Below are 287,232 nucleotides of genomic sequence, written 5' to 3'. Positions count from 1 at the left end.
ACTGAATTAAGAAAAAATAAGAAATTATTTGTTTATTCACTCACGTACACAATTCGATACAAAAGGAAGATTTGAAGTTGCGAAAAATGCTGGCAGAAATCGAGAAACATCTTAAATAAAAAGAGCAAAATAATTCTACAGAGAAGTAAGAAAGTGAAAAAAATAAGCGAGAGGTAGAAAAATTTCAGTCCCGAAAAAGAAGAATTCAAAAGACCCTTTGACATAGATAAAACACTTTGACATAATCATAACTGAAACATTCATAAGTGATGCAATTTATACCCAAAAGAACAAACTGATCCATCAAAACGTGTTATTTGGGTGGTGGAGGCCTTACCTAATACCTAAACCTAAACAGATGAGCAGGCATGAATCTTAAAATGCAGGGGTCCATTTATGGGAGACTTCATGAAATGACTTGTACTTCTCTTTAAAAGTCTCTCATAGCTATAAAATATGAGCGACTTTTTGTCATTCTGAGATTTGTGTAAAGACTTTTATGTGATGACTTCATAAAGCGGACCCCTGGACATATCTAGAGATCCGACCACTGCTTGATTATATTTCTTCTTTTTTTTTTTTCAGTCGCTCCGAGTTTTCAAATGGATCCACTAATCGCTTTTCTCAATAACACGTTTACCGTCTAAAGTCCGCATGAAAAGAAACTTCAAAGAAATTAGTATTTAGGGCAATGCTGAAGACAGGGTACACCAACAGAAAACTTGCAAATGAATTCAGAGAAAGGTTTTCATCTCGCTTTCAGTGTAACCACTTTGAAGAAAACTAATTGATTTTAGGATAGTAAGCCTCCAAATGGGCTCTTCCTTTGTTGGAAATATGGATTTTTTCTCACCTCGTCCTCATTTCACTCTAACTCGTGTCTAAATAACAATTTCTTAATCTCTCATAAAGCTTCTAATGGAATCCTTGAGAAAAAAAAAGGCGGAGAAATTTGAAAAAGGAAATGAAAACATTACTGTACTATAGTTGCTGGCAAGTTGTGGCTTAAAACATCGCTTGATTTTTTTCTTCTTTCTCTCTGTCTTTCTCTACCCCCCCCCCACCTTTTTCTCCTTACGTTCTCTCTCACTCATTCTTATCACTCACTCTCTATGTAATTCTCCTCTTGTTTCTTCAAGGATACATGTATCTCATTGAACAAAATGTCCTCAAGATGAAAAGGAAAGCACAACCTTTAAAGACACTATCTAATCATTTGCATATGAAACTAAAGCCCAGCTTTAGTGCTTCAAAATAGTTCTAGAATGCGAGTTAGGGATAGAAACTATCAATGTGAAAATTTGAATAGGTATAAGCAATGGTAGATTTTGTTAAATATACAAAATGTGAACAGTAGTTACAATACAAAATGTTTCTAGACTAAACCGTCTACAGCTAAGGTTTACTGAGAAATAAAATGATATCTCTTTCATGTTTCAGATTTTATTGCGATTTTTTTTTTTTAATATGGTAGGATGTTTTGTGATACAACTGACCTACAAGTATGCATCAAAAGTGATATCTGGAACATCTTTAAATCACTGTTCCCAATAGTGAACAGTACCTTCAAGTCGCCTTTTTCATAAACCAATATGTGCAATGATCAATTCCACCTAAGTCATAACCGAAATTAAGGGAAAAAAGGTCCGTCATTGCTCTTTAAAATCTTAAAGAGATAAGTGAACAGGATCTGGAATGCTCCCCTCCCCCCCCCCCCTCATCTTCCTTATGACGCTATCTCCACAATATCTGCAGAAGTCTTGGAGGCAAGAATCCCAATCGTAGGTGGGACCCTACCCACCCAAACCGTTAATTTCATTTGCACTGAAAGGCTAATGCACCAGGCCTGATTTGCACATGACCACGGCATGTGATGCGCTTGTGTTAGGGTATCTATACTCTTCAGAAGTAAAGGACATGGACTAAAACCAGAAGAAGAACAACATACTTTATAATTCGGGTTAGACCTTCATATTCATTTTTGCGTATGTTTTTTTTGTTGTTGTTGAATAATTTGATTTTCCCCCATCACGTGCCTATCTCTTCATACTTTTTTTACGGCAGATATAGAAAACTTATCTTAACGGACAACAGCAGAAGAACAGCATTTCAGCATCCATACATGGGCCACGAACGAAATCACTTTCTTTGACATAGCAAAATTACATGGACTAATCAAATTAAACCTGACCTAGCATCATCTAATGAAGCATGGAAATCAACATCAGTGAGTGATTTTCCTAGATATAACTTTAACTATTCAGAACAATAACTTTATCCTTGAATTAAAAATCCAGTAAAAAAAAAAATAGAGATTGGTTCGAAATCATTGGTAGATATTGGAAAAAAATATATATAATGACTTCGGCTCTCATAACTTGACAAGATGTGTGATAGATAGTTTGGAGGAAGGCCTCTGTTTTCATGTCCTTGAACAAGATGTGTTTACTACGTCGACACTTTAACCAGAATGTACGACTTGGCACAACCTTGTCAAATAGAAATATAGGTGATTAACACACACACACACACACACACACACACACACACACACAATCACAGAACCGTTAGGTATAAAAGTATAGGATTATAATCATCGTTATGATGCCTTTTTATCATTAGAATTAACACGCTGACAATTAACAGCACATCGATGACTTTAATGATTCCAATATCCAAACCCAAAAGGACGGACATCGGCTTTATTTGGAATAGTTTTCCAAATTTACTTTTGAATTTCCTTTTATTTGTAGGCAATCTAATAAGAAATACATAACACATAATTATGTGACGGCGGAAAGTAGAAAAGTGGAATTCATTGTATTTCGTAGTCATTTTTAGTTGTAATAAACTCTTTTCCAACATATCATCTTCTCGGTTCTCTCTCTTATAGTGGTATCCATGTTATACCTTTCAAGTTTAAAAAAAAGCAGGTTTTTTTTTCTGTATATGAGCTAATGAAACAAAGGGAACATGAATATACTGCATAAGGAATCTAAAAGCAGAATCCATCGAAGGCTGGAAAGGAAGAATCATCTTAACGCGTATAAAGTAAAATCCTAAAAGTAAGATGGTTGTGTTGAAGACGTAACAGTAAGAAACCGAGCAAATAAAAAAATCCGGGCACATCAAAGTCCGTTTCATATTTTATCATATTCGCAGTCTTGTTATCTTTATCCTATGCGTTTGTGTGTTATGCCCCCTTTTAAACAAGGTCGACAAGACCTCTTGAATATGTACGGGTATCTATTTTTGCCTTACAGTGCTGGACTAAATTTTCTTTAGGAATCTGTGCAGAATTTTCCAGTCACTGAACTGGGCTTTCACTACTCATTATCGGTGATTTGGATCGATTCTCTGAATTACTCTGGTATCATGATTGCATCATATTTCGTGAAAACATACCTGGAGAACTATCACAAGAAAAGCTCAATGAAGAGACAACAGTAGAAAACGATTCACAGAAAATGAACACTGGACCGCGGATATGAACGTAAAAATCTCAGGCGATTGAAAGAAATGTATGATTGCAATATTTCCCAATTTCCAACGGACCTTAATTTACTCAGTGTTCGATTCTCTTGCCTTCAAAAAATGAAATTCTGGCATAGGAAGTGAAGAAATAAACACAAAATAATCAGAGTACGAGCAATATTACATTGCGGCTCCTCTCTGAAATAAATGCCAGTGTGTGCAGTCAGTGACCGTAAAGAAGCAATCAATTATTCTTCTCGAACGGTCCAATCGGCTTGATTGGCACTCTCTCTGATTATGCCGACGGACACAGAATGTTACGATCGGCGTAACAAAGGGACAATTTAGTTAAAGCTAGTACCGCAGTTATATATATTTTTATTTGACACCATGGAATACATTCGAGAGTTCATCGGAAGATGCAAGTCAATTTGATTCTAATTCAGCAAGGTGTTTGTTTTATTTATGACGACGAAACGAAGAGCAATGGGAGTGATTGTTTTTCAAAGCAAGCCTGTCAACTGGTCTTTAATCATAACATAATTATGATAATCGACTCGACCATGAAAATGTAAAATGCTAAAAAAAACAAAAACGCTGTCCTCGAACTATTAAACAGCCCCTACTCTGAGTCAGCAAACCAGCACATGGAGCTTTCAGGTATCACTTTTTGTTCCAACGAAAAGAGCTAAGAATGAAAAAAAAAATCAAGAATTACCCCATGAAGTGAAGCTAGAGGTGTTTATCAGTACTTATATTTGGCGACAAATAACTCCTAAATTGCGGTAATGATTCACATTGTATAAAAACAGAACACACACACACAAACAAAACCCAAAAAGGTGTGCGATTTGTCTGTCAGACGTTCAATGGTACAATGCAAGTCATTGAAGTCAATGCAACGTTCACGAGCATAGCAGCATATTTTGAAAAGATGTTGATTGCACAAATTATGGCAACATGAATGGCAATCTATTATAGACCACACAATAAGGGTTTTGGTCCATCAATAACCTTCACTTTGTATAGAATCACCTAGACAAAAGCCTCTACGGTAATAACGCAGAAAGGTCTTGAAAATTGACTCTGGTTTCATTGTCCCAAGGAAATCAATAAGCATGAACGGAAGTGGAGGCGAAACTTACATTAGTAAGATTAGAGTTTACCGTCTGAGATTGGTGAACTTAGACTGCACAAAGTGTTGATGATACACCCACTGTTTTCTCTTCATCACTTGATTAGATGTAATATGTTTATATTGTTGCATAGCAGTCACAATTATACATGGCCCTTGTTGTACCTCATAATACAAACGAGTGATTGTCAATAGCAGCAAGTTAAGTTTTATCTACAGGAGTAATGTCGAGGATAAGAAACCAAACTCTCGAGAAGAAGAACAGGTGGATAGGGTGATAAAGAACGCAGTAAAAAAGTCTATATTTATTGCAAAGAATACGATTTTGTAAAAACTGAAAAAAAATGCCTTTGTATTTCATAAGTCCATTATTCAGAGTAAATTCGATTATTGCAGCGTTATATGAGGGTAATCTGAGAAAAACGGATTCTGAAAAGTTGCAAATTGTTCAACATAGAGTTTTAAAAACTGTCCTTTTGGTTGAGCTAAGGTACTCGACCTCAGCAATCTACAATTGTTTGTCATTAGATACTTTGGAAAAACAAATGTATAAACAATTATTGCATGTTACGTATAAAATTTCTAATGGAATGCTTCCAGACTATGATTATATTTTATATAACGAATCATTTTCTGGGAAACAGTATGAAGAAATTTGTATTTTGTAAGGTTAAAACAGAAGTTGGAAAAAGAACTCTTTCCTTTAGTGGAGTCTAGAGTTGGAATCAGTTAGCTTATGACTTGAAAAGTAAGCTCTCTCTGTTCAGTTTCAAACGAGCTCTTGATATATCTCTGCTATAGCATGAGCAACTGCCCAGGATTTTTTTCTCTCTCTCTATAAATATATATATTATATTGTTAAAATAACATGTTACGGTTTGTATTTGCTCCGTTTTCCCTTATTTTAGCTTTTTTTAAACAACGTTTCGTTGTTTTTGTTGTAACCTGACACTTATTTCTTTGTTAATTATTGTACATGCAGGTTTGTATACTTCCTTTGTTTTTATGTTGTTCACAGATTTGCAGAAGAACAGCTTCGCTGAAGCAAATTGCCGTGAGTAAATAAAATAAACTGAAACTGAACTAAACCAACATTGCAGCATACAGTTTGTACAGGAACAGGTTTTATGTCACATGTTGACATTTTAATAGAGATGTCTCTACCACGGGCCGGACCCCACCACGGGAGATTGACGGATGTGAATATTATACCAAAATGCAGATATTCCGTTCTCGTATACATGAATGTTGATGTTAACGGATGCATAAAGATAAAAACAACACTCATCAGCTACTCCGACTTCTCTATATTCATCAGATTTCGACTAGAAAGAATAAAGTATGAGAAACAGAACGATTCAGGAATGCATTCAAACGAAAAATAAATAGCGTTAAGTCATAGTGGCAACATACTAAAGGTAAATTTTCATTGTTGAGATCAACCAGAACTAAAACCTTTGCAGACCCTATACGAAAAAGACAATTCTAGGCCATGGGGTAATGATATTTAAAGACCAATTTGCAAGCTTCCTGTCGGTTCATTATGTATTTCTGAACTCGAGACAACCCTGGTAATCCGAACCTCATTCGTCACTTCTCCCTCCCTTTTTCCATTTATCCCCTACATAAAATGGGGAATCTATAGTATACATTTTCAACCTCAGCTCCTAGATATTGCAGAGTGGTAAAAATATTGCAGCAAAAATAGAGAATAATTTGAAACACGTCGGGGTTTATCTTAATGGCACACCACGAGTAGATGCGGGGCTTCCACTGGTTACTTCGAAATTATGTGACTGATACTGGTTAACGAATTTAATCAAAATATGCGCAAACGATCAAATCATTCAAACACTTAAATCACAGGGGACGCGGAAAGGGGGAGGGGGCTGCAACCACCTCTTTTTGGCCCTTACAAATAGAATGAAATAAAATCGATAAAATGGAAAAAGCATGAAAACCCACGACCTTCCGATTATTTCGGGGGTTTCACTGACCCTTGACCAAATCACGAAAAGTACCCTCTATTCCCACCTTCCCTCCCTCCCCCCTCCCACACACACACACAAAGGTCTGCAGCCCCTGTATCAGTCCAGAAAGGAACACTGTGTCAAACACATGATGTGGTGGTGCGTGGCTTGTGATATTAGGATTAGATTAGTTGCCGGGAAGGTTGACGTTTATATGAATTTATTTGATATCAACCTTTCATTACATGCACTGTAGGCCTACTGTTATTCAGAATTTTGCCTGATGAGATTCTGGTCATGGCAATACAATAATGATACACATTTTGTGGTTGAGATATTAGCACGTTCGACTGTTTATTGATGTCTGGAATAACCTACCTGATCAATTAAAGCAGTGTACTTCACTGTTTTCCTTTAAAGATCATTTAAAAAAGTATTTATTATTGAAATATGTTTCCAGTTAGTAGTCTTTGATCAATGTACTTTTTCTTCTTTTTTTTCTGAAGTCTCAGTAAGCCCTGATCCATGCAAAGTGTTTTTTTTTATTTTTTTTTCATTCCCTCCCGTTCCTTTCTTTGATAATGATATTGCATACATTCATTAAAGCGTATACCTTACCCCCAAAATAGGCATGCTACAGCCTTTATTCTCTCTTGCACTGTCACCTGCACACACGACGCACTATCACTCGCACACACCTACACTTTTATTGTCTACTATACCATGCAGCAGTCAATGGTGCTGCGTGCTGGTTTTTTTTTTTTCTTGTTTTAAAGCGCCAAGTCACTATTTTTCTTTTCTGTTTTTTTTTCTGTAGCAAAATGTGTTTTGTGTATTAAGATTAAGAGTTTTATGAGTACATATATAATTGGTGTTGTATTACATTGGTATCACATATTCAGATAGGGCCTCATCCACGTCAAGCTCTGCTTATGATGACGGTCCCCTGTATTGATTTCTCCTTTGTTAATAGATACAGTATGCCTTAATATGTTATTTTGATTCATAATTATGCCACTTCAGACTGAATGTTGTTACGTAAATGATTTTTCTTTGTATTGATTTGTATGTATCTGTATCATTTTGTTTTCATTTGCAATTGTATTCGGAGAAAGAAAATGCAGAAATAAACCAAACAAACAAACAAACAAGTATTTTTGTGCTCAGAGTGCTACTGGCACATGCAGAAAACCCCATGGCATTGTTCACACTGTCCTAAGTCCCGGGGGGGGGGGGGGGGGGGGGGGGGCTATGCTAGGAGTCCTGTGCACCATCTAGTTCAAGGTATATGAGTTTCATGTTGCCAATATGCTGCGCATTATGATTATATTCCCTGTATAACGTAGCACAATGTATTATTATATTAACATATTATTTATATACAACTCCCGCCTTCACTCTTGCAAGTTACATTTAGCAAAGAAAAGAGGACAAGGACTTTTTCCCCCTTTCAACATGTCAACAAGACATTCCAATTGTAAGGATGAAATTTACTCAAGGCATTATTGTAATCGGTAAATCTTTACAGGGATAAATTGTCATATGTCCATCCTGCAACAGTATAAATCAAACACAAAATTGATTTCTATTGGATTTGATTGATTTTAAAGGGACTGTACAGTACTGGTTGAGTTATGGGATTCATGTTTTGAACATTTCTAAGTGAGATAATGAGAAACCTCTTATGAAATATGAAAGAGCATGTACTTTTAAGAAGGATTTACTGTTTATTTGATGAAAATCGGTTTTGAAATGGCTGAGATATCCAAAAAAAGTGATAATAATAAAAGGCGACAGGCCACACCTTTTATTAGGATCTCTTTGTTTCACCTTGTTTTTTGATATCTCAGCCATTTAAAAACCGATTTTCATCAAATAAACTTTTGATACCCTTAGAATTGCATGCCCTTTGCCATCTCATAGAGTGGTTTCTGAATATCTCATAAGATGTTAAAAGCTAAATCCTCACCTCGACCAGAACTGTACACACCCTTTAATTGACATATTAAAGGGATCATACAGTTTTGGTTGAGACCTAATTTCAAGTTTCTAACTTTTTTGGTGAGATAATAAGAAACCTCTTATGAAATATGAAAGAGCATGTAATTCTAGGAGGAATTCAACGTTTATTTGATAGAAATTGGTTTTGAAATGGCTGAGATATCCAAAAAAGAGTGATTCTTATAAAGTGTGGGACCCTCACTTTATTATGATCGCTTTGTTTTACTTTGTTTTTGGATGTTCATCAAATAAACTTTGAATTCCTTTTGAAATGTTATGCTCTGTACTTTATCATAAGTGTTTTCTTGGTATCTCGCAAAAAGTTAAAAGCCCAATTTTCATCTCCACCAATACTGTACTGTCTCTTTAAGACTACAAAATTGTTAATGGTGTCCTTGCTTCCACTGTTCGCAATACCGCATCTATACCGGTTTTTGTTTTGTTTTGTTTTGTTTTGTTTTGTTTGTTTGTTTGTTTGTTTGTTTGTGTTTGTGTTGTTGTTGTTGTTGTTGTTGTTGTTGTTGTTTTTTTTTTTTTTTGGGGGGGGGGTCAAATATTGTAGCATTTTCCCCGTCTCATAACGTCGTGCAAAGGCACAACATAGACAGAAAAAAAACACCCACAGCTTGCTAAAAAGGACACATATAATTTCTGTTGTATGTATAGCGCAATAGCACATCCTAAACATAATAGGGTCATTTATGAATTGGGAAAATGATGATTCCCTTGATGACATTGATACAAATTGCCGTTTCGACATTTTGCAATATGTCTTTACGCCAAACAGACGAAGATGAGATGCGGCATGCTATAGATCTTCTGAAATCTCCAGTGGTATTTTAAAACGATTTCTTTAAATTATTTCTGTTATCTTCTAATTAATAACTTATATTTTTAAACTAATTTTGAAAAGTTAAATCTTACAAGAAGAAGAATTAAAACAAGATAACAATCAATATGGACAAGGTAAATACAGTGAAAGAGAAATGTAATATCCTCATCTCTCAATCTATACGACCTTCTTCGGTTTGTGACAATTAGTTGCACAATGTCTGTCATGTTTTACCCCGATACTTAAACACATGAAAGGAGCATTCATATGGAATCAATCTGCCATGTCAATCGAGAAAAATTTGCGAAGAAAAACGACAACAGTCCATGCCAAATTTGGGCGCGAATCGCTAAATTTGTCATTTGGAGTCTTGTAATATACGCAAAACAATTGTAATGCCAAGGCGCCTCGGAGGAATCTTAATCCGATGTAATGTCGTCTGCTATGTGCTCCTCTGGCGTGTTTCACAGACAGTGATACAGATTTCCTCTTTTCTATATTATTTCGATTAAAAAATATATCAACATAAATTTCAAATCTTTTCTTAAGAAATGAAAGTTAACATGCCTGTGCAAAATAGTCCTCCATGGTATGAGAAATTATTGATAAAAATCAACGTTTTGCAGTACATTGTGTAAAGGCAATGGAGAAAAAAAAATGTTAACAACTTTAAATCGTTCATTTTTTATGTATGGCACGAACAATGTATAGATATATACACGTACATGTAAAATGACAATACAGGAACCAATAAACCAATTAAAAAAATATCATTGTTCTAAAGCTAAAAACATGATATGAACAGTTCTGGGGGAATTTGAAAGAAACGACGGCATATTCTCAAACGAGATTGAAGACAATATTTGACTATGTTGTGGTTTAATAAGCCATCTATCCCGCACGTAGCTAACGTTTTCCTTGTTTGTCTGACGATATTTACCACCGTGTTGTCTACATCGTGTTCACTTCCATTTTCTACGTTACTCCGCATCAACTCCCACTTCTAGTGACTGGTTCTCTCTTTTTATGAGAATTAAGAGTATATTTAGGATAAGAATATACTCACCATGAACAGAATTTCCCTCGACATGTATCATAAAAACAAAAACGCCAAAGAGCACCAAGTTTTGGCTTCCTGATAGCATGGTGGCGAAAGGAAGGCCCACCAGTTAGACGATCTACAGGTCTGTGTCTTGATCTCGATTACGATGTGTCTATACAGGCAGAGAAACTTGAAAGAAATTCAGTGGAGGTAATGAGAACCTCCTTCAGACCAGTCACCTATCGTTGTATCCAGTCAGACTGAGGGACCATGCCTTTTATACCATACTCTCCTCCTCGTCCAGTCAGTGGTATAAAAGCTCAGGACTTGCGCGCACGCAATTTAAATTGGTTATAAAACGACGCCGCATATAATAGTGCGATAGTCACGATCTTTTAAACGTGGTCAGCAGGAAGATTATTCATGTTCAGAAATTGATATTTATGTTCAGAAATCGATCGCTTGTAAAAGGCGTCAATGCTGATTTATAGCTAAAACCAGTTTGCTCTAATGTAATCCAAGTTTACTGGCATTCTTTGACAATGGTTTGTTTTGTGTAATGAGAGTGCGTAAATGTATCTGCTCAATACGCTTATTGAATCGAGATGTCGGTTGTTACTTTCTTGAATAAGAATTTCTTAACAGAGTGAATGCCAGCACATGCGGGATTTGGATTTGTGTTATAATTATACATGCATAAAATGCATGTGTAAATGTGTGTGAGTGTGTGTGTGTGTGTGTGTGTGTGTGTGTGCGTGTGTGTGTCTTGTGTGTGTGTTTTGTGCGTGTGTGTCTTGTGTGTGTGTGTGTCTTGTGTGTGTGCGTAGGCCCTACTTTCCTGGAAAATTCACTTAATATGGTAAGATGGTGTCATGATTTTGAATAAGAATGTTTTTTTTTTTTAATGAAAACAGATAAGCAGCTGCAATATTTTTTATTTATCATAGGCCTTAAAACTGCAGGTCTCTCGCATTTTTTTTTTGACATAAGGGGAAATATCTTATGAAATTTGAAAGAGCATGTAATTCCAAGAGGAACTCAACGTTTATTTGAGGAAAATTGGTTTAGAAAATGCTGAGATATCCAAAACAGAGCAGTCCTAATAAAAGGTGGGTCGATCGCTTTGTTTTACTTGGACTGTTTTCGGATGTCTCAGCCATTCCAAACCCGATTTTCATCAAATAAACTTTGAAGTCCTCGTAGGATGGTATGCTCTATACTATTTCATAAGTGGTTTCTTGGTATCTCACAGAAAGTTAAAAGCCCAATCCCAATTGACCTCCATTGATATTACACCATTTTTTTAAGTTGTACGAATAACGGATAAAATTTACACATATAGTACTGCACGTACTAAGTAGCATTTGAAGATTACAGGTATGAAGTGTAATGCATTATAAGCACCGGCCCTCGGTCGCAGTCGATACAATTTTCTCTCTTCACTTAAATTGTCACTCGCTTTTCTCTTATCGGACCCTATGGAAGAACAGTCAAATTTTGGAATTATGACTGAACGGGCAATCTCCAAACTGTATGTATTCTTATTCAGGGGCGGATCCAGGAATTCCGTAAAGGGGAGGCGCCTTTACAAAATTAAAGGGGGCGCACGCCTCCCCTATTTTTCCATTTTATTTATTTTGTTTTAACAAACAATAAGGAGGGGGCGTCCGCCTGGTGCGCCCCCTTTGGATCCGCCACTGTTATTGCAAATTGTGTATATTTCATCTGAAGACGGAAACAACAACAACAACAACTTGCTTTTCTCTCATTTCTTTTGTTAATCCCAACGCTTCAGGTTTTTCAAACATACAAAACTGTAGCGACATTAATACGTAGTACCTGCCAAACCACAGCTTCACTGGAAAGTGGGCCTACATGAAGAACGATGAGGGGACACTGTGGTATAGTGGATAAGATTCCTAACTTTAGATCGGAGGACCCGAGTTGGAGAAGGTTTTTTTACCCCCCCCCCCCCCATGTCCCTCTCGGCCCAGGTGTTGAAATGGGTACCTGGATAGGATGATAATAATTCATGGACCCTCTGGTAGAGCAGTGGCAACACTGAAGAGGCTACCATGGAAAAAAAAATAAAAATCACATTATTATCATCAGTATTAGCATCATTATAATAGCATAGATACACGAGGAATGTGTCCTTCAATATCACGTCATATCACCACCCCGCCCCGACTTTTTAGGTATTGTATATGCCGTTGCCATGGACACAGTAATAACAAAACCATAGTCATCCCGTGATTAAAAATGTTAATGTTTCTGAATTGTTCTGTACGTAGAGTGCTTTGATCGTCGAAGCCATCAGTGAAATTGTCCTGATCATTTTAAATTCAAGAACTGCACACTATATGACTTGGAAATGGTTCATCAAGCCCTAAGCACGCAGTCAATGCCGTCAACCCGTTTCAGTCTCCGTTTTCCGTGTTTGTGAGAATCCTAAATCTACCTGCATCATTGATCAACTACCTGTGATGTAGCAAAGACTCACCTCGACAACCTGTTGAAACCATCGGGGGACCTAAATTTACTTTACACGGAATTTGTTTATCAGCTGAACACGCATATCAGAGGTTTGAACGTAAACCGTGTCCCATACCTATGTATTCGCGTTAGTGTATACGTCATACGTACCAGTCTCTCGAATAGTCCCACCAGAGTGTTTTCGTGTTACTGTGTATCGGTCATACTTACCTTGAAACCTTCATCATGTCAGTCGACAAAACTGATACGAGAAAACCCAACCTACGGCCTCGAATGAAGTCTGATTCTCATTCTCATACGCCTGTTCAAGAGGGTAGATGTAGATCTCATGGCACTCCTCCTTCAACGGTGACACACCTGCCCAAAACGTTCAGCCTGAGCCCAGATAACCTCAAAAGCATCGAGGCTGTAATTCAGAATGCGGTTCAGAATGCAGTTACCGCAGCCATGGAGACAGAAAGGATGAAGATACATGCTGCTATTGAGAGAAGTGAAAACAGATTCTGTGAACTGCTGGACGAGAAGATGGCAGCCCTACATGAGCTGGAGGTTGCCGTCGACTCCAAGCTTCACCAGCTTCGCAGTTTTGAGTCATCTGTCGAAAGCAATTCAGCGAAGATCCAGGATGCCAGTCTGAGACTTGAGCACATCGAGCAATATTCCCGGAGGAACAACATCCGTCTGCAAGGAGTGAAGGTTTCTCCAGGTGAAAACACAGACCAAGTCGTGTGTGACATCGCCCAGCGCATTGGAGTCACTGTCAGGCCAATCGACATTGACAGATCCCATCGCCTACCTAGTCGTCGTTCTCAGTTGCCTGATGGTCAGCCATCCTACGCGAACGCTGCGAGTCGAGCTTCCCCACCTTCCATCATTGTGAAGTTCACTTCCTACAAGGCCAAGTTCGAGATGATGAGGAACCGTAGGAAGCTGAAAGGCTCTGGCATAGTGATTGTTGAAGATCTGACAAAGAAAAACGCTGATCTACTTTCCCAGACATCCCGTCACACAAGTGTAACTACCTCATGGACTTCAGATGGCCGTGTCTTTGCAATGGTAAAGCAAGACAATGGTCGCCTGGTCAAGAAACCCATCAGAAACTTGTCTGAACTGAACTCACTGAGATGATTCGTTGAACTCGTTTAGCCTTACACTTTGCCAATGTAATGCTTCAGTTGTCTAGTATTATGTCTCTAAACAGTATCAATCGTTATATACATGTACATGTAATTTTGCAAGTTATCTTTACGATAATCCCCGATGGTTTTTTACTCGCTCCTGATATTCACATACCTGGTTAATATTTTTCTTTCTTCTTTTTTTCCCTCTCATTGTGTCTGAATTTGAGATTCTTTGATTTTGTTTTGTTTTGTTTTGTTTTCTTTATTCTTCTCTTTTGTTAAGTGTCCATTCTTTCTCTTCTTTTTTTTTTTTTTTTTTTGGTTGAATTTGTAACATTTGTCCTTGTAATGCCTGATATTGATTTGTATAAACAAAAACTTCAAGAAAATGATATTTTCAAAATTAATGAATATTTGTCTTCTGTCTGTAATGATTCATCTGACTCTAATAAAAAATGTTTTCTTCCAAATGAACTCAATGAATTTTTAGAGGATAATAGCAATTTGTCTTTGTGCAAGAAAGGTTTCACCTGTTTACATTTAAACTCAAGAAGTTTGAAAAGAAATTTTGATAATCTGTGTTCATTATTGAGTGGTATTGATTTACAATTTTCTGTTATTGGAATTTCCGAGACTTGGTTAAAAAGTGATGATCCTAAGTTTGATATTGAAGGTTATAATTTTATTGGAAATTCTCGTCACAATCGCAGAGGGGGAGGAGTTGGTGTTTTTATCCACGATGATTTGAATTTTGTACAGAGAGTTGATTTAGATTTATGCACAGACTGGATTGAATGTATATTTATTGAAATTGATTTTAAACCAAAAAATATTATATTTGCTACTGTTTATCGACCGCCAAATGCTCTCTTGCCTCAATTTTTATTTTCATTGAACGCAATATTAGATAATATTATTAAGGAAAATAAGTTATTGTATATTTCAGGAGATTTTAACCTTAATTTATATGATATTGATTCTTGCCCACAAGTTAATGAATTCCTTGATATGTTTATGACTAAAGCTATTTATCCAATTATTCACTTTCCCACACGTGTTACAAATCATTCAGCTACGCTAATCGATAATATATTCACTAATGAAATGAATTATTTGGTATCTGGTATTATTTTGGCAGATGTATCTGACCATTTTCCAGTTTTTTGTTTGAGGCGGTACAAAATGAGTGAAAGTGCTAATTTTGAATATTTTGAGAAACGATTGATAAATGAGAGAAATATGCAATATTTTCTTGGTGAATTATTGAAAGTTAATTGGCATGTGGATAACTGTGATGCTAATATTGCATATGATAATTTTTATTTTCAATTTATGTATTTATATGATAAATGTTTTCCTAAAAAGAAGTGCAGATGTAAACGCCGTATAGATAAACCGTGGTTTAACAATGATTTACGAAAATTGTGTAATAAGAAGTATGTTTTATATAAAAAATACATTAAAAATCCAACAATTTATAGAGAAAAGGTGTATAAGCAATTTCGTAATAAAGTGAATAATGAGATTAAGCGTGTTAAGAATGACTTTTTTAAGAACAGGTTTTGGGAAGTTAAATTTGATATTAAAAAAACTTGGCAACTTATTAATAAGGCTTTGGGCAAAAGGAATGTACAATCTAGTATTGATTATCTTATGGCAGATGATAGGAAAGTTGAAAAAAGTAAAGAAATTGCTCAAGTTTTTAATGATCATTTTGTTAATGTAGGTTTGTATTTGAAGAACACAATTCAAGTCTGTACTAATGATAATTATACTCAGTTTGTAAAGAAAAATGAGAATACAGCATTTTTTAGCCCTATTACCCCAGGAGAAGTTGTAAAGATTGTATGTAATTGTGACAATGGTTCAAGTTCTGGTTATGATGACGTTGATATAGCTGTTGTAAAAAAAGTAATACACGTAATTTGTTATCCTTTATGTGACATTTTTAATTGTGTTTTATCCACTGGTATTTTTCCAAACAAACTTAAAATTGCCAAAGTTATACCAGTTTTTAAAAGTGGTCCAAGTCATGATGTTAATAACTATAGACCTATATCTGTGTTATCTGTTTTTTCTAAAATTCTTGAGAAATGTATATATGATAGATTACTGTTATTTTTAGACAAATATGATATAATAACACCATGTCAATATGGATTTCGTTCTGGGCACTCCACGTCCCATGCTTTGATTAACCTTATTTCAAAAGTAACTAATGCACTTAATTTTCATCAATCAATTATTGGTTTGTTTTTAGACTTAAGCAAGGCTTTTGATTCTTTAGATCATTCTATTTTATTAGATAAGTTATATATTTATGGTATCCGAGGTAATTTGTTCAAATTGTTTTCAAGTTATTTGGATAATCGGAAACAATTTGTATTGGTTAATAGATGTAAATCTGAGTTGTGTAGCCTGGGATGTGGAGTGCCTCAGGGTTCAATACTTGGTCCACTTTTATTTCTCATTTACATCAATGATATTTGCAATGTCACAGAAAAAATACAGTTCATTTTATATGCAGATGATACCAGTATGTTTATGTCTGATGATAATATTAATACTTTGTTGTTACGTTTTAATGAAGAGATTCAAAAAATTTATGATTGGCTTCTTATGAACAAATTAGTTTTGAATGTGAAAAAAACTCAATGTATGATTTTTACTAATAAGAAAATTGATATACAGAATTCAGCAATTTATATGAATAACAATCTTATAAAAATTACGAGTTCATTGTCATTTCTTGGCGTCATTATTGATAATAAATTATCTTGGCATAAACATATTGATTCAGTCTGCAATAAAATTTCTAAATGTATCGGTATTTTATACAAATTACGATATTTTCCTCACAATATTTTATGCATGATTTATAACGCTATTATATTAAGTCAACTTCAATATGGAAACACTGCTTGGGCAAATACATCAAATTATTCTATGGTCAGACTTTTCCGTCTGCAGAAGAAAGCAGTGAGAATTATATGTCACGCCAATTATCTTGCCTCAACTAAACCTCTTTTTATGAAATGTAATGTTTTAGATATTTTTGAATTGAACAAATATATTATTGGTGTATTTATGTATTTATGTTTTAAAAATTGTATTCCCCCAAGTCTTTCTTCCTTGTTTCAGTTAAATAGTGCTATTCATTCGTATTGTTTGAGAAATCCTCTGAATTATCATTTACCTCTTAATAGAACAAATGTTGGTTTATATTCTGTTTTGTATAGAGGACCTCTAATTTGGAATAACTTGCCACAGTCACTTAAAATGAGTCCATCTTTAAATGTTTTTAAACGAAGATTTAAATTATTCTTATTGGAAAAAGAAAAGTAATCTACACATTCGGGTATTACTCTGTGTTTGTTTGTTGTTTGTTTGTTTTGTCTCTATGTGTCTATTGTTGAATATGTATTTTCAATCTCTTTGGTCTTAATATCTATGCATATTTATTTGTACAATTTAATATGACTTTTATTATAATGCTTTTGTTATGGTGGCAGCTGCTTATAAAACTTTGTTTTTCTTGCTGTCTCCACATTCTGTTACATTTTTATTGTCAATTTGAATTTATTTATATACTTTGTCTGAATGTTTTTTATCTGTTTGAATGAAATAAACGCGAATTGCGAATTGAATATAGTCCAGGCTAGGCTCCATAGAAAGTGCACCTAACCTTGTTTTTTTATATATACAATGTTTTTTGATGGTTTCTTGTCAATACGAGGGTGCTGATTCCAAATCCGATTGATGCCACTCGCGTAACCATGAGCATTTTCGGCAAAACGCAAAAATCCAAAATGGCCGCCAGATATGCTAATTTGGCCATGATAATCCCAGTTATGTCAATTTTATGACAAATTATTCCATCAAATTTTATAATTTTTTTTTTCCTAGAGTAATTCTACTTGCACATGCAAGAAACTTTTCATTTGAAGAGGTACATTTAGTATTTTAAGCTTATTTTCAATTCAAAATGGCCGCCACTCCTGTACTCATGTACTATATGAATGGCAAAAAATATGCATAGAAATAGAAGACGAATTTTCAGTCACATACCTACGCTTTTACCAAGTTTTGCATGTGCAATGCAAATCTGATGAGTGCCACTACCAAAACAAGCAAACAAACAAGCAAACAAACAGAAGTTTATTGTTTTTAGGCTTATTGTTATTCTTTTTAATACAAAACTTCAAAATGGATGCCACTCATATACCCCTGCACAATATGAACGGCAGAGCGTGTGAAATAAACAAATTTTCTTTTTTTTTTCCTGTCACTCAGGTACACTGTTTACCAATTTGTGTGCTGATTGTAAATCAGAAGGTTGTTAATAACAAAGGCTGCTTTATTTTTTGATGCAAACATCCAAATTTGCTACCTCAATCTGAATTTTTCTCTGGGTATTTGGAAAAATCCACCAAAACTTGAATTGACGCCAACATCAAGATCGTTTATCAGGAATTATTAGATATGAACATTTGATACTTACTTGCCTTGAGATGTTCAACATCAAAATATTCATTCTGATTTACTGAATTAAAAGGCTGAATCCTAGATGATGACACAAGTGAAATTTCCAATTAACTGTCCTGTTCTACATTATCTAAAAGCGATATTATACAAACTTTTCAGTCCCCTCATCCAAGAAAGAACATAAGGCAGGGGAAAGTGGAAAAAGGGACCACCTCACTTCCTGAACAGTGTATTGTCAAATCTCTGAAATGAAAACAATGCCCCAAAGTTTTAATGTTAACCCAGATGAATTATATATGGTAGATGCATTTTACCACCGTTTTTTTTTCGGAGTGAATGTGTTTGAGTATAGGCCTATGATGTCGAGGGAGACTCTGAGATCTGTACAGTGCTGCCTCATTCTGAAAGCATTGTTATAACAACTTCACACTGCTTGTCTTTAATCTTCAGCATTTGCAGATTCAGGATTGCTCTCGGTAACCAGAGCAGCTGTGTTAGGACTCTGAATGATGGCCTCCTTAATGGTGGCTGTAAACTAACTCCACTAGAGGTCTTTTTAACATATATGTGGTGACATACATTCACTTCACGGAGGAAGTTTGCAGATGATCTTGCCTTTACGTCTCATAGAAAGTCCTTGGATGACATGAGCCGAGTACTGGCCCATCTCAAGACAATAGTGGAGTACTTCATCTTCTGGAGACTTTGCCCCAACCTTTATTAAATTATCATCAGACCCATGCCTTCCATCTTAGTAACCATCTTGCCAACGCTATGTTCAAGGTAGCCCTCTGTGGCAAGCCTTCCAAGCATAGGCTAAGGAAGTCCACCCTCCTTCACTGGCACTCGATCACTCTCCCTCACACTGGAAGGAAAGGCTGGCAAGTGTCACCAGTGCCGTCAACGCATACCCTGACCTTCCAAACACGATAGCATGGGGGGGGGGGGGGGGGGGGGGGGGGGGGGGGGGGGGCATTTCATGAAGCGTTTTGTCTGACAAATTTGTCTGACAAATTTGCTCTCAGCCAATCAGATGCAAGGATTTAATAGCTTATTTATAGTTTGTCAAAAAGAAAAGATCTGACAAAACACTTCATGAAATGCCCCCTTGAACAACCTGCCATCAATGCGCCTGAAATCCCACAAGCCTAGACTTCCCTACTGTAACTTGAAAGCTTTGACCCCAAAACAGGTTGGTACAGATGCTGGTCTGATGTCATCTCTGATACCACCCAAGTTACCTACAACACTGTCTCTGGCCTGGCAACAAAGCTACAGGGCTTCAACGGGTGGTCATCAAGCAAGTCTTCATGTCTTCACCTTGTTTCTATAGCAAATAATCGCCCTCTGACCCAAGAGGAAATGCTGAACATCACCAGATGTGGTTGCAATTAAAACAATTGCAGGACTAATATGCATCTTTAGCCTGAGAATTCTGCAAATTTGGGGCTGATGTCGCCTGCTGCTAAACATAGAATTAAAGGGTTCTTTAAAGACAATAAAAATGACAGTTTTAGTTTTAAGCCAAGACTGAATGAGATCATGATGTCAAAGTTTATTATCAACACCTGGGAACTGTGAGAGAACTGAAAGAGGTATCTCACATTGCTCCTTGGTTGATGTTTAATGAACAGTTTCTACGGTATTGCATTAGGACAGTTTCGTTTATGCTTTCAACAGATTTTGTTGTTTTAATTCAAGAAGAAAATCAGGTTTGCTCGATAATATCAAGGCGGCATTTCTAAATTAAATCATATCAAAGTGATGGAGGTTATGATCCATTTCGAACTCGCCTCAGGACTGCTCCCTCCCCCCCCCCCCCCCAACTGCTTGCTGGAAAAAAAAATGTACAATGTAAAGGGTTTTTAGTTGTGCCATTAATGTCCGATGTGTTTTTGTCTGCAACCGTGTATCTCTGCACTTACTGTATATGATTTTTCTGTACTTTGTTGATATGGTTTTAGGGGAATGCATAATACAAGCTTTGCTTTCTAGCTTCCCCTCCATTTTCAACATTATTTGATAAATACCATGTATCTAGGCTCCTTAATATATCGTGTTAGTATCACATTTTTATATTTGGCCGGCATGTAGAATATGATGGTATATTGATTCCTTGCGAGACGTTTAGTGAACTTATATTGTTGAGACTTTTGCTGAGACAAAATGAAATATATGAGAAATTGTGTTCAACATCGTAAGGTTTATGAATATTAAATGCTGATATATGTAGGCCCCCTATATATTGTAAGTGACACCCAACATATTGCACATGCAACACTTTATGATAGCGTAGGTACGGGACTGGAAATACAGAATTTGTTCTATATTTCCAGGCATATGTTTTGGCATTCATATACTACATAAGCATAGGAATGGCGGCCATTTTGAATAAAAAAAATTAGCTTTAAATGCTAAATGAACCTATATGAAGTGAAAATTCGCTTGCAAATGCAGATGGAGTAACTCCAGGAACAGAAATGTACAAAGTTTGGTGGAATAATTGGTCATATAATGCACGTTATTGTGTTTATCATGGCCGAATTAGCATATCTGGCTACCATTTTGGATTTTTGCATTTTGCCGAAAATGCTCAAGGTTTATAAGCGAGTGGCATCAATCGGATTTGGAATCAGCACCCTCGAATTGACAAGAAACCATCAAAAAACATTGTATATATCAAAAAACAAGGTTGGGTGCCTTCTAGCCTGGACTATATAGTAAAATGTTAAGTTTTGGAGCATGACTAAGCAAGGTCACTTTTACGCAAGGTTTTGAGGAAGTAAAAAATGAAAACTGAAGGAAATTGCATACAGAATGGTAATAAAAAGTGAAATAAAACAAAACTTATTGTCTATTTTTAATTTGTATCCGGTGAATATCCCGAGAATGTGCGGACAACATTATGAAAATACGGCTAAAATACAACACCATTTATGTGCGTCTCCTAGGCAAAAAAGCAAATCTTCTTTTTTATTTTTTTTTTATTATTTTGCGTAACGAAGACCATTAAACAATGCTATATCTGTTGTTGCATGTATACCTGTACATTCATTCGGGGAAATCATTAAGATGTGATCCTTGGGACATTACCACCGTATTTTTCTCGCTACATTATGCTTGACCGAGTCTTGTAGGATTACTGAATCTAAAATAAAAGTAATCCGGAAGCAAGATTCAATTCTCTACTTCAGTGGTCGATGATAAAAGTTGCTCATACCAAGAATTCTGTAGGGTCATCGACGCAATCAATCATGACAATTTACTTTACAGGCGCGAAGTCATTAGGGGATTTGAGGCACTGGAGCGATTCACAAACCACTTTTTGATTTCTTGAATAGACATTATTCAAACTCTCGTTTACAGGAAATAAACTGTGTGTTGTTCCAGAAGGTGATTTGTAACGTCATTTGTTGCTTCATTGCTAACATCAACGATTTGAGCAGATCAGATGTCCTTGAGTAAGTTGAGTTCGTATTCTTTTTCGATGACTGAAATGAATTCTTTGGTAGCGAAAATGCAGAGACAGCAAATTGCCAAGTTAACTTCCAAAACAGAGGTTATGTATGCCTTTCAGCAATATCATACAGAGGCCGCGGATCCCCACCCCCCCCCCCCCCGCACACACACACGCACACACGCGCTTTTTCGTTTTTTTTTTAATAAAAAAATATATAAGATAATGAAAAAATTGACAACAAACTCATGAATAACCAAGGGTTCCATCACCTGGAGATTTGTCCGTGGAACACAAATGAGTATACAAATATTGAGAGTTGCGGAGGATATCAGCTATTCTTTTGACTGCATGTTAAACATTGTTAAAAGAAAATTGTGCGAAGATTTTGGTACATCCTTAATGCTGATGATATATATTTATATACATGTATATATTTCTAATGATTATATGGGTATTTCCATTATTATGGTAACGGAGTGACATTTTTTTTTATTTTTGCTTCTTCTTGTTCCTACTATAGTTCATAACTGTTGTTTGACTATATCTTTTTGTACCCACCCCATCTCACGCAGCCATGCAGTACCAATGGGAAGGACCTATCAATGGCCACCAATCATATTCTGCCCCTTTCTAATAACATTCATAATTATGATATGCAAATGAAGGCCAGCGTTATGGCGTGACAGCCAAAAGACATGGCTCGAGAGTTGGACAAACTTAATTTCAAATTCGTGCACCCCCCCCCCAAAAAAAGAGAGCCAAGTTTTCGATAACATCAAAGGGTGACACCATAGTATTAAATTTAAATGTCAACCACAGTGACTATGAGAAATTGTACTACTATTTGTCAGCCAGACTTACTAGAAGAAAAAAAATCACTTTCATCGGCTATGACTGACCCTTGACCCCTCCCCCCCCCCCCACCCCTCATCGACCCGTAGGCTACCCTCCCCCTGAAAAGAAACAAACAAAAAGAAAAATTTCCGCAGTCTACGCGATAGAAAAAATACACACAAATACCATTTTCGGTGGCATATAGCTTCGGAAAGTGTTTTTCATATCAAATTCTCGGAATTTACATGGACAAGAGGATATCCAGGAGAAACTGATGTCATTAATATTTGCAAAGCCAATCATCTGAGCAGAGGGGTAATCAACAGAGACGGAAGAGAAGTAAAATGCATTACGATAATCACTTCAGTCTTTAAAAAAAAAGATACCAAACCAAACACACACACACACACACACACCATCTGACGTCAGCGTGATGTCAGTAAGTCCTCATATAAAGTCATTCATGAGGGAATTAGACGTTCAGAGGGGGGAAAATTCTTCTGCCCATGCGCACATTTGCTTATAAAAATCGACCTCAAGTCGTCCGAGTGTGCACCATCATATCAGTTCTGGGCCATTTTTGCGTTCGCTCAAATTCACTCCGTTGAAAGCTACTTGATGTGCATCATTGATCATAATATGGGGCGCCATTTTACTTTGTATAGGTTGCGTCTTCGCGTAATCAAGCTATTAGGGAGCTTTAGATTCTGACGCGCGGACGTTTGTCACGTGAGTGACTTTTTTTCTCTCTCTGCTACTCTGACATCGAAATAATGGAAATTCAAACTGTTCGTATACAGTTATGTTCGAGTTTAATCTTTCAAATCTTTGCAGCTTTCTCGTTCATAACAATACATTGAGCATAAAACATAATATGAAACAAATCACAAATACATAACTTAAGTTATCTTGGATGACCTGAACTGGTGATCCCCTCAGCTTGGCTCAGTCGCCATCGATGCCGGATACACTCGTCGTCGACCTCGGCACAGTCGCTTGGCTTGTCTCTCGGAAGCACCCCTTGACTTGGCCACTCAGCTAGACGCTACCCTATCGGCGGTCCTTTCAGCTCCTCGGCCTTCACTAGTCCCTGCTACCACGCAGACTCATGCCTTGATCTGCGATGCCCGATCTCAAGCGACGACGAGCAGGCGAATGGAGATTGAGCTCCGTACCAAAGTTCGGATCATAACTGTCCAAGTTATCAGCAGCTGGAGCTCGCATCTCACCGACGTGGAAAACCCCCAGAAAAACGACTGCTGCCTAAGCGGAGATCTATGCTGGATGTCTGATTAAAGTGTTTCTCCCCGATCCTCTACATTACTCAGCTTTTTATTAGCTTCCCTAACCATAGATGTTTACACTAAAGTCCCTTACACTCCCATACACTTGCTTTTTCATGCCTTTTCTACACAAAAAGGATCATCCAATCATCATGCTTAAATATAGCCCTATTGAAACTCTACACAATATGTCTAGCCATCGTCTAGACTGCTGTTACATAACATCTTTACTCATGAACTTGTGAACAATAAACTACAATATGTCTAGCCATCGTCTAGACTGCTGTTACATAACATCTTTACTCATGAACTTGTGAACAATAAACTACAACCACCACCCTAGTGACACTGACATAGCCGAGTCTCAACTGAGCTAGAGAACATTCCTAGCCACCACCTGGATGGGAGCTATTACATAACACCTCTATTCACTCAATTTCTATAGTCTGAGTTAATACATAATATTGCAAACCGGGGATGCTGTTGCCATGCTATTTCTTTAACTTTTGCTTTGTCTCATTTCATGTGACTGCCTTGTCTAAATTTAACTGATCTAAACACGCTGTTGCTATGCCAGTTTATTCTTTTACTTTTACTTTGTCTCATTTAATATGAATTTCCAGACAGTCACTTTCTTGTAGTTTGACCTAGTGGCTTTCTAGGACAAGTTCAATTTCACTTCACTGGCAAAATCAAAGATAAATTTCTCTCCTGACAATATCCCCCACCTTAAGATATAATTGGGATATCAAAATTATATCCTACAAGAAATTTATGGTACACGCTATTCAATCAACCAACATACTATTCACAGTGTATGTCAATATGCATATGTTCAAAAGAGAGACTGATAGACAATATCAACAGCATATATACATCATACATTACACTATCCTTTTCTCCTCTGCCATCCTTGTTCTGAAAAGAAACAACTTCATAATCATCTCCCAAGCCTTTTAACAACCAACTTTTGCTTTGTTGGTATTCCTAATAAAGGCCTTATAGCTTACTTAATACATCATCTTCAAATGCATAAGCTTTAAGTCTTCTAAAACTAAAATAGAACCATCAAGCATGTATACACAAAATCTTCATTGCCTCCAACAATGATACCTTTTACCAATAATATCTGTACTATCACATATTCCTGCTCAGATATCCTAATATGTTTGCCTGTACCTTGCTTTCATTTCCCGATACTTCCATGTTGCACAAACCTTACAACAAGATAATGTAATTGCTATGTACCTGTTTATCTGGATGAAAATCTACTAAAATATAATCTTGCTACCTGGTTAACACCTGCTACCTCTTAGTACGCCTAGTGTTCTAATACCTCATGTATACTTGAACACGTGCACTGTGAGATTAAACCAAGCCTTAAGCATTATTCCCTACTCTTAATCCCTTTACATCTACATTATAATCGCGATTCGCTGATCCTGTAAGAGAAATAGGAGAGAGAGAAAAGCTTTTGTAGCATTTGAAGTTACATGCGCATTATTTTATTCATGACAACTCAACAAATATGTGTTTCATCATTATGTTCTTCTCTTTCTTTGAGTCTTACCTCATCAACATGTAATGGAAAAGCAAGGACCATTACAAACAACAACAATATAAACAGTTACAGCAGTCTACTCATGAGGTCAGCAGCCCTATTTTCAGACCCCTTTATGGACACCAGGCGAAACCTATACTCCTGTAGGCACATACTCCACCTCATGATTCGCTTGTTTGTCGACTTCTTTGTTTGGAGGTACGTGAGGGGTTTGTGGTCAGTGTGGATCTCAAACACTCTCCCAAACAGATAGTAATCAAACTTTCTGACCGCCCAGACAATAGCAAGACATTCTTTTTCTACCGTGGAGTATCTCTGCTCCCTAGGAAGGAGTTTCTTGCTAGCATAGGCCAACGGGAATTCATCCCCATCATGCTCCTGCATGAGTACCGCCCCCAGACCACTGTCAGAAGCATCAACCTTTAACGTAAAGGTTTTCTCGAAATCGGGCAACCGCAACACTGGAGGATTTGCAAGACACTCTTTCAGCTTGACAAATGCACTTTCCTCTTCAGGCCCCCACACAACATCTCCAGGCCTACCTTTGCGAGTCAGGTTAGTAAGGGGTAGGGCTATGTCTGCATAATTGGGTATGTAGTCTCTGTAGTAGCCACAGAGTCCTAGGAAAGACCTAACCTGCCTCTTCGTCTTGGGCCTTGGAGCTTTGCGCACTTTGTCTGTGAGCCTATCGCTAGTGTGAATCACGCCTTCTCCTAATGTGTGTCCTAGGAATTCTATGGTACTCGAACCTACGGTGCATTTGGATGGCCTAGCTGCCAGATTGGCATCGCGCAGTCTATGCAAGACTTCATCTAGAACCTCCACATGCTCTTGCCAAGTGTCCGTGTGAATCAGAATATCATCGATGTAATTCACAACATTCGACATTCCATCTAGTACCTTCCTCATCATTCTAGTGAATTGAGCACTGGCTGTCACAAGCCCAAACGGCATGTACTTGAATTGGTATTGTCCCTTAGGCGTTATGAAAGCTGTCTTTGCTTTATCTTCATTCCTCATTGGGATCTGCCAATACCCTTTTGTCAAGTCTAGTTTTGTGAAGTACCTACTGTCGGCTAACGACGCAAATAGCTCCTGAGGATTGGGCATGGGCTCTGGATCAAAGACTGTGACCTTATTCAATCGCCTGAAATCTACACAAAACCGATTAGAACCGTCCGGCTTCTTGACTATCACAATGGGATGACCGTATGGAGAGTTAGAAGGCTCGATTACTCCTAACTTCAACATGGAATCAACTTCCTTGCTAATCTCCTCTTCCATAGCCTGAGGTACCCTATGAGGCGGAGATCGCACTGGTTGATCAGTCGTCAACGAGATTTCACATTCAGATATGGTTGTCTTCTTCGGGATATCGGTGAATACATCCTGATATTCACAGAGGATCTTTTGCACCTGAGTCCTCTCACTATCCTTTAAGACTGGATCTACTGTTACCATGTCAACGAACTCCATCTGTACTACGCTAGGCATACTGGGCATCTCCCTATTCCAATCAGGGCTAGCCTCTGCCACATCTTCCTCGTCAGCCATGACCTCAACAACTTCCTCATTGCCTTCGACTCTCTCAACCTCAAAGCAACTGGCCATTGGTACCTCTTCACGTCGACTATAGTACCTCTTCAACAAATTGATGTGATATGTTTTGGCAACACCATCAACATCGACCACATAGTCATAGTCAAACTTGACCCCTGCTACCTTGTAAGGACCTCGCCACTTTACCAGCAGCTTGTTGTGCTCGGTTGGCAACAGAATGAGCACGTCATCCCCTACATTCAGCTTCCTAGGCCTAGCCTTTCTGTCATAATATCCTTTGTACCTTTTTGCAGAGTACTTCAGTGTATCTTGTGCAAGTTGCCATGACTTGACCAGCCGGTCTCTCAACTCTATCACATACTCGTACTCGCTCTTGAGCTCTGGATCTAGTTTCTCCGCTGTCCACAGTTCTCTTAGCACATCCAAAGGCCCCCGAACATGTCTCCCATACAACAACTCGAACGGAGAAAACCCCAGGCTCGAACTCGGTGCTTCTCGCAAAGCAAACAACAACGCCGGAAGATACCTATCCCACTGACGTGGCTCCTCGGAACACAACCGCTTCAGAGCTGATTTCACCACAGCGTTGTATCGTTCTACGAGGCCGTTGCACATAGGATGGTAGCGAGAACTTGTTAACTGTCCTATCGACAGCAACCTACACACCTCACGCATCAAATCAGACACAAACTGTGTCCCTAGATCCGACATCACTTCAGTCGGAATCCCAACCCGGCTGTATACCGAAACTAACGCCTCAGCTACGTCAACAGTTGATATCGATTTCAACGGTATCGCCTCCACATACCTAGTCGCATAATCTACAATGGTCAGGATATGAGTGTGTTTGCGAGCAGACGGCATGAATGGACCAAGAAGATCTATTGCAATGCGTTGAAACGGGACACCAATAAGGGGGACCCTACCAAGGGTAGTCTTGGGCACCCTACCTTTGTCAATAGTCCTTTGGCACACGTCACATGACCTACAGAAATTAGCCACGTCTTCCGACATCCCAGGCCAACAGAACTGAGTCTGAATCTTAGACAAAGCATTGTTGATACCCAAGTGTCCACCTAAGAGTGAGTCATGTGCGACTCGCATTATCTCGTTCCTACGAGGCTTAGGCACTACGAGCAATTTAGGACCTATCCCCTGATTACTTTCATCCTTTTTCTGCCTAAGTAGAAACCCCTGTTCACACACAAACTTGTACTTGGAATTATCAACCTGTCCTATTTTCTGCCATAGAGGGCGCAATGACTCATCATCTTTCTGTTCCCTTAGAAATTCACTCGACCGCACATTATCAACAGGATCTGCAACAGTCAAACCTTTACTAGGCCTCGAATCCTTCACCCTTTGTGCACGAGTTTGAACAGCCATCCCAGTATCATCCAGTTCACCCGGGAATGCGACCTCGACGTCCTGTTCTACACCATCATTTGAACTTTCTAGACCCACATCCGGGGTTATGACCTCTACATCCGGGTCAGACACAACACTCTTTGGGACCCAATGTAGATTGGGGTCACTCGGTTCACGAGCCCCTTCTACATTCCCGATAACTACCTCACTCAAACAATCAGGCATGCACACGGCTTCAACTTCCCCTTCAAAATATGGCGAGTCAACAGCTACCTTAGCCACGGGAAAACGCCTAACCGTACCGTCAATTAACCTCACTGCCTGATGTTGACCTGTTAATTGGTCATTTCTAACCAATTTCTCTTTCACCACGCACGTACTACAACCTGTATCACGCAAAACAGACACGGGTGTATTATCTGGCATCAGTCTTCCAGACACAACCGGCATACGATTCACCATCGCGGCGACATCATTGTATGCCATTCCAACTCTGTCAACCACTTTCATTTTCACATCCTCAAAGTCATCGACCACTCTCTCAATGGGGAAACAACCTGCCGTCGAACCAACAACTCCCGGCTTAGAATCACCCCGAGACACCTCATTCGCCACATTCATGTCTACTTTTGGGGCCGTACCTTCCCCAGCACCCATCAAACCTTGAGCTGATGCAGGCCTAGACAACATGGGACAATCTCTTCTCATGTGATTTGGGTTTCCACACATATAGCAACCTCTGCCCTGAAAAGTCCTATTTCCCATAGTCTTTCCCGCCTTTGACTGAGCATCAGCCGGTTTCTGATACGTACTAGTCCTTTTGACCTGATTTTGTTGGGGCGGTTTGCTTTCCGGCTTTGAATCTGATCGGTTTCTTTCCGATTTCTGTACACCCGAAAATGCATGAGGACCGTGAGCTTCTACATAGTTTTCTGCACAATCAACTACCTCGTTGAAATCTTTACATTTTCGTTCCTTGACAAACCTAACTACTTCTCTGGGACAATCCATCAGAAATTGCTCTTGCAAAATCAAATCTTCTAGATCCCTCCTAGTATCCCCAATCTCAGCCTCTTCCACCCAATGATCAAAATACCCCTTCATTCGAGTAGCAAACTGTTTTGGGCGCTCAAACTTCATTGGCTTTGCTGATCTAAAACTCCGCCTATACCCCTCTTCAGTGAGATGATAATATGACATCAACTCATGCTTCACTGTAGCATAATTCTGGCGATCATCAGCACTCATCCGATTCACAACATCTAACGCTTTCCCTGTTAGATTGGAAATCAAATACAACACCCACATGTCTACCGGGATATTCTGACTTTTCATCAACATTTCGAACTTTGTGACATAAGCATCAAACTTATCATGTGTGTCATCAAAGCGACCTACTTTCAGCTTTAAGCCAGCTAACTGGGGCCTACCAACATTTGCTGTTCCTTCCTCTATACGCAACTGTGCTAATTTTATTTCATGTTCGCGCGCCTTTTCTAGAGCTTCGCGTTCACGATCAGCTTCACGGGTAGCTTTAAGCTCTGCTTCAATTGCCTGGCATCGCTCTGACACAAAGCTACTCAATTCGCCACCACTAAGGCCCATTTCTCTGCCTAATGAAGAGAACTCTCTGATTTGCTCAACACTAGCCATACTGACTATGTAACTTCCAGACCAAGTAAACGTGTAGTCGCACAAAACAGCTGACTAGCACTTAGCTATCAAAGTCCGACAAAAGTACTACCTTGCAGCCAGCGTATACTTATCATCAACAATTTGTATCTCCGAACGAGCTTACAGTTGCAAATGACAAACAGCTGAAATTCACTCAACAAGTATTCCACATACCAAACCGCTAGTACCTTGTCAAAAGCGTACTGGAATGCAAGCAATGTGAAATGGCACGAGTTCACTCAACAAACATTCCACATACCAAGCATGCCTTGTCAATAAGCATACTAGAGCTGTATCTCCCAATGAGCATACAATTGATTTGGGACTGTACAAACCCCACACTACAATCCACCAAACATGCCTATACCAGGCAACACCAAGGGCGTAACCTTGTATAAAATAACTCTCCGCACAGATTCATTCATGCATGCAAACCCCGAATCTATCACACTGCCTCTAACCGGCAATACCAAGGGCGTAACCTTGAAAAAGGAGTAACACTCCACATAGACTCATGCACACAAACCCGAATCAATCAAACATGCATATAACATGCAACACCAAGGGCGTAACCTTGAAAACGGAGCAACACTCCACACAGATTCAATACCCGAATCTACATCACACATGTGCCTCTAGTAGGCAACACCAAGGGCATAAACCTTGGGGAGAAAAACTTCAATCAAACTGTCACGTAAGGCGACATACTCGTACGATTCACACTGGGGTAATGTTTCCGATCAAACATACGAAACAGTTATCATATCGACAATAATAACATGCAATTTATGACGGTAATGCGTACGATTGAGCGATGAAACTTCAATCATGAATCAAACACAAACATCGCATTTAAGCCTAAAGCATGTTAAAAGAGTATCTGAATAACTTTTTCCAATCAGGTAGCAGAGTCTCGGTGGGACCTCCAAATTGTCATCGTCATCGTCGTCGCTTGAGATCGGGCATCGCAGATCAAGGCATGAGTCTGCGTGGTAGCAGGGACTAGTGAAGGCCGAGGAGCTGAAAGGACCGCCGATAGGGTAGCGTCTAGCTGAGTGGCCAAGTCAAGGGGTGCTTCCGAGAGACAAGCCAAGCGACTGTGCCGAGGTCGACGACGAGTGTATCCGGCATCGATGGCGACTGAGCCAAGCTGAGGGGATCACCAGTTCAGGTCATCCAAGATAACTTAAGTTATGTATTTGTGATTTGTTTCATATTATGTTTTATGCTCAATGTATTGTTATGAACGAGAAAGCTGCAAAGATTTGAAAGATTAAACTCGAACATAACTGTATACGAACAGTTTGAATTTCCATTATTTCGATGTCAGAGTAGCAGAGAGAAAAAAAAAAGTCACTCACGTGACAACGTTTGAGACGACGAGTGCGCAGGACGTTCTCCTCTCCCCTGCGTCTTGCTGATAAGTAGCTCTAGATTACGCTGGGACGCAACGTAAATAGTAAAGTCGCGCCCATCTGATCTACGTTGCAAAATAGCCCAGTACGCGTAGTGAAAAGCTCAGGCGACGCAAGGTAAAAATAGATCGACTTGACGTGCGCTTCTGCGCACGCTCAGAACATTTTTTTTTTCCCTCTGAGCGTCCGCGCGTCTAAAATCTAAAGCTCCCTAATTGCAACACGACGCAGGGAGAGAGGGGAAAGCCAATACAGCGTCCGCGTTGCAAATCTAAAGCTCTAGTATCGCCCCTCATGCACCATTCACAAATACGTTAACATGAAACTCGTTGGCAACTGAATTTTCAGTAAGGATACAAAGTGATTACTATATATAAAGTTGACATGCTGCAAATACTAAGGAATAAAATGCATTTAAAAATCGTGTCGATTTCCTGGTTGACATACAAAAACAAAAGAAAATACCAAATCACTTTGTTCGAGTATTTTGCCTGATGAATAAATTTATCAGAAATGGCTGGAATACAGATAAGCATCCTCTGAATTGGCATGAGTGCGTATTATGTCTTTCTCTAGGGAAATGATTGATCGTTGGTTTATATGCAGCGATGATTTATACAGGCACACTGAAAATTGCATTCCTATGAATGGCTTATTAGGATGTACGAATTTGGTATGCGAAAGGTCGCTTATCCCTCCAAAAATTATACACGAGCATGGCGGAATATTAAATTCTAGAATACAAATGCACACAATTGGAACAAACTACTGATTGTATATTATTTACAGGGGGAATATCCTCGTAAAAGGACAGATGATAATGGGTAATATCAAACCGATCCAATCGAAGGGCAACGTCCTAAATCGATCAGCGGGAACTCGAATGCGGCAATTTTGCGAAGGTTTCAGGCCTATAGCTTTCATCATTGGTGGTGAAGGCCCTATTGTCTCCTCCATCAACACTCCATACCGCATACAGACAAGAGCACAATACAATTGACCGAACGTGTTAACGCACATGTTGTTACTTTGTTTTGTATGTTTTTAACGAATTCTGGTGGTATTACTGCAATTTACAGCAAGAATTGCTGAACTCTAGGAACATTGGTATAGACTATAGTAATCTGTTTTTGTTGATAGAATTGTTGTCAAGGGGATATTTTCCCGAAACTGTATGTCCCATTTTCTCCTTCCTTTCCCGTTACCGACATTATCTTTTGTCTGTGTGTGTGTGTGTGTGTGTGGGGGGGGGGGGGGTTCTGCTTTTCTGGGATTTGGTCCTTCCAGGCTGGCAAACAATGTATATACATTGTACATGTATTGTATTTTGATGACACTAATTTGGCTTCGCAGAAGCGGCAATAATGCACTTTTTGTCTAAGAAGGCTACTTCTTGGCCTTAATCAGAAAGAGCTAAGAAAGATTAGTCAACAAATTAGTGATCACTGACACATTACATGGTATCAGCTGAACAAATCTATCCGAAGAATTTTAGACACAGTGTATACTTCGTAAAACGATTCACAATGACACAATGCACTGTAATTACGTCACATCACACCTCATTTTCAATGACATCGTTCGCTACCAGCTTATTGAGAGTGTGCGCTGGACATAATTATGGTAAAACGGTGAACACATCAAATTGAAATGCGCGCATCATCACTTTCATGAAACGGAGACCATACAAGATGTCTGGTGTAAATCGGTAATGGCTTTATTTACTTTCAGCAACACACAGCACTGATGGACGAATCATTTACATCGATCTGAGATTCTACTAGGTGTTTCAAAAAACATTTCCCACTTTTGATCATAAATATTTCAAAAACTATTCATTCGATAAAACTGTCATTGACATGAAAAATAGTTGGATAGTGTACAATCTGGTTGAAGGTAATTTGCAAGTGAAAGCATAAATCAGTTCATTAAATCTAAGATTGATTTTGAAGTAAGGTTTCAGATTTTGGTCAAATTTTAATCCTCTGTACAAAAATTGAACTTCGCACAGGAACCAATGATGTGTATGTGAGTGTGTGCTGACAATGGCCCTGAACAATGGACATGCCTGAACCACCTGTTGACTAGGCGTCAGTCTGGCGCTCCCTGGCACATGAATGCTTAATCAATAATTCATGTGGATTGCCCTGGGCACTGCTAGTCTGAATTCATGCACGGTAAAGTGCTTGCAAACACCACATTTCATTCCAGCTGGCAATCATTTTCAAATTTTGCTTCTCACATATCACTAAATTTGGAATATAAATATGCATGAAATGATCTAAAGTTCCTCACTTTAATACAACTGTCTACTAATTAAATAGTCTGACAAATTTTTTTTTGATAAAAAGAGATCATTTTTGGTAAAGAGTTCAGCATCATTTATCATTGGGGCAATTTGTTTCAGAGTAGATTTATTTAAGGCTCCATATACACAAGTGTATATATACTCTAATTGATTTTCTTTACTTCCTGTCACAACGTTTACGATGAATGTAGAACAGAAGGTATTCATTGTAATTTTGTTTTTCAGAAGTAGGGAGAGCACTGACGCGACTAAACGACAGTATCGACAGGCGTTTGACTTTACACAGGTACTGCCAGAGGCTGAATAAAGACTAGCTGTGATAGTGGAATTTCTCATGAATGAATAATGAAGCATTCAAACCCTGGCCATTGTTCAGGACCATTGTCATGGTGTTAACCACACACTCCCATACACACCCATTGACCCCTGTGCAAAGCGAAATTTTGTACAGAGGGTTGAAAATAGAGCAAAGTCTGGAACCTAACTGTGAAATTAATCATGGATTTCATGAAACTTATTTATGCTTTCATATTCAAACCACCTTCAACCAAATTGTACACTATTCAGCTATCACTCATATCAATGACAGTGTTATCTGATATATAGTTTTTGAAATATTAAGAATCAAAAGTGGGAAATGTTTTTTGAAACACCTAGTACATGGAACCGAGTAGAGTTTCATATCATTGGAGATGTACGCAATCTCTTACGCTGTGTACATCACAGCAGCGACGGCCCTAATAGTCTTTACACCTGTACACTGTCACCTTACATGTCGTTAAACATGACTCGGAAAAAAAAAAAACTGTGAACCTCCCCACTACATTGTATCATAATGCACCATAACTCCTGCACATATTATACATTTGATGACACAACTGTCACAGTATTGCTGCCTGCTGTATCATGAAGTCGTTGCTGACGTTTTCAATATTATACTTCTCTTCAACAGTTTTGCCCCCCACCCCCATAGATCGTCAATTGCCTTTAAATGCAACACCAGCACTATGGACTTTAGACTGGGGGAAAAGACTATCAAAAACATGCCCCAATATAACTTCTTTAGTCACTTGCACGGGAAATGAACTTCCTGCATTAAATAACTGTAACTGCATGAACTGGGACATTTATGAAATACAATATACAGGTAAATAACTTCACTTTGATCGAAGACTACTCCCTCCCCTGTGACAACAGGCAGATTTGTATAAAGCTTGACAACCCAATGGTAATAAGGTTGAAGGGTGATTAAGAATACATGTAAAGACCTTGAATGACTTCGATTGTACAAGTGTATGACGTCAAGCAGCATCAGTATTAAACCGAATAGCGCCCTCCCTCAAAACAAGTGATGTGTTGCTAGCCCAGCGCAATACACTAGGTTCGGCGTTCATGTGGTATTGTTGTAATCTAGTTGCAAGACCTTCCTGTAAACCTTTGTTAGATTTGTGCCTTGGGAATTTCTTTAAAAATTTCTGACGACTACATTTTCATACTACATTGAAGCTCAAACTGATGAGCAAACACAAACTGAAAGAATTAAATCAATGTAAATACTTGACCATTATTACAAGCACATATCTTACCAATGCAAAGAACGCTAATGATAATTAAGACATGTTAATGCACTTTGCAATCATTGCCATATGGGGCACCATAGTTTCCTATAAACTTTCACCTTTCATTTCAACGTTTGCATTTTACTGACAAGAAAGAAGATGAAGAACAGTCCTATTAGGTGATACATGTATTAAAACAGTTGACAGGACCAGGAATAAGAGGGAAAATGTCAAGTAAAACTGCCTTCTTGTATACATGTTGTTAATGTTCGTACATGCAAACCTGAAAAAGAACACGGGTATGACGCTTCATTACAACTGGGTTCACCTGCAATGTACATTTGAAGCATAATCAGCAGCATTCACATTATGTAGAAGTACTTCTTAGAAAAGCAGAAGTTCACCATCAGTATCACTTGCTTTATGATCAATTTGAACATGTAACAGCCATGTACATGGCACCATGTTTAAGAATTGAAAAAAAAACATGGAAAGATAAATTTTACAAATAACCGTGACCTTATCACTCTGAGCCTAGCTAAACAATGATCCTACATCTATTGCACTGTCCTAGTCTTGTCAGAACACATGGAGGTGTGTACCACGTTTGATACGCGCATGAATTATATCCTTCTTTAAAATAAACACGTAAGATGTGAAACCTGACACACAAATTTAACCCCTGATCTCTGAAAGTAACAAACTCTAGAGTTAATCAAATGTCAAATCAGTCTGGCTGCAGGTACAAAAAGAATTACCCACAGTCGCGCACTATATCTGTGGATATTATCACATATGGGAGGCAATAGTTTCATTGACATTGTCCTTGCATTAAATGACAATAATGATAATTATGGAGTAGCACAAGGTCATGCAAAGCACTGTGCTTAACTGAACATTGGTGCAATGATATCAATAGCATGTCTTATATCTACATCAAACATGGACGTGTAGATTATAAAGCCGTAGTCCTCTAGTACTAACCTGATTCTATTACATTCACATAATTGTATGTTTTCTTGAATTACATGTTCCCAGCTCTAGGTTTGAACAGTCCATTTAGTTCTTTGCAGCAAGTTAGCATATTCTACTAGAACATTTGAAATGGCAGCCTCCATGAATATCTATGTATACCATCATGTATTCCATACTTTTTGAGCAAGTACTATACATGTACAAAGGAATGGTGTTCAGAATATACACAGTGAAAGAATTTGGTGAAAATTTGACCATGTGTTTCCAAGAAGATGATGAAAATGTGAAAATTGGGCCCTAATTTAGCTCCAAGTTCCCCTGGCCCCCAAGGGGCACTGCCAGATTTTCGATGAACAAACTTGAAACTACAGTCACTGATCTACTTATTCAAAACATTGGTAGCTCAATTACTTCTAGTTCTAAAAATTTTTTATTCAAATTCCTTAATTTAGGGGCGACACAACGGACAACGCACAATGCACGCTTGCACCAGCTCATTTCAAAGGTGAGTTATAAAATTCACCCATACTGCCCAGAGCATCAATAGCATACAGCCCTTGATATTATGAACTGGGTCATTGTATATTCAGCATTTTGCAACTGTCAGTCACACACACATGTCTATGTTCTATACACATTTTCAATTCAGACTATCATGTTTCATGATTACACACTATATAGTGCAGACGGTAAGAATAATATGTTGCCTTGAATTGTACATTACATTGCATTTAAGGAACATGCTCACATGCACTGCTCAATTTATTGTAATCAGGGTTTTTTTTTCGGTTTTACATACAAATATACACTTTTGAACATACATTTGATTAATATCATCTTGCAGTCTTTGCAACATTTTCAATAAACCTCTTATGCTCAACATACAAAAGAAATAAACATATTGGAGATATACATACAGTACAATTACCTCCGTAATGATATATGGCAAGAACAGGAAGAGTTTAGCATTTGCAGCCAAATCACTCTTTAGTCATTTGCTACCTGTATGGCATACAATGGTATGAATTAATCAAAAGGGACTATGAATATACAAAGATAGTATTCATGTATACATTACACTGTGTACGTGTAAACTCTCTTGACAATTGAAACAACTAACGTGAAGCATGTTGGTTTGCCTACTGGGAGATAGACTGCTGACTAAACAAACAAGGACTGGGTGATTTCAACAAAATGTTTCAAGACATGTCTGCTCTAAGCAGAGGGAAAAGAAAGCCACAAAATGGTAATAAGCCATTACCAGGAGGCTTTTTTTTCATCACTTCATGCCAGAGAAAACGGGATATTAGCCTGATAGGCTTCTAGATCCCAAGGCAGACTCTTAAACTTCACAAAGCTGCACCCTGATACCCAAGCAATCACTGATACAGGCTTTTACTGAGGGGCTCCACACAGACGCTTAAAAGCATTGTAGGAGATATCGACAGGCATATCATCTTCTGAGCAGTGAGTATACCAAGCAGCAAATTTTCTTTAAGACTGGCGTACATGGAAATACATATTGCCATGCAGCCTAAATACAAAAACAAAACAACCAGAAAACTCCAGAGCAAACCCAAAACCTTCGTTCAATATCAATAATTAATGATATATTCAAATCAAATTTGCAGTTATCTACTCTTAGACTGTGGAACATTGTGTGCATTGTCTATCATACTGCATTTTGTAATTAGTGTTTAGATATTGCAACTTCCAACTCACAGTGTATTCCAGAAGCATGCATGGTAATATGCTGCATATGGTAGCAAAAGTCAGTGTATATGATATTAATTAGACAAAATGAGGCCAAGAAGAAGACTGAGCCTTAGACTACGAGGAGAGAGGGTGACAACACTCTGTTGAGTGATGAACGTACATGTTCATGTGTGACATCTTGAATGGATATCTATACATTCAAAATACTGTTTCACATCCTGTATTCTAACACTGGGAATTGCAAGGCAAAATGTTCTCGCATGGACAATAATTTATGTTTAAACAATTTTGTATCAGTTTTAAAAAAAGAAAAAATGAACAAATCTCACAGGTTAACTACGACATTAATCATGCCGGATATACTCTGGAGAATTGCACAAATACTCTTTTTAGTCTTTCACAAGATGGCCCAAGTCAATGGTGACCTCATGTTTAGTCTTTCACAAGATGGCCCAAGTCAATGGTGACCTCATGTTCAAGCCAGATCTCCTGTGGTGACCGCTCCTCATCCATGGAGCTTCGTAGTGCAGAGTTCTTATAGTTGTATTTCAAAGTGAAGACAATCTGGACAAAAAGAACAATTCATATCATTCAGTGAAAGCAGTTTATGTCATGTCATGTGCACAATATAACATCTCAATCTACCACCATCATTGCACAAGGAACACAACAATGACACGTATTGACAGTAAGCCTGCGTTACGTAATGTCAACTCTGATACATTTTCACACTATCAGCATTTGTAAAAGGGAGACATGCACAATTCACTAATAGAATTACATTGAGTATTGAGCAAATAGTTGATCTCGTCTAAGACAACTGAAGGTGCTTCTTATTCCATAAAAGATAGTGCGAAATAAGAATTTGATGCTCAGAGCTTGCTCTGTTATTTTGCTGCATGACAAAGTCTTTAAAGGGGGCATTCCAGACAATTTTCATAATTTCGCATCATGTAGTACATAAATCAAGAGCTCCATGTATAGACTTGTGGAATTTATTGTGGCCTTTGAGCACAGAAACCAATAATCTGAAAATCTTAAACAAATTACACTGAACAGTGCTTATGAAATAGGAGCCTCACATATTTCAGAAATGTAGCAGTGTAATTCCATTACAATACCACATGCTTAACAAGTTCACCCGTGTAGATTCTACGCATGCCTTCTTCTTTTGTTCTGCTTCCATGAGCCCAAACTCATGCATTCTTATGGTGAGGCTGTCATGTCATCATCCTAGTTCATTGCAATTTGTTATAAATTTTCAAAAAATTATCATTCCTCATCCCAGTCACTATAAATTCTGAGACTCTGTACTCAGTATAACTTATTTTAGCTGTTCTAATGTAAAAGTCTGAAAATCTTCCGGAGGTCCCCTTTAACGTAGGTGTAAAATGACTTCATCTCATATGGCAGCATTTGCAGTATTCATTCAAACTTCAGGTTGTTTCACTGATGGTACATATGGCTGCTTCACACTCACTACCTGCATTTACACATCCTTCCGCTTGTGCTCGCAAATTACATAACCCTAAACCAGGGCTTAACATAATGGTGGCCCGGTGGCCCGGGGCCACCAAATTTTAAAAAAGGGCAAATTTGGGGGCCTGCCTCGGGCCATCAAATTTTTTTTTAAAGTATGTCAATAAATTCGTAACTTTTTGCGCCGGAAATGCACAAATGCATGCAGTGAGTTAATGTTTTTTATTGGTTTTTTTTTTCGGGCCACCAAATTTTTCTCTCGGGCTACCAAAAATGTGAAATTGATGATTTTGGTGGCCCCATCCAAAAAAAAGTTAGTGTGGAGCCCTGCCTAAACACAATTATGACAATGATTCTCTACGGCCTTCTCCATGCTAATGTCTGTAGTTTTTATTTCACAATCACACATCTTTAGTGAAGTAGTATAACTCTTGAAGGGTAGTAGCAAGCTTTCTTACCACCACGTTGCCACTGGCTCTTTGGGGAATAACTTTGAATAGAACACCAAGCTTGTGAGCCTTCCGGAAATGGACATAGCTGAAATAAAAGTTATATAGATACAGTTTCCAACATAATCTTTAAACTGTAAACATACACACATTCATCTCATGGTTTGGCCTCACACTACACACTAGGAGTGTGGCTACAGGCAGATACATGTTGTTACTATGTCACACTGAAAAGGTCATGAACTCTCTCTTTCTCTCTGACCTTGCATTCTCTACCTTAATATTCAAGGAACAAGGAAGAATATTAACGAAACTAACTTTTGTTTTTGTTTTTGTTTAATGTTTATCTACAAACTCTAAATTCTACACAGTAATGTGATAACTTTATTGAATCCACAACGTTTTGATTTCTAATATAACTTACTTTTCTGTCCTTGTATTTTCTCCTACATGTTTATCAAAATCATTCACATGATAAGCTGATTACTGCAAGATACTATCCTGGAATGGTGATTTGCCCTATACAAGTTCAGTCAACTCTGTTCTTGTTGAATGAAGCATACTCAAACAAGACTCTGCAAAAGCTTTGTAAGGAAGATCCAGCAAGTCTCCAAGGGGTGTTGATCTCGACACTCTTATGGGGAATGACTACACTGGATAGATGGCCAAACACAAACCTAGACTGGCAAAGTACTTCTAAGGATCAAAACTTACTCTGTATTGTCATGGTAGTCATGTAAATCAGATGTACTATCATCATACTCGGCAGTCACATCCTTTGGTCCCAAGGTTAACTCATCCTCAGGGGGGATAACCTTGCAATGAAAACGAACGTAAAAAAAGTGCAGACAACAATTTCAATGACACACAATTTTTCACAATCAACACGTTACCATTCGCATCAAACATTATGTCTCTGGCTAAAGATAGGAAGAAGAAGAAAGTACCAAAAGACCACAAGGGTAAATTCTGCAATAATTTTTTTTCTCTCTCTCTTCTCAGGAGGAAAATGACAACAAAATCACTTCTTTGTTGCTGCATCTGTAATGTCTTGGCAAAACTGCTTAATTTCTACACTTTACAGAGAGAAAAAGAGGTGCAATTATTAATGTGCCACACATTAGGGTCGAAGAAGTGTCTTACGTGGAAAGAAGTTTCTGCATAACACATAGAAACATCTACTAGACTAATCATAACATTTGATCATTGAATGAAAAGCAATGTGTGGAAAAAAATATTCTTCTTCTAGTAGGCCTATATATTGTATAAAAGGCCTGTTGAAGACAAAACTATTCATGGACAACTTGAATAACTTCAGTTTTTCCTGAAACCTTGCTAACATCAGGATGAAATACAACAAAATTCTTACATACTTTTTGTATTCTTCTCTTACCAATCATGAATCACAGATATTCAAAAAGCTTGCAGAAACTTCACCTTCGCTTGCAGGTAAAATCATGTTTTTTGTCCCCCAACCCCCCATCCCCGAAAAAACAAAACAAAAGAAAAAAACATTCAGCACAGGGCAATGATGTATTATCTGATTGCAGACATAAAGGCAAGATCAAAAGGGCAATATTAAGTTGTGTTTTGACTTTCCTTTCTTCAAATAATTCTTTTATTTTGGAGACTTTTGTGAAACTATGAAAGATGTACTGTAATACCTTCTGGATGCATTACCAAACAGTCTGCCTTCAATGAAAAAACAAGACATCAGTGGGACTGAACGTTGTAATACTCACAGGTTAGTGACTTACCTGTGCTGTAGCATGAGTGTCATCACAGTCTTTAGGGTTGATACCATCAAAGCGTATTGGCATAGCCTTCTCATGAGGATTGGTGATCATGAGGGTCACAATGCTCTCCTTTCCAAAGTGGAGGTTGGGAACGAGGAAGATGCGCACGTCTGGGATGTGCTGACTGCAGGGTGAGACATGGGCAAGTAATCATGACTGATTAGCAAAGTCTACGATACATGTAATTTTTCTCTTGGTAGAAACATTGCTGGCTGTAATTACCTAGTTTAGACATAGCTCTACAAAACTTGAGAAAAACACTGCATGTGGATTTAATCAACAGACGTTATCTTCTTGCTCACTCAGGGGCCTGTTTCATAAAACTTGTCATCAGTGACAACTGCCACATTTCTATGACAAATTTGCTCTCAGCCAATCAGATGCAAGGATTTCAGCAGCTTGTCACATCGATGACAACTTGTGACTGGTGACAAGTTTTATGAAACGGGCCCCAGATCTTTCAGATATTTGTTCTTCTTGCGGTTTGGCTTGTTCTTCACCTTGACATCCCATCAAATTTACTTTCAATTCAGGATACAGCAGACATTCACTCGCATGTCTTTTGAAGTCCATATATCAATGAACGGTCAGTTTTTGTTTCTATATTAAAAAACTCTACTAACACTACCCAAAAAAAGAGGAAAAAAATAAAAAGGTTCTCAAAAGTTAGTACCTCTGTGCATGCATAAGCCATCCAAGAATGTATCACTAACAAAATTTAGCTGTGATCCGGCACACAACAGAATATAATGCTTGCTTAACTATATCATACTTACATGGCAACAAGCTGAATCTTGAATTTGATAGAGGATGGGTTGAACTCTGGCTTGCTCAGATTGTGTTCACATTCCTACACATTCAAAACACAACAATTGATATAAAAAAATCATATGCATGTATAGAGAAATGAAATCTCAGTACCAACTTTGGCTGTGTAGAGCATGAGTCACTGACTTTTTGCCATGCTAACAGGAGCAACAAGCATCGGTGTTAGGTAAGTTCAGTGCTAGTTACTACTTTGCACACTACGTATTGAAGGATGATGTCTAATTACTATACATCCCCAACTGCCATGCATATCTTTGATTACTGGTATCCATGCAATCTCCTACTAACACAAATGTTTCTCAACCAACATGCTTGTTCCTACAAAGCTAACAGCTGATAAAGTGTAAACACACAATGTACAACTACACCTACATATACAACATGAAGGCACATCACTGTGTAGACTTGTTATCACCTTCATTTATAAATGAAGGTGCATTCCTTCCTTATACTGTATACGCCAAATATTTTGTGAGGTTTTTATTTTCGCAAATTTCGCAAGTCAGGTGCTATTCGTGAAATTAAGACACGCGAAAATATTTACTCTGATCCCGATTTAAAAAAACGTACGTGTGTACACTTCTCTGTTCAGTACAGGACTCCACGATCGCGGATTTAACCACTCGCGAAATCGTAGGGAATTCCCGATTTGCGAAAATTTAGACTCGCGAAATGTAGGGCGTATACAGTATACCACTGATTTTCTGATGATGTGTAATCACTGTGAACACAATCCCTTGATTCTCTTGAATTGTGCTCAGCAAAATAACCAGAAAACATAATGATTTCGACACTTCTGAAGCTTTTAAAGTTCAGCCAACAATAATGGAACCCACTGCAATCTGCTAGACTCGACTAAAAAATTTAACTGCTCTGAGAGCTTTCTGGAGAACATTTCTCCTTTTAAACAGCTGCTTTACACAAATGTAGACATACAACTATAACATGGAAAGATGGGGAGGGGTACAATGTAACAACATACAAAACACAGAGACAAAAGAAATATGCTATGTAAGATAGCTATTAAAGACAATGACAACGACAGACAGAAAAACACCTTCAACAAATGGGGAAAAAAAGGTTGAATGGACTTACCCGACATCTTTGAGATCTCTTGATAAGTAGATGTTTGTGTCGTGGATACAGCTGCTCTACACTCACACAGTTGTACTCTGGATGTTGTAGTCTGTGGTTGATGTTACAGACTATAATGAAGAAAGTTATATGGGCAATCAGTATACATTAATAACTTAGGAACGTGCACTGGATATGAGGTGGGAGGCAATTCCATAGTCACAGAATGAGCACTGTAGATTTTAGGATTTAATAATTCAAGATACTGGAAAGAGTAGCTGTGCTTGAATTACTAGCTTTCAAATTCAGAAATCCGAAGGCTAAATTAGCAATGATGTGAACTTTGTTCAAATTGACACATTACTAATCAAAGCAAGTTTTTAGTCTACTATTTGACCGCAAGGCTGATTAAGATTGGAAAACATGTACACAGGAGACATACAGTCAAGATGTTTAAAGACTGAAAAAAATTCCGCTAACTGAATAAGGTATTTTGTTACCTCACAAGTTAACCTTAAAAACAGCAACAAACACAGACACACACAAAAAGAAATTCAACCAAAGAAAGAAACAAATAATTTGTTCCATCTTGATTAAAAAATAAATTTATTACATAAATTAGAAACTATTTTATCGAATTTCTAACATACACTTGTCAACTTTTACAGTTTCCTATTTTCAACCCATGGATAAAAAAAATCAATCCCCCTCACAATATAACTGCCCATTCTGCACACTAATTGTGGGATAATAAAGATAGGAGACGTGAACTCACTTTTTTCTAAAACAACTGGCTGAGTCAATATCTTGTTTGGCAAGGGATCCACCTCTTCTGTAGGTTCAATCTGCTGTACAGGATTGATTGCAGCTTGCTCATCCTTCAATCTAAATGAAAAAATTACCAAACTGATCAACTATCCAAAAGTTTGTCAAAGCAATGGTCATATTTATGACTTTACCAAACATTACAAAGATAGAAATGATGAAAATCATAAAAATGATGCTACTACTACTCCTAATAATAATACTGTTATAACTGTTATAACTGCTACATGCTACTTCAACCAATAAATATAGTTATAAAGACAGTAGTGTCTAATCTTGCATAAACATCTCAGTTGTACAGAAACATTGCTGACACATACAGCTAAAGATGAACTTTCTTAACACTGCGAATGGTATGACCTTGTTCAAACATACGTGTAGCTCTTCATCTGTTGGCCAAGTTTACTGTTTATCTACAGCATGTTTCCAGATGAGATGAAGGATACTCACTATGATTTGTTGCACACCGTTGTGTAGTATTCAAACTTATTTTTCTTTTTTCAAGGAGTTTAGCACAGTACATTTCATCAAAACCTGCATGACATAGTTGCCCTATCTATAGCATTGTCTGATCATGTACAATTTCTACATTGTTGTATTCAGGGAGACCAGGTAGAATGAGAGAGGAGATCGTATCCCTGTGTAATGAAATAATGATATACCAATGACTGGAGTTCTTGCATTAACTTTTACTGTGCTTTGTTAGCTGATGGGTAAGTGTGCCGAAGTGTTTTTTTTTTTCACTGATTAGCCATGAATAGAGACTGCTTCATCCCCCAAATCCCAATTGTGATAATATGACCTTTCTGTTGAACTGAGGCACATCACTATAGCTGAGTGAGCTTGCTAACTCTGAAGTACTGAGTACCTGTACGTCAAGTTTGGATGGATTATTGAATGCTAGTGAGAAAGCTTAGCAGTAGCTGGGCACATAAAGGATTAAAAAGGCAGCCTACAAATTTTGGTGATGGACTTTGAGTCCTGTTCTTCACTGTATGATTATCTTTAGCATCACTTGATCACTCCACTTACATTCATGTTCTGAGCATGAGGAATTCACATTTTAGACAATTTTCAGAAATTACGACAGGCAAGGAGCAATTTTATCTAAACACACTGGCCTGGGAGAAAGTGTAACGACAGAATCATCACAATGGTATTTTACCCTTATACCAGTTTACATATTGATGAGATTCTAATTTACTGCATTTTATAGTTCTTCATCCACTACCGTCAAGAAGTACATGCTGTAGGTTTGATCATTTAATCCACAGTCTCAAAAGACAGCGCCTGCTGTATGTATGGGGTACTGAAATCAGTTGAAAAAGTTCCTGAGCAATAATTGTTTGTAAATAACTGCAAACTTTGAGAGTTCTATAATGTTAATCTGATCTGTCACTTGAAATACAAGTATGATTCTGGGAGATACTGTTACCTCAAACTTCTGGACCTAACTATGCTAACATGCCTAAGTGTAGTATTATCTAGATTCTTTGACATTCATATTAATGGCTTCTTTTACTTAACAAGGATTGAGGCAGGGCAAACTTACGCTAATCCAGTAAATGAACTCAAAAGGGCACTGCTTCTTCTCCTGCCTGCACTGGGTGAGAGATATTTCTCCTGCAGTCGGAAGTAGGCCCGCCTTCGAGTAAATTTCTTGTGGTCACGCTCCATCTTCTCCTGCTTGGCCAGCTGGTGGTAGTAGTCAGTCAGCTCTGCAATCTACAGCCAGACAGTGACAACACACACTGAATGTGAGTACATGGTATAGCGCTATTACAGATATCTATCAGAACGCTAATTGGCAGTACATGCGACCAACAGTATATTCCTGTTCATTGGGAATACATGCCCAGCTCACTTTTGCCACACCAGCCTGTTAACCCATCGACGATGGGCTGATTTTGCTACAACATGCATTTCCCATAGACACTTGCCCGAGTATACTCGAGACTCGTCCTCAACAGGTTAATGATCATGAACAACAGTTTGTTCAGCTGCAAATCGCAAGCTTGGAATTATCAAACATATTCTTTCACTCCCATGGATGAGAAAGGCCTTCTACAACTGTATAAGTCAATAGTCAGACCTTCTTTAGAATACTGTGCACCCATGTGGTATCCTTACCTGAAGAAAGATGCTGTGAAAATTGAGAAAGTGCAACAGCGAGCAACAAGACAACTGCATCCCCTACGATATCTGCAATATGCATCACGGCTTGAACACTAAAGCTACCTTCACTGGCCTACAGATGTCATAGATCAGACATGATACAAACCTACAAAATTGTACAGGGAATAGATGCTCTCCAATCAGCTGACTTCTTTGACTTTTCATCTGGTAGCAAAACAAGAGGACATCAATTCAAGATATTGAGGAAGCATGCTAAGACAAAATTGAGGAAATTCTCTTTTTCTCAGAGAGAGATATCAGAATGGAACAGTCTACCATCATTATGTAGTAGAAAGTTCTCCAACCACATATTCAAAAAAAAAAAAAAATCCAAAGTATTTGGGCCAAGAAAGATACATTTTAACCCAGATGAAGTTTCCATCTGTCCACGTACTCCAGCTGCACAGAGCCTATCACACAGAAATTAATCATATTTATTGGTGCAGAGGGGCAAATAAGTTTGGAAGAACTTTAAGCCCACTTCCAAGGTAGATTTCAAAGGTATGAAAACTACTCATACTTAAGATTTCAAACATCTATTCACAGACGAATAAGGTCTCTGTCCTACCAATTGTAATTCAAAGATAGGGCACAGTGCAAAACTGCATACATCTTGCAAATGCCTTAAGGCCAAATGCCCTAATATAAATGAAATAGCTTTATGTATAGCTTCCCACTAAAATGCCAACTTACTCTTTTGGCACCTTCATTCTCTGGTTCCAGCCATGGTCCACTTGCTGTGTAGACAAAGAATAGGGTTAAACACTGTAAAAATTAACAAAACAAAACAACAAAAATTTAAGAAAAATAAAGCAAACCAAACTCTGTTTCCTTTTCAACCTTGCATTAATATCTCAAGTAGGGCCTATATAACATTTCTCTCTTTCTCAGTAAAACATAAACACACAAACAAGCAAAAAAATTAAATAAACAAAAATACCCTAATCACAAAACTAGCAGCAGAGCTTGCAAGAGACCAGGAAATTCATTTCTGGAGACATGAAGCCAGTTATACAGCTCTCAGTAAACACTCAGGACACTTCTTGCTTAGAACTCACATCCAACTCATTCAAATATTTAAAGCATCTGATATAGTAACTGTTCTAAATGGTAACTATGTGTGTGTATGACAGTCAGAAACAGATGTTTTAAACAGCCATACACAGCCTCAATTCTAATGATGTACATAGAATGAGCATCACTTTTATGTACCAGAGTCTTTATCTGCCATGCCAACATCTCTGGATGTCCATCTGCAGAGTCCACATGCTAGGTAGTACACCTTCTTGGTGGTGGTCTTTGTTGGGTCCTTGGGGTCTGGCACTGCCACACTTGTGGCTCGGTGAGACAGAGTGTGTTGGCAGCTGGGACAGTCAAGGCAGTTCCCACAGCGGTTCTTTTTGGACTTGGCCTCCGCTGATGGCATGTTCTCGAGACAATTGGGACAGTAGTGCGAATCCACCTAGTGCATGTAAAACATGTGTAGTGCATCATTTAAACAGTATCACTTAATCAATCTTCATTTTCTGTAATCCAAATGTCTCAGGGCTCCTACAGCTTGTATCCATTGCAATACACTTTCTACCAATATTTTATGCATGAGGCCAACTCTGGTGTAAAAATGCGAAATTCAGTGGTCACAACTTGAATCACCTGTTAAAACATGCAACCCATCATAGCCCAGACATGAACAGGCCACCCATACCTACTGTAGCTATGTGCCATGGCTATCTTTCTTTCTTTGACATAGAATTCTAGTCGTGAAAAAATTACCCCATTCATTCAATTCGCGCAGTATCTGTTCATTGCGTGTGTCACACCACCGGCAAAATCGTGAAATAGGCCCCACCGCAGTGCGCGTGCACCCGCGCGTTAGCAAGCAAGGGTAGGTCCTAGGGTTAGGGTTAGGGTTAAGTGTTAGGTAGGGTTGTATTTATGGTTAAATTGGCCATTAAATTAGTCGAGGGACATTACTTTAGGGAGTCCTTCCGAGAAGAAAGAGAGGACGAAAGATGCTATGCTGTGGAAATCGGCCCCACCGCTGTATCAATTTCGCGTAAACGCCGTTTGGTGGGGCCGCATTCACGAGTATTATACTGTGGAAGGAAGCCCCACCGCCGTGCTTACCTACCGATGAACGCCACTCGGTGGGGCTGAATTCACGAGTAACCAATATAAATAGGCGAGCCGCCGTAGTATTAACAGTTAGTACGGACACGCAGTGGTGGGGCTTATTTCATGAGTATGCCACACCACCTCCATTCACTTTACACGTAAGCATGATTGTGCGCACATTGACTAAGTGGGCTAATTTTTCATGTTATGCCCTTCTTTTTTTTTACTACTCCTACTAGAAACTCTACACCTAGCATCATTCCATCTATAGACTAGTTTCTACAAGAATATCGAGTAGCACTCAGTGTACTGGATATCGTAAAGAAGGTAACATTATCATTAGGATCCACCCTACTGTCTGTGGTAAATTTTACCGTACTAACGTGAAATAAATTAACCACGGACAAGTACGTGAAGTAACCTGTGCTGTGGCCGGGGCGTTGCCGAGCTCGCGTTCGGCCCGGTAGCGCCTACTACTACTAACTGAGTACTGTACACGTACTACCGTACTACCACGACTACTCACTACGTTAGAATCCATATCTGTAAGCGTAATGGTTTCAACCATCTGGACAAAAACATCATGGTTGTTGAGTGCAAAATCAACTTGGTCATGATACGCAGAAACCTACCTCGTGTGCGACGCATTTTCCACATCGAATTTTCAGGCAATGCTTGCAGAAATACAGCTGTGTTACGGGTGAACGAGTGCCACAGGAGCACAGAATATTTACACGTTGAAGCTCCAGTTTCGAGGCCATTTTGATCGAGTGGACTGATGATTGGTATGATGTTCAGTCCTGCCGTAGAGGGCGTATATCTATTCCCGGCACGCCGCCGCCCCCCCCCCCCTGGCTTTTGCACGCTTGCTACGTTTAGCTCCGCAACACCCCGAAATGAATAACTTTTTGGAATTTATTGTATAGTATCATTTTCCATGTTTCGCTATTCCGCCTTCTTGCTTCCTTTTTTTTTTACCTGCTAGTCCGTGCTCTTTCTCAAACATACACAAATAAAAGTATTTATTGTGCATGTATCCTATGTACACACGCTAAACTGATAGCTGCAGGTTATAGTTTTGCGTCTTTTCTCCAATCTTCTTCTTCTTCATCTTCTTCTTCTTCTTTTTTCTTCTTCTTTAGTGTATTATTCCATTTATGTTTTCTTTTCATTTAAGAATAAATGTGAACGACGATAATGTGATAAAATATCAATGACAAAAATGATCAGATCATAAACAAATTCTATCATTCTATCATCAATGGCATGGGGACAATCAAAGTAGTATGTGTAAAATCGAGCTGTTTCATTACTCCCAGCTACTGAGGAGTATAGGACTTCACTCAAAAGAAATGGGACTCGGTTGCATGCGATTGAGTATTATACAGAAGGGCAATAAGCTGTCACTGAGAATATAGGAATGTCGTTGACAGTGAGTAAACAATTCTGAGGAAAATGATCCAGCCAATCCAGTGTCCACTCAGAGTCAATGATTATGGATCAGTGTTATGTTAAGACATTTGCTGTGTACTCAAAACATTGTGACGATACAATTTTTGGCAGTGTAAGGTTGAACCGACTCCACCGATTTCGTCTCGCGGATGTTATCAAAGTATGTGTTTATTTACTGAAACAAAACTAAGTGTTAAAACCCCCTTATTTCAGACGATAGTTTTATTGCAATGTACTCGAATCATGTTGCTGGCTCCCTAGTCCCCAGTCTTATCGTTATAATACGATAATGTTTACCAACAAAATAACGCACGTAACTTTACTTATTCATAATGTGTATAAACATCATAATAATAAGGCTTACGTATATTTTCTATCTATCTATCTGCCTATCTATCTATCTATCTATCTATCTATCTATCTATCTATCTATCTATCTATCTACATGTATCTATCTATCTATCTATCTATCTATCTATCTATCTATCTATCTATCTATCTATCTATCTATCTATCTATCTATCTAGGGCCTGTCTATCTATCTATCAAGCTATCTACGTATCTATCTATCTATCTATATCTATCTATCTATCTATCTATCTATCTATCTATCTATCTATCTATCTATCTATCTATCTATCTATCTATCTTATCTTTCTACATAAATCATAGATATATGTAGGCCTATGTATTATCTGTGTATACCTAAAAATCCACACTTTCGTTGTATACAGATATTTCCTCAATGAGTATTTGGAATGCAATATCACTGCGGTACGTTGCAATGCTGAACATAGCAATAACACGCATGACGATGAAAATGATAAACAAGTGAAATGACAGAATGATACATGAGCTGCATCCTTAAAACCGTAACGAACACATCTCTAAACCGGGCATTAATCATTGATCAATTTCAGGCCGGCGTGGTCATCATTTCATACGATGCGACGTGGGACAGCGCCATCTGAGCCCATCTGAGGAGAATAGTGGTGGCTTTGTGCCCGTCAGGCTGCTGCAGCTGCCGTGGCCTCGGACCAGCTACGAGCCAAAAATAAAAGACTACACTAAAATGATTCCTCTTGGCTACGACAGTAGCTTCACGGACACATCTATCCACGCACGCACACACACTCGCACACAAACTCAACACATGCATCTTTATCTGCTATATCAGCTGACTTTGATAGGGTAGTAATTACGTGTTGTTATAAAGCATAATGCTTAAACATAATACCAACGAGGATGAATAAATTAATTTGCCGTTGTCTCGAGTGATCGCAATTTTGTTCATAACAAGTTTGGGTCATCGTGTGGGTATGAGACAATAAAGGGTTTATTACTTGACCATTGTTATGCGGTCAGCAAGATTTAGTGGATCACAAAGCGTTGGTCAGCGCCAGAATGTATTTATGTATTGGATCAATACACACGTTCGCTTCATCGATTGATGAAGTGGAACGTTCCTGCAATCCGTAGTAATACACTGCGACACGTCGAACATCTGTCACGTATTGATCATAATAATTGCAGTCCGCACTCAAAATTCTAGCTACGCAAGATACCTACCACAGTGCTACTTCTGTCTGACACGTAATTATACAAGTACGCACACACAGGTATCACACACACACACACGCACACACACATTCACACACAAGCACAGACACACACGTACATACACGTTTTTGGTTTCTGCATACTTGATGTTATTGTTATCAAGGCTTTTTTTTTGTAAATTTAACTTAAATTCAAGCTTTTGACTATATTACTAAATATCAGCATCAATATATATTTTTTTTTTTTAACATGACTAACATTATCAGTTAACGTATCATTATCGTCATCGCTTTCACTGCTATCGTGTGTATTATTTCATCCTGCTACTCCACCTTCCCCTCGTCATCATCATTAATGTTGTATTATGTTTATTATCTTTATTGCATTTTACAGTCCACCATAACGTATCAGTAAAGCACGCTAAATTTCTATACTGTCCATAGACATGACATGGTATTTGAAAGTGACCATGATAACGTACAAGACGGAAATAATAACAATGATAATAAAAGCAATCACCGGATCATACCCAGTGTTGGGGTATGCTCAAAGTTTGTGTTCTTTTCTTTTCTTTAGCTTTTTATTTTTCTATCTGCATAGATACACGTGAATGTATCCTTCGTTAGTGTATCATATTTTTTATTCATTCATCTCTATTAATTCATTATGTTCTAAATTCATTTTGACACCAGCTTTAAGAGCTGCTCAACCGTCGTGTTATAAAACTGATAACTAGCTAACAAGAACTGCACAATCAATGATCGGCCATTCCCAGAACACACAGCGAGAATGAAATACGAATGCTTGCGTCGCAACGACAAAAACATTTTTTTTTCTTTTCTTTTATCATATCCCTTCTCGGGTTAGCTAGAAAGGGTGCATATGACTTTCCATTCAAGTTCTGAATTGCATCTTTGACATAATACTTATGAGGCACTCAAACACACAAACGCAAAACGGCATAATATTGTGTGCATGACAAGAACCGTTAAGACCTCGGTCCGCAAGAGGGGATGCAATGCGTCATGTCTTTAAAAAAACAAAAAAACCTTTCTCTGATTCCACTTAGATAAAAAACAGAGTCTACAAAATTCTCTCAAAATGAATCATGTAATCCTCAATATTGAAAGCATTACAATGAATTAACTATGAGGTGAAGGCTCTGTCTCTGTTCATCTAATTCACATTTTACCAACACAAGTTAATACATAACTTTCAACAGTTCTATAGCCACAGGAATGTTCGACTGGTCTTCCGTCAAAGAGTAGCATTACTATCCCCCAAAAGCCTCTTTCCATGTTATTAGCAGTCGACACGCGTTGATTAGCCCCTCATTATTGACTTTTATTCCCATTTTAAGAGAAGAACACGTGTTCAAACCCCATTCATCGATAGTCCGTCGAAGGTTGGTCGGTAGTTGTGTTCGGAGGCCCTCGATTTTCCCTTCTATGCTCAACTATTGATATTGCTTTGGAAGTAAAGCCAAGATGATAAAGGTTGTCAAACTTGTAATTAAGCGCATGCTGGGACTATAACATTGATCCGTCCTTGTGCATATCGATAGTGCTTACGTCATTGTAATAATGGGAGGATGTTGAAAGCGTGGTGAAGTGTGTAGGTTCGATCCCTTTGTTAGAGTTTTAATGGTACAACCCGTTGATTAATTTCATTCCGCGGTTGTATGGTATTTGCATGCAGAGGACAAGCAAGAGAGGGACCCCTGACATCGTGCTCTGTTTATTGAGAGCTCATGTGTGCGTGTGTGTGTGTGCGTCTAAGGATTAAGCTGCATGGATGAGATAACAATGTCTTAAACATGAACGGCACACCTGGTTTTCTCACGTTGGCAGACGGTTCCAGAGCTACAAAGAAATAAGAGAGAGTTATAATTAGGCTCAGGGAATGTTATGAATAAGAAATGGAAAATGTGAGGTGACATACCTTGAAATGGGTAGAGAAGGGAAGTGAATAATACTTGTGAATGAGAATGAGAAGTGTATGATAGAATATAAAAGGTCATCATCATGCAGAAGGAGGTACGGGATCAGAATCAGAGATCAGATCAGAAGGTAACAAGGACTAGACTGTCGAATAAGGCAACCAAAGATGAATAATAGAATTTTAATGGAAGAAGATAGAGTGTTAAAAGGCGATTATAGTTAAACCGGACCTACAACGAACGTAGGTCCATGGTTAAACAACCCAAAATTAAACTGCTACAGTGTACATCACTGTATACGAACCAATAGATGATTTAATATAATTAGCATTGATTTAAACTCTTCAGCAGGTTCAAATCTTCTCATTTTCAACTTCTTTCTTTTTAGTTTTTTTTTTCTCTCGCAGCTGCAAGTACCAACATTATTTTCTGCTTTTAATAATGCTATGCCTAGAACGGTCTTGCTGTTGTTATAAAATTTTTGATGATAGCACATAATTATCCTCATAGACAAAATACAGACCAAATTAATGATATAGGAGTAGTAGACATTCAAAACATTTCAATATGACCAAAACGAATGTAATATACAGACAGGCATACAGAGCAGTCCCCTTATCATGAGTATGAAGAGGGCTAGACATTGGCTCCTTAAAGGACAAATTCACCTTCATAGACATGTGAGTTGAGAGAATGCAGCAATATTAGTAGAACACATCAGTGAGAGTTTCAGAAAAATCGGACAATCAGTTCAAAAGTTATGAATTTTTGAAGTTCCTGCTCAGCCATAGCTGGATGAGAAGACTACTATAGCTTGTGATGTCACATGTGTACAACGATATAAAGAAAGAATAAAGAAAATTCAACATATTTTCACTTTTCTCTCATAACAAACGAATACTCAACTTCTCTTTTTCAGAAGACAGGGGGAATGATACTGAGTATTACCCTTAACATTACGTCAGCAACAAGTCGAAGAAATGTGCACTTTATTCAAAAATAAAGTTTTGTGAAATTCTCTTTTTATTTTCCTTATATCGTTGTACGCATGTACATCATACATTGTGGTAGTCTTCTCATCCAGCGCAGCAGCAGTGACTGCACAAATACTTTAAAAATTCATAACTCATAACTTTTGAACGGATTATCAGATTTTCCCTAAACTTTCATTGATGTGTTCTACTAATATTGTTGCATTCACTCAAACCACATGTATATGAAGGTGGACTTGTCCTTTAATAGGCTACCACCATAGCATTCCATTTACAACCTTGTACACTTCCAGAGAACAAGTTATTGGATGTATGTCTATTTTGGGTACACACGTGAGTGTAAGAGTTTCATGAACCTAAATTGGCATATAATGTGTGTATTATGTCAGTGCATGTACCATTATTTCATGCCATTGTGCACGTTAATATGTCATGTTAAATATGACTATAATACATTGTACTGTAAAAAAAAAATACACTTAGACAATGTAATAGCAATGGACAGGCTCTTGGTGACGTAACAAGTAGTAGTTAGTAATAAACATGTATGTCGGTAAACGTTTCTATCTCAATTAGATGAGTACTTGGATCGTCAAACTTTGATTATCGGGAGCTGTTTATTCAACACTGCCCATGAAGACGTGTTTGGAGCAATAAATGTTGCTCTTGGTCACTGGAACGTTAACTTCGCAAGCACACAATGTATCCAGTCGTATAATGTATCCCATGCCAACGAGCAGAGACAGACGTACTCCGGAGACCATCAAACTTTTTGTAGTTTGGTTTGTAGTGTGTCGCATGTCAAACTGTCCAGACAGGTATCGTGTGATCGGGTGATGGTAATGGTGGTGGTGGGGTGTATGTGTGTGTGTGTGTGTGTGTGTGTGGGGTATGACTCATATAGATCAACTGCAATGTTATATGGACTATTTGCACGCAGACCAAACAACGGGACCTGGATCCTGGAAGAACAAACAACCAAAGATATATTATATATATATATATATATATATATATATATATATATATATATATATATATATATATATATCAAACGAAAAACAAACAACAAACATCAAAGCTATGATACAGACTTTCACTTCATCAACAGGAATGCAGCTGAATATATGTCATACTTGTAACAAAGAGTTGTTGCTAATGTGTGGTTCAAAATATAGATTGAAACTCCATGAAGCCAAAATAGTTTTTTTTTTTTTATTTCTTCAGAATTGGTTGTCCCACAGAGTCAAATTGCAGGGGTGTGGCATCGAAATTAGACCATTTGAGTGTATAAGAAACCTTGGAGTGTCTTTTTTGTTTTTGTTGTTGTTCTTCTTCGCTTTCAATGTCCAGCGACATCATTATATTGTGCAAATCTCTCAATTGAAAGACTTATAAATGTCAGGAGTTGCTAAATTTCTGATCATGTGGAAGAATGCAAACAGACTGCATGCACTCTATGTTTTTAGCATATAAATTAGTTTTAATATGTAGGTTACTTATAGGTTAGACTGCTGAAACTCTGGTTTGATGGATGTGAGCGTGTGGTGATAAAACAAACCTTCAGGAACTTCTGGAATGTGTATCTCCATTACTCAAGCAATTATAACACTGGTTACCTGTAGACAAAAGAATCACTTATAAACAGAATAACGTTGGCGTTTTCTAAATAATTCATGATGAACCTTCACTTTCCCCACCGTTCAAATTTTTAAATTGCCCTCTGCCATTGATACAACGTTGCTCAGATACCACGTGTAACAACAAAATATCAAATTGCTAAAGGAGCTCCGCTCATATCTCTCCGCGTCGACTAATGTAAGACCATGTAAGAAGGAGCAGAATAGTATGTAAAGAGGAGATAGAAAAGCAGACACTAAAGGTAAAACAAAAGTTTTAGCCACATCTTTACCCAACAGTGTAGATTTATTCAGCGAACTTGTCAGTGTTATTCAATCTAAACAGCCAAACATTTTTTTACATAATTATAACCTTCTTTTTGTTGTCATATCATGTAACTCTACTTATATACTCTATTAAACTAGCATACTTGTCAGCTGTCTCTATACTCGTGTTTTCCCTCTATAATTGTACTCAGTATTTAGTTTGGAATTCTCAAATGAGAGTACCAGTCCCATTGTGATAGCACTGCACAGTATATCCATGCATAGCCCTCAACATGGGGAAATTGCATTTATGAGCATCTAATTATTGCATATTTTCAAAGACAATCATAATACAGTGGTCTATGCCCTTGACCATCGGTCAATTCGGAAATGTGCTTCCCTTGTCTAATTATCATTCTGCAAGGAATTACACTTAACGAATACTGGCATTGGTACTATTCAACTTTGTTTTGTCAATGCAAAATAATATTGTGTATCTGTAATTGCAGAAGTTCAAACAGAATACATATGGCTAGAACGGAGCATGATTGTCTTTGCGCGAAGAAACATATCGTATAAAATATCGGTCAGGTATTCCTGTCTTATGCACAATGTTACTTTTAAAAACTAAAAGCCATAACTTTGTTTCACGCTGCCCTGAGATATTGCTGAGAGAACAATGACATCATGTTTTGTAGGAGCTAACTACATGCGTGGTTCAGAGGGAACAAATCAAACTCACAGTCCCAGGGAACATGTAAAACATTGGAGTGGTGAAATGGGTGGGGCTAGCGCTCAATTTAATGTAAGCAAGCAGAGGAAAATGTAACTCTTTTTATATTTGGTTTCTTTTTCGATAAGAATTCATTATCTTGTTGTAAGTTGCACACTCTCTTTACTTCTTTTCTTGTCACGACCGCAGGCAATATTTGTCCAACAGAAAGCAGTCTGTATCAATATCTGGATCCTTTGTCTAGCTACCAGAGCCACTGTCTGCTGCGCTTATTACACCAATATTGGTCTACATTCCATTCTGCACATTCCACGGGAGACGGTTTGATTCAGCTCATCGTCTGCGAACAAATCTTACTATGATCCATTCAATCATTTTCCATCTTTTGCTTTCGTTTTGTTTTCGCCGCGGGAGTGTAATATCGGAATCGCTGGTGCTCATCTCTGTTGGTCATAAAGCAAGACTCAATGACGGGATTATAAACAAAGTTTCATCTTCCATTCTTTCTCCACCTTTTCTGAATGGTTTCGGATATTGCAAGGAGCCTAGCGGAGAAATTCTCCGTCGAAAAGAAAAGAAAAATATGTGTAATCGCCACTTTAACTATAATGTCAGTTTCCATTAGAAGGACTTCTCTCTATCGGAACATATATGCCTTTTCTGAATTTAGGTCTCACCACTGAAATTGCAATAGAATTATTTTCTTGAGCATGATTGCGGTGTACAGAGCTAATATTCATTGAGCAATAATATCCTTAGACGTTTTCGCCAGGGATTGAAGAAAAACTGAGAAGGGCAAACTGACACCACTCTTGGCACCGAGAATGACCTGCCGACTTTTGTCTCATCACTTTGACAGTGTTACGGGTCTAGGGAGACACTACATCCTCTAGCGGCCCCCACAAAAGAAGTGTCCATGTCGAGTGAAAGGACTTTTTATTTGTTCGCCGTCTGCAGACTTAAATTGTCTCTGCCCTGTCAGTAAGAGAGCAATGACCCGAGATATCTGGCTGCCTGCGTCCCAGTCAGAATTGCTAATGATAAATGCATGATTTCATATTCGGAGAGAAACTTGAAGCCACGCATTTTTCCCACGCTGGATACCAACCATCAAATGCCACTATTATACGCGTATAGAGGTAGACATGAAACATGCTCCAACGGCCGGCTACCGCCGCAATGTATCGCATCGACGTACAGTTAACATCAGCGCCACATGCACCTTGCTTAAATGGCCGGACGCGGTGGACGTGGTACTTCATGAACAACAGTGAATTGTTGAAATAATTTGTCTTTTCCTACATACCATCAAACTTTAAAGGGTAAGACTGCTTGGAACCACTGGTTCCTTTTGTCTCGGTCACGATGGAATTGCCAGAGTAACTCAGCCTCCTGGGGAGTAGTGCATCAGTACCGAATCGATATTTACCGGTGACATTTCATGGTGGGGATAGGTAGTAAGAGGGCAGCGGGTGGGGGGGGGGGGGGTACTCACCTTCAAGTTGTATGCAACCAATCCAATGGGTATCAAATGACTGTGTCGATATCCAGGATGCCATGTGGTGGATTACTAGGTAGATTTCACGGACCAAGCTGCTGGTCACATTATGCTCCTGAGTCAGCATGGTCAGATTGAGGTCTGGAAAGTACCCCAGTCATATTACACGTGCCTTATATCTAAGCATGTCAATAGTGAAATATGTACAGGATAAGTAATTGCAAATTTGTGTTTGAAAATGGTAAGGTTGAATGACGCCTACACTGAAGAACAATCAACCCAAGTCCCTTCTTTTGTCAGTTCACTATATAGCTACTCGTGACGTCATAGTAGCCACTGGTGGTTTCGTCTACGCGGAATGTCACTGGAAAGTAAATTATGCGAATTCTTATCCGAAGTCTGTTGTGGCGTTAAAACTAACACGTACCATCCCCGAGCTTGATTTTTCTGATATCTGGCAGCTTCACGAGACAAAACGTCAAACGTTCTTCCTGACGAACCAAAATCCCCCAGCAACGATCAGATCCGTCAACCACTAATGGCGTCATTTCACAATAAACGAGACGATTTAAATTTAATCATTACAGTGGGTAGTAACACGTAAGATGGCTTGTATATCTTAAATTCTAGGTTTGAGTTCTCTAAGCGCCTAAGCGAGTCATGAACTGGTAACCTTGTGAACTTCCTCGAAAATTGAGATTTCTTTCAAAATAAACAACCGTCTGAATCTGATGCATTTTGTATTCAAGACAAAGCGAATGACATGATGACGTCATGACATGAGGCGGTAGTCCAATAAACCTGGGTGATATCACTTTCAGTGGACTTATCTCAGAGGTGTGGGGGGGGGGGAGGATGCAAGACACTGCATCAACTTCCTCTCGACTGCGCGAAGTTGGCGCATATCATTTGAGATTCATTTTCCCGGAGACAAGTATCCAACAGACATTGACCGAGACATACAGCAGGCCCGTACAATCGCTTTATTTCTTTTGTTTGCAAGTCATTAAAACCGATCCATTTATCTTTCGGTGCTGCAGTGGATGAGGCCTTTTATCTCTTAGAAGACTCACTCGAAAGGCTGGATCAAGATATCAAATGGAGACAGTTTGAAACCAGATGATAAGATGAGATTAAACATAACAACTCGAATCTGCCTCTCCCTCTCTCTCTCTCTCTCTCTCTGTTTACAGCGAGTACGCTATGCAAACTCTATATCGAGTGACCTATACCCCTCTCTTTCAATGCACCACATTTTTATTACGATGAGACAAAAATCGTGTTTGCCATGTTGTCCGTAAACAAGCGGCCTTAAGATGTGATTACTTTTTTGATCCTCCGTGCTCTGTAGCAATATTGGCTGCTTGGCTACCGCCACGGGGTATACCAGCTTTGCAATATTAAGTCGCTGGGAGCCAAACGAAAGGACGGAAAATTGAGTCTGCATGTGTTCGTTCTTCGATCGTGTCAAGGTTTATTATGGATTAAAAGGCATCTGGGAGATGTATAGGTAAGTCTCTGCTACTTATTTGCATGTTATCAATATTCAATTTTTAATTTACTTTTCTTTTCTTATCCTTAAACACACTTACACTATATAAATCTATTCAAATGATGATAGAAGAGACTATGAAGTAAAGAGGTATATATATCACTTTACTCTAAAGTGTCCATGACTTGGAAACTTAAATTGGTGAGATGTTTCTTTACGCGCAATTATGTTTCTCAGTCTCAGTTCCCAGGTATTAATACAAGAAATAAAATAACCTTCATGATTTAGTATTCTTGGGCTGGATTGATACAAAATAGAATGGTACACTCTCTATAGTGTTTTGTCTAAAAAAATAACAATGAGTAAAGTGCCTGTATAGACCCATAATTCATATAATTGTGTGTCATTCCTCTACTTGTAAGTCCTTGCTAAAAAGAAACGGTAAAATATCATAGGGGTCTGCAAAGTACTTGCTAAGGGAAGAAATGGTAGAAATGACATTTCTGTTTGTCATAACACATTCCTTAATGTGATAGCCCTGATTACAAAATAAAAGTTATGATATATATATAAGGAAATAAGAACCAAATCAAAGAAGCGAAAGGCTATAGTTCTGGATGATTATGGAAGTTTATATTTGCGTTGTTGCGGGGATCTTAAAATTGTGACAATACGCAAGATTCAAAATGTGTTTGTTATACCGCTGAAGTATCGGCATGGAGAGCTCGTTCTGATAAAGGGGTGCGCTTCTCTGTGGAAAATTTCCACCTTGAGAGCTCCGGTAATTAATGTAGCTGCTAGTATCTTGCCGCTCATTAATTCATCATCGCCATGGCACCATAATGATACTGTGCTCACTGCCCGTCTAAAAAAAGAACGCATGATGGAGCAAGAATGACTTCCTTCCGTCCCTCCGGAAAGTTTTCATTATTAATCAAATGTGTGATCTGAATTACGATGCTTGAACAAACAAATGATTACGTTATCGTTTCGTAATTACACGTGGATAGAATCATGGTTCCATCCGACCTTCAACCTAATATTTCAATAACATGTGGGTCACATTTTTTCAAACAAAATGAACACGGTGAAATTTCATTTATTTAATTGTATTGTTTAATTGTTTAAAATAATGGTGTATGTCGTGAGAGAATGATATGACATAAGATATTTTGAAAAAAATAACCGCCGTAAGTACTTTGATCAATTTCTATATTTAGGAGATACCGGAATAGATCATGAATGATATCACCCATCCGAAATGCGGTTAATTTCAAAGGAGAATTGATTATTGGGTTACTGTATAATACCGTGTTTAAAATAAGTTCTAAGAAAATTCTAACCAGACTATGTTTATCTCAAACAGATTATTAAATTAAACAGAAAATAAAAAAAACTCATGGGCCACAGAATGTTTGAATTTGAATCATTTTTGTTCTTGTTGTTCTAAAACATAGTTACCTATACGTCGAGCTACAACTGACACAAACTATTAACAATGGTGATAGACAAACTCCAAAAGGTTAAAGGACAAGTTCACCTTCATAAACATAAGGATTGAGAAAATGCAACAATATTAGTAGAACACATCGGTGAAAGTTTGAGGAAAATTGGACAATCGATGCAAAAGTTATGAATTTTTTTAATTTTTGTGTTGGAACCGCTGGATGAGGAGACTACTACGGCTTGTGAGTCATATGCGTACAACAATATAAAGAAAATGTAAAAGAAATTCAACATATTTTCACTTTTTTCGCATAATAGAAGAGCACTTCACTTGCCTCTTTCTAAATGCAGGGGGAATAATATTACCCATAACATTTGTCGGTAACGAGTCAGGGGAATTTGTACTTTTTTCAAAAGATGGAATTTTGTGAAATTCTCTTTATATTTTCCTTATATTGTTGTACGCATGTGACATCTAAGTTATTCATACACTGCAGTAGTCTTCTCATCCAGCGGGTACTGCACAAAAATTTCAAAAATTCATAACTTTTGAACGGATTGTCTGATTTTCCTCAAACTTTCAATGATGTGTTCTACTAATATTGCTACATTCTCTCAATCCTTATGTTTATGAAGGTGAGAACTTTATGTGTATCTATGTGACTATCTTTGACTCAGTTGGTATAGCTAGGAAAGGTTACAAATTCAAGAACTACATTATGTTCACATACGCTATTATAAACATACAAAGTGAAAGAGTTACACAGATGCAACGAGGTTTACACATGGCGTGACATGGGTATGCAATACAGTCATCACACTCTGAAGTTTGTAACCTTCAAAGCAATTTCGCTTTTTTTTCCCCCTAAAGTATAATAGGGTTGAAAAAAACCACTTCTGTTAAATTTACCTCCTTTGAAATCTCCATGAACAATAATTTTGAACTGGACCATTTGTAAAGTCATTATCAACACATTAATGTATATGGTCGTTTAAAAAATGAGATGCATAAGTTTACGGAAATCACACACACACAAAATGATAATGCAGTATATATATTTGCAAACCTACTAGGCCTACCAATGAATTTGACATAATTTGAATTGATACCACACTTCTCCTCCAAAGTCTATTTCACTTCAAGAAACCTACGGCTGTGTCCACCACTAACGGGGAAGATGGAAATTTGAAAATGATTGCTGAAAACGCATTTTTAACCTCTCGTTCTCCCACAAAAAGCTCCATTAGAAAAAAAAAAAAAACTTTTATCTATCTTCTAGAGATGGCTTCTCTGCTTTGTCATGGAATCCTAAGAATATCAAGCTATAATCCGAACCTTCGTCACCGTTACATTGGTATGTCTTGCATGGTATAAGGGAATGAGATTAAAGAAAATAAAGCAATAAAATAATCCAATTAGCGAGGCAGTAATCCAATACACAGGATCGCTTTGCCTTATATCCGCGGTTTCGGGAAATTAAATTGGGCGCAGTGGAGGCGAAGGAAAAACGGTGCGGGCTCAGGGGGCCTTAGTGGAGAAACGCAATAAACACGATGGGCTAGAGATTATCACCGCCTTGACGAGTGGGTCGAGAGAATGGTCCTCATTTTGTGTTTAGACACAGACCAAAACACCACGCTCTCATCATTCAGTTGGAACTTCACTTTCCAATTCTTTGGCTCCCTTGTGTTGTTAATTTAAATTATAATTGCAACAACATTTAACACATTCCCATTGCCGTCGTATGTCTTTATATCCATAACTAACAACTGATAGGCATGATCAGGAATTTTCTCCATAATCAGCAGAACAACAGTATGAGTTACTCTCAGTCCACTATCAGTAGAATCGAAAGTAATGAAAAGTAGGCCTACTTTACCAATTATAGGGCAGGTTGGTAAGTTAATTTCATAATGAAATTGTGTGTATGTGTGTATATATGTGTGTGTGTGGGGGGGGGGGGAATGAATCCCAAATATCTTGGGAGCGTAGTCTTCCAGCCGTCATTCGAGAAACCACTCTCCTGAAAGACTCAAAGCCCTTGAGCTGGCTAGTGGGTGAAGAGGGCATTGATGATTAAGGTACTGTCAAAAGACAACACTTTCATAAAAACAAGCTGGGCTCGATCCTACAACCTTTTGATACTGTGTCAATCTTCATACTCCTGCACCACAATAATTCTACTAAATAAAGAACGTTTAGGTCCAGATATTCATCATCAAGTTTTATCATTTTCCCAGTCGAGGTTATGAACGTGATTTGTAAACATTACGTCTCGACTTCCTATCGCACGTGAGTAGCTCTGACGAACCAAACAAACGCCTTTACTCATGTAAAGACCAGCACTTCACGGCTGGATTTTAATAGATGAGATATAGTCAAACCTGTCCATAGCGGCCACCTAAGAGAGAGAGAGAGAGAGAGAGAGAGAGAGAGAGAGAGAGAGAGAGAAATAGTGGTCGTTATTGGCAGGTGGCCGCTATAAATAGGTTATCCAGCATTTGGTGTGAATTGCATGATGTATACATATATTATATATATATATATATTAAGAGTTTGTTCGCAAAACCCGATAAGTCCATTTTTGAAGATTTTGAAGTACAGTCTCTGTCATAAAGTACAAAATAATACCTTTTAAATGATATATTGGTCACTACAGAATTATAAAGGTACATTTTTGAAGTTATGGTCAAAAGAAGCAAGAATTTTCTTATTATTCTCTTTATTTTTCTTGACCTTTAATCGCAAATATCTCCATTTGGCAAATATGGACTTATCGGTTTTTGCGAACAAACTCTTCATATATATATATATATATATATATATATATATATATATGCGTTATCGTTGTATAGGTCTACATATTCTGTAAGTAGGCCTACTTACATGTTTATGTAGGTGTCAAACGCGTGTTCCATGCATTGAACAATGCCTGTATTTACAGAGATGTTGCACGGTAGCGTGCGTATACCGCATGAAAAAGCTTCTCACGACTTATAAAATAATGAACTCGTGAATCACAACTTCATTATTTTATGAATTGTGGGGGATGCATCGATAGAGATCACTGAACTGTCAGCCACGAATTACCGGCACGGCTGCAAAGCAGCGTAACACGCTGAATTATCAGCTCGGGGCCGGCTCCGTGTGGGTATGAGACCGCTATAGGCAGGTTAAATTTGCCTCGGGAAACAAGATTTGTGGCTTCTGGCCGCGTCAGGCAGGTGGCCGCTTTGCAAAGAGTCTTTAACCCGATTCCTCTCTCGGGGGATTTTTCAGTGGCTGCATACGGCTGGTGGCCACTATAGACACGTGGCTGCTAAGGCAGGTTTGACTATCTATTATACTTTAATTGAACATAGTCCGATGTAATACGACAGAAATTACAGTAAGCCTACTAGAAGTAATTTATTAAGCTGTTAAGTATTTCGATGGCAACGGTTCCTTAACCCCAAGTTATCGAGTGATTAATTATTGATGAGCATCTGACAAAACTTATTGGTAGCTGCTGACGTGGCTGATATGATTCAATTAATACCATTGAATTATTTTGTTGCGTTCGTGCTTTCTTCCTCCTTTGTCTTCATATCAACGTGAGGACAGATCACACAACAAGTGCCTCAATAAGAATCTTACTAACCACAATAATGCTCTTTGCAAGCATTTTATTGTCATGATATTTAAAATAAGACATTTCTATTCGTTCAAGACTATTAGGTATAATAATACTTGTAATTGTTTGGCAGTATCGAACATGCATTAAAATGAGGAAACGTTGAGCCTGAAATTTTAATTTCAAATGATTTCAAATTACTGATTCTTGATTGCGTCCAGTTATTCTTATTACAACTAATTGATAGAACTTGCCTTTATCTACGTAATATGTCTGCGTGGCAATCGGGAGGTCATTGGTTCGAGTCCAGCCCAAGTATGTACATCCATGATTTTTTTTTTCTTTTCTAACATGGCTTCTTCTAAAATGATGAATAATTTGTGTTTATTGACGTCAATATAGGACATTTTGTCAGTCAGTTGCAATGGAACCTGCTAACCAAAGTGCTTTATATGTTTTAAGAATTGATTATGTTCGAGGACGGAAAAGGCCGAATCGTTTTGACATCAAGGGCAACTTTCCGTTACCTTAGTGGCTCAGGTATTGATGAGAGTGCCTGTATACATGATGGCGAATCATCAATCTAGGATGCAGAGCTAAAAGAAAGAGGATATTTGGCGGACCCGGTTATCGATATTTCTTCTCGACAGCAAGTGGAGAAAACAAAATTACTCTCCTCAGATATGAGAGTTCAGGACCTCCTATAGTACGTTGAGATGAACATTCCGAAGAGACTGGCGTCCACATGGAAAACATGGTGCTGTTGTTGCCATCATAATATTGACAAAATACTAAATTCATTTGATGAAGACAAATGCCAATGCATTATGAGTTCTTCTAAATATCGATTATTGGCGATAAAATACAGTTACGCATATACTGTAGAGGAATAGCTTGTGTTACTTATTGTCGGTGGTAATATCTAATTGGTGTAGGTGAATGCGTGTGAGTGTGTGAGTGTGTGTGTGTTTGCTTTTGTCTTTTGATCAAATTTAGGAATCGCCACAGAAAAGGTGAAATGGCCTTCTCCCTTCAACAAATTTCAATTTTCTTCAGTTGCCTTGATAAGCGCCATTTAAAGGCCGATATTGATGACTTGTGGCATTAGTCGGAAGGATATTGAATGCATTACCAGGACCCCTAATGTAATATTCTTATGATACGAGTGTCCTGAGTAAGTCATTTATAATCAATCAGCAACAAGTACAAGTCCTGCAATCCATATTGATCAAATTATGAATGTGAATAATTATGATGGTATGTTAGGTGGTTGATTTGTCATAAACATTTTTCAGTCACTGAGAAAAACCTTTTATACCCATGTGATGGTTGCACACAATAGTCAAACCGATTGGCAGTAATTTACCAGAGCAAATTACAAATTGATGCGAGATCATTCTGTCAAAAATTATTTGGTTTAATCGTGAAATAACACAAACGTGTGTGTGTGTGTGTGTGTGTGTGTGTGTGTGTGTGTGTGTGTGTGTGTGTGTGCGTGTGTGTGTGTGTGTGTATGTGTTTTTGTTGTTGACACACGGGCGTGTATTAGGTATAGCTCCCAGGTGAAGACAGTTTTTTTTTTCCTGTAAGCTTCCTATGGAGACGTTATGATAATAGATAAGCTCCCATGTACAGTAGATATATCTTATTCGCAAAGATTTAAATTGGAACGGCATTTATTTTGATCTGTTCATAAAATCACTTGATTTGATACAAGTGTTGCATGGGGCAGATTTTTCAAAAGGGTACCGTTTATTCATTTTTTTCAACAACAACAACAACAACAACAACAACAACCAGCAGCAATGTTGACTAATTCAAGTAAAATGGCCTCATCAGTGTCAGCCCATCTTTTTGTTTTTTCGGCTCTCTTCCCCCTCCCCCTCCCCTTCCCCCTCTCTCATTCTGTGTTTCTCCATCCTGTAGAGTATTCCTTCTGGCCAAAAACGAGGGTACAAGAAGGACATAAGATGAATTCCTACTGTACTGTGATTGAACTGCGAATCGAGAGATAATGGCGTTTTAGATTGAGAGTTTTACCAATGGCATATATCCGTGTGATTCTTTCTTTGTGAAATAATTAGTTTGCGATTCAGTCCCTGAATGGCTACATAGGAATTATTTTCACTGAATGACAAAAAAAAAATGCCATTAATAATAGAGATTTCCCTTGTTATCATGACTTATACCAGAGCGTCCTTTGATACTTATGCCGTGCTTCAAAACGTACCATACGTTTAATTATAAGTATCACGCAGCCACTGCAGCAAAGCTGTATACGATTTTGTGATAGGATGAAATTTTGATACAACTGGTATACACATACCACCTTAAACCTAGTTATGCTGTTTTTATAAAATGAGGTAGTGTGATAGATTCATGATTATACGTGAATACATCAAGTTATTTCGATAAATGCCAAGTGCAGTAAGTTATTAGCCTAAATCAAGACGAGCTGGATTTATTGGAGTCATTCATATGTATCTTATATAACTCCCTATAGCCATGGATTTCCGTGTGGTGTTTGATCCTGACCAAGCACGCATTGTCCTCCGACAAGGATTTTTGCCCGGCCTTCGGTCGCAGAGTGCATCCATCAGTGTACGTCTGACCAAACGGTGAAGACAGGTCGTGATAGCCTCATTTCCATTCCTACATCCATTTACGCACACCGAACAGGGCTTAGGTGAAGCCTCCTCCTGTTAACTGGCCTGATTTCTGTTTTCTCTTTTACTTCGAACTGGGGTAATTTGATCAGAAAGGGCAAAGTAGGAGAGTAAAATGAGCAGTAGAGAGGCTGACGCAGAAAATTGAAGAAACAAAAAGTTTAACAAAGTGTATGATGAGTGGCAATTTGCATGCGCACACAGGAACCATGTCAATAAATGCACAGAGATTAACATGAATGCATGGGGTGGAGACGAGTTGTGTACTCATGTAGAAAGGAGAAAGAATCTCAAGTACACTGTCAACGCGGATGAATATCACTCTAGAGGAAAATGGCGATAATGAGAAGAGGCAAAAGGCACGCTTTTCGTCTCTTTGAGTGGCTAAAGTCGAGTAGTAGAGAGAAGGTTGAAATGATGAAGTCGGTGCTGATGGCGACGACGCTTCAAGAGGAAGCGACCAGCTGTCGATTGACAGATCGTGAGTGAGAAGGAGTGTAGGAATGATGGAAAGAGGTCGATCAGACATCTTGAAATAACACAACCGCGTCACTGAGCAAACAAAAGTTTAGCAGACCCGTCTATGAAGTGAAATTCATGTTTCTAGAAATTCACAACACGAAACAATACAAATACTGCGCACAGATTTAAGAGGGAATGATGTCATGAATGACGATATCAGAATTAAGGGGAAGATGATACCCAATAGGACAATGTAAAATCCTAGATTTCCATGATGGTTTTCATAAACAGCTCGTTATACTTTTGATTTTCCCAGCACGACTTACTAAAATCAGAAAGAGGAAAAAAAGTCACTCGTACGCTCGAAAGGGAATAAACTTAAACTAGTGTATTCATGGTATAGGCCTATGCAAAAGAAACCTTCATCGCACTATTGGAATTTTGTGCGACTCTTAATTTTGTTTCCAAACGAAATGAACACAGTTTTTAGCTCAACGCATGATGAATTATAGAGGTTTTCATAAATATCCAGGAGAGCATTTTTTATTTTGCTGTATCATGAAGGAACTAAAATGTGGTTGTACGTTGAGACACCTACAGTATGAATTGTTTTTTTTTCCCACGCCACATCACTATCACCAAAGGTGTCACTTTGACATATCATGTCGAAATTCTGTAAGATTCGTCTTGACATGAGTATAAATATGAAATACTTGTGTTGGCTTGCGTGCTACAACATCCCTGAAGGCAAACGAGAAATCCCTCCCGATTGTGAACGTAATGCTGCCTAATTCTCACACTCTCCCTCTCAATGACGTTTTAGCGTCCGTACAACCATGACATGATAAACTTGGTAGATGCGAATTTGATATTACCATTTATACAAAAGCGCCTCATTACAACGTGTTTTTTTTTTCCCGCGTACCATGTTTGTCTTCATAAAGGAGAGAAGAAGAGGAAAGATACTTTGCATCCAGGGTGATGAGGAAAGTTCAGAACAAACTGCCAACACTGAAATCTCTGCGATAAGCGTCAGCAAAGTATGAAGCGATCAACAGTGATCAAGGCCAGATACTCTCTCTCTCTCTCTCTCTCTCTCTCTCTCTCTCTCTCTCTCGTTCCTTTTCTCTTGCACCGTGCCACGCACGATCTCCAATAACCATTGGAATTCCGAACATCTCGTATTATTAAACTTTCATAATATGCAGCCAACATAAGTCAATGAAGTAACTAAATCTACCACAGTTTGTTCACAACTCCACTGCGTCAACCCCCGATGGGGTCCGCAGAGCTTGTATACGAGCGTTTGGCACAGCATCGACTACTAGGAGCGCCAAACGCATTGCTAGGTTGTGGAATGACAAATCGTCAGCTTCCCACTCTAATTCATAACCTCTCCAGCATTTCCCTTTCCGAAGCTCTAGAAATTACTTCCGATAAGAAATATTCTCATGGCTCTTTCGAATTTCGAAGTACTTAAAGACAGTGAAGGATTTTTCTTGTTGTTTTTTTTTACTTGTTTTAAGGCGTGCGTAAGAAAACGTTCTCTTGCAGTCTACGTAAGCATCACTGCGCTTTTAAAGGATAATATTTGACCATGTGATGAGCTTTCCTCATATTTCAGAGTCTTTTTTCTTTCGTACACACAAACACACACACATGCACACATATACAGTATACATAATATTTGCATATATATTGATATACACATGCTATTTTTTGTATTTGATATGTTTGAACAATTCTATTGATATAAACCCGGTGTGTTGTCTAAAAATGATATATTTTTGGTGAACTGGTGAATGTAATATTGATTGTTGTTTTGTAATATAGTGTACATGGAAGTTTTATTGTTATGATGGAAAATAAATGTGATTTTGACAATGATAATTTGAATATTGTTGCAGGGAATAAGAAGAGGTTGAAGGAGGGGAAGTGGTAGAAGAAAATAAAGTTTATAAGAAGGGGAAAAAGAGAAAATGAAGAAGAAGATGATGATGAGTAGGTGAGAAAGAAGTTGTTTTTTTATAGCAAGGTTATTTGTATAAGTAATAATGATTATTTATGAAAATGAGAATAGTGGTGTTAGAAATTGTAATTGTTACATTTGTTTTTGTTTTGTTAATAGTAAAGTTTAACTTCATTGTGCAATCCAGTAGTTGATATTCTTTTTGTTAAATATATTTTTGTATATATCTTAATGTATACACGCTGATTCATGTAAAATGTCCGCAATTCAGCATGCAGGCTGCAATTGATATTATTCAATAAATACCTTTCAATTCAAAATATATATATACGTATATAAATACGCACACACACACACACACACACACGGGTATATATATATATATATATATATATATATATATATATATATATATATATATACATGTACATAATGAGATATGAGGAAAGACAGAAAACGGCGTGTAGCTTTAAAATGTGTATTTATGTACACAGAAGATGAAGTATTTTAAAGGGTATCTTCAAACAATTCGATTCGACTCAGCGAGGTATGCACTCAGGAGAATTAATTGTATGATATCATCCACATAATAGCATAAAAAGAGTGGCAGATAGAAATGAGGGAACAAAACAAAAAACTCAAATGAACAAATGAAAACGATCAAAACGAGATTTCATCTGGAACACTGGAACAAGATAGGTGATACGCACGTTTGGGGGTGAAGAATGGGGCTATAGACAATGCATTAACCATGATAGAGACTAAAGTATTGTTCCCATTTTGACAGTCATTCATACAGCCAAGGCGGCGTCTGATCAAGAAGTTGTTATTCAATGAAACAATCCATACACGCGAATAACATTGTATAATGTGATACTCCTGCACCTTCTCCACCAAATAATGGTGGTTTCACATCTTAAAGTGGAAAACATTTGTTCGTTAGTTTGGGTCATCACCTTTTCAACAAATGCTATGACACTTTTGCAAGTTATGAGGCACATAAGCTAAAGGTTTACAAGGCCAGGGCCCCGTTTTATTAAATGATATAATCGATTATAAATTTCCTTAACACACAGGCTGCCACATACTTATGATAGAAATCAACTTATAATCAATCATAACTCTTCATAAAACAGGGCCCAGTAGGAATGATATGTACAGTGCGGTCTGGATGTCATACATGTCTTCGCAACGTGTGTGACCGCCCTTGTGTGCCTGGAAGACATGAAGACTTTAAGTAGTCCTATCATTTACCAACACGTTTACAAATACCAGCTTTGTTTCTTCAAGGATCTTCATTGTGTGATCTCCGGGCTTCCGCTATCTATGTTTCCTCCAAATTCCAGTAAAACGTTCTCAAGGTTTATCGCAGACAGCGCCTGGACAACCTCACAAGTAAAGATAAGATTCGACTGCTTGAAATCCACTGAGCCAGGCACCCTGCGTTCTTTATTCCCTATACTCATTCTTGTCACAACTGTCTCTATTAAACGTATTATGCAGAAAAGAGCCTTATATAAATCATCTTCATTGTGCCTTGAAGTAGGCTAGAGTGCAGTGCGATAACAAAGACGGAGTTGCACGTAAAGACACAATCAGTATACTGAGGTGCCATGACTGTCACATTTTCATACAGGAAGAAATAATGATAACAAAGAGAACTGTGATTTTATTGTCAGACTCATATCATTTGACTGCTTACTCATTTTAAAAGAGAGAAAGAGCCAAAGAGAGCTTCGGTTTAATGTCCTAACTCTTGGTTCAGCTGAATACAACGTGACATTTTTATTACTCATGGAAGAGATGATCTAAATTCGAATATCCGCTACAAAACTTATGAAATCATTTTAGAGTAAATGACTGACTAGCTCAGCTGACATTCAAGCTTGACAATTAAAGTTGAAATTCCTCAGTTTAAGCGATTATATTTAGCATTTGTTTAACCGCTAGTACCTCTTTGGTTTAACTCTACGTGTGGCGAAAGAATGGAGGAGCTTGTGTCCGGAAAGCTGAAACTTGTCATTCTTTGTCAGATTTGACAGCAACACTCTAACATTGTGATTATCAGAAAACTGTGGCAAACATGTAAGGTGAGCCGTTGCATTTTCTATCTTTTGTACGGTTTTTTTTCTTTAATTAAAAAGCGACTGGTGTCCACCTTATTCTGAGGGGTAGTTGGATTGAAGTGGTTCAGTCACGCCGATCCTAAGTAACGCCCGCCACGCAGTCAACCACCTGGTAGCAATCGATTTGGCCGGTCTTCGGTTGCGACAACCTCATCCATCGGAGCGGCCGCCAAAAAGGTCTTATGTCGCTCTCTCTCCAGTGTTTTGTCAGCTAGGGTAATTGCGAGTTTCAGTCGTCATAGAGCTGTGGTGGGTTAGTGGAGGTGTGTGTGAGAAAACGAATACGGGAGGAACAATTAGCGTGGTAAAAGAATGAAGGGAGAGGGAGGTGGGTAGCCAGAATGGTGCACGCTTAGACAAGTAGACAGCTAAAATGACTATAAAAAAAAATCCCTTCTCACCTCAGTGCACTTAAAGTTCCTATTGTACGCATGACAGTATCCTGAAAATTTCATTTGGTCGACGTTTTTCGTTTTCATTTCGGAAGAAGGAGCTACTTTTTTATCTGTTCCAACTTTCAACCCTAAGGCATTGTCAACATTTAAACATCCGATGTGCCTGGGATTCAAAAGCGTCACCTCTGCTTATTTGTCGTAGTTAATTGTGAAGGTGTAAGACCTTGTTTGTACAATTAATTCTCTGCAGATCTGGGCAGATCAAATGTAAGGTTAAAAAACTTTATATTTGCAAAAGCATATGGCAAATGCTACAATTTTCTACATAGGTGCCAAGAAGCATTGGAAAAAAACTAATGCTGGTTTACACATGTCTTTTGATGTTTGACTACTACGACAAGTTGACATGGAGAAGCCTAATTTAGTTCATTGGAGTACTGGTAATCGTGTAAGCCAGGAATGAATTGTTTCCTTAAATTTCAGGTGTGAGCGATTACATCTAAATCTTCTCAATCTTTTTCAGACTATAATGAAACCTGAGCGAATGAATGTAGTTTGGTTTTTGAAACTAATGTCAATTGATGATTAAATATTAAGGATGTTTATTACCTATTCATGTCATCAGCGTAACTAGATTTCATTCAAACACGGCAGCCGTTCTATCTCGCATTGGTGTTGAACTGAGCTCTTTCAATGCGGGAATTTATCATCGAGGTTTTGTAGTAAATGTCACCCCATAGCCGACAACTGTTTATATACGAAGGATCACTACGTCACCGACAACCTTTACTGACTGAAATCACGGGACGTTCCAGTTCGAGTGGGTTTTGCATCATTTTCAACATCAACTTAAAATGTTCCTTTCTTTCTCGCTCCTGATCTCTGGGAAGATGTAATAACCTTACTGCGAAAGTATTCTAATTAGCGCTATTATAGACACAAACAAAATGCCTAATATCATAACAATAAGTAATTGTTTACGAAGTATAATCATCTAGAAGATCTCATCACTGTCAACATTCCATACACACTTTCTCTCATTTTTTTGTCACTCTTACCTAAATATATATATCATCTATACACATTTCTGTCCTTTCTTTGCAGAATAGTCTGACAAGAGATTAACATCTAGTTCCTTCTTTATAATTGTGTTCTCTGTCTTTTTTTAACTGATCTTGTGTAAGCCTATTTCCATTGTCCTTCATTTATTCTATTTTTCAAAATATTTTTCCTGCAGAAACGGGTGCAAAAACCACAATGATTCTGAGCCTTATTGGTATGAACGAAATTATATTTTGGCTCAAATTTATCATGTTTCAGATTGAAATAAGCTAACTCACTTGAACTGATCCCCCAAATCTTTAATGTATAGATTTCCATTGTCTAGTACTTTCAATGTTCCAGTGAGTGTAACTCCGTTTTTTCTTCTTGATGCCTGACGTAAATAATTCTTTCAAGAAAACAAAAATCAAAAGATCCCCAAAATTGGTGTGCTGTGAGAAGATGCCTTGAATTGCTTCAGCGAATAGTAAATGACTAGGAAACCGAATGATTTTTTTTTTTGAACCTCAGGGGTATAACCTTTCACGTATTAGCGTAAGTGCCCTGAGTTGACCACATGGGCACTGGGTGGCGGAAAGCTAGCAGCTCCACAATGGCTCTGGTAGCAGGTGTACGATCCACTCAACAGAATACTTCAGTTCTTTTTTCCTTCAGGAAGTCGTATGCAGATCTTTCGAATTATTGTGTTGCAGGCCTGCACTATGTGAGTTAAAGCCCTTGTTGCTAGAAAGGGAAGTAGTCTCCTTGTCCGGGAAAGCAGTGGCATTAAATGTCATCACCTTTAGAGGAAGAAACGGGTAGAATCAAAGACACATTTTGAGGCATATTCTGAGTTGACTCTACTCTCGATACTATGATATTGGAGGATTGGCGAAGCGTGTAAGGGTTGTCAAACAAATGACAAGATCAAAGACCTTGGAGAAGTCATGTGCTATGGCATGCACAAACAAAAACTTTCGACAGGATATCTTGTGCGAGAGCCGCGCGTTTATCGAATTGCAAGCTGTTTAACGAGCACGTCGTCCCATCTCACACCTTCTAATATCAGGACCACCATTTTGCGACTTTGTCCAAACAAATCTCAGCAGCTTAGGTTTCATGCCTGTCGCGTCCTGCCCTGCCTGGCCGAGTTAAGTGGCTTTTGCCGTCGGCTTCGGTTACACGTGAGCTTTCAAATTTAACCTTGTCGAAGCTGGAGGGGACCTATCGTCTTCAGTTTTCCCCCTTAGTCTTTGTCTTCAGGTGAAGATGGTAAACTCAGGGGAGCTCAATGTGGAGACATGCACTAATTGATCAGAATCGAGCAATGTTAATTACTCAAAATGACATAAAATGCGTAATAAATCACATTCTAACTATAAAGTCATGCCTTGTCCGAATTTCCATACACCTTTGACAGCCCCACTAGGCTCTGTATAGGGAAGGCTCGACATTAGCGGTTGCCCGTTGGCCCGTTGGCCCGTTGGCCCGTTGGCCCGTTGGCCCGTTGGCCCGTTGGCCCGGGGTCACCAAGAAATGCGATGTTTTGGTCCGACATATAGGACCACCCAAAATTTTGAGTGTGTATATCATTTTCATGTGTTTTTCTCATACAGAAAAAAAAAATTGTCTCGCAGCTCAGTGCTTGATATAACTGTAAGCCTTTCATTTTTTTTTTATAGCTGCCACCACCAGGGTTGCAAGATTGAAGAGAGAGACTTCATGGCCTAGCTCACTCAATATTCTGGCCAAACTATTCTTTCTCTCAGCCAAATTTTAGTAACTGCAAATATATATATATATATATATATATATATATATATATATATATACATATATATATATATATATATATATATATGTATATATATGTATATATATATATATTCAATCATGATATAGCTTTTGCAGGCCAATTTCGTGAAATTGTCGTTCATTTTTATCTTTTGTGCATTCACATTTGCAAGTTTGAAGCGGTGCAGTGAGTTTGGATAAACGATTTCATGTCTAATGTTTTCAAATTCTTTTTTAGGCACCCAAATCAGGGGTCGCAACTACAAACTACAACTACTAATTTGAATGCTTCTGTTATGAACTTTTTTGCCCATATGCCCATTTGAATATATTGGGAAAGAACTGGCGACAGGTCGAGACGAAGTTGAATAACTATTGCCGAAGATGTATGCGCATTCAGTGAATTAGAATGCGCAAAATCGAAATCGGTTCCCAAATTAGTCAATTTGAGGGAAGAAAACGATTTTGAATGACTGTATTGAAATTGAATGGTAAAGCAATGAAATCGGCCAGAAAAGCATATACTATAAATAGGTATACCCCTATATAAAAAATGATAATATAATGAATATGTAGTGTCATGAAAATTATGTTTATGCCTTCAATATTGAATTTGTTAGATTTTGCACTGTTGTAAACTGTATCAACACTATCTAACATTGAAGCCTTTATCACACTTGTCAATGTTCACTTAATTATCATAACTTAAAAATCGTTTTTATGTTTTGTGAAAGTAATCCAGTTACATATATTTTCACTTTATTATACCTTCACATTCTCACATGATTATTATGGTATTGTATAATTGTAATCTTTCATTGTTCGGCCTCCAAAAAAAATAAAATTTTATGATTTTGGTTGCCCAAATACCTCACATCAACAGAAGATAGTGTCCAGCCTAGCTGTTGTAGGAAAGGGGTTAGCCTGTTACGTAACACTGACTTCATTCAAAGCAGGATGACTGCCATATAAGGTAGTGAGTGGTAAACGTTGATTACGGCAACATCCGGAATTTTCATGTATCATAATTGTAAGGTTCAAGTCAATTTTATGTGGGTTAAGGACAATAACAATTGGAAAAAAACGAACTTTACAAAAAAAGAGTTCACTCTCTACTGTTTTACAGCACAAATTTACTACCAACATTCTCTGTCTCTCTATCGTCTATAATTCTTTATGTATTTCCTCCTTGGAAAAGAGAGTTTTGAGCGTCTCATAGGTGCAATTAATGGCATTAGGCACGTGTTCTTCACAGTGTGGCAAAATGTCTAAAGCCGACAGGTGTACGAAGGGGTGATGTCCCCGAGATGCACTTTATATTGACACGGTGTCAACAGGTGCTGCCTACTGCCAAGTATCCAAGTCTGATACGTGTGCCGAGGACACAGTTGGAAAGGGCGCGAAATTCCCATTCCGAATCTGAGACTCCTCCGTTCACAGCTGTTTAATTAACCCCGTGAATTGACACGCAAAGACGCCAATGCTGCAAAATGTATATCTCTTTTGCACCGATTACGTCGCCTACACTCACATAGTTGTTTTCAAACGTGATATCCATTAGATTTCCTTTAAGTAGATCACCTTGATTTGCTCATCCCATTTCCCTAATACACCAGCAAATTTTGTTGCTCTTACCTGAAATTCATTTTACTGGTAAATAAATTTCACGGAATCAGTTTCAGAATAAGTGTTTCACTCATGCGAGTTGCGAATGAAAAAGAAAGAATGAAAAAAAAAATCACGTCATCTAAGCAAGACATCCTATATATTACACAAGCAGATAGGTAGACCATGGAACCTCCATCCCCCCCCCCCCCCACACACACACACAGAAACTGAAAGAGAAATAGGGATCAGTGATTGGCTGTGGGCATTTTAGTAGCCATGCAATGCTCTGCGTCTCTTTATATCTGAGGGCAAACACAAGCCTCTGAAGCTCAACATTAGTTATCTTGATTTATTCTGCATTTCTTTGTATGGATTACCTCAGGTAGCTACCTACTGAGAGACGTGGCCAAATTCCAATCGGAATTGCACAATTCAGAAGAGTGTTACATATTTTCGTCTACAAAATTCATTATTTCACATGGCGCAGGCGAAAATACTACACATTTGGGAACATAGTGAACATCTACACAAGTCATCTTTACTGTAACTCAAGCATCACGGATGAATTTTGACTGTGATATGAGTTATAGATTTCTAATTTGAACCATCAAATGATTTACTTTCATCACAATCATAACCCTTTTTCTCTAGCGAAAAACCATGCACAATCTATTACGAGCAGGTACATTACCATCACAAGATTAGTAACAATAAGGAAATACATCGTATCAAATTAATATGTCATGATTATATTCACGCAAGGTAGTGAAATGATAACCAGAGGTCATTTCATTTTGAAAAAAATTTTATTTGAAAATAGCATGTGTCATGAGAAGACTTCCTTTAAGTTCCGCGTGACGTTTTGTTAATAAAATCTTTTCCCCCTTCGACTCGAGAGCGGTCCGGAGTGATAGCTTGACATTTCAACGACATGGCGAAGAAACAATCAATCGAATGGAGAGCCGCAAGTCAGTTTAAGATGGCCACGTTCGGATGTGAATGTATTCGTATTGGACGGAGATGAGGAGATGTGTGTGATGGTGTGAGTGTGTGTGTGTGTGTGTGTGTGTGTGTGTGTGTGTGTGTGTGTGTGTGTGTGTGCGCGCGCGCGTGTGTGTGTGTGTGTGTGTGTGTGTGCGTGTATGTGTGTTCGTGTGCTTCTTCCATGGAAGGCGGAGGTAAGTTGATTGGGAGGGGTGCGAATAAAAAGAGTCAGGGACAATCAGTTAGTAGACAAAGACTTGTGCATCTTCTTTATAACATTAACAGAACGTGAGATTTGAAGGTGAAGGGCAGAGCTAATCTAACATCGCTCTGAGCTGTGTGATCTCCCGGAAGACGAACCAGTGTGACTGTTGTCACTGTCCATCCCACAATGAAAACAAGAGAGATTAAAATCAAACACCAAAACAAGAAATATGTGAATATCAGGAAGGAAAATAAATCCACATTGGCTGAAGAAAGCGAACAGGCTGTTAATAGTAAAATTTTTCATTTGAATGTTCTATTATGAATTACCTGCGGTATTGAATTTACCATTCAATCTGACACTAAAGCTAGGGTTTGTGGTACGTTCCAGTCAGCTGAAGTTATGAATTGTGTAGTAGTAAAATCTCCACAATGCATATGAATGCCTTTAGAGTCTTAATACCTTGTTGGTAATGACGTAGCACATGAACTCCCGTTTCATACTGCGATGATCTATGAGGCGTGAGGTAGGACGTAAGGGGTTGGAAAAGACGTATTATTCCCTTCCGTTACTCAGTAGTGACAGGAAAAAAGACATTGGCGAGTAAACCGAGCACACTCAACAACAAAAACAACAACTTTAGCTTGACATGTACAGTCGTCTTTCATTAGATCACCTCCTCATTTCGCCTGACGTGAAGGAGAAGTTATCAATCAGGCAGAGTGGAACGATAGAAGTCAGTGAATGGAATTTATCATCATATTCTGCAGAATCTGCAAATTTCTTTCGTGTGTTTCCTATAGGACGTGAAAAGATAAGAGACGGTTGACGAGAATGTGCGATACATCAGAGCTACAAAGGGACATGTTTGATTTACTGTGCTTCGACTGGTGTGACACTGTAGTCACTACATATCATGTGATATCGTTCGCATGCCAATGTATTTGTCTGATAATTATCCTTTATTTCTATAATGACCTAACCATCTATCTGTCTATCTATCTATTCAAGTATCTGGTTTTCTGTCTCTCAATGTACATAATGAAGCGTTTATATCAAAGGGAAGCTACACTTTGTGTATAAGTTACATTAGTAAAAAAAAAGTAAATTCAAACAGAGCAGTAAATGTTGCACTAATTTCTGACTACATAGGCAAGAACTCTGTAGAATTTAAAGTTCTCTGGGAAAAAGGATATCCTTCTCATATTCAAGTTAGATAAGTCGATGGTGCCATTGCTTCACTCCGTGTAGTTTGTCTACTCAATATTGCATTTTAGGAGGAATAAATGACTGAACTACGAGCTCCTCCCCCTTCAAGTTTATGAATGGTTGTTCACTGCAACCTGAGAATAATTCCTTTTTGATTCTACGCCAAAGACGGAGATTTTATGCATATTTTGAGTGGAGTGCATTAGGAGACTTATGATAGCATCATCACTTTATGGTTTGGAATTCCATGTTGTTGTTTTTTTTGTTTTTCATGTTATGTCAAGCTTGTTTGCTCAAGTAAAATTTCCATTAGAATGTACTTTGTGTACTGATATATGCGTGAAAATGTTACCTGCTCAGCATGGACCCTGCGCACAATACAGCTGGCCAGTTTATACGTAGATGCCTACGTTGTATAACGCAAATACATTCCACTGAGCGCAAAAGCAGGAAAGAACTGAGTGAGAAAAAAAAACCCAAAGGAACTAACCACTGGAAGCTTATTTCTGATAGTTGTTACACCACCAAACAAGGCAACATATGCACGGCTTGTAAAAGGAAAACAAACAGGAAGCGTTTATATTTTAATCATTTCCGGCTTTAATATTAATGTCTTTTTATCACAGTAACAGCGGAAGATCACCTGAAATAATTCTAAAGCAGGTTGTTTGACCAGTAAAAGGTAAAAATTAGTATTCTATTATTGATTTAGGATGAATTATTCTTTCTCGTCTATCAGTGATCAGAAGAGTAATGTTAGAGCGAGGTGTGTTTTAGTGTCCCTGCAAATACCTACATTGCAAAGTTTAGAACTGTGTCCCAGTGTAGACACGACATCGTTTGGCAAGGTATTTTTTTCCCCGCGGGAATTACTTTTAAAATCCTTTGCTGTCGAGTTAAGGAAGACAAGACTGAATGGAGTGGACTGGATCTCCAGCTTCAGACAAGGCTGTGTCACTCGTGATCCCATTCACTGTAGAAAGGTGTGCCTCGTTCCTATAGCCACATTGCCGTAAAAGGTATACATTTTCTCCCTGGCCTGTAATAGCCTTCCTTTGGGAATTAGGCCTTAGTCTTCCCAGTAAGTGGAATGCTCCTCCATAACCTTCAGGTCAGCCTTCTGCTCATGGATCGCAGGTCATTTTCAAAGTTACTTCATCTAACACCATCTACATCTAACTTGAAATTACAAATGTACCAAGGGAGGGAAAATGAACAGAGCAAAATTCTTCCACACACTAATCAGCATCTTATTGCAGCTTCTCATCAACATTACTCAGGTATGATGTCTCAAAATAGACATCTGCGACTTTATGATCTCGCTAATCCATTTGCATGTCATCTTGTACTGAGGGATAGATGGTGATGCACTTGAACACTCTGGAGGGATATATGTAATGTATTACTAATAACTGGTTGTGGATCAAATGTAATATATCACAACGAAACTAATGGTTTGTTTAATCCCACACCACATTGTGCTCTGCTTTAGTCAATCCAGAGACTCGGGTAAATTTCCCCACCGGTATTCTTTGTTCATAACCTTATTTGTTCCAACCACCACAAGCAAGCTTTAGATCTGAACACTAAGATGACGCAGCCTGCCAGGTTGGACAATGGAAAAGCTGTCTCACGCATGTGCAGAACACTCTTTTATTTATTTATTTGTTTATTTATTTATGTATTTATTTACGTATGTATTTATGTATGTATTTATTTATTTATTTATTTATTCATTCATTTATTTATCTATCTATCTATTTATCTATCTATCTATCTATCTATTTATTTATTTTTGGTTTGGTCTAATTAACGTTGTCTTACCGTTCACGTCGCAGGTCTAAAGCTCGCTATTGTCTTTCACTACTGCAGTAGATTAGAAGCCGACATGTTTGTTTAGAAACTATAATGAAAACGTGAGAAAAGGCTTAGCTTTCTATAACACTTGCTGACATGATTACGATGTTGCGTCTTTAGTGTACAAACCAGCAAGTGTCTATTCAAATGATTCCTTGTTTGAATACTTTCCAATGTCAAGAAAGAAATTCTGCTGATAACATAATGATTTATTTTGTATAGACGGGTCGAGTGCAACGTGGGAAAATGGGATGATGAGTCAAACATCTCGTCAAACGCATCCACCGTTCTATTCACATCACTTTCATTTCACACACGATATACAGACATTGGATGTTTTCCTTCATTCTCCTTAAGAAGTGGGAATAGAACTGTTGCTAAGACGGCGAGATGACAACATGAAATGAGCTGTTAATGAACAGAGCTGTTAATTTTCTTTCTCTATAATCATGTCGTTATAGCCTGCGCGTTATATTGAATACTCTCTCTCCCTCTCCATCTCTCTCTCTCTCTCTCTCTCTCTCTCCGTTTCTCTTTTTCCTGCCTTCACTCTTTCTGTTTTTCTCATCCCAGAACATTCTCTTGCCATCCCTAATCTGTTTAAGGTTTTCAGGGAAGATGTCTCATGTAGAGAGTCGATGAAGAGAAAGGAAGTGAGTAGAGCTGGCGCACGAAAAGAGAGTGATACATGGCAAGCCATCTGCGTTCTCCTAGTCTGGTCTATACCTGGCCATAAAATGCCGATCGGCAGATGTTTCACGGCATGCATTTCACCAGGATGTGTTTAATAGCTACAGGTAAAAAGAGCTGGTATGAAGGAAAAAAAGGAAGGAAGGAAGAACATGTATCTTAGCGATGACTGTCTCTCTTCCTACCAGAATATGATCTCAGTTTGTCCGACAAACCAGTTTGACAAGTGCGGTATTCGCCTTTCTCCGTCTTTCTCAAGTTTACACAAATTTTCTTGTGAAATATCACACAAAGTCAATACATGAAATACCTGCGGCTGCAACTTTGCTCAAAGATAGTGGCCATATGCAGGGGATCCCAAGCAACATGGTGAAATACAGAGCAGTGTTCACCCTATTGATCAGGTGTTCTTCTCATGTCAGTAGTGATGTATATAGCCATTGTTCTATGAGGTCTGGTCGTGTTCGGCCTAGAGTGTTTTGCAACCATCGTCTCCAAAGAACTGTTCAACAATCTATTGTTATTTGAGAAACACCTCTCTCAAGCTTAAACTTCCAAATGCTATACTTATCGGGTTCTATGTGTGACGTGTAATTTTTAGTAAAACTGCAAGATAAAGCAAATAATGTAATCAATATCAAAGTTTTACACCTGCCTCAAAGCTGAAAACGGAAGTTCTTTTAATATGTCAAACTTATCAAAATTCATATAGTTTTACAGATTCTTGTCAAGATTGATCTTTAAGCGCTCCCCACTTTTTTTGTTTGTTGTCAGAGCAACGAAGTCCAATGACTCCCAATCTCAGATGATATGCGTGAGATGTGCAAAGACTGGCAATGAGTCTTTCCTGCAAGGACGTTTGACACCAACAGTAAGTTTGTCAGGTGTAATCTAATTTGAATTTGAAGTACGAATCACCTTATGCATGTATGTATGTATGATATACAGAGAGAGAGAGAGAGAGAGAGAGAGAGAGAGAGAGTGTGTATGTGTGTGTGTGTGTGTGTGAAGGAGGGAGAGAGAGAGGGTGCGCGAGGGGGTGGGGAAAGGAGAAAGACAAGGAAAGAATCCTTTTTGTACGTGATATTTCATGTTTTTGGCTGAAAGTCTGATGAGATTGAATACGGTATCAATATCAGACTTGTCAGGGTGGGGATGGTACGGAATGCGCAGATGGTTGGTTTAATGCCAGGTTAATGACACTAGCATAGTGCACTACACTATACGATGGTCGTAAGGGAGGCGCCAATTGACTACTGTATCATACAATATTCCAGTACATGTAGCATTTTAACATTTTTTCCTTCTCATGAATTGATGAAATATTTTTAATGACCCCCACCAAAAAAAAAAAAAAAATAGGAATGCATTCGACTACCAAGTAACGCGAAATTATAACATAAAATTGTCTGACCTCATCAAAGATGTAATGCATGAAGACTTTGCATACATTCTTTGACCGGCAGTGGCTCATTGTCGCTTGATAATCTAACTTACAAGGCACATGAAACCCAAATATACATATGTGAATTTTGTCCAAAGTTATGGGTTCGTAAAGTTTTGGTACCATCATCGCTGGATAAGGAGACTACAAGTATTCGTGATGTCCCAGCAAGACAAAGATATCAAGAAAAGATAAGGAGAATTCAACAAAATGTCATCTTTTTTAATGAGAAATACGCATTCTTCAAACATGCTACTGACATAAGTAATGTTGAGGCAAATATTTGGTACACATATCTTTTGAAGGAGTTAAAGAATACAGATTCACTTCTTCATTAACACTATTAACATGAGAACCAGCTGATAAGAGACTTAACATGAGTGTCAACTACAAACTCTTTGGGGTTTACAGATTTCAAATTCTGTGTAATAATGTTTTCTGTATACATCGGTTAGGAATGTTCAATTCACTCATTATTGCTGAATGATCAGATAAACCTTCCACAACACCAGTATTGTAAAGTTGTAGAGTGTTATCTTTATGAGTTATAAGCAGATCTAATACATGTCCTCGGTTATTGGTTGGCTTATTAATGTGTTTAATCATGTTATAGGCTGATGATAATTCGGAGAATAATCTCGAATTCGAAGTTGAAGGGCCCATGGGTATTTTGAAATCTCCTGCAATCAGCAAGTCAGAGGAGCATATAAGCTGTCCATCGAGAACATTGAAAAACTCGTCCAAGAAAGTCGGATACTGTACTGGACTAGTCGATTATCTACATTAATCAGACGCAACGTTTTCTGCTTGTAATTCATGGTGATCTGGATCATTTCAAGTGATGTTTCATTCGAGGAGTCTAGAATTCTGAAATCTAATTGATTTTTAGACAGCACAGCTACTTGTTGTTATCATCATTATTATCGGTATCAGTATATCACATTCTTCTCTTGCTCGGATGCGCATTAAGTTTAAACTAATTCACGTTAAACCAGCCCATCTCTTTACAAACCTCTTTTTCTGAAGGTCTGTACACTCGCTATCATATCTCGGATAAGATTTTTTTAAACAAGGCTTCATTTTGTGTGTGCCATGATTGAGCTATTTATTCTTTTCAACGCATAACCCGCAATCTAAAGACTGAAATTGTTTGCGACCATTTTTTACTGCAACACCAGTGAGTAATGTTGGCTTCTTTCCTTTTAGTCTCATCTACAAACCTATATTTCATGAAAGTTGACAATACCAAGTTATTGCCGACGAGTTATGAAGGACCGCGATGATGGCAAAAGCATATACCACTTAATTCTTGAAAATTGATCAAAGCTATGAGCGAATTAAAAGAAAAACAAAAGAAACAAACGTGTAAACCAAGAGTGCTCTCGATTTCATCTGCTTCATCTCTCTCTCCCCTCTCCCTCTTGTTTCTCCATCTATCTATCTCTATGTATGTATGTATCTATCTATCTCTATCTATATGTCTATCTATGTATCTGTCTATCTATCTATCTGCCTGTCTATCTACCTATCTCTCTCTCTCTATCTCTATCTATCTATATCTATCAATCTACTAGCATATATATATATATATATACATACATATACATACATACATGTATATATACCGCAATTTCTTTCTTCCTCTCAATTTTTTCTCTAATATTGTCTCTCCAGCATTGTTTCAATCTTCTGACGTATTTTGCCCCGACGTCTCGCGCATATTTAATTACGCAAGGGTTAATATTCAGGAAATGGAAAAAGCACGATACCTTTACTCATACCATTGCCTCGTTATTGATATATTGCGCCTGACTCTTCTGACCAATCAGGAGTGGCTAAATCCACTTGCTGACAGGTGCCGGCGACTGCGCATGCTCATCACTCGTCCTCACGCCAGTTCTCTCACTCCTCATGTGTGATAATCGCTCCACGGCGAACCAGGTGGCTCCCAAATGCACAAGTCTCTTTCTTGCTCTTCTCGCAGATGATTTCATGCAGAGCACTTTTTTACCATCCCTTCTAGAGAGAGCTCACAAAAGATTACGATCCCATGATCTCAGTTTGGTGTCCAGTGCAGGTCTTCCGAGTTGTTTCGTCTTTTCTTCCTTCTTTCGATGTCCGTTAATTGATTAGCTCCTACATTGTGCACATCCGAACCCGTTTGGGAGCGACATATTTCTGGAACCTGCACATGAAAAACTTTTCCCTACCTGCCTCCGTTTGCCTGTCATCAAACATTCTACCACTGTGGCTGCATTTCATATCCAGGATTTCTCGGGCTATGTCATCATAAGTTTTGGTATTCTTACCTCGGCAAACAACTGACAATCGAACCATATCTTGGAATTTCTTTCGAAAGGTAGGACTGACAAGTATCATTTTTGCCTTGTCTATAGTTGTTTGAATTATTTCTAGTGATATGTGTATATAACAACATTGTAACCAGTTTTTACTTGATTTTAAATAGTTAAATAGTTTTTTTGTTTTCGGTTAGTTGCTACTTCTCGTCCTCAACGATTTGCATTGCTTTCTCAGTGTGTCCATAAACAAAGCTTAGTACTCACACGTGTTGAAAACAAGATAATGTTGTGAATAAATGGAAATGTTCATTTTATTTGTCGCATCTCTTCTTGCCTGCTCCTATTTTTTTTTAACCTACAACTTTCTGTTGACTTGTCTTTCAAAAATGCTGACATAATTTTCCTGTATAGAAGGAAAGCAGAGCACTGTTCCTTCAAGCCTCGTTGAGGTTATTCTGGCCTGGTTTTCGCCTCACAAACGAACACCCAATCAAGACTTTATGATCCGTGTTATCAAAAATTAGACAGTGATGGAACTATGTCTCGTTTGCAAGGAAAAGTAGCATACCGACAGTCGTCATTTCTTAGCATCTAGCAAGGAGCACACGCCAGTAACCCAAAGCTTAACACTTTACCCCTAGGCCTAGTACGTGGCAAGGTGTCACGTTTATTGCCATAATATCGTCTGAAGCCTGTATGGACACGGATGGATAATGTTTGCAAGGCGACGTAGACCTGATTTGTCACTGAAATCGTGTGATTTTATACCAGTGTTAGTAACCCCTTGTGAGTGCCTGTGTGTCTTTTGCATTTAAATTGTCTCTCTTCCTCTGAGTATCTGCGTACATGAATAACTGTATCGTGTTTCATCCTACGGAACTCGACAGACGTGATGTGCTGCACAGCGACCTTACATCCATCTTAAATTTCGAACTAAAATAAAGATAATACACAAAGGAAATATACAGCATGAATGTAAACAAGCAAACGCCGTATCAATCCACATTTTGTAATTACGCTAATTGATGTCATGCCGCTTGAGATTTGACCACTTTCGTCGTCCAAACTAAATTGCCCATTGAAATGTTTAGCGAGTATCTTAATTTGCTCTCAGTTTTGCTGCATGCTGTGACTACACTATACACAGCAAGGACATATCGAGAGAATAATTGAATAACCACTCTCTCCATCACAAGAAGCATGGTATAGTCATAGTAGCTGTGGATTAATTAGCAGCCCCAGACATCGTATAATTGAAAGAGGATACTACAATTAGAAGGACACAATACAATAGACTCATATATTTTTTGAGCTGAAAAAATAGCGACATTTTTAAGATAACAGAAATTTATCTTAAATGGGTATTTGATGACATACACACAAAGACACATTAAAAACACGAAAGCAAAAAAATATATATACACACGTATACAGACATAAACATTATATAATACATGCACAAGCACACATCAACACAAACGTATAATATATGTATACATATATATATATATATATATATATATATATATATATATAGGTAAATTTTTGTGTGTGTTTTTGTGTATGTAAATATATTATGATTAATGTCCGAAAAACTGCGAACCCCTTCTTTAGGGGAAAGAAATTGGTAAATAAACGCAATTTAAAAAAATAGAGTGAATTCAACGCTATTTAAGACTGAAATTCATCAGAAAAGGATCTTGCCTTTAACTTTCGGCCACCTTTAACAGAAACCGTTGACTCGGAATGCTTCGTAAGTGATGATGACAGTTTTGTTTTATATAGTAATTGAAATCGCGATGACAAAATCATCTTTTATTCTCAAACTTTCTTGCACAAAGGAAAACGCACCCTGAATGGATTTAGAAATATGCGCTCTCGTCAATATTCACAAATTGAATTTTGCTTGAGCATGAGACCAAATGTCTGATCATTTGCCTATTTTAAAAGCATGCATTAACCAATTACTGGCGGAGAAGGAACACGAGATTGGAGGCTTATTACATGCATTATTCGCTAATGTATTTTGGCATCTTTCCTGTTCAATGTCAAGATGTGAGTAGAAAAGATATATCATGTCATGTTTGATTCAGCTTTGGGAGAAACAAAGTCACATGGGATATGACTAGCGCGTTTCGAGCACAGCACGTGGTTTACCAACTGACAGTCACCACTTCGTATCACGCTGCCCAAGTCTTTTCACCGCTAAGGTAAATTCTCAGGTTTCTTTATGAAATATTCACTAATACCGTTCAAGTTGATACTTAAAGGCCAGAATCCACTCTTCATTATCCACGACAATTATGCAAGCACTCTCACCTGCAGATAAAAAGGCATACGTATAGGTGATAGTAGTACACGCACACACAAAACAAACACTCGTACACAGAAACACCTATAACAAGGTCTTCCAGTGCACTTATCAATACCTCTACATTTGTTGGTATTGTGTATTTATTTGGTGTGTTTTTGTTTGTTTTTTGTTTGTTTGTTTGTGTGTGTGTGTGTTTTTTTTTTTTTTTTTTTTTTTTGGGGGGGGGGGGGGGGGGAGTCATTTTCTTTACACCAACACTTCCCCGCCGAATCGGAATCATGTTAAAGGATATTGGTCAAATATCATATGTTACTTTCAAACTTAAAAGTAATGCATTACCTTTAAAAAAGTGTACAAATGTTACCTACGGGGTTACCAGAAATCCAGTCATCTACAACTTTCGGGTAGTGATTTATGTAGTTTTGAATAATTTATGTTTAATGCCAACAAAAGGGAAACATCTATTTATATTACTAAGTAGTTGAGCATGACGAAAATTCCACACTAACGTCGTTAGAAATTCGTGGTTGTCATAGAATGATTGTGTACATACTAGAAAGGGTGAAATGCAAATATAGGTGTAATGTCAAAATGGACCAAACATCCGTCTTGTTTTTGATCTGAGCTTCCTGCCGCCACAGTCTCTGACAGAGAGAAAAAAAGAACACATGTGACCTACAGGCAGCTTGCCACCAGAAATCCACCTCACCTCCACCATCGCACCTCACTTCCACGCTAACATGAACATGTAAGCTGGTGTACAGCGATGCATGGACAGGGCCATGGTACTCCTAACTGGTGACGTCATATTGTTCAGAGTTTAAATATAGACGATATTTATATATTAATGTCAACGCACATGTGTTGTGAGTTTGTGTGTGTGTGTGCGTGTATTTGTCGCAGACAAGACTCTACACCAATGGCCTCATTCTATGCTACATCAGGTTGAGGTTAAAATTCGATTCAATCCTTCTCTGAATATCTCAGTATTATCCCGAAATTTAACCCAAATTATAACCGTGGATTCAGTAAATGCGGAAATTTTAAGTTTTACACATCATTCAAGTTCGAATAAAACCGCAAAATTCGTTCAGAGTTATGACATTTCAAACATTTGGTTAAATCCGTGCCGTTATTGCTGGATAAAAAGACTACAACAGTTTGTAATGTCTCTGAAGGGGACTGATGAAAAGTAAAAATAGGACGTATTCAACACAGACAGAGAGACACACACACGCACACACACACACAGACACAGACAGACAGACAGACACACACACATACACACACACATAATTATATATATATAGTTGTGACGGAGTGATGGAGGAAGAAGGGCTGCTGGCAGAAGTTGCGGTAGTTCACTTAGCCTTTTACTGCTCCCAAGCTTTGAGACACACACACACACACACACACACACACACACACACACACGCACACACACGCACACACACACACACATATATACATATATATATATATATATATATATATATATATATATATATAGTTATCGTTATAAAAAAAAAAGGTTACTCTCGACATTTTGACCTAGCATTCTGTGACACTGAGCCGGCAGGTTATTTACAATTTCCATCTGTCAAAATGAATGTATGTAAGAGAGCTAAAGACTTATCAAAGAAAGTGACCAGCTCCAAAAGCTTATGATTCTAGATTATAAAGTTTTTACTCTTTATTTATCAACATGAGGTTGTCTTGTATTAAACTAGGAAAGATGCATACTGATCTCTTATTGTTTATGGTATATACACCTTGGTGTTGGTCGGTCGAACCTCGACTGTAATACTAGGAAATTAAACTCCATACAAGGAAGTTGAGTGGCAGATATTTACCCGACTGTGGATGTGCACTTTGCACGTTTTGGATACAGAAACTCATCATTGGTTGCTCTGTGCTAAATTTTAGAATCCATCAGAAATTCGTGCATGAACAAACAGCGAGAGAAACAGCGTATGAAGACATTGCTGTATACTTTATTCACTGTCATTACTCTCGTTTCAGTTGATCTACTGAAAGTGTGTATGGCTTTGTATGTGCCTGTGTATCCAATATATGTGAGTTTGAATTATCCTTCATGGTCATGTGCACATTTTGATTTGAATAAACCTTATTAAAAGAGCACTCCAAGTAAGGAAACAAACAAACTCCTACACAGAATGTCTCTATCGAAATATGCTATCTAATAAAGATATGAAATCAGTAATTGCAAATATGTTGAAACTGAAGAGAAATAGTACTGATGAAAGCCAAATTAACAAATTATGAAGTATGTTCGTCTCATATGCTTTTTTTCTTGTTGTCATGAAACTATATCGTAAGTCTATTCAGTGTTTGTTTGTTTGTTTGTTTGTTTTTTTTTTTTTGTTTATTTAGGAGTTTGTAGTACGCTAAGAGCAAGGTAGCGTTCAGTGCATATCAGTCAAATCGAGCGAATCGTTTCAATATCTCCAACGACCGGCGGTGCGTAAATCGTCGGCTTTGATCGTTTAGATGGAAAAATGGGTCTTGCCAATATACTAATGTCCCCGACCCTATCATGTCAACCTGCTTTGCAAAATAGATGGCCACAATTAATAGAGTTCATACTTGGCTGCGGCCGTCTCACCATTCGTCGCAGAAATATGCTCGATGGAAATCAGCCATGTTGGATACTAGATTAGAATATGTCGACCTGCCATGTGTAAGGGGTAAAATGAGTATACATATTTGTGGGATGAAATACAAGGTGTAAACCAAACTATGTGCACGGTTTCTAAACGTTTTAGCTAAAGATCCTTCTTTTATTTTATCTTTAACCCCCATCTCTGTTTGTATCAATAGACGATTCGAATCATTTTAGATGTTCCTCAGTGATCTGAAATAACCGCAGTGCAAATGTATCGCTGCAATGAGAAATGATGCGTAAGTGGCTTTTAAAGTCACTTACTGCATGTTAATGTTTTTTTTTTTTTATGAGTCACGTAACGTTTCCCTATATATGGTCTACATTTATCCACATCAAGGCTTCAAATCTGAGAGGAGACTGAATACGTTGATATCCAGAAGATGTCAGCGTGGATAAGGTAGTTTCTGCCTAAATTATAATTGCTTACCAGCAAGCGACGGACACGCTCAGCTGCACACCGTTAGGTTCCGGGAAATTTGGATGATCAGTTGTGTCGCCCTTTTGTTGTCTCAAATTCTGCTCTGAACTGACACGTAGCAAGAGGCATAGTACAGCTGTACGTTGTAAATATCACCTGGTCACTGCGATCAACATGTTTCGATAGTGCTTCACGAAGATATTGCTTGCTGCATGTGTTGTATAACGTTAGAGTAAGTTTGATATTGCAATTTGCAGTCATTTCGCTACGCTGAATGAAAGCTTTGACAGATTGGGTAGGTTTCAGAAGATTCTACGAAGGGGGAAAGTGCCTTGAAATTACGGGACATTGTGGTTTCTGTAGTTTCACGATATTTGTTCCTGCGACAATTGCTCCCATGAAATATCTGCACTCTTAGCCAGATATGAATTCTACCCACAAACATACATCTAACACTAATCCTAATCCTCACATGAAACTAAACCTAAATCCTATCACTTCCCAAACCCTGACCCTAAGTCCTTGGAGAAAATGAGATCGCAGCAACCGTCGGAGGAGCACATTTCGTGTTACCAGATTGTGTACTCAGCATCCCTTACACAAGTATAGTATTACATGAGGACAATGAGAGTCAGTCCTTTAAACGTGGATAATAATGATATTCTGCTATACACCGTACGTCTAGCTGATAGTGAATGAATGCCCTTTTTCGTTAGCATAATTCACACACACAAATAAAATCTTCGCCTTTCGATAACAAGAAGTGTGTAAAGGAACTGAAATATAAAACCTTGTCTGGACACCTCATTTTTTTTTTATACGTAGTTTCCGCTTTTCTCGTGTCATTAACTGCCCATTATTGTCAACCCCAAACCCTGCCAACCCCATGGAACGAGTTGTTTTCGAAAGTCAGTGTGTTATTCCTCGCGTGCGAGAGGAGGGAAATTGACATTTTGCTGGACAAAGTCGCGTTGCCTCTTCACAAGTGATTTTCTCATGGAAGAGTGACCATTTTCACTGGATTAATGGCAAGACTTGCTCTTTCCAACCAAATCTACCTCATGCTATAATCGGGCTTTCGGCGTTTACACCTTGGTTGTTGTTTTCCCATTTCTCTCTCATGCTGAAGTGCGAGGATGAATCTATTTAAATATCTACCACTGATATAAGAAAGACAAATGTTAAGAGCCATGTGTAAGACAGAAAAACTGAGATTACTTGCTCGATAGTGGATGACGAATGCAATCTAATTGCCGCAGAAACTAACCAGGTAAAATGAGTTGCTGACCACCCTGACATTAATCAGTATTCGTGGTGACTCAATTGGCAATATCAATTACAGAGAACACTGGACACACACTCCCGCACACACACACACACACACACACACACACACACACACACACACACACACAAACACACACCAAGGCTTTGATTATACTAAAAATCCACTTCCATTAATGACGTGTCTCACTCATCATCCATTTGAGTTGACGCAGGGAAGAACAAGATTTAATGACAGATATTCATAATCTCATTGATAAGAACGAGCCTTTAATGATGCGGCGTAAATCCGTTAGGCTTGTTTGCCCGGATATTCTCTCTTTCTCGCAGGCAATCAAAAATGTTTACCCACAGTAAAAGAGCAAACATTTTTCACTAATTGCAACATTAGAGTGTAAGATGTCTTTAAAATCCCTTTGGCAAGGTAAACTATGGCGATGGAATGATGTCGTATTGTTATTGGTAGTGAACACGGAAATGTTAGTTCTCTCTACTGACACATTTAATATTACAAAGAGCATCTCAAGGGCAGTTGTTTTGATCTGTGACAATTTCACCCAAGACGTCTGTTCACAAACGAGCATTATGAAAGTTTTATTGAAATGACGTCTTTCGGCAAAGTCTTCCTTCAGTACATTCTCCATTTCTATTCCTCGTCTAGCTCCTTGTACATTGGTTTGTTCCCTCCTCGTATATTTATTTCATTATTCATTTTTTTTTCATGTGAGCATACCTTTAATCAAACACAATGTTTTCTTTGTCTATTCTAGGCCTATATAGCACTTTTTTTAACCTCGCACTAATTATTTTCATTGGAATTTGTGTCTTGAATCAGTGTCGATGTCCCAGGTTACTACGTCATTATTAATATATTCATCCACAAACCTCCTGCTCCAGCCCATTTGCATGATGCCATCATTTTGAATTCAGGCAGGATACAAGTCATGTCTTTTCCACTTTCAAGAATAGAAACTATTAATTTTGTGCTTCTCAAAAGACTGAATTGTTATATTGAGATCCTAAGCAAATCAGGAAAGTGAACATTACCTGTGTAATGTCTCTGCTGTACGCATTCTTGTACTCGGGAGTATACGATTCCTAGTGTGATATGACTTGTTACACACGTGTTCTAGAATTACGTTTTGGGAGATGAGATGAACACCATATCACACGACAGGACATTCTACATGGCGTCGTTAAGAATATTTCCTAGCGCGGCACCATACACATTGTGTGTAGGTCCTCTCTAGTCCGAAAGGTTGATTCCTAGTCCACATGCCCGTCGTTAGCAGTTGATAGAAGTAGTGCATTTTTAATGTCGGAGTTCAGCGACTCGAACCAGGCGTGTACTCACGTAGTCCTGCAAGTAATTGAATCAGGTTGATTATCATCCCGTTACAACGACGCTGTGTCAACGTATGAAGGGTTTATATTGGAAGTCCCAGAGCAGAGGGGATTAATTCTCGGAACGTGAATGTCTCCTTCATTACGAAGTCTCATTACCAAAGATGCATTCTGCTATCACCCGATTCGAAATCCATGCCTAGGCCTATATAAAATTGTGCCCTTTTCCCATAGAACACGAAAAAAAAAAAGATACCGTGTTTCTAGAGTCCGATATGAATTCAGCCCAGGTTTAAACCTTCTTGATACCATATAAAGTTGTTGTGTGAGTGACCAAGTCAGCAAAATCGAGAAATGTTTGACTCTCATCGGAGTCCAATCATGTTATCTATTTGTTCATTTTTATTTGTTTATTTATTTATTTATTTATTTATTTTTTTTTTTTGGGGGGGGGACTTCTTTGGATCATGATATAATGCCAGTTTGATTACCGTATATAGCTTAAAATAAGAAATATTACACAATAATGAAAAATCTTGCAATACCGAAAGCGGAAAATTTACGAAGTTTAAGTGAGCAGAGGCTTCCTTTGATTTATATAATACTCTTTTCTTTTCGTGCAATAAGCACAGCGATCTTCCTCACTTTACAACCATTTGCTTCGGGCGCGATTCGTAAAAATGTCACATCAAAATGCGATGAGAATATATCACACGTGTAATCACTGGCTGCTGAAAGTCTGCTAATATCGTTTGCCATCGGCTATTCAATGACGAGATTTCAATTTGGGTGGAGCGCTGGGCAGAGCTTGTTAAGTGTAATATTCAACTGAGGGATTTTAGAAATGAAAGTAAAGCAACAACAAAAAAAAAAATGCCCACTTCATAGTTTTGTTATACAAACGCAAGAGGCAGGTGATAAAGTAGTTTTCTTTAAGTTGAGATGAATTTGACACTTTGTATAATTCATGACACTCAATTCGGAATTAGAGAAGTGTAGCACAGTTATCCACATTCCTCTCATACGTCAATTAATTTTGCATAATAATTACGCATTTTGTTCCCCTTTTTACCAAGAAATATTCCATGTGTCAGATCTACATAGTGATATCAGTTTGCAACCGTGGACGTCGTTGCCGGCAGTTGATTGCCTTGCTGTACTAAGCTGGCAGTGGTCATTGATCAGCCAGTATTTGAATGGAATGACGGACCCACTAGTTGTACAGATCAGGCATACACGTGCACATCGTGAAGTATTTATCAAGACTTCACATGCCTTATTCACAAAGTCTGCAGGTCCGTGTCAAGTTTTCTCAACTTCTTCTCAAGGCAATTTCCTCCCGTAGAGACGTGGTATCAACCTGAGCCAGCTCGAGGCGTGTTTCCCACGTGTGTCATGCCGTCACGCCCCACATCAACACATATTAATATACCTACTTATTTTTGTGAAACAGAATGGGGTCACAGGTACTTTTAAGTTTACTGGAGGAAAAAAAATAAAGACCAATGCCAAACAAACTCTTTCTTTTATTCAAGCTTTTAAATACTCCAGATGTAGATGCAGGAAACGTCGCCATACGTAAAATGTATTTTCAGTTTTGTTTCCCCGTTTTGTTCAATGAGAACCAGGGCTTGAAACCCTCTCACGATGTTGTATCATAACTCAAGTAGCATTTCCTATCCTTGACAAATCTAATGCGGCTCCATTCTTTCTGAACTTTTGTCATCTTTATAGCTTCTACTTTCTTTCAGCTTTTCGTACCCCCCCCCCCCCCACCACCCATGCTGCAGACTGTTGGAGAAGCTCTGTTTGATTACATCTTTGGTGTGAAAAGTCTCTTTATGTACTCGTTTATATGAGCTGGGTGAGCTAAGGTAGGCAAGTCATAAATCTAAATGTCGACCCACGACAGAAATGTGAGAAATAAGCCATCCGACAGAGTGATGAACAATTCAATCAGATTGGCCATAGCTTAGTTTTTTATCTGGCAATATTTTTTTCGCTGACATCTCACCCCTCTTAATGCTAATAAAAACGACAAGACATGGTACGAAATGACTTCTTCTTGCTCCACGTCATCATCTTCTGTTGCTGCTTCATTTTCTTCTCTACAGAAAAAAAGACACTGTTACCCTATGAGGAATAAATGAAGGGGTCGGTGCAATATAGTGCTAACCCACACTTTTGTCAAAATCGAGTTACATGCATTTTCATAATCATTATCCTTCACTCTAACCTCCGTAAAAATATCATATCTTAATTCAACCAATAAGATGGTAAAAAATGCATGCATTCATGTTTTATTAATGTACAATGTATGGACTTTTCGAACATTCAACAGCGATTATCTCAAAATGACTATTGTGTGGGTTAGCACTATATTGCACCGACCCCTTCAAATATTTATTGTGACTTATATAGCACACATTTCGCCAGTTTTCTGTCTAAAGTGTTTCGTGCATTTGTACATTTGGCTCTGATAAAAGCAAACAACAAATCCTCTACATGTGTCGAGGCCCCTACAGACCCCTATGAGAGCAAGGCCCAGTGTTCACCAAACATCCGCGGGCTGCTTGGCGGAGAGACTTGGTAATTGTATCACCTGCTCCTTGGCGAGCCTCCTCGCTTCCCCTTCGTTTTGGGGCGTTATTTTCTGGCTGGGTTCCTCGCCCGCGAGCCGAGTAAACTGATAAATATGCATACCGCCTCTCAAGTGTATATCCGAAGGCTAGTGGGTTACAGCCCAGGCGTATCGCGAAGGGATATCATGCAGGTTGAAGTGCTTTGCGTCTTAACTGAGAGCACAGCAATGAGGCTCTTTTACTGCTGCTGACTCGGAAGATAAAACAAGTCCAAAGAGGAATCATTGTCGCCTCTGCTGAATGAGATTTGTGTTTCACGTGAATCTCTGCAGCTTCCTGATTTACTGACGACTGGTTAACCACTAACGTCCGGCAGCAAAGCCTATTGTCTCAATCTAACCCGAATCTCTAAGGTGTTTCTGCAATGTGGGGGTTAATATGGCCAATATGTATCGACTTGCCTGCCCTTAGGCTTCGGAAAATACCAGCGGTTACCTTCCTGCGTATCTGCGGCAAACCGTGTGCTGTGACGTGCAAGCAACGGTAAAGTCAAACAGTATGGGTAAAGTGAGTGAGTACAGCGGTATTTGACAGCGCTGCTGAATGATGCCTGGAATATGTGGAATTAAAGCAAGCACCTCTTTCTGTTGACTCCTACCTCCATCACACCCCATCTTTTCATCATCAGCTCTATCGGATTATAATGTCCTAGCTGTTTCTCAGGGGAGATTAAGAAAGCCACCAAACATATGAGGCGATATGACGGGTTAAACTATGCACTGTACATGGCATCCCTTACTCGGGTAGGGACCATAAGATACTTTCAATATGAGTAGCAAAGCAGGAAGCTGTAAGTGGTTGACTATGTCAGGATTTAGTAACTTATTTTCAATGTCATTTCATTTAGAATGGTGCTTATACAGTCAGTTCAATAGACTTCAATAAGAAAAACCAAAGTAGTTGCAATCATCTTCATGATAAGTCACCAAAGGTTAACCAGTCTTCAATGACGCTCTTGTATAGCGGTAGAAATGTAACGCCGTGGAAATTACAGAAGATTTTCATCAGACTGATCGCGACACCATGGAGAGTGATTAAATTATGGATAAGTTAGGTTTATATTTAAGACAAGGCTAAGTGGATAACCATATACACACGAATTGTGGCGATGAAGAAAGGGAGGTCCCGGAGAGGGTCAAGTACTGCATGATATAGGCTGTATCACATAAAGCCTGTCACCATTTCAGTCAACACTCATTGGTAACGAATGTGTTTACAAAGTATACGCACAGGAAATTCATTGTTTCTTCTTTAAAACGCCCTCTTTCTATCATTACTTTGATCGTAATTTCTCAATCCGTAAGAAGACGTCTCATATATAGATAGTCCTAAAGTCTAGCGTTAGTACAATGTGCGAAGAAAATATAATTATCTAACTTGCCTTAGTTTTAAACAACTCTTTATTGCTTTTTGGTTGTCTCAGTGTTTGGTGGTTTGTGACACACACACAAAAAAAAATAAAATGGTTACCTAGTACCAAACATGCAATTCAACATGTCAAAAATTTCATGTCACTGCTACGTCATCCAATATGCTCCAAAATATTGCCTTACATGATTTCTGATATAGCGTTTTCTTTCTTTGGAATACACCTTAGACACCTTCAAAGAATATGTTAATATCTTTTTACCTTCCTGAAAGTTCTTAAACTCACAAGATAGTTACAGAATTCCTTGTTATGGTCAATTTCTAACGGAAGAGAAAACCATCAGAGAACAGTATTCTCGTGAAATCGGTCGTGAACTTATCGCAGACTGATCCAATCCCAGTCATTGAATCGAGTTTACGTCTCAATCGGTTTCCATCAATTCTTCGACCGTACAGTACTCGAACATGATAGACATTAAATGGCACAAAAGTCACCCTCCTCCCCCTCACTTTATTCCGAAGAAGACAGTGATGAGCGCCTAACACGACAGTCTTCAACTCTCACTGGTTGCTAGGGCAACGGTAAAGTCGGGCATTAAGGAGTGGCGCGTTGCCGGCACTGGAATTTTACAAGAGGTGGGAAGAGAAAATTGCGACGTCCGACTAGAGAATGCAGTTAATTTGTTTGTGTGGTTGTTTTTCTTTCTTTCTTTGGTCGAATCCAATTGTGAGGGAACGACGAGATGACTCGCTGAACTGATACTCAAATCGACTTGATTAAGTTCAAGTTTACCTCACCATTTTTAATGAAACAGTGTTACAATACATTAATAAGATGTAATGTCCGCCTCTCAAAGATTTACAACAATGCTGCAATATTATATTCGAATTCCAACCCAATATGAAGTTCCATCCATTCTATATTCTAAATAGCATCACAGTCATTTTCATGAGAATCTCTTTAGTATGATTGTGACGAACATTTAAATGCTATTCTTATGCTTTGGCATGCTTGCTAGCAAATCGATAAGCCAACTCACCAAAGGCTTATTAAAAATACAAGCTAACAGCATTGTGTTATCCAAGCCGTTACCACGGACCGAAATGTGATGGATTCCTCGGCCAAAATGATGAAGGAGATAATTTGATGCCATGGAACCGTTTTGTGTGCTTCAACGTAAGACGGATGGACTCACGCTCAAATAGATTAATTTCAGCAGCATGTGTTTATAGTAAATTGCTTCAGTCCTCCGTGCTGTATCATTAATCATGCCTGTTCACGCTTCACCGCGCTTCTGCGATAGACTGGAGGAGGGGGGGGGGGGAGGTGGCAATCAGTCTATAACAATGCAATAATTACATCTAGTTCAGCAGCTTCCACTTATAGCCCGGTGAAATTAAATTATGAAAAACAGAAGACTCCCTGAGCAATACCAACATTTGTACCTCCATTGGAGTGGCTTGCTTCAAATACGACAAATTAAAAATTTCTGAGAGCTATGTAACATTTACGCTTCTCCTTACAGGCATAGGCGTGACCAGGATCCTAAAATTGGACGTAGTTTACTGTTCATTTCTTTCTTGTGTATGTGTGTGTGTGTGCGTTAACTGAGGAAATAATGAATGATGATTGTTCAATGAATGTTAGTGAGAATATAGATGAAACTGAATTAATATTGGGAAAATCTGAAAGTTTGAAAATAGGCATTTTCCTGACAATCCCTCAAAGTCATTTCAAGGTCACTGGAGCAATACTTTAATTTGAAAGTTCAGAACAACATGGTTATTACATCAACACTAAATATGACAGGTCCTATCAGAAGCAACATTTAAACAGCGGAACAATGCTGTGTGCCTGTTCGACCAGCCTATGCTCCATCAACCGCACCTCTTTCCATTGAAAGGATGTCAATTAATAATTGAAACTGCCATCTCTTTGGGATGCTGTTTCTGTCGCAGGAACAATGGGAGATCTGCAACGCCATCACGTTTTAGATTTTTTTTTTCACCCACTCAAACTCGACGTCTGTATGGAATGAATGAATTAAAACAAATGTAGGAAATACAAACACACACACACACACTCACACACACTCACACAAACTCACAGACAAGTAACGATTTGAATCGTTTGATAAAAAAGATCAATTCAATCTTTACTTTCATTTACGATGTATAGTGTATACATAATGAATTGAAAATAAAGATTTAATTAAATCGTTATTTACATGTATTTCATATCATATATGTAGATAATATGAATAATATTATTCTACTAAAGTATGGACATAAAACAGTGAAAACATTGAAGGAACAAGGCGATACAATGAAAGAAAAAGGAAACATTGGAAAAACAGAGAAGCTAACAACAGGAAGATAAAGAACATAAGCTCAGTGTCATACTTCTCTAGGTGTATTTAATCATGAAATGGTATGTGTGTAAGAAAGCCAAAATAGACTTGTTATGTTACACTTACCCCACAACAGAATAATTATTAGCGACTAGAAACAAATTATTATTACCAAGTTATTAATACAATACAATGAAAACCATTACACAAATAAAAGAAAACACCTATGTATGAGATTGTCATATAATAAAATCCAAACAAATTTGTCACTACTTACTATTCAACAGTTATAAAAATGCTTTTTTTAAAAAGAAATATTATCGAATTGTATATCAAAATTATTCAAATCTGAGACTTTCTAAAGGGCTGGACCAGTATAACATAACGAGTATTTAGATAAATTGATCAGTTGAAAACATTCAATAAAGTGGAAATTATTTAGAGATCGTATATGATGATTATGTATATCATTAGAATTTAAAGAATTTAAAGAAAACATACTTGATAGATAAGGTGACAAACTTTTAGCATGGTAACGTTGCATGAAGAACGTATTTGTATTATTTTAATTAAAAAAAAGGAATTCATTACATGAAGTAAGAAGAAAACTTCTACCCTGCATCTTTCATACTCGGTGTTTTTTGTCTTTATCCTCCAATTTCCATTGTGTTTGAAGGAAAAAGTGATACATTTAATTTTTATGCTTGTTTTCAGCTTCCATCTCTTATGTCTGTGTCACAGAACTCCCATATATCTCTGAACAAATGTTTAAACCTTCCTTCCTTCACACCTATACGACTCAGTGGATCTTTCCGAGATCAACTATCCGTTTTACACATTCAATATTTATACAATAATTTCTGGAAAGTGGCAGATTACTCAGGTAAATTCTAAAGCTACCTGCAGTGTAAGATCTCAGAAATACCGTCACTCCCTCTTTGTGTGCAGTCAAACGAAAATTCATTGTGAGGTTGACTTTTGTTTTCTTTTTGCTAGGATTAGCGTCCAGCAGTCGCTAGTTTGAAAAAAAAAGATCTAATTGTAAAGTTTTTTTTTCTGTGAATGTCATTGAAAAATGAATGCCATGTCGAGATATCAAAATCTATATAAAAAACAGTCTTATTTTTTTTTTCGTTTTACTTTTATTTAGTAGGATGGGTCTGTAGTGTCTTCCACCCAGTATACTACCTTAAAAAAACAAAAACCGCACACAATCACACAATCACACACACACAGTGACGTCACAATCGAAATCTTGCAGGAAGAAGTTTGTCAAGAGAATCATTAGATGACATTACGTTTATTACAAAAATTTATAGAATAAACATCCGACCTATACCCACTTTAGACTCCCAACTATCTGCAGATAAAATTAATACACTGGTGTGAAATTATTATCTTTATGAGGCTTCTGGTATATACCTCTAGTAATCAATTTCATCAACAAGAGCTATTGGATGCAATACAGTGACAAAGGCAACGTCAGTCACAAATATTTGCTCAATTTTATGAAGTGAGTTTATTTTTTCACAGAGTTAATCTATTCAATTCATAATCGGAATGAATTGAGAGAGAGAGAGAGAGAGAGAGAGAGAGAATCGTGCTTTTCTTCTCAAATTCAAATGTCAGAAGTGGCTCCTCGATGATGATAAAGGGTTAACAGAACTTGAATCAGACATTTCTAATTGTTTTGACAGACACTATTATTCTGCTCATTTTTAACGTACAAAATGATGAATATCCAATGGGTAATAATTTCTTGCGAGATGAACTAATCAATTATTCATCAAAATTATTGTTCGAGCAGAATAATCTGATAGATAACGATCGTCCCCCTGCTCATATCATGACATGGTACCTACAAAGACTTGTCATCGCAAATTGAATATGCTCGTCTATAACAATACACACTCTTCTACTTCTTCTTCTTCTCCTCTTCTCCTCTCTTCCGTTCTCTCTTCTCTCTCTCTCTCTCTCTCTTAATTTCTCTCTATTTCTATTCATCTATCTCGAACCTTTCGCATTCTTAATTGTCCATTCCCGTGAAGCATATTTTTTTCTTTTTTTTTTTTGCGTTGGATGTACCATGATATATTCTGCCGTCACCTAGTTACCGGGGAACTGGGCGAACATAATTTTTGTCTCGCTTCATGGAGCAGCGAAGACTGAGATGAGAGGCGGGTGATGGAGAAAGAGACAAATATTGAAGCGATATATAGAGAAAAAGAGAGAGGGAGGGAGAAATTGTGATGAAAAGTGGGAGGGGGAAGAGCGTGGGGAAGAGGGGGTTGTGAGAAAGAAAGGAAGAGCGCAGATGGGGGAGGGAGAGAGAACTTATGAAGGAGGGAGAGAGAAATAGAGTCAAAAGGACATAAATAAACAGATCTGTGGGGAGAAGGAATGAGAGTCAAGAGAGAAATAAGGCAAGGGACATTTAGAATGTGGAACAAGCTGACACCATTACCTGTGACATATGACAACTAGCTGTCTAGAGGCTGTGCTGGCAAGCTGGTATTATCACCTATATACCATGTTTGAATTCCTCCACTTTACTCTATAAGGTGCTTGCATGTCTGTGTATGTCTGTGTGTGCGTCTGTATGTGTGTGATTAATAGACATAAGAATGTTAAGGAAGTACAGATGCTGGAGACAATTAAGAAGAGATAAGAGATGACTCTTCTATTTAGTTGGCCATCACTCAAATAGTTTATTTGAAAATAAGATGTAAGTACCTAACAAGACAATCCGCATGTATCGCTAAAAGATAGGATACGGACACTGCATGTATGTGCATAGTTTGGAAAAAAGAAGCAAACGCATGAAAAGAAACGTGCGATTACATGAAAAACAACAACAACATCAACAACCAGACGCATGAAAATAATCTTCAACCCAAAGCTGTTAATTCCATAATCAAATATTTCACTGAAATACATTTCTTTCATACAAGGATTGTTCGGGATGACCAGGAATTTTGCCGGCTATAATAAAAAGCAGTACATACAAACTGCATTCCAAGTAGAAAATGTGAAAGGATAAAACCTGTAAAGCTGAATCAAGTAGTTTGTCAATAGGTCCTGCTAAGAAGAAAAAACAAATCATTACATTTTAACACACCACTAAAGATATTTCCTGGGCCTTATATTAACATGAATAAATCCCAAATCACACCTTAAATAACCAGTTGTCGTGACCTCCCTTTCTTCATGGAATTTCCAGAGGAAAATTCTCACATTTCTCCGTAGGTGACTTTTTTAAAACCTTGTTAATGGCTTTAAGGGGAATACATATTTCAAACCCTGCTTTTTAGTTTTCCCTCTATTTTTATTATTGTTTTAATAAATATCATGCATCTTTAATCGGCTGTGCAACTTATTGTGTAATTCTACTTAATCGTTCTATATCTAGAATATGTATATTAATATGTTTTGTACTCTTATATTCGTTGTTGAAAATGAAAATTTATAAATGAAATGAAATGAAAACATTCATTTTCCCGTTATGATTATTTGTACACGTTAGACATATTTTTCCCCATTTTCCCATTAACATGTCCCAACAACATGCATCAGATACTGTATCAGTATTCCAATGGCAGGAAGACCGTATCTCCTACCCGCTAGAAATGTGAATCACACAGTTCTTGATCTAGTTCCGGCCACTTAAGGCAACAATGGTGACTGAAACAAATATGTCGTGTTAGTCTCGCTCCCAGCTTCTTCAAAGTGTATCCTCATACTCATAGACAATAAATAAGTATTACAGGATCAAAACCAACTCCTCAAACTTCATTGAACTTCAGCTAGTTCATTCTCTCGAGAAGGAGAGCCTCTTCTGAAAGGAAAAATTTGGCGCATGAGACAGACCGAGTTCCATTTTGTGAGAAGGACATACTATTTACATGTCTCCAGGAACTTGTTGCAGGGTATTGACGCTGTCAGAAATAGGACACGAGCCGAACTTCCGGCGATCCGCAACGCGTGACATTGCGTGTATCCTGTTACAGCCAAAGAGCATACAGGGTCTAGCTGTCGCCTTCGCTCACTGCCTATCATCATGCTCTACCATCAGCAAGCAAACCACGAAATTGAAAATCGCACTGGAATTAAATAAAAACAATACCTTCCAATCTCTTCAATAAAGAATAGAAAGATGCAAAAAAAAAAGCAGTTGTATGAATGTCACGAATCTCTGTTGTTGTTATTGCACCTTCCACAACTGGGTTTTGTAAAAATATGTTTGAGTATACACTGTATATCACTGCACTAGTCTTACGGTAACTTTATAAAGGAATGAGTTGAAAGTGGAAAGAACGCTGTACATGCTTTACTTATTTCTTATTCTTGTTATAATGAAGGATGATTTTGATAGCACACACACACACACACATACACACACACACACACACACACACACACACACTCAAAAGACTTCCCTTGCCACATTAACCTAATGTAACGACTCATTTGCTACTGTGATATCACCTGATAGCATAGAGTGATGATATTTTAAAGCCAGACTACAGGAAAAAGAATTGCAGCCATTGTTAAAGCCTCTGTTTTCTTTTTCTTCTCTCTTTTCTTTTGCTTTTACAGACTATTTGAAACGCGTAGAATAATAAAAGTCTTTATAATACATCAGAAATGAAATGATTTTAACTTCAATTTCTCATGAGTAACAGTGCCTGTATTTCTTAATATAGTAATGAAACAAACACGTGGTTAAGTATAATGATTTATATAGAATAGGAGCTTTGTTTGAGCAAATCTAGAGTGCGAGAAAAAAGAAAAACGTTCACCATCTGTAAACTAAGTAAAGCACAAGAGAAAAATAATGTTTTTTTTTTCTCTTGGCTCGGCATATCATCCTTTACAGGAACATGTCATTTAGAAGTTGACATTTCTAAATTATTCGGCAGAACTCCATTGCTTGGATATAGGACATGTGTATTCCAAGATATTCATGAGCATCGCTCTATTCCGTATCAGTACGTGTTATTCCGCCTTGATGACTTGTTGTACTTTATCGACTTAGTGACTGCCTGTTGTGACAATTTCAGGAAATAAATGAACTACATTTCACTCCGTTGATTTCATGATCGTGCCACTTTGAGAAAGATTCACGCGCCGCGAAGGAATCGAAAACTGTGCAATCAGAGACAATACTGCTCCGATTTATTTTGGTGAAATGGCGTTCTTGGGTAGTTCGATATCTTCCTTAGATCGTGCTTGCCTCCGATCAAGAGACAACTGATGGGGGGGGGGGGGGGCCTGGTTTATTAACAGGAGTCTATTTCGCCTTTACCATGGACAGGCACACTAAATGACGAACCTTTAAATATAAAGAAAATTTCGTCCAAGAACAAGAAAACGCCGGCAGTTAAGGCCTAGGAGTGGCGATAGGAGTCTGTAATTGAACGATAGACACTCCAATTAACCAATTATGAACCGAAACCTGAGATACACGTATTATCCAGGCAGGATGATTGTTTGTTAGTCGGGTACTCGGAGGACATGTTATCGGATATGGATAATCTAATATCGTTGGATATCCGAGATTGAAGTATACAGCTTGCAAAAGAAGCGTGGTGTAACGCAACGCTGTCCAATGTAACATGACGTTTTCTTGAGCTCACGATGTTCATGACACCGATTCGACAAGAAGTGAAGATAGTAGATCTCACACTCATTGATTTTTATTAAAAAACTGTACACCAGGAGGACAAACATCCCATATTGTTAGTAGAGCGAGAGCTATACTTTTTTATTGACTAACTACAATCGTTTCATTAGAAGGAATCCTCTCTTATCTCCAATTATTGTTTACACTGTTTTTTCCTGTAAAATGTGTGTATATGTGTGTGTTTTAACGAATTCTGCATTTCTCTCAACCCTAGTTTAGTTTGAAACGCATCTATACGAATATCCTTATAAGATTTTACACAAATATACCAAAAAAAAGAAAGAAAACTCATCAAGTTGCCCTGCAGAAACGTGGATCAGTTGCTAAAACATCGCAGCTTTAGAATCATTAATTTAAAGAAAAAGAGATGTATAGTTATATGTGCATTTTGTGGAATGTAAGCTTTATAATATATATATATATATATATATATATATATATATATATATATATACATGAAGAGCTTTGTTCCAAAAGGCGCTAAATCCATAATTTTTCTATGGATTTAGCGCCTTTTTGAAGCAAGGTCTTCATATCATAACATACATACATATATGTATATATACATACATCATATAGATAAATAAATATATTTCACTTGGTCGTATTTACATTGTAACTCACGTTTGCATTACTGTGGATGTATTTCTCTATGAAAGGGGAGACCAAATACAAAGCTTTGCCATACAGTTAAAACTCGCATGTGACACAGTTTCACCTCCGTTAGCTAAAATGCTTTTTGGCCATCAATTAAATGCAATGCTTGTCACCGGAAATGGCCATTAACGTCTTTTATCGTATCCCAGCTAACGAAGTCTCATGTTTGAAGTACGTCGCACATTGATCTCTGGGCAACCCCGCCGCATTTCAATTAACAGTCATTAATAACGAACGTCATGACTGCCTTACAATGGGCTCCCTTTGCGGAACACTTCTCTTAACGATATGTTTGTATTGCAATAAAGTCACGAAAAGTGCATTAAGTAGTTGCAACTACCAGGCATAATTAGGGGGGCAAACGCTAAGGGGAAATGTGTAAATTAGCCGAAATCTTCTCGGATGGTCGTGACTCAGCATATGTCTATAGTCAAGTTTTGAAATTAGGACTTGTTCCGAAATAATCCCAGTATTCAACTATCAGTCTTAATATTTCACTTTGTTTCATTAAGTATTTCATAGTGCCGATTTTGATTCATGTTGATGAAGATGCCTATGTAACGAATACTGTCATCCTTGTTATCATCAACTACATTGTCATTTTTAATTATGTTTTAGCTACTGTCAATGCCATAATGAATTAAATGCATCATAGTGTTGTCCTTGCATCTGCCATTAGTGCATGGAAAATTGTAATGTCAATTAACACGAGAAATGATAAAGACTAGCATTAATGGACGTATCTTGTAAACCCAGGTTAGTAAAAGGAGAGCGGTCTAGCTGCTTGTGGATTCCTCTTTTGGTTTGTATCGTCACGTAATATATTTCATTTCTGGTGATTTCCAAGTCTTACACTTTGTCTTATTTGGACAATCAACCTACTATCCTGCCTTTAGCTACCTGTACCAGAATCTTGTTATCATTATATCCGAGGAACACAAATATAACCAAAGGATTTATTGCACTTGATGCGGTACTTTAACTCAAACTAATCATTAATTTCTATATCTTTACCTTGCAGTTGAAAACCTGTTGAAGCCTTTGGTGATTCCTCGAAGTCTTCAGGTAAGATTTCCTCAAATAAGTCAAGGAGAAGGATAAGAAAACTTGAGACTCTTTATCGATATTATACTCATGTCGTCTTAACTAGGGTTTCCCCCTGTGCAAACCACCCTTTAGGCTATAAGGGAATATTTAAGAAACTGAGCATTAATATTTCTGCGATATACATCTTTAGTTTCTCAAAAGAATTATTCATGATAATATGAGGTTTAATTGTCAAGATAGCATTCGCTGCCAACTTGAAGCTCCGTGACCTTTGTCGAAAGAGGCTAACTTCTCATGATCGTGACTTTAATGATTTTTGGATGGAAAGTTAGATTGATTATGTCAGCATATTGCATCTGATAATTGGCAATGGAGCTCCCAATGGATGTGAAAATGTCAGGGAGTCTCCATACTGCATTTCCAATTATCACCTGACGGCATTTGTTCTATTCCGTCCATCTGCCTTCTGATTTATATCCAGCCAGTAAACAGCACAGTTGTACCTCGTGGATTCCTCATTTCTTATTCTCAGTTTGAATACAATGAATCAAAATGATTACTTCTTTGTATCCCGTTCAGAAATATAATTGTGTTTGGGGTCAAATCATATCTGAGAAACTGGAAAATGTTTTAAGCCTTGGTTTGAAACAAAGTGCATTATAAATCTTAAACCTCAAAACACCAAGCTTGACCTTAAAATCACACAGTCAACCCCAGTAGATTTCATGCTAAAGTCTTGACAGAACAAAAAATGAGAAATCGATTTAATGCAATATAGTCATTGCCATTTATGTATTAGATAGGACTATTTTCACTAAATTTCCGGTTCGATGTTGATTTACTAATATCATAAGCATTGTGCTTGACAAAATAATGAGAGAATGTGTCAAATCATATAGGCCTCAAATTTCAGTGATTTTGCCATGTTATCATATACTCTGCTCCTTGAGGAGGTCAATATGGGGCTCGTTTAGACACTGTTAGCCATGTCTACATGGAACAAATGGATAACGCCAAAGACGGGCATGTGTAAAATTCCAGCACTGTATGAAAAATCGATGAACTGGATTGATAAACAAGCTGTATAAAAAACATCCATCACGTAAATAAGAAACAACAACGATATTTCTTTTGCATCGTTATTAGCATTCTACTGGTACTACAACCCCAAAGGTATTTTCACCTTTCCATGCATTTTCGAAAGAATGTACTTTAGTTTTCGTCTGTGGCGAGGCGTTAACTGAAAGATTTGCTTATAAGCTGTGCTGAATTAATTATGACTAATCTAATTTGTCGTAGTTTCTAACTTCGTAAAGCATTAATGTGGTTTACAATGAATCGGAATATACCACACACCTGTTCTGGGCAAGCATTGCGGGCCAGTCTTCTCCCGTATTGTGCTCCACGTGTCCTGCAGCTGAATACAGCACTTTACCTTAATGCCAATTTCGATTCATTTTGAATTCAAAGCGAACGTACTGCCTTGCAAATTGACAAAGTTAACTAGCACTATATTCAATTATGAATGGAGGCGCGTGTTCTTTTGATGGGTTAGTCTCCTCATAGGCAACGAGATTCTCACGGCAAGCAGAATTATCCATCTAGACCATTAAGACGAGCTGAAGTCGTTTTGTGTCTACGTTTATCCACAAGTGATCCACCTGCGGTACTTTAACTTGCTTCCAATGCACAAGAATGTAAGTCATTATAATATACAAAGTGCTCCATTCAGCATCAGTCATAGAATTTATAAAGACGATTCCTAGAATTGACGTGGTGAGATGTCAATTTTTCTATACTTGTGGCGTCCAGATAAAAGCTGCATACACAGACACAGACGCACACACACCCACACACACACACACACACACACACACACATACACTAACCAACTAACTAATACAACAACTACATTTTCGAGCCTTCTGCAAACAGCTGGAGTATTCCAAATGGAGGCTAGAGAACCTGAGGTTTCCGTCGCTGTGGCCTAGTTTGTGGCAAGTTCTGCAATTGAAAGGAATAAATTGAACTAAGATTAATTTAATGATTTAATAAGGTGGGAGTACTTTTAAAGAGTAAACATCATGGTGCAACCACAAGTAAGGAATTTTCAACAAAATCAATTAAATGATATGATTGTAGCAGGTCGTTACGGGGCCTACCAATTGCTCTAAATATTAGTCAACCCGATATACTTTGGTCAAAGTTTTAATTCCCCATTTCCCCTAAAAACTCTTGTAATATCATTATCATTGCCACTTGTCGGTGTGAATATCGTGTAATCATGTCCAAAAGCTTGCGGAATAGCAAGTAGGTGTATTACATCTTAACTCCTCACGGATATTCCCTTCTTCATTTATTCATGACTGTAGTGATAGTAGCGATGGTATTCGTTCATAGGTGGGCCCGGAATAATGCGCTCTGGCAGTAAGTTAAAAAAAAACAACAAATCATCAGGATGATATATCATAATCCCATTATTCATGTGAGATGGTTCCTCAAAACTCGATTGCAAGTCAAAATGCTGTTTTTTGGTGTGTGTGTTTGTTTGTTTTTTGATTCGTGGTTGCTGGCATGTTTTGTAGCATCACTCTTGAATCATTCCTTGTGCTGACCTTTGTTTTAGAACACTATGAAGATTTTTGTCAGTGGGTAATAGGACCATCAGTTCGTATAATCCCTTCAAAACAATAACGATAAGTAAATCTTGTGTGTTCCTGATCGCCGAAAAAAAAACCCCAAACCAAACATGGTGAAAGCAAATGAAACAAGAAAATCCTCTAGTAGGGGCTTGAAGAAGTATTCATTACTGTCTCTTGCATTTCCAAACGAATCTTTCTTCGTGCAGATATTACGCATTCAAGTAGGTCTATGAATTGTGTAAAATGTGCATAAAGGTTTGTCTGTAGGCAATGGACTTGTATGGCCTTACTACCAGAGATATTAAAACAGCGATAAATGTGTAATGTCAAACCACCAGTAATGGTAAACGATACTGTCTGTAGATGAAGGATCTTAGAATACTGCAGGTGTGTGCTTTCTATAATGTAATGAGTGTGAAGAAATTCAATCAAACATTCAAGATCCAAGATTCAAGATTCAAATTTATATTCACTTCAATTAAATAAACAAAGAAATTATATACATTGCATATGTACAGGATATTTGTAATACTTGCAGAATGTGATTTAACAAAGTACATATGAAAATGAGAAGTAGATGAAAAAAAAAACCTCTGAATGAACAAGTGTTTAACTATCATTGTCTTACTCAAAATTTGATCGTCTCTTACCCCTTTCTGTGCCAGGGACTTTAAACAGTGTGCATAATGCTATGTGGTTTTCTGTGCCAATCAGCACTAAAAACACTCAAGGGGTAATAAAGCCTCTCTTACGTGTTCATTGCCCAAGATTTCTCTTTCCCTCTCCTTTCTTTTTTGTCGGTTTGTCTGTTTGTCTGTCTATTTGTCTGTCTGTCGGTCTGTCTGTCTCTCCCTCTCGCTCTATCTTCTCTCCTTCTCTCTGGTTGCCCTTTTTGCACAAACCGATCGAGCCGAGTTAAACAGAATGGCTCGCGCTTGAACTGCGTGCTCAACGACCGTCAAATAGGCTGATACAATTTGTCAAGGTGAATTTTACGGTGCGTCCGTCAAAAATAATTCGCATGGTAAGTCGGCTAGAAGGCTGAAGGAGCCCTGTCCTGATCGGCGCTTACGTTAGCTTTCAACGGGACTGGCTGTAAATTTCGATTCATATTTGATGACAACGTATAGGAGTCAGTGAGTGATTTTTGGAGCCCTTAGGGGTAGGAAGAGGTGTCCATCCGATGGACAGTGTGTTGGTGGTGGAAAAGTCTCTAATCTACAGATTAGCCTGCAAGTCATGACACTTCACAGATTACTATAGTGACTTCCCTGAGTTAGGCAAAGTGCGCTTACTCAGCAGACGAGCTCGACTGCCTCATTTGAACACGGTCTTCTTATAGGCTTTCATGGTGTATATATCAAGCATAAATCCTGTTGTCATATTTTGCAAAGGTGCAAAGAAAATTTAACAAAGTGGGAAATTAATTTTCACTTAAAACGCGTTGGAGGGAAAATCTTCTCGGATGTTAACCAAGATTTAAATTTGCTGAAGTTTATTTTAAAATATCTCTTGAAAAGGTCTAAATTCATTAGAAATACAACTTTAAATTTAAATCTTCGAAGTAGTAACTTTATTCACAGGGCCGTGGGCAGTGAGATTGGTATCCTTCCCTGCTTTTGTAAGTCACACTACTTTATCAGTAATTTCCTTAATTGTTATTAATTCACCAGAAAAAAAAAACACTCAACAAACTCGCACTTTACATGGGCCGTTGCAAAGACAAACATGTGACTACTATCCATATAGGACGATCTCTGATACACATCTTACCAACTTTCCCGTCGAAAAGTAGGTGGTGACTTATGTAGGCCTTACTTTCAGTTACAAAGACTTAACACTGCCTCTTCATCGTATTCTTATAAGTCCGTAACATCTGGTGATAGGTTTCCATTGATCTTCATAGTATTCTATCCGAAAAGTCTTTCATCAAATAAGTCATAGAATATCAGAACCACAATGTCTCTCGCATATGTCTCAAAATTCATTATCTACTTCATAGTTTGCATCAAGGGCTGTAATTACCAGAACGTTTAAAAGAGATATATCTTTCTAATATGATTTGAAATATGTTCATTAAGTATTTCTCCATCTCTTTCTAGTTAAAATGTTGATGACTGCAATGTCATTAGACTTTATAGCGTAACACGTCTAAAAATATCTGCGGCGCCACACTATAACTCGATTATATACTTTAACCTTAACTTTAACTTCTCATTGACTTTCCAATCTAATAGTTTCAGCCGGCCCTCATTCATATCCATTATTTCTCTTTCATAAAAGAGAGAAGGCTCCAAAATGTACTAGCAGAGGGAGCTGAATCTCTCTAGTGCTTGTTTTGCCTGTAATTCATTTTGAAGTTGTTATCTTGCCAAAATGAGAAATGAAAATTGAAATGTGACGGTCCCCTTGTATCTACTGTTCATGAAATATTCATCGCCGATTATTTCAAGCCATAACAAAATCTAATTGGCTGTGATGAAAACGTCGGCAGAGACCCTTACGTTATAACTTTACATGATATTACCTGCGTGGGACCAGCATGGCATTATTGAATTCGATTTGTATGTGAATAGTAGATATTGGTATATCAATCATTCTGGTCTAATAATCGTTAACATGCAGCGGAAACTACCATGGCCGAACGTGTTAAGGGAGCAAGGGGGGTGATTATGGTGGTGGGGATAGTAATAGAATTGACTCTGTTCCGAGGCACAAGAATACCGAGGTTTAAGCTGCCTGACAAAAACGTGCTGGGACCGGCGTGTCTGTGAGAGAGACACGTACAGCAGAAAACATTGTAGATCAGAGTGTGTCTCTTTGCAGGACATGTGACAGAGGATAATAATATAAATGTCAATAAATGATGAACAACATTTTGTTTCTCTGTACGAATGCGAGGTAAGAACATCAAGTCAATTACTAATCACGGAGAATGGGTAGAACAAATTACAGAGTTGGAAGTATGTTGCGTTAAATGAGAGCGCAGCGTTGTGGAGGGCACTTTATTTATCAAATCATTCACTCCGCATTATGTTTTCCTTTCTTTTGATTAACCCAGTCTATCCATTCGGAACCGGTTCACCTTTGTTGCATTTTAGTTAACACGAGTTTTATGCGTATGACTACTACGAGCATGACCGAAGCGAGAAGGCGAACATAGACATATGGATCTACCATTTCTATGATCTCATTACGCTACACTCTAGAGACCTCATATGGGTGCCTCGGTGCCCCGCCCTTTCTCACTAGTCCGTGATATGCATACAAATAATAATGTTCGATCCAACTTTAGGGCTTAGCGCATCTAAAAAGAGTACTTAACATGCATCTCAAGTGTAACCATGACAGATTGTTTTACAGCTAAGCTCTTGTGGTGATATAGAGTCTTTGCTTCCTACTTCCGATTACCAGGATCTCATCATTATCACATGTCCGAAGTTGTGAACATTGACTTATTTTATATCGAATGAAGAATGCGCATCGCAACTTTTAGTTGTTCTATATATCAAGAAACCATTTCAGCACTCCTTACCCGAAATGGCTTTAAAGAACACCAAAGGTCAGGGGATGAATGTTTCATTATTGGCATGCAAGCGATAGCCAGTCACCGAATACTAGCTGTCAGAGGTAATGTGAAGAATTTTCTTTCGTCGCTTTTGCGCTGGGAAACAAGACCTAGCATGAAGTGAAAGATGCGTTTATAGGTATCAGCGTGTTTGCTGTAAATCAGCGGGACGTGCCGCGGTAGTTTGGGTGACGAGAAGTCCCTTCTGATGAACGAGTCTCCTCCGTGAACGTGACCTGACGTCACCCCCTGGACCCCACGCCTTGCAGAGGGCCTGACCTGGAAAGGAGGGGGGGGGGGGGGTGGGGTGATTTCTTGACATCAGCATAATGATTTTGTCCAAGAAATCAAAGGGTATAAGCTGTCATTTGAAAATGTATTGAGTAAGTTTTACATTCTGGAATTACACTTTTAATTTGACCAATCACAGCAAACTTTGACAAAACCAGAGTGCAACAAAGTAGCGGTTTAGAAAATTTTTGTGTCCCCGTGGTTTATAACATTTTACTCAACTCAAAATGGGTTCATGACAAAGCTAGAAATACATCTAAATCTATAAGTAGGCGAAAATCAAAGCGAATGGTATGTATTTATAATTCGAGATCCGGATACGGGCCCTCATATCGTGTGTAAAGAATCCCATAGAATGCGATGTATGTTGTTGTTGATAATGGTAATGGTAATGTTAATTGCTCTTTTCATACGGAACCTATGAAATTAAACGCAAGTATGTTAGAACCGTAAAAGTAATGCAGTTTTGTTTTTAACCATTCTTGTAAAAAGGTTGATAATTGTACACTTCAGATTGACAGATTGAGCTAAAAGTGATGGTTACGTACCTACTCAACAAAGAAACAAGATAAGAGACTCTGGTTTGTGAAAGAATCCTGTGGAGGCCTCCATCTTGCCCATTCTACCAGCCCGAAAGATTCTGACACAGTTTTTGAGATGACGTCTTCAGTCGCCATTATGTCCCAAGAATCTGACTCCCTCAAGACGAGACTGTTGGATGACTCTTGGAATCACTATTGTCACTTAGTTTGTACATTATCACCATCATTGCACAATTTAGATACAATGATTATTTTACCGGCATTATCATTCCTGTCAAAACCATTGTCAGGCTACTCTACGTGCTGTTCTAAAGTTGACATGAGTGATTAGCAAACGTACCACGACATATTTTGATGGAATTCATCGTCTTCATGGGCTTTTCCGCTTTCATGAAAAGCTGGGGGAAAAGTAGTCTGCATAAAGAAAAAGACCTCGACAACATCGACATTTATTTCATTTTTATTCTAACAGACGGGGGAGGGGGCGGAGTAGAGATTTAGATGGATTCAAGTGTATGAATTTCTTTTGCCTATGGTCTAAAGTGGAGGCCTACAGTAAAGTACAATCAAATTATTTCATCTTTTAAATGAGCCATAGTGACTCAAGATAGGCCTCAAAACCCGATTCAGTGATTCTCAAAAATACTTGACGCTTGAAGTACTGAACCCTAAAAGAAGGTATAGAAGACATGAAGGCCAGCTTGATATAAATTCAATACTTTCCATAAAAAATCTAGAAAACTTATAATCGATGTTTTCCATTGTTAACAAGAAGAGAAGAGCATTTCGTTGCCTCTCCATGGTAAATTCGATAAGCTGACGGCATTTTACAGACATCATAATGTCTACCTATCTGAGGCGTGTAGAAAGGAGGATCTTTTCTAGCAGAATGTATTCCGGGCATGTCTTGTGCACACATTACGAACTACGTCAAACAGACGGGGAATAGGGGAAAAAGTGGCAATTCTTTATGCGTGCCCCTGATTATTACTCGCCATTACCTGACTAGCTGTGTACAAGGGTACTCAGGGCCAGGGCCTCTCAGGATAAATTGAATTAGATATGTTTTTTATATCAGTATAATTTAACTGGGTCTCGCGACGATGTGTATGAAATATTAAAAATGTCGGAGTATTCGGTGGTCGCTCGAGTCATACTACATCGTGCATCAGAAAAAAAAAAGAATAGATGTACACTATAATTCATTGCACAGACCGACTGACTTTATTGCCTTTCATACTCTTTACTTCATATTTCTCATCATACTAACTAAATTACCAATTTGTTTACTCGCATCGAAAAGCTACGGCCTACCTTTTTTTTATATGTGTTCTTTCTACTAAATCAGTCATGCTTCATAAGAGCAAAAATGAAAACTTACAATAAAGATGTATTTCATGAAAAAAAGAATATGATCGTCATAAACTGAGAAATGTCCTTGGTGCAAAGCCACAGCAACGTCCACGAACAGATGGAAACATAGCAAACTTTCCTGTGTTTGCAGCGCCATTTTTTCGTCCATGATGATCACTAAATATACTCTTTGCTGGAGCAGCCTGCGCGTCAAGCCCGCCAGCTCCGCACTCGCTCGCACCTGCAAATTTGCGTATTTTGCAAATAACGGAACCCTGTCACTTTTGACAACACTAATACCGTGGGGCATTCGCTAGATACTTTGGCAACGGGAGCTCCGGCCGGAGGATGCGACGCCTCTGCTTTAATTGCTCAAGTACAAATTTGCATACATTGTTTGTGATGAACATAACCTTCCCAGTTTCTGCTGGCCACAGAAATGTGTGTGCACAGAGACTCGCACCAACTTTACGCAGCGGGGATTCCTTTATAGATGAACTAAAAATGGAAATAGAACAAAGCAAAAAATGAAAAAAAAAAAACCACGAAATCTAACACCACTCACAATCGAGCATTGCTGTAAGTCTACAATGAAACCCAACTATATGAATAATCATCAATAAAATTAATCCTATGTAATCCCCACCACGAAGAATGAATTGTTCACACATAATTATGTTCTGTATAAACTGTACTTGTGACTAATTAGAGTATGTGTGAGTGTGTGTTTTGGCTGTTGGGGTGTCTGTGTGTGTGTGTGTGTGTGTATGTGTGTGTGTGTGTGTGTGTGTGTGTGTGTGTGTGTTCTCATTAGTATTTCATGGACTATCATTAAAGCTGAATCATTTAGACTAAATCTTAGACTTCAGTCTTGTAAATCTCAGACGGTTAAAGTAGTACACAAATCGTAACTAAAAAGACTGTCACCTCCTTTGTAATCAAGAAGGGGCGGACGGGGGAGGGGGTATTCATATCTTTGCCCTCCCATATTTCAGTCCGGTTTAGCCCCTACTGACCGCCCTTTACACGATCGGAAGACTGGTAATAAGGGATTTGACTGTATTAAGATTAGACCAGCTATAGAGTGTCTGACAACTCTTACGAACATGTATGTTTTGTATCGGGGTTTTCAAATGGGAGTATTAATCACACAAAAATAAAAATACAAGAACTAATAAAAACTACCTTTTTGACGGGATAAAGTGTAGACGCATGGCCGGCGCCACGTTTTGAAAAGTGTGTGTGTTGCGGACGGGGGGGGGGGGGGGGTGCATTTTAGATTTCTACTACCACTTCCGGCTTTCATCAGCTGACAAGCAAAAAAATAAAATAAAAATAAGCCTCACCCACGCTTCATCGGGCTGACAAACGTCAAAAGCTTACTGTAACCACATTCTATTTTTCTTCCGGGTGAAAAAAAGTTGGGGGGGGGGGGGTGGGGCAAAGTGGTTACACCCTATTTTTTTTCCTATGTAATGCGCAAAAAAGTGGGGGGGGGGAGGAGCCGACCCCCCCCCCCCCCCCCCCCAATCCCGCCCTGAGACGATCTTGCGCCTCTTCCGTATCAACAAATAATACATGCAATATTAATTTAGAAACGCAAACTTCATCTTAAGAAAGAAAGACTGTGAGATGGAAACAGCCACGGACAAAAAGATGTTCACAAAGAAAGAGTAGTATGCGCAACTCATCTATAAGTCGATTTCCACGCTCTGCTGTCCTTCGTTAATGCCTGCCTGTGAACATGCTACCGTGTGCTTCCAAAATGATGTCTTTTCCTGAAATTTCATTATGTCAGTGTGCATCCTGATTATCGTTATAGTCTTGCGAAGGAAAGAATGAGTTTTCCACCCTAACTTCCATTTTTGTTTCATTTTACGGTCGCCATTTTCAGATTTCGACGGCAAATGGAAATGAGTCAGAGCACGTGGCAGCCAGTTGGTCTGTGTGTGACTTGGTACCTTGTCGTTACAATTAAATCGACACGCGATGCAATATTTGTGGAGAAAAAAAGGTTCGAGCATCCCGCTGTCTCCACTGGCCGTGTTTGCTGAGCGTGTTTATATCGAGAGCGTCAGATATCTTGACTTGCCGACAATTGCTTCGCTAATTGACAACACGCCTCTGTTTGTATTCTAAATAGAAACCGAAGATCGACCAAATTAAGGCTTCCCGTGATTTGCTTGAACATTCTGATGTCATAGTCATGATAGTTTTACATTCTAGCCTAGTTTGACTGTGCATATGAGTCCTATTTTCAGATTAACACTGATTAATGACGAGTATTATAGTTCAGTTTTCGACAAAACATCGTGTTTAATTGTTTCAGGAAGAAAATTCACTTACGATATCCATAGGCTACCGCTTGTAACACGGTCCAAACATGTCGATGTGGTCTCTTTAGAAATTGATCATCAATTGGATCCATCATGACTGTACGTCATACCAGTAATATCATACATTATTGGTGTCGCACAAAATATTCCTGTCACTTCCTCTACCCAGGTGATATCATTTGAACTCTCTTTTCAAGTACTTCCGTGTCCCTGCACTCTCTATATAAATCATCACCTCACCAAGAAACCCATGTAATTAAGCGAAGAGCGGAGCTCCAGTGGTATAAACAAACATGAAATAGGATTGCAGTTTCTTTCTAGCACAGAAAGAATGACAGGACCACTCAGTGCTATGGGATGGACATTTAGGTTGGGAGGGAGGGATAAGTGGGCAAAGCGGAAAGGAGGAAAGAGTAGTAATCGGAGTGAAGGGTATGAATAATGAGGGGGGGGGTACTACGACAGGCTAACTAAATATAATATTGAAGGTGTTCTGTGTTTTGATGATAACGATATAGTACCCATGATGATAAAATAATATCATCGCTCTTATTATTGCAATCATCAGATCTAATAGCGTCATGATTGTATATATATATATATATATATATATACATGCATAAATGAATATCTTTTTTCTAAATATGAAGGTATTCCATGCCTAATAAACAAACGTAACTGAAAGTTAAAAAATAACCCACTAATAACACGAAGGCAGATTTTGGCTTGTGTACTTTTTGCCCTAAGTGCAGACACTACAGAATACTAACAAATTTGAATACACTATGTTTTCATCAGACGACATTTTTATGGCTGACATCTAATTCGAATTGTATGTCGTGTCTTCTTTTCCAAAGCGTACGTGCCCTCGAATCCAGCCAAGTGTAGAAACTCGAACTTACTTCTGAATGAGCGCTTTCCACTTATTCTAAATATTGTATGCCCTCATTTCGTGATGATATCATATCACTTCACAACACTCCCCCTACTCTCCCCCTCCACCTCCCCCTCCACTCCACCCCCCCCCCCCAATCCATCCACCTCGCGCCTAAATGCCTCCTACGATATTGGCTCTCACGACTGTGGGGAGCATCGCAATTTACGTCGAGCCTAGCGTTCACGTGATTTATGGATATCATGATACCTAGTGAGTTGTGTAAACAAATGAGAGCTACATTTATTAGGTTTATATCTGTCACAGGGCGGCAATTCATATATCTTGAGCTGCCTGCTTCAAGTGGATTTATAAACCCGAACGAAAGTCATACATGTAGGATTACGAAGACGGACAATGGAAGAGAGTGAATACAGTGTGATATGGGATAGTCAGAATACAAGCAAGAAACCTGACTAGACTGCTGATAGACAGATAGTTGTGCAGACAAATCTGCGGGGATACAGAAAGAGAGGCGTGTTGTAGAATGCGCAGAAACGTACACAGTTAGGGCGCCCGTGCAACTACATGGCAAAATATTTCACGTTCAGCACTATACTTACGTCGCCGTTTATACAAAATAATTTCCTCGTGTTCACGAAACCTATAGTGGTAACATAAGAATTTGATATGATAAAGTAAGATTTCTAAATTGTTAAAGATATAAAAAGAGACATGTTTATATTATGTAAAAGGAGCTCAGTGGGGAGGGTGCAGGTAAATTATTCATTTTCTCGATAAAAAGATTTAAAAAAATCTAAGAATTTGTTTTGGGAGATAATTGCAGCTTTTTGGTCGTACATCGGTATCACATGCATACATTGCTTTGTAAGGTGAGATACAGATGATTCTAGCACGTTATCAATAATATGAATGGTTTTGATTAGGAAATATTAATCTACCCTTGTCCTTAATCAGTTTTAAATGCATGAAGTTATATAGCGAACCTGGTGGCGGTAAAACCCTAATAAGGATGACCCTGCCAGTGTACGATGCGAATCAAAATTTCGATATAAAATGACACAGTATTCATCCTTGAAAAGCTACGGAAGGCTAACTTAGTTGTTTAGTTCAGTTTACTTGTTTGCTTTCATTTGGAGTATCGAACTATTGTATGTTTTCTGATCAATTGATCTTCGCCCAAAATATCTTTGGTACATGAGATAACAATTTATACTGCTGCTCCTTTGCGTCTACCTTCATGTCATCACTGACAATAATTATACCATGTCATCACTGACAATATACCATGTGTCCGAGCGTCTCTCTCCATCTATCTTTGCTCTACATCATTCTTCCACCTTCGACATTTTGTATTGTTTATATCAAGTCATTTTTGCATTGATTTCACCATTGTTTAAGTAGGGAAGGATAGTTGCTTTGATTGGGATTATTTCCACCTATCAAAACGAAGAACTTTCATCCTGTTCATACCATCTCCTTATATAGATGCGTTTGCACGTCAGTGTTGACTCATGATTAATTGATAGTTCCCAGAAATACACCTAAATACTCAATGAAGTATGTAATTCACTGCCACCATAGGCAAATACAAGTTGCGATTTCAAAGGCTGTTTGAATTTAATAATGGACTCCTACCCATTGATTACCGGTAAATAGAATAGGTAAAGTTCCCTCAGTAGCATGAGAAGATGATGATAATCAACACTCTTCAGAAAAGAATAGTACTCCACGCAAGCTTGCTAATTATCAATCACAATACTATCGTGCGTGCGTTATCACTTCTATGAGACTCGTACTTAAAAAAAAATGAAAAGCAAAAATGTCCCTGAAATTATTTGTCGTCAACGGTTATTATGTGAAAGTCTGTGCAACTACTCATGCGTTTAATACATACACGTACGTACGTACACACACACACCCACACACACCCACACACACATACACACGGAGAGAGAGAGAGAGAGAGAGAGAGAAAGAAACATGTGCTGCTCATGTCATCTTGCATCCTTCCATCCTTTCTTTTTCACTTCATTCCACTTGTGTTTTTGTGTGGGTGTTGTGCCTAATTTACAAAAATAAAACATGACAACTCCATCGCTTTGTCGTGTTTCCAGTGATGATCAGCAATACTGATACAAGATACTGATATAAGAATTTATATGTTTATGTACATATATATATATATATATATATATATGTATATATATATTAGATATATATATATATATATATATATATATATATATATATATATATAAATATATATATATATAAATATATATACAGGGCTCGACATTAACGGCGGCCCAGTGGCCCGGGGCTTCTAGAAAATGATGTCGGGCCACCAAATTTCCAAAAAGGTCATCATCATCAAGATTTCAAATTAGAAGATTTCAGTAGCTTAAACGAACCTACAGAATAACATGTTAGTGTCGAGCCATATATATATATATATATATATATATATATATATATATATATATTTATATAATCTATTTCCCGGCTGTCAATCGTTTCTGCGAAGTGATAAATCACATTTTTTCATTAACAATTAGAGTATCTTATAGACACAATCAATGGTTTTTGGTGGGGCTTTTTACCCAGTAAATAACTTGTTATCGTGGAGTAATGATAAAATATACACATTCCAGTATCGAATAAAACTGAAATAGCCTGACACCTTGGTTAGTGTCATGTTAATGTATGATAGATAAACAAAAACTCTCATACACACATGTAAGTATGCACATAGTTAGACATTAACTCTCATACACACATGTAAGTATATATGCACATAATTAGACATTAATGGCATGCAGACACATTATACTTGCTATTTCTTGAGTACAGTGTATAAGAAAAGAATACGAGAGAAGAATGGAGTGAAGAACATCCAATGTAATTTGATGATTTTTGTGCACTATTGTGTCGCATTACAAGTTTCGAAGACAGTATTTCGTACAAAGTGTCACTATAAAATGTGATACAATTGTGCTGTCTTTTTCATATCTAGGGCTGACAACGCCCTTGTCTTAATGACTGATTGTGTTATCGTTGTCAAGCATTATATCAATCACTTCAATTCGTTTGCGCTAAAAGAGCAAAAACAAAACCCTTATCTTGCAACTAGATTCTGCGTGCTGTATGCAACACACAGCGGAGGGTAAGGGAGTCATGCGAGGAAAAGCTGCGTTTTAAACATGTGATAAGTCATGTAATGTTCATGAAGTCTTGTGAACACGCCTGGTAGGAGGTTTGAAGTTGCCTGTGCTAGTGACCGCCAATTATATTTTGAGGTTCCATCACGCTTATTTTAAATTCAAGACGCGCTTCCCTCAGCCACAAGTAGAATTCAAATCGGAGGGCGAGAAGGGGTGGGGTGTTAAAATCTGGCGTATTCATACGTTTTGGACTGCGTCTCTTGTGAAATATATAATTTGCTTAAAGAAGTTGATGTGAAAACACAATTAGGGTGACATTGCCTCCCCTGAGCCTGTTTGTTCAGAAGCAAGCCGAGGCGGATCTTGTTTGAGGCCCGGCAGCTAAGTGTGATCTCCTTTTGGCGGGAAGGCTCTTCGTATCTCTTGCCATACATAACTCCAATTTTCCCTCGTGGTCTTTCCAAACACTTCTCTGCTAACCTGAGGGCAGCAACAATGGGACAAAATGACGTTCAAACCGAACTGACAAGAAGTAAAACAAAAAATGCAGGGTATAGCTATTGCTACTGAACATTTACCTTTTCTGTAGCTGTCTTAAATATAAGTTTCTTATTTCAATATTTTGTACAAATCACGTGATATCATGCAATGTATACGTGCTTGAAGCTAAAACGGAAGCAAGAATACGAAATACGTAACACAAATTCCACTAATGTATAAGTATATGAGTCTGTCTCAGGTTGTAATGATGATCAATTAAAAGTCTGAAGGTTCAACATTATTGAAATAAATGAAGAATTCATCGCCAAATGTGCCATTTTGAAATAATTTTTTTTTTAAATAAAGCAAAAAAAAAAGAAGAACCTTTCCAGTAATATGTTACTTGTACGATAACAGGGAATATTCTTGAAATAATAACAATATTTTCGTATTATTTTCTTATCGTTCTATTTATTTTTTGCAGCTGTAATCGCAAATATCTGGACTTAATAAGAATATAGTTCACAACCTCGTTTTAAAACAAAACATTTCAAATTGTCAAACTATTTGTGTGTGTGTGTGTGTGTGTGTGTGTGTGTGTGTGTGTGAGTTTCGACGCTATATTTACGACTCGTGTCACTCACTGTAAACAAATGTTATCTTGGCAGTAAGCAAGCAAGACGTATCTATATTTTTAATCATATATTTTTACAACTTTTCAAATTCAACCAACATCATCACCGCCGTAAATTAGTTACTCCACTACAAAAGACACACATACAATCTGAAGATTGCTAAAAAAAAATAGAGAATTGCGTTGTAAAAATAAGGACTTTTTTTTCTGAAGACCGATCTTGCAAAGGTTAGAGCTGTAGGATTACAGACAGAGAATACATTACGTCAAATCTGAGCAGACAGAAATACCTGCTTGCAAAGAAAACTTTACCAATTATATTCGTTGTAGCAGCTTGTCAAGTTTTGTATTCCTCCCTCAGGCTTGATTCCGTTAAATGTTACCTTCAAATATTTGGCTTAGATGTAGACAAAAGTATATAAGTACAACACCTTATTGTTGAGGTGTCAGTGTCCTGGTGATGACGAAAATGTTACAAGAAAGATCCTCTTGATGTCAGGATGAACATGAAGAAACAATACCTATAATTTTGATGGTTCAGGATATGATTGACGTGCACAGGAGCAATAGTTGAAACCTAAAACGAAATCCAAAGTTTTCTTTGACGCCAGAAAAAAAAAATGAGTACACTGCGTAATTGAAATGACTCGGGAGTAAGACCTGTCCAATGTTTTGCCTATTGTGTACGTCGAGGACTCGTGCGCACCTGTGTAGAAATATGCTTTTGAGGTAAAAGGAGATATTCCTTGCAAAGATCTGAACAGTGGCTGGTAACAGCTGTAAGCAACACAAATCCGTCGGGTGAAGATAAGGTATCAAGAAGAACTGAAACATACATAAACTTTCAAGACTAGAACATCGCCGTTAACAGTCAGCACTGGCAATGCTTCCTATCTAATTTAACAGCATTAGAGTGTTTGTGTAATTGTTAAAAGTCATCCTATCTTAGAGTTATTATTATATCGCAGTTCGTTTTCTTTCCATTATATCACAAATGCAAAGCTAACTCGTTCAAGGGCTCTCTCAATGTTCAACACGTAAGTCACTGTAGGCCATGAAACAACACACATACTAACATCATTATGAAATTTAGCCATAAGATCCCGAATAACGCTGTCCACTTTTACGCAGTTACTATCAGATTTGTCATACACGAACACTTCACTTGTTCAGACTGACCTTTTTGACGGGTATTCCTATCAAGCTAGCCATGTCTCACACATCTACATGCCACAAGATCTGTCCTCATGGGTGCAGTAATATGAACAGGTGTCAAATTTAGAGTCAATCTGACCTATTTTTCTCAGCACAAACATAATATGCACAGCAGATGAATGACTGGATGAATAGAAGACGTATACAGAGATGGTTATTTCTGACGGGGAATATATCCATGCTCTGGAGGCTAGCTATCTAGGAACATTAGAAGATTTCACTTTCAGATGTTACAATAACAAGTTTTGATTGAATAATGTAGTGAAGTGTAGGTTTCTTCAGTGATTAGGCCAACGTGGACATGTTAGTTAATTTAATATATCTAAACAAAGTAATGCTAACAAAAACAGTATGGGTTTAGTCTAAGATGGTTAACGTGGTTACGTAAATAAAGAAAAATCCGTTTTCCTCTTCTCAGTTCTAAGATATTCACCACCCTGATGCAACTATCATGTTATTTGTACCCCACGTAATAGTAATGTAAGGTAGTTTTATGTATGGTTGATAAGGTTATAACACCAGTAAGGGTTTGTATGTAAGTTTGATAAATGTTGTAACACTGTATGTATAAACAGTGTGCCCAGCAGTAAGAAACTGTGCGTCACAACAGAATGAATAGAACCCAATTGAATAGGCTTTAGATTAACAATATAGCACTAGGATTGAGAATATGATACAGGGCACAGCATGTATAGCCCTATCTCTACTCCCCAAGTGAGTCACTCTTTTATATCAAAGCAGTATATTGTTCACTTGTAACATATACTGGTACAGCTATTAATTAACATGACTGTAGTTATAGTAGACTAATAAGTATAAACATAGATACAGTGTATATACAGTGTGACTAAGAGAACAGGGTCAGTCTTGATTCCCACCTTCTTCAGGTGAGGACCTCAGATAAGCTATAAAACCCTAGCCACCCCTCCGTTGGGTTACGGCTTTTATATCATATATGGGTTGTATCGCACTTATACTTGATATTGGATATCGTGACTGGATATTGTGAACTTGTTTCCATGTTCGAAGCATCTTGTGTTCAATAAACCTGCTGGTAGACTTCAAATAAATGTGTTACGCTTCATCATTGAACTGCTGTTGTTAACACTCTACACGCTACCTCTGAATTAATGAGTGTTACAGTAACTTTAATCAGGCTAGGGTTACTTTCACTGAAATAACTTTGATTCAAACCATCTATGTGATGCTGACGATGGCACTTTGAATCTTTTGCTTAATTCAATATTTGTTTTTATTCTTGTCTGTCCATAAGTCTACAAGTATGTTGCAATGGAGGCTCAACCTTTAAAGATATACTTGGATCACTTTCAACAGAAGATATGGGGAAATGTAAAGAGCTTGGATAAGGATTTTTTTTTTTTTGGGGGGGGGGTGGGATATGAAGAGTTCCTGTCGCCAACGGAATGATCTGAGTCAATTTCTTAATTTGTTTCAAATATCCGTGCGAAAGGGAGAATGGTTATGCGTTTCCGTAAGATTTATGCAAACATTTCCCGCGCGTGAGTAAATCGTGAGTCGATAATTGCGGAACCGCCTCGATGACAAATCCAATAGTAACACAGATTTGGTCCTTGCAAATTCTTCACACTAGCTTCCCCGTCCAGCCAGTTTACCTACACTTCTATCTCTTCATAATATTCCCTTCTTGGTGCACATTTTTCAAAATATATTTTAATTCATTTATTCGTTTGTTTTTAGTTATTTCGTTGCCTCAGATGATTGTGAATAAATGACAGGGTAGTGCAGTCACATTAAGTTTAGATTGACAAGGGTGGAATAGTGGTAGTGTAGAGAAGAAGCTAAATTGACATTTATCGTTTTCTATTCCAGCCCTCCTCCGTATTTTTCCTAGATGCCATTTGATTGTTCTTTTATATCATTAGGAAACCACAACTTCCTATGGCAATTTAATGGCACTAGAGATCGGTTAAGTTGGGTCTGTACGGAATGAAGACTAATCATACCATACTCTTTATTTGCCCGTGGCTCTCCAAAATTTCAGTGCATTTTGTGAACTTGTGCAATGGATGATATTTGCTCATCGCACTAAAATGTGTATTCTGTGGTACATCAAGAAGTATCGCGCGTACCATTTTCTCTATTCATTTCCCTGCACCGTCGTTTACAGTTGTACTGCGGAGTTGTGTTGACTCTACCCATGCAACGCTCAAGTTCATCATATGAGAGCTTGGGTTTGGGATTGAGAGACAATTTGAGATTACCAGTCTGTCCGTCTTTTCTTTTACTTATCTGCACTATACATGCTGTCTATGTGTCTCCTTAAATCCAATATGTCGGCTCAGCATGGTCTCATAGTTTCCCTTCTTTCCTTTTTTTTTTTGTTTCTCTGCCGTTTTTTCATTGACAATGGTATCCAAGTTGACCGCCTTACTCACTCAACCTCAGCTATATTTTCCTTTTCTTTGCAACTCTATCACTATTCAATGTGTCACACTAAGAATTACAGCAGGTAGGCTCCATTTGACATTTCTGCCAAATATCCTCCAGGCTTCAATTGAGTTACATGAACATTGATAACACCTTACAGCCTTTAGTATCCGGTGGTGACTCAAAGATCTCCTTTGCACACTCAAGACTCATCTTTATAAGAATTACATCACCTCATCATTGAGTTTGTGGTTAAGCTTGACCCTTGACCCCTGTGAGAGCTGAAAAAAATTCCGGTCCGATAAATGCATATCTTGAATTGTTAACGCATTATCACCTAGGTGCCAGTGGCTGGTCCTGTGTAGTAGTCTGTCATGAGCGAAGTTTGTTATCAACACTGGCACTGGCCTTCTTATTTCAAAACTTTGTTCAAACCTTCGGTATGCATGAAACCAGGTCATTTTTTGCGATTTACTTCACTTCCGGAATAACATCATCGAGACTAAATTGACATATTAGACCTGTTATCGATGATAGGCTCTTTCTAAACAAACTCAAAATTAAACCTAGAGAGTACCTTCACCAAACGTCGATGATTACTATATTTGATAATGAAGTAACTGTGTGAACATAGTATTTTGTCGTCTTTTTCTTTTTGAGGGGGTGTCTATTTTACTTTTATGCGTTTTGTATATACTAAAATACGTACTTTTTCAAGTCTGTAGTTCAGTTGTGATATCCTATTTGCAGAATAACCCTACGATATAAACATGATAACTGCACTCCTTATAGGCAATTTTTTTTCTTTGATCATAATATAGCATACATTGAACAATGACCACAGAAGTATCATTACGGTATGAGAGTATGCTACTGCAGTGTCTTTCAGTATTGTGAGCTTGCAACAGTTTCTCTAATCTGAAAGCAACCTCAAACAAGAAGTTCCGTTCATCTCATGAAAGATACTTCCAAATTTTGTCAGCTATTATCTTTTGTTTGTTTCTGGCAATGCCACTCTAGCGGAGCATCCGTCCGCGAGGCGCTTTCGCCCAGATTAAATTGCCCCTCTTTACCGATAAATTGATTGAACAAACGCAGTCCTTTCAGCCAACTCAAACACTCACTCTTCAATGTACACATACCTTGTCAGACCCTAGTGAAAATTATCCGCATTTTGTTTTACTTTCTGCCTGTCTAAAAGTCGTTTTCATTACCAACCGTATCCCCTCAACGAGTCTAATTTCAAGTCATGAGTATCTAGCTCAGTGTGTCTTTCTGGTGTTGGAAGTCCCGGTTCATCCCGGAGCGTCATGTACATGAACCATTCAGCAAATGGGCTAGCTACATGTAGAAAAGATATATAAAATTTAGTGCTTTCATTCACATTGCTTGACTCTAGCTTCTATTTTTTAAACTAATTTTGTGTGACAAAAGCGGCCAGAAAAACAAAACACACAAAACAAAACATGCAGCGATGTCGTATATGAAAATGTTTTCCTTTGATACGTTATTGTCGTGTTTGCTCTAGCATCATTTAAACACGTAGTGGTACGTTCCTATGTAACGATGCTCCTATTCACATGCACCAAAACAGCTTCTTTATTTTTATGGAATACGTGACGTCTTCAACTGGCTACGCGATGTCCATGTCAGCTCACTGTCTGCAGTGATGCTCCTGATATGATTAGATGATGGAGTGAACGCCTTCTGAATGCACGGAACCTACTCCATTCAGAAACACTATAGGGCCTAGTATGTAAAGTGAGGTGTTTCCTAGGCGAATTCTAATTACTACGACTAAATTATCAGAGCACGTGAGCAACATCCGATAGAGATTAAATTCACATTTTTAATGGTTATTCTGGTGAGAGTTGAGTTCACATGGCGACCATGCACACACAATTATTCTTCCCTGCGCACTCTTGTCCTCCCCTACTCGTCATTATGTCTTGCATTCACGCTTTATTTAACAGTGGTTAAAAGCAATGTGGTAGTTATGAAATAATAAGAGGAAGATAGGAGCGAAGGGACATCTTTAGAAGGTCTAACTCTCGTCCGCTCATTTAACCTGACTGGTTGCACCGCGAAATGGTAAGAGATTTAAAGCGAGGTAAGATTGTCCTCTTTCAAACACAGTGTGAGTTGGGCAAAATCAGGTAGAAATGATAAAAAGATAGGACTTCAAGAACATTGTTACCACAGCTCATAAAACAGATAGTTAATTTTTTCTCGAAACTCTGCCTCCACAAATATCTCCTTTTGGAATACAGGATAGTTGCTGTTCAGGTGAATACGTAATTTTTTCTTTTTTTTCCATAGCAACAAAATGATGCAAATGAATGAATTAAGCTACGCAAGGTTATGAGACACGCATTAGATGAGAAATCCAATGTTAAATACAATATTTATTCTTGACAGAGAGAAGACAAGAAATTTATTTTGTCACAATAGAAGACGTGATGGTTTGATATTAATGATTTTGCATGCAAATACTTCAAAAAATGGAAGACAAATAAGACGGAAGAACTGAGACATCATAACTACATCCTGCCATGTGTAACCACAGCGACTGTTGAGTCTTCACAGCATTCCATTTCTAGTTATTACCACCCAAATTTGTTTTCCAATTACGCATTTTACAGACGGTAAACTTTACGTGAGAACATATTTTTATTCAATCTGATGACCGCTGAATTCTCCATACTCTTTAATGACCGTCAAATCTATTTAGCACAGGTTGGATACCTCACTGATGGCTAGACATTCTACATTGGAGTGTGAAAGAGGACGACTTTTCGACGAAAGACTGATGAGTGACTTTATGTGACTCACCAATCGATAAACAGTTGAGAAGTTAATTAGTTTTCGCCAATATTCATGAGTTAAGTGTTGTCTTGATTTGTATTCTTCGATGCATCTTTAGCTCCTCCGTTTAGTTTCCACTTCTCGTCCCCTCGACTGACCACTCCCATTCGATTCCTGTTAGAGCATTTTATATCTCACTTGTATTGGATTCTTTAGTGATACCATTGGTCAGCCTGATGGTATAATTCATTTGCCATTACCATGCATAAAGGCCTGAGAGAATTACTATACTGCATTTCCACTCCCCCTACTCTTCTCTCAATTCAATCTGAAAAAAAAGTCATGGGAAATGGGGTAGTGAAGGTGCTGTCTCTTCCCAATTCTTTCCTTCTTTGATAAGAAATTATCTTGGATCGTTGCAAACGTCGTTTAAAGAATGGTGCGATCCCTCCAGCCTCGCCGCAAATTACAAAAATGACTTTCATATCACGATCAAAATACTGGGAGAAACAGAAGGTTGTCTGTAATGTGCGTGTGTGTGTGTGTGTGGTGTGTGTGTGTGTGTGTGTGTGTGTGTGTGTGTGTGTGTGTGGGTGTGTGTGGGTGTGTGTGTTTGTGTGTCTGTCCATAAATATGAATGCGTGCACACTGCTCAGGTATCTATTGAGGGACATGCGTATGCGAATGTACGTGGGGTATTCGCGCAGACGAGGGGGGGGGGGGGGGGGTTAGTTCTATCATTGATATACCTCCCGTACCTTTTTTGTATATCCTACACTCATACGGTCTTGTGATATCAAGTCATCTGTCTGAAATAGAACTAAAAACTTCATTTTAATGCTCAAAGAATTACTTTGAATGAACATTGATAACTTACGAATGCCGACAGCAAACAAACAAACAAACAAACAAAAAACCTTAACACCAAACGGTTACGTACGTGATTACGTACGTCAAAAGAATTTACGCAATGCAACTTTGATGTTAATTCATTGTTGTTGACGCATTGCTAAGGCATACACTCAACAGAAAACAAAAAGAACATTTTATTCAGTTCATACTTCCGTTCGAGCAGCAAAAGACTGCCGTCACTGGAAGTGATGAAGCGCCCTCCTGTCTCTCTCTAAAGAGATGTCTAAGGAATACCTAGCCTGGAGGCTGAGACCACACCTTCCTGAAAAAAATACCTTATTCGGAGGATAAGAGAACAATGTACTTGTATCATGTGTATAGGGCGTATTGTTTTATGCGATTGTTGATTTTTTAACAAATTTGACTCTCATCATATTTAAGTCGAGATTCATGTTTCACGTTTATTAGGCAACAGTAGAATCAACGAGGACGATGTCTCAGCTACAGTCTTACAGCATCGTTACAAAGAGAAGTCTCCCACGTCACTAGAATAGACTAAATGATTCTGTTGACTGAAGTAAGACGAGCATTACCTTATATATCACAAGCACGTAACACAGGCAGGAATATCTAGGGGTATTTTCATCTATTTTTAACATGCTTACCTGGGAATATCAAGTTTAACCCTTAAAGGACGGGCTGATTTTGCACCACGCATCGTCCTGACAGCAGTGCAGTACAGACATTTGGTAGTAATATCTGGTTGAAATGCTTTTTTTTTTAACTTTTCACCTGCATTTACTCATTCCTCCATTGATTTTGATGAATAAAAAAGTTAAAGTAAATGATCTATAGGTTTCTGACATGGTTTGATATGTATGTCTTTTCTCTACTTTTTTTTTTTTTTTTTTTGGGGGGGGGGACTTTTTTAGAAGTGGAGTACTGCTGAAAGTAACCGGGTTGACCCAGAACGAATTCCGTTGTAGCCACTTTTCTAGCTGTGCCAAACCGAATCATAAGGTATCTATACAACAACCGAGAAAAAAATATGAAGAGATGGGTGATGCCAGCTAATGGCGAGCACTTTAATCAAATTAGCTCTTACACCTCTCTCCGTTTGCACTTTGCAAGAGATTCCCATATCCAATATATTCCTGTGCCATCTCCTCCCCTCTGTCTTGGGTGACATGTCGCTTCCTCTTCCTGATTCTAGTGCCTGCGGGTGAGATGAGCCGAGGTTGGTAGGACCCTGCGGTTAAACATACACGCGTATAATGTCAATAGTAGGCAATTCATTTCGACTGAAATCTATCCGAGCTGACACCTGTAGGCAGCGCGGCGCTGGAATCTCAACTCTGAACTTCTTGCTTCTCTGCGGGGGATATTCCAACACGATAGAGACAGGAAGCATCCAGGAGCCCTTCAACCATCTTTTCCTCTTGCAATATCTGAGCGTCACAAAAATTAACCGTGGGGGGGGGGGGGAGGTAGGGGATAGAGAAAGAATGAAGACGAACAGACAGACAAATACAGAGGGAAAGAGAGAAAGAGAATGACAAACATACAGACACACAGACATTCACATAGACACACAAAGATACACACGCAGACAATGGGAACGAAATATCTTTGTGCCTATATATACGTAAATATAATTATTGATATTCTTCCATTTCTTTCAATTTCATTTCAACCTGTTTCAGGTTTGTTTTATTGTAGCTCATAATAGAGCAAGAAAAAAAAATGTAAAAAATTGCACTTGATTTATTTTTTTTTTAAAAGAAGAATTGAATTCACTTGAATTGAATAAAAACACAGTTTTAGCTTATGCAAAATCAACGCGTAATAATGTCTGCGGTTTAGAGATACAGTGTGCAGCTTTGTTGAAACGAATGAAATGGTTTCGTTTTAAGAATGTCTCATGAGGGAAAATCGCTGCCTTGTGCAAAGTTTTCCACTGCACGGTGCGTGTGTCTGAGCGTATGACTGGAACTAATCGATAGTCATAATCGTGAAAGTCGTAAGGATCGATCGATGCCGCTGTTTATTAAATTACGAGTCGTAGCAGGAGTGCATGTATTGATACTGACGAGTAAATTGCTGTACTGGTGGCTCACCAGCCATCTGGACGACCGGTTCGGGGATCGATCTACTAATGTTCTTTTCCGGTATCTTTAAAGACCCAGTGCTAGAGAGCACCACGGCCAAAGGGCGCCACTCCGAGAGAGCGCCACTGCCAGAGAGTGACGTAGTCGGGCACTATCTACTGTCGGTAAATGGAATGGACAATAGATGGCGGATGATCATCATAATCCTTCAGTGTGACGCTAGGTGATGTGATGTGTCAAAGTCAAGGAAAAGGGAACTCATATTAGCTTGTTCAATTGCGGCTACTTCAAGATCAATCTCTTTCCTTCCTCTTTAGTAAGTGATGCCTGTGTAAGTGATCATAGATCCATCAGTGAAAGTGACACAGTCATATTAATTGTTGAACATTTCACCTTTATGTCTTTCAAAATGTCGGATTTTTTCATCTATCTTTGAGAACTTCATTAGTTTTTAAAGATGAACAATATGTCTAAGTCCTTCCAGTCTTGAAACGGCATGAGTTACTAGTATCACAAAGGAGTTGATTGGGTGGTATGCAAGTGGCAGGTTTAATAGACAGATGACATGGGAATGATGACACATTGTACTAAACGCTTATTATGTATATGGGGCCTACATCCTACAAGCTTTTGCTTTTTAGTAGATTCCTCATATTACACGATATTCATATGTCCTTATACATTTGTTTAGTTCAATTTCGAATTGATTGCTGTGTTAATCTTTTTTTTTTCGAAATCAAATGGAATGTAAAATTTGTACGAAAATGTGGAATATGGAACAATGAATGAAAAATGTAGTTCATTCGTCATTGTGCGTATCTGACGCTTGAAAATAGAAATATTTGATGGACAGCAAATAGTAAATTTACGGCCATGTCTGGAGCTCTCTATGTCACCGAAGAATACACTACTGTTCTTGTCGTTTCCTGTTTACTGGTGTGCTTTAAAAAATACTTTCTGCATTTCTCCATAAATGAAATGCTTTCAAACGGCTGGCGATTCGAAACTATCAAGTTATCCTGATATTTTTCTCTCAATAATGATAATAACTGTGGACTAAGGACGATTCGCTGTCCTTCGTACGTGTATGCAGGTCAACCGATTGAGCCATGAGCTGAGTGAGAGTACCGCAAAATGTGACGAATATAATGAGAGATTAATTTTCGAGAGTGAAGGGAGAAAGTGAAGAGTGAGCATGAAGGATGAAGAAATATTTCATTGCTCCATTCTGACTTTCCTTTGTGGTGTGTGCATGTTACGCTATTTATTGTGTGCTTTATTTGTGTGTTCATTTGTATGTGTTATTAGCGATAACAGTACAAGTCAGGTATAGTGACTGCAAACATATCGAGCATAGTCTAAATGTTGATCGATTTTTTTTTTTCTGGAGAGTAGTTGAATTGCAAAGAGATATGTGGTTTGAATTGCTTTCATATTCGTCAATGGATGTCTGAATTATGCCAAGCCCTCCGAATATAAATGACTGATTATGGGTTTGGACTACAGCGTTATCAACTCGCAGTACAAAGACTATAGCATGCTATTTAGCTACACTCTTTGCACTCATGGAGAGCGGGGCACCGCTGGGTAGATTTCTTTTGACACTGAATTAGCATTACTTATCACCAATCATTGCCATATTATTCTGCAAGGTTGAAGCAAAATAAAATATATTCGTTTTCAAATGGATCAGCATGCGTTTCCGCCAACTTTCGTGTTTTCTATTCGTCAGCTTGTTTCCTTGTGACGAATCGACATGGCGGTAAATGTCGTGGGGAGCGTGTTGATGTTATTAACTTTGCATTTTAAGGTCACCGTAGAAGTCGGTGTACTTTCCTTCCTTGCAGTTTTATTGCATCTGTCTAGAGCCGATAAAATGATTGCCGCTGCATCAATCAATGCATACGTGCTTATATAATCATAGAACTGCGGAAGCTCAACTTGCAATTTAAAGTCATACTCATGTTCGCTTTGGCATGTTTATCCAACAAAGATTTTAGCCATTGTCTGCAGAAACTAGGCAAATAGATTGACATGATTGAAATTGTCACAAAGAAGGATTCGATTACATTTACTGTAGGGCCTAAATAAACAAGAATCAATGGATACTTGTTTTTTAGGCCCTACTCGTATAGAAGTGTTTTCCCCTCTCTCTCTCTCTCTCTCTCTAGTTCTTGCTCTCTGTACATACATCTATCTATCTCTTACACAAACATACAAACACACAAACACATTTCTATTTAAAGTGATCGCCTTCATGTTGTGGATTGAAACTATTTCCCATTTGATATTAACATTTCTTTTTGTTCTGGTCTACATCTGCCATTCGAAGTTTTAGCCGTAAGTCAGATAACATGTAATAATCTCGAGCAAAGATGCAGCACGCAAGAAGCCCAGATCCTCTGAATTTCTTCTGACTTAATCTAGTTGATTCATTCCACATCTCGAAACATTACTAGCATGGAGTAACAATTCAGTAAACATTGACTTCCGCCTTATAATAAATAGAGAGTGCGGCAGTCTCGTTAGCGATGACCGCCTGAACGGAATGAGCTTCAAGTTTCTACATCGAGGGAGAACGCCAGCACTCTTGAGCTTATCTACTATAGACAACTTCTCAAATATCACAGCAGCGCCATCTTATATTTGCAGCTTGTGTTTGATGTCAATACACGGACACTTCAGCTACCAGTGTAACATAGAAAGTAGCCTGACACCTCCTACTATTGCACTATACTGTAAGCGGCGTTTGCCGTGTACTATGGTGCTGTTATCTTGAAATAGATCGATGACGGCTAAAGAATATCGATAGGAATGGGGTGTACTGATTTCACTTGATCCTGGGCTCGAAGAGGACCCATAAGTTCGAATCGATTAACATGGCTATCCTCTGAATTGTACTAGTTTTTTTTTTAAATCTATTTCCCACTATGTGTGATTACTCCTTATCTTTTCCCAGCAGGAATAAACACTAAGTGTATGTACAAGAATTGAAAATGATTACAAATATAGTTATGGGTTAAAATTCAAAAGTGTATACAGTGAGAGCAAATTGTACCTTCACGAATAAACGCACAGGGAATTGTCATGGATACTAGTAATCATTATGCGCTACACACAGATCGCAGTTTACAATATTATTGTCATTATTATTATTATTAGTAGTAGTAGTAGTAGTAGTAGTAATAGTAGTAGTAGTAGTACTATTATCATTATCATTATTATCATTATTATTATTATTATTATTATTATTATTATTATTATTATTATTATTATTATTATTATTATCACTATTATTACATTAGCATTACTGTCATTATCATTACTGCTATATTTTCTACCAAGTCCTGGGTGAATCAAAACAATGGTCCATCTGCGCCATGTTTGTACGCATGTCTTGAAAACACTTAGAGCACATGACATTGTTATGTGTGAATATGCAGATGTACGTGTACAAATGCCAAACATTCACTTTTCACAAACAGGCTTATGTAACCTCGAGAATAATATGCGTTTGAGGACCCCTTTAAAAATCTGTCCTAGCTATACATGGAAGGGCAATCCTTCCCATGAGTAAAGAATGAATAAATGGACTAGAATAAAGTTTGCTTTGGTCATGTTCTTTAACAGTAAAGTTGTATAGAGGAATAGAATTAGTTATCTAAAATGAGACAGGGTTTGTGTCGTGGATCATAACGTTTGCTCACTTTATCCACGATCCAACTGCTTCTAGGGGAAATCGTCGCTGCGAGTTTTGCTTTTGTTTTCCTTTTCTAAACCAGTTATTATTGACGTGATATAACATCGATGTTGAACACCAGTACATTGACTTTCCCTACAGACTTAAATCATACCAGTTCTTCACTGAAATGGATTCGTTGCAAATATTTGACCAGCGATAGTAATATTCAGGGCAAATGCAATAAATGAACTCCATGTCAATCCATGTGGGACAAGCAGTACACTCTGATCGTTCTTCTCTCACGCCATAGCCTGGGTGTCTGTCCGTCTCCCTCCCTCCCCTATCTCTCCTTCTCTTTCTGCCCTACCCCCCCCCCCCCCCTTTCATATTATCTCATGCTACATTTTGGTGGGAAATTGAACACCAAAAGAGAACGGGCTTGTGCATCTGGATTCCCATACGACCTGCACTGTGTTTACATTCGCGCCATCAATAGGTTCCTTTTTTTCTTCTTTTTTTTTTTTTGCTTGAAGATTCCTCTTAGACGGGTTTCTTTTACGTTTATTTCTTTAGGAATTCAGATCATTGTTTTTCGTTTCCAATTTACATTTTCATACTGCTGTTGCATCTGTATTTTAGACTTTGTTATGCATTTTTAGTAATCCATGGGACGCAATTCTAAGAATGTAGCTATTGAGAGGACTGATATCCTATCCTACCGTAGCATCATCTCTTTACCAGAGTTTTATGAGTGCGTATTGTGACTCTATTCTTTTAGATCGATGGTTTGCGAAAGTAATGGAAGAAGTCCGAGGAAAATATGTTGGGTAGTATTATACACGCTGATTAGCTATGTTCAACAGAGCCAAAAACTACATTCATAAGTCTGGTTCCATACTTATGATACTGAATTACCGTAAGAAGTAACACAAGGCACTCTGCAAGGGCTCAAAATGGAGGCGTAGCTCAGCCTGTCATTGCTGGAGGGATCGTTAGTCATAGGTTTGTTGGTCATATAGGTTTGTCTATCATTATTTGAGGTCCGATTGGTCATAGGTTCATCTATCATTACTTGAGGTGCAATTGCTCGTAAGTTCGTCTATCAATGCTTGATGTGCGATTGGTCATAAATTCGCCTATCATTGATGGACGGAGTCGTTGGTTATAGATTCATCTATCATTGCTGGGCTTGGTACTTGGTCAAAGGTTCGTCTATCATTCCTGGAGTTGTCAATGGTCATAGCTTCGTCAGTCATCGCTGGGGGACACAATATAAATATACATAAATAAATAAATAAATAAATATATATATATATATATATATATATATATATATATATTATACATATCACTTACACTGCAGGGTTAAGATTATCACTACTGTCGATGACTGCTCGACATGAGCTGTAGTGTCAAGTGGCCAAGGGTTGCTTTAGTGGCGGAGACAGTTCACCTCAGATCAAGTAATGAAGGAATTATGAGAGGCTGACTCGAAGAATAAACACGTCGGTGAGGAAAAATAATTATATACGTTCTACCCTCTTTGCCTCGCTGCGAGGGAAGAGCGATGGCAGCGTACACATGTTTATTACATTAACTGTAATTCACCGTCTTCCAGCTCCCCTCAATTTGCATACGAAACTTTGTACCAAGGCACACCAGGGGAGGGAAAGAGATGGGGGTGAACATTAAACCGCAAAGAACGGTTGAAAAGGCGTTGTGTGTCTACGGTCACAACCAGGTTTGAAAAAAAAAAAAAAATCTGTAGGCAAATTAGTGGTACGAGCTTACAAAAAAAAATATGTCTTCAAATACATTGCAAGAAATCATAGAAAAATGGAGCACTGATGACAGAAATGTTAAAGTACACTGCTTGTGTCGAGTATTCAGGTCAGGGAGGCATATTGCACACATCTGCCAATGTGATACTCTGTTTCAATGAATGTCATTATTTACAGCACGATCTGAAGAGACATGTACGAGATAAGAAATGGAGAATATGCAGCACATTTACCGATCTCATTCACATTTATATGCAGTAGGCCGGTCACAATGTAGGTCGCGTTAGTATTGTATCAATGAACCCTGTTGCCGTATCGCATGTTAAACTTGTTTCGAGAAAACACTCGCACACACACACACACACACACACACACACACACAAATTGCCTTTTTCCTTAGATTGCTTTAAACATTTCGTTATCATTAAGTGGTTGGAACCCAATATATCGATTTCTAAAAAATAAATGAATAAAATAGATGATAAAATCTTCAGGTTTCTCTGTCAATCTTTATATCCTATACAGCTAGGATCTCTTTTTTCATTTCTGCTTTCTGAATGTTTTTCTTAGATTACAGAGTACTTACATTTGTTGAGGTCTTATTTTATTTGTCAAATATTGACAATTAGCAGACAATCTTAACTGTCCTAACGATCCTCGTTCTAAATCTTTGTATCTCTGTTATATTCTCCTTCCCGTTTTGCTCTTTTTCGATGTCTTTAAAGGACATCAAATGATTAAATGTCATTAAGTGGCATCGCTGTCACTCGTTATTGTAGGGGTTACTCTAACTAAACGCTCCCACTAAAAATACCACCATTTCTGGTATTCCCACTCTTCTTTGTTCACTTTGAGGATTAATGGTGTGGGCTTATCTACTCAGGGTTGCCTTTTCAGTGTTACGTAGCATGGCTCTCCCAGAGGGTCCTACCATTACTATTACCCCAGCATGGACAAGGTTCCCATTTATACACCTTAGTTGAGAATGACATTATGGGTAAAAACATCTTGTCCAAGGACGTAAGCACTCGACATGTATGGCAGGACACGAACTCACGATCACTGTTTGAAAGCCAAGAGTCGTATCCACTATACCACAGTGTCCCCATTGATGCACCTTTGTTGCACTTTCTATGTCTCACTGTACCAACAAACTGTTAGCAGCTATGTTAGTTTGGTGGAGCTACCCTACCAACCGGACAGTTTCCAGACTGCCAGATAAGGATCGTATCCTGAAGTTGCCAACTCCAAATGCAATGCAATAATCCACAGGATAAGAAAGAAGTATGTATACTAATGGTTGAAACCGAGGGTTGAAGCTTGATAAAGAGAGAAGTGCAAGCAGATATTGATCCAGGAGAGTTAATATGACCGAGGAGGTTCGTGTATGTCATTTAAGTGGGCAACGTTATAAACTACGACTTTGGTCTTCTCTCGTTCAATAAAGAGGAGATTGACCGTCTCGACCGCTGAGAGCCTAAGAAACGAAATACCTGCACAAGCATGCAACTATTCATTTAGAAAAAAAGAAAGAATGTTGAAATTATACTCCTCACTATACTGTAATCCATGCGGATTGCCTTGCACCAAAAATAGTTTAAGTCACCGTAAACATACAGGCAAAGTCTTTGCACACCAATACAAACATCGAAAAATCATGACCTACAAATTAATCAGTTGCCATTCAACCCTATAAACAATTATGTATGATTTGGGTTATAGCATTTCAGGAAGATTTTGAATTTCTTCAAGAACACGATCCTATACCAAGTTCATACTTTCTAGTTACGAGCGTCTTGGTAGCTGTGATTATCCCTCTTTGTTTTAGGGTTTTGGAATGTTATAAAGTATGTTTCTCCTCTGAGTTCTCTGCAATTCAATATGAGACGTTTGTCTGTAAGTCTTATCTTGTTCCCGTTTTCAGGGACATTACAATGAGGATTATCTTTCTTTATTATTTGAAATGCTGCAAATCGAAACAAAGGAATTCAGCTTTCATTCTTTTTTTACACGTATGATTGCTTTATGCATTGTAAATTTTTTCACTTAGATTTACGGGCATTGCTGTGTTTCGACGACCTGACCAATAAGTTGATATCTACTGAAGACAGCCATGAAGGTTGGTACACTGCCTTGCCTAGGGTGATGAACGCGGCAATAACTGTGGGTAGTAAGAAGAGCCATCTTGTGGGTGAAGAAGTAATTCAGACGTCCTCGTGATGCGCGAAATCGGAAACAAGACTGGAAATTAAACAAATATTCGAAAACGAAGATTCGATTCAAAATTGCTTCACTGGAAGTGTCTCAGAGCTTCTGGGTTGTATGAACATGCTTGTCGGCGTCCTTTGAAGAGATATCAAATACGCGACAACATGACATGCCATTCCCCTTACGATATCACCAGGGAGGTTATGTCCGCAACACTCTAAAACGAAGCCTCTCTCTTCCTCTTTGTATTCCCTTTAAGTCCTACCCAGAATGACACACATTCTCTCTCCCTCTCTCTCTCTCTCTCTCTCTCTCTCTCTCTCTCCTTCTTGGCAGGTAGTGTGAAGGGAGACAGAACTCGCTATCAACTTACTAAATCAATGTCCGTTTGCTTTTGTTGATTATAAGCTGTCAAATACAGACGATGCAGAACTAACATTAAACAGCCCAACGTTATGTACTAACACATTGACTTATGCCATCGTTAAAAGTCAGCGCTGTTTCCCATGTTTATGAATCTAAACACTAACATAAGAACAACCAACCAATCTAACATTTATCCATAAAAGCAATAAATACGTTGTGTGTGTTTTTTTTTCTCTCTCTCTTTCTGTCCAGCCTATCTCATTCCTGTCTCTTCTCTCCCCACCCTACCCACCTCACCCCCGTTCCTCCGGCTGTAGTAAAGTAGAACCACGTCCCAGATCCACGGGAGCCAATTATTCCATCGCTTACAAGCCGGATATTGCGAGAGACCCAGCTGTCCACAACACACGTATCGTTCACCTCCATGACAAAGTCAACTCTATAAACTATGAAGGGCTGTGAGGACAGAGATTATTTTCAAAATCTATTCCAGGTTTACCACAGACAATGCTTCAATTCGCAATTCTGCGTTTTTACCCCTTAACGCCAGATAGATATCCTCCCAAAATTATACCTACTTATAAAACAAGTCATAACGTAGTTCATGTCGTCGCTGTACATTAGATAAGATAAGATACACCGCATTCAACACTTAACAGCGTTAAAATATACAAATATTGCACCTCTCCAATATCTAAATGTGAAACTGTAGCAAGCTGTTTGTCAGTTTCTACCCGAAATTAACGTGGTGTCAAAATATGTTTGATTCCTGTAAAAGTCATGTTATGACTCTCATAATTGTAAAGTTTACAGCTCTAAGCAATGACACTGATAATCTGTCGTTTTACCTCCCAAGACAATGAAACCGTGCACCAATTTAACGCTTCAAGACGATGCCTATATATTGTTCTGAATGCCAAACCCTTCTAGCAACTTCTCGACTCCACCCCTAACCCTCTCTCATTTATCCCTCTTCTCCTTTCCCCCTCTCCCTCTCTCCTTCTCCCTTCCTGATCAAACGGCAGCGAATTGACTTTCAAAGAAAATGATATTGGCGTTGAAATTCGTAGGCACGACGAGCAAGTCTTGGCTCAGGAGAGAAGAGGACAGGTCACAGTGCAGGGTCACCACTAAGATCCCTGATGATGTCAGGAGTGCCAAATAGTCTTCTACGGTGAATGGCAAAGGGAGATTTCAAATTTCTTGAGCAGGCTATCGGTCTCCGTGGATGAGAAGCACGATGTTGAGTTTTGTCCGTGATGATAAATCTCTTCCACAGATTAGTTGTGGCGTGCCTTTCTCACACTGACAACTATGTTGCTTTTGTCATGCGACGTGTTTCGGACACATCACACTTTTTTTTTTCGTTCTGCCGATCTCTCTGTAAGCTAGACCGGCTACGAAAAATAGAAAAGAAGAAAGAATTTTAAAGTCTCAAGTTTTGTGTCTACAGGAATTTCCTTCAACACCTGCTCCAGTAGTTTAGAGTAAGACAACAAGGTTGGTGGTTTTGAAACATGTAACATTGATGCTCATAAATACTTCAGCAGCAGTGTCATGCAGTGTAGGGAAAGAGCAGCGTGAATCAAAATGATATATTGTTATAGGACCCCTTTTGGATGTCACTCAATAAACTCTTGGGCAATACCGTCATAAGGGAGCATGGTAATATAGATATTCATATTTAAGTGATTCTGGATTATCAAACGAGGTCCCGGGTGCAAATCAAAACTTGACAGGAAGTTGAAGCTCTATGCTCCTCACGGCAATGGTATACAATAAAGGGTCTATTATATCATAAGTAGTATTTATCGTCAACCTGTGAAGGTGCAGAGGAAAATGTGCACATTGTATGCAACGTGTGTCTGCAACACAGTAGCTGCAATTTGCTGTTCAAAAAGGTATGGTAAGCATGTTTTTCTGCCAACCAGTGTTGCTTCCCTTGTAATGTCTGTCTTCACAGAGACGCGAGGTAAGGAGGGCTGTCGGCGGCTGGTCGCCTCGGCCAACCCGCTGCACTCCGCTGATTACAGCCTGCTAATGACACGGTATTGACTGATGCAGTGCTCCTTCTTTAACAAGATTGATTTACAGTGTAGGCTCAATTAACTACCAGCAGTCTACGTCACTGCGCTTGAATATACACTTTTAGTCTTGACATTAATTTGTGCAGACCCTTACTTACATTTTGACTATAATTCATCCATGATTCGTTTTCGCCCACTGTTGGTAATTCACGTCGAAGGTACATGTGACGTTCATGTTCCGAGAATACAGCAAGTTTAAAGCACTTTAAACGTCAGTTTGGTGTTCAGTACAAGTCACTTCCTTTATTCCTTTCAGACAATGCTCTTTCTTCTTTGTTTTAGCCATTTTTTTACATGCCCCTGACATGGGCAACTGTTTACTTTTGTAGTTTATACAAATTGATGGTGAATGATATAAATTAACTGGAATATGTCGAACTAAATCAAATGTAACCACTATCAAAGGTAATAAGGGAACTCCGCTTTTGATGCGACATGCTATCACAGTAGACTGGAAAACAACATGTAACACTGCCATATATTTTCTTTGAATTGTGAAAAGACGTCATATTAAGGTAGGGTTGATTTTTACTGGAAACAGGTAAAATGTGTTGAGATTTGAGTCTGATATTTGAAAAGTGTAGAAAGAAAAGGACAAGAAAATTCTCATAAACACATGAGGAATATTCTGTTTCGTTAATCTTAGGATCACGGATGTCAATGGATATATCAGTCATTTTTTTTCCTCATTATCACTGACAGTCGCTTTTAATATTTTGTCAAGAAATTCGCATGGAAGTGCGTTTATGTTATAGTAAATGACATACGTAACAATGTATTCCCTGTCGATAAACAATGTTGCCACATTAAGATGTAGCTTGTAAGTAGGACCAGGATCACACGCATACGACGCAGTGTAAGTAGAACCCGTGAATGATTCGCAATGAATTGCAAATCAACTTTTACCGTCAATAATCAAAATAAGATTCCCTGTCAGCTTGTAGGTTTTTGTAGCAGGCATACATAGATGAGATAACGATATCTCGATTTTCTAGGATCTAATGTTGAAATATACAAGAGATTGGTATTAGGGAAAAGAACAGAAACACGAAATTAAAAACAAACAAACCTGATATCCATTGCTTAGATATTCAATATAATATCTATGAAACATTATTTCCTACATCTACACAACACGGTAGTTTGTAGTATTCTTACTTATTTATTTTAGCTCGATTTAGTGTCTCTGACATGTCTGAAGTACTATCAGGCGAAAAAATCCTCAAAAGATAAGAATATAGTCCAAACCCACTCAAAGTGTCATCAAAGCATGAATTTTAATTTGATTTATGTACTGGAGAACGTGTGAGGGTATACTGAAAAGAATCAATCCCAAAATGCTGGTGCATGTCACGAGCTCAACTCCCACGAGTCATACAGCCCACGAGTGATACAGTCTCACTAGTTAGACACTTAGTGAACAAGGACCTTGAGCTCGACACCAGGCAAACAAGGCCCACGAGTTCGACAGGCAAAAAGGGCCCACAAAAAGGCCCACAAAAATATATACCGTCATGACATCACGTGGCCTAATGTAGGCAGCATCGGTCTCGTGGGCCTTTTCCCGCAGTGTCGAGCTTTGGGTATCATTTGCCTAGTGTCAAGCTCATGGGCCTTATTTGCCTATTGTTGAGCTGGTTAGCCTTTTTTGCCTAGCGTGGAGAGCGTGGAGAGCGTCTCGTGGGCTGTATGACTCGTGGACCTTGTTTCAATATCGAGCTCGATGGGTGTGGAGCTCGTGGGTGTGGAGCTCGTATGGGTGTGGAGCTCGTGGGTGTCCCCCAAGAAACACCACACTGCGCTTGAGGAGGGAAGAGGAGAAAAGACAGTTAGATGTGAAGTGAGGGAGAACGAAAGAGGAAGGGAGAGGGAGATAAGAAAGAGAAGCAGAGAAAATGGAGCAGAAGCCTTAATGTATAAAGACTAGTTACACTTCCATATTGTGTGTTCTTAGAAAGTGTCACATGATAAATTGCACTTGAAGATATATTGGATCAATAGGAACGGAAATCCTTAGTCACAGCTTCAGAAAAAAAATAACTTATTTAGTTTCAGTACATGCCAATTAGTTAAAAACGACGCATGCTCATACATTATCTTTTCGAAGCCCCGTTTTTTTTTTCCAGGCAGACAAGCCCTCGTAGTATTGACTTAGAACTCCCCATGCCTCACAAAGATTTCGTAGGAATACGTACGTTTCCATCAGTATGACTTCTCATGAGCTTATCAATCTATTTGAGACAACATAATTGTTCAAATGTAAGATAACAAGAATTTGAATCTGTGTTTTTGTTACATATACATGTATATATTTTTCATGAAAGCTATACCATATACAAAGCAAAGTTCTACAATTGCAAATGCAGTCCTTATTTTCGTGCCTGCCAGATCGAGAAACATGGCCTCCGTAAAGAACGGTTGTAACATCGTAAAAGGCCGAAATAATGGCAAGCTTATGTCATTGTATGTACGGAAATATCTTAAGTGAAGCGGCGCCAAAATGTCATCTGAAATCTTCCATCCATCCAAATCAATTCTTATGGCTACAATGATCCATCTAAAGTGTTCTGCGTTAACTTTATGATGAATTGGACAAAATGTAGAACATTGCCTGACAGTGCTAATCGTGGTCAAAAAAAAAAAGATTTGGCAAGACTTTGAAAGCTCTTGTTAAGAGTAATTTAAAAAAAAGGCGTAATAATTGACGAGGATTTCGTTATGAAATTGACCTTCTAATATTTTTGATATTCAGGGGGCATAGTCGTGATGCATAACAGATATCCACATTGTCTACCTTTTATATTTGACTTTAATGGCCCTGACATTTCACAAATTCATTGGCGACATATTTATTGACTCTCAGTGTGGGCCTGCAGGACTGTCATTATCCAGACATCACTACACATAGGCGTCGGTTCAGCCGTGCATGCTACTTTCTAACTTACCTTCCACATCACTAGATGGTCATGAAAATTTTCTATTAGGTTAGGAAGTCAACCATATCTAGTTACTGGAGAAAAGTCGTTTCTGTTATCCTCAGAGTATTTAGTAATTTTGGATGGTCAACAACAACAACAACAACAACAACAACAATTTTTTTTTAATACTCAAGATGTATGTGTTGTGAGAATGCGGTGTGGCAAAACTACCAAGACACCTATTTGGCCTAAAACATGTGGAATCCCGACCCTTCGTCCAGAAACCGAGAAGCCACTACCTCGCTCACTCAGCCACACTTCTCGAACCGCTTTGTCCATGTACACCTAATCAATGCGCACCTGTCTAGAGCTCTTCACAGCGGGTTCTTTCTCCGGCGCGCTTTCTCTGACGGCCGAGCTAACTCTCGATCGATTGATCGATCACACAGAAGGCCCTCTTAAACCGCTATCGGCAAACTTTAAAGATTTCAGATATTTGTCGACGGATGCCGGTATACGTGCCACTAAAATGATGTTTATTCTTCTTGCCAGCAGTAACCCCGTGTAAAATAAAACTTATCTTACATTAGTACTCATAAGTAGGCCTACTTTCAAAATGAGGCGACAAAAATGAATGATGAGTCTGTCTGTGTTCTCTTAAAAAGGCGAAAAATGCACATATCACAAATTATTTTCAAATGAATGAGTACATCTGGTCATTAATCTTGATGAGTATATGTCTGTTTTTATTTTGTTTTGCAGAATGATACGCGCAACCCTCCACATGACAGAGCTTGGTAATACTTCATGAAAACTAAGATTTAACTGAAAGACAAACTCTTCAGAAAAAAAAAATATAGGTAAGTGTTACACGGAAATATGATATGATAAGTGAGACTTTTTGAATCTAATGAGAAGTATCCTTGGAATCCTTCTCTCTGCCTTATTTCCATTTGTTCATTATCTTCTGCTATGAGACTGAGCTGTCAAGACGACTCCTATAATTGAAAGCCAAGGTTGCATGAATAAATGAAAGACTTGTATGTGTGAGTCCGTGCGAAGGTATAATAATCATATACCTACAAACGGCATAGCGATACACATAGATTCATTGCAAGCACGTACATATGGATATAGAAAGTAATGAATACAGATACCTAGAGATATATAGAGAAAGGGGAGAAAACTAAGGACTCTCTGAGAGAGAGAGAGAGAGAGAGAGAGAGAGAGAGGGAGAGAGAGAGAGAGAGAGGGTGGCATTAAGGACGTTTGCAATTGAACAGTTCAGTGTAAACCGGAAATGAAGTATCATTCTACTGAAGTAAAAATGCTTAGACAAAGTCAGATACATTAAGACGAAGCTGGCTTGTCTTAGTCTCTTTCCTTCCAACTTCTTCTTTCTTATGGTATGTGAGGGATCTGAGAGCTTAAATATTACGCCATCATCCCGGAAATTTCACGATAAATGAAGCGTGAAAATACTCTTTTCCAAATATCGTCTTCTGCTTGGAAAGGCAAGATGACACCTCTCTCTCGTCGCAGACGGCAGTCTCAGAGATCGGCTTGAGGCGAGATATCTATTAAGAGCGCCGAAATGCCTCTGCAAGAACTCCTGGGGGTTACCCAATTTAGTGAGCAGGGCAGGCAGGCGAGTAGGCGTGTAATTTGGGCAAGTTTGCCTACCCTTCTTCATTAAATCATGGGCATTATTCATGTGGTAAATTAGGCTGTTAGACTTGGTATCATTGCTAGGAGGAATTAAGGAGTGAGAAAGATGGCGGTTATCTCTGTCGGTGGCTGGAAGACACGGCAAAGCGCATAAAGTAGAGATAATCTCATTCCAAATTAATATCAGTTTGTGTTTTCAATGTGCTATGTTGTAGTTTTCCATCCTCCATAAGTCCTGACTCTTACCCTAAACAAGTACCCCACCAAACAAGGAGGCCAAGACATACCGTTTCAAAACGTCGAAAGAAAATGTGTGTGGAAGGTATATGTGGTAGTACACGTATCACTAACAATTTTTTCTTTGTCCGATATAATGATAATGATGATACATACATAACCGAAGAAGATGAAATACAAAGAGATAAAGTTGACAGACTGTGTTGCCTGTCTTTGATTCCATCGTATGATAACTGCAGTATGCTAAACGTTATTATGAGTAACGAGTGTTGCGCTTTGCAGTTGCCCTTATACAAGTGCTTAACGTTATATACTATGAAGGCCTAAGAGCACCAAGTATTTGTCCGAGGAAAATAAAACCAACAACAAAACAAAGACAAACATTTCCAAAGAGACTGACTCCATACAGAGTGTTACCTTCCAAGGTATTTTTGTGTGGTCAAGGTAAGATGATGACGTAATATGAGACAAGTTTAATGCATCCTTAACCCAGTAGCACGCCTCGTGGTGTCACGATTTCAAGCCTGAGGCCATCTGTATACCTATCACTCCGGTATTGGAAGACGATACTTGTGGCACAAAATGGCCAACAGTTCTCATCCTGCCTAGGTTAGGCGTCAGGGGATAGTCACCTCGCATGACTATCAGAAAATCGTCGGGGGTTACCAACATGACACGCACAGAGTTTTCATGTCTTTTTGCTCGGTTGTATGGTTGTTGGTCTAACCTACGATCAAAAAAGCCTGTAGATACCTATGTTATCTTCTTCTTTTTTTGAGGGGGGGGGGGGGGGTTATCCCCTGGCGCTTCGGATCACCGAATTAGCTCATTACCCTGTCATGACACACGAATTGAAATATATCGTAACTCTTGTATAGTCTCAGAATGTTTTAGTGATGTTTTGTTTTTGTTTTTGTTTTTTGGCTCGTGGTAAAGGTTTGGAAACATATCACTCGTGTCTTTCATCCCGATCAATATTATGATGTACACACATCTATACATCTACACGATTCAACTATATCGTATGAAGAAAGTACAACAGCGTAGGTATTAGCACCATCGATTTCAGTGAGAGTGCCCTAAAAGTCCTCACAAGCTACAGACAGGGGCCAAATAAAGAGCGAAAAGTGACTTACATATCTATCAGAAATGGATTAACGTTCTCAGTTAAATAATATCTACAATAGACATAACTGGTGCATATCAGAAAAGTTTTCTAATGCATACATGGCGAACATAAGGATTTGATAACGATGTGTAGTTAACACGTCCGACTTCTGGCCGGTGATATCATGCACTTTAAACGAGAACTTGAAGACGAAAGGCAGCAAGGGCTGTAAGAGATTTCGAGTGGCATATCGACGGCATTTGTGTCACCACTCGTCGACTCTCGGACGGGTAACCCAATCTCCGCGCTAGCCTGCTTTCTCGCGCCTGCTGCTTTGCTAACTATTCATTGCATTTTTGGAGAAGTATCTTGATATACACTTTTGCAGAATATTTCTGCCTCTTCCCTGCACGGAATAGACACCGGGTAAAGGAATCGTTAAGAATATGCTCATAGACTACATGGATGAACGTTGACCCTTGGTGCATGTTACGGTGTTTCCATCACGTTTACTGCGACCTGTATTCAGGACAAACTTTTCATGGCTTCTGGCCACAGTCTTAATTGTCCCTTTCCTAAATATGGCTTATTTATAGATTTGCTTAATTATTCTTTATTGAGGCTCATCACGCACTCACAGAGAGAGCTCCTCGTCTATCATTAAATGTTATCTTAATGGAACAATTTCTGTAAACTTTATTTTTTTAAAGATTTGTTCCTTATTCTTTGTAAAGACTATAAGCAGTCGTTAAAAACTACTCCCCTTCACTTTGTTCTTTGGTACCTGCGAGCTCGGAGGGAATTTCTGATACATATGTGCTGCATGCTTGTAGTGTATTTTCTTCTCCACTTTCACTGTGTATTTAATCCCTTCACAGTATCTTCCACCTCAGCCTTTGATTCAACCTGTGCACTGTTTCGTCGTCTATTTCATTCACCCCTTGGTGTATGTATATCCGCAATGCTTCGTGCATCTTTTCATGTGACAAATAATACCACAATGCTACAGCCTTTTCAGAGCACTCCATTTTAACACATTATCACATTAAGGGGGTTTGGTGAAAGAGTTTAAGTAATCCAGTGCTATCAAATGTGAGCTTCTCTCGGCAGGTTTGACCTCCATTGAACAGTGGATATTTTTGGTATTATGAAAGAACCAAAGTCTGAAAGGAAAAGAAAAGAAAATGAAACGCCTAATTGGCGATAGCATGAATAAACAAAAGAAAACAAAGCTTTTATGGCAAAAAAAAAGGTTAGTCATGAATGCAAAGATTTTCTGTCTGTGGAGAGCAGTTTGAATAAATAATCAGTCTTTGAGTCCAAACTAATCGGGAGCTCCTATCTTTGTTTCTTTTGTGCTTCCAGGTTTTAAATATCCACTGTTCAAGGGGCAACCCGGGCGCACAGAAGGCGGGAAGTAGCACAAGGTAGTCTGATTCATCTACTAGATCTCTAAACCACAACCAACCATGCAGATGCCAACGATACCAGCGTTCAACATGGATGATACCAAGGAACGGATGACGGAGTTTATCGGAACAGCCAAGACCAGGATCAAGAACCCGGTGACTCAGAAGAGATTTATCTTGGTGATTGTGTGCATAGCTCTCCTGTTGGACAATATGCTGTATATGGTGATAGTTCCTATCATCCCTGACTATCTTCGGTCAATAGGAGCCTGGGAGGTAGAAACCACAAGCCAAGCGAAGTACAACGAGTCCATCTACGGCAACTGGTCCAATTCTACCCAAGATACATCGGTAGAGTATAAAAACGAAGACGTTGCCATTGGAATTCTCTTTGCCTCCAAGGCTATTGTCCAGCTGTTTATAAATCCTTTTTCGGGCACTTTGATCGACAAGATAGGATACGACATCCCCATGATGATAGGATTGGTGGTTATGTTCATTGCGACTACTGTTTTTGCATTCGGAAAGAATTACGGGGTGCTCTTCTTCGCTCGAAGTTTACAGGGAGTTGGATCTGCCTTTGCGGATACTGCAGGCTTAGCCATGATTGCAGATAGATTTACCTCGGAAGAGGAGCGAAGCCGTGCGCTAGGAATAGCGTTGGCATTCATTTCCTTTGGGTGTCTCGTAGCGCCACCTTTTGGAGGTATTCTCTACGAGTTCGCAGGAAAGGTTGTTCCTTTTATGATTCTTGCTTTGATATCTCTTTCCGATGGTTTTATGTTGCTCTTCGTTGTGAAACCATACGCAGAGAGAAGATGGCAGATGCCGAGGGGAACACCAATCTACAAGTTGATCCTGGATCCCTATATTGCCGTTGCGGCTGGGGCGTTGTCCATGTCAAACGTCGCATTAGCGTTCCTGGAACCCACCATGTCCCTTTGGATGGAGGACACCATGCAGGCAGTCAGTTGGCAGACTGGGATCATCTGGTTACCAGCATTCTTCCCACATGTCATCGGTGTTATCATCACAGTGAAACTTGCGGCTCGATCACCCCATCAGCAGTGGTTGATGGCTGCTATCGGTATGGCCATTATTGGATTAAGTACATTCATTGTCCCGTTCTGCAAAACTTTCGGTGTATTAATCATCCCTCTCTGCGGCATCTGCTTCGGTATTGCCTTGGTGGACACTGCTCTTCTCCCTATACTGGGCTACCTTGTCGATGTTCGCCACAATCCTGTCTATGGGAGTGTCTACGCCATCGCCGACATATCATACTCGCTCGCTTATGCCATCGGACCTATCCTTGCCGGCCAGATTGTTCAAGGCGTGGGTTTCCTCAATCTCAATGTGATCATTGGGGTCTTCACCCTCGCGTACGTGCCAATGCTGTTCCTTCTTCGCAAAGTTTATGACATGAAGCCTCAGTCCCATGAGGATACCATTCTTCTTACAGAGGAACCAGCCACAGGGCTTTACCAGGCCGTCAAGGACGAATACAAACGTAACCAGCAGGATGGAAGCAGTAAGTCGTACACTCAGTACGATGGCTTTGGCATGGAGAAACTCGGCAACGGAAGGCTAGACGGAGCCTTTGAGGTGGAAAAGTCAGAGTCAAGCGACAATATCAACGGTTATGCTGGCTCACGGACAGATAGTGGTAAAAAGACCAAGATTCCATATGTGCACAAGGTTGTAGCTAGACAACAGGATTACAGCTCATTATCTGAGCAGGAAGACTGACACTAAATACTTACTGATAGAAACATCAACAACATTTTATGCAAAACATCTACTGTGAATAGAAGCGATAATGAAATCAAAGTACTTCGCAAAATATTTAATGCAGAATTTCCAAATGACAAAAGCGAGAATCTTTGTTGTTTGTTTGATGATTTAAGATATCCATCGTGGTTTGATCTAATGTTTATCTTTATCATGCGGACTATGTCTCATGAACTCAGTTTTACATACCCCATGTGTTGTTCGATCATAGTCTAAAACTCTAGAGAAGACGCGATGATACTGAGCATTACATGAATGTACTTTCAGCGACAAGCACGACATTGCATTTACGGTGGCCTAGGTAATTAGCCATGCCTTGACAACATAACACCATGGTGAAGATCGCTTGCCAGCCTGATATTGCGTGCCAAAACTCGCTGCGCAGGCAAGGTACAGCCATTAGACCCATGATGCAATATCGTAAACTCGGTCATATTCTTTGCCTAAGTGATTTACCGGCAGACTAAACGAATTCTCACGACGTTCTCCATATTTCCCCACCGCTCAAAGTCTTTAATGATTTTCAAAGATAGCATTTTAGATTCACTATACAGACACACCGCCAAGGAGTGACATTAACTATTTAAGAGGACTAATTAGCTGAAGCTCTGCATCTCTTCCGCCGATATCTTGTGCATCCATGCCAGAATTTAGAGGTACAGAAGACGTATAGTCTCAATGTACATATCAAATGTCTCCAAATTTAAGACCAATACTGACCATTTACAACCCAATCAAACGTTATTCTGGCTTCAAGATCATGGAGCCTGCACCCTATATTACTGAAAAAAAAAGATCAATGACATGAAAATATCAAGTTCAATTCTAATCGAGTTATCAAGAATGTGGATACATCATTTTATCACATCATGTACGGACTACGTGTGGTATTGTAGTATTTGGCTGAAATACATGAAACAGCTCTTAGAATGACTTAACTTTGCTCATTCCTGTATGAATGCTTACTTATGATGGTTTATCTTATGAGATCAGGTAAGATGAATGATATCAATGATTGCTATTGATTTTGGTATGAATATGTTTTAACTTAGTATCAATTTACATTTCATTTGTACTGCCTGAATTCCTTAGAACTATTTAGATATTACCGCAGAATAGCATTCCTCGGCAAAATTATTATGACAGCAACTTATCATGTCATATGAATAAATGTAACTTCATATGAAACAAACAGACTTAGAGCTGAGACATGATTTTTATTAGAAATTCCACACTTCCACGCATGAGCGAAGAAATTTCAACAAGGTACCAGTTGTAATACAATGTGTTCTTCTTCCCCCACATGAGGTTGCGACGAGTATCGTTTTATTGCACATTCCATTATCTACTAGTTTATCTAACTTGCAGTATTGCAGAATAACATCTGGAATGAAAAAGTTGACCAATCTATAAAATAAAATTATCGTGAGAGCTGATGACCGTAATCAAGGTACCTGATACAACCTTTAGTATCGTGTTCGAACAGATAACCTGTGATGTGGGAATTAAACTCAGCGAGTTGATTACCCACGGGATGGGTATCCTAGCTTTAAAACGAAGCATTATGTCGTTCTTCATATCTACCAAATAACGTTCTTCACATGAGTTTGGTTTAAGTCATCACTTTGCCGAATGCTTTTTAGAACTTGTATTTCATTTGCTCAATGAAATTTCAATTTAAGTAAATGTCTGATGTATTCACAGCTTTCCTGTAAATGAAGTTACTCTGTGACTGGTAATAGAAGGAAACAATTATTTTCCTTACCATAGGAGCATGGTGTGCTCATATTTCTGCTGTAACGGTGCAATTGTTTTTTTTTAAAGGAGTAGAAAGTTATTCATTTGAGATAATGGGCTAGTCTCCACTACCGTTGTGTTGGTAAGCGAAACTATTACATTCCCTTTATATATATTGTGTTCTATTTAATGTGCATCTTCTTAGTGTAACTGAATAAATCGTTATGCTCCAAAGAAGACACAAAAGTGCGTTGTAATCATGTTATCTTTCTTGTTCGTGTTTATGTAAATCAATCGTAAATATTTTTGTTAAATGATATCATGTTTAAGTAGACTTTCTAATCTACTGATGTAATTCTGCCAGTACTGGCCATTGCATAATTTACATTCCTCTATAAGGTTATTGATTTCCTAAATTTTCTCACACATTGGTAAACAAAGTGGATCCAACTTTGTCAGATTTACAAAATCATATATTTCCTGTTTTGCCGCGATGTCCAGTTTTCAGTGACAGACATAACGTTGGTGTTCCGGGAAAAAAAAAAAAACTATGTAATTCTCGTTCTTTGCCGAAGTAAACATCAAGAAGGATAATGCATCAGTGGTTATAATCAAACCATCTAATTCTTTAAACCCAGGTATCTAGATCTTTAAGAAGATCATTTCGGTCTTGTCATGTCAATGGGAAATGGTTCGAGGAGAGCTACTTTAATATTTCTTTACTCATCAAAGACGGCGGCTTTCTTAAAATTTGCATTGTGGGATAGTTCTTAATAATTCCTGAGAAATGGAAGTGTATCCTTTGAATGATTCTTCATTATCTTAACATTGTACACGGTTGTATGACCTACTCGTCATAATCATACTAACATTATTAATCACGCTGTGATGAAGATAAAGTTGATAACCCTTCGTTTGGTAAACAAAATCAAACTAACGTCTTCGGAAAACTCATGATGATGAACCTTTTTATACGTAATTTATCTATGAAGCCTTCCCGCATACATTACTGACAAAAAGCAAACACTATCTATAGTGGCACCCTGTGCATTGTAATTAACACTTAGTAATACAAACAGTTTTATGTCGGCAGCACTGTATCACTAAGTGGTTTTCCCCCTTTAGAGCATATTTCATATTGAAAGTCTGCATACATGCTCCTTTCTGGGAAAGCAAAACCGACACACAATGGAAGATGGCGGAAGGACAAAAGCATAATTGAATGGGGTCTACAGAGTGCGATGATATGTACAATGAAAGGTCGGTCATTTCGTGGCCGCAACAAGAGTGACTTGGACTGAGGCGGTGTGCGAGTATGGTCGAGATGGCGCCACCATGTAATGAAATCTAGGAAGTAGGTCTGCGTTAAAGGACTGCGCAAATCCTATTCGCAGTGGGCATATAAACATTTACTCGTTAGCATGTGTATGTGTATGTGTATGTCTCAGTGTGTGTGTGTGTGCGCGCGCGCGCCTGTGTGTGTGTGTCTTAGTGTGTGTCGCTATCTCCCCTTTAAAGTCACTGTCCACTCTTTAAATCAGAATCTTATTTTTTCATCAAAAGTTCGTTTGCTTTTTTTTAAACATGCAAATTACACCTTTCGCTTCTTTTTTTTTTTGTTGCTACAGTCAATTAGGGCGTTTTTTTTTCATCTTTTTTTACTCCTCGAGTTCAATGTCCTAAGCATTCATAAAACATTTACTTCCGGACATCCTAACTGAATGACGTCACAAACCTGTAATCCTAGCTCCTTCTTGTTCCCTTACACATGAACGAATGAATAAATACAGTTCAAAATTTGATAAGTATCAAAAGCGCTGGTTGGACATGATAGTGTTATTTCAAAAAAAAAAATATCATGACTTTGTTGTTGATGCGTTGGTATAAGTGTCTGATATGTCTTCAGGTAATGGTAATGACCCTGAGGCTTTGAAGTTTCGAAGATAATTCTAGTCAATATGACAGGGGGTAGGGAAGATGTTTGCAATTATATAGACCAAAATCCCTGTTAACCTCTATCTCGAAACTATTTGCTTGAAAAGGTTATTTACTGAAGACTATTGAACGTTTATAATGTTCATATAATATTTTTTATCTAATTATTTCGTTTTCGGCAAAAACACAATACATCTCAAAAATTCATTGGCTTATTACTTGATAAAGTCTTAAAAGCTATTGACGAAATTCTGTCAAACTATAGGTGTCTTCTTGGACTCCTGCTCCGCGTGGGTGGGTATTAACCTTTAACCCCTCTTCCTTCGTCCCTTTCCCTTGCTCTCTTTAGTCTCTTCCTGTCATTCCTTCCACCAATCTTATCTCCTTGTTTAAGAGAGCTGCCTCGTATGTGTGTGTGTCGGGGGGGGGGGGGCATTTTTTCCTTTGCTCTTCCTTTCTTTTTTTTTCAATGAGATTTGCCTTAGATTTGATAATTTCGTGATTAGACGGTGTTCATGAAGGAACAGCAAATTATAATCCCTGCTTATCAGCAGCCCTCTCCATTTCTAACAACTTTGTTTCCGTTCAGGTTTAAAAGTCACTGCAGAAAATCGGATTCCCGTTCAGAGTGCTTTCTATTCCAATGGTGTATTGATTTTTGAATAATTATGCATACGTAAATGTTTTACTGATACGGATTGCATTGTCGTTAGGAGTGAAAATAAATGAAATAAGTTGAATCACTATAACTGATAACTAATGGAACCAAAACCATCAACTCTATTATAATTTACGTTCATCCTGTTGTTTTTACTAATGCAACCATATAAACTGACAGAAAGACTTTTGTGTGAAAAATACAACGTGTGACGTCATATCTGAGTGCATGCAGAGAAAATGCAAGTATGAGGCGTCGAGTTTTTAATGAATAGGTAAAAGCAAAATAAGTAAGGCTTATGTAACGAGGCAAAGATATAGTGGGTAACCCCCCCCCCCACAACAACAACAACAAGCAAACAAACAAACAAAGTAATGGCGACGTATTTGGACTTCAACGTTTAATCTATTCTATGCGATAAGCGATAATCATTACGGAAGATGGGAAACGTCATTGTGTATGTCTCTCTCTCTCTCTCTGTCTCTCTCTTTGTCTCTCTGCCTGCTATGTGTGTGTGTGTGTGTGTGTGTGTGTGTGTGTGTGTGTGTGTGTTTGTATGTGTGTGCGTGTGTGTGTGTGATTCATTATCAGATATGACGACCTTCTACACGATTGAAACATGCATTCAAACATTAAACAGATGTCTGAGAGTGCGTCATGCATGTTAGCGTTATGTTTCAGCCGGGCTGCATACAACTTCAAAATGCATCGCATATTCCTCAAATGCTGTAGCATTCATCCATCACACACTAGGTAACCAGGTGAAACTTTGCCAGCTGTGATACGCAATGTCTTACGTGATAGCACTCCCATGTCGGCACTCTAGCTTCCGATGGAAAATAAACAGACACTCTAATGGAAACAGATTCACTGCTTCGAGCTTCTCTCACTCTCTTCCGAGTATCGGCTAAGATCAAATATTATTCAGGTCGAGCTCTCCAATGTCTCGATGGTATAGGACCGTGATCGTGCATACGAACCGAGCCGCCTTCTCATTATTGCAGAAAAGCTCACCACTCGGACGGACTCCTCTCCAATCAGGTGGCTTTAATGTATCACGTGGTCTATGTCACATGTGGCCCGGATCATGACAGCATTCCTAAATAGGAGCGTTTGTTTCAGGGAGACGCTATGAGGCCAGATTTCCTTTTTTTTTCATCCTCCGATTTGTTATATTTGGTCTTCATGATCAGACAACACTTTTCTTTATCATTCAGTTAGATAGAGAATGACTAGCATTCTACTCACCAATCATGGCAGTGCATGGTACATCTGTTGCGGAGATCTTGTCTCATTAAGACGATGCCACAGTCAATCTATTAAAGCCATGTAGGAATGTTTCGATACCTTCTACTTCTCAGCATAAGTCGTCTTTTTCCCTCACCCAATGTTTACCATGTTTCTTTCCAGAAGAGGACTTCCGAGACCACTTAATGCATACATGTATGCTAAACAGTGCACAGTGCAGCGATGATGCGATGTACCTATGCTCCAACACGGCTTAGAGAGATCTCGACCATATCCCATGCCGACACTCAATTTTTATTCCAGAGTGTTGTTTAAGTATTATAGGCCGGGAAGAGGTTTGTAAGGAATCCAACCTACTTATCTCACCCTTCAACAAGATTGTTCGATATCACATAGGAAAAGAAATCAGTTATATACTGTCTCAAAGTGTTCTGCGGTTGATGATGACAATATATATAAATCACAAATAGATGTAAATGTATGATTAATTATGCTGTACTATTCCCATTATATTGTCATTATTAGGGTAGCTCATACATCTATCAACCTTAACTCATTTATGTTGTTCTAATATAAAGGTTTCTTCATCTATCATTACAGTTATGTTATGTAGCAAATTACACACCAGGGATTCAACATCAAGCATGGCTTGGTATATACAGGCTGATTAATATCACTTTACTCTGAGTAACCGAAAAAAAACAACAATTAGATATAATTACTTTCTTCATAAAGGAAGAGAAATGCATTTCGATTTCGATGGAGATATCATGTGATCTTTATCAGTCACGATTGTTGCAATATGGAGATGCTTATTAACTTCTGACCTTTCATGATAATAACTACATTATGAAGTGTTGTGTATAGAATAAGAGAGAGAGAGAGAGAGAGAGGGAGAGAGAGAGAGAAATATGGGGGGGGGGAGATGTTGCAAGGCATAAATCTTCGTATCTGAACTGTTGGCATCCTTGTTCAAGGCACGTCGTAGAATCCCCGACTTTGCATGAGGTGTCTCCGCCGCTCATCGAGCGGGGAATGAAGTGGTAAGGGCGACTGCCTAGAACAGGAGAGAGATATGCTCAAAGTTCGAAGTAATGACCCGAAGTATCGCCCTCAACACAAACGTCGACTATGTTTGCTTGACGAAGAGAAGTCAGGAGAGAGACCACTCAAATTTGGTCTCATGTTGCCTCCTCTAGCTGACATTCGACATTTTGGCTTGACGCTGTTTGCCTTTCCCTACGGTCCTTCCTCCATTTCCACTTGGGGTCTTGTGTGTGCTTTGGTGTTGGTGTTGGTGACTAGAATGTCATTACCTATATCTTTATACTATGCCTTTGTTTTTCTAGGCGAATTATAAACATAATGATCGTTTTTTGACTGTGAATCTTGTTGTTTCACTTTTTACAAATGAACTGGTCTAAAAGAAGCAAATGGTATTCCATGAAATTTTTGACTAGACCCTATTTTCTGTTGATCATTTTTCCCATCTGATGCTAAACTTTTGTCAACAGTTATTTATGACAATGTCCGTGACCGCTGCATATGAAAGAAAGTTATGAAAGAAATTAAAAAAAAGAAGTAAATTGAAAATAAGTAAAATAGAATATAACGCAGCTTACAAACGTGTAGAAGATATAATTGAGATTTGAGGTAATAAAAAGAGGAACTGCTTTTCATACTCTCAATAGTTGCCTAGGATCCAAGCGACAATTCTATGTCGATTTGTTATGATAATAAAAACAGAGTTAATGAATATTTGCACGAGTTGCATTTGTATTTCCGACACACAGGTGAAAGAATCGCATAGAATCTTTGTAACGAGAATCGTTATAAACAAGTACCGCCAATAATTACAGAATTTCATCAGTTCAATTTCAAACAGTATTTATGTGCCACTATTTAGAACATATCTATGAGCAGCATAACTAATCTACGAGAACATATGTTTTGCTTTATTCATCTTTTAGCTATCCTTATTTTCTGTATGCATTATAGCAGCATTTTGCATTTTGGCATTTCAGAGTGGAGATATGAAGGGGGATTGAGTCTCGTGTGATGTATTCCATCAAAGTGGAAAATACCCTCTCACCCTAATGAAGTTTGCCTTCATTTGCTTTCACATGGTAGACAAATTTATCATTTTCCGCTAACTCATTTGTTTCCATGCCAACTAAATATCACCTAAATTTGCAAGACTACTGGAGCATCTCATGTTTGCCTACGCATTAATCTACCAGGATCCAATTAGGTCTCTAAAGAAATGCCGCTCTGCTTTGGAGAAAAGGTTTCGATCTGGTTTGTGGTAAATACTCTTTGTTTTTTTTCTTTACTCTACAGCGATGAGAAAATGCAATTATCTTTGTTCCATCATAATCTTAGGCACTTCCTGAGGAATACAAGCTACATGATGGAGACGTTATACTGTTAAAGAGCACACATGCTGCTCGCTGGTAATAATCTAAGTAACTGTATAATGAGTGCTTGTGTTAAGAATCGAAATAACAGGTCTTAACCTGGCGACTAATGAATGCAATCTGACCAGCCTTGAAATTAAACTTTGCTAATTGAATAGTGAGCATCACACTCGGTTAGAATTAAGATTTACACGTCTGAGTAACTAAAATATGACAGAAAACCCATTATGGATTGCAAATATTGTCATAATTATTCTTGTCTCATCTGCATATAGCTTTTTTTTTTTTGATGGCGGTCAATACAGATCTCTCTTGTGAAAGATATTGTGATGCTACACAAGGACGAATGCACTTATAAATTTAGTAATCATTCATCAAACCACTTATCTAAGTAGGGTGTATTATGTGAATACATACATACATAATATAATATATATATATATAATATATTCACATAATATTATAATTGATTATGTGATGGTATATATATATATATATATATATATATATATATATATATATATATATACATATATATATCATGTATCATGTCATTTTTTGGCATGTCAATAAATACTTCTAATCATGTGAAGCACAAAGTTTGTTTATTTGTACGAAAGCAACAACATTTTATATTCATTTTTTTATTTCACTTATTTTCCTTATTCCAGTCACACGTATATTCTTCCTCTCGCTATTATTACACAAAGATCATATTTCGATATCTAAACTCAATCGCACTGAAACGTAAATATCTTTTTCATGGCTAAAAGGTTATATTTCTTATGATACTGATAAAACTTGTGAAAAGAAAAGAAGGAGAAGAAAAGACAGAGGAAGAGGAATGATGGTAAATAGACCGAATAGAATAAAGGAGATGAAAATATGGGCACGAACTGCGAAACAACTTTTGCAATCATAACAAAACATACAGATGTGATTTATTTCCATGAGTGAGGTTAGAGAGCGTAAAGAAAAACATGTTTCTCAAATTGGCAACGTGGTAAGAATTTTTCACACATAACTCAATTAACCTTCTTGCCCAAATTAGCAGACCGCTTGAGTGCCAGATCAGACGGGTATGAATTAGCGTCGTCAGTGCAGCGGTGTTTATCTTCACGTGACATGGTGATTCATTAGGCAGATTGAACCTCACCGCGATAGACTCTCCCTTCCTACCAGCTCTCTTTCCATCTTAGGAAAGAAGAGAAGCCACAAAAATACACTGCAACTCAATCTAAGTGGACCCTCTCTCTTGCTCTCATGGTAACAGCAACATAACCAAATAAATCAAACAGAACGAAAAAAAAAAACAGAGCTAAAAGTTATCACTTTTTTGTATGTGTGTGTGTGTGTGTGTGTGTGTGCGTGTGTGTGTGTTTGTATGCTGGTAAGTAAAATGCCTGTCTATTAACAGCATTATGTATCTTTCATATATTGTGTCGCAGAATTTCAGAGAAACATATCATCACATGTTATTATTCACAACAATATTCTATTGGAATGGTAGTTAGAGTAACTATGACGGATACAGGGATGGCACTGTCTGAAAATGCAGTGAAATAAAAAAGTTACATTTCTCCTCTCGTTTAGCGTCGTAGAAAAAAAAAGCGAAGAAGGCTCTCCTCGTTGCCTCAAAAATAAAAAGAAAAGAAAATCCTGCCTGCCACTTGATATTCTTGTTAGCTGATAACTCAGAAGAGAGGATAAAGTGAGGAACGATGACGTCAAGACTGAGATAACCTAGCTTGCCGACATGTTTTCTTTCACTCCGTCAGAAGTCCCGCCACGGAGCGGAGGAATAGTAACCACGTTTGACATCAACACAAAATGGCGATTATCTTTACAGACGACAGAGGAACGCGTAGGAGATCAAAGGAGCGGACTTGTCTTCCCTGAGCGCCAGCTGAACAAGTCTATGCTGTTATGAGGTGCTGAATCAGTATAGCTAAAGTAACACACAAACACACAAACAAACAAGGAGTAAGCAAACGGGAATCATGTTGAAATATTGAGAAAGTGCTAAACATGTATTCCGTTGAAAACGTTCACAGGCTGTAAATGACTGCATGATGTTATGTGATCACACTTATTTTATATACCAACATTTTATTAACACAAAGCAATATCTGTGAATATATGATCTCATGTAATTTCATGAAAATATGGATGCGTTTACATTCTGTCACATACATAGCGGATATGTGTATGTAACAATATGGTTGCCATGGGAAGAACAATTTTCTTTGGAGCAATCCTAGCTGTGGTGACTATAAAGGTATACATGCAAATGCTATAAAACGTTGCCAGTATTTCGTCATATAAGGTGGTACACTGTGCCTCAAGTCCAAACTCTCAGACTGTACATAAAATGAAACAGAAGTATGTGCGGAGTGTTGAAAATTGAGTGAAACCAATTTATTTTATAAGACGCTGAGTATCGAACCAATGTTTAATGACTGTATTCTTTATCAAACCCGAAAATCAATTTCGTGTTCTTATCATATTTTTATCTGTCTCAGAAAAAAAAGACAACAAAACAAAACAAAAGTAAAAGATATTTTTAAAAGACTGGAGACTGCATTACCTTATTTTTTATCTCTGATTATAATGTTTTAATTAGCTATCCCGCGCATTCCGTCTTGAACGAGCCATCATATCATCCCTGGAATCACTTCCACACCATATGCTGCTACGATCAGCCATTTATTCTTTGTGGACGCTTTTCCCACTGTTGTCATAGAGAGGTGTGAAGACTGCGTCATCCGAGCGGGTCGTGTTCATCCAAACCGTGGTGCTGAACCCCTTGTCCACACTTCATACCATGAGCCGAGGGATCATTTACCTGTATGTTGTTTGTTTCAGGAGGAGCTATGCTCATTGTGTGGTACATGTTAATCACTGAAGATAAACAACACAAGCTGTAAATGAAGAGAGATGGAAAGGAACAATCAAACATTAAATTATATGATTTTATTATAGTTCATATTGTCATAGTGGATTGCTTATATGTTTCTTTGTTTGTTCGTATGATGTGCAAATAGAATTATGACATTTCCCAAGCAACGGTGAAGTGATAAGCTAATTGAACTCACACTCAGTTACACACGACAGATATACATGCACACCAAGAAAACAATGTTTGTTTCCTATAGCTGGTATTCTATGAGGTAAACGTGGTGTTTTGAAGAGGCTATCTCCCTGTGCCCTCATTGTAAGTAGGACAAGAAGACATTGCACTGCCTCCATCCATTCGATGTTCTTTCAAACGAGAAGTGAGAAAACTATGCAGACCAGAAGGGGCAGAAAGAAAATTGCCATTTAACGTTTTATTCATTCTTTTGCTCACTTTTGTTTTTGGTGTCGTTTAAAATTCAATCAGCGGGGGAAAATATTCAATTAGCCCAGGGCTACGTCACAGCGAGGTTAAGAATCTGTTGGGATCTGCGAAAGTATCCATGTGACTTGGACGAAAGGGTCCCTTGACGAGCGTCAGGTTAGTGTGCTGCGGAATGGCCGATCGTGATTAACTCGGTTAGCGGAGACATGTTTGTGATTGTTTTATGTATTCTCGTCTTTCGTGCTTGGGAACAAGTTGTCCAGAAATTACCGCCTCCTTCTCCTATACCTCGACCGGAGGTGAAAATCAAACACGCAGACTGGCAGAGAAAGGAGACAAGCTAATCAGTTCAGATGAATCGACAAATAGCAAAAGGTGGCGTTGCTCGATTGCATACTGGAAGTACATAAGAACCTAGCTAATCTACGAACTATTACCTCCAGATTCACGCCATACCTCGCCATGGTATACTGTCCACCGTATCTAAGACTACGTTTATGCATATCTGTCCTCTTATCTGCTCATAAATGTATTCATCTATCTTATTATATATATGTCTCTATTTCAATTTTCATCTCTTTACCTCATCACTAAAAAACAAAAAACAAAACAACAGCAAAAACATAAGTTTAAAGGTCATATAGCCCTTTGGTAAACTTCACGAAATTGTGCATGGTTGAAGAATAATGTTTCCCAACCTCTTACGGTAATACATGTTATTAAGAAAGTTATTAAGAAAGTTATTAAAGCCCCCGTTCCACTATGCCGTTCTCGCTACGATTTGACAATTTTCTCAGGTCGGGAAGGATCGGGTAAAACCTGAGCCGATCTGGACACAATACGATGTTAGAACGCTCTAAGTACGCTGCAGTTACGACTACCAAGTGCTTGCTACGCTCTTACTACGATGATCGGGAATTAGAAATTGCGATCTCTGCCGCTGCCGGTACGCTTTAGAACGATGTAGCTACGCTGTTAGTGCGATGTTGCCGATGTTATCCGATCAATGCACGCTGTATCTACGCTCTGAACGATCTACACGATCTTATCACGCTGTTACCCCGTTCAGAGAGCTGAAAAGTGCCCGATGCGCCCCGATGTACCCCGATTCTACTGTGGGTCAGCAGTCAGTCAACTTATTAGCATGCAGAACCGAAGAAATATACTGTGGACCTCGAAGATTCATTCTTCTTTTTTTACTTTTAATTTTCAAAGTTGTTGTTGCTTCGTTATTCTCACTACTCTTTCTTCATCAGCGAGTCCGTGCTTCTGTGCCTCCAGTGCCCTGGTTATGACCCACCATTTCCCTCTCCTCTCCCCTCCTCCCCCCCCCCCCCCCTTGTCCACCTCGGACTTACTACCTTCTTCACTACTATATCTTTCTATCCTCTCATCAATTTTTTCCTTACAAGAGAGCCGCCATGTGTTTGTTAATGTGCGTCCGTATGTGTGCATGTATGTGTGTATTACTCTGTCTGTCTTTTTTTTTTTTTGCTACCGCTTAGGGATATTTGTTGTTGTTGTTTTTTGCAATTATATATATTTCTCTATGAGGGGACTGCATTCTAATACTACAAGCTCTGCTTTTTAGCAGTCCCCTCCATTTCCAGCAATATTTTGTATGCATTTACCACAGTGACGTAACTGTTATTTGTATCTCTGTTGATAATTTGCCTGTATCTCTTTTACAATGTTATTCTGTTCATCGCATTGGGGTACTGATTTCATGACGTCTGTGTATATGAGCGTTTCTTTGTATTTTTTATTATTTGTTTGTTGGAAGTGAAATAAATCAACTTGAACTTGAACTTGAAGAGCCTCCTCAACTCACGGTTCTTTTGCAGCAATGCATTGTATAAACAAAGACGTGCTGATTTTTCAAAGGATTTTTCTTGATGTCCTTGCTTTTATAGTCCGTCTTCCTCCAGTTGTAGATGATTTCATATTCTTCAAAATTCTGCTATGTCCTCTTCCTCCTCTTTCAGCATCATGCAGTCTCTCTTTCTTCGCCTTTTGGGTAGCTGCTTCGCTGCTTTCTTCTCTTCTTTTTCTTCATCTCTTCTTCTTCTTCGAAAATTACAGCTAAAATTACTTCCCGTTCTTGTGCCGATGTTACTACGCTCAGAAAGACCTCATTACGCTCTCCCCGCTGCGTTTACGCTGTCACTACGCTCTCCCCGCTTGCCGTACGATTAAAAATATGTCCATTTTGATCGGGGAGATCGGGAAGAAATTTTGAACCGGTTCAAAATTTCTTCCCGATCTGAAAAACTGCCCGCTCCAACCCCGACCTCCACACGCTGCTGCTACGATGCTTCCGATCCCCGTACGCTTTTGCCGCTCTCTCCCGATCTGCTAGATCGGGACAGATCGGGGTCCAAATCGTGATAGTGGAACGGGGGCTTAAGAAAGAAGAAAGAGTTATTAAGAAAGAAGTGAAAAACGGTTGATTTTTTTTTTCTGAGTCCGAATGCATTCACTGGAAATCTATAGTATTGTTTGCCCTCCATCAAAAAGAATTTCTAGTCCTATTATTCTGAGAAAAGGTCCGAATTACCTATCTCTGCAATTTACCAGCTTATGAAAGGAAACTATTTCTAGAGTTTTTAGGGTTGCAAAGGGACACACGAACTTTAACATTCTATTTCTTTACTTGTAGAATTAGTCATACAGCTACACGCCAATATGTGTATACTAGTGTCTATATTTAATTTAGTTTTATACACAAAAACGTTCAGTATATACATATTTTTATAAGTTAGAGTCAAAGACAGAAGGTTTACCTTCTGTGTTTGACTCTTCAAAACCTCTTATTTATTTTTTTTTTTTGAAGAAACAGACTTGCTAATTTGGCTGCTGCTATTCCACTGAAATGTCTAACTTTGGAATGGATATCTTTAGCCTTCAGTCCCCTTCCATTTATCCACTGCATGTATGGTGACAATGTGAGATTACATTTCGGCTTTTGTATATACATGTGAGTGTGTATATGTGACTAACACCAAAAGAATTCGACAGAATTTGTAGCACGATTGACATTGTGTCATCTATAGAGTGTAGATTGATTCATTAAATACATCAGTTTTTCCTCAAAGGTTAAGATATTTTCACTGCACGATGGTAAAATCCGAACAAAGGGAAAAGAGGGATTGTAAACCAATTGAAAAAAAAGTTGTCGTCTACGCGAAGTAGCATAGAATTTGACTCAAATCTAACGTGAAACTGATCTGAGTAGAATGGTGATAATGACAATGATAACAATAACAGCTCAAGTTCTACAGCTTCTCATACTACTAATGATAAAAAAATGATACGATAATATGGCCGTTATTTGCACATTTCAGGTTTAGCACAGAACCCATGTCTGCTGCTTGTCGAGAGAAACATGATAAATAGAATATCTTGACCAATGAATCGAGTTCACGTTTTCATTCTGAAAAGTCTAGAGCCGTTTTGTCGAACAGAAAAGCTTCAACTTTTCGATTTTTTTTTAAGTGAAGAATAAAAACTGAAAATGTGCGTAAACTTGAAAAGGGCAAAAGGAAATTCATAAGGAAAGATGTCCCAATTACAAGTAACGACCTTTTGCTCTAGGCACATGGCTTCTTTCCTATTTTCGGAATTTCCGCCGATTCTAGAACTGTCTTTATAATAAGAGGACGGCTGTGGAATGCGATTGTCGATGTTGATGAATTATCTTCATCTCACCGTCAATGACGGATGTGGCGTGCTACATCAGGCAATTTGCTGCCCGAGTCGTTTAATGCACGTCATTCATCAAGTGTTTTGCGTCTAATGTTATATTGCTTTCCCACACATTTTCTGTAGGAAGGCGCTAATGAGGGCTTAGTACATACTGATGAATACAGATGGAAGGACATGAGTGTTGAACACTCGTTTCTTCCTTCTCTTCCTAATCCTTATCGACGTCTCATGTTCGTATGAGTGAGAATAAACATTGCCAGGACTTCTGAATTTACCCACCGTTTCAGGCAATACATACGTAAATATATGAAGAAATACAAAGTAGTAGATATATTACATTACTTAGATTAGAATATGTCTGAAAGCGGATCTATGAGCTATTGAAAAATTAGTTACATGATTAAATCACATTTTGTGGACAGATATTTTCAAACTCTCTTGTATAAAAAGAAAGAATGACTTCATCTAAAAGGTGAACGCTTCTTTGATTCTTTAATCACGTGAATACATGTATGCATTGCAATATCACCCACTTTGTTGCCTGGACATTGTAATATATTGAAAAATGTAGTGTGCATGTATATGGCACAAATAATTTTGCGATTCCATTATTGTTGTGAATGTTTCATAGATATCGACACAGGTCAAGATTTCGGATGAAACATGATGTTAGATTTGAGGAAAGCAGGTCTGGTTCACGTACATTTCTTCCGTCTGTTATATATCCTGGAGGTGCAAATGACATCAAATTTCTCGTTATCTCGTGATATGTGTTTGATACCTGCATTGGTATAAATGCTTCATATGCTTAATCGTCAAAAATGCAGTTCCTTTCTGTCTAGTGTTTCTCCTGACATTATTTACATTTGCTCTCATTTTGCACACACTTCATTTACAGAAAGCAGATAAATCTAGATTAATTGATAGAAAATCATTCGCGTTTGTCAATTAATCTACATATCTATCATACGATTACGGAGACATCCAAATCCGACGAGATAAGTCGATGAGATCGTTAAGAAGTTTTACGATGTTTACGTGTTGATTTACTGTTAGGAAATATCAAAAACAATAAAATGCATAAAATTCGCAAATCGGAATCTTGACTGACTAACCTGAAAGCACCGTGAAAGCTTTAGGAAATGGCAATTCCCTGTAGATATCAGGATGCGGTAGATTGGTTTATGAGACTGACTAACCTGGATTGGTGATCATGCAAGCAGATGCTGATGCAAGGAAGAATCATATTAGCTAGAGAGTCTTGAGAGTGCGATCGAATCATTCCCTTTCCAATACTAATGAATTTAAAACCAATAATCGTGGTTAACTTCTCTGTCTTATCGACCGGATGATTTCCGTAGAGTCAGCTAAAGTTCGTCTATACGAATCACCTTCAACAAGTCAGGCCGGAACTGACTTCACGCATGCCGTGCCCTTTTGCGCATCAGTCTACCAGGTTCAGTGCTACCTCCCACTTCATTTTGTTGTTTTTTCTGTCTTTTTAATGTTGTAGGAACATTATGTACGTGTGCATGTGCAAGCTCCTCTTATTTGATTATGCAGAAATTCATAAACACATAATCATGACGCCACATTTGCGTAATTCTATAAGGAGCTGGTATGATCGCCATATTCGTTATGCATGTAGATACGCCCTGTCTTCCATGGATCTAGCCATGCAGTTTAGCTGTCCCCTGAATATTTTGTTTAAATCCATTAATCCCAGACGTCCCTTGGTCAGGCCTGCAAGAAATCTTCAGGGTGAATGAACTTGATATGGATTGGGAATTTGCGATCCCATTTCCGTCGGATCCGATCATGCCAAACGAGATTAGCGGATTGGAAGTTCGGCTCACCTTCGTCTTCCAGTTCTCCTGACTCCAGAGTTAGTAGACAGATCTATCTCTCTCTTGTTCACCCCCACTGGGGCGTCATACCAGCGGCTCTCTGGTGTGCTCTCTCTTTCTGCTGGCACATCTTAACATTCGAGATAATAAAGTTTGAGTGGATGCCAGGAAGGAGCAGTTGTCCTCGTTTAGCCGTAATAATTGGTAAGATAGCTATTCGACTTTTCCACGTAAAATGTTGTAAACAGCGCTGTACTTTCTTGGCTTATTTCTACTAGAAGTGAAATGATGTAACCAAAAATAAGAGGAAAAATCTGCAGTTTAAGTTCGTATTCTGTACATATCTAACGCTCCAGTGAAAAATTAGGCGGTTTTCTCATTAATACTAGGAATACAATACAAGTCCACAATCGACTAATCTAGTCATCATATGCTCCAGAGCTGATGTAACACCAGAAAATGGACCTTCTTTCTGTCTCTAAAATGAATGTAGGAAGTCTGAGTTCCGCAACCTAAGATATACGTAGCACTTTGCGATTTTTTTCACTAATTGCCTTTTAGAATTTTGTAACATAACTGAATGAAATCAATGCGCATAGATATGTGTCTCCCATAGGCCAGAATATAAATCTCCACTAAAATTTATCGTTGGAATAAAAAGACAAAGGAACTACATGTATGCTCAGCGTAGTTGTAATAACTTACCAATTACGCTTTTCAATGGGAATGAGGCTTTAATTTTTTGAATTACAGACCAAAAACTTGATTTCTTTTAACGCTGTTTAAATGCACAATTCAATATGGGAATTGTAGATTCCATTGCGATCGATATTTCTGTTCCATGAAACCATGAAAAGTTTTAGAGTAGAAGCAAAATATCTAATAAAATATGATAAGTAAGTCATATATAAAATCATCTACGCCTGACTTCTGTTGGGGTGGCGTTGCTCTGTTTATTGAATTCAACATGACTGTAGTAAACATAAAATACATTTTTTTCTTTGAGCTCTCAGGGAGCCTGTTTCGGAAGGAAGAATGTCGCCATGTCTGCTCGACACGTAGTCTTTCTGCCTCTCTTGGAAGATTCACTCTTCTTTTTGTGCCTCATCAGTCACTCACAGGGAAGGTTGACAACGTTGCGTCGCTTTTATTTTGTGTCTGGGAAAGCAGATTAGAAGAGCAGATGTTGCCAGACTATGTCGCAGAAATGGATAAATTACGAAGAGAATTTCAAGCCATAGTGGCAGAGTGGTATACATCTTGTCGACTAAGACCCATGCATCACGCGAACATCTTAGAGGTAAACTACTGCAGACTACACATGGAGAAAAACAGAGAGACATAAGTTAGGGGTCATCCTACTAGACCGACACCCACGAGTCATACAGCCCACGAGTTCGACATTGAAAACAGGTCCATGAGTCATACGACACTAGGCAAATAAAGTCCATGAGTTCGACACTAGGTAAAAACAGCCTACGAGTTCGACAGATACAACACGGGACTTACTGTGTCGATCTCGTGGGCCTTGTGAACTTAGTGTTGAACTAATGGGCTGTATGACTAGTGAGCTGTATAACTCATGGGCTGTATGACTTGTGAGCTGTATGACTCGTGGGCTGTATGACTCGTGGGTGTCGGTCTCGAGACGTGCACCCACAAGTTATTGTTATCAAGTAACGCAGAAATTCGTCTTGCCGGGCATAAGGTCTAAGGTCTGTCATATAAATCGAAATCGATGGATAAAAGCAAAACAAAACAAAAGATACATGAATCATCCTGCAACCGTCAGCCGGGAGTGGGTTCATAGGGTGGGTCATAGAAGGTTGTGCTGAAATGGATCTGGATAGATATCATCATCAATGTACAATAATAGACATGTTTTATCTATACATCCATTGTTCCTGAACCAACGCTGGCTATTGTTCAACCTCTCACAGAGCTTTCACAGTGGCATGGTATTCATTCCTCTCTTAGGATTGTACAGCATGGTTTGAATTATCTTAATCTTTTCTCTCATTGATAATAAACAACAAAGTACAAACTCTGGTCACAGATTTCTAGATTTCAGAGAGATGTATAAAAGTCACGTAGAAGTATTGCAAAACTGTATTCCATGATCGGGTCGTCAAGTAGGAAGTGAAAGAGTTCTTGAGCAGGTGGTTGGCTTCTCAAAATGCATTTGATAAGCTGATGGGATCTTACTTTAGTGAAAGGAATATCAGAAAAATTATGATAATCATGCGGCACATGGGCGCCACCTAAAGTCATCTAATATACCCATTATGTCCTGCTTCCTTATGCTGCGTATTCTGAGGTAACTGAATGAATGCATAGTTCCTGACCCCCCTTTTCTTCTTCTTTTTCTTCTTCTTCCATCAACTCCTCATGCTCCTCCTCCTCCTCCTCCTCCTCCTCTTCTTCTTCTTCTTCTTCTTCTTCTTCCTCTTCCTCTTCTTCTTCTTCTTCTTCTTCTTTACATTACGTATTTTCTGTAGAATAGTGAGAAATCGCACACAATATCTATGTAGGGCTGTTCACTGATACTATAGTAATTTGACCGTGACTAGTAATTAACTTTTTAATTTCCTTTATGCTATAATGACTATTTTTTTTCCCGTAATTGCGGAGTGACGAAGGACTATGAGAGAGGATTAATGAATACCCCTGTACAAGTTTGGTTCATTTCATTGTTTGTTATGATGATAATATATGGGGAAATATTGTGAGGTGGACACAACTCAAATAACATCTATAGGCCAGTAAGATAAATAAAGACCTGTAATGGAACAGACGATATTTTACAGAAGAACCAAACAGCAGCAGGAAAGCTTCGAATAAAAAACAGCAACAAATTTTTATACCGTCGTTTATGGAATGTGACTGAATGACAAACAAAAACCCATGATAGAAAGCTTACATAACGATTTTTGTCGTTCGTGCAGACAAATGTACTTGCCGTAATTATGTTCTAACTGAACTGAATGAAAACGTTTCCAGCATGTTTGCTTTGAGTTTAGTGCACTTTTGGTAGGCATCTATAATAAACAGTGCCTGAGTTTTAATTTGATTAACCTTTGGGAGTTCAGGCGTTGTAATCATGAAAGCGTAAAAACGGAAGTCGGGTGCCTATTTTCGAGGTTTATGGTTTAGCATCAGGTTGGCATTCCCTTCTCCTTGCGCTCTCCTGGGTTACTTATTCCATTAACCGTTGATTCGAAGGCAACCAATGTTCTGGGCTTTGAAAAAATGTCAGTTGAGTTTAGTAATGAGCTAAATCTTTCTTGCTCTCAGAGATAAGTTGGTGACAATGTGTTGTTAAACTAGATTTCTAATTTGTTATATATTATTTAACAATAATTACTTTGGTCTTGAAATTATGTAATCATGTCATAATGCAAAAATGCTCGATGTGTGGACTGAGCCATCACTCCACCGGTAAACATCAGGACCGATAGAGCTGGCTATTAAAGTTTCTACTCCTATATCTTTGAACTGACTGTCTTTCTTCCACGGATGATGATAAACATAAAAGATTTTGTCGTTGTTTTATGCCAACAGAGAGCATTGATTATTCTGGAAGACGTGTACGTCATCGGGTGATATCCGCCTAAATTTCATTAGCTAATTGAAAGGCGATATTTAAGGGAACTGCCTCGTAAGATATACTGCTGAATCACCAGGTTCTACTTCCGTGACAAGATAAGTCAAGTGCTCTTCCCCTCTCTCACGCTAGTCTTTTTTTTTCTTTTTTTTTTTGACGTGCATTCCTTTCTTCCCTTCTTTTACGCTGCGTGTATTATGAAATGCATCGAATACATTTAGCATAAATCACCCTGGAGATTCAAAGCATCTGTTTTCTAAATCACACCACTTTTCTTTTTCGCCTGATTCGACCCCCAACACACATACACACACACACACACACACACACACACACACACACACACACACACACACACACACACACACACACACACACACACACACACAAATATATATATATATATATATATATATATATATGACATATTTTTGATTAAATTGTCTCAGATATTTTAAACCATGTCTACAAGAATACAATGTATCCAAAGAGTAAGGAAAACTGTTTGTAATCAACCGAAGCAAATAATCCATTAATATTCACGCATTAACTCAAACTCTTGCCTTCCTCTCTGTCATGTTTCATAATAATAATTTGTTTGTCTCGGATACACAAAGTGATATCAAGAGTAAACAGAAAGGTGGAACTTTGGCTTAATTTGGACATTAGGTACAAAATGAGAAGGAAGTCAAAGTTTCAATTATCCCCAACCCGCAATCTCACGGATGATATCTTGCATATTTCCATTCATAATATTCTATGAGATTCATTTTTGAAAATAATTATCAAATGTGGAATTAATAAATGAAGTACATGACATCGAAAGATGAGTGTATTAGATCAGAAATAGTTACTTTGAAGAAGTTGAATATTGCAGTTGATGGATTGATGGATTATCAATCATACACCTGATTTTAGTCATGCATTTTGTGTACACACCAATGTACAAGTTAGTTTTGAGGATATGTATGGCATCATCAAATTCTCGGTGTTTCAAATGTTGTTATAATGATTGATTTCACTCTTGTGTGACAATATTTTACATTATCTGAAATTTTAGCATTCTGCAATTGTCTCATTCTATATGTCCAATCATTATCATAAAACATGACATTTTTTTTCCTCCTTTTTTTTGGGGGGGGGGGGGTGGGGGTGGAGGAGGGAACTGATATCATTAATTTTGTCTCTCTTTATATCTTTCCTCTCTGCTTTACCCACTTCCCCTCCATATTCGCCTCATTTTTTCCCTAAATCAAGTCCACCTCATATAGTGGACCTTTTTCCACGACTGTGACCTTTGAACTTCTTCCTTTCGTCTCTTCTCAACTCTCTGCTTTCTTTTTATCTCTTCCTTTCCATTGTACTTATTCTCACATGATGTCTTTGTCTTGAATTTCCCGATATATGACACAAGAGTAGAAGACGCTCGCGTCGAACCGAGTAAGATTGGCTCTTCTGAACATGGTTAGACGCCATGCATTGGGTGGGGTTCAGTCGAGAGAAAGGTGACGGGTAAATGTCGCCCTCTATCGAATGGAACTCCCCTCCTGGAAGGAAGCCATGTGAGCAGTGCACTTTTCTCCTCTCTCAGACGACGTACATCAAGAATCATCAATCCATCTGTACCAAGAATGTTTCTGTAACTTGATAAGTGTAGTATCGGTTTCACTTTTGATTGAATAAGCTATTTGCCAGATGCCTGCTTTCTAGGTTTTTTTCTCTCTGTACAAGATGTGCTCTTTTTATGTGATAAAAAAAGGCTTTCAAGTTCCTCTGAGTGCAAGATGCCAACAAAAGATCAGTCAAATGCGACCAAGGGTAATTAGTCTACCATCTTGTCTTTTTTTAAATGGATTTCGTCGACTTCAAGTTTCTGACGGTGTAGGCCTTTGCAATAAGTTGCTGATGTGAATGTAGTAAGAGAGTATCAAAGAATAAGAGATAATAATTCCTCAGACAACATGGTTTGCTTAGCTCACAGGATCATGATGATGTTTCTTGGATAAAGATAATTATACCTTACTCAAAAGCGACACCTGCACTTCAAAATGACATTCGTTCTTAGGGTTTATTTTTCGTCTTTTTTTACCAAGAATTTTTTTAAACATGATTTGATTTTTTTTTGGTACTTTTAGGTACAAGATCTATCTGAGGGAATATTTCCTTGATCTCTAAGAGTATTCGGTGTAATTTTTGGTGTGTATATATATTTGCGCTCAAGAGCTTATAAGGTCATAATATATGTCGGGTCATCCTTCCATGCGTTGCAAAATCTGTTAGACAAACGTATATAAATAATCGATACAAACATTTTGGAATTTGAGTCACGGGAAGTGTGTGCCGTTTGCTTGCTTTCTACATCTAACCAAGATTAACATTATTTCCATTATCAGGAATGTTACTCGATAGTTTTCATTGGCTACTCCTCAGCATATAAATTCAAGCTTTACATATTTATCTATATAATTGGGATTTGTCAGAAATACGAAGCAAAGACGTGCAGAACATGTTATAAGCATGATCAGAATATTACTAGTACTTTATTACTTTCCTGAAGAGACAGTGCTAATTTATGTGAGGAGCAAGTAACTTGGTTAACAATGTTACGTGAATCCTTAGATCTTGATAAATGTATATGTATGTCAGGGATTGATATGTTTTGTACATATTCGTATACAGCTGTCAGGACTGTACATCCTCATTGTCTGTACTCTTCATATCAAGGATATGTATAACATTATCAAGTCATGGATTAAAAATCAATGAGAGTATGACGAAATAGCCACATCAAGAGGTCAAGGCCAAGTTACCCAGCTAGAATGAGTCTTTATCTTCATTATCCAGGAAGTCAGTTGTAACGAACACCATGTTGGGAGTGCTGCTAAACAGGCGTGTGGTCATTAAGCTGCTGGAAGTCTAATGTCCATATTTGCATTTTTTTTTTGTCCCAAGGACTGCGAATTGATGAGACTTTTTCCCGTCACACAGAGAACCGATTGAAACTCATCGTTCTTAATTGAAGTCATCGTCAATAGCATGTCATGCATATTAAAACACTGTGGATAATATCACCGTTTCGTGGCATCGATACGTTGTGGATGCATTTACATAATGACAATTGAGTCTTTATCGTACGAGAAATTAATACCGATAGGCAACCAGAAGTTATGTGTTGCTTTCCCCGTTCTACCAGAAATTGATTTTAGGGGCTCCTCTTGATATACATATTACGCCACCATATTACATGGTGGTACTCTGTGCTGTTTTCTATATCTTCCTTTAGTAGAAACCAATCAGAATAATTCGGCTACCAATCATAAATCAAGTATCAATAGTAGTTTGAAGCGTGGTGTTTTCGTCTCTTAGAGTTGTGGTAATTCATGTTACAGTGAAATCACATGTATACTTTTTTATATCGATTTAAATGATGATTTTTTTTCTTTCTTTTTTTTACAATCATTGAAAATCACCCTCGAACATTACTGCATGAAGATGTTGCGTATAAACCTGAGGCCCTCATATCAGTGAAAGAGCGATTGGGCAATGAAGACATCCTATAGTCTTCTTCGTTGCTCTCTCTCAGACACACAGGAGGCAGTTAAATCTTAATAATGATTATGAGAGGTAGTCGAGGAAATAAATTGAGCTCGCAATGGGCCATTAACAGGGACATTATTCAGACTAAACTCCGATCAATAGAGTCCTTTGCAAAGTACATTACTTCGGGTAAGAGATTTGTTTCGTCATTATTGCAGCTATTCATTAACATTAACATGGCTGGAAATGCCGCTGGGAGGTCACGTTTAAATTGATTATATAAACATTGTTGGATGCATAGGTTGCCTAACATTCCGCCTCCTAACAAGAAATATTGCAGTCATAGCCAAAGAAGATACTTAGATCAGACTTAGATACAGTGAAAGATTTCAAAGTTAGCTTAGCTTGTTCGACTATGGCTTCATGGTTTCTATTTATTTTCATGTCATTGGCCATGAGATGGCACTTTTGCTATCATATTATTCCAGACACAAATTGGCTCTTTGAATTGAAGAGGGTACTCCTAGACGAGGAAATTTGACATCCAGATTAAAAGGTCTTCAGGTGGTTTCTTCTACTTGAGGCTTTAATACTCGTCTCGGTACAAAGTAATAAGGCTCGGGAAATCTCAATCGATATGACGCCTTACTGCTGGATGGAGCGATAGACTTTCAGTCAAATTTCAATTAAACTTGATAATCACCACCAACGTGACTCCCACTACATTATCCGTGTGCATAGTCGTTAATCTTCCAACGCCACTTTCTATCTATCTCTTTGCTCTTGCTTCCTGCCACTTGTTGTCTCATAGTCAAACGCACACACACACACACACACACACACACACACACACACACACACGCACACACACGCACACGCTTACACACAAAAATCTCTCTCTTGGTCTTTTACTATTTTTGCATATTCATTACACCACAATTATCCTGCCTTGAAACCTTTGTCTCTGCTACGTCACTTCATCGTCGTGCTTTCCCAATATCATTCCCGATAGTGTAGTTTTCACACCACTTTTTATGAGCTAATAATTGTCTTCACTCCCTCGTACCGTAAATATTAAGACGTTCGTCTGACACCGGCTATACTTGACATTGAACAAACGGATTCAAACATTATCACACGGTGAAGTTGGGACTGAGTTCCTTTTCCCCACCCTGGAGTTTCCCCCATTTCTTTCCATTCTTCACTTTCATCAACTCCATTGCCATAACAACCATTATGACGTTATATTTGTAGTGCTCTTACATTCGGCCAGTCATAGCCTTTGTTGCGTTCGTGTAAAAGCTGGTGGCACTTTTTGTTCTTCGTTTCACGTGAAACACGCTGTAAACGTTATCGCAGTATCACTCTCTGCTTTTCCAGTCCGAATTGAATTAGATCGGAGAACAGAGATTTACTTTTAAATGCATCACCTTTCATTCATCGTTTACGACAAGCTACTCAAACACCGAGTTCGCCCTTCATCTTGAAACGCCGGGAAAAGATTTATTGAGGTTCGTGGACTAGATATAAATATTGGTTGATTGTTGAACGTTCTTCTTGAACTTGAACTGTATCACAGAAGTCGGTCTACAGTCACTGATCATTTGTATAACTTGCATTGGAACGAACAAGATAACTGTGTGGAACTTTTAGCATGCAAAGTCTTTGAAACGACCTCTTTAATCCCATCATAAATATTGTTTTTAAATCTCAAGGTATGTATCATCGTGTGTCTATATACAGGAATCTTATTCTTATCAATTAGATATGTATTGTCTATAGTCTTGTGTTTGAACAAATCATTTGATTTCATCTTTAATCAAATACATCAGTTCATATTATCTTGCGTACAGACAAATCACTTGAATTAAGTTACTTTTGTGTTCGAACAACTTACTTGATGCCATTGTGCATTCACACAAGCCATTATTGATGGGAAATGGATACAGATGAATGATGGACAGGAAAACCACAGCAATTGTTTGCAGCCATGCAGTTTGTACAAGATAGTGACGCACTCGTACAGACAACAACTGAAGTAAAGAGATAAAACTAATTTATGCCTAATGTTGAATATTCTGCTGACAATTGCGTCTATCGGTGTATTTTCCAGCTGTGATTCTTTAATGTTTCATCAGTCTGTCATGGTGAGCATTTGCATGTTTGTTTATTTGTTTTTGGGGAGGTTGTCTTTTTTGCATGATTTGTGTGTGTGTGTGTGTGTGTGTGTGTGTGTGTATGTGCGCGTGTGTGTATGTGTGTGTTTGTGTGTGTGTGTGTAAGGGGAGTTTTTCATGATCCTTTTGTGATTTTGTCCTGAATTTCTAGTACATGTAAGTCGTTACCACAAGAGAGGCATCCTTTGATATGGCACTGGAGTGATATAATGATGATGAAATGACTTTGCCCTTTGTAGCAATCGTGTAAATGCAGTGTTAACAGGGTTCACATGTTATTTTCCAATATTACCGTGTACAGACATTTCCAGAAAACACCTATATCATCTCCATAGGGGCTTTAAGATTGACTGTTCAAACAGAATGACGCATTTCCCCCTGCGTAAAACGGTAAATATTAAGCAACGTAAATGAGTAAGTTCTCTTACTTGAAAAATAACACGAGGAAAAAGCAGAAAATCGCCCTTTTCCCAAAAAGCTTGTCATGTTATGAAGAAGGTAATTTAAAAAATCGCTCCACTTATCTGTCATCTTTATAGTCTGCAATATTATCATTGTCATCAAGCAATCCATAATTGTTTAAGAAAACACATTGGTGCGTTTCTCATTCAAGTGATGAGATTTGATTATCTCATGAATATCATGTACAGCAACAAAGAATATCGATTGCTATGCTTATTGCTCAGAGACCCAAACCACTGTCAAAGAAAACAAAGCAATCTGGGAATGACGTGAAAATGTTTGATCTTCACAAATGAGTCATCCCACGTCGGTAAAACATCGCTAGTAAGGAGGGTTGTCAGTTGCTATCAGGGGTGCCAGCAAGATGTCCACGGGGTCTAACTTTAGTGCATCTTTCTGTTTAGTGGATGATTTTTTTTTCTCACTCTGTTGTACATTGTATTTATGTCGAGCACCGAATGCTGTTTTCTTCATAAGATTGTTGTTGGACACTCATGAATAATGTGCCCGTCTTTATTATCCTCTGCAAAGTTTGTTAACATTCTAGCTTTACGTTGCTTTATTCACAGACTTTTAACCAGCTGTGGTCAAGTGGTCACTACGTATGAAAGTGAGGAGCCACGCTCATTGAATGTTGTCCCTTCAAGTTTCTCTCGATCAATCGAGAAGGAAAACCTCGCCTCGACCACGGAGTCGCAGGCAGGCACCTTTGATTCCATTCTCTGCCTCGCGTCTATCCGCCATCTACGTGTCATACATGAACCACATGCCGACCCGTCACAACCCCCAGTACGTGACTAATGGAGAGATTGACGATGACATCACAAACCCAATTAATCTGGTAAGATCATTTCACCATTTTACTACTCTATACTCATTCCTAGAGAATTTGCTGAATCAGAAATTAAGATTTAAATGAAAAAAAAGAAGAAAACAGCCATAAAACAGCGACATAATGATGATTCAAGCAAACGAGGGTTATTAGAAATTGGTAGTTCATACTTTAGTGCATTTGTATTATCAGTTACTATTTATCAAATATACACGTTCAATGCTCAGTGTTCCGTTCACAAATGATAAATTTACTTTTCTGTCTTGGAGTGTGTGTTAAGCATAATCCTCATTTTCCACGTATCTTTGCCACGTATAGATATATATAGTATATTTGTGATTCAGTTGCATTTTGTTTGTTTTTGCTAGTTTGTTTGTTTGTTTGATTGATTGATTGATTGTCATATTCATTAATCAGAGTTACTTGCTATAAGAATTCGGTATTATGTTCGTGCATTGTCAAAGTCAGGCATGATATCATACAGGCGACGTTACATAATGCATTCAAGCTTTTGTGCCTTTGGGACACTCGGACAAAGATGTCCAGGAGTGAGCAATCTTGTATTTTAATTGTGCGAGATGCTCATAGAAGTGCTTACATTTAACATGCTGCACCTAGCCAGGGAGTTTTCGTCTCACCTCCCTGACCCAACCGGTAGTCACCTACAGACAAAATAATAAGCATTTACTCAACATGTTTTTGGACTGAAAATATATGGATGATAGATTGGTCCCCTGCCATCATGGTTCCACACGAATCGATACTGTCCGACAAGACGTGTTTATTCCTATCGACTGATGGGCGAAATGGAGCGAGAGAACTGTAATGCAAACATAAGGAACGTAATAAACCTGTTAAATGATTCGTGCGAGTAGGCGTACTCGGTACTGTAACCTAAAGTGCAGTTGATCATTCCTGAGAGTGCCTCAGGAGACTCGAGTTTCTTGCAACAAGATAAAGCTGGGAGAAAATATTACTATCTAATTTGACATGTGACTGGAGTCAGGTTTTCTTTAGAAAGTCAATTTTTGTCACAATCTCTAGGGATCAAAGTGTTTATTACTAGTGAAATGGAAATGTGTTGACAACAGAAATGAATAAATATCATGCCAATAAATTTAATGAAGGCATGTTTGGATTAATGGGGCGGTTAGACTGAACGCAAAATAAAATGCAGCTTTTCAATATTCATTCTCTGACATTATAAAGAATATGGCCCTTGAAAACGGGACAGACATGACCGTCCCGTCTTAGTAATTACTGTTAAGCAAATATTAGGGTAATCTGAAGGCAGAACAGAGGAAATATCTATTCTAAGGAATACCAAGCGGGAAAAAAGACTATCATCTATAGGTGGCGCCAACTCCGGATAGAAGCGGGAAATCATAGTTTAGGTTTAATGGTTCAATGTACACGCTGCCAAGGGTTTACCTGTCAATTTCCACCATGCATGTATTCATTTACTTATACGATGTCATATGGCAAAGTTAAGTTTACCGCAGAGTACCAAAGCATTCATACACAAACTATGGAATCATCCTCGCCGCCGACTTTGCCTATGCTATAGATTCCTCGGGTCGCACAAATAAAGTGTGTAATACAAATACAATGTAGTATACTGAAAATACAGCGCAGACGTCACTAGATTCAGGTTGTTTTGTAAGACTTGGTGTAAAGAAAAGCGAAGCTTTAATGGAATCCATAGCTAGTTCTAACGAAAATCCAAACAATGCCTGTTTTAGATGAGAGAAAGCATGTACACTTTCGATGATTTTAGTTGTCCAAATGCGCTGTTATTTTTCTGACCTCTTAATCTGCTGCCAAACCTATAGTCTGGGTGCCAAAGTCATATTTTGGGCCTAACCTTGCTTTACCGTCTGCCCGGTGTTTTTTAGATGGATTTACCCTATTTCGAGGGTGCTGAGTCTGAATCTGGATAATGCAGCTCTTGCATCCTTGAGGGTTTTGAGATATTCAAAATGGCAACCCAAATGGCTGCCAAAATATGAAATTCCTCTATATTTCCTTATAAATGGTGGAAAAAAAAACTGGAAAATTGAAAAAATGGGGTTTTATTGCATTTCCAGGGTGCTGAATCTGAATCAGGATGATGCATCTTTTGCATTCATGAGGATTTAGAGATATTCAAGATGGCCGCCAAATATCTAAATTTCTTTATATGTCCATTTATAGATGATGAAAAGTTGAAAAGCTTTAATGGTTTTAACTCTATTAAGTCCAAGCTATTTTGACTCCTCGCAGGCCCAAGGGGGGGGGGGGGGGGGCACATTGTGCCCCCCTATATAATTTTTTTTTTTAATTATTTGATGTATCATCGCCATATTTGGCACATGGGTAGAGTAACTCATACTCTACATGACCGTACATTTGAATTTTCACAAGGTGGCGCTATTTACCAAAATATAAAGAAATACATAGGAAATATGCTAAAAACATGATTTTTCTGTATAATTTCTTTATCCCCATTATATATGTCTTATTATAGACCAATCATTTTCATATTTGCCACAAATGATAAACAAGTGGAATTTCATTATTTGTTGTGGTTGAAATTTCTCAAGGTCACCACATGGGGGCGCTATTCAGATCAACATAGTGAAACATTATGAGACCTGAGATGAAATGTTTGGGATGGGTACATGTATAGTTATGACATTTAATATTTGCATATACTGGAATTTTGAGATTACAAATTGATAATATGATAAACTAATGATATTAGAGGCATAACTTGGGCGAAGGAATCAAAATAACTCAAAATAGAAGGGCAATCTTTAGAAAATATTATTGTTTTCAATTGTCTCTATTATATCTATTGCTTTATGCCTTTGTCACATAAAAACAAAGGAAATAATAAGAAAAACTTTCCAGGACCATAATTACTTCAAATTTTGCTCCTTCAACAAATTTCAGCCAAGAAACACCCATTTCATACACTGTAATGCTGTTAAATAAAATGGGAACAGAAAAAAGGATGCAAAATCTGACTGACATGGTTGTCAGTTTATGGTTGCCATGGCAACCAGCAACATCAAATATAGCTAAATTATATATCAAAATGTTTGCAATAAGATTTTAGGAAAAGTCACCAAATTTGGTTGAAATCGAATTAAGGGCGAAGGAGTGGCAAATGAAAATCTGGTAGGGGGCACAATGTGCCCCCCCCCCCCCTTGGGCTTTATAGGGTTAAACTATATCGAGGGTGCTGAATCCGAATATGGATATGAAAACTTTTGTATCCCTGAAGGTTTTGAAATTTCCAAAATGGCCGCCCAAAAATTTGAAATTTTGATATTAAGTACTTCCTATTTCCTTTTGTATGAATTGTACAAAATGAAGAATAAATTGATGGTTTTACTCTTTTCCGGCGGTGCTGAATCCGAATCTGGTTGATGCAACTCTTGTACCAATGAAGATTTTTTTTTTGAATGTCTTTATATGTCATATATTATATTAAGTACAATGTATTTCCTTATAGATGGTAGGTTAATCAACACGAAAATTATGGTTTTACCTTATTTCGAGGGTGCTGAATCCGAATTCGGTTGATGCAACTTTTGAATTCTTGAGATTTTTTTGATATTCATATTGGCCGCCATTTTGAATATCTCAAAAACCTCGATGATGAAAGACTTGCATACATTAGATTCGGATACAGCACCCTCGAAATAGGGAAAAACAATCAATTTATTTCCAATTTATTCACATGTAGAAAATGTCAATATCACAATTTACATTTTTGGCGGCCATTTGGGATATCTCAAAAATGTATGGGATGCTGAGAGTTGCTTTGTCCAGATTCGGATTTAGCACCCTCGAAATAGGTTAAAAACGTCAAATTTTTCACATTTTTCACCGTCAAAGAAAATATATAGGAATTTTCATTTTTAATATCTCAAAATCCTCATGAATGCAGTAGTTGCATCATCCAGATTTGGGTTCAGCACCCTGGAAATGCAGTTAAACGCAATTTTTGTGTCCATTTTTGTCGCCATTAGGAAATATATAGGAATATCATATTTTGGCGGCCATGTTGGCGGCCATTTTCAATATCTCAAAACCCTCAAGGATGCAAGAGTTGATCCAGATTAGGATTCAGCATCCTCAAAATATGCTCAAACCACCAACAAAAAACAAAACAAAGCAAAGCAAAACAAAACAAAACAAAAACAAAAAACAAAACAAGGTTCAGCCTCTGGCACCCAGACTAATAGGCCTACCAAGAAACCTTTTGAAAATAAGGTTTAATGCGACAGAATTATTGAGATAGGATTTTTCCTGGTATGTCACCTTGTAAAAATGAAGTAGACTTTATTTTCAGCGATTATTCAATCACTAATTTCATGACTATAGTCATTATCTTATAGAGAATCACGTGTATTTTACCAGCATTCTGATTTTCCTCAAATATTGACATAATGAATGATTTTTATGTTGTTGTTGTTTTCGATCAAAATAAAGTGCCATGAAACGACATTTTTTTTCTTTTTTTTTTGTCTGCTTGTCATAAATAGCTTTACTTATGGGCAAAATTACAATCGAAGAGTTTCTTCTTATCTCTCACTATACAACAGAAGCCATTGCCGACTCTGCCAGTGCCCCCTCTACGGCAGAGTATGGAGAAGTACTTCAAATCGTTACGGCCCCTCGTGACGCGGGAACAGTACGCCAGGACGCACGCCCTCATCGAGGAATTTCTGCGGGCTGGCGGGGAGGGGGAATTCTTACAACAGCAGCTGCTAATAATCAAAGAAACCAAAGTCAATTGGGTAGGTATCCGTATGGTAGCATCGAAATTTTGATAGAAACAGCTAGATCAAGATGAGCTATTTGGAGATGTAACAGTTTATGTACGGCTATAAAGTCAGTCGTGATTGTGGGGTTTTGTTTGTTTGTTTGTTGGTTGTTTGTCTTGATACTATGCATCACAGTACAAGGTGTTTTTTTTTTTTTTGGGGGGGGGGATAAGCGTTGTTGTTGTTGTTATTAGGTGATACGCTATCAGCGTATCACCTATTGTGATTGTCAAAATCTCTCTTTATTAGGTGATACGCTATCAGCGTATCACCTATTGTGATTGTCAAAATCTCTCTTTATTTCTTTTTATTCTTCTTTCTTTCTGGACAATTTTGTGTCATCAATATCTCAAGAATGACATTACGGAATAACATGACATTTTCAGGGAACATGTCTCATGACAATATCTAGCCACAATAAGGTTTTCATGACAGTAACATATCTATGACGTCGTCTAGGCGCCATTTTGTGATTTTTGGACCATGTTACATGATCGATCATAACTTCATAACTAAAGGTCATTTCTGTATCATTTTTTGTGGACATAAAGTTCAGGTCACGTTCTATCTTACTTCTTTTGATGCTAATTACCTAGGACATCATTAAGTGCGCGTAAGCGCGCGTCAAAATTTTAAAAGGCTCAAAACAACTTTCCAATGGGAAATCTCGAAGTTTCAGACAATTTTATGCGTTTCAAACAATTTTGCGCGTGCGCGTCCGTCCGCGCATTTTCGCGCGCACAGCGCGTCAGCAACATGAAAATACACTTTTTTTGACAGATTTGGATTCCTGATACTTTGAGCAACAATATCCATTGATTTCTAATCGATTCCTACAAATAACAAAGCAATGCACTTGCGTCAAAGTTCAAATTTCGCGTGCGCGTCTATGTGCAAATATAGTGAAAAAACATGTCTTTGTTTATTTCGCCATAGCTCTTTAAAACGTCAGGTGACCCTATGTTTTTATTGCATATTACAAAAGCATATAAATTGGACATGACGTTTCAAGTATCATTATTTCCATAATTACATTATGACGTCATCATATCGTCATCTGAAATCAAAAAAGTGGAATTAATTTTTTTGAGGTACTGTTTCTGACATTCATTTGCTCGTATCTCTGTTGTTTAAGCTCAATATTATCCCAAATTCAGATATGTTGTACTTTGAACATTTGCCTTTCAAGTCCATGTCATGGTTTTGAAATTTGATGACGTCATCATGCTTTAAATTGTGTTTAAAGGTAAAGACGCAAAATCGGACAAGTTTACGTGTTATGTCTATGGGAGGTGATTTTTTTAGAAACCATGCATTGACTTGACAACGTTTAAGCACCTTTATCTCAGCTGATTTTGCTTCATTTCCTCTGAAACTTATTTATGTTGTAGCTGTGACAATAAGCTGCAGTAATCATGCATTTTATTCTTTGAAATCTCCTCATGAGGTTGACAATTTTGCAATTTAAAACTGAAAATGAGAATGGAATGCGGACCAAACGATTCCTGATTCATCTTTCACGTACATAAGCTTACGTTCCTCTAATTTTCTCGTCGAGACGTATGGTCGAGTGGTTAGAGGCGTCGTCTTAGAAACGTGGGGTTGCACACGTACGGGTTCGATCCTCACAAGAGCACGAAAGAAAATAATATATTTTTTTTACTTTTTTTCTTCAATAGAGTACTACACCTTCGTCCATGTAGAAATCACGTTTGCATGTAAACACACCTATACGCACACACTCACACAGTATACCTTTGTTTTGCGTTGGAGACTGCATTACTTCGACTGCTGCAAAATTATAGTTTTGCAGGTTGGGCTTTTCAAACTGATATAGTATACTGTCACAACATGAAATTTGTTCATATTAATTCAGTAACACAATGTAGTCGTGGTTACTTTGTGCTGATTTATACATGTAACAAGCTATACATTGTAAAAAAGGTATTCAGTCTTCTGTATTGATGATTATTTGTCAATTAGTGGTTTTTGTGGAGTTTCAGATAGTGATAAAAAGTATGGATGATAAGTGCAGCGATAATTCCTATAGTTAGTTCAAAGCTGTGTTACAGATGTTTGATACATACATTTAGCATTGTGTGTGTGTATATACGTGTGTATACAGGTTGGCCATATGACACATGCTAGACAATTACTCTTAATTGATTAGCAAACGTGATCAGCTATGGAACTGAATATGGTACTAATGTATGATGTTAATGATTCTGATTAAACTGTGACGAGTTTAAAGGGATAGCGTAACTGTGTGTAAAAATAAGGCAATTATAAGGATATTTTAGGGCAATTTGATAACCATGCCTATAATAATTTCATACAGGTACTAATGCCTGCCTCATATTCAAATGATAGATCGTCATGTCAATAGCAAACTGACAACGTACGATGAATGTGTTATATATTGAACAACTGTCTTTCAAGTCCATAACGTTCCCCATATTTTCCCGTCGAGACGTGTCGCCGAGTGGTTAAAGGCGACGTCTCAGAGACGTGAGGTTGCGGGTTCGAACCCCACAAGATCACGAAACAAAATAATTAGCTACTTTACTGTTTTTTTTCTTCAATTTTGTATTACATATTCGTCCATGTAGAAATCACGTTCGTATATAAACGCACCTATACACACACACAGACACACACACACGCCATATCCCTCTTTTTTGTGTGTTGGAGACCACATTGCTTCGACTGCAGCAACATTTTGCAGGTTGACTTTGTCAAACCGATCATAGTATGTAATGACGACGACTGAGGTGTTGTACTTTGAACAATTTTCTTTCAAGACCATGTCATTGTTTTGTAATTTGATGACGTCATTACACTGAAAATTGTGATTAAAGGCAAGGTATCAAAACCAGCCGATTATAGGTTTTATGTCTGCGGGACGTATTTTTCCCAAGTTGCCAGAAATGGCATAGCGACCTCAGTCGTTACAAGGCCGCTTTTCCGTCTAGCAATGCAATAGATGTTCACACGGCCACGTTAGTTGAGTGGGCATTGACTTTCCCCCCGTTATATCTATACATTGTTGTTGTTTTTTTGTCTTACCATTTCCGTGGATGACCCGTGGTCGAGTGGTTACAGATACGGTTTCGCATGCACGCTCAATATAACTTCAAGGTGCCTATATCACATTCTTTTCTTTGTCGATCACAGATGACTGTCATCTCATGACCACAAGCGTATCACCTAACTCGTCCTCAATGTGACGAGTTTTCATGTCTCGTTTCTTTTTATTCTTCTTTCTTTCTGGACAATTTTGTGTCATCAATATCTCAAGAATGACATTACGGAATAACATGACATTTTCAGGGAACATGTCTCATGACAATATCTAGCCACAATAAGGTTTTCATGACAGTAACATATCTATGACGTCGTCTAGGCGCCATTTTGTGATTTTTGGACCATGTTACATGATCGATCATAACTTCATAACTAAAGGTCATTTCTGTATCATTTTTTGTGGACATAAAGTTCAGGTCACGTTCTATCTTACTTCTTTTGATGCTAATTACCTAGGACATCATTAAGTGCGCGTAAGCGCGCGTCAAAATTTTAAAAGGCTCAAAACAACTTTCCAATGGGAAATCTCGAAGTTTCAGACAATTTTATGCGTTTCAAACAATTTTGCGCGTGCGCGTCCGTCCGCGCATTTTCGCGCGCACAGCGCGTCAGCAACATGAAAATACACTTTTTTTGACAGATTTGGATTCCTGATACTTTGAGCAACAATATCCATTGATTTCTAATCGATTCCTACAAATAACAAAGCAATGCACTTGCGTCAAAGTTCAAATTTCGCGTGCGCGTCTATGTGCAAATATAGTGAAAAAACATGTCTTTGTTTATTTCGCCATAGCTCTTTAAAACGTCAGGTGACCCTATGTTTTTATTGCATATTACAAAAGCATATAAATTGGACATGACGTTTCAAGTATCATTATTTCCATAATTACATTATGACGTCATCATATCGTCATCTGAAATCAAAAAAGTGGAATTAATTTTTTTGAGGTACTGTTTCTGACATTCATTTGCTCGTATCTCTGTTGTTTAAGCTCAATATTATCCCAAATTCAGATATGTTGTACTTTGAACATTTGCCTTTCAAGTCCATGTCATGGTTTTGAAATTTGATGACGTCATCATGCTTTAAATTGTGTTTAAAGGTAAAGACGCAAAATCGGACAAGTTTACGTGTTATGTCTATGGGAGGTGATTTTTTTAGAAACCATGCATTGACTTGACAACGTTTAAGCACCTTTATCTCAGCTGATTTTGCTTCATTTCCTCTGAAACTTATTTATGTTGTAGCTGTGACAATAAGCTGCAGTAATCATGCATTTTATTCTTTGAAATCTCCTCATGAGGTTGACAATTTTGCAATTTAAAACTGAAAATGAGAATGGAATGCGGACCAAACGATTCCTGATTCATCTTTCACGTACATAAGCTTACGTTCCTCTAATTTTCTCGTCGAGACGTATGGTCGAGTGGTTAGAGGCGTCGTCTTAGAAACGTGAGGTTGCACACGTACGGGTTCGATCCTCACAAGAGCACGAAAGAAAATAATATATTTTTTTTACTTTTTTTCTTCAATAGAGTACTACACCTTCGTCCATGTAGAAATCACGTTTGCATGTAAACACACCTATACGCACACACTCACACAGTATACCTTTGTTTTGCGTTGGAGACTGCATTACTTCGACTGCTGCAAAATTATAGTTTTGCAGGTTGGGCTTTTCAAACTGATATAGTATACTGTCACAACATGAAATTTGTTCATATTAATTCAGTAACACAATGTAGTCGTGGTTACTTTGTGCTGATTTATACATGTAACAAGCTATACATTGTAAAAAAGGTATTCAGTCTTCTGTATTGATGATTATTTGTCAATTAGTGGTTTTTGTGGAGTTTCAGATAGTGATAAAAAGTATGGATGATAAGTGCAGCGATAATTCCTATAGTTAGTTCAAAGCTGTGTTACAGATGTTTGATACATACATTTAGCATTGTGTGTGTGTATATACGTGTGTATACAGGTTGGCCATATGACACATGCTAGACAATTACTCTTAATTGATTAGCAAACGTGATCAGCTATGGAACTGAATATGGTACTAATGTATGATGTTAATGATTCTGATTAAACTGTGACGAGTTTAAAGGGATAGCGTAACTGTGTGTAAAAATAAGGCAATTATAAGGATATTTTAGGGCAATTTGATAACCATGCCTATAATAATTTCATACAGGTACTAATGCCTGCCTCATATTCAAATGATAGATCGTCATCTCAATAGCAAACTGACAACGTACGATGAATGTGTTATATATTGAACAACTGTCTTTCAAGTCCATAACGTTCCCCATATTTTCCCGTCGAGACGTGTCGCCGAGTGGTTAAAGGCGACGTCTCAGAGACGTGAGGTTGCGGGTTCGAACCCCACAAGATCACGAAACAAAATAATTAGCTACTTTACTGTTTTTTTTTCTTCAATTTTGTATTACATATTCGTCCATGTAGAAATCACGTTCGTATATAAACGCACCTATACACACACACAGACACACACACACGCCATATCCCTCTTTTTTGTGTGTTGGAGACCACATTGCTTCGACTGCAGCAACATTTTGCAGGTTGACTTTGTCAAACCGATCATAGTATGTAATGACGACGACTGAGGTGTTGTACTTTGAACAATTTTCTTTCAAGACCATGTCATTGTTTTGTAATTTGATGACGTCATTACACTGAAAATTGTGATTAAAGGCAAGGTATCAAAACCAGCCGATTATAGGTTTTATGTCTGCGGGACGTATTTTTCCCAAGTTGCCAGAAATGGCATAGCGACCTCAGTCGTTACAAGGCCGCTTTTCCGTCTAGCAATGCAATAGATGTTCACACGGCCACGTTAGTTGAGTGGGCATTGACTTTCCCCCCGTTATATCTATACATTGTTGTTGTTTTTTTGTCTTACCATTTCCGTGGATGACCCGTGGTCGAGTGGTTACAGATACGGTTTCGCATGCACGCTCAATATAACTTCAAGGTGCCTATATCACATTCTTTTCTTTGTCGATCACAGATGACTGTCATCTCATGACCACAAGCGTATCACCTAACTCGTCCTCAATGTGACGAGTTTTCATGTCTCGTTGCTGTTGTTGTTTTTGTTGTTGATGATGAAAAATGGGGCCCTTTTGAAAACAGTTAACCCAAACCAGTGCTGATATCAAATTAAACGATATCGTAAACAGATCAAAAATAGTTAAGATGTTTGCTGTTTATTTCGTAGGTTCGCCAGTCAAATCGATGACGGGTTTTGTCCACAAGGTGCCGTTTTGTCGCTCATATTCATTTTCGATCAATTCAATCTGTATTCGTGTCAATAAAATCTAAAATGTCGTCATTCAAATTCGTAGAAAGTACCCCGCAACTTTGCGAAGCGGTCATTCAATTTTGCGACAGACGGTGATGTGATTGCGCAATATGCTCTGTTTTATCATTCAAATTCGTTTCGCAGCAATCTATATAACACTTCGAGAAATCATATTAGCAAGCGAATGTTCTGGTCTTATTTCATAATGAGTAACATAATCATTGGTATTCGTCCCATTGTTTATGTTTAAGCACTTATTTTGCCCATGTCTTTCTCTGTTTTCATGTATTTTTTTTTTTTTTTTTGCACAGGTACATTTATACATAATTGTTACAGATTTTATGAAATCACATTCTAACATTTTCCCTTTCCCTCACAATTACAACAAACGCTCGTGCATTTACTTTGATTCAATATGATGAAATGTATTCTTCTTATATATGTATTATGTCCTATTGATTGGAAGAAGTACATTATTTTTTCTTTAATTTTTCCTTATTTATGTAATGGGAACAGGTGCTATACTCACATCATGACAAAGATAATTATTGATTTATTGTCTAGTTACATAGTTAGAGTTCATTTCAGTGGAATTATATATAGGTACATGTATTCATTTCCCGACCGCCGAGGCATTTCGGAAGGTAGGTCTGTCATGGGTGTGTCAAACCAACTATAGCATCATTTATATATATTATATGATATACATACATTTAACAAGATAGATCTTAGATCAACAATTTTATCAATATTACACGTAGTCATGACTACAAACAGGTAGGGAAGTCGTACCCTGGTCAGAAGATGTAAAGACCTACATACTAGTAGTAATCAAGATGTCACTGAGGAGATATTGTGGAATGCAGTGTGTGGCTGTGTGATGTTGTGTATTTTATACCTGTCATTCTTGCTCCCATAGTTGTTTCTGTCATTCGTAAGGGGGGGGGGGGGCGTACCCTACAAGGGTTGCTTTTTAGCATTCCTCCATATTTCTAGCACTTGCAACATTTTGCAAACTTATACGTCTCGTTTATTTTACATTGTAATGCAATTTATGCATTCAACGTCCGTAAAATATTCATACGTTTCTGTTGGAAATGGAAGAATGAATGAATGAATTTATAGGCCCTATTATATTGATCTGTATGCGCTTCCTCTCTCTCTCTCTCTCCCTCCCCCATGTACTCCCACCCCCTCTCTCTCTTTCCCCCTTCTCTCCGCCCCTTCTCTCTCTATTATCTAGCTCCCTGTTATAAGCACTTTTCTCCCTGTATGAGCATTCATCATCCATCTATCTTAAAGGGATTGTATAGTTCTGGATGAGAACTAATTTCAGGTTTCTAACATTTTTGGTGAGATAATGAGAAACCTCTTATGAAATATGAAAGAGCATGTAATTCTACGAGGAATTCAATGTTTATTTGATGAAAATTGGTTTTGAAATGGCTGAGATATATCCAAAAAAGATGATTCTAATAAAGTGTGGGACCCACACTTTATCACGATCGCTTTGTTTTACTTTGTTTTTGGATGTTTCAGTCATTCCAAACCCGATTTTCTTCAAATAAACTTTGAATTCCTCTTAAAATGGTATGTTCTGAACTATATCATAAGTGTTTTCTTGGTGTCTCGCAAAAATGTTAAAAGTCCAATTCTCATCTCCACCAATACTGTACCTTCCCTTTAACCCTCGTTTGCTGGTTTTTATATCATCATCATTTAACTGATCACAGTTTACATGTGATGTGGTGTATCCTGATGTCACGAATGTACTCCTCACTTTCTTCTCCCTATTGCTACCATCGTAGACGTATGACTGGTGGTTGGATGATATGTATCTCAAGAACCGGTCCGCCTTGCCTATCAACAGCAACCCTGGTATGGTCTTTCCAAAGCAACACTTCAGAGATGAAGGTCAAAGGCTACGTTTCGCAGCAAAACTCATTTCCGGTATCTTAGACTACAAGGTTGTTATTGACGCGTAAGTTAAACATTTTTAACTTGATGATATCATAAACGGCTGACGCATAAAATGAATTACAGCTATGATATTATCAATTAATGTGTTAAGAGTGTTACATCGGCAACGTTTAATGAAGCGATGATAAGTTTCAGGTCCTTTAGCTCGCTAAGCTTGCTGTTAATTACTCCCATTGACGTAGTCCTTGTCCTTCCGTAATCATGTTAGGAGCCGTAATTATACTCCAGAGAAATACAACCTTCAAGTAATTTAGAAAATAGATTCGGCTTGACTACCCTGTCGTGTTGTGCTTCTTTGATGTTACTAGATAATCATTAACAGTAATCAAATTTCCTCCAGTTTTACATACACATACATAATATATAAATGCCTATCATATGTATATTTCATATCACATTATTTCACTTATTTGTTTCCGTGTCAGAATAAAAGAAAATTATTGCAAAGTAGCATTAACGATTTTTACATGAAGATGAAATGTCGTGAAGCAAATACAAATGCAAAAAAATAAGATAGTATATGTACTATTTATTTTTAACAAAAGTTAATTATAACAAAAGTATAATATATATACAACTGCACCTACAAGCACGTATGAATATATACGTGTAATTTACATAATTTGATCTTCACGAAATCTTTGGCCATGCTGCTCCCACCTTATGGAATAACTTACCTTCAGCCGTAAAAAAACTGTTCTTCATCAGACTCCTTTAAAAGCAGTCTAAAAACTCACTTGTTCAAAGCCTCAATTTGACTACTCATTACATGTACTTGATATTTGTATGTCCTTTATCTCCTTCACTTTCTCCTCCTTCCACGCCTAGAGCACTCTACAGAGTGGATTTGGCGCTATATAAATCTTATCAATTATCATTATTATTATTATTATGAGTTAAATTGGACCTAATTAGTAAGAAATATGGAGGGATCTTGTAAAAAAAGAAAAAGAAAAAAAGCAGAGCTTGTAGAATTAGCAAGTTCCCTGAGTTTTTTTTTTTTTTTAAGTCTTTGCATTTACGTGCGTATCTACCAAAATAAACGAATGGGCATTCCGATTCAGAAGAGATAAAAGGAAGAGGTACAAATAAAGCAATTGGACAAGATCACACACACATACACACATTCAAACAAACAATCAGACACGGGCACAGACAAAAATAAAAATCCATGCAAAAAAATCATAATATTATTCTCGTTCAGGGAATATACAATGGTATAAAACCATTTGTTTTGAAACTTACAAGTGTACATATAAGTTTTACAGTGTTCATTAGTATTTTTTCAGCTTTTCTCTGTTCCTCTAATCTCTTTCCAACACAACTGTGGAGGATTTTGGACTACTTTTACTCTGAATCTTTGTTCAGGCGAGCGCTACCGGTTGACAGAGCGAGACACAACAAGCCCGGCCAGCCCCTGTGCATGGAGCAGTACTACCGTCTCTTCTCCTCCTACAGAGTACCTGGGTTAGTCAAGGACGAACTGGTCTCACCAAGTTGCAGTGTCATGCCCGAACCAGAACATATCATAGTGGTGTGTCAAAATCAGGTATCGTATCGGAAAAAAAAAACACATAATGAAGAAATGCTTATTGACTATATCTTGGTAACAACAAATGAAGATGTTGATGGTGATGATGCCAATGGGTGCTTAGATAATAATGCAGATAATCAGAACGATGGGGAAGTTTTTAAACCAATATTATCCCAATAAAGCATTCACATTCAGCACACTCTTCAATGGATATACATTCATTTCCGCTCTCCATCTCTATATCATTATACGCTGTGTTTCATGATAATGATAGTAGTACCAGTGCACGGTAACCCATAGACATCATATATTTATTTTTTTTACACCGATCCTCAAAGCGCTGTTAAAATGTTCATTTGAAAAACAAGATTGCACACTATCATAATGAGCCCTAAAAAGTTCAATAATATGACCAATGACATAGATGGGTACAGCTCTAATTGTGAGTGCGAGAAAAAGACCCGGAGACAATGGGGACGTTTGATGATCACTCCAAACTTGCCAGTACACTATATCTGTTGGAATTTGTGCAGTGCACTCCCGTTATAACGAAGTCCTTGGCACTTTTCTTTCGTTGTATCCAAATTTCGTGATAACCGAACGAATGTAGCATAATATGATGAGCACGCACAAACTATGCGTGTATTGCGTGTTGTTTATGAAATACTTATGATTCACTAAAGGGCAATGTTAAATGGGATGTTATATCTCATTATTTGCGTTTAATTATTACAGTTAAGAGAGAGTATAAAGTTATTTGTACTTTCATGCGTAATTTGAAAACAGACGTGTAAAAAGATTTGAAGATTTGGGGTTTGTAGCTGGTTTAGGAATCGGTTACAGTTCGTTAATCCAAAGGTTTGTTATCACAAAGGTTCGTTATTCCGAAGACTCGTTATTCCGAAGGTTTCTAATTTCGAAAGTGAGATAAGGCTTTTTGTTCCCGAAGTTTGTTAATCCGAAAATGAAAAAAAAATTCGTTTTTCCGAAGACGATATTTTAGGAAACATCCGTGTCGAAACAGATATCAATTCATTTTTGATAATTTTATAATTGTGTTCTCCAGTTCTTTGTACTAGACGTTATCATAAACTTCAAGCGGCTGAGTGACCAGGATCTTGTTAGTCAACTCAAGCGCATTGTCGACGCAGCGAAGGAAGTAACTGACGCTCCTCCCTTGGGCTTGCTGACCACAGCTGACCGACCAACCTGGGCAGGGTCAAGATCAAGATTGATAGAAGGTAATCAATGGTCTCCTTCACTCACTTTAAAAAAGAACACTAGATAGACATTCTGATACTTGTCCACGGTATAGTACATAACACAGAAGCTGGCAATGAATTTCATCTTCCCAACAGAGACATTGCATAAAAAAATAACCTATATACAGAATCTCATACTTTGCGTCCCACGGAAATCAATCTTGTTTAACCCTTTTTTTCCTTCCTCTTTTCTACTAGCACGTCTTTACGAATTAAAAAGGTATCACCATGCATATGAAATCAGACTTGTGCCTCTCCTCTATCCAGACTCAACGAATCGTGACTCACTAGACATGATCGAGAGGTGCATCTTCGTTCTCTGTCTCGACAGCCCGATGGATTACCCACCGGCTGAGGTCGGTAAACCCATTGATGCGGACGACGAGCCACTGGCTCATCACATGTTACATGGCGGGGGCACGTCTGAGAATACAGGCAACAGGTGGTTCGACAAAACTATGCAGGTATCTAAGCAGCGGTTACCATGGCTACACTGCCCATTCCTTCTTCTCCCTCCCTCTTTCCCTCCCCTCCCTCTCTCCCTTTCTCCACCTCTCTCTCCCTCTTTGTGTCTCTCTCTTTTTCTATAGTGTATGTGGCACCCTGACAGTTGAGGCTCGTGTCTGCCACTGAACTGCCCCATGATCATGTCAAACTTTCTCTCAATATGATAATTATGTACCTAGGAAGGCTGGAGTTCGGATTAGATCCAGCTAACTACAGAATTTTTTGAATTTTCCCGAGAGTGTTTAGATATTATCCAGACACGTTCTATTACCGATTTCCTGTAATAGTTACTACTGGTGTTTGTCTTTACAATTTGTCGGATATCATAATTTTGCCATAGACACAGATATGACAATTCTGCTGTTTATACGCATTCAAAGTAAACAATGCCCCCCCCCCCCATCCCCAAAGGAAAGAAACTAAACAAAAAGAACTTTGGCTTTCCGACAGAGAACAGTATTATTCACACTCCCGAATTGCAACGTGTCAACGACTTGTGTTGTAGCATTTCTTACATCCAGGACATGAACACAAGAATTAGTTTCATAACTTATGCAAATACCAAATACTAATGAAGGTGTAGTCACAATTACACGCCTTTATTGTAAGGAAACTCTAGAGCAGTGAGGAAAGGCTCTCCCATCTCCCTGTCTAGACACCTCCGGCAGGAGGTAGTGAGTTCCGACGGGAAGGTAAATAGGGATAGCGACATCAATGTACTCTGTGCATAATTATGTTTGGTGTAATTACGATGGCGGTGTGTTTGCATTCCTTCCGGAAACAAACACGCCAGTTTCATAAAATTAATGCAATCTTACCAGAATACGTCTTGGCTGTCTTCAGCTGTATCTAATTTCACTCCGAAAATATCATTCGAGTCCAAGTAGTTTCATTGTTCGGATAGTATCCTGTGATAACTTACCAACAACAACAAAAGGCATCATGTTTTATAAAATGGGTGCTTTTTATTTAAAATATGTGATATTTATGAAAAGATTTTTTTTTTTTTTTTTTTGGGGGGGGGGGGTATTGAATTGCCGTCATAGAACTATCAAATTAATCTAATGATACTCTGTCATTTGCCTCAGTCTCACTCTAATTATTAACAGTTTTCAGACAAAACTTATCGCCGTGAACAAAGTCAACTGATATACCGGTACCTACTTTTGAATGTGGCGATGTAATGAAATCTCAAATATCAGTCCATCTTTTTGTTTTGTTTCGTTTGCATAATTTTCGTGAACACAACAAAACGTGGAGTACTAAAAATTCTACATTGGTCTTTATATTCATTTAGTTTATCATCGGAACAGATGGCACGTGTGGTTTGAATTACGAACACTCACCTTCAGAAGGCGTGGCAGTGGTTCAGCTTGTAGAGCACCTTCTGCGGTACATGTGAGTTATCTATTATACGCAATTACTCCGGGTAATGTCGAACTGGCTTTCTGCTTCGGGCTGCATGTTTCCTCTGTAGAAAGGGCGAGAGAAGACATAGATAACATTATGATGTATACATAACAGTACTGTTCGAGACTATAATGAGGTATAAAAAGGGGAAGCAGAATATTTTGTGTAGACATCATGAGCAAACATGCTTTCAGTCAATTGTAGTCATGGACATTTCCACAGTTCGTTGAATTTTAGATTTGAGGCCAATGCAGAATTGCGTGGTTACTTGGAAAGTAATGTGTTTCAGTTGTTGTCGTTGTTGTTGATTTTCTTTTTACTTTGAAGCTGCATCTAATTTGTGTCTGAAGGGCATCTTTAGTTCGTATCTGCTTCTATTAACACTTCCGCATGTTTCTGAGTTTGCGTATGAAATGGTAATCGCAATCACGTCACAATAAGCATCACATTTCTAATTATAGATATTATTTTGTATGCGTCTGCTTTGTAATATGTGCTTGTTCGAGTGTGTGCGTATATGCGTGTAGGCGTATGTAAACAAAAGAATACGAACGTCTGAGTATTTTTGGCTCGATTTTTACTTTCCTTCTGTTTTCTTTTTAATGCAAACTCGAAACTTATTAAGATTATTAAGATGATCTGTTTATGCCTGCTTTAGTTATCTTGAAATATCTGTAATAGACCTGGGGCCTGTTGCATAAAAGTTACCATTATGGTAACTTTGCCATCCAGTGGTAACTACCATTGCAACAATACTCAACAGCCAATCAAAATCAAGAATTCCATGGAAATTACCATTGGATGGCAAAGTTACCATAATGGTAACTTTTATGCAACGGGCCCCTGATTATACTTTCTCTGTTGTTATATTCACATATACGCGGGGAATATAACTGGCGCCTTTTATGTTTTATATGTTTCCATTTTGTGCGTGGTGCATTTGTAGAGTACAATTATACAAGTAAGTAGCTATGATATATGTGGACATAAGATCGAATTGCTGAATGTATAGATATTACATGAAGAGTGAATATATTTCGAATGATAATCATTTCGCTCTGTTCCATGATTGTGTTTTCTTTCAGTGACTCTGAAACACACAAACGAAAGTTGACTCGAGCACAATCTATCTGTGAGCTTCCCTACCCACGAAAACTCAACTGGAAAATTTCTCCAATCATCCTCCAAGACATCGAGATCGCAAAAGCCCAAATTGACTTGTAAGTGTGTTTCGTTTTCTCCTCTCTTTGTACCGTCTGTCAAAGGAACCGCAGTAAGAAATACTACAAGTTACTGATGTCTTTGGTGTACGACAAGTAACTCCTATAGAGTGTGATATCCATTTTGATGAAAGATTATCCGCCTTCGTACACTCTTCTCTGTGTTAACAGATGTCTACCAGTCCAACGCTCAGGTCCAAATCTTAAATGCACCTACTGCTCTTCTCTTTGTTTAGCCCTTTACAAAAACAGATCAAACGTTTAGAACGTCAATTGGATCATGTTATTTACTTAGATTACATTCCAAATATCTCGAGGACAGACTGAAATTATTAGAAAACGAAAGACCAAACATATGACGCCTTATATGATGAAAAAAAAAAAACAAGTCCGTATAGCAATACCGGGGCAAAAACTACAAGAATTATACTACACCAAAGAAAGAGTTAGAAGGCATGTCTCCATATCTTGACCAAATTGGACGTCTGGTATCATTTATTTTGTCTTCGTTTCAGTGCCGTCAAAAATACAGACGTGAAGCTGCTGAGGTTTACCAAATTTGGGAAAAACTTCCCAAAGTCACAGAACATGAGCCCAGATGCCTTCGTGCAACTTGCACTTCAACTTACCTTCTACAGGTAAAGATGATCTATAAAACTTTATTACTATTCTCATATTATTCGAAGTAATTAAGTCATTGTTCAATGTTGAGAGCAGTCTCACAGATTTCAACTATGCATGCATGGTCGTACCAACTGAGGTCGTACATAATGATGATAAGTTGAAATATTGTTTTGGCCCTACAATCTATACCAACAACATAATTTTGAATGTAAGAGAACATAATTTTGAGTAACTTTTGGCTAAATACCCTTAACGAATCATCTTCTTCATATATTGGGGCCAATACTACCCAACACTTACCGGTATTGTGAGGTAAGCTAGTACTTTATATTCAATTCAATTTCTTTATTTCCATCGAACTTATGTCACTTTGGGAAAAATACGAAAGAAAGACCACAAACAGAATTCCTTCCCTAATGGAACTCGCTAGAAGTACTATGCATGTCACATTTGTGTCCAATAACATCTAAACAGTGACAGATTTTTATCATGAAATAATTATTCCTCCTTCACATATAGAATGAATGGTTGTCTGACTAGTACGTACGAGAGCGCCTCCACGCGGCGATTTCAACAAGGGAGAGTAGACAACATCCGGGCTGCTTCTCCAGAAGCATTCGAGTTTGTGCGTGCTATGCAAGGTGACCGGACGGCCACGGTAAGATGGAATTCTCAACGCTCATCATCCCGGAATAGTAGACAGATTTCTTTTGTCACCATACGTTTTGAAGAAAACTCGTGACGAATATTGATAGATGTAGGTGATTAAGGGATGTACACATGTCAAAGTACAACATTTTACCTCGCTCAAGTATGGAATTATGTATGAAAGATATTTCTACCATAATGGTCATCTACGCTAAGCACTCTTGCTTTTAGTTGGTGCCTTCATATCTCGCTTGCCTTTTTTACATATCCGTCAAACTGATTTGTTTGATAAATAACCATTATTTGTTTAATCTATCACATTTTTAAAAAAAAATTCTATAGTCTATTGTGGAATAGTATCCATTAATGTCCACTGTATGTTAATGTATTTCTTATTTTCATTTATGAGAAACATGAAAATTAAAATTGAATTGAATTTAATTGATTAAGATTCCTTCGAGTTGTATAGCTGTCATTTACCTTTTGGCATCATCATCAGAATTTAACGATTCATTGCTATACCACACGATCAATTGGACAGGTGGGAAAATAATATTTATAAACTAAATGTTTGGATTCATGTTTACAGGTTGAGGAGAAGAAGACACTAATGAGGGAAGCAATCAAAGCACAGACGGATACATGCTTACAGGTGGGTCAATCAATTATCTAGATTCAGTCTGCAGATGCTCCACTCGAGATCATAGTTTTTGTTCGTATTTACGTAAGTGACAATATACACAGGAATTGTCTGTGTCAAACAGCAAACAACTCATAGATTAAGGACATCAAGGGAGATACGCACAGGCTATAGATCCGAGTAGAGTGAACTAGCATTTCTTAAATGTTCTATACTCGATTTTTCATTTCATCAAGATAAGTCACCTTAATCTTTATACTTTTTTGAAAAAAGTATCTGATTAATTCAAAGTACAGAATAATGCAAGTACAGTCGATACCGTCATACAGTCATATACCTTAACTTCTTGAGTTCCTATGATCTATCCATTTGTTGTTGTTGTTGTTGTTTTTTAGACCACACAATATATCTTATCGTCTTGTATCACTATTTGGATTAGTTTTCATTTTGGCTGTTTTCTTGATTTGAGTTACACAAATTAATGATAAGTTATAGTGGTTTCAATCGTCTCGTGATGATTTCTTGCAGACTATCACAGGACAAGGGTTTGATAACCACCTGATTTGCCTTCGGGAGGTCAGTCAGGAGCTAGGCCTACCAATGCCGGCTGTCTTCGCTGACGAGTCGTTCCGAATTAGTAACCACTTCACTCTCTCCACGAGCCAAGTAAGCAGGAAGGAGTTATCTGCCTTGTTTTAAATTGAAACATGAAGGCAGTTTGATCAGTATATTGCTTTGGTATTGGTGACGAATAAAGTTATTCTAGAGAAGATTGCCAGATAGAATAGCAATTTTGACATTGTAAGACAAGACAGGGTGTTAATTTTGAACAAATCTGATGACAGAAGTGAAGTTTTATATGACTACTGGCAATCTTACCAATTCAGAGAGGACCAAAGAGCAAACCACAGAGCTGTCAATTTATGTATTTTTACTATATTTGGTATGTTTGTCTTTATATGAAATATATAAACCATGCATTACATTATATATATGTATATATATATATATATATATATAATATATATATATATATTCATATTCATTGTTAACTACTCATTTATTTCTGGAATTGTACTTGTCATGTATTCGAGATAAAAAACGTGGACACTTCCAGCAAACTTGTTTACATATTTTACTAAATACTGAAATAGTAGAGAAATTTAATGTATGAAAGAGAACCAATTTACTTAAGACAAAATAAACATATAATTATAACTTAACATAACTAGAAAATGTGCTTCAAAAGAGGTCTTTATTAAAGACTAATCATAACAAGATGTGAAATGATTATTACAATTACTAAGGAACCGCAAAAGCAGAGCTTGTAACTAGAAGTTCCAGGAAATAAATAGCAGCTTGATTAATTGAATACGGAGATAGTAAACAAAGTAGATACTGAACACTTTTCTATAAGCAAAAATAGCAACAAAAAAGTAGGTGGAAGGAAATAAAAGGAGAAAGAGAATTTAGAAGAAGAAGGTGACGAAGAAAAGATAACCCAATATCCATGCAAAAAAAAAAAAAAAACCCACAAAAAACGTCATGTTCGAGAATGGTTACAAAGAACAACACTCTGAGACTAGGGCAACCAAACTTACATTTCTGTTAAATTTGTCACATTCAAAGGAAGGATAATATAGATAACTAGCCATTGCATTTGTGATAACAATGATACCAACTCTGAACAGGAGGACAGACAATGACTTGTCAGTTATCGCCTGCCTCTCACGCCGTCCCTTTATGTCCTCTGCTCCGAAATTGCTCAGTATGGCTGCTAGCCTCACGGACGTATGTCAGTTTGATGTACCCTATATAACTGTTTTGAGTAACCACTTCATAAATATTCTCTAAATTTTCACTTTCATTTTACAACTGCCCTAAAAGTTACATTGGCAGGCATATCTATGTGTACAAAACATTTTAAAGAAATTGCCATAAAACGTATGAAATAAGCTGTGTATGTTGTAAACAATCTCTGAATTGGAGCTCTGCTGTTATGTCATACAGGTATTGACGAAGCTAGACACGTTCATGTGTTACGGTCCTGTGGTACCTGACGGCTACGGAGCCTCTTACAACCCACATGAAGACTACATCCTCTTCGCCATCTCCTCCTTCAAGACATGTGAGATGACTGACTCAGAAGTCTTCCGTGCAAAGCTCTACCGAACACTGATCGACCTCTACGAGCTCTGCACGGGCCACAGTGCAAACAACAACTCCAATGGATACATGCAGGGATAACGTACCCCCAGCTCAAATTGACTGGAACTTTGGGAGAGAAACGACCAGACCTGCCGTAGCCTCACTTACCAAATTACCGATCAGTTAAAACACAGCATTAATAAAGGAAATTAGACTTGAATGTTCCAAGAAATAAACAAGAAGATGTTCAGATACGATCCATTGAGTATCATATAATCGGTTGAACTTTTGTCACTTCAAATTATCATTGCATTGATTAGAAAACTCCTGGTAATGATCCAAGTAGCAATAACCAGTAGTGATTCTATCTGACAGCGTGGAAGATTTGATTTAATCTGTTTTAGAGTATGTAAGGTGATCCATTGTTTTTCAACCTACTAGTATTCTGAAATCAGTGGAAGGATATGTTTATGGAGACTTGCGAGATTTTGACATCTTTCTCCTGATCTATGGGCTTTACTTTTTGGAACAAAAAGAAAGAAAAGCACAACGAGTATTCTAGAGTAAAACTCATGAAATAGTGGTTCCCAAGTAATTTACTTTTTAGATCTTCGCTACATTGTGAAAAGTTCAGCATCTTCAGCAGTTAAAGCTGTTGTTGATGTTAATCATGAGAATGAAAATGTTGATACCGATGATGGGTTTGATTACATATGATGAGAATGATACTGCTCCTGATGATTATAGGTTGGATTTAAAAGAGATACAGGATATTGATTGCCGTGGTGGTTAATTCGAAGTTGCTGCGATGATGAAGTTGTGTATGCCGACCTTATACACAATGTACGATCCATTATTTATTTCTTTGAAATTCCCTACTTTCCCAGGGCTGTTATTACATGGAAATTTGATGATGGTGGTAATTCATATATTTCAGATATTCGATTTGTGTGTGTGTGTGTGTGTGTGTGTGTGTGTGTGTGTGTGTGCACGTGTGTGTGCGTGTGTGTGTGTGTGGTTGTGCGTCCAGAGGAATATGTTGGTTTCTCCGCGTCAAAGCCAGTTCTTCACACTATCCGTGATGAACACTTTCCTCCAGCTGTCAACATTTTAAAGCTTCGAGATTCGATTTGATATATTTCAAATAAGATGCGGATTCGAGATTGTCACCACATCAATTGCATACGAGCTAGTTACCAATGACTTTAATGAATGTTATTTCCTTTTCTTCACCTCGCTTTAGATGACATACAGCCAGTTTGTTGAAGTAACCATTACAGTGACTTTAGGAATGTAGGTCTTTGACGCGACGAGAATCCTTCGATATGATTGTAACTCATGATTCAGAAACATCACTGGTAAATGGTATGTAACAACATAATTATTCCCAAATGAAATGACCTCATTGTGACGAATAAACCCTTGTGTTTACTCTTATGATACTATATTTCTATTTACTGACCGAATAGTATGTTCTTCGCTTATTTCGGATAATTTTTGGGAAGGTGTTTAAGGCCTTCCAGTAACGTTAGTTAGTATGTTGTCACCTCCAGTGTGTTACACTATGCACGGCATCAATCACTTTTGCTGATATATGCAATTATGTTAATAGTATACAGGAAAACTCACACATGTTGTAGGTCTTACACGCATTTTATGCACTTATACATGGATTACTCTCGAGATTTCGTTTAGAGTTCCGGAAAGTCAGTGAGTCTCCATCGCTACTATAGTCTATAGTATGATAAAATGAGCATTTTTATCACTATACGCTTTTATTTTCATTGTAGGTATGAAGTGTCCTCGCAGAAGGAATGTGATTGTATTACAAAAGAGTGTCTCTTTGTGCATTTCCTCCTGTAACCCGTGTGTGTTCTTAAATTTCACAAATTGTGTATATGTAGTAAACACATGCCGTCCACTCATTCGTCTATTCCTCAATACAGATGTGATATTTTTCAATGCATGATTGTCGTGTAAACTACTTTCTCTCTGGTACAAGAGGGCTTCATTGTAGATCAAAGCTTCGTGGATTTTTCTGATACACTTCATTTCTATCATAGTACTTGATATAAGACTATCTCTTTCATGTTGTGTTCTCTGTTGCAATGCTGAATTCATTACATGGATTAATTTGTGTGCTGCTTTATCTATTCAAGGATTCTCTTGAGCTGAGCTTTATCCGTGTTGACATTCTACAGTAAGACACTCAGTGGGATAAGAAAGCCACAGTTATGACAAAAAGATGCCTATAAGAAAACAGAAGTCTTGCCGTTTCAGTGGCATCTAAAAACAAACAAACAAACAAACAAAAAACAAAAAACAAACTAACTAACTAATGCTCATAGTAGTAACTTTGTGTAAACTCGGTTACTTCTGTCACGTGTCCAAATAAATCAAAATATGGTTTAATCAGTCATGATGTCCTTGGTTTCAGTGGTAATCAGTTATAACTTATTTGGCAGGCAAATAATTTTGAATATGTAGCTTTGATTATTGAAATCATTATATGACATAAAAAAGCGTAATTTTGACTTTCAAGTCTTATTTACCGCTGTAGAACACTTACATTTAAACCCGTCTGCAATAGATTAACAAAAAAAAAAACTTATTTAATCTTTTTTGTTTTCCTTTTTCTTTAGCCTCACCATGTTGGAGAATGGTTTTACGATGATTTGTGAGAACATCGATATATGCCGTCATATTTGTGTCATTGAAAGCCTGTCTTCTTTTCATGTTGAGGTTTTTTTTAAATCTTTATCTTTCGCACTGGGATTTTATTTGCTATATACGTCTCAACTAATAAGATTAGGTACATGAGAAAGGAAAGTTTATTTTAACGGATGCTTCAGATGTCATCAACATGGGATTTTTCTTGAAATCATACTCTCCTCCCTAGCTCCACTTTTATTCCTAGTTTTGGAATTGTCAGTCTGAACATCAAGTGAGACTTTAGAAAAGATAAATTCCAAACTATGATCGAAATCAAGAACGATCGAATGACTTGGGTAAGATGTGCGAAGGAAGTGACAGTTATCTGTCAACAACTTTACAGTTTGCCCACTTGGTAGGCAACTTTGCAGAATGCTGTCACTAGGATCGTGATGGTGGCAGTATGTCACTTAAATAGACATAGACTCTTTAGTGAAGTTCAGTTGACATTGTGTACTTGTTTATCGAAACATCAGTTTCCATCATATTCTCTGTAAAGGATGTATATTCTTTTCTCAAGTCCTTCCATGCCCATGCATACAGGATACATCAGTCATTTTTACTGAAACACATTGTGGAGTAGCTCTTTGTTCCTGTGCGTCGCTGCATGATTTGTACATTTTGTTTAAAGCAGATACTGATTACAATTTGATATGTTAAAATCTATAAGTGTGAGAATTACATGTATTGAAAAAAAAATCACGTTATTCATAATGTTTTATCAGAGCTATTTCTAAATATATATTATATCATCTATACTATATTATCTTTATACATAGCATATTCATTACTTTGTGGATTTAGTTGCTGGTTTGTGATTAATTGCCCGCTTGTGCGTAGCAGGCGCGGCGCATCGTAAAGCAATATAACGAAAACGAAATGGCAGTCAAGTAACATTTTGAAGTATACGTGTCCTTATTTCTAGCGTGGATTTCTTTTGCAACAGCAGTGTCAAGAATAGAGTAGAATTGTACAAAACGAAAGAGACGTGTACAGAGTTTAACCAATTCCCTTGCATGGTTTTTGGTGTGTAATCCCTTAGGTTTGTGAGTTGTTTCTGTGAACAGTGGTGATTTTGTTCGTATGATTAGTGTCAATAAATCTTTTGTTGTGATTGTTAAAGCGGATTTTATGAGCTAGAGACAAAGGAACGTGTCACCCAACTTCGCCCATGATTCAAGGCACATACATACACACACATCCACACACATACACATACACACGCACGCACGCACACACACACACACACACACACACACACACACACACACAAGAACACACTTATCTGCACACTATTACACAATCAAATACCGAATCAGACGTCGCCATACATTGACCACTAACAACATCAATTTCGTTAAGACTATCATACGATCAATTGGCCATGACAAACGACTGGTTTAGATATTGACAGGCTTCTATTTCTCAATAAATCGGATTTTTACAACATCTTTGAAAGATTGAAGGAGTTTTTCACAAATCAATCTTCAACAGTATCTGTCATCTTCAGTGGCCCCAAATTCTTCATAAATCGTAAGAAAATGTACGTGGCATACATCGTGAATGATACCGAAGAGGTACACATTGTTTACGGAGTCATACGAATTGATTGTAGGGTGAGTTGAATTTAACGATCCTTCACTCATTTTATGAACGATAGAACATTGACTGCATGATTCGACAATGAAATATACAAAGTTTAATATACATCATCAGCCCAAGACATAAGGAAATGAGATTCCGTTGCCATATTTCTTTCTCGGTGTTGTTTTCCTAACTATTTCTATGGGTCTATCTCTACATGGTCGTGCGGGGTGCTGCTCTCTAGGCCTTGTTGAAGAACCGTTTGCCCTCCACGCCCTCGAAGCTGAAGGTAACGACCATCTGTCCACCGACGATCTCCCTAGAAGCAAAGTTGCCTTTGTCACCGGTCAACATCAGCTTGCTTCCCTGCCACGACGGTGTCACGTTGATCTCCTTGCCCCTTAGTTCCTTGATGTCCTGGTCAACGAAGCTCTGTCCGATAGTAAAGGTCACCTGAAAAAGAATCATAGAATATATAAGTCATGATACCATTCCTCGTATGTACCACCAAACACTAAATTCCCCTGTATAGAACTGCAAGGAAAGTATAATTTCATTACTCACAAACATAGCTAGTATTAAGGTATGATTTTTCTCCAGTTTTCTCCCTCTGTACAAATAAAATGTGTAAGATCGCAACTGCTGATGTATATTTTGAACAAATATGTCGGAAAATGGAACCAGCGGGAATCGAATCTGTCATATATTGCTTTCCGGGCAGCGACTCTACCACCAGCACTGACCAGGCTATCCCTGGTTGCTGGCAGTGACAAGAAGAACTTGGAACAAAAATCAAGCTCCGAAATTCCAATTATGTTAAGTAGTCCAAGGTCGACATGGCGCATTAGATGAAGGCAAGAAATTATTAAGCAGAGGGTTGTCCCACTCTGTACAAATGAAATTTGGATTTGCTGATCTACCATTCACGTTGTGACTTTTAGATATGAAGAAGAGGTTATATCAGATACGTAGGATAAAGATAATCTTACATATCTGTATTTTCTAGCCGTCATTTCACGACAAGCCAGTTTTTTATGAAGGGCATTGCAGATTTTAATTTCAATTTCAGTTTTATTTTCGTATTTCTCGATGTAAAAAAAAAAACATAAAATATAACAAAATATGATAATACATAATGTCCAACTTGGATATATGCAAAAAAATACAAACATAGTGTAATAGCGGTCGATGTGTTTGTATCAAAGTAAAAGAATGCTATAGAGAAACCTACTGAAAAGCAAAACTTGTTGAGTGTAGGTCTCAACAAAAGCCTAGTGTGAAGAACAGGATGAGGAGCACGGGTAGAATTAAAGACCAAACTAAAAAAGTAAAAAAAAAAATGACTATCAATACTCGGGAGTACAGAAGATTAACTATCATTTACCGATTCAATTAATGCACATGGAGAGCAGATGAAAGAAAAAATGCAAAGAATCTTACGTCTCGTGTCCGTCCACCACCCACGGTGACGATGTTGAAAGTGTCTCCATTCTGCTTGATCTCGATGGTGGAGCTCTTGTCATCAGGGATCTTGGCTGGGTCAACCTTGACCTTCTCCACCAAAGCCTGCATGTTCTCACCGTGGTCAAAGACCCATTTGCCGGAGAAGTTTGCCATTTTGGTTCTGTGGGTTTGAGCGGCGACTAGATTAAAAGGCGAGAAAATAAAATACTTGATTACATAATTGTTTCACATTAAATTTCCGACGTTAGTGATTGGAAAAATGAATTCATGAAACCTTTTCAGAATCCTGAATCCAAGTAAGTTTGTTAAGGTCATTCAATCTATTCTTTTCCTAATCATTTGTACCATTTGTTCTGATTTCTTGGGAGGAAGGATTGTACCCGATGCCTCATTAAAACTGGGTTTGATATTAACCCAAAGTGGTACGCATATTCCGTTAAGACGATACTTTCAGATGTCAAATCCTGAGATACTGTTGCATACTAAGGTAATCATTTATGGCTGAGGAAGAGTTGGGAGGGTTTAATGGGTGACGAATGAAGATTTCCAAAGGGGATTAGACAGCAAGCACGAGAATGAGGGCTTGAGCCAAAAGTTAAACATCAATCCATGTGTACACTATAGCAGTGTATCGAGATGGACTATAATGGAGTAAATATCATTGAAAAGCTGTGTGCACGACGTCTTTTCCTATCCGACAGTTATGAATTAATGAGTAACATTCGAGTTATGGTGCTTAGACACAATATTGTGATTTAAAAAAAAAAGAAACTGCTCTTAACTATAAAAAAAGAAAATCAGCATTTTTTCTTCAAGAATGAAGCGAAAGGTAAAAATAAATTCAAAGACAGAGTCTACGAGAAAGGCAAAGACATGACTGAGAGAAACGGACTACAACAACAAAGTGACAAAGATAAGGGGACATTTCTGTACTCGAATTGGAAAAGACAAGATTAGATTTTAGGGGTCTTGAATATAATCTATTATCCACTTAACTGACACTGTCAGAAGAATGAAAACTAAAGATATGTTGTGAATTATCAAAGCAGATATAAATGTTTTCAAAGAGTCACCATGAGTGGAATAGAAAACATGTTAGCAGCAGCTTTTTGATTAGTCAAAACATAAGTGAAATCGTTACGTGATCAGTTATAAGCGTGCTAAAAGTAAGTCAAGTTCTGTAGGATAATGTATGATGATGGCAGAAGAGGTAGTGACAGTTACTTACCTGAGAGAAGCAGCAAGATGACTGAGGTGTGCAAGTCAAGATTGCCTGGACAGAGGTGACGAAGAAGGGACTGAAACACGGGAATTTATAGGCCTCCAAACCAACCTCTGGACTCTGGTGTCAATAAGTAATGTGTGCAAGAAAAGGGATGAAAGGGCAGTGGGTGAAGAGGTTACTAATCCACGAGCCTTTTCTGTCTCTTTTCTTTTTATTACATGTATCATAAGCGATCTTTCAGTGCACTCATTTTAGGTGAGAAAGGAGGAGTTTGTGAAGAAGGCGTGGCTTAATCAGCAGTAGGTGAGAGGTAGCACACGCGATTGGTTCAGCTGGATGATAGAAGAGATTACCGTGCTATCAAAGACACACATTTGTCGAGTGCTGACTGCTCGTTGGTTGTTGACACCCCTTAACTTTACACTGACAAAGATTCTCGTGAGATAGTATACCTGAGCAATACTTTTTAGGACTTATAATGTTCTTTCAATTTTAACATATCTACCTGGCAGCAACCATGTGATAGCATGATAACCTCGGAAAGCGTGACTCATAGCTGATTATCATTGTATCTCAGATTAGAGCTTTTTTTCTTTTGCTAAAACATGATATTCGATTCAAACATGACGATTTTAAGGCAATGGTTTCCATTGACCTGTTGTCTTAAGCCATTTGAAGCTATGTAGATACCATGCATTAACGTGCGGAAAATGGTCAATCGACTTTTTCAACAGGATCTCGGTTACATCGTTACATGGATTAATCTGAGCATCTCATCAGAACTTACTTTGTTAGGAAGCAAACGCTAATCTTTGAAACGTCTGCCCAAATAAAATTTCTTCAGAATTTAGTGTCCATCTGTAACGCTGAGTGTTTTGTTATCTACAAATAAGTCCATGCACCTCACATTTAGTTATATCATTTATTTGTAACCGAACAAGCACTACATTGGTTGTATTGTTAGTAAAAACTTCCTGGTGAACAGAAAGGAGAACTCTAACAGCTCTGGGAGAATATATCAAAAGGAAAGGATTTTGATTTCTGTCTTCGGTTGAATGAGTTCGAACCCCACTGAGGATTCTCTCACCCAACTTCAAACACTCTTTATGACGTCTCTTGAAAAACCATAAAAAATCAGCTTTACTTATAGCACCTCATTACCAACACCTGTTTATGGTACCCATCAGACAATAGGCAAACTGAGCTGGGTATCTTTTAGGAACGAACTGTGTCCCGGATGATATCACTGACGTGCAGCCACTCATGTTTGATGGCAATAACACTTGCCAAGTATTTGCTCAATTGGACAATAATTGTCAAATAATTGGCCACTTTTATGGTTATGATTTTCCTTTTGTTTGCCTTCACAATGTTAAGTATAACTCTTCAAGAGAATCAATTTACGAGCAGCTAAATTGTGGAGAATGAGCTCATTTACGACTTGATAGCCACAGCAATATGAGGATAGGACGCCATCAAACACGTGTTAAACTTTTTGTGTGTTCAGTGTAAAGGGCGGACTGAGCTGTGAGACGAGGTCATCACCGCTGATAACATCACTGGGATTTAAATTTTGTCCGTTTTTTTTTTATCCTAAAGGAATCTCAGTCGTATGCTCCTATCCCCATTCAAATAGAGATTTTCCATCACAGCTTTCCCTACGATAACATCATTGAATTGTTAATAATCTTTTCCTTTCTTTCTGTCAAAATAGAAATATATGATTATTTAACATTACAATACACACGAATATTAATTTTTGTAATGAACAGCGGTTACTATAATAGTTTCTACCAGAGGTAGACTTTCAACCCTCTCCTTCAACCATTCACGACTCCACATATCATTTTCTTTAAAAAAAATGTTTGGAAGGACTTGGATTTCATGGAGAATGTTTAAAAGTATTCCAGAGTAAATTGTATATGACGTAATACTTCTGGAATATTCTGGTTGCTTCCCCATCTCGTTGAATTTTGCCACATCACCACGAAAAGCTTTCCATAGAGGCAGCTTGAATTGATACAATATGCCTTCTGGCTGTAAAAGGATGATAACTTCACATTGTAATAGGTTGTGACCTTACTTCACTCTTCTACTATTTCGTTACTTCTATACTACAGGTCTGAAATAAGTTCGTGCAGTTCACTTCCCCGATACTCATTAAATAATCATTTGCTGCAAACCAAACTGTCATGTCAAGGTAGAAAAGCAGTTGACAGTATGGACACAATTCGTTATAACACCTGTATGGCTTGTGATTTTACTATTAACAACTGTTGTTGATCTAGCAATCAATTTTTCAACTGATTTCAAAAAGTGGAAAATATGACGAATATAGACACCGAGCGATATGTTCATCTCGTCACAACAATCAGCACCACAGTGAAAAAGTCTCCAAGAATCTTGAGCTAATTGAAGGAGCCAGATTTAACCAGGTGACACAATCTGTAAGAATCTTCACCAAATTGAAGGAGCCAGATTTAACCAGGGTAAAACTAGGAGTCAGTAGTGCGCACCGAATACAACAATGTTTACTCGACTCGAGTGGTGTTTCCAAAACTAATCTATCGACTTCAGACATTTTTATCACATGTGATAACGCTTTTCAAAGATAGCATGCTGTGTATCATTTACAACGCGAAAGATTAAAAAGGCAAAGCTTTGGGTTTTAATTATGGATAATGCGATATTGGTGGCTCTGTGCTATCAAACAAAATTTAAAGATGAATGGTGATGCAATTTAATGCATTAAATATGAATTGATAAATAATCTATAAGAATTGTTATCTCTCCTATTAAACCTTCGTTCCTTAATGAACCAAAGAGATGAACAGTAAGATGTTTAAACTGCCATTGTTGTAAACACATAAATGGGGCAGTCATTTTATTATATGTTGCTACAGTACCAAAAAATTTTTGGAAATATTCTGCCTCGTTTTATGTGCTTTTTTTTGGGTATGTTTTCTTCACAATTGTTTCACACATTAACATTACAGCCTGTAAATTTGACTCTCTCACACACATAGCCGCTTCACATGCACCCACTGTTTCACAGAGTTTTATATAGTTGAAAAGTTTTCATGGAAGAGCATTATTGATCGCAACGATGCTTCATGCAAGTTACCAGCGGAGATGTTGTTAGCAACTCACATCTCTGCAATCCGTTTGTGCATGTTAAAGAGATTACACTGAAAAAAAAAGGACTACATAAGTATAATACATGAGGCTGCTTCCATTATTTGTCACTGTCACGTGAAAACAAGCAAAAACAACAACCCGTTTTTATGAAACCTCTCCAATTCTTTTTATTTGACATCACTTTTTTTTTTAAATAATTTTGATCAGATCTAACCTGGACATGGAGTTGACTGTAGCACTTTGATAGCCAGCCCTCACTTTTCAGAGTACCATTGTCAAGTAGGCCGATGGAACTATTTTCACATCTGAGTGAAGAGAGAGGAGGTGCAATGGTGGCAAGAAAAAATATCAAGTCCGAGGATAAAAACACTGCATGAATTACTCTCAAGATCTATTGTTCGGAAGTTCTGACCACCAACAAAGAACTGTTAACTTCCGCTTGTTCTTATCCACTCTGCTCTTATCCACTCTACCACAGTACTCCAACTTTGCAGGAGGTGTAACAAAAGGAGATTTTTAAACTTAATCAAATTCATGGACACCTCGGATTGAAAGCGAAGAGCACCATGTGTCAGACAATTACAGAGCGTCTTAAACATGTTAAAAGCTTGGAAATACTTCACTTCCAATACTTCACTTTGTTACTTGACTCGAGTCAAGATATGTAGAGATGGGTTGCTTTGTAGAATTATCACAAAAAGCAACAATCGACCTCTACTGACTTGTCATAAAAACTTTACTTCATGTAGGTTAGAATCAACTTGTAAGATTCTATTTTTGAGATGTACAATGATATTCAGAACATCGACGTGTGTATTCTTTGTATGGTATGATTACGAGCCTGTATTGATCAGAAGTATTATATTATGAAAACAAGTTTTCCAAACATATTTCAGTAGTCTGTGGAAAACTAATAAATGGGTGACATTACAAATCAATACAAACTTAGCATCTACTAAATCAAAAAGTTTCCATGCCCCCTTCCCCCTACCAAAGACGAACATATAGTGAGCTTTCTGCAGAGTGAACTAAAAGGAAAATGAGCATGTCATGTATTGCATTATCTCCTGACAAATTATGTCCTAAGCCGGGAATATCCACTGCTTCCCATTGTCTCAAATAGTGTGTCAAATGTGACTGATTGAATTACTTGGAAAATGGTCCATCTGATTACAGTCCGAGCTGTGTCGACCCTTAAAGAAAATAGTAAGAAGAAAGAAGAAAAAAAAAACCACAACTAACTAACGCGTGAGTCGAAGTAACTTCTCAGCTCTTGAGGGTAATCACAATAGATTTCCTACAGAGTTGGCAAACAATGGCGGATTGTGATTGGTTGTCTGTAGCAAACTATATTTGCGGACCAGAGATCAGTCTGTTTGATGTTCTCATTGATACGGATATGCATGTTGTAAACACAGTAACCTTTCCTCTGCAAGTTGCCAACCACCAAATCTATTTCTCTTTCGCCATTAAGTATCCATGGGAAGAGATTCAATTCACGTTTACCCCATATATCACAGTGGAAAAGTGAGAGAGAGAGAGAGAGAGAGAGAGAGAGAGAGAGAGAGAGAGAGGGAGAGAGAGAGAGAAAGGGGATGGGGTGGTGAGGGGCTATAAAAGCAACAAAAAATATAAGAATGTATAATGCTCGTCACAATATGTTGCACGCATGATCTTTTAGGACTAATGATAACTGCAGAAGACTTTCCAGGTAAGTGAGGGTGTGATCACAGAATCTGCACACGAAGCGGTCGATGCAGGACGGGTGCACCTCACGAGACCGACACCCACGAGTCCTACAGCCGACGAGTCATACAGCTTACGAGTCGCACAGTCCGTGAGTTATACAGCTCACGAGTCATACCACACTGCATACAGCCACAGACCCACGAGACCGACACATTAAGCCCGTGTTGTGTCTGCCCAACTCGTGAGCTGTTTTTGTCTAGTATCGAATTCATGGGCTGTATCAGTATGACTCGTGAGCTGTATGACTCATGGACCTGTTTCAATGTCGAACTCGTGGGCTGTATGACTCGTGGGTGTCGGTTTTGTGGGATGACCCCGTTTTTTACTTTCTCAGTACATCTGTAGGTTTGACGGGTATGGCATGGTAGTTTACTTCCATATAAAAGCAACGAAGACATACATGTAAAGCAGATGATTATAGTTTATCACAGCATAAAATACGGGTGGATGATCCTACTCAGATCTCGACACGACAAAGCTTTGGTTTTTTTCAGAGGGAAAAGAAAGGGTATGGAATTTGAATGAATTGTATGATTTGTATAGAGCTACAGAGCCTTTTGAAGATAAAATTGCAAACTTGCAATGTCCATAAAACAGCTGAATATCATGCTGGTACAAGACAGGAGAATATTCCCGCTGTCGTGAAAATGTGGGACGTACGAGAATTAATTTTTCATCTACATCACTTTGTAGAGGAGATTCCTTTAAAAATGCTTTGGGTTCATTGTCCATGCTTAGTTATCAACAATTATGTGCCCAGAAGAACGATGCGACTGTAGTTTTAAATCAATTTGTACATACTCCTTACACGAATGATGGAATTAAATTTACATGGCAGCTGAAGATGTGAAAAAAAAAGCAATAGGTGTTGAGACGGCTTGATATTGATTTTAGGTTGAACTTTTATGGGTACGAAGGCAACAATTAAAAAGCAGTGTGCATAAAAAGAAAAAAGAACAGCAAAAAAAGTTGATGTATACTTTAGAATCAGCAGTCAGGCACGGAGAGCCAACCAGGTGACTATAGAAACAGGCTGTTGGTATTTGGTATAGAAGAATATCATCTTCAGTAGCATCAGCTATAGTTACCAGAACATGTAATGGTAATGGTAGTGGTGGTTTATGATATTTTAGTGGTAGAAATAAGTGCCAGAGTTGCAGTACAACACAGTGATATATGTATTAGAGAACGAGGTATTATGATTCAGGGCGTTTAGGGAGTTAAGGTTGTATGATGAAAGACTCGGGGTGCAATGTGTCAGGGAGGTAGGGGAGCTCCATATAACTCTCAAACCAACTTTCCATGCTCGCAGCACCTCTGCTACCAGACATGGGCTCCAAACGGCTGTTCTTTCGAAACATGGGTTGTGCTCATATGATCTATTAGAAGACAGGTTCTAAAAGATTCACGTTATAAATCGTTAATAGTGTAGTGATGATCTGACTATGATTTGATATCACATTACTGTATTATGCGCCAATCCAGTGCTGTGTAATGAAAGCTCGTTGTTCTGGTTCACTAAGAGTGTCTTTAAGGTTACTGTTCTCTGCTCACCCACGCTATACTTTCCCCATGCATTCTCTCTCATTTCGTATCCCTCTCGTCTTCTCTTCTCCGACTTCTACTTCTTTTCTTCTTCTTTTTTTTTAGCCTGAAAGTGAAAGCATAGTTCTCATGCCTGCAGAACTGTCAATTTGTACACGTCATGATATGCGTCAGAAATGTTTTAAATAACTATGTAATAACATGATTCCAATTGCTTGGGAAACGACGAAAATGCACTAAAATATCATCTTTAAAGGTTCACCGGGAGTATGCAATCTCAGAGCATATCAGAGCTCTACGTATTTTTATGCCTCCGCCACGAAGTGTCGCCGGAGGCATTATGTTTTCGGGTTAATTGTCTATCCTTCCGTCCTTCCATAATCAATTTTGTGGACAGCGTAACTAAAAAACCGTTTGAGGTATCCTAATGAAACTTGGCATGTATATGTATGAGGGGGTGAAGTTGTGCCTATCAACTTTTGGGTGCACATACTCAAGGTTAAAGACCAAAAGTCAAGGTAAAATGTTCAAAATTTCATTATTTCCCCGTATCTATGCAATGTGTGAGGTTATTTTCTTGAAACTTACTGTACACATGTACTACCTAAGAAAGATTCTCTAGTAAGAGTTTTGGGTATGAGGTCAGAGGTCAAAAGTCAAGTGGAAATGTTAAAATTTCACTTTTTTAAATATCTCGGAAATGGTTAAAGGTATCTTCATGTAACATAGTACATAATGCACGTACTGACTGGCAGTGATTATCTAGGGAATTTTGGGCTCATGGGTCAATGGTCAAGGTCAACCCCTAAAAATTTCACTTTTTCCCCTCATATTTATGCAGTGCCAGCAGGATTTTTCTTGAAACTTGGTGTATCGTATAGGCTACATGTATTACCCAATACAGGTTCTCTGCAATTCTTTTTTTGGCCCAAAAGGTCGAAGGTCAAAAGGTCAAAGGTCAAGTGAAAGTGCTAAATTTCATTTCTTCCTCCATAGCTCGGAAGTGGCTCAAGGTATCATTATGAAACTTAGTACATATTTATGCGTTTTCTGCCTGACAGTAAGGTGATTCTTATGGAATTTTAGGGTCATAGGGTCAAAGTTCAAGGCTCCAAGCCCAGGTTAAAATGCTTACAATAATGCTAACTATAATATAATGCTAACAATTTAATACAAAAATTACACATTTTCTCCATACCTCTAAAAATATTCAATACATAAACTTATAAAAGGGTCAAAAGTCAAGTTAAATCTTCAAATCCCCAAATATACCCTCTCTTAGAAAATGATATAGCCATTCATTCAATTGACCTAGAAAGTGAACATTCAAGGCGTTTGACAAACATGTCATTTTGATATTTTGCCAATTATGTGAAACTGTCGTCACACATTGTCAAGACATAGGCTTACTGTGGACCTATTAGGAGAATCATGCATTATAATGGCCTAGGCATACCAGTCGCAATAGCGACATTTCTATTTTTTTGATGATCGATTATCGAAGATTGACAAATCGGGCTACAGCAGTATCCACCTATCTTTCTCGCTAAAGTGGATCGCATGCATCATGCTGGAAAATCTCCTCTTAATCAAAACAGCGTTAGTTGTGAATGGATAAGTTTTAAGTTAAATATTTTGACACGACTATAGTATTAACACTATAGTCGTACTGACTTCCTGTGTGAAAATTAGATTAATCTGTTGAGGCATGGATGAATGGCGCCAATGCCTGAAATTCTTTCATGTTTCTCTGGAAGTTGTGAAAATTGAAACAAATGATGCTTTCCCCACTTTTCGAGAGTGCTGAATCCGAATCTGGATGATACAATTCTTGTATTAAGGTTTTGAGACATTCAAATTGCCACCAAAATCTGAAATTCTCTTTGGCCTATTTTTGTCTTTAGAAATGGTGGAAAACATTATTGTGCTCTAGCGCTTAGAGACATTTCATGTGATAATGCGCTATATAGATATTGTGAATTATTATAATTATTATTATCATTATCATCATTATGATTATCATTATTTTCATTATGATTATTAGTAATTATGATATATTTGAGTTATGGAACCAATGATTTGTGTTATATTTACATTTCAGTCGAGCGAATTTTCCAAATCAGCAAGAATGATATCCAAAATGGCTTCCACAATAGTAGTCCATACTCAGATATCCTAATAAATGTATGAAAGGATAATAATGATAATGATAATTATAATGATAACAATTACAATAATAATAATGATAATAATAATAATAATAATAATAATAATAATAATAATAATAATAACAAAAACAATGATAAGGTCTTATTTACCCAGGGTAGCCTCTTCAGTGTTGCCACTGCTCTACTAGAGGGCCCTGCAGCTATCATTATTACCCTAGCATTGCCAGGTACCCATTTATACACCTGGGTCGAGAGGGACATCGGGGTGGGGGGGTGGAACATCTTGTCCAAGGACGTAAGCACTGGGCGGGATTCGAACTCTGGTCCTCCGATCAGAAGTCGGGAGTCTTATCCACAATGCCACAAGATGCTCTCATGCGTATCCTGAAAAGTTTGATATTAGCATCCTCTTTAAGAGATGACTACAGTCTGACGCCTACAAAGACTTTATGACTAATAGCTTTATTCTGCTAAAAAGACTTACAGAAAGCCATAAAGATGGTTCCCAAAATGTAAAGTTACTGGGCTATCGGGTATATAGTGTCAGCTTTGTAACTTCTTGAAACTCGTCTCGAAACTCATGTTTTTATGAAACCTATATTTGTCCTGATAACATCATTACAAATGGTTGCAACAAGCACTAACAAGTGGCGATGTTTTTATGTACGAAGTGATAAAAGAAAATTTTTGCATGCATGGGTACCATCTTTAATATCTCAAAACGCTCAGCACCCTCCAAAATAGGGCAAAACCATCAAGGAACATTTTGCTAACGGCGAAATAAGGTTATTAGTCCATGGGCCAAGACCCGAAAAATGGGTTATTGGTACCACCTGAGGTGGCAAAACCTTTTTGGTGTCATTTTGTTTGTCGGGCATAGATATGCTTATCAAGCTATGATAGCATTTCCAAGTGAGTAGCTTAGTCATAATAAATGAATTTTTAACCAATTTGGTCTCGTTTTTATATCCCTATACTTCTGAATCGAAACTAACCGCTATACAAAGAAGAGCGCTGTCTTCCGTATGTCCACAGGTGTTCTGTTGTAAACGCGGTGCGCTTCGTCTTTATTCAAGGCAGCGAAAGGAATATCCAAAGGGTTATGATGTCCACAGCTGTCACGCAATGCACTTAGTCTTTATCTAGACCAATGTACCGTTATTATATCTAAAGTTCCTAATAAAATGGATTATCTATACTGTTTTTATATTACCCTCTCAACAAATACATCAGTCTTAAACAAAAATCACTCTGTTCATTGACAATATTATCTATTATAATGTATTGTAGTGTACCGGTACATTGTTTTTGCATTATCTGTTATTGTTTGATGGAAATAAAGCGACATTGGCGTGGTGTTAGCGTTTTCACCGTAGCGTTTTCACCGGAAAATGATAAATAATTGAAAAATACGGTAAAATTCACGAGGAATTGCTTTGTTGTACTTGTTGTTTTTAGATAAAAGGATATACACTGTATCATAAGCTTTGGATATTCCCTTCGCCGTCTTGAATAAAGACTAAGCGATGTGGACATCATAACCTTTGGATATTCCCTTCGCTGCCTTGAAGAAAGACCAAGCGCACCGCGTTTACAACAGAACACCTGTGAACATACAGAAGACAGTGCTCTTCTTTGTATAGCGGTTAGTTTCAATTCAGAAGTGTAGGGATATGACAACGAGACCAAATTGGTTAAAAATTCATTTATTATGACTAAACTACTCATTTGGAAATGCTATCATAGCTTTATAAGCATATCTATGCCCGACAAACAGAATGACACCAAAAAGGTTTTGCCACCTCAGGTGGTACCAATATCTGGCCTGGCCCATGAACTATTTCATGTAAACAAATGACGTGTATTTTAATTTCATTTGGACGTGTAAAAGTTACTTTGTACTGACTTTGTGTATATGCAATGTCATATTATATGCTTTGGCCGGAAATGAAATAAAAAATGAATGAATGAATGAATGAATGAATATAGGCTCAAATCTGGCGTTAGCACCCAGAGTCTTCTGTTGATTGTTGTTATTGTTGTTGTTGTTGTTGTTGTTGTTGTTATATTTTATGTACATACTGTATTTTAATGTAATATTTTTCCATATTAATGCACCTAGAAACGTCAGTATTAAGCGCTATATAAGTGTTATTATTATTATTATTATTATTATTATTATCATTGTTGTTGTTGTTGTTATCATTTTATGTTGATGGTGTTGTATTTATAGCGAAAGTACGACTGTTGGGGAGAGCATGGATTGTGGTGGTGGTGGTGGTGGTGGTTCGTGGTTGCTTAACCAATACATATAACTATACTGAAGCTCTGATTGGTAGGTATAATAGTCTTATCCATCAGAGCCGAAATCTAATTCGGCTGTGTTATCTACTCTACCACAGCGCCCCCAATTTCTTCTTGGTGTGATAGATATAGATGCAGGCACAAACTTGTGCAGCGAGTCATATTCTTGATAGGATGAAAGGTAGGCCAGTGGTGGATCTAGGGGGTTCGGGGGTTTAACCCCCCCCCCCCCCCTTGGGCTGCCAAGTAAAACTTTAATATGAATAGGAAAACGCGATTATTATGTCCAGACTCACTAACTTATTAAGTTAATAACCGAACACATGATAACTTTGGATATAACTGTGTATTAAGATGTACGTTGATCTAAAAAATCGGCGCGCTGCTACGCGGCTCATAGACATCGCCGCTTCGCGCCTTGTGGACGATGCTCTGCATCGTCGTTGGGTCAAACCCAGGGACCGCGGAGCAGGGGGGGGGGGTGGGTGGGGCTGCACCCCCCCCCCCCCAATTATTTGGGCAAAAAAAGGAGAAAAATAGAGCATGCAAGTATGCTTAAAATCGCAAGCTGGCAACCTTAAAAATGAAAAATTTCCCTACTGTGGGAGGGGGATACCACCCCCCCCCCCACAGAATTTCACAGGTGTGCCTTTGATGAATGATCGATGTTCGAAGCCGCCGTCTTGCTGAGCATCGTTTTGAACGTTAACATAATATTGGCCATATTTTGCTTATCTATTTATTAAATGAAATGAAATTTCACTAAATTATAAAGCATGTAAAACAAAAGTCAATGAAGTGCAGAAATTTGTGCAAAAGTGTAATTCAGAGCTGTATCATGTGAAAATGTGTAAAACTGTACCATCCTGGAAAGCCGGTTTTATCACTTTTCGACAAATAAAACTAACATGGAATAATCTTCAAATATAATTCTTTATTGATAGATATATCAGATTAGTGCCCGGGTATGCCCAGTCGAGTAATTTTCATCTTTATTTCAGCATTTTTGTGCAATTTCTATTCGCACATCCTCGTGTCTGTACCACCTACCTTTTATAATAAGGGATAGCGGAAAGTAATTACCATCACAAAGACATATCTTCCTTAGAAAGCGGCTGGTGATTATGCAATGAGACACGAGTCATATTGTCTTCCTATCTGCGTGGCAGATCCTGTTTGGCACATGCTTTAAGTATTTTTGAGCGGCGGCATCGAACATCTAGCAAAGGAAATAAGACAGTTGTGATTCCATTCTCTTGAACCTCCTTGCTTGGACAGAATGACATGTCGATGAATAATCTGGGGAATCCCCAGTTAACTCGCGAGCAAGGACGTTCAGGAGGATGTCGTTTGGAAATGTTGCCCCTCTTAGTCTATATCGTTTCAGTAGGTACAACATAATTTCAGACAATGTTGTTTGTGTGTTCTCTAAAAATATCATTTTCACCATGAAGAAATATCATCTTGAGCTTTAAAAGACAAAAAATAGTTTCTTAGTCCTTAAAAAATTATTCTTCATTTCCTAATTCTTGACTTGGACTCATTCCAGGACGTGTCATAAAGTGGCAAAGAGACTAGGGGTCCATATTTGTAGACTAATCTACTTAATATTTAGGGAATTCCCACTGTCTGCCTTGTGCAAGCAACGCAAAATCGAACTGTATTGCGCAGCAGTCAGTTCCTTGTTCGCTTCCTATACTACACCATAGCCCTGCACGCCTAACCAACAAACTCTGAAATTTAGAGGAGATACTCACTTCTAACGGTGTTTTAGATTTGCTAGACAGAAAGGTGTGGCCTGTTGCTGTTTCATTTCCTTCGTGTTTCTTGTATTTTGTTTTTGTTTTTGTTTTGTTTTTCTTTTGTACCGTGGCGTGGTACTCGTCGAGCGCAACTTGTTAGCCGCGCCTGCAGGTAACAACATTCAACAACTTTCACGGTCCCACGGTCCCATACCTTGGCTTTCATGCATGTGGAGTGACAGTAAGTTTGTTGTGTGATAATATCAGTTCAAAGGGTTTTCTAGACTAAGACTGTCTGCAGTCCTGCCGAACATATTATTTTTAAGGAATCTACTCACTGAGTATGAGTGGCCAGTATTTTAACAGCTTTTTAACCTTTAACATTGGGGGAATCACAAATGATGATCTGCTGTATTTAGCACACTTTTCTACAACCCAACTATTTTGCAATGATTTGTGGATATTATACCCACCTGGACCACAGCTTTTGTTTTTTTAATAATCTAAATTAGAACAGTAGATATAAACCTGTAAATCTATTTCAAAGAAGAATAGAGTCTAGAGACAGAGTTCTATTGTTAATATTATCATTAAATTATGACAAGTATTTTTTTTTTGAGGAGTGTTCTATAATTCAAAGGGTCTGCCATTGCCACCATGTTACTGCTCAGTTGCTGCCTATGTGTACAGTTTAACAAGTACAAGATTAAGTGCATGCAGTACCTACGTAACCTGCATTGTATGTAGTGTTATCTTTTTTCTTTTGGTCTTAGTGCAGTCGGATTGTACACTGTGATGCAGGCTTTAATTGCTTGATATGGTGTGCATGTGCTGTGTAGAGGTCGACCCCTTCTGCTGACTATTAATGCTCCAAAATTAACCCATTGAGGATGAGTCCCAAGTATACTCGGGCAAGCATCTATGGAAAATGCGTGTTGTAGCAAAATCAAACCATCCCCAATGGGTTAAGAAGCTCTTTGTATGAAAGTATTGCAACCCAGCAAACAGTGATATGTTCTCCCTTGTATGCATGTTATGCAGGGCTCGACACTAACGGTGGCCCGGTGGCCCGGGACCACCAAAACGCCTGTCGGGCCACCAAAGTTTCAGAAATGAAGCATTTGGTGGCCTGATTGGGCCACCAAAAAAGGTCGGATGTTTGCCTTTGGGCCACCAAAAATAAACGTTAGTGTGGAGCCCTGTGTTATGTAATCAAAACATACAATTTCAGGCATACCAGTAATATCAAGATTGATTTACTGATCTTCTGACTTTGAACATCAAATGTGACCGTGCACCTCAAAACGAACATAAAGTCGCACACACTGATTTTGCGTGAGGACTGAAAATAAATGAAATGGGTCAACCTAGCCGAACTTGACTTTTTCATATTTTCTGAAAGAGCGGGTCTTTTTTTACATTATGCTAAAATTTGGTATCATAAAACGGGCAGGAGAGTGTGTTTTTATAGCAGTTTATCTCGAACATTTTTGGTAGAATAGTGTGATTAGGTGTGTCTTTAGAATCCCTTTTTCATTTCTGAAAAACCTTGTCCACACTCTTCACTTTCAACTCTAATAACTTTTGAAAGGATAGTGCTACTGCTTTGAAAGTTGGCATTGATTATGGACAGAATGTGTTAATGAGGCATGCTTAATTTCAGTTTAATCTAATAATCCCTTCTTTGTTGTTACTCTGGTGGTTTACTTCCTGTTTTTTGTCCCATTCATCGCACAGCCAGCACGGTTTGGTAAAGATTAAGCGCTTGAATAGACACTGTACCTCAGAGCCTCTTTTCTCAGTTCACACTTTTCCTGAGTTTGTGCTTTCTTTCCAATATTTCGATAGGTTAGGAGAGTCCATTTGATTTGAGTAATACATCATTTTAAAGCTTAAAGTCTGTTCTTTCAGAATATGGTCTTAACTAAAAATTCATGTCTGGCGACTTTTTGTTTGTTTTGAGGTGCAGAGTCACAAATGATAAATCATATATATCTTGTAAAATCTGATAGTGCAGCGTATTCATTCACTTTCTGTCAACAGATTTGTGGAGAGAAGAATAAGGGTACAGACTGGAACCAGAATGGCAGCAGAGCCAGAAACGCGGCAGTTGGATTCTGTCGGCAAAGTTGAAGATGGAGAGAAAAGAGCACTGACAGAAATCAGTGAACTGAGGAAGAATATCAATGCCTATGCTGTAATGGCCTATGTGGCTGTGTCAGATCGCAATGCCATGCTGGAACGATTGAAAGGACTTGACCACCTGAACAATGCTCTGGCCGAGGCACGAGATAATCTAGAAAGAGAAAAGGATCGGTCAGAGAGCTTGCAGCTTGAGGTGTGGAGGAATGAAGCGTTTGTGACAAGAAGTAGACTACAGATGAAAACAAAAGAAATGGAGATACAGATACTGAGTGAAAAGCTGGAACAATACCAGAAAAACTTGGAGACCCATGAAGGAAGAAGACAAGCAGAGAAGGTTGAGAGTGACAGCAGTAATGATAGTTTGGCACAGTCTGAATGCAAAGCGGAGGGATCCAACTCAGAAGGATCAATGTCTACAACACACAAAGAGGAGCAAGTTAAAAATGAAGGGGTATGTAGCATGTTTATGTGAGGAATTGTTGTAGGCCAGTAGATAAGACCAAGGGCTCTCAATCATGAGGTCCTTGGTCTGGGTCTCTCTCCTCCTTCTTCTTCTTCTTCTTCTTCTTCTCCTTCTTCTTCTTCTTCTTCTTCTTCTTCAGTACAGTCCACCTTTGGTGTATTGTCGTACTGTGGGTCCCTGGTATGGGTCCTTGGTGTGGGTCCCTTGTCTGAGTCCCATGGCAGCAGCATTTGTGCTCTTGGGCAAGGCATGTTATCCTCTTTGCCTATGCCTTCATAGTGTCCTAAATTTGTTCAATCTATGGTTGCATTCTTGCATACACGCACTTGATTACTTCTGTAGCAGCTTATTAAACATTATCATACAAATTGTAGGTCTGAAACTCAGATTCACATACCAAGTGACTATCAATAACAATGTCCTTAATTTCAATTTCCTTAAGCATGACTTTGCTTTCTTTCATCTTCGAAGTTCACTTCTAATACTATTCTAATTTTGGTGTAACTTTTTAGTCCAGCAAAATTCAAGTGATCAAATTGATGTTACAGTATGTGCATTTGATACTAAACATGTGAGGAAATGTGATGCTTTATATTTCAACCTATTGTTGTGTCATCACACAGAATTTCAACTCCCTCCAGAGTGCCAAACTTTATGATTTATCTTTAAGGCTCTTATCATTGTTGATGATGTTTTCAAGTTCATGATTCATTGGTGATGATATTCATTGTTTTGTTTTCCAGACTTCAAGGGAAGATAGAGCAAGCTATGTCATGGGAGCAGGAAGTGTGATTGGAGTGTCGAGAGAAGTGCATGAAATCATTGTCCAGGAAAATCTACACCTCAAAAAGACAGTCCAACAACTAATAGAGAAGCAAGGTGGAAATATCAAAGACATTATGGTCAGTGTTTGTCTAGATTACCCTTTTCTGCTTTTTGTCCCCGCCGAACGAGTTCGAGCAGGGGACTATGAAACGGGCTCCGTACGTGTGTGTGTCCGTGTGTCCGTCCGTCCGTCCGTCCGTGTGTCCGTCCGTCCGTCCGTCCGTCCGTGTGTCCGTGTGTGCGTCCGTGTGTGATCAAAATCTTCAATTTGCTACTTCTCTGTCATTTATGAGCCAATTTTGATTCTGTTTGCTTTATATGATAGCACTACATGGGAGCTTTGAAACTTCTACACAGAATTTCAGTCGTGACCTTTGACCTTGACCTTTGACCTATATTGTACATTCTGCTACAAAATGCTACTCCTTCGCCATTTCTAACCCGATTTCGATTCCGTTTGCTTTATATGATGGCACTAGGTGAGGGCTTCAAAACTTCTACACAGAATTTTGACCTTTGACTTCTTTGACCTTTGACCTTGATTTTTGACCTGTATTGTACATTTTGCTACAAAATGCTACTCCTTCGCCATTTCTAACCCGATTTCGATTCCGTTTGCTTTATGTGATGGCACTAGGTGAGGGCTTCAAAACTTCTACACAGAATTTTGACCTTTGACTTCTTTGACCTTTGACCTTGATATTTTTACCTATATTGTACATTTTGCTGCAAAATGCTACTCCTTCGCCATTTCTAACCCGATTTCGATTCCGTTTGCTTTATGTGATGGCACTAGGTGAGGGCTTCAAAACTTCTACACAGAATTTTGACCTTTGACTTCTTTGACCTTTGACCTTGATTTTTGACCTATATTGTACATTTTGCTACGAAATGCTACTCCTTCGCCATTTTTAACCCGATTTCGATTCCGTTTGCTTTATATGATGGCACTAGTTGAGGGCTTCAAAACTTCTACACAGAATTTTGACCTTTGACTTCTTTGACCTTTGACCTTGATTTTTGACCTATATTGTGCATTTTGCTACAGAATGCTACTCCTTCGCCATTTCTAACCCGATTTCGATTCCGTTTGCTTTATGTGATAGCACTAGGTGAGGGCTTCAAAACTTCTACACAGAATTTTGACCTTTGTCTTCTTTGACCTTTGACCTTGATTTTTGACCTATATTGTACATTGGCTACAAAATGCTACTCCTTCGCCATTTCTAACCCAATTTCGATTCCATTTGCTTTATGTGATGGCACTAGGTGAGGGCTTCAAAACTTCTACACAGAATTTTGACCTTTGACTTCTTTGACCTTTGACCTTGATTTTTTACCTATATTGCACATTTTGTTACAAAATGCTACTTCCGGCGGGGACATATGTTACGCACCGCGTAATTTCTACTTTTCCTTGTTTATGCTTACAAAAAATTACTGAAATGATATTGCTTTGTGCACCAGAAACATACACTGTACTGCAATGTATTATGCATTCATATGTTACCTGCTACAACAAAATGATCCTAAAGTCGCTGACGGCTGAGCCGAGAAAATCGAGTTTGAAGTCACATCATCAAAATCTGTCAAAACAATCGGATTTCTGTTTTTGGCATAATTCTGTACTCTAATGTTTTTTCAATCGTCTGCAGAAATTTCGAAGCTAGGTGATAAAAGGAAAGGCAAGAAATCAGCGTTTTTCTAGGCCATGATTTTCCGACTTTCAACGTACAACCTGTAACAGAAACGTACTGTAAAGAAGATTTGGATTTAGCTCTGCAGCTAGACTCTGCCCCTAGCAACGAGGGAGTGATCTTATTGGTCAGTACGTGGCATCCTGATTACTGATTGGTCGTGCGTAGACCGCTGGCGCTAAGCTTGAATGAACATTGCGGAGGTCGCTAGGAGCATACCTTCTATTGTCAAGCGGTGAAAACTGTCTCGCCTCCCGTTGATCATGATAGCGTCGGGAGGAAAACTTTGATGGCGTTTTTCTCAAAATTCTGATTTCCTCAACCACTTATACGCTATGAAATCATTGATATCTCCGCAACCGAGTACTTTTATGAATTATGCTATATATATGAAATTAAAGTAGAAGAGTAAGGAAATAATGTCATGCGATTTTCAGAAAATTGTCCTCCCCGACTTTAGTTGTAGCGGGTCACGTACACACATACACATGCTCACAAAGACATTTTGATATACAAGGTAACTGTGTCAAATCATTCAGTGACTTCACTGTCTCCCTGTATCATCTACATGATGTAGTATATCATTACATTCAAAGATTTACATTCCTGTCACTTTGTACGAAAGGTGACGTGGCAATCCACTGTGCTGTAAAATATTTGAGATGATGTACCAAAGTACTGTACATGTGTTTGTGCAGATTCTCTTACATAAAAATTTAGACATTGAATATGATAAGAGATATCCTAGGCATATGCAATTCTCATACTCTCCTACATTCATGATACAAGATTTTTTAAAAAGTAAGAGGGTACATGTATTCTCTACTGACTTGTTAAAAATTCTTGTATCATGATACATTATTGGTGTGAACTACCAATATCAGAGGAACAGTAGGAAAAGATGAGGTTATCATTATCATTACATGACAGTTTTCTTTCATTGTAGTTGTTTTGTTTTTGTTTTGTCTTGTTTTTTTTAGTATTCATGACCATGCTGTAGAGTATTGACTGACAAAGTCTTTGGGAAGTACAAAGTTTGGCAAATCGTAGCTGGGAACATGGATGATATTTTCTCCATGTATTGTATTGTATTTACAAATTGTAGAATGATATGAAATGTCTACATGAAGATTCCATATTTAAGTTGCCCAAAGGTACAAAGGATTGCATATAGTGAATCCATCTGCAAAGTGTTTGATAAATTGATCATCATGTATTTTCTTTGAAATCCACAATCTACAATAGATTTGTAAGATTCTGGAAGGATTGGAAGTGACAGGAAACTTATCAATATAAGATTTTTTTAATGATAAATTGCAGGACACTTTACATCTCAAGGAAGTCATCAGGCAACTGAAGAGAAAGATTGGAGAGAAGGAAAAGGAGCTTGAGAAGGTGCACAAAATAATAGAAGAAGCAGAAGGACCAAAAGAGCAGACTGCTCGGAGAATCTTGCGTATGGAACTCAAGGTAATCTAATGGTGCACAGAGATGAACTTCGGTATTAAAATAGGATATAAGCACATAGTTAATACTGAAATTAATTGTTTTTTGGAGTATAGACAAAAGACATACATGTAGCAGCTTGTTAGGTAGGTTTTTTTTTTTCTCTTTCATAAAAGAAAATAAAAGTAATGTGTCATTTGATATTATTTGGTATGTCATCTTTTGATGTTTTGAGGTTTGAATGTAAATTTTTTATTTTTGATTGTCACACTTTGGTAAGCTATGGAGCCACAAATAGTGCTAAAACCTGAGGACAAGTTGAAGTACAGATGTCTTCATTTTTAGACGTGGCCTTTTTAGTTGCTGTGTAGGTTTTATGTAATCTGTGAATGATTGCTTTTGAAATTTTTAATTGTTTTACTTCAGCAACTTTGTGATTTCACATTTTGCTTTTTTTTCTATTTTGCTTTTGAAATGAGAATGTAATGAGCACATTTTATAATTGTGTGTGTGTGTGTGTGTATATGTGCATGTTTTGTTTTATTATTATTCTTGCTGTCATCTTAACATAAACTAAAAATGTCAGGAGAAAAACAGACAGGGTAATACAATGATATTGCTCCAACTTGCCCAAAGGTTTGTCAATTTGTCAGTTTGCTTGTTTCTTGTAATCTTTTATGGATATTACCTTTCTGGGGCATCTAGGCAAGAGCCCCATACTTTAGAGAGGTATAAACTGTCCATTAATTTAAGCATTCTCCAAACTGTAAGTTTTAGTAGCCATTGGCAAGTGGGTTTAATGCATTTTTCAGATGTTTCTGAGAAGATAGGGGAAATGATAATAATTGTTGATGAAGTCTTTATGATGGCTGTGTAGGTGAAGGATGCAGAACGGACCACCAACATGAAGCATGTGATGATTGAGGCTCTGTCTAGCCGGTGTGAGGAGCTGGCTAGGGCTTTGGAACGGTCACAACAGGAGGAACACCAGCGGCAGCTCAGTGTGAGATCTACCTTCAAGTCTGCTGACAGCTTCAAGAAATCCCCTGTAAGTTCAGGAGCTCAAGATGCTTTTTGGTGTGTGTTTTTGTTCCAAACTCAACCTTAGCAATCAACCAACTGTTAATCCAGTCAAGATTATTAAAGTGTTTGACTGTATATCCTTTTTTTTATTTGTATCCAATCATTCATCTTGAGGAAAATTAGTTAAAATGTGTGATTTGACATTCCCACATCAAGTGTTGTCTTAACAGCAAATCATCAACTGTTTGATGTTATCTTCTCTCATATTCTCTAGGGCAAGTAGGATTGGCCTGTGGAATTTATTTCCTACAAGCAGTTGGTGTTTTTTTTACACCAGTGTAAATTACGTACACAGTTATCAAAAATAGCACTTTTGTGTTTCCATGACCAGGTTGAGTCAGTGTTACCTTCTGTGGAGATTGTGAAGCTGACAAAGGAGAACAGCAAGTTGAAGCGACTTCTGGAGGTTCAGTCTAAAGACAATGAGACATTGACAAAAGACCGAAATGCAGCTTTGCTAGAGAAATCGGTGAGTGTGACCCCACACTTTGGTTGTACTTCACATTTATGACTTCGATGTCTATTCTTTGTTGGTCTGTGAATAAAATTTGGTGTGTATGTCAGCTTTATTTTGTTTGGGGTTTTGTTGGCATTTGTATTGATGATATCAGTCAGTGTTAGATTTTATCAAGAAATCTCTTCATGTTTTTCAGAAGTATTAGCATCTTTGAGCAGCTTCATTGGAAGCCATCCCCATAAGAACATTTGAAAGAGTTCAGTGATAAGTTAGACTTCATAGATAGTCTATTTATGATCTAAATTTATTTCTAAATTGTTCCTATTGGTTTATGTATTTACACTGATGGCAGTTTACATATCATTTCTTTTTGGCAAATTAGGCAACCTTTCGCCCTTTCGAAAGAGATAGTGATTGATTTCAAAGTAATTTTAAGTCAAATGTACAAAATTGAGGGTGGGTCCTTTGCTGCCAGTAATGCCTCAGTGCTTCAGTGTTGACTGGATGGAAGAAGAGGAAATTGTTGAGTTAGATGTTGATATTCAGTCATTAAGAACATATTTCAAATGTTGTTTACTAATGGTTTATGCTTTCCCAAATTAAGCAAGACTATGGTGTACAAAATATGTCGCACTCTGCTGATTTGTGATCACACCCAGTGTAGGAGTGTTTGGTAACAAGCATTCAATTTTCCTTCTCTCGTACAATAGGAGCTACAGCAGCGATTGAACAGTCTCATGAAACTGAAACTACAGCCTTGTTCAACCTGTGCAGCTACGGAGGCCAAACTGAAGATAATGACTGAGAAACAGTTGCAGAATAGTGCAGAACTTGAAGCAGCTCTCCTTCAGGTAGAAAATAACCTTTTCAGCATTGACTGTACCAGTTGGTGCTTGAGTACTACATCTTTTATGACTTATCATTTCTATATATTTAAAATTTGTTTGAAGGGAGGATGTTTATGCACCACTGTAGTTCTACACATTAAATTGATTTCCCCTGTTTTCCAGGCAAAGAATTAAAGAAGTAATAGTCAGTAATGCTGTAACAGTTGATATGAAGTGTGATTAAAGACATGATTTACCATTTGCAGATGAAGCAAAAATCCGGCATTAGTGCTTCAAAATAGTTCTAAAATGTGAGTTAGGGATGGAAACAACCAATGTAAAAATTTGAACCAGTGTAATCGATGTTAAGTATTATGAATATACAAATTGTGAACAATAGTTTCGATAAAAATGTTTCCAGACTAAACTGTCTACAGTTATGGTTTATTGAGAAAAATAGTGATATCTCTGTATATTTTAGGCTTTATTGTGAAAATGTTATATGGTAGGATGTTTTGTGATACAACTGACCTACACATATGCATCAAATGTGAAATCTTTAACATTTTTAAAATCAGTGCTCCCAAAGGTAAACAGGACCTTAAAGTACTCTCCCAGTCATATCTCTATCATATACAAAGACAACTTTTTATGTCGTTAGAAAGTTTTTATGGTAATATCAATGAGGGAGAGAGGTTTATTGTAACACCATGTGAATGTAGTCCTTGAAAAGAATTGTGTGGAGAAAGAAAACCCAACAAAGAGGAGAGTGGAGAAGGGAAGTGACACAGGAAGAGCATAAAGAAGGCAGTAGTGACTGTCCAAGGTTGGGGGTTTGCTGGAAGTTGAGGTTACTCTAGTGGAGACAGAATTCATGAAATGCCTACCATGAGTCCATTTTATAACTGTCCCTGTTTCCTATTTTCCTATCTCTACCGGTGCAACCTCAACTTCCAGCTCACTGCTGCCCTTCCACTGTTACTATTTGCCTTCCATATGCTCTACCATGTCACTTCCCTCCTCCACTCTCCTCATTCTAAATCCTTCTCAAGTACTAAACAACAGTCCTTGCAAGGACTACATACACATGGTGATATAGCAAACCTGTCTTCCTCAAAAAAGAAAAGAAAAAAAGATGATGATAACTCCTGTAAGTTGCAATCTATTTGTACAGACTAATAGAGATATTTATCTATTCAGATAATATATCTACAAATATCTCTGCTTCCTGCAGGCTGATATACACAAGGCAGATTTCCAAGAGCAATGTGCCGAGATGAAGAAACAACGTGAAGTATTGAACAGGGAAGCTGACATGTGGAAAAAGAATTTTCAGTCTCTCAGCTTACAGGTATGGCATTAACTTGTTTAGCAACAGATGTTTCAGTTAGAATGTACTGTTCAAAACAAATTAAATGTCTAAAAGTAAGTGTTCCATTTTCCCAACTCACGAGAAGCATTTACCTCTTATTTGCTTTTTTTTAAAAGGGGTGATTTACTACCATATGTCAAAATCATATCCCTGATATTTCTTGACCTTATCTTATTGAATAGAAAATTTTACAAGCTGTACATACAAATACTGGCATACAAAAATGTTCATGCATACTGTATATTCAGTCAAACATCATAGCCTTATGTGCATAATAATGGAAGTCTGTCGGGTTTGACAATGATGTCAGTGACGCTGAAGGAGGGAGCAGAGCCCAAAGGCAGACACGCAGACATGGCCACATGTTGGGCACACAACAGCAGAAGTAGGGTCAGGGATCCTCTCTTTGTGGGCTTTTCGCTTCTGGTCCAGGCTCTTGAGGCGCTTTTCCTCAAACAGTCTAACACCCTATTGGACAGCTGGATGCCAGGCGGTGGAGTCAGACACAAGCGATTGCCAGCCACGGGCTGAGATGCCACAGGCATCAAGGGAAGTTTTCAGGCTGTCCTTTGTATCGATTCAGTGGCCTTCTAAGGTGTCTTACTCCAGAAGCCAGCTCGGAGAAGAAGATCGTCTTTGGTAGGCGAGTGTCATCCATTCGGACTACATGTCCTACCCACCGGAGCTGGACCTGCATAATGAAGGCTTCGATCCCAGGCATTTTGGCTCTGCGAGACACCTCGGTGTTGGAGACTCTGTCCTGCCAGGAAATTCCCATGATTCGTTGCTGGCAGCGGAGGTGGAACTTGTCAAGTACACAGATTTGCCTCCTATACAGCATATATATGCACATAAACATCATAGCCTTATGTGCATTATACATGCATGAATACATACACACATACATAATATGTATTGCATGCATACAAGTTACATACATTCATATGCACATGCATACAGACATACATAATTCATTAAGTAATTTTTCAGCTGATCCCTATCCCAAACCAGAAATATTTGATGTAGAATACCCTGTGGGCAAGAAATCAACATCGACCAGTGTAATGTGTACCAGATACATGTTTCAGTATTGGACTGAAGACTATAACACTTGTGTCAACTGTGATTTTGGGGTGCATGCAGTGCAAGAGATCAAATAGACCCTTACAAGTCCTCCTGATTGAGAATAAGGGTAAAGAGTAATTCGAACATTTTGATGTGATGATTATTTTGAGTTTAGACAGACAAACTGAAGAAGGAGTTAGAGAAGCAGACCAGGCTAACTGTAGAACTCCAGGCACAGAGCAATTTTCTCAGCCAGCATCAGCAGCAGAAAGCTGTGGCCAGGTAGGACAAGTTTAAAAGCATTGTGTCTTAACCCGTTGAGGACGAGTTCAAGTATACTCGGGCAGCTGTTTATGGAAAATGCATGTTGTAGCAAAATCAGTCCATCCTCAACGGGTTAAAGTCATGTGCAGACTAAGCCTAATCAGCGGCAATCCCAGATGGCTGGAAACTTGCCGTAGTTTTTGGAGGGATTGGTAATTTTATAATTTGTGTTCAGTCTAAAATCCTTGTCATCTGAGCCCACCTTGAAGAGAAATTCCCCTCCATGTTCAGGTTAACTTCATAAAAAAGTGTCAAGTTGCACGTACAGGAAAGTGACAAGTTCATCTCATCCCGAGGGGACAAGACCTCGTATCTCAAAAACTATGAATTTTGAGGAGAGCTAAAATCTGTTTTGTGATATTTATACAAAATTATATCAATATTGATGTCAAATATTGTATAAACATTGTTTTGAATTTTATTGATGATTGTAATGTTTCAAAACTCAATATCATTAATTTTGATAAACAAAAATAAGTTAGGAGTTTTGTTGAATATATGCTACATGAGATACGAGATTCCATCAACCCAGGGATGACTTGTTCTGAAGGGAACAGAAAAGGTTTGCAGTTTCTTAAGTTTTTACATACTTTCATGTAGGTCTTCTTGAGATCAGAGATAAAGGTTGTAATGATTGTAAAACTGTGCTTGCCCACTGGCAAGCTTACAGTGGCCTATAGACATTCATGTGCCCAGGAAACAAGCTTAACTTGCCAAGCTTTTTCATCAGCATTCTGTATTCCATCCATTCTTGATTGAGTTATGAAGTTAGTAAGTCCACGCAAGTATAGCAGTGTGCCTCAGTCCAACAGAAAGGTAATGGTGACACAGTAGGGATTAGGAGATCAGGTTTGATTTATTCATTGACTCTTAGTTTCCAGACATTAGTGTCAATCTATGAAGGCAGCACAGTGTAAAGAGTTAAAAGTGGTCTTGAGTGTGATGTGTCTTTTGGGTCACTTTTTATGTTAGTGATTTTGTGAATGATCCTTGAGTGAACATGTCAATAATATTCAATTATATAGGGTTACTGACAATTCTTCTCACAGTTTGCACATTACGTTTATCTTATTAATGCATCCCCTACCAGTTCATGTAAAAGAAGATTGATAAACTTTTCTGTAGCACATGGCATACAAGACTGCCAAAGTACTGTAAAAGATATTTTTGTGTGAGTGAGTTTTCAGTCTCTGCCGAGTAAAGTGAACTTCATGTTGCAGTGTCATATGTTTTCAGCGTGAAACTGTACTATAAATATACAAAACAGTAATTCTCTTGCAGACAATAGGTAGTGAGAAAGTTGTTTTACATACTGTAAAAGCTCTCATTTTTGTGAGGGCTTAATTTTCACAGAAATCAAGAATCACTTTTGGGCCACAAATTTAACAAAGTGCGAAAATATTGACGCCTGATCTGGATTTCATTAAATTTACAGATAGGTATTTTTGCGCTTACAGTTGCCTTAATTTCAAATTGCAAAAACAATGTTTTGTGTAAATGTCTGTTACCTTCTCAAATATCTATTTGCAAAAATAACAACTTTTGCAGTATCCAGTATGCCAATCTCTATGACAGAATGTACAAGATAGAACATGAGATAAAGAGCTACAAAGATTCAAGAGGTGACATATCTCTAGAAAGTGAGTCTCCTGTTAAAAAACCCTCAAAAAACACAACAAAACTATCATGAACTCATAAAATCTTAAAATGATGAAATTTCTTTGTGTCATTTTAAGTCATTCAAAAGGAGGGCTTTTTTTCTTTAAATCTTAAGTGTTGTATACTAAAAAGACATCCTTTTTTGCACGAAATTGAACTTTTTATTATGATTAGGCAATGAAATGTTGCCTTCAATAAGTCTTCAGAAAAATCATAAAACATTTTCCCCCTCAAATTTTATCAAAATCAGTGTCATTTCATCCTCAAAACTGTGAGTTGTCTGCAATTACCTATTAGTCTTTGTCAGACAGTAATTCTTATGCCAATACATTGCACAACAGCAAACTCCTGACTTGATTGAGGGGTTTGTAGTCATACCTTTCTTCTTAAAGTTTGCGAGTAAAATCAGGCAAATGATATGAGGTAATGTAAAATGATGTAAAGGCAGGACTATCAGCGAACATGCAATCCTACTGCAAATTGAGATATCTCTTCTTGTAGCCTTGTTTCATCCTTTAAATGATAACAATCACACATGTTTAAACTGTGAGAAGTTGCCCCTTCCTTTAATTTAGAAATTTTCAAGCATTTATGAATGTGATATGAAATAAGTAATTCTAGGATACATGTATACATGTTGGATCCAGTTGAGGCCTCCTTTTTTTGCCATCTTTAAGGTATCCCTTCAGACACGGCACATCCTTTGAGAGTTTTTCCATGCAGCACTGTGGGTCAAAGGTCAATCCATGGCAGGAGAGTCCAGATCATGCCAGTATGCCCTCAGAGGTTGCTGTTGGCAGAGATGAATGTGATATGGTGTCCCCAGAAAATGTAAGCCATTCTGCTCAACCAGATACATCAGTACCTTTTTAGCAGTAACTCCCAGTACAGATGTACTTCACCAAAATCATACTTTGCTTTAATGAATGTATGTGTTCTTATAAGTTTTTAGACCTTTCTCATTGTGGGCATTTTCATTTCAAATCATTTGGCCCAAGAACTTCTCACAGCAATTTTGAAAGACACTTGATTAGTATTTTCTAGATTGTGCCTGCGCAGTATCTATTGTAATCATAATTGTAGCAAAATTGAATTAAGAAAATCATAACAAAATGCAGAAGACAATGTATTCTACAAAGTAAAGAGGTAGTTAGTTCAAGTCATAGAGAGGATTGTTTGTGTTTCTTATTGGGAAGAATTGTTTTGTTTCCTAAGGAAAGTTGCAAACATTAAATAATATTTTTTGCCGTATAAGATTTTCTGCTTAAATCTTACTTGCATGCATGACATGTTATGTGCTGCTATTGTTTTTTAATATTTATCTTGTGATTACATACAGCTTTACATGAGTATTATGATATTCCTATGTAACATGCACAACATACTTTGGCCCAAGGTTAGATTTTTTTTTTTTTATGTTCCACTTTGGTAACAATGTAATACTATACATGTTGGTCAAAATGAAGCATGTGTGATGTGTCGATTTTCCCCTCCAAGGAAACAAACATGATCTGTACATGTGACATATAAAGTTCTTCACCCAGTGTATCTGGGACATTGTCAAAGAGCAAACAACAAGTGCTAAACTCATGCTTGCCAGGAGAATCCACACTATTACATTCAGCTGTACTAAAAGTACTTGGCAACAAAATTGTTCTGTATAATCTCTTAGAAATTTACTCCAGTAGGAATATAGCATGAAGATAGACCACCAAGCAGAGAAGAAAATCAGACCAGGAAATTTCAATCTGATTCGTTCATTTCTGTGTTGCAGGATTCAAACCCCACCAGCAGACACCAAACTCTGACAACTGCCCGCACCAGGGAGCAAAAGAGATCCCCACGTAAGCTTCAATGTATTCATTGCTTCCGGGAATTCAATCGTGACAGACAAGGAGAGTTTGAGGAGCACCAGAGACGATGCCAAGATGACTCTTAAGGGAATCCAGAATACAAACAAGGGATGAGGCTCCAAATTTGAGGTGGAGCACAATGTGAAATAATAGGAGGTTACCAGAATGGGTTGTGTTGCTACGGCAATCATCAACTTTCTCATCCACTTCCACTGCCAATGGGAGATGGTCACATAGTTCTTGTTAGAGTCAAATGAGATCATGTACATGTTAACACAAGCCTGAATGGTATACTGCCATTATTCTGTACAGAATTAATCTGAATTTGTTTAATCATACCAATATCTTCTTTTCTGATTGGCATTTAGAGAATAAATCCATCCATCATGTAGATATTTGATGTTTTTATCTATCATGATAACTCTTAAGTTACATGCCTACTTTTTAAATTGCAAGTGGATAAGAAACATACGAAAGATGAGTGTAAGTATAGAAAATGTAGAAATTTGACAAAAAAAAAATATTCTTGGTATGGTGTAAGAGTGTTGGTTGTACAACCATGTTTGATGCGATGTGTTTAATCTTTTCACCGCTCTGTCAATCGGCTGTCAACGCATCCAAGTAAAGCAACTTGAGTATGCTATGACAGGATAATAGAACAATTTGTTTAATTGAAATGGAGATTGTTGCATGATGCTGTACATACTCCTATACAGGATGTTGAATTTCTCCAAGTTTATCTTTATATGTCATGACAGAAAGATACATGTTTTCTTTGTTACCTGATCGTGTTATATGGAATGTATGTTATATGGAAATATATGTGTACAAATGTACCCTGTGTGTCTGGTAAAATGCCTGTCACAAAATATGTGTTAATATTTTGTGATAAGCACCAATCATCTACAAAATATACTTTGTATGTAATGATAAACATGAATTTCTACTATTATTTCACAGTACTCGAGTGTGGTTTTTACTCTAAGTAAGCCTGCATTATTTGTTTATTTTCATTATTCAATATTGGCTTGTTGTGGTTACAATTTTATGTATTTAATTATTTTGAAATATGATTTCTCTGCATCTTTCTCTCCAGTCAAGTAGGAAAGAGAGGATGAGTAGCTGTGAGCTAATATTCATCTCATGACATAACAATGACAATGAAATAGAGACCTATTATTGTTTAGGACAAAGTACAGACTGTGGATAGTATACAAAGAGTCAAAGCTTTGTTGTCGCATTTCATGTTTTAGTTATTACCTACTACCGAGTACACAAAGTAAAAGTTTGTTTGTTATACTTGTCTTTTTTTTTCTCTTTCTGAACCAAAGTTAATTCTTACTAGCATTCAAATTCTTTCAGCTGTCTGAAATATGCAGGATACATGTTGTTAGAAGAGCTAAATACCCATATATAGTGTGAATACATCAGTACAATGCCATATAGTACAGGTGTAGAGATGCATAAAAGAAAATGTGGGAGAATTTTGCTACAGGAATAGTCATCGTATCATTGAAGTGGCTGCAAACTCTGAATTTAGCTGTATATCCTAGGTAGGAGAAAGTTACAAGGAACAAACCCTAACTAGGCCGGGCTATTTAGGTAGATCATAGAGCCGGGGGCGGGGGGGCCTCCCAGGCCCCCCCTCGAGATCTCTGCCGTCGACCGCGCGATCGCGACGAAAATTGGCACACACATTGCCTTTGACATAATCTACGGTACCACGAAGTTAGATTTTTAAAAAAATTATCATTTATGCTAAATTATGCTAATTTATGCATAATGATGCATGAAATCAGACAATTTGGTATAAATCACTAAATAAAGCTCAAAACAGGCACATTTTTTGTGTAAATATTCTTTTTAGTGTCCTGAGCAAATATAAGAGAAAAAAATTGTAGCATCAGAAAATATTTCTTAAGTATTTTATTGTTTTTTTGAATTTCTTATGTATTTCTTTGTTTTTTCAACTTTATGTTTTTCATTGTTTTTTCGATAAAACTGGTCCGCAACATTGTTCCGAATAAGAAAATATGCTATTAATTGATTTTAATCAATAAAACCCCCAAATAATCATGCTTTTATGAAATTTGCCTGTAAGCACAGTTTGCATTGAAATTGTACACAAATTCACGTTTTTGAGCAAATTTTGGTCTGACATGCACGTACATATTTATGCGCAACTTTGGAACTGCGCGCCCAGGCATCGCAAATTTGGTGTCAAAAGATGCGGGAGACTCAAGAAAAAAAAAGTCATGAAACGTCGCGGCGATAGCTTTTCGCGTTAGCGATACATCGTGTGGAACGTCGAGGGGGAGCCTCGGAGGCCCCCCCCCCCGGACTAGTTAGGGTTAAATCTTCTCAAAATCTGAAATCAAATTACAGAAAATTTGCAGATGTCAGACAAAAACAGCAGAATATGTTATTAATGATAAGGATCAGATAAATATAATTGAACGTTTAATTCTGCAACCAAAATAGCAATGATATAATATTGTCAATACAGGGCTCTGAGGAGAGAGAGATCTTAGTATTGTACCTTATTAGATACATGTACTAGCAATTTATGACAAAATTGTGATAAAAAAGATAGAACATCAAACCACAGGAATGTGCTTTCTAGGATCTGACAGTTGAAATTTGTTCCAAGCTTTACATCTTCTACTGTATCTGTAATACCATGTTAACTTCTTTTGCGTGTATGGGGATGATAAACAGCATTTGCCATCGTTCTGATTTCATATTTTCATCGCCCTGGTGTTGTTCATTATTGTGAGCAAGGCAGATTAACATTAGTTAGGTTCACACGCTGTTCCTATAAGTTTAGGTCGAAAACTTAACTCTCGATGATTAGCTTGTAGTTTAGCACCATGTGGATGCACTCGAAAGTTAGCAGTCTTAAAGTTTAGTCGATGATTAGGACCACGAGACATCTTGGGGTTTATGCTCTCTCCACGAGCCATGCGGGGTCCCCAATCGTAGTTTGGCTCCGTGTGGACACAATAATCAACAAGCTTGTGAGTCAGCGTGAACCTCGCATCTCGTTCGTTGCGCTATTTTGTATGGGCACAAGGTCATCTACCAAAGACTCTGCACTTCCGTTGTAATCATCGAGTGGGGCTCACTCGTACATTGTAACTTGTAACTTAAAGTTTGGGTGCCCATGTGAACCTGTGTTGTGAATTCAAGAGTGGAGCTAATCATCAACAGTAATAAGTTTTCAACCCAAACTTCAAGTTTGGCAACTGCGCATGAATGTAGCTATTGTGTGACGATTGTGACATGCTGTATACATCCAGTACTGGAGACCTTCTGTAAATTGTATCCAAGGAAATTGTTGATTTATGTTGTAGGTAAGTTTACACACTCATATACATAAATATATAAACATACATGATAAATACATGGTCATATAGATACAGACATAATGCATGTTGTACTTTGTACATACATACATACATACATACATACTTACATACATACCAGCATTTCTACTTTTTGACAAGAGCATTTTCAGTTGATATCCTTGTCTGTCTCTAGGGCTGATCCTCTATAGATTCTGCAGAAGATGTACTCAACAAGAAAACAAGCAAGTAAAGATAAGAAATCTTGTCATATATAGGACCTGAACAGACCAAGACATCATTTTTTTATTTATCTATTTATTCATTTATTTTTTTAATTTTTTTAATTTTTTTTTTTTTTTTGGGGGGGATTTGTATCATGTTTGTGTCTTAGTGTGATGAGAAAATGTGTAATGTACTCAGATGTAGATGCCTATTAAAGTGAGTATCACATTAGCTTTGAGATGAGACGGTGACCAGGTGGTGACTCGAGTCTCGCTGGTCGTGGAGATGATGTGGAGTCATCTCTGCAACTTCTCCAGGAGACGAGACTTGTCCTCAGAGAGTTGCGAGCAGATCAGACATGTTCCATTTTTTCAGAGATTTTTTCAATCTCCACGTGGTTGGGGGGATGTCTTCGTGATGTCTCCTCAGTTATAGACAAATTTTGTCCACGACTGTCTCCAAGATGTCTCTGTGCCCTTGTGGAGACCCTGGCAACCCATCGGCAACTATATGGAGACGTCGTGGTGATGTCGCAGCAACCTCCAGGGAAAGAAGGCATCACCTTGTTTGGAGAAGTCCCAGATGTTGTCATGGAGTCACCTCAGTGAGAAGACAAGCCTTTTTTTTTGTCTTTTGAGTTGCAACAGTCGCAACAAAGTGGCGACATCTCCTTCAGTATATATATTATTGGCAATGTGTTGATTGATCTTATATATTGATTGCAAGGTAATTAGATCTGTAAAGTGCAGCAAAGCATAATTATATGATGGAATTGGAAACATCTATGTACACATGGCCGTGTGGATATGCACACAAGATGGTATTGGAGTCAGTGTGAGATATATGTACTGAGAAAGAGATCAAATCTACTTACATGGCAAACAAACATTCAAGAGAATGCATATCATGATGGTTGTATGTCTGTCTGTATTATACAAGATGCTGCACATATTCTACTAAATCAGTAGAATTGCCTTCTATGCAGGGAAGGCTCCACCTTGTAAATTTTCTTATTTTTAATGACACAAAATGTGGCCCTGTATAAAGATGCATTGGTAAAGCCCCTGTCCCTTCCAGCCATTTAACAATTCTGTCTGCTTCAATTTTCACATCAGATGGTGTCAAATAGGGGCAAATTAATTTTGTTGTTGTTGTTGTTGCTGACAGCAGTAGATAGATCAGGACATGTCTAAACTGTACTGCACATCTGAGAAATGTCTTCCTAAGTACAAGTACTGTAATGTCTTTAATTAGCCCAGCTTACAGAATACAGAATGCCTGAGTAACACCTGCTTGAGTATGAGTAACAAATGAAATGCTGAAATACACATCTGAAATAGGTCTTATCAGCATTCAGTTTGTGTCTAATAAAAGGCTAAAGTCTGCATATTGCCTCATCACAACAGTCATAGCTCATGGACAGTCCACATCAATTGTTTCTGTACTCCAAAGTAATATTTATATACTGTAAAAGTGGTTTCTTTCGCGTACAGAAACTTTCGCTGTTTCCATCGTTGTGGACTTTTTCGCGTGTGTTTAAATTCGCGGTCGGTAATCAAACATACGATAGCAATAAGTAAGAAATCCTTTCCAACGGGAGACACTGAGCCAGGGCGGGAGAAATTAAATCATAAGCGGGAGAACGGGAGATTTTGCAAAAATGGGTTTTCGGCGGGAGATCTCCCGTCGAAAACGGGAGAGTTGGAGTCTCTGTGATAGCGCTGTACAAGAAACGAGTTAAAAACATTTTCGCGTGATGTTAAATTCGCGGTTCAACCTCAAAGCCCGAAAAGCGCGAAAATAAAACCACCATGAAAGAAACCACTCTTACAGTATCATTTTGAAGTACACTTAATTTCATCATGCAAGCTCCAGGGCCCTGTTGCATATAACCCTTACCGCTGGACTTACCGCTCCTTTCTAGCTGTAAGTCTTCAAATTAGCGGTAAATTTTATAATCCTTGATGCTGATTGGCTGTGATGCCTAATTTTGATGGCACTTACCATTGAAATTCAATGGTAAGTTTTATGCAACGGGCCCCAAGTGCTAGAGGGGGGCTGCAGAACATTTTTGAAGGTAGGGGCTGTGGGTCAATGGGTGTAGTAGGGCAGATATGTAGCAAAAATTGGTCGAAATGCTCACATCCGGCGGAAAGTATGAAATTTTGCATATAGGGGTATTTTGGGGCGCTGATTTCAAATATTGCCGGATCCAAGAGATCTGACCACGGGGTCGACCGCCATTTTGAATTCCAATATGGCCGCCATCACAAAACAAATTCAAAGATCGCTATCTTCAGTTCTGAATGACCTGTGGCACCAAAATTTGGTACACATGAGCGTTTTGACACATTGAATTTGATGACAGATCGATTTGGAGTGTCTGACAAACATCAAATGGCCGCCATTTTGAATTCCAATATGGCCACCTCGACGAAATATTCAAAATCCCAATCTCGATTTCTCAGTGGTGAGTGACCCTGAAATTAGGTGTAAACAAATATTTTAACATACTGAGTTAAAATATTAACTGATGTGATGTCTGACAAACGCAATGCCTTCTATTTTGAATTCCAATGTGGCTACGAAGACAAACATCATGACTAACATTCACGGGCATGTCAAAAAGTGCAGCAAAAAGGAAGCATAATGCACCTTTTACTGACGTCACAATGTAAATACAGCAGCGCGCACTCTATCAGTTACAATCAGGTAGCCTAATTTACAAACCCGAGATAGAGATTTTCAACACTCCGACATGACAAATATGTATAGAAATTCAAATTGGCTGCCGTGCAGCTTGTCAGACATATCAAATAAGTCTGTTATTGAAGTCATCATATCACCATGCTGTAATATATCAAATTCCAATGGCTAATGTCATTCAGAACTGAAGATAGGGATCTTTGACGGCGGCCATATTGGAATTCAAAATGGCGGCCGACCCCGTGGCCAGATCTCTTGGATCCGGCAATTTTTGAAATCAGCGCCTCAAAATACCCCTATATGCAAAATTTCATACTTTCTGCCGGATGTGAGCATCTTTTTCACATATCTGCCCCACTAGTGGTGGGGGTGTCAATGGTCAAATGGAAAGAATCTTCAGGCAGAACCCTCTGGAGTCATGGGTTTGTTATCCTTTTTTTTTTCTATGAGCCAAAAAAAAAGGGGGTGGGGGTGGGCCTGCCTGCCCAACAGCAATTAAGTCAAGAAACCAGTAAGTTTCTGCCTTAGTAACAATAAAAATGGCAACAAAAAAAAAAATGGTAGAATATGAGAACCACAAACTGCAATGGAAGCTGGCAGTTTCAAACTTTGAACATGTCCAAAATTTGATATGGCTGGTGCTGTTTGTCATCATATAAATATGTCTCTAAACCAGCTGAGAAATACATTTTAAAAAGACCAATTAAAGCATGCCTTCGCTCTTCAGACAGAATCGTTAAATTGCACAGTGGGACTGTAGCTTAATACATTGCATATTATTAGTTATTCCAGGAACAACTCGTTATCATATAAAGAAATATATTCTTGAATATATTATGGATTTGCAGTATCTTGTAACTTAGTAATGACTGCTAGGGGATATCATATTTTCATTCATCATTCTGTTCTATATTAAATAAATTACAGGAAAATGTAAGAAAGGATGTTCCTTTTGTGCAATTCGTAGTGTTTATGTGACATACTCCAATGTCTTTTCCTCATCATCATCGTACCACTGCAGTAATAGATTGTCTGGAAATAGGAGTTGTCTTTACAAGGCCATTTCACTTTACATATACATCTGTATAAAAATTCAGTTCAAATCAGTATCATACATCAGCAGCAGAAATAAACAAGCATGTCCACAAGCTTGACCTGTAGGATGGTTTTGCTGTAGAAATGGTGTAGGTGGCCAATATGTATTTCTTCACTATTACAACACCTCTTTGTATGCATACCTGCTACTAGTCTCATTTTTCACATAAAGTAGTACAGCTGCTCATCTTTCCAAGATAGCCTTGTTTATTCAGCAGAATGCAGTTTTGACTACTGAGGGTGGTTATTTCATGCATTGCCTATATGTCATCTTTATATACATGTCATAGCCCCATGTCATGTAGTGTGTGTTTGTGAGGGTAGGAGTGTTTGATTAGATACATTGTAACTTGCTATCACAGCAACACAGCTCTTGGGACACAATATATATTGTAAGGGTACATCCACAACCCTAGCAATTAAAGTGATACTAGTAGTAGTATAATGTATATCACAAAAGTAGATATGTCATATCGGCTCATGGCTTCTATAGACTTAACTCACTCCTAGCTCTGTGGTTCATCCTTTGAAATTGTGCCTCTAGTCTCGGTACATTCTTTTGTCTATGGAGGATTTTTGTTTGAAATGTTATCATGCATTCATTTATGATTGAAAAATAAAGATGTTATGGTTAGTATCTTGGGCATGTTTTCCCTATTCACAAATGTCAAGAGTTTGCTATTGCAATTCCTAGAGACTACTTTCTTTATGCATTATGATTAGACTGCAACATCCTTGTATCATAGCTAGAATTATTTCAATATGTAAAAGATTATAATGAGGACTCCCTTGCCCCACAAGTATCACAGTAATCGATGGGGAGCACGACAAACACATCCTGTTATTATTTACAGCCTTTGTACAATTAACATAATGATTGAGTCATTTTTTGTTCTTGATAATCTGTGCAGTTCTGTAGTAAATGATGTCAGTAATCTGTACTCACTGGTAAGTCAGGTGTAATAAATCTCACGTGGGAATAGTGTGTTAGTAGGACACATCATGACATTAGACTTCAGGCTAAATTCTGGTGAGATTAGAAATATGTTGCATCCAAGTCTACAGTCTAGATACACTCAGCATGTAATATTTGATTCTTGAGTCAATTGTTTTCTAGTGCACTGTTGTTGTTTTTTTCACTGCAGAAGCAGTGTGGACTGAAAGTTTGATTTCATAGAATCTGATACAAGTTGAAATACATGTACATGTACTGTATATGAAAATTATTTCCAATGTAAAGTAAATCAATCTTGCAACCACCAGCAACCATTTCAAGGGAGAGTATGTTTATATGTGTATTTTTGGTGATAGTGCAAACAGATGACACTGGTACACAGACTGGAGCACACCCACAAACGTGCACAGGTACACTTGTACATATGTACTTGTACGTATACCAATATTCACACATCACATGCAAAATATACAATCATGCACGAGTGTACAATGTACTCCACATTTACACACCAGCTTCATATTTCATGGAGAAGAGGAGCATGTTTGTGACAGCAACAGGTACAATTATAACGATTTGAAGCCTTATTTTCTTTATTTACTTCAATTTATTCATTGAATATAAAAATACAAAAACACATGTATTAAAACAGACATGCTGTCTACATAATCAATAAATCATTCACTCTTGCACATGTAATCCAACATTTCTCTCCATTAACCCAGTGTATGTCATAATAATAACACAATGTAAGGCAGACATGGAGCAGCATTATAATTATTTTGGTTTCAATGTAATTCTGAGCTTGGTCCATTAAAAACAAAACCACACAAACACCTTATACAAATTGTACTTGTACTACAATAAGGCTTGTTATCTTCTCATTTCTTACTTGTGTGTGTAGAGTACTATGATATACAGTCAACCTTGCTTAAGTCGACCTTGCATAAGTCGATTATGCCACTGAGTTGAAGGTCTTTTCAAGTCCTCTTCTCTTTATATTCTATTGATTTTAATCCCTCATAAGTCAAATTTTCTCTGAGGTGATGTTATTTCTTCAGACCAAATAGATTTGACTTAGGCGAGGTTGACTGTACAGTACACCTGTACTTTACTAATGCTCTGAACTTTTCTCACTACCTTTTTGCAGGTTGTATACATTCAACCTTGCATAAGTGGAATAATCACCTAAGTTGAAGGTCTTTTCAAGTCCGCTCTCTATATTCTATTGATTTTAATCCCTCATAAGTCAAAGCTATTTCTAAAGTCCAAAAATATTTGACTCAGGCGAGATTGAATGTATTTTACTGTCTGAAGAAAAACCAACTAAAAATTAACTGACAGATATACAAATGTTTTGCTATTTGTTTTGCCCTTCTTCAGGAACTTTTATGAATACAGTACTGACACACAAAGTACTTTTTGAATCTCAATCTGGATCTTTCCCATATGTTCGTGCATCATAAGTGATGCTCCAAGTAGTACCAAACCCAACTGTTTCAGCATCTATATAGTACTGGCAACATTCATTGCAAATATTCAACTTTCAATTCATTTTTCAATGTATATATTTTTTGTATTTTTTGTATTTCTTTTTTTTTTCAGGGGGGCGGGGAACTTTCTTACGACTGCTTGAAAGCTGATTTGATCTACCAATTTGCCAATCCCAAGATGGTGAACGAGTAACACTTTGGTGACTTTACCATGAACATTGCCAACAGTTTTCAGCTCATTAATGATGGATTTTCGTTAGAAGCTATCAACGTGTCTTGTTTTACCGAAGGCGGAAGTCTGGACTCTTCCACAATAGCGTGATATTGACAGAGAAATGTGCTAAAATGCCAAAAGGAGAGAGAGTAAAGTTATGCCAAAATAATTCATGAGACAGCTGCTCATCAGTCATGGAATGATATCTTAGTCTTGGCACTACTTGCAAGTGATATCTATTGCTTAAAGAATAATACTGTACATACTGGCTAATAAAAGCACATCACTTGTGACAGACATGTACATCCACGTATGTTCATGAGAAACAACAATTTATGATTCTGAGCTCTTGCTCGCATCATTCACGCATATAAATGTGTATGAACAAATGTTTCTGAAAAGATATTGCATGACATAGCGTACTAGTAATAAAAAATCTCTCCCACACCTTCCCCCTGCTCGGTCGCTTCACTCCCTCACCTAGGATCTCACACTGTCACATAAATGTGCCTCTGTTGAGATTTGCCCCCCCCCCCCCCCAAAAAAAAAAGCAAACAAACAAACAAACAATAAAACAAAACAAACATACACTTTTAGTAGTGCTTCATATACATTACATGAAAACAGGAAGATCATTCACACATATCAAGACAAACAAAAAGTGGTTTTCCCAAGTGCATAGCAATGTATTATGCATTGTACATAAATGGACGGGAAGATCTTCATATAATGCTGAATTTTAGAAAATGCAGATATTAAAAAATGATAAGGAATGCCCAACACTGCCTGATGTGAAATGCATAGGTTTGACAGTGTTACACAAAGAGGCTGTATGCAACATATGAAATTATTGCAGCTATCAAATTGGTGATTGCTCATCACTCTTCATGCAGTTTTAAAGTACCACAGACTGCATGCTGTTGAGCTACCGGGTATGCAATTTTTGCCGAGCAGTTTTGGATATTGCATGACTGATGTTACCAATTTCTATTGAATCATAAGTTAGGATCACGATCAACTTGTAGTTTTCGCACCATTGCACACCTCAGATGACACAATATGTACAACCATTCATGCCTTTCATGCAAAAATCGTTGCCATTTCTATACCATATTCAAGAATCACTGCAGACCACATTCATTGACATTTGAGGTATTATACAAAGCAAATGCAATGTAGCATATGGTTTTCACTTGTGTGATGGAACAAGACTTCGTACTTGGTAAAAGATGGCACAGCTCTTCATTTTTCACCTTGTGTGAAATCTTGTACCACTGCACTTGTGACGATTCACTATTAGTACATATGTTATCATTGATTTAATTGGCCTGAGCTCACTCCTCTCAAGTGACTCAGTTGGACAGGAATGGTGAGCATCCTCTTCATTCTGTTTGGTTGTCTGTACTGTAGAAGGCATCCAGGTAGCCACACACAAAATCTGCTACGAGAGAACGATCTGGTAGTGTTTCTGCCATGCCGTAGATAGCGGCCTGCAATAAAGAATGCAAAGTTAATGTTCCTCAGGAGTAGAATTTGATTTGCAGAGGAGGGTAGATGTTGGTCATACGAGAAGAGAAAGCTTCATACAAATTTTGATTCTTACTGACTGATGACTAGTAAAACTCAAGAGGTGCAAATTCTTTACAGTGCAAGAATCTGCCACAAATGACAATCATTAAAAGCATGTTTGAATTGTACAAAGGATAGATAATCTTGTGGAAGGATAACAAACTGCAACTCAATGTGTGTCTCAAATTGCAACACAAATAGAAAATACAAAGTTAAGCCTACTTTACCATGATCAATGCACTTTCAAGAGCAGAGCGTCATTTTTTATTTATTTTTTTATTTATTTTTTTGAATGGTAGCAATCATAACCACATAACTTCCTGTTGCAAAACTCAAGCTTGCATTTTCTTCCAACATATGTGGCACAAAGGCACTCCATCAACACACGGGTACTCCATCACACTCACAGTGTCTTGAAACAATATACAGGTGTACAGGTACTCAAGCCAGCACACAGGGTCTCCATCAAACACACCAAACACACAGATACTCAACCTATATATCGTCGCTGGGGTGACAAGACCTTGTATCTGAAATTTTGGTGAAAATGACTTTTTTGGATTAATAGTTAAATAATTGGTTAAGTGATGTCCTGTCCAAATCCCAACTGTCTTACTCCAAAAATGAAGCCACCATGGCATGTCAAAGGAGAGGCTATCCCATTTGCTATAGTGCTTTGGCCGCCATGTTTTTTGGCTCTCCTGAACATTTGACATTTTGTAGATACGAGGTCCTGTCGCCCAAGCGACGTTATAGTACTTCAGTTCCTATGTATATTGTATTGCACCCACCATGCCTTCTGCTTTAGCCAAAGGGTCCTTCATAATCTCTGCTGTGCATTCCTCGACATCAGAGAGAAGCTGTCTGGCTGTGTGCTGCTGTAGAAGATCAGTCACCACAAGACAGAGGCTGATAGAGGAGAGAGCAGGTCAGATTTCATTACAGTCACAATAAATCACCTCGCTCCACTGGTGGGCAGTGTAGGGAATGTAACAAGTTTTCTTTCTTTCTCTGGAAAGAGAATTCTTTCCTTTGCTAAATTCTAATTAAATTATCAAACTAATTCTACCAGCAGCATGAAGGTAATGTGAAAATACAATACGGAATGGCATTAAAAGGATTATTCCAACTTGAAGATAAAAACAGTTATATATTGTAACAAAGTGATGTCGTGATGTAAGTCATGACAGTGCGTGCACGCAGGTTAGAGCATCTGGATACGGACGGGGCGTGCGTTTAGACATGCGCGTTATGAATAAATGTATGTGTACTGAGTAAGAGGCAGTTGCATTCTAGCCACGTCCGGGAAAGGACAACGTGTAGGCAGTCAGTATGAGCAGTTGGTTACATTGTGAAGGGCTGCGGTCAACGTCGTGCTATACTTTCCTCCATTTTATTCGTCAAGCTGCCAAGAATAAAGGCAAGTGAAGCACTTGTGTCATTGCAATTCAATTGCCATGGCTATACCGGAGTAATTATTTGTACTTTCTTGTCTGTACGAATGCAGTGATGAGAGAGAATTGAGTCCTATGTATGCAAAGACATGAGAGCCCCGACATCAACACACAACGGCCCAGTTGTGTTACAATATATACATATATATATATATACACTTAGCAAAAAAAGTAAGTTCCCCCCTAACATTTTTGGATATATCTCAAAAAGTATTTTACGGATGTTCATAATTCGAACGAGAATGGATAGGGAATTTCATTACTCATAACATGAATGGCATATCATCGCCACCAGATATCATTATTGGCGTAAAAAATTGCATTTTATGTCAAAATGCATGAAAAAAAAAGTTGCACTTTAGGCCATAGGGAGCATATTGTATACATTTCCTATGTAAGTTATCAAATGATCTGTTTAAATTGTGTAATTCTCAGGAATTGTTTCAGGTACAATGTGCTTCCCTATTAAACAGATGGTATGCATACTTTTTGAACAATAGGCCTTCTCAATATGAAAATATTGGTAGAAGCCATGTGATTTGTAATTCCAATTTAGGTTGATCACATTAATGTGCCTGTGGGCATTTTGCATCATGCCCTCAAGTTGAAGATCAGTTTGCTGAGGGAAATAGCATCGAACGTATGGAGTGGCCTGCAAGATCCCCTGACTGTAATCCAGTAGAGAATCTTTGGGATATCATTAAGTGGAAAGCGAGCAAGAAGTTGAAAGATGACACTTCACTGCAAGAATTTCAGCGCATCTTGCAGAGAGCGTGATTATGGGCCAACATTGAGCAGCGCCAAGTACAAACTTTAGTTAACAGTATGAGGAGGAGATGGCGGCTGGTCATTGCGGGTGGTGGACATATCAATTATCAAATACTTCACTATATGCTCATGAAAAGAAAGAAATAGAGAAATATGCAATAACCCATGCTTAAAGGGGAAGGCTAGTAACTGATCAGTGGGAATCAGTGGAAATGCTGGGAGATGATTGTTCCAATCCTTATGGGATTCATTCAAGAGTTCATTGTATATCTATTGTTGTGTGAAAATGATTTGCTTCAGAATGGTCTCATATTCAAGTAATGTGCAGTTTAATGCTTCCAGGTTAGCGTCCCTGGTCAGTGACGGAGCATTAATCTGCACATTACTTGAATATGAGACCGTTCTGAAGCAAATCATTTTCACACAACAATAGATATACAATGAACTCTTGAATGAATCCCATAAGGATTGGAACAATCATCTCCCAGGATTTCCACTGATTCCCACTGATCAGTTACTAGCCTTCCCCTTTAAATGTTCAGAATCATGAGTGATTGTTTGATTATTTGTGTAAAAGTCATTGCAAATCACTAAAGTGCAACTTTTGTTTCCATGCATTTTGACACAAAATGCATTTTTTCACCCCAATAATGATATCTGGTGGCAATGATTTGCCACTCATGTTATGAGTAATAAAATTTTTTATCCATTTCCGCTTGAATTATGAAAATCGGTTGAATACTTTTTGAGATATATCCACAAATGCTAGGGGGGAACTTACTTTTTTTGCTGAGTGTATATATATATATATATATATATATATATATATATATATATGAAGAGTTTGTTCACAAAAACCGATAAGTCAATTTTTGAAGTACGGTCTCTGCCATAAAGTACAAAATAATACCTTTTAAATGATATATAGGTCACTACATATAAAGGTACATTTTTGAAGTTATGGTCAAAAGAAGCAAAAATTTTCTTATTATTCTCCTTATTTTTCCTGACCTTTAATCGCAAATATCTCCATTTGGCAAATATGGACTTATCGGTTTTTGCGAACAAACTCTTCCTATATATATATATATATATATATATATATGCATATACATGCATGCATATCTCTCCCTTTGAATTTTTTGCTTTCTGCCTGCTCAGTGCCCCCCCCCCCCCCCCCCCCCCACTCATGCTGTTGCTACATTGCATTTTACCCTTTTCCTTTCTTTATCCCTTGGTTGTTTCTTATCTGGTTTGATGTTGCCTCCCTATTCATCCTTATCCTTCACAGGTTGCCCCCATGGTCCTCAGGATCATCACTGACCCTCCTCTGCCTTTTGTCTGTCCACCCTTCAGCTTTAATCCCCCTCTTGGGCTCAGGACCTTGCCCATGACCTCCAACCCCTCCCTTTTGTTTTCTTTGTTCCGTGTCCCTAGCCCTCCCCTGACTGTGCTTGTTGTGTGTAGTCCGTATATATTATGTGGTTGCTTTCCCTGCCTGTTTGTCATTTTGCCTCCGATAAAATTTCTGCTAGGATTGAAAGCTCAGGCCCCTTTCGACTCGCCACTATTGGATAAGCAGCTTTCAGCTCTTTTGCTACACAATATTTTGTACTAGGGAAAACTTTAAATTTGTTATGTCTTACAACAGGCTGTGTTGGTATTGTCACATAATAATAATAAACCTGAAAAAGATGCTGAGAAGAGGTTTACCCTGCAGGTTTCTGGACAGTGTAAAGTTGCCATCCCCTGGCTGTAAGACCGGCTCCAAGACGATAGATGTCAAACTCCTCAGACACGATGCAAACCTGACTCATCTTTGGTCTGCCCAGTACTTTGAGACCAGGAATCTTTCTCAGTCTGTGGAAAAGTAGTAAAACGATAAGAATCACACACTGTGTGTCTGCATAAAAGCTGACATATGAGAGGGTACAATTTTTCGTTGTTATGAAATCCGTGTTCTGTGTATTCAGAAACTGTGAGTCTTAACCCGTTCCTTGCGGAAGCCTGGTATATAAGGTTCCCATGGTGTCAACTGATATACGGGAACCTGGTATACCAGATTCCCAAAATCTAGACAAGAGTGCCTGCATTCGTGGCCTACGGTAAATTCATGTATAACTGTGTTATGCTGCCCAGTAAAATGGCTTTGATAGGAAGATTAGAGACTGTTTCTTCTATCAATATCAGTTTTGCTTTTGTATGAAAACTGTGTTTATAGCAGTATTATTTACCCTTTTTCAAATGTGGTGTGCATCTGTTTTGATCTAAAACTCTACATGTATGAAGATGTGCATAGCAATCACGCTGAGCTCAGTACAAATTCACATTTGCTGACCCTCTTCAGGTGCTTACTTTGTGTAGAACAAAAGAGTTTTTGAGCCCATCAGTGCACACTCAATTCATACCTTGTGACCAATCAATACGTTCAAATACGTTCAATGGCACATGTAGTTGACCGTGGTAAGGGATCGCTGGTACTGCTTGACTGCTTTCGTACAGGTGGATTACCAACCTGCCTATTCTCTGTCCACCTGCAAAAAATAATCTTGTTTTTAGAGCATTGAAGGCTCTCAGAGAATAGTGGGAGGTTAATTTATTTGCTAGTTACCTTTCCTCTATCATTTGTCTCATGTTGACCACAGACTCTGCATGTCGTATGTATCCCTGCACTCCCTGTAGCATCATTGAGGCCCAAGCTGTAGCAGTAATGGCACCAGAACGGCTCCCTGTACATTAAAACAATAAGAGAGGAAACGTAATATGCTTTTTTACTCTGCCATATAAATCCAGGATGGCCTAGTTTCATTGTGCAGCTGTGATCTAAAATCTACCATGTTAGACAGCAGATACTCAAAGTTTGTTTAGTAAACAATGCGCTGATTTATCCATCTCCTGCCAATACATGATACAAGCAAAGGACATACCAAGTAAAAATTGCAATATGTAAAATTCTGTTCACTACGAAAGCATGCCCTGTATGCCTTTTTATTCTGCCATATAAAACAAGGATGGCCTAGTTTTATTATCAGGTTCACACTGAAAAAATAAAAAATCAGGCACCTCAAATTTTACAGTTCTTCAATAGGTTTGCAACTGCCAACTTTACTGCAAACAGACTTCTTCACAGTGAACAAATTACATTTCATATGTACTCTGGATTTACCTAAACATCAGGAATTCCAAAATTCCCACATTCAAAGTAGCTGTCATCAGTTTGCCCATATAATGGAAAAGTGATTTCTTTTTTTGCACACTTTGCTGGGTATGACAAAGTTTGCATATGTTTAATTCCATGGAATCAAGATGGAATCAGTGGACCACATAACATGCAAAAATATTTGCATGGCCATGCCTTTATTTTCATGCTAGTTTCTGGTCACACTAAATGAACAAAAATATGGCCACTGCAAAAACATGTCCACTCTCTCAGTACATGTACTTCAATGCCAAATTATGACTTTGACCAATGAATCTTCAAGGAATCTATTTGTTGAAGAGTCTGTTGCGTATGACTTCCAAAAAGATGCATGACTTACACCTGTATGACGAGCCTTGATCAGATCCAGCCTTTAGTCACAGTAGTCTAACGACTTTTAAAGTGCTATACATATTATATACAGTAAAAGCATCATAATAGAATGTTCCTAAACTACCAAAATGAAAAGTTGAACATGTTCAACTTGATACTTCTGAGAAAAAGAGCTGTAAAGTTGTGATTTTACTCCATCACACTGAATCCTCCATTCTTGTGTGTGAAACAGGAAAGGATTCAAAACTTTATGACGGATTATTTGATTATCTGAAGACCTTGTACACTATTATAACCTAGATAACCTTTTTATTTCTGAATATGTCAAATTATGAATGTTACTGCTGATTGTTTTAGAGGTTTCTGTTGGCGTTCCAATTAAGCTCCCTTTCAAATAGCTCATGAGTGAAAAACAGAGAAAAATAAATATGTGACCAAAAAAAAATGGGTCAAACTGTTAAAAACGACTTAAACATAAGTTTGTGCCTCAAAACTTTGAATTAGGATGAACAGGAAAGCTCCAATGCCATAAAACCACAGGACAAATTCTCAGGCCTGGTGAAAAATGAATTTCTGGGACTTTTGATGGGTTCTGTGATGCAGGATCACAAATGCTGATGACTTTTCTTTTTAACACTGTGTACACTTATCATGATTTTGTAGATTTATATGCCTGAATTTTGTGAGTTAGTGGATATTTCCTACATCTTGAACAACATGCCCCAATATTGCTTCCCATAGCATAAATACATTGTATATTTTCTCCAAGGTAGGACAATATGAAATAGGTTTTGATATACAGGTAGTTAAACCTCATTTGGTTGCTGTGATTCTCCATTACATATTGAGCCATTCAAAACACATACTCTGTTGTAGTGTACACAAATGAATATTTATTTTTGTACTGTTTCCTTTTGTTTACACTTTTATTAAAAGTTTATCGAAAATTTCTAGCACCGATTTCTAGCATCGACCAACTAAGTATATGGAATGAATGAACAAAGACATACAAGTGCAAAAATGTGAAGGTAAGAAGAACCTGCTAATGTTGGAGATGCATAGATGCCTCCAGTCCAGTCAGTGCTGACAAAGAATTGACCTTGACGATACTTGGGGTCACTGTACATTAAGACAGAGCTTCCCTTTGGTGCAAGTCCATACTGGAGGCAGGAGAGATGGCAAGGTAAGGACAATAACAATTATTAGAGAAAATTAACAAGTATTCAAAGCTATTCCTAACCTGTTGAGGACGGTTTGATTTTGCTACAACACACATTTTCCATAGACACCTGCCCGAGTACACTCGGGACTTGTCATCAACGGGTTAACCCTAAAAGGGCCGATGTTTTGCGCTATAATTCTGTAGCGTGAACAGGCCTTGTCGCGAGGCTTCTTGACTTTGTTTGTTCAAGTCTCGCGCAACTTTTGAGACCAAATTTGCAACGTCCGCGTACACTTTTGCGAAGCAACGCCCATTTTTGTAACGGAATGTCGCCCCAAAACGGGCACAATTTTGTGATTTTGTGTACATTTCCTATGGAAAGCAGTGCTCTGTCATGAAAGTCATAAAAACCTGATTATTTTTACAATTAATCACTTTCCTTGATTAATTTTGTGCTAATTATGGTAGAAAAGTGGTCAGTGACAATTTCCAATGAAAAAACACTGAAAAAACAAAAGTTGGCAAACAAGGAAATACATAAGAAATTCTGAAAACAATAAGATACATAAAAATTGAAATGAGTTTTGGAAGTTTTTGTGATGTACAGCTGTACAATTGTTGAATATGCTAAAACAGATTTACAGATCAAAAATTAGACTCTCAATGCTTTTAATTAGGCTAAAATATGATCTTGAGCTTAATTTGCATAATTAATTGAAATTAGAAATTGATTGTTTCAAAAAATCTTATGACACAATCTTGTAAATTGTGACGTGGGTCTCACGCATGCAAAATTTCATCGCGATTGCACCACCGATGGCCGAGATCTCGTTGATTCTGTGCTACAGTACAAAATCAGTGTGGTAAATGCCCCTGCTATCTCACTCTGCTACATGCCGTCAGCTGTTTTAGATTCAGTTTATGGTGTGCCCTCTGTCACAGCATATGCTTCATGATAACCTTTCCACTGATATCCCAGCAATTAAAGTAATTAGAACAAGAACAAATATTCCCTTTGGTCCAGATACCTATAACATTTATTTCATGCACCACTAAAGATGTCTATGGATAACATTAAAGGAGAACTCTTTTTCATGTTCAAATTATATCTGATTAAATGAAATGGTCATACACACAGACTTTTCTTTTAAAACAAATCATAATATATTGAAGTAACGGGACTGTGAAAGCACATTACTTGCTCTATACATTGTAGTAATATTGTTCACAAATCACGCATAGGATGGAAATAAAATGATGTTGTGATGATTTTACCTCATAGACTCCCATTGACTTGCATTAAAAACTTCATCTATTCCTTCTTTGTTAAAATCAAATACAAGAATGTTTTACTGTACTTCATACACTAGTAGATGTGTAATGACATAACAATTAATGCACAGAGTTGATGGAGTTGTAGTTTTTAATCTTTTTTATTTGCAAAAGCAAACAAACAAACAAACACACAACTATTCTAAGTGGTTGCACTCCTTATCACAATATGTGAAAACATGTAAAATTTGTTTATACAATATGAACAGCCTCTAATGAAACGTCCACTGTTCTCTTCATTTGATTTTACTTTATTCATACAACATGAAGACAGAGCGACATTCTCCTTTAAAGATGTAGGCACCTTGACACAGTCTTTTGCACTTTATACTGTGTGATGCTATCACTTATCAATGATGTCTGGTGAACTTTAGACCTGTCTTGTTGTCTCAAGCTTGAAAAGAAATGATTACAGTTCGGGGACTTCAGTTCTCGGACATAGTATTGTAACCCTATAGAGATTACACTAAAAAATATTTCCGTATATACAACTGTATCTCTATGTGCAACCCTCATGATAACATAATATACATTGTAGGTCAATATTGCTGGTAAGAAAATCCTCTAGAATATGTGAAATTTCAGCATGTTAGATATTAGCAAGCTGTAGATCTGCAATGGAAATGCGAAGATGTTAATTAGGCATAAAATGGTGTACTACACATGCACGAGACAGCTATTTCCAATGTCCAACCCAGGAGGCTGCATCGTCCTAGTGTTTGTGTCACAGAGCTAAAGCTCACTATTTTATGAAGGTTGAACATTTTTCTGAGCCCTTGACTTACTGAAAGAAGTGTCATGCTCATTCTTTCTTTTTTTTTAATCTAACATACAAAAATTGTAGGTAGAGAGATCTCACATCCATATTTTGCCAATCAAAAGAGGTAAAAATATCTTTAGCATGAAATATATACAAATATAAATATCTCTTTTTTTAATCAAAATTTGCAATGGTATACAAATGGACATATGTGACCCACTGCATTATCTTGAAGCCAAGAAAATTGCAGAATATGGATATCATTGCAAAATATACCAAATTTAAAAATTTAAAAAAATTGCTGTCTTAACCATCTCCATTGATCGAATTCAAAGTAAAAGAATGTTTTGAAATTTGAAGTTTCCATTTCTATGAAGCATGTTACTATGATATTACCTGGCCTCTTAAGTTTCTGACTAAAAACTTCAAGGCCAATTTTTAGACTCTCTGATAAACAGCTGGCTATTCTGTACAATTTCTGTGGCAGTAAAATTGGAATATTTGAAGTTTACAGACTTGAAAAATACCAAAATCAGAAGACTGATGTTTGGCAACTGCATCATTTTCTTCTTCTTTTTTTTTTTAAATCTATACAACTGTTTTGTCTATTTAAAGCTGAAGAAAATAAAGATTTATGTATTCTAAATGGCTCTCCAATCAAGGTTTTATAATTTTTTTTCCTCTCTCTCTCTCTTTTCCTCTATTTTCTTCAGTTCTTCGCCACTAACATCAATGTTAGTTTACATTGTCACATCCTTTCTCTTAATCACTAATGATATTTATTCTTTATTCATGATGTATGTTGCATGTACTGCACAAATAAAAATACATGCTCCTCTCACTATGGATGAATCAAGTCTAGACATGTATGGATATCTCTCCTCACATACCTTGTGAAGGTCAGCTGAGATGCTTGTCACACCTGGTACAGAGAAGTCTGCTGGTGGCAGATCATGGCCTGCCATCCTTAGGAAGGGGTACAAGAAGCCTCCCATACACATGTCAATGTGCACTGGTATTTGGTATTCTATACCAAGCTGGAGTGTACATAGCAAAGCCAGTCAGAGGATAAACACAATTAGTTTTAGGAAAATGTACATGCTCTTGCATAGAGCAGCTTTAATGACAAGTTTGAAAGAATATCATCATTTACATAAAATTATTTTGTTTTACTCAGCTACATGAATACACCATGAGATTACAAGTAGTGACATTCCTTAACATTGTTAGGTAATATCAAACAGTAGTAAAAAAAATGACAAAACATATAATAAAAACTAGAAATGTCGCTATGGCGACTGGTATGCCTCCGCCATAATGCATGATTCTCCTAATAGGTCTAGATAGTAAAGGTGGACAATGTGTGATTACATCTTCACAAAACTGGCAAAATATTGAAATGACAAGTTTGTCACAAATGTGTTGAATGTTCACCTTCCTTGACCTTGGTTTAATTGGATGAATAGGAGAGCATGTATTTGGGGATTTAAGGACTTTAACTTGACTTTGACCCATTCATACATTTATGCATTGAGTAATTTTCATGGTACGGGTATGGAGAAAAAGTGCAATTTTTGTACTGAATAGTAAATTGTTACCATGTTCATCTGGCCTTTGACCCTAAAATTCATAAGATAATCACTTTCAGGTAGAACATGCATAAATATGCAGTAAGTTTCACGATAAATTGAGCCACTTCCAAGATATGGAGGAAAAAGTTAGTTCAGCACCATCACTTGATCTTTGACCTTTTGACCTTTGAGGCAAAAAAAGAAAGGAAAAGAAAAAACTCTCCAGAGAATTTCTATTAGGTTACACATGCATACACCAAGTGTAAAAAAAAAAATCCTGCTGGCATTGCATGAACATGAGGGAAATGGCAAAATTTTGAAGTGTTGCACTTGACCTTTTACCCCTGACCTTTGACCCCATGAACCCTACATTCTCTAGATAATCACTGCCAGTCAGTACATGTATATACTATGTTCCATGAAGATACCTTGAACAATTTTCCAATTTACAGAGAAAAAAAAAGAAGTTTTAATACTTTTACTCGACCTTTTGACCTTTGACCTTTGACCTCATGACCCAAACTTTCACCAGAGAATCTAAATTGGGTAATACATGTATACAGTAAGTTTCAAGAAAATATCTTCAGGCATTGCATAGATATGGTGGAAATAGTGAAATTTTATGTATTTGACCTTGACCTTTTGACCTTTGACCTTGAGCACGTGCACCCAAAAGTTGATAGGCATAACTTCACCCCCTAATACACATACAAGCCAAGTTTCATTAGGATACCTCAACAGGTTTTGATAGTTACCTTGTCCACAAAATTCATTACGGACGGACGGAAAGACGGACGGACGGAAGGACGGACGGACGGACGGACGGACGGAAGGACGGACGGACGGACGGACGGACGGACGGACGGACGGACGGACAACCCGAAAACATAATGCCTCCGGCACCACTTCGTGGCGGAGGCATAAAAAACTGTTCAAAGCTGCTTATTCAATAAGGGACCAATGGAGTAAATGTGACAGTGCACCTCAAAACGAATATAAAGTCGCACACACTGATTTTGCGTGAGGACTGAAAATAAGTGAAATGGGTCAACCTAGCCGAACTTGACTTTTTCATATTTTCTGAAAGAGCGGGTCTTCCTTTACATTATCCTAAAATTTGGTATCATAAAATGGGCAGGAAAGTGTGTTTTTTAGCAGTTTATCTCGAACATTTTTGGTAGAATAGTGTGTCTTCAGAATCCCTTTTTCATTTCTGAAAAACCTTGTCCACACTCTTCACTTCCAACTCTAATTACGTTTGAAAGGATAGTGCTACTGCTTTGAAAGTTGGCATTAATTATGGAAAGAATGTGTTAATGAGGCATGCTTAATTTCAGTTTAATCTGATAATCTCTTCATTGTTGTTACTCTGGTGGTTTACTTCCTGTTTTTTGTCCCATTCATCACACAGCCAGCACCGTTTGGTAAAGATTAAGCGCTTGAATAGACACTGTACTTCAGAGCCTCTTTTCTCAGTTCACACTTTTCCTAAGTTAGTGCTTTCTTTCCAATATTTAGATAGGTTAGGAGAGTTCATTTGATTTGAGTTATACATCATTTTAAAGCTTAAAGTCTTTTCTTTCAGAATATGTGACCCGCTACAACAAAAAGGTCCTAAAGTCGCGCACGGTCGAAGCCGTGAAAATCGAGTTTGAAGTCAGAGCATTAAAATTGGTCAAAACCTACGATTTTCTGATTTTGATATATTATTGGAGTCTAACATGTCTTCTATCATCTGTCCACATTTTGAAGCAAAATGATCAAAGGAAAGATTTTAAAAATAGCATTTTTCTGAGCCATTTTTTTTTTTTTTTGCGTTTCAACGAAGCAGAAACTGGTTCGGAAATTTGGATTGAGCGCCACAGATAGGCTCCGCCCCTAACAACGACCAGAGTGATCTCATTGGTCAGTTTGCTGCTTGCTGCTAACCGAAGCGTGAAGCTCGCACACTGCCCAGTCGACTGGTGCGTGCGGGCGGGGTGCGCTATGCTCACCCGCTTCTCACGTCCTGGTCACTGATTGGTTGGTGAGGAGACCGCCGACGCTGATGTGCTTGAATGAACTCTTCGGGGGTTGCAAGGGCTTACCTTCTATTGTCCAGAGGTGAAAACTGACTAGCGTGTCCCTTGATCGCGATTGCGTCGAAAGGAAGACTTTTAGGGCGCTTTTCTCGAAACAGTGATTTTCCAGACGTCTCGACATGCTCTCTTTTAACCATCGATATCTCCGCAGCCCATTATTTTTATAAAATGTGTTGTATATCAATTTAAAGCAGAAAGATTAGGGGATTATATCATGCAATTTTCAAATAATCGACCTCGCCCGACTTTAGGATCATTTTGTTGTAGCGGGTCACATATGGTCTTAACTAAAAATTCATGTCTGGCTACTTTTTGTTTGTTTTGAGGTGCAGGGTTACAAATGGAGTCAAAATGGGCCTGAGCTTTCAATCCTGGTAGAATCTTGAGGCAAAATGACAAATAAGTAAGGAAAGTAATCACATTTATGAACTACATACAAGAAGCAGTCTGAGGAGGGCTGGGGACACAGAACAGTGCAAACAAAAGAGGTGGCTCTTTACTTGTTCAGTACTCCCCCCACCCTTGCTGTGGCTATTTCACTCTTTTCCTACCCCTTATCCTCCTGTTGTACCTTCAAATCTTGTTTGATGTTGCCTCCCTATTCATCTTTATCCTTCACAGGTTGCCCCCTATGATCCTTGAGATTATCACTGGCCCACCTCTGCCTTTTGTCTGTTCACCCAGTAGCCTTAATTGCCCTTTTTAATACCTGCTTGATTCCCTGCCTCAAATTTTAAATCCATCCCTTTTGTTTTCATCGTTCCATGTCCCTAGCCCTCCTCAGACTGTGTATGTGACTTGTTGTATGTAGTCCATATCTGTGATTGCTTTCCCTACATGTTTGTCATTTTGCCTCTGACAAAGATTCTGCTACGACCAAAAGCTCAGGACCCTTTTGACTCCATAATATCAAACAAACACTCGGACATAGATAATGTATCTATGTGTATAATACTGAAAACTGTACACACAACTAATGAAAAAAGCAGGATATCAACCAATGTACCTTTTTAGTCTTTTTAGTTCTTCAACTACAGTAACTACAGATATTGCCTAACTCACATTTGGGACAGTTGTTGTGATACACAGCACTTTTCCATCATATGATAGTGGTAAAGAGCTTAACGGTGGATCATTACGTACATCAAACCCACACCTACAGGGACTGTGCACTTACTTCATCTTGGGAAGAATTCCAGTCCCACTGAAACTCTATGGCACATACACTGTGTAAATGATTTTACCATTTCATTATCAGGCTTCCAATCACATATACATTTGGGCTTGAATCCTTCCGTTAAACCTTAAGTTAACCTTCTGTTAAAGGGATGGTATAGTTTTGGTTAAGATGGCTGACTTCAGATTTCCCAATCTTTTGTGAGATGAGAACCCTCTTATGAAATGTGAAAGAACATACAATTCTATTCAAAGACGAATTCAAAGTTTATTTGACGAAAATTGGTTTTGATATGGTTGAGATATGTAACCAATGCTATACCATCCCTTCAAAGTGCAATTTGTGGTCCACTAAATCTCATCTCTGACAAATGACATCATTCATTATCTTTTTCTTGAAGAAACTGAAGCTTACCAGCAGTCATTTTACTTTACCTCTCATGCTAAAATTTACATTTATCTTTGCATTCCTTTTTGGAATACGTAAGATCCTACTTTACTTCCCAATAAGCAGTGACATTCTCCTACTGAATGTGTGTTGCACTTTAAAGACATTAAAGCATATATTGTCGCTGGGGTGACGAGACCTTGTATCTGCAATTTTGGTGAAAATGACTTTTTTGGATTAATGGTCAAATAATGGGTTGAGTGATGTCCTGTCCAAATCCCAACTGTCTTACTCTAAAAATGAAGCCACCACGGCATGTCAAAGGAAAGGCTATCCCATTCGCCACAGTGCTTTGGCCGCCATGTTTTTTTGGCTCTCCTGAACATTTGACATTGTGTAGATACGAGGTCTTGACACCCCAGCGACGATATGTGATTATAAGTGTGATTAAGAATGGCTGTGCCATCACATTATCACATTATCCTATCACTACGCCCCCCAAAAAATAATGCATGGTCATAATTACTTTCCTTTAATATCAGCTATCTGCTCAGATGCACATCACAGCTGTGGCATCAAACAAGCAGTCAAGGTATCAACTTTGAATTCTCAGCACTGTCCAAAAAAAAAAAAGAAGTGACTTTCAAAGTGACTTTCATATAAACATTGTTAGGAAATTTTACATCACAAATGTTATTTTCTCACTCTGAGAGGCTGTTACCACTCAGGACTTCAAATGAATAAGATTTACTTTAAAAAGAAAGAAGTTAAAGCAATAAAAGATATAAACTACAAGTTTCATATCCCTAAGATTTGAATTGAACGTATCTCAATCGGTACAAACCTTGGCAATGTCTTCAACAGGGTCGATGATGCCATGAGGGAAGCATGGAGCTGAGATAGCTATCATGCAGGTATTCTTACTTATCAGTTTCTTCAGGGCCTGCATAATAAAAGGATATCAATACCAAACCATGCATCAGAACTGGCATTAATGAGATGAAAGCCAGTGCCAAGCATTCTTCAATGATAATTTTCTCTCACGTGTACCAAAATACTCACATGTTTTGTTGACATTCTTTCATACAATATCTACTTGTGTGCGTGCAAAAATAGCGCACTAGTTGTAACAACACACAGAATTCAGAGTTAAGTACCTTTCTATTCACATCAAGGGTCAAGAATAAGGTATTGCTGTGCATTGCTCAGCTCATTTGTATGTATGGCAAGAAATACAAAAACACCTCCTTTCCTTTACTACTAGGTTTGCACAGTTACATTATGAAATGCTTTGAACAGAAATTGGTTGTACAGTTACGCAGAGCCAAGGAATAATCTGTTGAGGACAAGCTGATATTGCTAAAGCACTCCCAAGAATACTTGCAACTAGTCTTCTATGTGTTAAAGGCTTGAGGTTCTCCCTTGACATGCATTGCATAAAGGAGTACAGTAGTGGGAGTGGAGATTGTTTGTTTTACTCTATCCAATGCAGACTATACATGGATCATATGTGGTCGTCAAATTAGTACAGAAAATTTTTCAAATGGCAAATTAATGTCCCGAACCTTGACATCAGCTCTGTAAGACTCCTTTTCCAAAGGTGAGTGAACAATTCTCATGTCAAACATGTGTGCTGCCTTCTCAAATGCGGCATGTCCAGAGTCTGGTAGGAGACTATAAAGACAAGGATAAAATGATCCAAGCTAGGACCATAGACATAGAATTCATCTTGCCAGCTTCCTTCAAAGAAATAATCCATAGTTACGATGCTTCATTTGAATTGTCAGAAATCAAAAAAAATATATAGATCAACTCTATTTTCATTTCAAAACCAACCATAGACTTGTTCCTGTAGTTTACCCAACATATACCAGACTGTACTTTTTATAATTTGTTGCCCAGGATTTCCAAATGATCCTGTGTAAATGTCTGGTGATTGCAGAATTTCACAAATGTTATAATCAAATGCGGCAAAACTCAGTCTTTGACAAGATTTGCAGACAAATCCCTTCTTGATAGTTGAAGACATGCAAGACACAGTATTGATATTCATAATGTCACACAGTAAAATGTCTCCACAGTGTGCTTTCTGGTATATACTAAGGTGTGGGTCATATCAAATAATGTTTGGCTGTAAAATATTGAAAGTAGATTGGAGACAAAGGTATGAAATCAGTCTTCCCCAATCTGCCTCTCAATGCTAATACACAAACTGATACATTATCCAGGCATGCAATCTTGGTCAATGTGTATCATGTAGGCCTTTGTCCCTAATGTGTATCACATATCAGATGACTGTAGTGAGCTTAATGTCTATGATGTGTTTCTCTGTTAAACTAATAGAGGCTAATAACTTACATTTCAGGTTTGGTGATCCCTTTGGCTGCTGCATACTCTCTGTAGGCCAGACAGGCAAGCAGGAGACTCTCTGTACCTCCAGAAGTTGTCTGTCAAACACATGTGTATGATAAACGATTCTACACCAGCTACAATACTGAATAACATGTCTACAAGCTCATAGGATTTCCTGGAGTACCTGTACAAATCTTTCAGCACAGATTTATCCATCGAAGATAAAATAGCAGGAAATAATCAGGCTTCATTCATATCATGTTGAACTATATTCCACGGACGATAAATCACACCTACACAATTTAGAAAATCAACAATCCTGACAGCCTTTTTTGCAGCATGTAACTCTCATGAAATGGATGAATTTGAGACTTGCATTTACAAGTAATGTATTGTGTAGATAAAAACTTTCATGTGCATTTTACTTTACGCGAATTCTGGCTCCTTGCAATATTCACAACAGTTTCATGCTCGTGATCTTTGCTGTAAATATACTTTAAACATTCATCATATCTTCATCATGTCTGTACAAGATAGAGTAAGATCAACAGTGCTCCCCCTCCAACAAAGAAACAAACAAAACAATAGTAATATAAAAAAGGAAAAAGGAGAAAGTATACCCTAATCCACAAATGGGGAAGAAATGGAGATGTATTCTTACATGTGAAGCAATGTATTAAGTTCCACAAAATTCTGGCAAATCTCCTCTCATATAACTACTCTACACTTCATACAATCACAACTTTAGTATTGAAACTTCATTATGGCCAAGAGCTATACTTATCAGAGCTAAATATGATAGATTAACTTCACAATCTAGGCTGTAGTATTTGTCACACACATGTAAAGACATACTTGTAAACCATAAAGGTCCAATCAACTCACTGTTCCACAAGCATTAGGTCCTCCCTTGAAGAGATTGCAACACATTGCCACAATCTCTGCCTCCATCTTTCGTGGTCCTGGGAAGACACCAGGCTGTAGCAAATTGGCTCCAGAAAACATCTCAAAAACCTATAATCAACAAGGATTACCATCACTCTTCTACATACACTGATGTAAGTGCCACATCTGTATGTTCTAAATAACGATAGATTGCTGTCTTATGGTTAATATGCGCAAGTTGAGGAATAACAGTTTAACAATGACAAAAAGTGGAAGTGTTATAAGTTGAAAAGGTTATCAAAACTTTAGTTGGAATCAAGATATTTGTGACTGCAGTACTTGGCAAGTTGCAGAAAATATACAAATAACTCAAGTTATACAACGCTGGTAATGTCTTCCATGATTCATGAATATTACTGGAATTGTTATGTCTAACTGGTTCTGACCTTTTCTCAAGTACCCTAACCTTATGGTTTTATAATTCTTTGTTTGAGTATGATGAGTTAAATCAATAAGGGTCTATTACCTAGAAAGTTACAACTGATTACAATTGCTACTTGAGCCATATGAATCAAATGCAACTTTGCATTTGTTTGCAATTCCATGGCATGAACAGAGTTAGTCTGATATCACAGATAAAATGTGAGGTCAATCAATTGCAATTACAAATCTGATGCCAAGATGTGCTTTGTGTGTTCTATTCAATATGGCTGCATAGATTGTCATGAAAAAAGGTACATATTGTCACCAGTATGCTGATATTTGCCTAATAGTGCAAGACATGACACGTTATCATGTGAAATGCTATTGCAAAATATCCCAAAATATTGTTGCAGGATGGCAAATGCTCAATACTATACAAATCTGCAGAGTTGATTGCTTGTAAATGGCACATGACCCCTAACCTCAAACAGATAGACCATACCAACCATCCTGCAAAGTATTCGGGAATCTTTTTATTATTCTCATCACTACATTGATCACAATCATTATCATGATCATCATCATTACTATATTTATTATTTGGGACTGCAGTACCACTTCACTCTAAATCATCCATCTATATTAATCAATTGCATTACACTTCTTCAAGAATACCCTACAATCTCTCCCATTACAGGCATACTGTGCCTGTACGGAAGCAAGTTTACTTTGTGTCTTTGTTTACGTAGTGTCGGTCTTGTGAGCCTTTTTTTGCGTAAGTGTCGAACTCATGGGCTGTATAACTCGTAGGCCTATTTTACTTGATGTCAATCTTGTGGGCTGTATGACTTGTAGGCTGTTTCACTCGGGAGCTGTATGACTTGTGGGCTGTAAAACTTGTAGGTTGTATACGACCCGTGGGTGTTGGTCTCGTGACGTGCACCCCAGTCATACACATCACATCAAATTTGTATGTTCATCACACATTTCCTATACTTCTCTCATATTGTCATTAAATGCATTACTTTCACAAGACTGCCTTTTTCTGGTCACAAAATGTAAATTAAGAATCAGTCCATGCTCATCACATTATTTCATGACATGTTTACCTTGCCCATGAGCTCCTTGTTCTCATCTCCAATGTAAACTGTTCCTGATACTTTGCCCTCCTGCCATGCTATCTCTTCTGCACAGAAAAAAAAGACAGGACAAGTGCCAACAGTCAGTCCTCTACATAAATGCAATCTTCGTTGGTCTGAAGGACTGCTGATTTTAATACATAAAATATCAAATCATAAGAATATGGTGTAGACGCATGGAACGAGGCACAACCAGCACACATGGATATGACTACCCATATTGTGTTGCACAAAGGGGCTGTCCCATAGAAAGTATTGCTTTTTATAAAGACATACTGCCAACATCTCATAAGAGAGACAGAGCCAGAAAACACTTTCAATAGAAAGATTAAAGTTTCTTCTATCAATATTTGTTATCTTTCCGTGTGAAAAGTGCAAGCATCGCAGAATTTTATCGCCTTTTTCTTACGTAGTGTGTGCTTGTTTTTTATTAAACTCATATGAAGATGTACAATCAAGGTTGAGCTCAGTAGATGCTTACAGATGCATGCAATGACAATACATGAACATGCATGCAATACACACAAAATGTCAGATAGCATGTCTATTGCAGTCACCTGTCTATAATATCTACTCCTACTGTCTCCTTAGGTAGCCTCTATAGACAGACTTAACTGTACATGGTATTATGCTTTAATACCAACACAACCACAGATATGCGGTATGGCATTGTATGTCAGATGCATGGATTACATGCCCAGCCTCTTAAAAGTAGTAGCTATAGACAGATGACTAATTTGGGAAAGTTTACTGTAAGAGCAGAAATAGTCACAGACAGAAATGTTCGCGATTTGGAGCAGACGGCCTTTCTGGCAGGATGAAATTGTCAAAAATTGTCACTGGTATTCAATGCATAGTTAAGACAAGAAGTTTCCTGCATATTGAATTTTGAGCACTTGGCTCCTCACGAAATTCACAAAAATTTCTGGTTTTACAGTAACTTGTTTCTGTAGAGTAATTCGATGTGCCTCTTTCTTTCTTTGCATTTCTTTGTTTTTTGGTTCAGTATAATATACTCATGATAACCTTTTGCTTACCAACATTCTTGTAGTTTTTCTTAATGCAATCCATGAGCTCATCTTTCCCCATTCCTGTCTGTGGGAGGCAGGTCTGGTAGCTCTGTCCCTTGGGAAGCTTGAAGGATGACTTTGCAATGTTGGCTTTTGTTGTGGTCAGCTCCTCTTGAATCTTGAAAATGATCACAAAAAAAAGAGAAGACAAAATACAACAGAGCATATGACATTTGCAATCAAACAATGAAGTCAAACAACTTTGTTAGCCTACAAGCTGCATAGCAAATTATTGGAAGTAATCCATATCTCTTAGAAATGACTCCTTGAGAGTCTGTAGCCCTATAGTCGTCTTAATGCAAACATTTGTATTATACAAATCTTCTGCACTTATCACTACTCTGCCCATGTAGTCATTACATCGACAAATCCTGCAGTATTGCAGATAAATCTTCATTCATAAATAGTACACGCAGTAATTGTATCATTAGGTTAACTGAGGTTGCACTATATATGCCATTTATATTCCTTTTGAAGTGTAATATTTTGTGAACTGGGACTTGCATGACACTTTTGCATGTGGTTTAATTTACAATCAAGACGCATAGTGATAGAATGAGAACAAAGTCTATCCCTTTTCAGGAAAAAAAATTAAGATTTCTAAGATTGGAAAATGTCATACAAAGCATTTGCATTACAGTAGGTACTATCCTCATGAGTTGATTTTCACAAATACATGTATAAGCTGACTTGCAAAATTTGCAAAAATAAAAACAGGAGTCTTGTGGGGAATTAGCTTTCAATCCCAGCAGAATCTTCATCACAGGCAAAATGACAAACATACAGAGGACATGGAACACAGAAAACAAATGGGGAAGGTTAGGTGTCAATTAGGGAGCCAAATGGGTATAAAGGGGGGGGGGATTAAAGAAAAGGGTAGAGCAAACAAAAGGGAGGGGAAAGGCCAGTGATGGGATTATAAAGAGGGCAACCTGTGAAGGATAAGGATGAATAGGAAGGCAACATCAAACAAGATCAGGAACAACAAAGAGGTGAAGGATAGGAAAGGGGTGAAATAACAACAACATGAACAAAGGGGGGGGGGGGGGGGGGACTTCAAGCAGAAAGCTGTACCAATGGCCTGAAAAATAAAAACATTGTGAAATATGCCATGTATACAGTACACTTTTGATGTCAGCGTCCACATCATGTTCAGGACAATATGATTGTTGCTATGTCATCTGGTATTACCTTTCTGCCGATGTATGGGGCGCTTCGAAGCATCCTGAAGAATTTCCTCTTTCCTCTTTCAAGCAAGGCTAAAAGAATACCGGTAATAAACATACGTTAAGAGAATGCTTTCACAAATACTGATATGTAGTCTTTCATCTCTCATGCTAAATTCACACAAAATCTAAGGAAAATTGCTTTTTGAACATTCCAAGAGGTGTATAAGATGTTACACACAATGAATAGATAGACAGCCATAATTTGTACTATGACTTCCCTTGACGTGAGGTTGCATAGAGAGAGAGAGAGAGAGAGAGAGAGAGAGAGAGAGAGGGAGATCATATCTCCTTGTTGGTCAGCATGATATGTTGTGACAATGACAATGACAACGACAATGAATTTTATTTTTGAACGGCCCCGCCAGGGGGCATGGAAGAATAACAAACAAGTAAATGTTGTATGGCTTTAAACAAAGCCATAAATAAAGATGTAATACAAAAAGCATATAATATGTTGTAATGCACTGAGGTCATCGAGTAGATAGACCAAACATTCAGCATCAGTTATGGCTGGTCTATATGCAAATTATCATGACCGAGATCATTACTTTGTCACTGAATGTGTATTAACTTGTAGACTAAACACCCTACCCCTAATATTACTATACATTTAGATGCTTGTTGATGAAGATACACATTGTACAGTGATAATGAACAAATAACACTTACGAGTAAACTTCAGGGGTAGAAAGTTTGGGGTGGGGAGGTTAGAAAAAAAAAATCTTCAAAATAGATCCTATTATTAATGTTGTGGTAAAATAGGAATATGCTGTGGAAATCAGTCTACTCACTCAAATGTGAGTCCCATACCCATCTGTGAAGAGAGAGAAGGGCAATGACAGCAATGGCAGTAATCAGAACCAGCTGGACAGGTGGCCATTCCGAAAGGACATCGTCAACATGATCAAGGGTTTCGGCGACTACCAGAGCTGCAGAAAACTACTGGAGAACACACATAACTTGTGAAACTATTTCATTTATGCCTGATAGTCACAATAAACTATTCTCATTACAATTGGTGAAATATGACTCAATAAGCACCAAAGTAATATTATGGCAGGCAGGACTGGATGTCACTTGTACAAACTGCATCTGATTCTAACACCAGCTAGTCTAGACACACAGTCCTATCTAAACTTGTTGGGTCCACAAGAGCTGCCTTAAACAGACTCATGTCCCAAGATCTGCTTGTAAGACAAAGAAGCTTAGCAGTCATTAACATTTGTAGACCTGTAGACCTGGTACTGTATTCACTAGGGACTGCCTCATTAGAGTTTGATAGTTCACCGTTCCCACTGTTCACAAGTCCTCTTGATTTCCATGACATCATCTTTGAACATATGTGCTACCTAGTGCCCTTAGTTTCCAGCGAGAGAGTTACAAACATAACTGGGCAGTGTGGGGTGATTGCTGTCATCCTACACTGGTCATACCAATTTAGATTTTTTTTTTCTTTTTTTTTCTAACAAGTGTAGGAAATGAGAATATCTTGATGCTAAAAATATCTTTATCTGTACAAAAAGTAGACTCTTTCCCTTTTATTTCTTGTCATAATTCTATCAATTTCCATTTGATCATACTCTACTTGTAATTGACCTTTGTTTCCCTATGTTAAACTATTTTCCACCTACAGTGTGTATCATTGGCATATCCTTTGTTTTTCTGACATTATTATTGATACCCTCTTAATTCTTGCTATAATAGTGCCATTTGAAATTTCTCTAATCTTTCCTAATGTTGGTCTTTTTTATATGTTTGTAATCATGTCAGTTATCATAAATTTCCTTCCTTTTTTATACTTTTTTTCCTTTTACAATAGTCTCTCTTGGTTGGGTTATTTACTTTTCGGGCATGATATGCAGACATGAAGCTTCTGGCCACACTTTTAGCATTATGATTATCGATGATTCAATGTCTGAATTCTCTTTCTTTCCCCTATCTCTTTTCTTTATGATGTGTGTGAGTTTTTTCATACCCTCTTCTAGCTTTGAGTGCTCAGATTGAGCAGTAATGGGCATTATACAATATAAATACCCTTTTAATTATAATTACCCTTGGTACCATTATCATTCTTATTCTTATTCTTAGTGATACATGTATTATTGTTGCTGTTATCATTATTATTATTATTATCATTACCATTAATTATCATTATCATCATCATCATCACCATCTGACATCATCATTACTAATGCTTGTGTGTTGGACAGGTTTTAATACAACAACCACCAAATGAACAGCAATGCCATCCATTGGCATTGTCTGGGCCAATTAAAGATGCAATCTTGAGTATAAACTGGGGGGGGGGGGGTCAAGTTACAAACAAGCAATACAAATAGATTCCTACTTCTTGAAATGAATTGTCATTGCATCAAAAAGAAGGCAATGGACAACATGCATACAACATGCATGCAGCGATGGTGGGGGGGGGGGTCTAATTAAGATACTAGAAATCAATTTAGAATTCTTCGATTATTCTTCTGTGCTCATCAATCTGTGTCATCATGCATGCTTGCGGAAGTAGCGCATATCAACATAATCAACGTGATCTAGACAGCGGTAGCATGGCACAACAAACAATCTGCACTTGTTAGCATAGGGCCTACCGGTAAAACTTATGGAGAAAAGTCAAATATTCATCTGTATCATATGCCACATTTAGGCCATTTGATAAGTAGGCAATCATACTTACTCCATTGTCCACAAGTGTGTGAAGAAAGTCTTCCATTTCGCCTCTATGGAAACTTTACAACATGTATGTAGGCGTAGGGGCTGGACAGCGGCCGTGGCTGGTGATCGCCGGTCGGGGAGAGCGATCGGGAAAGATCGGGCGACTATTGTGCTTGTGGTCTCGAACTATAAACGAATGGCGATTGCCTTCTCTGACGGAAAGGCAAATCATCTGTTCAACAGGGGGCGGTTATACGTACAGCGTCCGAGGGTGTTTCTGCAGCATGCAGTGCTCCCATTTTATCTAAATGTTGGACTCTGACACCTCACGAACGTCAATCCAATGCCTCCTTGGTAGGCAGAAGAGGATGAACTTCAACTCCGTAAACTACTCAACTTACGTAATATTCACTGGAACTGCGTACGTTGCACAGTGAGTGTTAGATCTGTGTGATACTAATGCAGTAGCCTGCGAGCTGGTGCGAGCTGTCCATGGCCATGGGGGCGCCGACCACAGAAAGAGTTCTGTGGCGCCGACGCATGACATACTTCGGTACAAAAACAGTCATTTCGTCGACGAAATGACCATTTTGCCGTCATCGTCACTTCGTCTTTTTTCCATATAATTCGGTGTTAAAAAAAACAACAACATTCTTCTGCCCCCAATGTAATTTATGAAGAAACCTAGGGGAAGTGTGGGAGAGTTGAGCCAGGTCACCTCACATCTTCATAGTGACTAATAGCTGCTGCCATTTCTTGTTCATGCCTATGATAACTATGCACTCAACCAAAAAAGTAAGTCCCCCCCTTGCATTTTTGGATAATTACATCTCAAACTATAGTCAAAGGGTATTTTACCGATATTCATAATTCAAACGGGATTGGATAAAGAATTTCATTACTCATAACATGAATGGCATATCATTGCCACCAGATATCATTATTTGTGTGAGAAAATGCATTTTATTTCAAAATGGGGGAAAAAGAAGCATTTTATTGTGTACATTTCCTCTGCAAGTTAGCGAATGACCTTTTTAAATTGTTATGTAATTCTCAGGAATTTCTTCAGGTACATTGTGCTTCCCTATTAAACAGATATTATGCATACTTTTTAAACAATAGACCATTTCGTATGAAATTGTTGGTTGAAGCCATGTGCTTTTTAATTCCAATTTGGGTTGATCACATTAATGTGCTTTCAAAATGGCCATTTTGCATCGATGCGGCCGCGTCTGCAAAATTTTCATGGATGACAATGACCTCATCGCGTTCAAGTTGTAGATCAGTTCGTTGAGGGAAATGGCATCGAATTAACGTATGGAGTGGCCTGCAAGATCCCCTGACTATACTGCCCTACTTTGGCAAAAGGAAGCAAGTGACAAAAGTGACATTTCTCGTAAAAGAGCAAAAAGTGTCTGTTATTTACACTGGTCGACGTCAATGGATTATGATGTTTTATCTATCATATTGCTTAGTAGGATGGGTGTTTCTGCATGAAATTTTGCCTGGAAGAAGGGCTCATTATGTGAATTATGAAAACATCAATAACTCAAATTCGGATGGTATGTCACTTGCTTCCTTTTGCCAAAGTAGGGCAGTATGATCCAATAGAGAATCTTTGGGATATCATTAAGTGGAAAGCGAGCAAGAAGGTGAAAGATCCAATGACACTTCACTGCAAGAATTTCAGCGCATCTTGCAGAGAGCATGGGCCAACATTGAGCAGCGCCAAGTACAATTACTTTTAGTTAACAGTATGAGGAAAAGATGCCGGGTGGCCATTGAAGCGGATGGTGGACATATCAATAATACTTCACTGTTGGCCTATATGCTCATGAAAAGAGATAGAGAAATATGCAATTAGACCATGCTTAAAAATTCAGAATAATGAGTGATTGTTTAATTATTTGTGTAAAAGTCAAAGCAAATCACTGTAAAGTGCGATTTTTTCCATGCATTTTGACACAAAATGCATACTTTTTTTTCACACCAATAATGATATCTGGTGGCAATGATATGCCATTCGTGTTATGAATAATAAAATTCCCTATCCATTCCCGTTTTGAATTATGAAAATCGGTATAATGCTTTTTGAGATATATCCAAAAATGCCAGGGGGAACTTACTTTTTTGGTTGAGTGTATGAGGCATCCACGTTGGACGAAGCATGACAAAAAATAGTCAGAGAAAAACCATTTCTGGTCACCAAAAGTGAATATCCACTTGTCAGAAATGTGGTTTTCTCTCACACCTATATGGTAGAGGATAATTGTGAATCAGGGCAGATAATTATAGTATGTATATCACTTGTTTCTTTCAACAAATTTCAACAGGTTTGATGTGGTCACTTTCGTAAGCTTTGAGGGTTAGTTTAAAAGGCGGCTGTGGGGAGAGTTGAGCCAACGTGTTGAGGGAGAGTTGTGCCATGGCTCAACCCTCCATTCCAGTGGCTCAGCCCTCAAGTGGCTCAATGAGCGTCATTTTTTGGTCAAAGAAAGGGATCTGCAATTGGATGAGGTGAGGAATATTGGAAAGGTGGAATATTGGAAAAGTGGAGGTGTCGTGGCTGAGTGGATAAGAGCGCTCGTCTGTGAACGACATGAGCGTGGTATGGTGGGTTCGAGCCCATGCCAAGCCCGACACGTTTGCCCTTCAGCAAGGCACTTTATCCACATTGCTGCTCTCCACCCAGGAGTATAAATGGGTACCCGGTAGGATGAGAAAGCTTATGTTGGTTGATCAGCATGTGCGCGCCTGTAAAATGGCTGCGACTGGCTGGAATGCTCCCCAGGGAGTGGAGAATGAGCACTGTTTAGTGCTGGTTGGAAATCATGTATCCAGTGACCGGGGTAATAATAGTCTGTAAAGCGCATTGAGACACTTAAGTGTGAAATGCGCTATATAAAAACCAGCTATTATTATTATTATTATTATTATAAAGGTATGTGGTGTTCTCGCCAAGGCTGAAGCCCCACGGGTGGTTTCTTCTTCCTTCGACACCAACAGTTGACTTATCACGCAAATCCACTCCGGGTGCATCTAGAAATCCTGATCATAGTGATCGTGGGTGGACCCCAGCAACATCCACATTATCCATCCGATAACCCGTACGTCGAACAGACGCCCTCGCCCCCTCTGTTACCACACACCATCCTTCCTTTAGATAGGTTTCCAGTCATTTTCCTTCATAAGCCTGAACTTCTTAATTTGTATAGGGCCTATAGCATAATGGCTCAACTCTCCCAAACCCGGGGCTCAACTCTCACCACAATGCACATCTAGGGAGAGTTGAGCCATTTTGCAAAATATTTTTGTTGAAGTGTTACCCCCAAGTTGTTTGTGCTATTGTGTGTGTCTTATTGGGTTATCATGATGCCTGACTATAGTTGTTGTAGTATGTACCAGCGAACGAATAATCCATGAATTATTGTGTATAGTTATTGAACAGTATCACTAAATGTGAAAAGTGGCTCAACTGTGAGTCCCACACTTCCCCTATACAACGGGGATGGGTAGGCATACTTTTCTTGTAATCTTGAAAACTAGCAGACAGTAAGCGAGAGCCTTTATCATTCAAAGCGCGTCAGCGCATGCACTTTAAATAACCTTGCACAAATACTCAACTGTTCGGTAACCATATCACTGTCTAATTTTCTTGCTTTTTAATTTCTTGTAAACTTTCACAAAATTTTACCAAAAGAGTGCACCAGATTGTTGAATTTTAATTCTAAAAATTAATTAACTCTCACGTGAAGGAAGGAGAAATTTCATCCCACACCTTTCCCCCCGTCAGTTCCACCGCCTTCAAAGGAAACAATCAGTACAGGGGCGGATCCAGGAATTCTGTAAAGAGGGGGCGCGTTTACAAAATTGAATGGAGGAGGGGCGCACGCACCCCTCCCCCATTTTTTTTTTAAATTTATTTTGTTCCAACAAAAAAATAAGGGAGGGGGGGGGGGGGGTGCGCCTGGTGCGGTCCTCCCTGGATCCGCTACTAGTATAGTGTAGTATAGGAGAATGGAAAGAGGTACACGTAGAAATATCACGATCTACACTATTCATCTACAGTCATTCGTGTCTGAATGGTCTCACAAATAGTTGTTTCTCATGTTTGTTTGTTTGTTTTTATTTAAAATTTCTATATGATATTCCCCGAAGTATGCTCCTGATCGTTGAATGTTAGTGCTCAATAATTATGCAAAAGCTCCGTCTTGTGCATGGTAGAAGCATACCCCCTCCCATACCCTCCCCATTCTGTCCACTTCAAAAGACTTATAGTATACAGTATACAGTGTACAAGCGGAAAAGAGGTTAAAGATGCCACAATAATTATTTAGCCATTCACACTGCATGAATATTCATTTTCCTTACTTGGAATTCAACATTTTCAATATATTCCCCGAAAAATATGCACCAGATCTTTGAATTTTAGCTCTAAAAATGCAAAATCTCCACACCCGACCTTTTGGTTCATTGGAAAAGAGGTGACAGATTAGTCATTTGCAATTTCCGTGAATGTTATATTTTTTTTTCGTCTTTTTGATTTGAACCTTCAGAAAGTCGTAAGTTTTGTTGTGGTTATTACTTTTTTTTAATGAAAAGTCAAAAGTGTGTGTGTGTGTGTGTGTGTGTGTGCGCGCGCGTGTGTGTGCAGGGGGGGGGGGGCGCTGCAGCTATAGGCCTATATCATAAACGCCTTGGGCCTAATTTTATTCACTGTACTCTGCTCACTGCCCATTAGGCCTGTCATCTTGGAAAACATGCAATAATTATCATCGTCTTCGAAAGGCTGAACGAAAGTCCATTTAGGTTATTAGGTATAAAAATAATAATGACCTATACTTACATTCTAAAAAGGATTCGGCCTACCAGTATCGGTATATAATGGGGATGCCTTGTCAGAGGAGTGATACGACACTGGTCAAAACTACTGATAGATAAGTAGTATATCACGTTGATATAGGGCCAACATACACTGATTTAGCATACTTCATAAAATTTGTGAATTTCTATCATTTATTATGCTCACACCCATTAATATACAACATATTCAACAGGCAACATTATCGTGACAATATTGACATCACGTACGTCGCCATCTCCCTAAGGCCCCCATCTCATAGGAAGGCGACCATGGCTACCATTGCTACCATGGCGATCTGTGAAAAATTTAGAAATTGTGGTGCAAATCGTGCTCCATCTCCATTTTTGGCTTGCAAGGCGACTACACAACGGTTTCTCTCTGCTCACTCTGCGCTGTAGGCGATAGTGCCACGATTATAATACGACTCTGCCACGTTGCCGCATTCCCAGGCCGACGAGACGCGCTGCTTCTGCGATCAAACCGACTGTGTTGAGATATTCGTATGCTTATCAAGACCTCGCTATTCTACGATCGGAGTATAAAATGGGTTTCATGATTGAATTTCTTCAGTCTGATGTCAGTGTCAAACCAACATGGATATGCAGGATATGGTTTCACCCTTACATCTTAAGCGTTCAAAGAACACACCAGGTAGAACCTAATGTGAAATTGCACTATTAGTTAAGTCATTCATTCTACTATAAAGGATGAAAAGTGTATGAAAGAACCGGCTTACGAGCAAACTACAAATCGTATCCGAGCTACAAGGAGCCAATTTTATGAAGATTGATTGATTGATTGATTGATTGATTGATTGATTGATTGATTGATTGATTAATTGATTTATTGATTTTATTTCCGCAAAATAAAATATGTACACCACTTCTTATTGAAAAATGCGAAGAAATTATCACAAAAGTACATGAAACTGCGGCTGGATGGCCCTACTCAGCTCCGCCCTCATGATGGAGCTGTTCTACCGAGGGGTCCAGAAGAAAACACACTCGGTATATCTGAAATTAACATACAAACTTGTATCAACAAAAACTACACTACACAAACTTAAAATAACATCCACTACTATACATTTCGGTTACATAAACACATACCATTGCCATAATGGCAATAAACCAAATCAATGAATTTAACAAATATATATACATCTATGCTTCAAAGAAAAAAGAAGAACAAGAAAAAAAAAGTACATATACACTTAAGTTGAAAATTTGATACTATTATATATACACGATCCTCTATAACTAAAAGATTTGCAGCAGTATTGAGTTTTGGGTGTGGGGAGAACAAGAGTACCAACAGAACGAAGATTATATGGCGTATTGGTAAATCTAAACATAAATTATTTGAAAAGATTGCAACTTCATCTTCTTGCATTGACTTGCAAAAGACAAACAAACAATTCAACAAACAGAGTAGATTCGTACGGAGTGTACGTGGAAAGAGAAATTTATACGCTTTACTCCATATCCACTTCCTAAGCTGATCGGGTGCATTACTCTCTTTCGTCCATGGTTGGTGCCTGGTACGTATATTAGTACTACGTATAAAAGAGTGGTAATTTTCATGAGCGATGGGGGCCGGCCGCTTTCGATGCGCGTGAGTTACGCTTTACGCGTTGCTACCCCGTCAGAGCTACGAATATGGCGCTTTAAATGCGCTTGTGAGGCGATTGAAATGGTAATACGCTCTAAAACCACGGCGCTCTCGCTACGGAAGTTTTGGACATGTTCAAAACTTGGCGGCGATGGTGGCGACCCTCCGCGCTTCTGACACGCTCAAGATACGATGGAGAGATTTAAAGCGATCAAGCCACGATCCGCCGCGCTTTGTCGATTTCTGATGATCGTAGCGGAATCGCCGTCTATAGTGGGATGGGGGTATAAAGGACATGTCTATTACACCACCGACGTGATACAAATTAGGCCTATCTGCTCTCATCACTGAATACAAACGACAATCACATCAGATTCTGAAGACGCCTGATGGACTTTGAAGAGAATGAATAATATTGGCATGTAAGCAATAAGAGCGCAGACGCCAACAATAACACTGAGTTTAGGATAGCCCATATCTTGAACAAGTTGTTCAGAGAAGACAGGGCCAACTGCGTATGATACTGAATGCAAGATGCGAGCAATGGCACAGACACTCCTTAACCTATGTTGCTCGACCAGATGGCGTGCGGTTGAGAAAAGGGAGGAAGTGACCAATGCACTGCCGAAGCCGATACCGCAGAGGAGTAACGTTAATGTCCAGAAAGTTTTGCAAAGATGACTAAAGCAAGAGCTGATTCCAATGATCGTTGTGCCCGTGACTACTGCCATCTTCAATAGCCTTTGAGACGATTGAGTTGCCAACTTTACAGTGGTCGAAACGCCTATGATGTATGGGAGGAATGTTGGTAACCAAATTATGCTAGCCTGCCAGCTTAGAGCACACATGGTGTCATCCATCCAAACAGACATGGTGGGTTCCTGGAACGCTACTGCGACGTTCGACACGGACAACACCCAAGCGGCAAAGGCGATGTAGGGATTCACGATATACTTGAAGAATCGCATTGTCCCCGGCCTTTGCCATTTGTCCTCTGTGCAGTGCTTACAGGCCAAGAGACACAAAGTACCCCTAGGAACGGGGACAAATGCAATAATCAACAAGGAGGCAAGCATTCCTGCCAAGAACAGCAATCCTGTAAATGGTTGCATCATGAGGAATCTAAATGACGTAAAAGTCAGTCGGATTCCAACGGCACAAACCAGACTTATCCCTACGACGAGGTCTCGTTTTGATCTGCAGGGGTAACGATCTATTACCATAGCGAAACCCGCTGTGTCGATAAATGCAAATCCGATACCCTGCAGACTCCTGGCGACAAACAGTAATCCGTAACTCTTTCCGAAGGAGAAAAACATGTTCGCAAGGACAGTAGCAACAAGTCCGATCATCATAGGAGGAGTGTAGCCAGTCTTATCGATCAGGACCTCCGAAACAGGGTTCATAACGAGCTGAAAGATGGCTTTCGCAGCAAACAGGATCCCGAAGGGTTTACCTCCATCAATGTTATGATCTAGTCCACTGGTCGAGACGTACCACGAGTCACTGCGGTTTAGTCGGGATGTGATATCCACTTCCTGCTGGAATGCTTCGATAGATCGAAGGTAGTTTGGAAGAATGGCATGAACCACCATATAAAGTACGTTGTCCATGACTACAGCTAAAAAGATGGCAACCACAACAAGCCTCTTGGTTAGCCGGGTCTTTGACTCCATCATCAGCTTCTCCGTCGTATCCATGATGAGATAACCAAAGATATGTTGGCCACCGTCTAGAGAGATATTTACACACCTGAAGAAGTAGAGGAAATTGTTTTGGAAGTTGTCTCTCGAAATGGAAAGTTTCAACAATGTCAACAGATGGACATGGCATACCTTTGATTTTTATGAAACCCTCGTCTGTTCTCATAAATGGCTTGTGAGTTCCTGTGGACGGAGACATTATCTCTGCTCTATCGATATCATGACAACATTGCCCAACCCCTATCGTAATATTGGCATCTTCTTCAAATCCGTTGCATAATTATGATGACAATACCCTTTTACTGTTTAAGTCTTGTCGACAAAGTGTTGCGAAACTGTGATTACGGTTGTACAGAACACTGTCCGAGGATTTTATGCATAGTAACCTCTTAGGAACTCGTAAGAGATACACATCTTCGTCGCCAATTGTGTCTCCGTCAATATGGATGTCAATAAGATTATGCATTGGTACAATACAATAATGCAAGGCACAATATAATGAAATACACAAAACAGATAAATTCTGTCCCTCCGTTTTGTCATCTGTGTGTGTGATTAAATTCCACACCAGCGTTCATTTTAGGGATTCAATGAGAAACTAACTCCTTCAATACAAGACAAGCTTGTTATTATAAAGTACACTTGTTATTACAAACATTAACAACTTGGTAATTAAGCTAATTGAATTGTCCCAGTTAGGTAACAATGCAGGACAAAATGGAAGAAAAAAAAAAGCCTTCTACAGAATCTGTATTTCATATAACTTCTACAAAGCAGCTCTTCCACCATAGACATTTCTACTAAAGAAAAACGAGGGAACAACAATGGCATAGGATTATACATTATACCATTTAAAGGACAAGTTCACCTTCATAAACATGTGGGTTGAGTGAATGCAGCAATTTTAGTAGAACACATCAATGAGAGTTTGAGGAAAATCGGACAATCCGTTCAAAAGTTATGAATTTTTGAAGTTTCTGCTCAGTCACGGCTGGATGAAAAGACTACTATAGCTTGTGATGTCATATGAGTACAACTACATAAAGAAAGTATAAAGAAAATTCAAGATATTCTCACTTTTCTCACATAATGAAAGAACACTCGACTTCTCTCTTTCAGAAGTCAGGGGAAATAATATTACCCCTAACATAAGTCAGTAACAGGTCGAAGAAATGTGCACTTTATTCAAAAAGTCAAGTTTTGTGAAATTCTCATTTTATTTTCTTTATATTGTTGTATGCATGTGACATCATACACTGTAGTAGTCTTCTACTCCAGCAGTGATTGCACAGATACTTTAAAAATTCATAACTTTTGAACGGATTGTCGGATTTTCCCCACACTTTCACTGATGTGTTCTACTAATATTGTTGCCTTCACTCAATCCACATGTATATGAAGGTGAACTTGTCCTTTAATTAAGAGTTACTCACAAATTACAGCTTGGTAAGAACGGAAGATACGGCCCAGACAGTTAATGGAGCATAACGTCAAGTAATTCTCACTGAAAAACAAAGAGTCCGATTACAGAGCGACAAGGCAACATCTCCTGAATTTGATGCCACTGATGAGAACAAAGGCACATTTCCTGCTAGATCATAATAAATACAGATACCTACCAGCAAAAAGGAAAGGAAATTAAAGAAAAAATAAAATGGTCAGAAAGTCATTAACAAATCCCAGCAATTTCAGCACACTTGACAAACTTGTCACCTTGAAAATGGTAAAATGACACCATACACACAAATCTACACTCACACTCCAAGCTCTTCTCAATGGTGTTAGCTGGCTGGAAGCTTTTGCACATCACAATGCTTAGTAAACCGTTGAGGATGAGTGACGAGTATACTCGGGCAAGTGTCTATGGGAAATGCGTGTTGTAGCAAAATCATTCCGTACTCATTGGGTTATGGTATTATCAATTCCAGTCATGTCTCCACAACACTTTCTTCAATGTCCACTGCATAACTAGCAATATCATTGTTGCACATGACACACTGTCAAGCTTTTGGACTGACAAATACCACAGCTTCCCTGACCTTTGAGAATTAGGTAAAGAAAGTATGCAAGGATGAAGACAGGCATGAAATACATAGCATTGGAGCAAAGCGTCTTCAATATAAGATCTTGTTTTTGTGAGCATCAAAACCTATAATCACATGCTACTTTCAAAAATAAGAAGTGTTGTCAATGTATATGGAAGAACAAAACAATAAAACAAGGCAAACCAGAAAATTATACTTTTCTTCATTCAACAGCTTTGATTTAATGAAGATACAAAATAAATTTCACAGTATACCAAATGTAATAAAAATTCTGATCACTCACAAGAACCATAATCTCTGGTGCTAAAGTAGAATGATACCCATTAAAGCTGATACCCATGCTTTTCAATTGCACAATACACCAACATTTGTTTTTGTTGAAATGGCAGAAAACATAGGATATATCCCATAATCATGTAGCTTGCCAGTATACTGGCCTCAGTATGAGGTGAAATTGGCCTAAGCATGAAATACAACTGTATGAAGGTAAACAGACATGGGAAACCAGGTCTACAGACCTGTTACTAACAGAAGATTAACATTCAACTCAACAGCTTGTATGAATGATTCCCATGCTTTCTGGTGTGAAACATATGAAACACACTTTTTAGAAATTTCTGGGGCTTTATAAACCAATTTCTGTTGACTGTGACAAGGCAGACTTTATTGAATTAGATGTCAGATTAATTCTTACACCCACAAAATCATTAAAGAATTCACATTCAAGACTATACCTCTTCCATAGACATCATTTCCTACATGAATATCACTGATGTACAAGACTTTTATCACTCTGCACACAAGTGGCACTAGTACATTGCACAATTAGCATAACACATTTTGCGCAAATTTTGGTTCCCTCTGATCCAAAATATACAGACATATCATATGTGCATTTTTATATATGAATTTCATTCATGTATATTTGAGTACACGTATTCACATATTACTTAGGAAGATGTTTTAAAGAGTTTCAAGGCATCATCAGGAAAATATAAGTCAACACTGCAAAGTTACACCAAAGACGAGTAATATTACAAAAATAAAATTATAATTTTGATTCAAAAGTGCTAGAATGATCATCATGTACAACACCTATGGTAAACAAAAGTATTAGTTGTTGTTCGTAGCGTAGGACTAACCCTGAACATGTACACTGATTGTGAATCACATATGGAGAGAAAAGAGAGTTTCACAGAAGACCTAGCCACAGCATCTTTTCTCAGCCATGTAGAGATGCAAACATTTGTACAATTTGTGTGTGATCTCATCCACTTCTTGATTTCACAACTTGTTACAGCTTTACTCTTAACAAAAAAGGTAATATATATATATATAATTATCATCATCATATCCTGGACAAAGTGAGATTCTAGCATCAGTGCAGCACCTATGATTTATCAGTGATGGTTCAATTTGCTCATACTGAATGTTTACTCCTACAGTCAAACTTGCTTTAGCGGCCACCTGTCTACAGTGGCCATCTTTTGTATCGCTTCTAATAAAAGCAAAGTTAAAGACCCTGTGCACAGTGGTCTCTTATCGTGGTGTGGCGAGTGGGCCACCAATTTTGTTTCTCATGTTATATTCTATCCTGTGTGTGGCAACCGCAGACACTTTATGGAGTCACAGGAAAGCTGATAATCTGCCATGTTTTGTTTTGTTTTGCTTTGTTTGTTTTGACTGTTTTTTTTTTTGGTCTTGTTTTTGCTTTGTTTTGTTGTTGTTTTTGTTTTTGTTTTGCAAATGGCAAACAGGCATGGCAATGAACCCATGAAGAGCTTGTTTGCTGTATGCACACAATAACAGCACTGCAGTGCATGAAACACGTCTGCACATAAATTATACACATATAGTACAATGCATATGATGCATTATTTGGCACCCTGGAATACCAAAGATTTACCGTTTTGTTGAATTATATTTTTCTCAGCACTGTACCCTGGGTTACCAGAAATGTGGAAAAATAATTTATAGTATCATTATACACAAACATGTTTTTTTTTTCATTTGTGATTGTGCAACAATTAATGCATGTAAATACATGTAATGGATTTTTTTTCTCTCATTTATAGCTCTGTTGTAATCTTCACTGTTTAAAAGTTAACATGGAAGGAAAATTGACATTACGATCGTTACTGCCACACTGATTTATATTGGTGCTGATGATGAGAAAATAGTTGCCATGACAACATTGCTAACTGTATGATAATTGAAACGAGATGGCTCAACACAACACTGTACCCCGGGTTACAACAGTACCCCAGTGTACGGAGTGCCGAATCGTATGTACATATAACTTCTTGTATACGACAATATAGGGAATATGTATGTGATAATTATACATGAAATGTCATAAAACCTGTCAATAGCAGTCACTGGTCTTTAGCAGCCACTCTTTTCATCTCCATAAGGTGGCCGCCATAGACAAGTTTGACTCTACCTCTAAAAGCATAACTCTTGTGTTCTCAATGCATCATAACTTGAAAAGGGATTCATTCTCAACGTATGGTATTAAATAACTATCACTGTGTCAGAACATATACTATAAAAGACCTGGATGTTTAATTCTAACCATCTTAGATACTGCTTCCTTCATGTGACTGTAGTTTAAATAGATGTCTGTTTTCATTTTAATTCACAAGGTATTCATTAATGTCTTGCAACCAATAAAACTGTCATGGTTACTTCAGATGTACTCATGAACCAAAAATGCATTCAAATCTTTAACGATAATGTACAAATAGTGACTGTTTGGAGGGGCATGGTTAAATATATTTGCCTAGAGGTGATTTCTCAACAGTGCTATGCCAAGAGTGAAGTCAAGGGGTATAGCACCATTGAGAAATCACTTAGGGCAAATAATTTCAATTGTGACCCTAAAAGAAGCAGTTGATGCTTGTTTTATAAACTGCATCCCACTTAATTTACTGTAGTTATGCTATAAAATCAGAAAGCTCAAAGTCCGTAAGTCCTTAAAGGGATTGTATAGTTTTTGTTGAGACCCAACTTCAGGTTTCTAACATTTTTGGGGAGATAATGATCAACCTGTGATGAAATATGAAAGAGCATGTAATTCCAACATGGATTCAGCATTTATTTGATGAAAATTGGTTTTGAAATGTCTGAGATATCCAAAAAAGAGAAATCCC

The 287,232-nt window shown here is 38.1% G+C and overlaps 9 protein-coding genes across 10 annotated transcripts in view; 3 read left to right on the top strand and 6 right to left on the bottom strand.

The window, feature by feature from the left end:
• The window catches only part of LOC139729637 (embryonic protein UVS.2-like), a 13,922-nt gene extending 943 nt beyond the window's left edge, over positions 1-12,979 (bottom strand). Inside the window, exons 1-2 of the mRNA XM_071640564.1 lie at positions 12,958-12,979; position 1 (exon numbers count right to left, since the gene is read on the bottom strand). The exon at position 1 is cut by the window's left edge and continues 335 nt beyond it. Coding sequence (XP_071496665.1) covers position 1; positions 12,958-12,979 — 23 coding nt within the window. The remainder of the gene's footprint in view (positions 2-12,957) is intronic.
• A 12,781-nt stretch (positions 12,980-25,760) lies between these two features.
• On the bottom strand, positions 25,761-30,275 carry LOC139729636 (uncharacterized). Its single transcript, XM_071640563.1, has one exon. It carries the CDS (start codon positions 30,273-30,275, stop codon positions 25,761-25,763), a length of 4,515 nt encoding a protein of 1,504 aa, XP_071496664.1.
• Positions 30,276-37,688: 7,413 nt separating this feature from the next.
• On the bottom strand, positions 37,689-49,771 carry LOC139729599 (dynactin subunit 4-like). Its single transcript, XM_071640527.1, has 11 exons — positions 49,643-49,771; positions 48,108-48,357; positions 47,589-47,632; positions 46,273-46,445; positions 44,671-44,780; positions 43,917-44,026; positions 42,770-42,843; positions 41,955-42,117; positions 40,912-41,012; positions 40,207-40,285; positions 37,689-38,833 (listed from the first exon to the last, which is right to left on the bottom strand). The coding sequence occupies exons 1-11, from the start codon at positions 49,769-49,771 to the stop codon at positions 38,702-38,704; spliced, it is 1,365 nt and encodes a 454-aa protein (XP_071496628.1). The 3' UTR covers positions 37,689-38,701.
• A 36,281-nt stretch (positions 49,772-86,052) lies between these two features.
• Positions 86,053-152,673, top strand: LOC139729598 (probable vesicular acetylcholine transporter-B). The gene is made up of 4 exons (XM_071640525.1): positions 86,053-86,431; positions 108,141-108,184; positions 147,265-147,362; positions 150,881-152,673. The coding sequence occupies exon 4, from the start codon at positions 150,985-150,987 to the stop codon at positions 152,671-152,673; it is 1,689 nt and encodes a 562-aa protein (XP_071496626.1). The 5' UTR covers positions 86,053-86,431; positions 108,141-108,184; positions 147,265-147,362; positions 150,881-150,984.
• A 27,466-nt stretch (positions 152,674-180,139) lies between these two features.
• LOC139729600 (choline O-acetyltransferase-like) lies at positions 180,140-203,693 on the top strand. Its single transcript, XM_071640528.1, has 13 exons — positions 180,140-180,223; positions 184,810-185,004; positions 193,253-193,425; positions 194,793-194,973; positions 196,025-196,199; positions 196,488-196,684; positions 198,025-198,125; positions 199,223-199,357; positions 199,873-199,995; positions 200,501-200,639; positions 201,219-201,281; positions 201,798-201,935; positions 203,280-203,693. Exons 1-13 carry the CDS (start codon positions 180,140-180,142, stop codon positions 203,514-203,516), a joined length of 1,941 nt encoding a protein of 646 aa, XP_071496629.1. The 3' UTR covers positions 203,517-203,693.
• A 3,948-nt stretch (positions 203,694-207,641) lies between these two features.
• LOC139729597 (fatty acid-binding protein, intestinal-like) lies at positions 207,642-210,459 on the bottom strand. Of its 2 annotated transcripts, none has more exons than XM_071640523.1 (3): positions 210,406-210,459; positions 209,154-209,356; positions 207,642-208,166 (listed from the first exon to the last, which is right to left on the bottom strand). In XM_071640523.1, exons 2-3 carry the CDS (start codon positions 209,328-209,330, stop codon positions 207,954-207,956), a joined length of 390 nt encoding a protein of 129 aa, XP_071496624.1. In that variant the 5' UTR covers positions 209,331-209,356; positions 210,406-210,459; the 3' UTR covers positions 207,642-207,953. The 2 variants fall into 2 exon arrangements, with proteins under 2 accessions (XP_071496624.1, XP_071496625.1); XM_071640524.1 differs by having other exon boundaries at positions 209,154-209,337; positions 210,406-210,438.
• Positions 210,460-223,249: 12,790 nt separating this feature from the next.
• On the top strand, positions 223,250-239,118 carry LOC139729635 (uncharacterized). Its single transcript, XM_071640562.1, has 11 exons — positions 223,250-223,289; positions 225,092-225,644; positions 226,400-226,558; positions 229,499-229,648; positions 230,502-230,672; positions 231,039-231,176; positions 231,875-232,015; positions 233,226-233,342; positions 234,604-234,710; positions 237,089-237,242; positions 238,186-239,118. The coding sequence occupies exons 2-11, from the start codon at positions 225,132-225,134 to the stop codon at positions 238,348-238,350; spliced, it is 1,815 nt and encodes a 604-aa protein (XP_071496663.1). The 5' UTR covers positions 223,250-223,289; positions 225,092-225,131; the 3' UTR covers positions 238,351-239,118.
• A 10,217-nt stretch (positions 239,119-249,335) lies between these two features.
• Positions 249,336-274,185, bottom strand: LOC139729596 (sphingosine-1-phosphate lyase 1-like). Its single transcript, XM_071640522.1, has 15 exons — positions 273,880-274,185; positions 271,979-272,126; positions 271,150-271,217; positions 269,926-270,076; positions 268,859-268,935; positions 267,327-267,455; positions 266,448-266,536; positions 265,655-265,763; positions 264,934-265,032; positions 259,764-259,910; positions 256,659-256,779; positions 254,699-254,816; positions 253,801-253,947; positions 250,657-250,774; positions 249,336-249,786 (listed from the first exon to the last, which is right to left on the bottom strand). The coding sequence occupies exons 1-15, from the start codon at positions 273,913-273,915 to the stop codon at positions 249,679-249,681; spliced, it is 1,665 nt and encodes a 554-aa protein (XP_071496623.1). The 5' UTR covers positions 273,916-274,185; the 3' UTR covers positions 249,336-249,678.
• A 4,789-nt stretch (positions 274,186-278,974) lies between these two features.
• On the bottom strand, positions 278,975-282,032 carry LOC139729634 (vesicular acetylcholine transporter-like). The gene is made up of 2 exons (XM_071640561.1): positions 281,199-282,032; positions 278,975-279,016 (listed from the first exon to the last, which is right to left on the bottom strand). The coding sequence occupies exons 1-2, from the start codon at positions 282,030-282,032 to the stop codon at positions 278,975-278,977; spliced, it is 876 nt and encodes a 291-aa protein (XP_071496662.1).
• Positions 282,033-287,232: the final 5,200 nt, after the last annotated feature.

This window comes from Diadema antillarum, unplaced genomic scaffold (assembly GCF_040938485.1).
Source record: "Diadema antillarum isolate AM-2024a unplaced genomic scaffold, OU_Dant_1.0 seq00000248_RagTag, whole genome shotgun sequence".
Lineage (NCBI taxonomy): Eukaryota > Metazoa > Echinodermata > Echinoidea > Diadematoida > Diadematidae > Diadema > Diadema antillarum.
The sequence above is the reverse complement of the archived record's forward strand: the minus strand, read 5'-3'. Positions and strand labels throughout refer to the sequence as shown.

Excerpts from the sequence above, each read along its gene's own strand:
- LOC139729635 (XM_071640562.1), top strand. The coding sequence starts at position 225,132 with ATGGCAGCAGAGCCAGAAACGCGGCAGTTGGATTCTGTCGGCAAAGTT. Across the intron at positions 232,016-233,225 it reads TTGAAGCAGCTCTCCTTCAG|GCTGATATACACAAGGCAGA; the intron begins GTAGAAAATAAC and ends TGCTTCCTGCAG. Across the intron at positions 234,711-237,088 it reads CAGCAGAAAGCTGTGGCCAG|GTATCCCTTCAGACACGGCA; the intron begins GTAGGACAAGTT and ends GCCATCTTTAAG.
- LOC139729599 (XM_071640527.1), bottom strand. The coding sequence starts at position 49,771 with ATGGCCTCGAAACTGGAGCTTCAACGTGTAAATATTCTGTGCTCCTGT. Across the intron at positions 48,358-49,642 it reads GAAAATGCGTCGCACACGAG|GTGGATTCGCACTACTGTCC; the intron begins GTAGGTTTCTGC and ends TACATGCACTAG. Across the intron at positions 38,834-40,206 it reads GAGCCAGTGGCAACGTGGTG|ATTGTCTTCACTTTGAAATA; the intron begins GTAAGAAAGCTT and ends CTTTTTGTCCAG.
- LOC139729597 (XM_071640523.1), bottom strand. The coding sequence starts at position 209,330 with ATGGCAAACTTCTCCGGCAAATGGGTCTTTGACCACGGTGAGAACATG. Across the intron at positions 208,167-209,153 it reads GTGGTGGACGGACACGAGAC|GTGACCTTTACTATCGGACA; the intron begins GTAAGATTCTTT and ends ATTCTTTTTCAG.
- LOC139729596 (XM_071640522.1), bottom strand. The coding sequence starts at position 273,915 with ATGGAAGACTTTCTTCACACACTTGTGGACAATGGA. Across the intron at positions 270,077-271,149 it reads CCCCATACATCGGCAGAAAG|ATTCAAGAGGAGCTGACCAC; the intron begins GTAATACCAGAT and ends ATCATTTTCAAG. Across the intron at positions 249,787-250,656 it reads TGGCTAAAGCAGAAGGCATG|GCCGCTATCTACGGCATGGC; the intron begins GTGGGTGCAATA and ends TCTTTATTGCAG.
- LOC139729600 (XM_071640528.1), top strand. The coding sequence starts at position 180,140 with ATGAACCACATGCCGACCCGTCACAACCCCCAGTACGTGACTAATGGA. Across the intron at positions 193,426-194,792 it reads TACAAGGTTGTTATTGACGC|GCGAGCGCTACCGGTTGACA; the intron begins GTAAGTTAAACA and ends ATCTTTGTTCAG. Across the intron at positions 196,685-198,024 it reads GGTTCGACAAAACTATGCAG|TTTATCATCGGAACAGATGG; the intron begins GTATCTAAGCAG and ends ATATTCATTTAG.
- LOC139729598 (XM_071640525.1), top strand. The coding sequence starts at position 150,985 with ATGCAGATGCCAACGATACCAGCGTTCAACATGGATGATACCAAGGAA.
- LOC139729636 (XM_071640563.1), bottom strand. The coding sequence starts at position 30,275 with ATGGCTAGTGTTGAGCAAATCAGAGAGTTCTCTTCATTAGGCAGAGAA.
- LOC139729634 (XM_071640561.1), bottom strand. The coding sequence starts at position 282,032 with ATGGATACGACGGAGAAGCTGATGATGGAGTCAAAGACCCGGCTAACC. Across the intron at positions 279,017-281,198 it reads TCCAGGAACCCACCATGTCT|ATCGCCATGGTAGCAATGGT; the intron begins GTTTGGATGGAT and ends AATTTTTCACAG.